At 38.2% G+C, this 243,793-nt stretch overlaps 2 protein-coding genes across 6 annotated transcripts in view; one reads left to right on the top strand and one right to left on the bottom strand.

Moving 5' to 3' along the window:
• Nucleotides 1-389: 389 nt before the first annotated feature.
• On the top strand, nt 390-97,939 carry PLCL2 (phospholipase C like 2). The gene is made up of 7 exons (XM_063409329.1): nt 390-718; nt 1,383-1,917; nt 53,391-55,877; nt 59,256-59,459; nt 74,356-74,431; nt 88,372-88,481; nt 96,680-97,939. Exons 2-7 carry the CDS (start codon nt 1,609-1,611, stop codon nt 96,857-96,859), a joined length of 3,366 nt encoding a protein of 1,121 aa, XP_063265399.1. The 5' UTR covers nt 390-718; nt 1,383-1,608; the 3' UTR covers nt 96,860-97,939.
• A 42,889-nt stretch (nt 97,940-140,828) lies between these two features.
• TBC1D5 (TBC1 domain family member 5) overlaps nt 140,829-243,793 on the bottom strand; it is a 313,125-nt gene continuing 210,160 nt past the window's right edge. For 4 of the 5 annotated variants that reach the window (XM_063409301.1, XM_063409310.1, XM_063409291.1 and 1 more), the window contains 10 exons: nt 217,920-218,062; nt 211,980-212,086; nt 197,044-197,129; nt 191,051-191,319; nt 186,478-186,543; nt 180,973-181,136; nt 163,455-163,554; nt 150,125-150,204; nt 149,218-149,391; nt 140,829-142,917 (listed from right to left, as the gene is read on the bottom strand). In XM_063409301.1, the coding sequence (XP_063265371.1) occupies nt 142,624-142,917; nt 149,218-149,391; nt 150,125-150,204; nt 163,455-163,554; nt 180,973-181,136; nt 186,478-186,543; nt 191,051-191,319; nt 197,044-197,129; nt 211,980-212,086; nt 217,920-218,062 (1,483 nt within the window). In that variant the 3' untranslated portion in view covers nt 140,829-142,623. The remainder of the gene's footprint in view (nt 142,918-149,217; nt 149,392-150,124; nt 150,205-163,454; nt 163,555-180,972; nt 181,137-186,477; nt 186,544-191,050; nt 191,320-197,043; nt 197,130-211,979; nt 212,087-217,919; nt 218,063-243,793) is intronic. The other variant, XM_063409318.1, reaches the window with a different exon arrangement.

Genomic DNA, 243,793 nt, shown 5'->3' with positions numbered 1-243,793 from the left:
TTTCCGTTAAGCTTTTAATATTCCAGCACTCCATCACATTCGTTCTTTTATTAATTGAAGGCTCCGGTTGGACTAATTGGGCTCTCATTGGGCTGTCAGCCGCCGGTAGGGCGCGGGAACAGCCGCTCCACCCCCGCCCCCAGCCCTTCCTGCGCGCCCGGGCGGCCGCGGCCCCTCGGGCGGGCAGGGCGGGCGCAGGGCCCGGCCGGCCGGGGCGGAGGGCAGCGGGGGATGCCCCGCGGAGCGGGCTCCTTAGTGTCAGCGCGGAGCCCGGCCGAGAGGCGGCAGCGTGCGGAGGAACCCGCGGTAAGCGCGGGCAGGGGCGGACGCGGGTCCTGCCCCCGGGCGGAGCGCCCCGAGCTGCCGGAGGGGGGTGCTGGCGGCGGGGCCGCCAATCGGCGCCGGGCCGGCCCTGTGACTGCCGGCGGAGGGGGGGCAGCCCGCATCGCTCGCTCAGCCTTCCCCGGAGAGTTTCCTCGCGGGGGCGGCCGGGGCTGCCTCTCCCCTCGGCGCTGCCGGCGTTTCCCCCCACGGGACTGCTGCCGAGCACTGGGCCGGGGAAGGCGGCGGCAGCAGAGAGCGAGGGAAGCAGCCACATGAATCAGTTTCTCTCTGTATCCGGCTCCGGGCAGAGGCGGCGACCATAGCGGGGAGGAGGAGAGAGGGGGAAAAGCGGCTCCTGCAGCAGCGGCAGCCGGGGGCTCCCCTCGCCGCCGAGGTGGGTAGCGGGGCCGCAGCGTGCCGGCGGGGGGCGGCTGCGGGCGAGGGTGCCGCGGGGGCCGAGGCTGCCGCCGCCCCGGCCGGGCTGTCTCCGCTCTGGGGCGGCTGGATGGCGGCAGGCAGCGGGAGGGGAGAAAAGTTGCCGAGGGCGCCCGGGGGCTGCCCCGCGGGGCTGCCCCTGCTCGCGTTCCGCCGCTTCTCGTAGCCGGAGAGGGGCTGCGGCGGATCGTCCCCGCCGTGCGTGGGACGGGCTTTCCCCCGCGCCGGGGCCAGAGGCTTTGGGGCATGTTGTTCTGCAAGTTCTCTTTTCGCTCCCGCTTCGTTGCTTCAGCGATTGTGGGTGTCGCTGTGTCAGGGTGAGAAAATACCGCCATCAACGCTCTCGTGTTTCCCGGTGAGCAGCCCCAAAAGCGCAGTTCCTCCTGTCCCCTCCAGGCTCCCCCGCCCCGTGGCGGGCCGGTGTCTGTCCCTGTCCCCGCGGCGGGGCTGGCTCTGCCCGCTCGGTGCCCCCGGCGGGTCGCGCGTGTGCGGGCGGGGACCCCGGGCAGCCCCTCTCCTCCCACGCGTGTCCGTGTGCGCGCAGGGCAGCGCGCCGCGGTGCGACGCTCCCCCGCCTCGTGTGGGGACCGCTTGTCACGTTTCGTCTCCTTTTCCCTCCCCAGGTGCTGCGGGACTGGGGCTCGCCGAGCCGCCAGCGACGCGTTTCGTCCGTCCGCCCTCCCTTGTTGGAGCTACGCGGCCTCGGCTGCCAAATGCGCGGGGGGGAGAGACTTCGGCTCAAAATCCCCCGATCGTAAATAGAGAGAAAGCGGAAGGAGAGCCACCGCCGAGCGGCCGCGGGAGGAGGGGAGCGGGGCAGCGGCGCTTCTGCCGTAGCCAGGGAGGCTGATGGCGGAGTTTGGCAGCGGCGGCGGCACCGGCGGCGGGGGGCTGCCCTCCTCCCCGGGGCCGGTCCAAGGAAAGGTGGCGTTCAAGGCAGGAGATGGGGAAGGAGGAGGCGGCGGCGGCGGGAGATCCCGCTTTGACAGTGCGGGCAGCCGAGTCTCCAACGGGGACTGTGCCCAGGCGGGAGCCGGTGAGGAGCCGGGATCAGCTCCTCCTGCAAGCCCGGAGAGCAGCAGCAAAGAAAAAGGATTTTCCACCAGTCAACAACGAGAAGGCAAACCCGGCATCCCCCGGAGGAGCAGCATAATTAAGGTAAGAGCTCTTGCTCCTCCCCATCGGGGTCTTTTTCTCTGTGACAGACGCAGGAAGATACGGGCGATGCATTGGGTTCACAGAGCCTTGGCTCTAGATGAAAGAACAGGCAGCTTTTTTCTTTCTCTTTTTTTCCACCCCCCTGTGGCGAGGGGACTTGATTTTTCCTTTGTCAGAAGTGGACAACAGTGGGAGGATGGCTTTGTATACATCCACTCTTGGGGGTGGCAGGGCGTCATGTTTTGAGGTTTATTAAAGTAGAAGGCTCTAACTCCTGTTAAGGAAGGTGAGAGAAACTAGCAGGTTTGTGACAAGACAACATGGGCACCAGCCTGGCAGCGAGAGACATGAATTGCACAGTATGCTTGTTATTTGGGATGCACTTGTGCAGAGCAATTTTGTGGCTCCATTGGCTTGTGTGTGTGACAGGCACACAGCAGGTGATGAGAGATTCAGGATCTCATTGGGCTGGGGGTGGGAGAAGGTGTAATAGGGAACATTCTTCGTGTTAAAAATGACAGCTTATTTAACAGTAGGCTTAGTTGTACTTCACCTATAGAAACATTTTTATACTTAGCTCTGCATACTCTGAATGCTTTTATGTTTCAGCTTGAAAAGTAGGGGGAGCATCAATGGTAGAATGTAGCTTGGGCAACAAGGAATGGTTTGGGTTTTTTTTAACACAATTATTTCTACAAATTCATTTGTTTTGGTTTCTTAAATCCACGGTTCCTGAGATATGTGTTGAGTTAGCTTTCTCAGCTCCAGTGAAAAGGTGGAGAGAATGTAGAGAAATTGCTCCAATGGTTATAACAGCTGTGAAATGAGGCACAACTTCAAGCACTTAAGATCTGAGTTTAATCAAGATCAGCTAGATCTAAATTAAGCTAGATGTGTTGTCTTCTTAGATATTTATATGCTTCCAAAATCAGCTGTGGTGGGCTGACCGTGGCTGGATTCCAGACACCCACCAAAGCCACTCTATCACACTCCTCCTCAGCTGGACAGGGAAGAGAAGATAAAGTGAAAGGCTGAAAGGTTCATGGGTTGAGATAAGGACAGGGAGAGATCTCTCAGAAATTACTGTCATGGACAAAACATCTTGTTAATTACAGTTAATGTGGGGAAATCAATTTGTTACTAATCAAATCAGTATAGGATAAAATGGAATAAAACCAAATCTTGAAAACACCTTCCCTCCATTCTGCCCCTCTCCTGTGGTGCAAGGGGATGTGAAATGAGGGTTGTGGTCAGTTTATCACATGCTTCTGCTGTTCCTTCCTCCTCAGGGGGAGGACTCCACACACTTATACCCTGCTCCAGCATTGGCCCTCCTCCCAAGGGAGGGATCGTGAACTTCTCCAGCCCGAGTCTTACTCGCAGGGCACAGTTGTTTGTGAACTGCTCCGGTGTGGTTCCCACGCGAGGTCACAAATCCTTCCAGGACCCCTCTCTAGCGTGGGTTTCCCACAGGGTTGCAGCCTTCTCCAGGTATCCACCTCTTCTGCTGTGGAGTCCTCCACGGGCTCCTAGGGAACAGCCTGTCTCACCATGGTGGGCTGCAGAGAAATCTCAGCTCCAGCTCTTGGAGCACCTCACTCCACTGGGGTGAAGACCTTGGCACTTGCAGTGTTGTTTCGCCTGTCTATAGTCCCCCCCCTTCTCTGACTGCAGTTGCTTCTGGACAGTTTTTTTCCTACCCTGTGAAGTCTGTTATTCCAGGGGCACTGCCACAGTCACTGGTGGGGCTGCCTTGGCCACCTTGGAGCTGGCTGGCATTGGCTGTGTCGGTCACAGCCGAAGCTACTGGCAGCTTCTCACAGAAGCCACCCTTGTAGTCCCCCTGCTACCAAAATCTTGTTGTGCAAACCCAAGAGATGTTCCACCCCTTGTCATTAAAATCCACATCCATCCTGCAATCCTCACAAATTTCAGTCACATCAACAAAAAAGTGATGCCAAAATCAAAACCAACACCATCACAACACCAAAGAAAACACACATAATTCACCACAGTTAGAACATGAATTTCACACAATCAGCCCATGTTTTGCCCATTATCTCTGTTGTTCTGTTGACTGGATGATAGAAAAACACGTAGAATATCAAGACTAGTAGAGTATTGAAAGTTGTGTTAGCGTCTGCTGGGCCTTGCTGTAAAAGCCAAGGGGAGAGCAAGGGCAGTGAGCAGTCGAACACATTTGACAGGCTGTACCCACCCTTCCTGTTTGAGCAGCGATGCTGGGCGTGTACGTGTGTGTGTGTGCTAAAGAAATCATAACAATGGACAGGGGGCAGCTGAGTTTGGTATTGGAATAACTTCATATATGCTGGATTTGCCAGTGATTTGTTTTAAGGTGTGCTATTTCTTAACGGTTTCTTGCTTCTTCTTTGGTAGCCCAAGAAAGACAGAAGTCTTGTTTGCAGTGTGTACCACGCTGTTGTACTACTTTGTAGTGTATGATTTAATTATACAGCAACCTCTGGGGACCAAGCAAGGTCACAGTACCTAGGGATTTGTGATATATTAAGATCAAGAAGCATGAGATAAGGAAATAGGTTTTGAATTACATTTCATGGATACCTTAGTCAAGGTTCTTAGTTTCTGCAGCAATGATAGCACTTTGGAATACAAATTTATTCAACTTTCTGCTATTATTGCTGCCGAATACTGTTTTGCAGATGTGAACAGTAATCTGTGCAGCAGCCAAGAACTGATTACTAAAACTTTGTGTTGTTATTTGAATAATTATCTCGAGTGGAAAAATGTGACAACACTGCATTTAAAGGAATGTGGTCCATATTTATTTCAGATATGACTGTTTTAATACTTTGAGAAAAATCACTTGTCTGAATATATTCTGGATATGATTCTGCCTGCTTAGTTCAGCAGTTCAGGTGGTTTCAGTCCAGGTCTGTTGGTGCCTGGTTTTCACTATGAAACCTTCTGGAACCTCTGGCATGGATAGTAAACCTTCAGATGCTTCTTGCCTGCTGTTGCAGAGCAGAAATCTGTAAAAAATGGAAAAAGTAAGATGTAATATGCTTTTGGAAAGTGTTCTCGGAGTTTTAATAGCTTATGTAACTAAAACTGCTCTTAAAGAAGATACAAAGTGACCTCAAAGAACAGTTCTGTTCCATGCAGATGTAGATTTCATACATTCATGCAAAACATGACTTTGTAGTTGATCTGTAAAATGTTGTGTCTGCCAGTTACTCTGTAGGTTTGGGGTCACAAAAGGAAAATTGACATTTGAATAATAGTTCTAGTTCAGATTAAATTCTTTAGAACCACATGTTTGCGCATGAAAATTAGGAGCACAGATCTGTTTTATTTTGGTTTCTGTCTGTGCTTCCATTGGCTGTCTATTTTCATAACTCTGAGAAGAGCAGTTGCTGCCTTTTTCCCTTTCCTTTCTTACTTGCAGTCCCTGTTCCCTTTTTCCAATAGCTCTATGCTTTTTCTGTCTTATTTGTTTTGTGCAGCTGCTAATTTTGACTTTTTCTTTCTCATTTGGTGTAAGATGATGTACTCCTCAAGGCTGAGGTGTCACCTAGGATGAGGACAGGTGGTACAGCCACCATTGCTGGAAAAAGCAACACAGTCTTTATACACTGTAGTTTACTTGGCCTTTCACTCTCATGTATCAGCTGTGTTTAGGCTGAAAGGATTAAAGATTGTACTCTTCATTTGTAGCAATTTTTATGGAATAGCCTATTTTATTGCTTGCCTCTGTTGAACCAAATTTGAGGGCCAGGTACTACATGCATGTGTTTATTGAGACTTTTTCACTTCCTATTTGTTATTCTCTGCATTTACAAGATTCTGATTTTTCAAGAGGCGATAGTGATGATACACGGTGCATCCATGGGATTAAGGCTCTTGGGTACTTGATTTTTGAACTTATTTATATGCCTCTTGTTTGTATGTAGCAGGTTTTGGGATGACTGTTTTGTTTCTCCATAATATTTTCCTTGGTGCAGCTAGCTGTGGCTTCCTATTATGTAATTTCCTACAACATTTCCTATAATATTCTCTGAAACAAATTTACATCTTGCAGTTCAAAGTGGGTTTAAGCATCCTGTGAACTTTTCTTAGCTTCTCTGACAGTTGGCAGTGAGCTTGCTTTATTTTTGTGTGAGGTTCCTTTGCGCCTTTCTTTAAGAGACTTTGAGGGGGTAGGCGTTTGAGAATCTTTAAGGCAGCAAGTGGTGTATGGGTATGTTTCCTCAGAGCTGCTTACTTCCAGGGGTGTCCAATAGATGCTTACAGAACCTCATGGTTTCCCAAAGCTATAGACCTAGACAGAAAGAGATCCATGGGGATAAATATGTCTTTATTAGGAGACAGGTTGTGGTAATAAAATGAGCAGAGATACACTAAGGAGAGACTGCAGTTATTTAGGAAGGCAGCAGCGAGAAACACGTGTTGAGAGGTGGCTTTAGCATTCTGTGGGCAGGAGTGTTTTTATTGACGCGTGTGGAAGCAAAGTCCAGGGTCGTTTTTTTGCATATACCAAAACTGATCTCAGTGTCAATGAATTTCTTGGCTGATAACTTAAACAAATTTGTATTTTTTTTTCTTATGGATCTGTACTCAAGCTTTCATTCTGTAAAGTCATGTACTTGCTGAGTATTGTAAACTCCTAACTTTCAAAGCCTGTAAGAAGTGAGAAACCAAATTTAGCAGGTAGGTACTCTAGGGTATAATTTTCAGCAGAGCTTTGCTTTTGAAACTAAACATATCCATGTCTTTCTATGACAGGGGATTTAGACAGCATATACATCAAGATCTTCTTTCTTGTTGGAATGCCAGTATATGTTGCTAACTTGTTCAGCCTCCTGTGATCTCTGCTTCATAGTGTAAACCCATTTGTATCAGGTGTAAAAAATATGTAATATGGAAAATATTGGACAGTGTTTTCTACAACTGTTATTGTTTTAAAAGCTTTAATATAAAGCTTTTTGTGTTCATGGTAAACTCTAAATGTAGCACTTTCAGTGGACTTAGGTTCTCTGCAGTCCTAAATTATCTTAGCCACAATGTTTGCAACTCTTTATGGAGGGCCAGGAATAGATCATGCATATTTGGCTTCCATGTGAAAGAATATCAAGGAATTAGGTTGCTGGACTCAGTTTAAAGTATATGAAATTACCTGATTTCAGTCATTTTTCATATTGCAAAGAAACCTGTGTAATGATGCAAGCAAACCTGATCAAGTAGTCTTTGGCCTGAAGATGCAAAGGTTCCTTAAGTTCAAAGAAAACAGCCATGGAGGGGAAAGAAGGAGAAAGCTAACATGTTTGGTTTATTGGTGCCCTTCCCCTTGGAAACAAAATGCGACAGTATCAGCTGAATTCCTTCTGGTTACAGAAGATCTTTGGAAGAAGGATGTGGATCTCCCAGCAGTAAAAGATGTTTTGCCTAGAGCACATGTGCTAATTGACGCCAAAACTGGCAGCACAAAAGAAGCACATATTTAGGAAAGAAGGCTGTGATAGCTCAGCTCCCCCTAAATCTTACCCTGGACAGCCATTCAACTACACAGCCAAAGTGTAGGTTTTTCTGAGAGGCTGTTTCTGGATTTGTTTTTGATTGTTTCTTATTTTTTTGTTTTGTTTTAATGCAGATCTGTCTTCTTTCTCTGGTTTGTCAGTATGAGAGACCTGAATAGCTAATTGCAGCTGCATGAATCCTGGAGCTTTCTTTTAGAGGATGCTGTCTCTGTGATGTGTTGGATGCTCAGCTAGATTCTACGTTACCAGCACCTATCCGTATTTGTATTCCTTCTCCATCCTCTACTACTGATTGTGTACTGGCTTCCTAATTTTTTAAAAATAGAATATTTTTAAAAGAATATTTAATACCATAAAGATCATATCCTCTGTGATACAAAAGCTGTATGCCTTAAGTATTTGCATAGGGTATCATATATGTAGATTAGAGCCATGTACCAGGCAGTTTATTACCTGTTAACTGTGACACTGTATGTCACAGCCACTGAGAGGGTACGTTGTGCATTGCATTTGGGATGTATTTTGTTTGCATGAGTAGTTTCTGTAGACCACAGTAATCAAAATTTTATTTGAAGATATACAACACACACACAAAAAGCTGTTTGTAGAAATGTATACCTGAGGATACTGCCTTTATGTGATTTATTTAGCTTCTGTGCTATAGCCCATGAAGAGAAGTACTTTTTCTAAAAGCTGACTTGGAGCGGGAGCTTAATTTGGATGAATTTAGATTCTCTGACTTCTCTTCTGGAAGAGCTTATCTGTCTATTTCTCTTGACTGAGTGAAGAGCGTGGCTAGTGTGTATAATAGCTACCCCTTCACCCCCTCTGCCCACAAAACCTTAGACTGTCCACAAAACATCCTCAGTCTGTTCAGTGGTGAAAGATTAATCAATGGAATTAAAAATAATTATGAATACCTGATGAGATTTTTACTTATGTTTATTATCAGGCTTGATAAATGACATGACTAGTTTAGCCTATTTTTAAACTAGGAATTAGAGCAGTGGTGTCCTGCCCATGGCTCACAAATAATACACTGTGCTCTCATGATTTGATTGCATTCGTGGAAGATTAAAAGAGTTTAAACAGAGACTGACAGGACAAGTTAATTGTGTAGTTTCCCAGCCTTTGCTGTTCCATGGGTGATATTACCATCAGTCCTTGTATTATTTGCATTGACTCTATTAGGAAAACCTCTTATATAAAATTTGCCAATTGCCAACCTCTAAGGGCCAAATTAAGTTGGAACACATAATATTAGTCCCTGGATTCTAAATTATTTATCTTTTCACACAAATTTGGGATTGTGTTCAAAATTTAGAGGTTTAAATATAAACAGACTAGCAGGTAGGTTTTGGGGGAGGAAAGTTATATAATAATTCATGTGTAATATTCACAGAGAAGAGGAAATTATAAAAATGTGATAGAAATCAGTGAAGTATATGTGTTAAAGAATGTTTAAAAATAGGGCTGGAAGAGACCTCAAGAGGTCAGTCTACTCTGCTCTACTGCTCTGCTGCAGGATCAACTGTTAATAAATTTCAGTATGATTTCGTCTTTTAATCACCTTTTGTTTGTGATCCTTCCATGCAGGCCTGATTGTTCCTCTTTGTAATGGGCAAAAGCAATCATCTGCAAAAAGCTTGTACTTGTCCTACTAACTATTTCAGATTATACCTTCAATTTGTCGGGTTCTTTGTGATTTTAACTTGCCTTCTAACATACATGCAACTCTTCCACCTTCAAGTAAACATCCTGTTTTAACTATGCTCTAATTTTATCATATGTGGGGGTATGGGATTTTTTTTTTTTTTAAATGATTGTAGATTTTGGTACAAGATCAAATTATATATTCCATGGTTAAAATAAAAACTGATTATTTGTATTTGTATCACCTGTAAATAGAGCAATACGATGTTGCAGAATCAAGTTCAAAAATGCAATTTATGAGAAAATATTGTTCCTTCTAAATATATTAAAATAATAATTGGTAAGTATAAATTGATATTATTATTATTACAGGATTGCAGCATTGGCATAAAAAGGGCCCTTTGGAAGGGGCTGGTTTATTTGTCTTTAAGGAGAGTAAGTAGCAAGTGGTCTCTTTCTCTGTTTTACAACTGTGTTTATGAAGGCTATTATTGTTTTACAGTCTATCTTCACATCTGGCACGCCTTTCAAACACAGGGCAGTGCCATCACTTACCTCTCCCTGCTGTAGAAGACTGCATGAAGCAGTGCTCTGAAAGGATTGTTGCCCATCCTCTCGAATGCAATACATCTCTTAATATCTTAGTATCTACTTAAATCACTTCTTTTCCAGTGGATATATTCAAATACCAAATATTCACATTCTGGAAATAAGTGCAGGCAGACAGGAAGTATCTTTAAGAAAACAAACCAACTCCTTTTCAGAATAGCAGCTGACAGTTTTATAAAATGAACAATAAAAAATAGCAAGATATTAAGCTGGATTTCAAAATGAACTGTAAAAATCTTTAAAAATGAAACTTCTTTAGGTGCTTTATTTTGGTATAAGAAATGGGCACCTTTACAAGTATATAGCAGATAATTGATATTATGCCTATTAGTGTAAAGACTGTCCTAATGACTTTGCTAGAATTGATTAAAATGGTTTGATATTTCCTTTAAATTATGAGACAATCAGTACTGCAGAAGAAAAAGAACTGCTGCTTTTTTTTTAAAAAAAAACACATCCACAGAATTTTCAAGATATTTTTATGGTTGAGTTTCTGTGATTATAACTTTCCCCCTCTATTTTCTTATATATTTTTTCTTCTTACCAGCAATATTATTTTTCTTACACTTTTTTTAAAAAAGGCAGAGAATTATACAGTTCTGTGTGTGCTTTGGTGTTTTAGCATCTGTGGACATATCCCCATCCTTTACTGCCCTTTTTTAGTGTAGAGTAGGAGAGGAAGAATGATTGTGAAATTCTGCAGCAGCAGAATGGTCTGCATGGGTTTTGTAAAGTACCTCTTATGGTGGAAAATCCAGGATGCTTTATATATTTCATTACCTAGTTCCCTGTGATAAAAGTGTTTGACATTGTTAGCTGTTTGCTCTAGCTGCATTCCTTAAAATAAAATGTAAATGACTGCTTATTTAAAAAAATAGAATTTCATTGCTTTGTATTATTGAAGTGTAGTTTGGACTAAAAGGACAGGAATTCAGCTTGTGTTGAAGCTTTTGTTAAGAATGTTTTCTTTCCTATTGTTGGGGGCTTTAGGATAGGCAGTTATTTATTGATTTGAAGTAACTCTTGTGAACAGGACAGGAACACACAAAAAAAGGCAAGACAGTGACTTCGTATACTCTACCATGCTTTTTTGTTTGGTAAATTTAAAGCAGAATGAATCTCATTCATGTACGTATTGTAGCAAATGTTAGTTTCTGAGTTGCTGAAATAATACTTAGATTATTGAAATATTTGCATGCTTACAATGTAAATACACACATTTTTGCTACATAAGGGAGGAAAAAACTCAGTAATAGCTGGAAATAAATCACTTCAGGAAATGGCTTGAATCAACTGAAACGTATTCTGTTGTTTATAGAGAATGGTCCCTAAATATTTTTTGAGATATGTTGGTAGTTACAAAAAGCCAGTGTAAATTCTAGAGTTCAAGACTAATATTTATGTGAAATGAGAATGTATTTAGTTATGGCACGTTACTACCACACAGTGGAGAAAGCTAGATCAGACATGAGTAGTTGGAGTCTCTGTAGTGTTAGGTTTCCTTGCTTTTGAAGAACCCCCTCAAGAGCTTTACCTGGCTTTCTGGATCTACTTCATTTGTTAAACCCAAGTGTCCTCTAATTCCTTGTTGTTGCTCCCAGTTGTAGTAGTTGCAGAGAGTTTCACAAGCATGGTTTGAGGTTCCCACTTTCCAGCTTAAATAAGTGTTCCATGTGCCTCATTCTGGGTCCTTCCTCAGCGAGCAGCCAGCCTGCTCTGGGATCTGCACTCAGAGTGGTGGTGCAGTGTTTAAGGCACTGAATGCTTTCAGTTGTGGGAATTATCTTGTGATATTTTGTAGGTTTAGAAAGATGCTGCGGAATTGATAGTGTTGGTCTTTCACTAGCCTGCTTGGCCTGGATCTGGTTCGTGTCTGTCACTTCTTGTGTTGTGTCTGCCTGCTTGTCCCTCCCTTTCCTGGGTCTCAGCATCCCTCACACAGCTTCAGCTGCAGCAGCCTGGCCACACTCTGCTTTTTGTCTGGGACAGCTGCTGGGGAACCTTTTATTCCCAGCAAAGGGCTGGAGCAGAGCAGAACTCTGTGTGCTCTGTGCAGTACTTGGTGTGTGCTTGTGAATCCCCAGAAAGGGAGTGATGAAAAGGGAGTGCAGATTCCAGCTCAGCCTTCACGGTGGCTTGAAGTCCCACAGCTTTGGGGCCTGAACCTGTCTGTGATGAAGGCTGACTGCACAGCTTGGGGTAGCTGCATCTGCTTTTCCCGGTCTTCAAAAGCTCCCAGCCCTTGTGAATTTTAGGGATGGCTGCCAGGGTCAGGCTGAAAAGTCCATTTGGCTCGTGATGTTGCCTCCAACAGGAAGAATAGGAAAAGCCTCCTTTCCTGACATTTGCTTCCAGCCTTTAAGTGATCTGGAGCTAAGATGCATTTAATCCTTATGGGTGGTTTTTCTCCCCCGTTAATTGTCAAAGGCCAGTTTGACTTTTGGAAGCTTTTAACATCCTATGACAGTTTCTTAACTAAGTCTTGTGTGAAAAAGTCCTTGGTTTTTGTTATTTTGTTTGTTTGTTTGTTTGTTTGTTTGTTTTTCCTTTGCATGGTTTTACCAAGCAGCTATTCACATGTTTACCTGGTATCCCCTGGTTCTTATGTTAGAACAACACTTTCTCTCTTCCACAAATGAGCTGAGAGGTGTTCCTCACATTTGCTTTATGTAATTTTTTTTTCTGGGCTAAAAAATCTTGATTTTTTAGTTGTTCCACCTATTGAAGCTTTTCTATGCTTTTTTTATTCAGGTGGTTTTTTTATATATATTTTTTCCTTTGATTTTATTAATTTTTTGCAGAGTGCAGGAATAAAATGGTATTCCAAATGTGTGCCAGTCAAATATGTAAATCCACTGTAATGTAATGAAGGTTTGGCAATATTGTGATACTAAATTGGACTGTAATTTATTTATTTTTAGTGTTGTCTTCATCAAATATTTAAATGGTATCACTGCTGCTAATTGGCAGTGGGGGAGTGCTGCTAAAACCTTTTGCTAAATATTTAAAACCTTCTAAAAGAACTGTCTAAGAAGGGCAATGCTGCTGCTGATACTTGTGTTGGAAGTGGCTGCCATTAACATCTTTGCATGAGACAGTTGTTCTCTTAGAAGTCTTTTCATGTGTTACAAAGTCTTTTTGTGGTGCTGGTGACACCACTGCCGATTAGCACATCAAGCTTCTAGCTGGGGTTGACTTTTAAGGTTCTTGTCCAGCTTTCATGGTAATGGATTATTTTATTCAATCTTTCATTTCTTTTGCTTTATAATGCCTGAGGCTCTTCAGAACGCCTGTGTCGGAGTCCAGAAGAGCCAAGAAGGCATTTTTATTCTTTGGAAAACTCACACAAAGTATAACAATTACACCAGATAGCTTCCTGAAAATAGAATATCTAAAGTTTCACTTCAGAGAATTATTCAACCGAGGATTAAAAAGATTTTTAAATACAGTACACAATGAAGGACAAAGATAACTAGAAGTTTCTGTATCCCACAGGATTGATACAACAACATTATCTTGGAAGGAAATCCCAACCCTGTTGCTTGTCTGTCTTTCTCCTCTGAGGAGGGAAATTAGTTTGTTTTCTTTCCCTTCGTCAGTACTTTCTCACTACTGAGAAGGAAAGTAATCCCTCTTAGCTGATTCCTGCTCAGTTGGACTGCTGTGTTGAGACATACCCTGGTTATTCCTGAGCTCCTGAGGATTTTTGAGTCCTCATGCTTTTGTGTGCCCATTTTGTGACAAGAGTCCAGAGGCTGACTCATAACTTCTGAGCATTGCTGTCAGCAACATTATCTTTATGCAATTAAGTCTCAAAGCTTCAGGTATTTCTCGTGCTTGTTCTAAAAGGTCTAATTATATGCTATTTTTCTTCTGTGTGTAAGTGGCATACACTCAGTTGGAGTAGCAAGAATAGAACGTGACATGGATTTTCATTGTTTTAGGTGTGGAAATTATTATTTCTGTCCATAAGTATTGAACTTCAAAAATAGTTCAATACTTATGGACAACTCGAATAGGAGTTCTTGCCTTGCTGGGAGAAAATTCATCATTTTTGTTCTGATAATTGCTGATAAATTTTTATTATAGCTGGAAATCATAGCTCAAGTATGTACTTTCAGTGGTTTCAGCTGCAGAAAATGGTTTTTTTTTTTTCTTCTACATCTAATCCCAAATTCAACTCAGTCTTTAGTGGATATGTAAAATTTACTATAATCATTTGAGTGCCTTGTGATTAAAGCTTTGGCCACTGATAAGGATTTAGAAGATTACCCACTTGCCAAATACATAAGAATCTTTGATTAATTTTATGTAAGAAAAAGATTCTAATGTTTAGATTTATAATACAGTCTGCAAACCATTTCTTCATGTATTGAAAGTATTCTGAAGTGAAGTTATTGAATTACTGAATTCATTTCAGGTCTTTCCCACTTCTTTTTCTGGTGAATTTAATAAAATTACATGATGGGATACCATCAACTAAATGCATCTTTTGCTGAGAAAAATCTGTCACCTGGTAATTTAACCTAGGGCCTGATTATTCACCATCATTTAGGCTTGATGTAAATCTGGTCAGTGTACTTTATCAAATGGTACCTTTGGCTGAGGAGGTATAAAATACCTGAGGAACATGGCACATGGAGAAATAAGGTTTTTCTGATGTGTTCTGTTAAAATACAGCCTAGCTGTTAAATGTTTAAGAAGTTTTGTGTGAAATAAATCCAAATAATTTTTTTTTAGTATGTAAGACAAATGCAGAGCAGTATTATGTTTTTTTTCTGTTTGGTTCAGAACCTTACTCCTAGCTGCCATGTCACTGACTTTTGCAAGAGTCAAAATGGTGAAAGTTACTCCCTACATTTTTTTCCTTACTATTTAAAATATTTAGAATACAATTCTGCATTCTAGAAATATACACCTTATAACCTTTTCTTATTTTAAATGTCTCATCTGCACTGCTTACAGTGGTTGATGGGAATAACTCATGGGCTTCTTCTGGGAACTTCTGTTGGCTGCTTTCTTTGCAGGACAATGTAAACTGTGTTGGTCTTGCACTGATCAGGTGATTATGCAGTTAAAGATTCATAAAATGCTGTTGTGGACAGACAAAACTTCAGAAAAAAAGAGCAAGGCCTGAATTCAAAGCCCTCAATTTGTTATACTAGAAAGGATGAAAAAAGTAGTTCTGTATTATTTCAGGCCAGCAACTTGGCAGGAATTTAAATCTGAGTCCAAGGTTCCTGAAACCAGAGGCATGAGAATGCAAGCAGGTTGCAGGGGAAATACAATGATTTCACAGACAGCTGAGATATAAATCATAGTTACAGTGTTTAAAGGAGTTACTTGGAAAATGCAGTATTCCATATGATAACAAACAGAGGTATGTTATGTGTGAAATATGTTCCTTGTTGCTAAGTAGTAGGACAGTTTTTGAAAGCTGGTGAAAAAAACAATGGATTTTTGGTCGCAGGTCAGGATGAGTTTATGCAAAGAAGAAAGTGACTGAAGGAGGCAAAATATTTTTGAGTGCTTTTCTTACAACTTTGGTAGCTCATAGTTTTCACAGATTTCAGCACTGTACAGCAACTGTTTTTGTGGAAAGCTTACATTTGCTAGTATTTTGCAGGGGTTTTTTTGCTGGGTTTTTTTGTGGAATATCTGTTAATTTCTTGCTGGAAAGTGTCTTGGGAGATCTTATTGTGAAAGGAATTGTTGAGCAGCAGCAAAATCCCCCTGTGGCTTGTCAAATCATCTTGCAACACTACGGTGTATGAAACGAATGTGACATTTCTTAACCCTCTTTCTGGAAATATGGTTCTTTAAATGACAGTTCTTAGTTTATAAGATTTCTTTTTTAATATAGACAGAATAAAATTTATGTCTAATATTTTTGTTTTGTTACTACCCCGTTTTTTAATAAAAGCCATGGTAATCTTAGGGAGCAGGCTTCTTCCAGTGGGAAAACAAAACAGGACTGCCATTCTTGCACCTGCTAGGTTGAGAGGCAACACTTTAGAGAAAATAAAAAATGTTAGAATTTGTCTTGCATTATACTACTGCTGAGAAATGCTCTCATCCAGCTGTGCTCAGATGACACAGGAGAACTCGCTTTACAATGTCTGTGGTCATTCTGTGCCTTACATTAGCTGCAGGTCTGTGAGGCAGAAATTGTGCTGCTTGAAACTTCATTTCCATCTCTGTTGTCTTTGTAGCTTGCCAAATTCATTACTTGTTTTAAATAAGCAATGAAAAGCCATTTCTTCTTGCCTCCAGCAAATCTTTGTTTTAATGTAATTTATTACTGTAAAACACAATGAGAAATGTACTAAAACTCTAGGAGACTTTGAACCAAACTGTTACTGAAAAATGTACTTATTTTACATTATACTTCTTTTCAGTATTCACAATAGATGACTAGGATGACACCTGCTAAAATTTTCTAACTCTGTTTTGCTCCCATGTAAAAATGTAGAACCACCCCTCCCTCCCCCTGCCCAAAAAAAACCCCTCAAACAACCAAACCTCACATTTTAAGATGTAACTTGAAAAAAGTTCAGAGTTTATGGGTACCTTTTCTCCAGTTCCCCATCCAAATTGTTTTGGGATTCTTTACTGAAGATACTTGTTATACTTAGCTGGCATAACCTGTTTTCCTTCAGTTATTGCGAAGCTCATCAGATCTGAGACATTCGTTTTTCACTTGTATATCATAGAGAAACAAAATCTCAGACATCTATGTAGCGGGCAAGTGTCATTAAGAAAATCTGTCCTAACAAGTGCTTCAGAAAGAAATGTAGCAGTTTTCTAAATACAGGAAATAGGCAAATGATGCAGAAAGCTGACTTTTAAGGTGGCATAATGTAAATCCTTCACTTTTAATTCTTTCTCTGTTACAGTTTTGTTTGTTTGCGATTTTGGGGTTTTATGTTTTGGGGATTTTTTTGAGTGTGTGAGACTGGGGGAGTCTCTTGTCTGGCCTGCTTGTTTTGTGAGTTCTAGTAACTGACTTGTGTTGGTAGCTGAGAACAACAAAAATAATAGAGTAATCTTATTTTTCTCTACTGTAACATTATTTTATTATATGTGGTTCTTGGTTTTGTAGCATGTGTATTCACTGTGTATCACTCCATGTTTTTGAAATATTTTCTTTTTTCTTTAAAGGTAGTTGCATAAGGTGGTGTTGTTTTCTTGGGACAAACTTGTAAGCTTATTCTGTTTATTCGATGTGCAGGATTAATTGAGTAGCCTAGTTTTAGTTTGGTGGATATATATTTAGATATATATATAAAGGAGAAGATGAATTTACTAGGCAGACAAAATACTCAGTTTAACATGAGCGAATCAGAATTGTAGTTTTTATTTTATTTGTTCCTGATTCATAGGAATGTTCCCGATTCATAGGGTTCATTGGAAGATCCAGATATGGAAATAAAACAGAATTCCACTTGTATTTAAAATGGTCAATATAAGCTTAAAAGAAGATATATTCCTTATTTAATTTGAGACTAATTGAAAATAAAGTTACTCTTGGGGTTTATTTCATTACAGAATACTGAAACTTCACGTCTTGTGAGCTCAGTTTCTGTAACATTTAATTTTCCTTTACTTACGCTTTCAAACAGCCGAGGATAAAGGAAATGGAAAATATCTCAAATCTTCCCTTGAACTACAAGGGGAAATGGTTTTAAACTGAAAGAGAAGAGATGTAGATCAGATGCTAGGAAGATATTGTTTATTTTGAGGGTTGTGAGGCACCAGAATGGGTTGCCCAGAGAAGTTGTGGGTGCCCCATCCCCAGAGGTGTTCAGGGCCAGTCTGGACAGGTCTTTGAACGACCTGGTCTAGAGGGTGGCATCCCTGCCCATAATGGGGGAAGGGAGGATTGGAACTAGATGATCTTTAAGATCCCTTCCATTGTAAGCCATTCTGTGATTATTATATTCCTCTTGGGGCCATCCACAAAGGTGGTAGTAGGATTGTTGCTGTGATTTGCTGCAAAGGCTCTCTATGCAAGTTCCTCAGTAAAATGTTCCATCAAGCTTGTATTTCTCCTGGAAAACAAAAGGTGGGGTTTGGAATCTCCTAAACAGTGGTCAGGAGCTGCTCTGTTTATTGGTGTACTGTAAAGCAGGCATGGGGGTACAAAAATCTCCATAGTCTGAAATGGATCAGAGACTTAAAAACTGGAATATATATTAAAGTCATACACACAAATGAACAAATTCCTAAATACACATCTTTTCATAAGCTGTGTGAAGTCTTCTGTTAAAAATGGCCTTTTTACATCTAGCCCATCATCCTAACTCCAGTGGGCCTGCAGAAGAGTGCTTGAATATGAGCTCTGAGAAGCATGCAAGCAAGGCAAAGCTGAAGGTTGTCTAGGCAAAGGATAAGCAAGGAGACAGAATGAACTGAGTGTGTGTGCCCACTAAATAGATACTAGATGGGGAAACTCTGCTCGGAAAAGTACAGGGAATGCAGTTTCATGGTTTGGTAAAGGCCAAACTCCGGATGACTGAGAACGATAACTCAGTGCTGAATGTCTGGGCTTTACTGCCCCCAGTCCACAAGCACTGGCTGGATTCTAGCTCTGGGAAGGACAAGGTCACAAAGTATCCCACTGGAGCCCCTCTGGCAACGCAGGTGCTTACCCAGTGGGGTCAGCTGGAGGATATGGGGCCAGTGCAGCCATCGGCGCTGCCTTTGCCTCCCGGGCTGCTCGGTGCTGGAGCTGCTGACTGCAGCAGGGCTGCAGCATGGGGGTGCTGGGTGAGAGCTGCAGCGGGCAGCCAAGCAGCCAGCTGTGCAGCCTCATCCCTGTGCAGGGGGTGAGAGGCCTCAGGAGGTGCCCAGGTGCTGCAAGAGCCTCTCCAGCTGGGCAGGGCATGGAAGCAAGGACGGCAGCCCCGGTTGTCTCAGAAGCCTCAGTGTGCACAAAGGAGGAGACAGGCAGTGAAGTGCTTTGACTTTTCATTACTGAAGTTCATTGCTTCCCCCTGCCCTGCTTTTTGCAGGGACAAGTGCAATGATAAGCTAACCTGTATCATTATCCCTCAATATTGACCTAGTGGTTTTCAGTGACCTATTGCTCAAGGGTTCTTGGGGTCAGTGGTACTATTCTCATATTTACTATCTACATTTAAAGGGTAGGTTTTGCTCCCATTCTTTTTTCCCAATTTCCTTTTGAACTCTGTACACTTTGGTGTCTGTAGCACAACCTGTGGCTCAGAGTTTTATATCTTGGATGTGCTGGTGAAGAAAAGGTACCCACTCTTCTTTATTTTGAATCTGCCACCTGCTAATTTCATTTGGTGTGCATTTGTTCTCTTTATAGGGTGAGACAGTGAGAAATCATTCCTTATTGTTCTTAGTTTTACTTTGTATTCTGATGTCATGTTTGCTCTCCTATAAATAAGTCAGGTATGATACATAGATTAAAAGATTTCTTAAGACTTTGGCATCTTATTTTAAACATAACAACTGTCCCATCTGCTTGGAAAGAATTGAAGTCTTTCATTAATAATGTGCCGTGTTCCTCAGCCTCTTTTTCCTCAATATGTGAAAGTAGATTGGTCACACTTGAAATCTCAATGTGTAGGGATCTTGTGATATGTTTTGAGAGAGGTAGAGTATCTGATTTAACTGCAAGGCGCCTTTAATGGATAGCAGAACCCTCTGCACTAACAAGTTATTTTGACTTGATGAACTTTTGTGCTGGCAATAATTTCCCAGTGATAGTCTTCATTACCTGGAGTTTCTGAAACATCTTTCGCATCAACATCCTCAATTAAGGTTTGGCATTCCTGTTTCTCCATCTTGTTTGTCTGCATTATTTAAATGTCTCTGTTCTGTTTTATCCTCTGTCTCTATTGAAGTGTAGTCACTTTCTATCCTCTCTCTTATTTGAGTATATAATGTTAGTGTGGTTATTCCACAAAGGATTCACAAGCTGTGAGCTATTGAATCCTTCACAGCTTTTCTCAGGTATTAAAATTTAAAAGGTCACAGGAAAGTATTGAATTAAATCACTGAAACTGTTCTTTTTTGGTTTAGAGGAAGCCTTCTTCTAGCTTGTGCTCACTCTGTTTTTTCCAATTTCAACAAATCTACTTGGAATTATTCTTCCCAGAATTAGCCTCTCTCAGGAGATAGTATATTACTTATTCTCCTCCCCTTCCATTCACCTCTTTCACCCATATAAGAAAAAAGCCCTTCTTGGCTCTGAAAATGATTGGAACAATTTGGTGACTTCTGCGTGTGGGAGAGAGGAAAGTTATTTTCTTCATTCTTGATGCCTTTTTCTCTTTTTGAGGAGTTCAACCTGGCCTTTTGTTAACAGAAATTGCTTGCTGCTTGAATCCATTAACAAAGTTCTTGCATTGAACTTGAGATACCTGTGGCAGTCCCGTGGTGGGTACTGAAATTATTCCTTCACACTCAGCGGAAGAGGGAAATGTGGTGTGTATGAGAGAGGAAAATGAGCAGAGAATTCTTTGGTGGTTCTCCATAGTGTTTAGTAATATATGATGGAAATCGATAAAATCCACTTGATCTGAAGGGTCCTTAGCAGGTCAGTCTGAATTATTTGGAACTGAAGAATGTTCTACATACGTGACAGTTCTCAGTGTTCATCCTAAAAACTGAGGCTACAAGAGAAAGTTTTCTTTAACAACTCCTGATAAGGATTCAGGCTTTATTGCTGCCACATATTTATTATTGATTGACCAAAATTTGTTCAACTATTTGTAGTATTTTTGTGCTTTTTTAAAACCAGTATTTTAAAATTGTAAGTCTAAGTTAAAACATAGAATTAAACACAAACCCTAGAACTGTAATTAAGATGACCTTGTAAATCTGGTTGTTTATAATGACAGTTTCTGCCTGGAGGATTCTTAGAAGTTTTAGTTTTGTTTTCAAGTGAGAATTTTTTTGTTACTTTTGATACTAGTTGGATGCTTTGAACTCCAGTCTGTGTCAAGTACTTTGGGAGAATTCTCCATTTCCCAAGGGAAATACAGAGAATTGATTGTTTCTCAGAAGATTGTTGGACACATTTTCTGTCTAGAGTACTAGAAACCAGAGATAATTTGGAAGTAGGATCTAGAAAAAGCAATCTGGACTGTGACTGGTTAGATTAAACACATGGTAGTTTCTGTGGTAGCGAGGAAAAAAAATGGAAATGCTTTGGCAACACAGCTGTTGAACGATGTGGTAAAATGACTCCTTCAAACTTAATGATTTAAAATTATTTCTCTGACTTACACAAGTGTATAAAAGTTTAGTATCAAAGCAATGAGAAGAAATTGAAGAAACTGAGGCAGTAAGTTTTCTTAGTGAGATACTTGCCCATTTTGTTATTTCTCGGCAGCATTTTTCTTGGTCATGTGTTGTTTCCTCTATATATTTGTATTTTAAATACAAGAGGAGAGTGTTATTAATCCCAAGAAGATGCCAGTGATGATCCTTCTAGCAGAAGAGAGGGTTGGAAAGGATCTTAAACTTACCACATGTAGTGGGTTGGATGACCTTGGAGGGCAGCCAAGCACCCACACGGTTGTTCACTCGCCTGCCTGTCCCATGGTTACAGGAGAGAGTAAGAATAACAAAAGCAAAAAACCCTACTGGTTTAAGATAAAGGAAGTAATAAGTGAAGAAAAGAGGAAAGAAAAACAAGTGATGCAAAGGAAATTACTTTCTACCTCCCACAAGCATACCTCCCAGCAGTCAGACCCTTCCTTTCTGCTACCTGAGTTTTGTGGATGAGCATGAGATTACAGAGTGTGTAATATCCCTTTGACCAGCTCAGGTCATTTCTTCTGGCTCTTTTCCCTCCCAGTTTCTTGTCCACCCCTAGCCTATTTGCTGGAACGGGGCCAGAGTGAGGGGTGAAAAAGGAGTCCTAACGCTGTGTAAGCAATATCCAGCAGCAGCCAAAACATCTGTCTTATCCACACTCTTTTAAACACACATTGAAAACACAGCTCCATACAGGCTGTGAAAAAAATTAACTCTGTCAGCCAGACCATGGGTTTCCCATGTGCCAGGGTGGAATCATCAGAGTAAAACAAGTCTCTGCAAAAAATACATGATTGTGTGGTCTGGAGTTTCTCTGTGTCTTTCAATTTGGTACACTGATATCTTTTAAATAAATCTCTTCTGGTGTTTTGATATTGATGAATGTAAGGAGTATGATAGATCTGTGATCAGAAACCTTTGTATGGCTACTATGGCTTTGAAAAGTGATTGCATTTAAATGCTCAACAGCTCCTCAGAGTACTTAATTTTTTAAGTATTACATACGTTAATTAAAAATTTTGACTCAATTTGTCATAGAGGTTGAATCATTGCAAAGCTGGCACAGTGTGCAGGCCATCAAACCTGGCTTTATAACTGCTCTGTCTCCAAACTTTCCTGGCTGCTGCCAATACCATTTTCTGTCTCTTCTACAGTCATAGATGCATCTTCCTGTCATTTTGCCAATTGAGGAGAGTGGCATTCATAAAAAAATCTTGAGTCTGTCATGTGTTTTCGGCCTTAACAAGAAAAATAAGACAGACGTTGGTCATTTGGAAAGGGGTACAGTTTCCCTCCTTTCAGTGCCAGAGAGCTAAAATCTTCATAGATTTTTAAGTACTAATTTTCATAACAGCAACAAGGGAAGACTGATCAATTCTACATTTCATTTCACAATCTATCCAGTGCATCAAACTTCCTTATTACTTCAGAAATTGTATGTCAGTTTTTAGGAATGTAGGTCAAAAAGTCTGATAAGATAATATTTCAATAACATTGTAAAACAATTGCTTCTGAACTATAAAAATTTGTCTTGAATTCAAAGAGGAAGTGCTATGGCTTGTAATCTAAAGTACTTATATTGGGGAAAAGTAAGCTTATCTTTTACATAAAAACTGTTACACAGAAATGATCATATTTACTGTTCCATTGTTCAGACTGATTCATATCCTCTATTATTATTATACAGCTTAGCAGGAGTTAGAGAAATAGGTCCTGGGTTTTGTGTCTTCTATTCTTCTTTTCCTGTGTGTAGATATTTACAACAGAACCTTAAGTTAACTGGCACTGAATGCCCTTGTGTATTTTAGTTTGCATAAAGGTTTGGTTTAGGTGGTTGACTTAATATAACCTGTAGTTAAAACTGAAAGTTACTATCATTGTGTAAAAACAACTAATGATTTCTCATTCTCTTAGTTATTCTTCAGCCTATATGGGTTTTTATAAAAGTATTATATGTTTGGAGAAAATGCAAAGCTTGACTTGAATTATTTTCCTGTAACTTAACTACATTGGCACAAATAGGGGTAATTTTATACATGAATGGTTTTGAATTAAATAAGAGATACACCAAGTGCTAAATTAGCATTAATTGAATTGGCATACCTCTATTACTACTTTCTGTAGCCATCAAATATTGCCAGCTAAAGTGCTCTTTGGTTGACATGTGTATGCGTATTGTACACTCTCTGCTTAATGTTTCTTTGACTATGTTATAAAACAAGGCAGTGCTAATTTTGCCTCTGTTTTGTTACAGAGCTCAGTGTGTGAGTGCCCTTAGCATCTCAGGCTCTTCTTGCGGTTTTATGCAACACAAATGGAGGAAGAGGAAAGCCCTTTTGCCTGGGCTTGCACTTTGGTTTGCTGTGCAGTGCTCTGGCTTTGCTGAAGGGGCAGGCAAGCAGGGCATCAGAACAGATGGCCGGGCGGGCAGGTGCGGACTGAACCTTCTCTGATGGAATAGTACATTCCCGAGCTTGGCGTCGGAGCGGTCACGGCCAGAAATATCTGTGAGTGGCCTGGCTGAGACATTAGGGAGGAAAGGTTACAAAGAAGCACAGCAATAATACTAGAAGCAGGAGAAAGCAGTGCCAAGACAGTGTTGGATTTATCCTCTGGCCAGTTTTCTTTCTCGCTGCCGTAGTGGTGGAAGCACAGAGTGTGAGACTGCGTTTCATTCGCACCATACAGAAGCTGCAGAGAGAGGAGTGCTGAGCTATCAAACAAGTTTTGGTCAACTGTTGCTAAAATGACAGATAGTTGGGTTTTGTTTGTGCATTGTTAGGAAACATTCATTAGTTCTGCTGAGGCATGTTGGTTCTATTAAACTTAGTATCTTCAAACTGGAGAGAGAAACTGCTTTTGTTTTAAGATTTGGGAACAGAAGAGTATTAGTAATGCTGCAACCAAGGACATTACACTGTTAAAAACAATAGTTTGAAGTTGGTATTTTTATCAGGTATTTCCTTGGCGCTTTTACACTCAGTTTTACACTCCTTAGTTGTTGTAATTTAACATATAAAACTTGCCAAAGTTAAAGAGAATGTGGGAAGAGGATGGTTCTTAATTAGCATCTATTCAGAAGTTAGGGAACACCAATGGGGGGGAAATTCACTTTGCAGAATCTATTATTTCTTCTGGATTCCAATACTAAGAAGTGTTACTAAGTTCTTAGTCTTTGAAATATGAAATAATGTTGCTATTTTTTTAAAATGCTTGGAAGCTTTAAAGATACAAAAAACCCCAAAACATTTAATAGATGAAGTAAAGAGGATTTGTGAAATCTCGCATATTACACAGCCAGCTGCATTTTTATTTGGTGGAGTGCTGAAATGAAGACAAACCTAACTTATATTGCACTTTGCACTCACTAAAACAAAAGTAAGCAGCTGTTATATGGCTCAATGTTAAACACATTAGTGCAAGGGTCATAGTAGTAAAAGCAAAAAATTAACTTCTAGTGTTGTGTATGAGAATTTTTGCTCATGCTGTTCTCAAAATAAGATCTGACCTGAAAGGTAGTTTGTGCTAATTTTAAACAATGAGATAATCGTCACACTTTTCTGCATTGCCTCCAAAGGTGTGACTGTGAGCAGCTGGCTCCCCCCCACTTCATTAAGCTTACCAATGGAAGGAAACTTTTCTCTAGATTCTGAGGTTAGCTGAACAGCACTGCTTTCTTTACTTGTAGTCAGAAACAATAAGAAAATTGCAGATAAGCTTCAGTATTTAGTTTAAAAAAAAATAGCATGAGCAAAACCATTTCTCTAAACTGCAGGAGTATGTAGTTTGAAGATACCTGAGATTAAAGATATAATTTTCCCATTCCTTTGCAATTTTCACCAGACTGCTTGTGGTACTTAGGAAGGAACAGTATGTTAGAACACAGTAAAATAATGGCAAAACCATGCAAGCTTGAAAACAGATAGGTGATTCTTAGGTTGCTTGGATATAATTGATAAAAACAAGATTGCAGAAGTACACAAATGGAATGACCACTTTCAGAATCTTTTTGTCTAAAGATTTGTACTCCTGCAGGGACAGTAGCAGGCCACAGCAGCCTATTTTGGTCTGCCTAATATTATCTGTTCTTGGTCACAGTATAAATATACCTTTTGAAAGGAGTGAGAAAGGAATCTTTAGATGGAGACTTATTCAGTTAAGATGCAGATGTTTAAAACTACTGATTATTAATGATAATGTTTTTCAATGCTATTAGTAATAATTAATATCCTTATTCCAAGGAGCGCCTGCACAACACCATTCTAAAGCCAGTGCATTTACCTTGCAAGGGCCTTGTGTGCTGGGGAGGGAGTATTATCTCTGTCCTGCAGACATAATTTCTTGGGATTGAGTTTCATTCCACTGCTGCAATGTTTTTCAGTGAAAAGTGGCCCAGAGGTGATAGGTTAGTCACCATGTGAAACATTGCTCACAAGTCACCACTTCCTTTTTTCCTTACCCTCTTTTCCTTGTGAGGCTTCTTCAGGCTGCCTTTGCCTTTTCCTGGCATTCCATGATCTGGCGGGTCAAGCAGGACTTTCCAGTCTTCATCACCTGGCACAAAATCCAGTCTTAATTTCTTAAAATCAACCAAACAAAAACCATACAGAAGGACTGTGGCTTTTGCCTTCTTCTTCACCAGTGCTGATTGTTTTCCTCTGGTTGCCCTCATTATGCTACTTTCTGTAGTGATACAGTACCTTGTTTTTTACCTCTCTTCTCTATGCATAATTTTCCTTTTATTTGTGCTTTCCTTAGGTTCTGCCCAGTTTTATCCTAGTTCCCTAGGTTTTATCCCAGTGGGATACCCTCAAAGATTCTTACCTTACTAATTGCAAATGCTCTCTTATTCTCTCTGTGCTGTTCATTCTGTGTGCCCTGTCAGCAGTGAAAGGCATTATACCTATACACGATTTAATACTGAAGGATCTGGTAGCTCAGTGTATGAAGAAATTCCTTTTAATGACACATTCAGCCTAGTTGTTTTGCAGTTTATAGGCTGCAGAGCAAAACCTATGAACTCTTGATTTATTTCTGTAAACTCTGAAACTGGCAGTGTCTAATAACTATATTCAGGTGCCTTTCCTAACTGTGCCTCTGGGCACTATCACAACATACCATAGTAATTGTTTAACTGACATAGTTTTGCATCCACTTCTGTTCAAACTTTATAGGTCAGTGTAGAGGTTATATCTCTTCCTACTGCTAGCCTTCAGGAATTAGCGAAATGTGTGCAAACATTTGTAATCTCTCGCCCAAGAGCAGAATAAATTTCCTGGGATAATTCTGTAGTTGGTATGTTTGCAGTAGCTGTTAGTGTTTGCTTAGAATTTATGGCATGGCAGCTAGAAATGTGAGTATGTAACTAACAGAAATTATTTAATTACAAAGCAGCAGCTTCTACCAGTTGTAAATAATGATGGGTGTAGAGTGCAGCACTGGCATTAGCAGCCTGTTTTTGTGACATACCCAGGAGTACACTATCCAGATTTTATATTTTAGTAAAGCTTAAAAGTATTCATATTTGCCCTACTGACATCACAATTTCCTGGTATCTATTTTAGTATATATGTGGTTTAAACAGAAGTTCAAGTGAGATAGTGGATAAGACAGTGTTTTGAAATCTGCTCCTGCTATTCATATAGAATGTCCTCCTTCACTGAGGACTAGCATTCTCTACTTTGGGTAGAGAATGCTAGCGTTATAGATCACAAGGTAATAGTAATAAGAGCTTGAATTTGGCAAGGTTATATACAGTGTGATGACAGAAGAATGGGTAAGATATTGACTTTCAAGTTTCCAGGTAAAATGAATGAATGTAAATCAATGAATCAATGTTACCCATTGTTATTAACGCCTGTGATAATAAACCTTCAAATCAATACAGGTGTTTAAATAGCTTAAGTAGAAATCAGAACTTGAAAATTATTTTGTGATTGGTGTTGACATTTTAAGGTATACTGGGGTACATCAGACCATTTATATCATGTTGTGACATACACTTAGTAAATGCAGAGTTCAGGCACCTTCCTCACTGCTTTATTGAGAAGCAGGAGGATTTTTTGTTTGGTCTGTTTGATTGTCAGTGGTCACAGGAAGTAATTTCTTCCCCTCCCGGCAAAAGCAACTCCACATTTGGTGTTGAAAGTTGCCTGAATTGCCTCAGTATCTGAAAGACTTGTATAACCTTTGATACAGAATAATTTTTTGTTTATCAGTTCATTATGATCTATGTCATTAGAAAAATCGTGTCATTGTTTTCATACACTGATTGTGTGTGTAACCCTTGTGTCAGTATAAATAGGAGATGTAATACTGAAAGTGAAGTATGTGAAGTACTGATTGCTTAATAAACATCATTACTTCAATTACTTATATTTATCTGGGTACTTGACTGTGCTGCTGATGCAATCAGAACTTTCATAATAGTGTCAAATCTGTTGACACTCTGTATAGACAAATATGTGTTGGGAGAAGAGATCTCTGAGAAACATGATATAAATTCATTGCTAATGCAGATGTTATTAAAGTTGCTGTAAAAATGCAAACGTATCATATTAGGGTTCACTTGGTTCTAAAGTCTTTCAGAGATACTGTGAAGTATTTCACGTGATTGTCCTGGTAGGGATTACATTCTGCTGCAATATTCTAATCTTGTTAGACTGGGTTGTCTGAGGAATAATTTTTGTGAATATAAATATATACCAGAGGATGAGTCTGCTTCTTTTTTTTTTTTTTTTTTTTTTTTTTTTTTTTTTTTTTCCATTTCAAGTTGTAAGGTTCCTGGCCAACAAGAAATCTTGATACTGATGTAGTTCTTAGTAAACTTTTATAACCTCATGTGAGAGTAAATGAAAATAAAGTTCCATTTTGACCATACAGCCAGGGAAAACCTAGAACTTGCAACTGGTTGCCAGAAGAGGTAACAACTGTTGACTTTGCCATATTCAGGAAGTAGTTGAAAATAGCTACTTTGCTACATTTTCAGTGCCTGATGTTCTCATTGGCAAATAATTTTTAAAGGGAAGAAATAAATCTTACTTTTTGATTTTTGGGAAGTCAAGTTGAAAGAGCATTTCAAAGTGGTGTGGTATAAGTTTTGGTTCAGGTTCTGTTTTTTAGAAGCACTGGACATGTATAAGATTTCTATACATTTATATGTGCATGGGGAGAGAGAGCAATTAATAGAAAACTTGTAAAAGCTATAGTCAGTGTAATGACTGTTGCTATGTTTGGAGACAGCATATATCCACATCCTACTCCCTATTACCCTGATTGGGACTAAAATCTGGATTCTTGAAGGGACTCATGCTGAATTGTTCTTAAAATGTCTTGTTTTTAATGTATCTCATTACTTATCAATGGTCATCAAGCCTCAGATGTACCATTTTCTGCTTTCAGTAAGTAGCACTAGCTTTTAAAAGCATAGAGGTAATTTATTCTGCAAACCAAATCAGGTCATCAGTTTTCATTATTTTTATTCTTAGCTGACTGCAATTCTGCAAAACTCAAAATATGCCCATAAAAGCAGTAGTAAGACAAAAGATGCTTTAAAAACTGCATTTGTAAAATGAAAAGTTCTAGTGTAGAACTGCAACTGCGGAAGCTACAAATGAACCAGACATTTTTCTAAACTGCATTAACTTTGTCATAAAAAATAGTTCACTCCAAAAATATGGGATGTAAGCATTGGCAGCATGGTATCTTTCTGAGCATTCTATAATCCAGAGAAACTTCTGATGTTCCATAATCAGTTCTACAGCCTGGGGGAAAGGGGTATGCTTTATTAATAGGACGATATACCATGAGGGTATTCTGGGGCTGATGAGAGATTGCTGATTACCATCTGCTGCAGCTACTCAACTTTCGGAGTGGATTAACTGTGTGTACCGAGGCCTTAAGATCTTAAATCCAGCTGTAGGCTGTTTATCAGTAGTGGTAGACTATGTAAGATCTCCTTGAGTAGAGTGTCTGAGCCCTTGACTACAGCAAAGGAAGCTTGGCTGTTGGAAGTCAGCGGCAATGAAACAGTTTTTCAGTCAAAACTGATTTTTATTTCTTGAATGCCACTTTTCCATTTTGGAGAAGATGAAACTGGAAATGCAATCGCTTGGGTCTAAAGGTGGGACGCTGGCCAAAATGACATTGTAGGAATTTGCCAAATCAGCAACTACAGTTTTGCTGTCTAAAGAAGCTGAAGATGAGGATAGGCTTTTTGAAATTCTAAGCTGTTTCAGTGCAGATCTCGAGATTCTCAACACTCGCACATCTTTGTGTTCAGGAACACAAGGTGTTTTACAGTTAGTTGAAGAAATGAGGCTTTACAAAAATAATTGTAAAGTTTGATAGGTATCTTCGGGAAACTTGGAACTTTACGATCAGGATGGTGAAGTTGTCATGTTAAGCCCCATTCTTGAAGAGGCAGCTGTATAGGTAGCTATAGGTTGGCCACTTGGGTGATGGCTTTTCATAAGCATCCTGATTTCGCCTATTTTTTCTCTCTCTCTCTCTCACCAACTTTTAGGAAAACCGCTGCAATAAAATAATGTTGTCTTTTTCCTTTTTCAGGTTTCTTTAAGATAGGCTAATAAATTTAAAAGCTTTAAATAGGGGACTACAAGAGGAGAATACAGGCAGCAAGGTGAACATTTAAAATATTTACTGATGGTCTGTGTGTTCTTAGAGAAAGTTAGTTTAAAATACAGACTTACCTGTGTCTGAAAGAAGAAACTTAATTGCATTATTAAAAGATAAAAACCCCTTTGTTTGGAAGAGTGCCAAGACCTTATGTGACTTCTCTTGTGCTTCAGTTGTCAGTCTGTCATAAATTTAAGTAGGAATTTGATTTCTTTTTGAGGGAGTTGTTTTGCCATTGATACATGATCATAATATAACTCTGGTACTACTCATGCTGTGTAATTTTTTCATGTGCTGTAGTTTGTAACCTGACCAAAGAAGCTTGCTTGTTCAATACATTTTGCATTCCTTCAATCTGCTCCATCCTCTCTAACTCCTGATGCCAGGTTACTCTGTCATTTGAACCCTACAGTCTAAAAGGGGGGCAGGGAAGCTTTTAAATTATTCTTAAAACAGCTGCACCAGGAAAGAGAATAAACTGTTCTTAAACTCTTTTTGGCCCAGTGCTTTACCAAGCTAATTTGAATAAACATGTTTTGTAAAGCCTGTAAAATTAAAATACATGTTCCAAGAGCTTTTCTCTTTTTTTCTTTCTTTTTTTTTCCTGTGTGTGTGTATTGACTTCTTTTTCTTTTATATTTTTTTGCAGTGGTTGATCAATTAATGTTTGTGGTACAGTCAGTGGCCTTATGACTGGTAGTTAGAAGATCTTGTGGTTGAGGAGTTGGCAAATAATTCTAAATGAAAATCACTTGCTAGTTTTTGCAAAATGGATGTTAATCTTTCTGACAATCTAAAGTAGCATTATCAGATGAAAAAACACATTTTTGCTGTTAACTAAAGATTTACTTTCTAACTTTATTATCTCTGCATTAATACAAAATCAGTTTCACCCTTTCTTGTCTTTTTAGTTGCCTAGGAGCAATTGGTTTACACTACTAAAAAGTACAGAATGTAGAATTTCACAAACAACACAGTAGCATGTTTAGGAAATGATGAGTAATTTCGATTTTCTCTATCATAGTTATTGTTGTTGGAATGCATGCATGTTCATTATGAGCATTTTTGTAGTGTCTGCAAGGGAAAAAAACCCATACATGAACTAAAACTTGTACATACTAGAATATGTGGTAGTATATTTGAAGTACAACCTGTATTTTTTGCCTTGTAAGAGGTAATTTTTTTACACATAGTCATTCTTATAAAAGGAAACGTTTCTTACTCAGTTTCTTAGTCCACTTAGTTTCTGCTTATTTGTGGATGTTGACTTTACATGTTTAGAATAAGTTGCAAGGATGGGTTGCAGAGCAGACATGATCTTTATTCACAGGTGTTGTTTGCTTTGTCTGGATTGGATAAACTTATTTTTATCATCTCTAAGTGTTCAGTTCTGTCTGTTGTTTTACACATAAAGTATTTATTATGTATGTGTTTGTGTATATGCTGTGGTTTTCTTAATGCAGGTGTTTCTAGAGGAGATTAGAAAACAATTGTGATTCAGAAGTACTTAGATCAAAATATTCTTCTCTCTTTCCAGTTAGAATATGTAGCTAATACTCTTCAAAACATTTGTTCCAAAAGTACAGGACATTTCTTTGGGAGTAACTTGCTACTCACTTGAAAGTAATTGAATATATCTTTAAATATTTGCATTGAAATGTGAAGGGCTAACACTCTTGGGGTGGAATTTCAAGACTTAGAGAATGTTGAGAATGTCACTTGATGCAACAACAAAGCAGCTTCTGCTTCCAGTCTGTAGGTATGATCACTTGACTGTGTATTTAGAAGTAAGGAAATGCCTGGGAAAGTTTTCTGACTTATTCCTGAGAACAATATGACATATTTTCATTGTTATAAAATGTAGAGAATGTACTGTACAGATGTAAAGATGTAGAGAGTAAGTTTGGGTAATAGCTGGAGACCAAGCTAAATAAACATTTATAATTCTGTTTTCATTTTCATTCCTTTTTGGTACATTTCACTGAGCTTTCAGAATGAATACCAGCTATTGTTTTTTTTTTCCAGTGATTATCTATATAATTTATTGAATGCATTCCCCCATAATTTATGGGTCTGGATAATTCTTGCTAATTGTAAAGCACTGAAAAATCAGGTTGAAGTGTGTTGTTTGATTAAGTTTTGAAAGCTTATTGCTCTGAAATTGAGGCACTTCTGCACATGACAAATGGTATTGAAACATTCTGATTCAATCTAAGCACATAGGACAGAAGACATGTAATGTAGGTAGCAAAATTTGGTGTGCTAGCCTTGTGCTTCTTTTCAAAGTAGTTACTATATGAGACTGGGAGGTGGCTATTTTCCCATCCTGCTTGACTTTTTGTGTTTATGTGTATTTATATGTACACACCCAGTATCCCCTAAATTTCTCTTCCCTCCCAGGGAGAATTATTACTGTTTCATTACACTTGTACATTCATTTATTAGAGCATGTGATCTGCAATGCTTGGGAATCGTGGCTTGGTTCCACTGAAAAAACAGGTCCTTTTCCAGAAATTTGAACTTTTACTGTGAAGTGTTTTTAACTCTAGAAAAAAAGATGTATATAAGATATTTATTTAATACTGAAAATAAAATGTATAAGATAGCCAAAGTATAAGAAAGTAGTTTGTCCTCTTTTTTCCTTTTACTTTTAAAAAGCATATTGCTTTTTCTTTTTGGAATGAATGAAAAAATTCTGAGAATCTTCAAAATTTTTATATCAGTTTTTAATTCTTAATATATTGTGGAGCTTAGTTGTTGTGGGTTTTTTTTTTTAATATCAGGTTTGGAGACTGTGATGATCAGTTTTTCCTCTGTTACCACTGTGCTGAAGAGCAATAGGGTCAGCTATTTCAAAAGTGGCTCAGAGCTGTGCTTTATTCTGTGGAGTCCTGAGCTTGGAGGATGATGCCAAAACTCTTACTGATCATCTGAATGTGTTTTGTTAAAACAATATATAGATAAAAGAAGTCCACTGGCTTTTTTACTGACTGATGGGATCTTCTACAAATGAGCTTTTATTTTTTTTTTTTATACTACAGGCTGGCTTATCTAGTCTCCCTCCCAAAAACAGGACATAATAAAGAGCATATACTCTTCTATATTGCTGATTAACAATTGTACAAAAGGTTTATAAACTAAACTAAATAGAAAGCTGTGATTCTTTCAGAGAATAGTGCACATTAGTTTCAAATTTAAGAGTGGCTGTAGTAAAGTAAACAAATTAGCAAGTTCTGTGTGGTGGCATGACTTACTGTATATGAATGGAAACATTTCTGATAAATGAGAAAACACTGAGGTTTTACTGTTTTCTCCAAGTCTTTAGTCTTTTCACTTCTATAAAAGATATCTGTTTTTTATAAAGCCAGCAGGAGACAGATCTTTTGTGTGCACTTCCTGTCTGAAGTCCTCAGACAATATATTTGCCATGTAATGTGTTTTCCCTTTTTAATGATCCAGAGATCCAGACAGATCTCCTTACTTAGCTGGGAGAAAAAAAAGCCCAAAGAGGCAGTGTTTATTTTTCATGGCAATAGCTGGGGAAAGTGCAGTCACTCTCTGTTCTTTTAGCATTGCCTTACTGAGCAGCTGCCAGGTCTGCATTGCCAGGCCTTCCAGCGCAGGTGTTGCTCCAAATGAGCTGCAACACGTGCTGTCTCTTGGCTGTCCTGCAAGCCATGCCAACAGAGGAAAGCATCAGCATCTGCATGAGCTAGGTTAGGAACATTGCTCGAGTTGGGAGGGGACCATAAAAGACAGGAAGAAGTTAGTGGAGAGTAGTGAGGATGCTTGGGAAATCATAATGTGATCAAACATGGGGCTTACTGTGACATGAGACCCTTGTGGACTCTGGTGATGTGAGAAGACACGGCTTCAGGCAGTGGGCAGGTGTGTTGAGGCTGAGAATTAGTTTCCTCCCTGTGTTCTCCTCTGTCACTTTTGTTGACAGGAATTCTCCCTGAAGCCCCCTTTTAGACTTGGGCTGTCTTGCAGGGCTGCAGCAGCTGCATGGGTTTCATGCGGTGCAGTGGGTTGCGTCATGCATGGTACATGCAATTTTAACATAAATTGGAGTCTCTTGAAACTTCTGTAATTTACAGTAGCTCCTGTGACCTCAGAGGTTGCCCTGGTAACTGGTGTCCCAGGAGCCTCTGGAAATAGACTTAAAAGTGTCTCAAAGTCTACATGCCAATGTAATGTCTAAAAATATTGAGTAATTATGTTTATATTTAAAACTGGTTATCAAGTTGTCTTTGGTAGCAGACTTCCCCAAATATAAAGTAAGAAAAATTGCATGCACTTTGAAATTATGTGGCTTAAAAATTCCTAAGACATCATAAGCACTCTCCCAAATTATGAACCGTTATTTGATGATGCCTTCTACTTTTACTTTAATAACATAACTAAAAAATTGAATTCATGTAATATTTGAGTCATTAGAAGAATTACTTCTGCCTTCATATGACAAAAAAGAGAGCTGTGGATTAAAGTGCTTTAGTGATGTTGGTCTCTAAAAGAAGGGAGCCAAGAGGATACAATATTTTGACTGGGAGACAAAAGTAATGCTGCCTGAAGCACTTCTTTTATAAAAGCCTCAGTAGAAAACAGTTATGCAATGGTGGAATGTTCAACCTCTCTTCATTTTAAAGAATAATTCTCATAATTTTGAGCATTTGTTTCCTTTCTTTACCTCTCACTCTCTCAGTTGCGGACCTGGAGCATAAACTGACTTAGCAGTGTTGCACTTTGCGTTTGTTAATGCAGTTCAGAGGAAGAGTGAGCTGCAGTAGCACCAGCTTTTAGTTGGAAGGTGCACAGTATTGCTGAAGTCATTGCATGCCCGCTCTCTCATAGTTATCTTGGCTTCTGAAATGCTTTTTTTTTTTTTCATCTTTTTTTTTTTTTTTTTTTTTTTGTGGTTTTTCATGACCAGCTATAAATAAGAATTGTAGAAAGTAGTCTAGTTTGTTCCGTGTAAGAAAAAGTGGGACTTCTGAATCCTTACTTAAATCTTGACATGTGGTGAGGATTTAAATTTAGTCGCTGTACAGCTTGGTTTCAAAACATACCTCAATGGAATTTCCTTAGTAAAACAAGAATTTAGACTAGTTCTACTGTAATCTCAATAAAATAAGAAAACCAGAAAAGTATACACCACTGATGATTATTGGATGGTGAATAAAAGAATTCAACAACAATGTTAAAATATCAAAGGGTGTAATAGTGCATGCAACCGATATGCTTTTGCATTTTGTAGTAAAGTGAGAGTGCTCCACTCCTGAAGGAAATGCTGATTTATTTTTCAAAGGGAATCAAAGTGATGTTCTTTAAACCAGTTTGTGGTTACAGAAGTAATTTATCTAAATAGTGTTTTTAAATAAATAAAAAAGATTACCAGGTGAATGTTATGACTGTATCAAACAAGCTCCAGAATGTTACTGATGCTATAAATACTGGCCTGCTGGGACAACACTGAAAAAAACCAAAGGAAAACATCTACAAAAGTCCTATTCATCTGTGTTGCTATATATTAGGGAGATGACTGTGAGGTAAAGAATATGTGATCAAACCTCTTGTCTTTCATGTTCCTGAATCTTTGTCTTACCTCTGTATTTTTCATCTTCTTTGTCATTCTTTGTCTGATTACAAGGCCTGTCTGTTTTCCTCAGACTTTGGCTGTTACATTTGTAACATTTAAAGTTGGTTAAAACAAGTGAATCTTACAGAGTGCAGCAGAATTGCAATCTGAATTTGGAACATTTCCCTGAAGCTGGTGAAAGTCTTAGGATGAGAAGCATCCAAAAGATTTGCTGTTGTTTAGCCTTCGGGTTCAGCTGTTCAGTTTGTTTCTGGAAGCAGCTGACGGATGTGTGTGCAGTCTCACCATCAGCACTTGTTGCCTTCCAGTCACACATTTTTATGAGTTTTCCACACACTGCCGGATCCAGAGCTGTGACAAGTCTGCCAGTTTTTCTTGAGGAGTCTTGCCTTGCTAATGTGTATGTTGTTCAGTTATGTCCATGGCAAAATGATACGTATGGCAGACTTGCTATTCATAAAGTTATGTTTATACCTGGAGTGTGGTTTTGGATACAGTAATTTACTTCTAATCTCAGGCAGAATTGCAGCCCTATTACCATACAACATAGAATTTTAGGAAGGTTGCCTATGTAAACATTTCTTGTTAGCCACCAGTGTCCAATAAATCAGTGAATAATATACTTGCATGCATCCATAAAATGTATCTATTTTCTCTGCATAACATTTGTTCAATCTGGCATATGGGAACAAAACTGTAGCCGCGGTACATTCACACGAAGTGCAATGAACAGCTAAATGGAAGAGAAAATTTTTGGATATGTTTTCATGCATCTTGAAATATAATACCGTTGGTATGATGTTATTTCACCAACTCCTAGTTAGGAACTGAAAAAAGATTACAGTCCTGTACGATTTGCTTTAAGTGGAACATGCATTAATGAGGATCTGATGATGATGTTGGACTGTTCACTTTGGGTTTCCTGATTTCCAGCACTTCCTTTAAAGAGTGACTGATTGATTATTTCTGGGGATCAGGAAAATGGATCACTTAAAAAGGTTTGCTGGAAGAGCTGGAAGTTGAACTCCAAAAATAAATAGCTGTTCCACAGAGTTTGCATTTATGTAATAGCACTTAGTAACATTTTGGAACTTTCTCATGGTTTTTAAAGTATATTTTAGTCTTGCCTAGTTTATAGACATCCAGAGTTACCTAGTAGTGTTATACTAGGGAAGGTTTCTTACATTGTGCTTGCTTTGAGTTGTGTTTTCTGTATTGCTTAGAAATTAACCAGAAACTCTGGGAAAACTGTAGACTGTAAGTCATATGCTCTTGAAGAGCATAGAAGATACTCTCTTGAGGTTTTCAGAATGTGTATAATCAGCATTAACAAGCTAATCAGTAAACTGTGCTATGTGTAAGGATTTTTCAGCACTGCATCTTTCAGTGTTTTCTCATTAACCAGCAGGTAGACTGTGTGCTCAAGTGGTATCTTTTCTCTCTAATTTATAGAATACAGAGAAATGTGCAAATTAACAGATCACTGGAGAGGTCTGAAGGTTAGTGATGAATGGAATTATATCCATTTGGTGGCTGGTCTCAAGGGGTATTTCCCAGGGCTGATAATGGACCAGCCCTGTTTCATATCTTTATCCATGGTCTGGATGAGGGGATGGATTGCACCCTCAGTAAGTTTGCAGGTGTTGCCAAACTGGGCAGAAGTGTTGATCTTCTGGAAGATAGGAAGGCTCTGCAGAGGGATCTGGACAGCCTGGATCGATGGACTGAGGCCAAATGTGAGAAGCTCAACAAGGCCCAGTGTTGGGTCCTTGCACTTGGGTCACATCAACCCCAAACAGTGCTTCAGGCTAGGGCAGAGTGGCTGGAAAGCTTCCTGGAGGAAAAGGACCTGGGGATGTTGGTTGACAGCAGCTGAACATGAGCCAGTAGTGAGCCCAGGTGGCCAAAAAGGCCATTGGCATCCTGGCCTGTATCAGTAGTGTGGCCAGGAGGACCCAGACAGTGATTGTCCCCCTGCACTTGGCTCTGGTTAGGCTGATAATGATTAGTGGAACAAGTTATTAAATAATAAGCAAAGGGGTTCCTAGAAATGGATAAAGAAACCATGGCCAGCATTGGCACTTGGTTGAGAATACAAGCAACTGCTAAATTATACTGAAATTATTGCAGGTTGTAGCCAATATGAACACTCTGTATAATGGATTTTCATTCAGTTTATGTCACTGAGCACACTACCTTTAGGACCAAGCCTCCTGAAATGGACTGTGTTTAAAACAAACAATTTCCACAAGTTCTAAGTTGCAACAAAATTATCGATAGTATATGTATCACTCGTATGTTAACTTTTCTTTTTCCTCTTGACAGTCCTTTAGCTATTTTTAAGACCTATCCATGAAAATTTTTCATACTTTGCTGAGGAGGACCTTAGGGCCCTGATGGTGAGAATCTGGCACTTGGTCAGCAGTTCATCCTTGCAGCAAAGAGGGCCAACAGTATCCTGTGTATGTTGGGTAGGGAGATGTCAGCTTAAGTTTATCATTTACCAAGTGTTTTTGGTATATTTGAGGCAGAAATTACGCAGGATTATCTACCCACACGTAAAGAGTTCTCCAGTTACTGTTATCCTTTGAACAGATGTGCACTAAATTGTTGTAACGATCAGTTATCAGTAAATGTGATTCTGAGTACCCTGAGGTTACTGAACTGTGTGTGGGAAGCTCAAAGCCTGCTGCCCCTGAGGAGCAATGTCTGCAAAAGACTGCTCCCATCACCCTCGTTGGAAGCTCTGATCTCCCTGAAGAAACCATTTGAGATTAGGGCAATCTGAGGAGAAGTCATTTCTGAAATCTTACGGTTTAATTCAGATGTTCCAACACAGATGAAAGTGTGTTCATGCAAGGAAGTTCCACGACTTTCCTGTGTGTATCTGTCACCTGTCAGTGATACCTGCTAAGGGCACTGGGATGGCTGGTTTTGTTCAGATGCGGTTTGCAGCTATCTTGGTAATACAGTGCTGGTTCTAAGCACTTCAGGCAATACATTGAAAAAAATAGTTTGCTACAAGTGCGGATTTTTGACACAGGTTAAGATCTCTTCTGAAACCTTTCCTGCTCTCTTTCAAAATTGCTGGGAGCTTCTGTGGGAAGACAGCAGGTCGTGCTCTGATGAGATAAGCCTCTCTGGTGTCTTGCCTAGAAGAGATAAGGGATCTTAGTCTGTGTAGTTGCAGAGAATATTGTCTTTGAAGAGGCAGGTATTCTACACCTGCCCTTTGTGGAGCAGGGCTTGATTGATAATGTTAAACAACAAGCTTTTGTTTTTCTTATCGAGCCCTCGGGAGTTCTCGGCTGTGCCGTAATGTCTGCTGAGGAAGTCTCAGTGAGAGGCAGTAAAGAGTTCAGATGTTTAGATCTTAGCATTGTATATCCATTCCATTTAAGTGAAGCCAGAATGAAAAAAAAATTAAGGGAAAAAATAGTTCTTTGGGCTAAGATTTTACATGGTGGAGAGTATCAGGTAACATACCAGCTCCAGTGAGATTGTGTCTTGTTGGTTGACTTGGGGGTTGAAGGAGGTGTGAATTCTTTATCTATGCTTTTTTAAAATAATCTGAATTTTACTGATTAGTTTTTTCTTCCCAACTGCCTGGTTTTGGAAAGTCTATGGAACCTTGTCATCTTCAGATCTCCTCTTTTATCAGATTTATTTGAAATCAAGAAATAAATTTTAAAGTTAGGAGAATGTGTGTGTCTTATGCATTCTTAGATGATATGATCACTAGGCTTATTTTCCTAGGAAGCCATCTAAAGTGTAATATACGGTTCATTGGTAGCCCTGGAAACAGCCTGCTTCTGTGTCAATCACTTTTATCATGAGAAAGCTTACTCTTCCACAATTTCCTTTCTTCTCACAAATCTTTTAAGAAATAGTTTTTATTGTAACTAAATGCCATTGTGAGAAGCGTGCAAATACTGTGGTAGGGAAAAGATCCTGTATAAACTGGGACATTTCTGCTGTATTTGAGAGCAGATCATTTAACAGAGATATCAGTTCCTTAATGTTCTGGAAATAATATTGTGCTGGATGAGACTGGCAGAAGATTATGGGTATTTAAAAGAAGAGTATTTATAATAAATTACTGAGGCCAAAATTTATTCTTTATTACGTAACGTGTGCAACTAGAACTGTTCTTAAAAAATGTTAAATAATCCAGTGCAACAGGTTTGTGACCAAATTGTTGTTGCTTTTCCAAATTTGTAATATTTGTGTCCTACTTCTACAAGTTTAAATAGTTAATTTACTCTTGATTGGAAGACTGAGATAGAGTTGCAGCATAAAACAAGTTGTTGAAATAAGCATTCAACATGTATTGAATGAGAAGTTATCAAATGTCAATGTGAAATAGTTATACCACTTATGGTTTGTTCTTTTCTACTGAATTATACTGACAGTTAAATTCCAATGATAAGGAAAAATTGGCCAGCAATAAGTTGCTGCAAATATGAATAGACAGTACTGTTGATATTGCCTGAATATTTTTGCTGCATTCAGTTAACTTTGTGTCTCAGAGAATTGGTTGATTTATAGCATTTTCAATTATAATATGATTATTTTTATCTCAGGGTTCAAAGTGGGTAATAGGTACTGAATTCTATAGTCACATGTGTATATGTATACAAAATGCGGCAATCAAATATTTGAATATTTTTGTTAACTTTTCAATTAACATCAAGTTAATTCAGCAAATTATTTTCCTTTGCATGTATTCTTTCTGTTCTGTCTTAGTGCAGAAATCTCAGTCTTCTAAAGCAGCATTCCTTTAATGCACATCTGCTTCCTCTCAGTACTTACGTTTCCCTTTACTCCCTCTGTTATTTCAAACTTAAGTTCTGTTGAGTCCAGTGAGGCAAGTCATGTTGCAGTATGAATTTACAGAAATGTGTGGAAATCTGGGTAAAACTGGTTGAAGATGTGCTTTTAAAATGTTTTACACACAATCTATTTCTAAAGAAAAGAATTTAACACTAAAAGTTTTGAATTTTCGTATCAGTGCTTTTCATTGCTTTTTTTTTAATCTAATAATCTCTCTGATTTTGTAAGTTAAGGATTTACTATTTTAGTCTTTGTGTCTGTTAAACTATTCTGAGAGTTCTTAAATATATTAAATGTTGTTCCTTCAGATTTCATTATGGTGTTTGAATGCTTGCCTTTATTTTCAGGGTTCAAGTGTAAGTATTAATACTGAAGGCTTGTCTGCTTTTAACGAGATTTATTGGTGTAGGTGACACGAGGGCCAGCTCCATTTTTGGACCACACAAGTTCTAACACCAGGCTTTTTTTCCTGGCATAATTCAGCTGCTGGGAGGAGTAAGCCAGGTAACCAAAAGACACATTTGCAAATACAACTGTGTCCATTACTTTTCCTGGTACACCGGTGTCATTACAGCTGGGATTTTCTTTACATTACTGTCCACTGTACAGGCAAACTTCCAAGTACAATCTAAATACACTCTCCACCACAACTTGATTAAACCACCTGCATGCTTTAGGTACAAAAGTGGCTCCTGTGATATATTTTCAGTTCTGACTAACAGTTTTAGGAAAACATTTTTATCACAAAAGTTTCCATGTTGAAGATGAACGTTCAAATCATTTTGAAACAAGAAAATATGAACTATTAAAGTAATACGTTTGGAAAAATTTGTTAAACCAGTAATTCTAACAAAAAGAGGAAATAAAGTTGGAAGTAGGCAGCTGGGAGAGTGAGGGTGTTGACTGTAATGGAACAGTTCTAGTTCCTGTCTCTTTGTTACATCAAACAAGAATAAAGCTTCTCCCCATGAAATCATTTAATCACTGAGTTTTCCTGATGGGTGGCCATAATGTTGAGATAAGGCAAATGAATGTAGTTTGTAAGGACCAGCTAAACTTTTCTTCTTCTTCTAGCCTTTTCTTGCCCACCCCAGGCATGCACGTTTTTTCCTGTTGGTTTAGGTGGGGGGGCTTCATGGTGGGACCCTGAGCTGATTTCAAAGGACAGTATTACTGTGAGCAGAATCAGTGGAGGCCTTTGGTTTCAGAGTGAGCAGAAAGTAATTCAATTTCAAGAAAATAAATGAGAAAATTATTTTGCTTCTCTGATTTGTTTTAGTTTTGAATATCATGTGAGTTAATTTTTGTGCTCTACACTGTGACTTTTTGAGTATTTGTGATGTGTAAGAAATTTAGAAAGCTTCATACAGGGTATTGAGATATGGTACATGAACATAGTAATGAAAGATTAATGATATTTCCCTTGTATGACTTAGTGGCTTAAAAAAGGATTTTTTTTTTCCTCCACAGAACACAATTACGGTATTAATATACTTTCATTATTTCCTATACCAAGTGTTAAATACAGTGAGTTTTGAAAATTAGAAGTTGGATTTTTTTCGCCTGCCATATTATACTGAAGTTCAAGTGCACACTATATCCTTAGCCTTCCTTCACAACTAGAAAGGTTATAAAATATATTTGACAATATTTTAAAATTCTTTCATACTTTCTTACTACCCCAAGTGCTATAATTCTAATTTCTATTGAGAATTTCTTAGCAGCTATGTGCTAAGATGCTGCTGTTGCAGATAAGAATTTAAAAATTGTCTTCAGTGTATTTGCTCTTGAGTCTTGCATCCTTTAACATCTTGAAACTGTAATGTCCTGTTGTGATACTTCTTCAGCATTCCTCACAAGGCAAACTTGTAGCAAGCGATCAAAAGAGATCCCTTTAAAATACTAAAAGTCTGAAGAAAAGTGGTATACCTGCCAATTTTTATTTGTTTAGTTGTAATTATTTGGTAAAGCATACTGATGACTTTATAGGTTTGGTTTGTCAAAGCTATGAACATTTATATAAAGATCTACCTTTTTATTTTGCTTAGGATAAACAAATACTTTATTTGATTTTTGTAGTTTCTCTCATGTCTTTCTGTTACAGGCATCTTGTATTAAATATTTATGATTAACTGTTCTTTCCTAAGTGCCTGAACTGTTATGAATAATTAAAGAACTGAGTTAAGGGGGGGAGAAGGGCATTGATGTAGCATTCAGCATGAGAATTTCCTGTAATTTTTTGACAATTCTAATTTACATACACCTGAAAATTAACAAGGAAAACAAGTCAGAAACTGCCTTATGTTATTAGCAAAGGCACTTGGGTACTCATGTCTTGTCTGCCCATGTGATAACCTAGTAAGTATTTTTTATCAATATCATAAGAATTGTCCTTAAAAAATCAACAGCTAGTTTAACCATTGTTGCCATCTAAGTAATAAGGCTGAAGTAGCAACTAAAGAATTTGCAAGATAATATTTGTTTAGCAAGCTGTAAGTTTCTAACAGTCAGAATTTAATACTGAATTATTTGCATGAACTCTTCGTGGCATTAAAGAATCACTATTACTAATAGTCACTCTTCTACTTGACAAAAAGGAATTTATCTCAAACCACACAAGGGGAACAGTTCAGTTCCATTTCTTTCTTTAAAGTTATCATGTGAAATTTGCTTGTCCAATTACAATTAGTCCAGAAGCAAATCTCAAGACCCCATTCATCAATCACTAGAGGGAAGAAAATCAGTTGATGAATTGAAAGCTGCAGGGCAGTGATAATGATAGCTTTTTAGAATGAAAAAAAAATTACATTATTCTGTAGCCTGAACGTCTGACTTGCAAAAAACAACCTATATGTGATAGTTTTACTTCTGTGTTGTTCCCTGGAAAGCACTCAGTGATAGGAAAGGACACAAAAACACCAGGAGCTTTCCAAGAGAATTGATGACATTTGGATTGAAATTTGAACAAAATACACAAATTGACAGCACAGGTGGAAGTGAACATTTTGCCATATCAGGGAAAGTAAAAATGCACGATTTAGTCATTGTGCTGAGAGGTTGGGTGGGATGACCTGTAAGGATGTGTGAAAAAGCCATTCCTATAAATCAGATAGCACATTTGTGGTCAATCTGCTCTTTATTTTTTGTAAGCAAGAGATGTTGACAGTTAAGGGAATATCATGTAGATTTCTTCTTAAAGTAAAGGAGGTACAAGGTACTTTTCTGCTTTCTGACTAAATTAGTCAATCATAACAAACACAATTATTTTCATTTGTTGGCTGCATATGCAGCACTGAAAATGAGAATCTTGTCTGCATGGAGTAAGGTGTCATTTTCCATATTACTCTTTTTTAAGTATTTAAATATATGTAATTTCATGGAGTATGAACCTGTAATGGCCTCCTAAGATTCACACGCTACAAGCTTGTTTTTGTCAGGTGGTTTGTTTTGAATCAGATAGGATGTCTGGTGTCTGTGCCTGCTACACCAGAAAGTGGGTAAAAACCCAAACAAATAAACCAAACCCAACACTTATGTCTGTGGGAAAACCTGGAAAAGCTGCTGGGAAGGCTTTCCCAAGAGTGGAAAAGGGTTGGGAGTCTTGAGCCAGTGCTCAGTCTCAGCTCTTGCTGGTGGTGCTGTTGGCTTCTCTTCCTCTCTGATGCTGAAGGGCAGCAGCAGAGGGAGAGGTAAAGCAGCTTTCTGCAGAGCCTGAAATTACAGAAATCTTAAATGTAGTTACTCTGTTATATTTCAAAGCCATCCACATGCTGCACTTTTGCTTTAAAGGCTGACAGCTGTGCTACATAAAACACAGTCAAATTGCTGTTTATGACTGAAACATGAAATGGAAAAATGCCATGCTTTCTACCAGTGGAACCAACATACAGCTATGAGTACCTGAAGGGAATCTGATGTTCAACTTCAGGCTACTGCATATTAGATCTTGTTGATAAGACCTGATTAGAATGCTTCTCAAAGCGTATCTTAGCTAAAGTGTATCTTAGCTATAATGTTTAGGTGTTTAAAACATTATTGAAGACCTGAAAATGAAAATGCTCAGTGTTTAAACGGGTGGGCATGTATGCAGAAAGAGCATCTTGCTGGTTATATGGATAATAGTGAAAACTCGGAGCATTTTTCCCTCCTGAGCTGTGCTGAAACCTTGTTGAACCTTTTTGTTGAGCCAATTTCAAATCCTTTAGTACCCTTACATGCAGCAACTTTGTCATCTGCAGTTATTCAAGCTAAAAGCATCTGTATCTTCCATTACTTTTTCTGATAATTGCTGGCAGAAAAAAGAAATGTTATTATAAACATACGTTTGTTTCTCTGTAGCAGTTAAAATGACCTGTTAGTCATAATTTAGATACAATTTCTTAAAGTACGTAAGAAATTAGGAATCTAAACCACTCTACTTACTTACCTAGGGTTAAAACTTCATGCCATCAGGCAATTTTTAACAGCTTCCTGTCAGTGCAGTTTCCTCAGTTTAAGACTCAATACTTAATAACTGCTGTTTTTTTCATAAATAATTATTGCAGTTTGTATGGATTTGGTTAAGATTTTGGTTGTTTGGATCTGAAATATGCATGTTTTGCTTTTACTGAGTCTGTGAGAATGGGAGACCTCTTTTTGCTCCATTGAAATGCTCCCCAGAAGTCTGAACTGTAACTACTCAGTAACACTAAGAACTGAGATATTCATGCCAAGCATAACTCAGGCTTTGGCTCTCTCAGTGCTCACAGCAGTCTGGCTTGTTTCCTTAAATGCTTCTTATTTATTTTCTTTTCAGATGAAACTTTTTTCGCCCTCCTTTCCCCTGCTAGTCTGTATTGTAAATTAAGCCCTGAAACCAAACGACCCTTTATTTTAATTTCATAAATATGCAGATGAACTCATACAAGAAAGAGTGCCTCAATGGTGTTCGAATTTTGGATTTGCTTCTGTGTTTTAATGTTCAGATACAATACTACATATATAATAAGGTATTATAGAATTATAATGTCATACACAGTGTAATATAATTAAATTATAACGTTATGCTATAAAATGACAGAAATAAAGATAAAATCCTAGAATGGTGTGTCCTGGCAATTGCTGCTAGAATGCAAGCATACATGGAAGCATTAAACTGCAGAATGTGGAAGTCTTAGTTGCCACAGACTTTTAAAAATTTAGGTCAAAATCAAACATAGTAAAAGTGGCTTCAGGTCCTTTGTTTTCAGCAGAATAGGCAATATCAGATTGTTTAATTTCTCTTCAAAAGAATATGGAGTGGTTTTATGTAGGAGCCAAGTGAGAGGGGAGCCAGCGGCATCATGCCTGTGGATGTCTTCAGTATCTTTGTAGAAAAAGTCCACAAAGTTGGATTTTAGCCTTGTGGGTCCCTTCCAACTCAGAATATTCTGTGAATCTGTATCTGTGCCATGGAGCACAGGGAAAGCTCCCCTGTGACATCCTGTGAGAGCACTTGAATAATGAAAAACCTGAGGATACTTGAGACAGCAACATAAAAAACATATTAAAAGATGATTTCTTTACTCTTGGTAAGCTGATCAAATGACTAAATAAGCTCTTCTGTAGAAAGTTGTGCAAAGAAAGCCTTTAGTCTAGACTCTATTTGCAAAATCATATCCTGTTATTTTCTGGTTTGTTGCAGTCTTTTGATTCAAGTTGCTGCTATAACAGCAACAAGGCCAACACAGGCTACTGTTTTTCTCTGCTCTTTCTAACAGGCAGTGTGAAAGTGATCTCTCTCATATCATAGAATCATAAATTTTCTGATGTCCTGTTCTCATGAAATGAGGCAGAACAAAATGGACCCAAGAACCCGAGAACCTCAATTCTGTTATTTTATGATGTTGGCAGTTCTGTCTTGTAGCTTGCCTTTATGTTTTATGTATTTGTCAAATTGTGAGGTGGACCAAGATGAGAGATTTTGTTTTCCCTAATAGAATTCCCTAATACATTGGAAAAGACCTTTAAGATTATCGAGTCCACCACAGACCCTAATGACATAAAACTCTATTGTTAGTTCGTGTGGGATCAGATTTCAACAGAACAGTTTCAACTACATTGATTTTAATTGAATTAATCTCTTGATAAAAGCGAGTGATTCTGTTCTTTTCTCCTATTTTTATTGGTTCCTTGCTTCTGGTGGTTATTTTGAACCACCTCTGATACTTAGTTGGTCACATGGAAAATTGTTTTAGCTCACTAAAATTGCAGAAAACTAATTTGGAAGAAAATAGATTTTTTGTTTCCTGAGGTAGTGAGGTAAATTAACTTAGTGTGTGTCAGACAGCTGATAATGAGGGCCTGAGGAGCTGAAGTGGGGAGAAGGGAGATGCAACTGGGGCAGGAGGAGGAAGAGACAGGACAGAAAATTAATGTTTTGAAGAGGAGTTGAAGAGGGAGTTGGTTTAACTGTATCATGAACCATACAGTTTGCTCATCTGAAATAATATAGGTCATTTTTGTTTGAATATTGAATACCTGTGTCCATGTTCCTTTAATCACAGAATTCTTTTAGTAAAAAACAAACCTGGAACTGTTACTTATTCAACAATTCATATTTTCATTCCTCCTCATTGTTATTTATAACATTGTGTAACTGGCTCTGGCTGGGGTCAACCTTCCACACATTTGAAAAATATGTTCCTCTTAAAAGGTTTCTGTGAACAACTGTGAAGATATGTCATGCATATTTTTTGGGAAATATTTAAATGCTGAGCACAAATACTGTGATTCACAACAAGTGGGAAGACTTGTGTTTTCTAAATAGCTGCTGTTTTGTCTCTCCTCAGATAGTTGTTATTTCAGTCGAGGACTCTGCTTTGTTTGACATGCAACTGCTGCGTGCAGTCAAACAGTGGCTACAGAAACTGTTGGACACAGTCTGATTTAACACGTGCCACTTGTGAAGTGTTTGGGATGCTGTCAGCAGAACTGCTGATTGCTTGGAGAGTGTTTTCCTGTTTTGGTTTCCACACGCTCTGGAAGCTTTGGGCAGCTGTGTGACAGCGCTGAAAAGCGCGTGCCTTTTTGTGAATCCGGGTCACTGTGTTAGGAAGAATGGCAAATTAGAAGATGCTGACTAGGAAGAGAGGATGCTTGGCTGGGAGAGAGGGGCTGAGTAGTGGCTGTCAGCAGATTCTTCTGCTGAGTTGTTGAATCCAGGAGAATTAGGCTGAGAGGGTGCATCGAGGACAAGGATGTAGAGCTCCAAGCTCTTGCCTTTGGGGACATGGCTCCTGATGGTGAAGTGCCTTTTCTGCATCACCACCTCTCTCCTTCCTCTTCCCAGCTCTTTTCTCCCTTTTCCCCCACACTCTTCCAAAGAAGACTCTCACTCTGTCTTTAACTGCGTGTAACTTTTGAAAGCAGTGCTGAATTTTGTGTACCAAAGATGAAACATTGCTGATTTGTTACCTGATATTTTCCTTCCTTTTTTCCTACTGCCTCTTTTACACAAAAACTTGCTTAGCTTCTTTTATAACGTCGCATTCTGTGTTGCAGAATGAGTTGGCAGCTGTGCACAGGTAAACTGTACATAATATGATTTTTTTTGTATGCATTTGCAAAAGCAAGTGGTCCTGTTCATTATTGCTGTTTCAGTTACAGGTGTTTTTTTCAAAGAAAATCCTAAATATTTTTGTGCTAAAAAATATTTATAGAGATAAAGATGATATGACATTGACATTGCTTTTGTAGCTCATTTGCTCATCTACACTAGCGTTTATATCTCTAAAACCACAGGTAGAACTTCAGAAAAGAACAAGTTACTGATACTATAATACTTTTAACAAAATCAGTTAAAGAATAATATTTTAAAGTATTAACTTAAAGATGTAGTTTTTTCCTTTGAAGTAAACTTAACTATGTATAGATATGCTTCCTTAAGTATGAAGAAAATCTATAGATTTCAAATTTTTTGTTTTGAAGAAAAATGCTTAAGAATCTTAATTAAATACACAAAGGATCAATTGTAATTTTTTTTTTAACTTACCACTTCCTGAAATAGACTTGTTATATATCATGTCTTCAAGCTAGGTGATTTCACAATTACTGCTGAATTGCATTTGATGAAAACAGGCAGGTCTTGTACTCAAATTTGCTACATAAGTATCACATCTACTATAAAAAAAAGGCATTAATGAGTTGTATAGTGTCAGAAGGGTAGTTCACTCTGTGTTCATTAATTAGATCATCAGGCTACCTGTTCTCATCATAAAGTATTGAATTTTACTGAAACTGTTGGCTACAGATGTACATTAAATTACATCTCAAACAGCTTTCATACGATATTACCTGAAATACCGGCATAATGTGATTAAAATTAAAATTGCCAAACTTATGTCTGGCCTTTCTTCTTACCTACTCATCTGTAATTGCTCAGAGTATTGGCACACCACTGGCCTTCAGGTTCACAGGCATGCCGCTTAATTCAGAACTCATATGCAGAAAAAAAATATAATTGATATTTGAAAGCTCTTGAGACACTGTACATGATTGCAATCTTATTACTACACCTCTGGACAGACCTTGCTAGGCTGAATGGCTCACATTTATCGTGTTCCTAAGCCTGTTTGGGATGAACTAAGTAGGCTTTCTTGGGACTCTAGCTCCTACAAACTGTGTACCATCATTGCCTCAAGGTGTGTGGGTTTTCTCAGAGGTTGTCAAAGCTCAGCCCTTGGCAAGCAAAAAGCCTGCAGCGAGGTGCTGCACTTCAGGGGATGTGTTTTGTGTTCTTGTCTCTTACATGATCACTTGGCTGGCAGAGCACTCACCTTCTTGTGGAGTGGCTGGGCTCTGGTCCCTCTGCCTGGGCATCTTGGAGTGCTCAGCCACATGCCCTCAAAACTAGGATGGAGCTGCCTTCCATGCTTTGGTGAACCTCTTGTCATATAAACATGAAGGGAAATTCTTTATGCTTAGATCACAAACAAGTAGCAGCAGGACCTGGGGAGGAGCATATTGAGAGAACAAAATTCGGTGTTTAGGTCCTTGCTCCATGGACTAAATTTTGCATTCAGGGTCACCAAGTGAAATGTTTATATTTTATTAAGTCGGGGACTTTCACTTCCCAGACGAGTGCTCTAGAAATGTGTCATTGTGCCACTTCCTCTTGTTACCATTGTCTTTTCTGTTTGAAGTCCTCTGTTCTAAAAAGAGCATTTTAATGGCCTAAATGCATGTAGAGGCCTGGATTTTCCAGTCGAGGAAGGACCACCTCAAAGCTGCAGGTGGCTTTAGTCATGGAGAGAGGCAGGATCACAGGCACCCATCTCCAAAGATTGCATGGGCCAGTGTGAGGACCATTCTGTATTGGCAGGTGGAAGGAGTGCCCTGCACTGTGCTCTGGCTGCAGCCCCACGCTTGTCACTTTGAGGGGGTGACAAACTCCTGCCCTGGGCTGTAAGTGTTCTTAATTCCACTGGACCAAGTGGTACCTAAACATCTTGGCAGCTCGATGTTTAAATGTTTTTCAAGTACTGCTTCTGGGGCATGATTCACTCTTTAGGTCATAAAGTTCACTCTCTGCTTCCTTCCCTTTAGGAGATGTTTTCAAACTTTACACTATTCATCCTTTCCTCTGTCATCCTGATTTATTACATTATCAAATCTCTGAATTCTACTGCTGTCCCTGTCAGTACCAGTAGATATTGGAACCGCCTTTTAAGTAATTTTATTGTAAAATTGCATAAACTAAAACTACTGCAGTTCAGGAATGATGTGCATCTCTCTCAATGTCTGATTCAAGATTCTCTGTTCTATCCAGAATTCTATTTAGTAGATAGTACTGTCTTAGTCACACAGCTATTTCTTTGTTGGTACCTTGAGAGGAGTAAAAAAAATTATCATGGATACATTTTTCCCTTCTTGTGCTTTTAATCCATTTTCTCCAGCTGTCTCTGTCTCTTAAGTGCCACAGGTGACAGCTGCGATTATTTCTGTTTTTTAAACTGCTAGATGCTTTGCTTTCTGTTGCTAGGAACTCTTGGATAAACTAAACTCTTTGTGTGGTTGCTTGTAGTGGCTATGAGCAATGTTCCAAAACAGCTTTATCTGTGGTCTTGTCTATTCTTCAAAACATCTTGCAGATGACCATGGCTGGGGCATGAATAGTATAAGGAAATGTATTGGTGGTGTGGTTGTCCTGGTGTCAGGGATTAAGTCTTATGAAGCACAGACAATCTTTAGGGGAAATCCTGTAATGGTGACAGCACATGTTATAAACTGAAGATTGACATGGTCTTCTTTGTGTGAGGGATCCTAGAATGACTGAAAGTTGTTTCAGCACAAAAATTGTAGCTGCTGCCCTTGACTGAATTATGCATCTGCACAATAGAGTCAGTGTCACTTTGAGCATGTCGAACAGCAAGAACCCTGTAAGTCTCATGAATGCCAAGAAGTCACTCCTGAGTGTCTTCAGATACATGCAGTTTTCTGATGTGCCATTCTTTTTGATTCAAGGCAGACCTGAGGCTGTGAGAGGCTTGACCCAGTTTGTGAATGCCACCTCACTTTCGGGGTGAAATACTCCACATCTTATAGCAGAATAAATCTCCCTCCTCCATGCCAGACTATATTGCCAAGGCTCACAAATGAGTTTCACACAGTTTGTGCATGCTATATGCAATTGCATTCTCAGCTTGTGGAGTGAGAGTTTCCTTTCTGTGTCTTTTCAGACAGGTGAATTCTTCTCAGCAGTGTCTTTGGTAAAAGATCCTTGAAGTTACTCTGATCACGCAGATTGATCATGACTGCCATGTCTCTATCAGAGACTAGACATTGCACAGGCAATCTGGTAGTTCAGGATTATTGATCTCTGGTGAAGCAAAACCTAATGAGGGGTATTCTGGAGCTCGGAATGTTTTCACAGTAATTCACACTGTGGTGCTGGTGTGTTGTAAATAATCTGAGTGGCTAGACTCCTTCACCCTGCAAAAACAAAGAGTACACCTGAACTGGCTGCGAATTTGTCTGGCAGGCAGGCAAAATAATCTTACCTTACTTCACCAGGTGATATATTGAATTGTTCCTCTGATCCACATGCATGAACTCCAAGGTTTCAGTAACTGGAGCTGGCAATGGAACTGCTTTGAGATGGGCTTGTTTACATCAAATGGTGTCAAGAAATGGAAGATGTTTTTTTCCTTTGTGATTCAGTGACTTGGGCCAGATACAGTCCTGATCATAGAGGAAGGTGTAGACCTTCCTTCTGATCATGGTCAGGCAAGGTAATACTTGCCGGGCCTTGATGGTCTGGTGTCAGGAGGTTATCTGTCAGCTGCCTCTCACTGAACAGTTTGAGAAATGTATTCCACTCCCAGGTCTGTGACTGAGAAATCTGGAGCATTAAGGGTTTCAAAATGCTTAATTCCAAGCCCTGAAGTACCAGGCAGAAATGTCATTGCTCATTTATGTGGGACTGTCCTTTGCCACTTTTTCAAGTTAGGAGATATAAATAGGTGGACAAACAAACTAGGCTAAAAATAGAACAAAAACTTCTCTAAACAAAAATCACATTTGATTTTTTTATTTTATTTTATTTTATTTTTAAGTTAAGGAAATTTGCTGTTTGAAAGCAATCCTCATGCCGAAACTACATGTAATGAGATTCTGAGAGTCAGCCCTGTGCAGTTTCCATTGCAGGTGTTTGATCTGCAGCTGGAAATAAAACAGTCCTCTGCAGGGTTATTCGCTTTTACTGGTCTCTTGAGAACTTGAACAAAGCAAATTCTGCTGTCATTTAAGGTGCAAGAATAGTATGGTTGATTAATTTTCTCAAACATGGAACAGCAAGTATTAAGGCTACTCACTTTACTAATCATTGTTTTCAATGAAAGACTTTTCAGATGTTTATAAATTGAATTACAAAACCAGGACTCTGCATTTTTAATTTAATGAAGTTAAACATACAGCACATGTGCACTGAGCTCAAAATGCATTTTGTAATGGATGGTTTTTATTTGAACATCTGTTCAGCATAGCAATCGTTAAAAGTTTTCTTTCACTTTCCTTTCTGCCATTTACGCTGTGCTGGTTTGTAAGAAGAACATTTCTAATTAAGGTAGCTAATATAAAAATATTTTTAATGCAAGTGTTATTTCAGACTAAAAGCTCCTCAAGACATATTGCTTTCAGAAAAAGAATCTTAGCATTTTTCAGTTTCAGAAAATAAAAATAATGAAAGCACACAACTTTCTTAAATTCAGTTTTTATTAAATTGATTATACTTACATCATGTATTGCTGATTTATTTGCACTTGTTTTAATTAATGCAAATAGGTACAATAAAGGTAGCTAAATTACCCTTTTCTCCTTTTTTGATGCTTATATATCCTTATACACCTAAGCTTTCTCTAGAAAAGCAAGACCTCTGGGTTATCTTATTGCTTTAAGAGCAATGGTGAATCACTTTTGCTTCCCTTCCTGACCAGATCTTCTATTCAAGTTCATTCTAATGACATGAAAGTTCTTTGGAAGCAGTTGAACTTTAACTGTCTCAGAATTTCCCTTCTGAGTCACTGCTGTATTTTCTGAAGCTCAGACCTTGCAGAGCTACATCTGCTCCAGTCCAGTTTCTTGTGTTTCAGAACAGCTCCTTTAGGCTGCATATTTTCCTGCTGAGGGGCAGGATGTGTGAGTGCTGTGGGCAGTCTGTGGGAAGAACATGGATGGGTGCACTGGTGAAGGAAGCTTTGCATAAAGAAGTGCTGTTAATGTCTTGTATTCTTAGATTAGGGCCATGTCCTATGGATTTTATGTAGTTAGAACCATGTCCTATGGATTTTATGTAATTAATTGTGTATTAATGTTTCTCTGGTGTTCACAAGGACCCTGTCAGCATGGTATTAAAGCATTATATTCTCTACTGACAAGTTGGGCAAGTATCTCTAGGACTGTATAAGGACTCAGAGAAAAGCTTGCTTCCTATTGCCTTGACTTTAGAACCTGTTCTCTCTCTGTAGGGTACAACTCATAAAATAAAAAGCACGTACATATATGCAATAATACAGCATTATTATATTGTTAGCATTCAAAACTTGGGGTTTTTTTTTAAAATTTTGTGTCCATCAAAAGTACTAAAAATAAACTCTGGAAGATTATTTATAGAAGCAAGAGCAAATATTAAGGCATTGCCAGTATTTTCAGTGTGATGAGGCCAGTAAGAATTTCCATCTTAGTGGTCGTCACACAGTCTTTATTGAACTACTTGATGAACTTTCAGCTTGTAGTTAGAAACCTATTTCAACATTGAGCAAAATCCTACTGATACATCGTTTTTTTTCCTCCCCCCCTGCCCCTTTGTTTGCCAGGATGGTACGAAGCAGAAGCGAGAAAGGAAGAAGACCGTGTCGTTCAGCAGCATGCCCACAGAGAAGAAGATCAGCAGCGCCAGCGACTGCATCAACGCCATGGTGGAGGGCTCTGAGCTCAAAAAGGTCCGGTCCAACTCCAGGGTGTATCACCGGTACTTCCTCCTGGACGCCGATATGCAGTCCCTGCGCTGGGAACCTTCGAAAAAGGATTCTGAAAAAGCAAAGATTGATATCAAGTCAATCAAGGAAGTAAGAACAGGAAAAAATACAGATATCTTTCGCAGCAATGGGATATATGACCAGATATCGGAAGACTGTGCATTTTCAATTATATATGGTGAAAATTATGAGTCACTAGATCTGGTTGCTAACTCAGCAGACGTTGCAAATATTTGGGTTACTGGCTTAAGATACCTGATTTCTTATGGAAAACATACTCTAGATATGCTAGGAACTACTCAAGATAATATGCGGACTTCGTGGCTGTCACAAATGTTCAGTGAATCAGATGTAGATAATTTGGGACATATACCCCTATGTAATGCTGTACAATTTATAAAAGACTTAAACCCTGGTTTAAAAACTAATAAAATTGAATTAAAATTCAAGGAGTTACATAGATCCAGGGAAAAAACTGGTACTGAAGTAACAAAAGAAGAATTTATTGAAGTTTTTCATGAGCTTTGTACCAGACCTGAAATCTATTTCCTGTTAGTTCAGTTTTCGAGCAATAAAGAGTTTCTAGATACCAAGGACCTCATGATGTTTTTGGAAGCAGAGCAGGGTATGGCACAGGTCACAGAAGAAATAAGCCTTGAAATTATTCAGAAATATGAGCCAGCCAAAGAGGGCCAGGAAAAGGGTTGTCTTTCTATAGATGGCTTTACGAATTACCTTACTTCACCAGACTGCCACATATTTGATCCAGAGCATAAAAAAGTGTGTCAAGATATGAAACAACCTTTATCTCATTATTTTATAAATTCATCTCATAATACATACTTGATAGAGGATCAGTTTCGAGGGCCTTCCGACATCACGGGTTACATTCGTGCTCTAAAAATGGGTTGTCGAAGTGTTGAACTGGATGTATGGGATGGTCCAGATAATGAGCCCGTGATTTACACGGGGCATACAATGACATCACAAATTGTCTTCCGTAGTGTGATTGACATTATTAACAAGTATGCCTTTTTTGCTTCAGAGTACCCTCTTATTTTGTGTTTAGAAAATCATTGTTCTATTAAGCAGCAGAAAGTGATGGTACAACACATGAAGAAAATTTTGGGGGACAAACTGCATACGCAGTCTCCAAACATTGAAGAGTCTTACCTTCCATCACCAGAATCACTTAAAGGGAAAATACTAATTAAAGCAAAGAAACTTTCTGCTAATTGTTCGGGACTGGAGGGAGATGTTACAGATGAAGACGAAGGAGCAGAAATGTCACAGAGAGTGGCAAAAGAGGGGGTAGAGCAGCAAAACTCAGTGACAGGGAAACGATTCCAGCTCTGCAAAGATCTCTCTGAGTTGGTAAGCATATGTAAATCAGTTCAGTTCAAAGAGTTTCAAGTTTCATTTCAGCTCCAGAAGTACTGGGAAGTGTGCTCTTTTAACGAAGTGCTTGCTAGCAAATACGCCAACGAAAACCCGGGAGACTTTGTAAATTATAACAAGCGTTTTCTCGCAAGGGTTTTCCCCAGTCCTATGAGGATTGACTCTAGTAATATGAATCCCCAGGACTTTTGGAAATGTGGTTGTCAGATAGTAGCAATGAACTTCCAAACGCCTGGCTTAATGATGGACCTTAACATTGGTTGGTTCCGACAAAATGGAAACTGTGGCTATGTCCTTCGTCCTGCTATCATGAGAGAAGAAGTTTCCTTCTTTAGCGCAAATACAAAAGACACCGTGCCTGGAGTTTCGCCTCAGCTGCTTCACATTAAAATCATTAGTGGGCAAAACTTCCCTAAACCCAAAGGATCAGGTGCCAAAGGTGATGTTGTGGATCCTTATGTCTATGTTGAAATACATGGAATCCCTGCTGACTGTGCTGAGCAAAGGACGAAAACAATGCATCAGAACGGGGATAATCCAATTTTTGATGAAAGCTTTGAATTTCAAATAAATTTACCAGAGCTGGCTATGGTGCGTTTTGTAGTACTGGATGATGATTACATTGGGGACGAGTTTATCGGGCAATACACTATTCCCTTTGAGTGTCTCCAGACTGGTTACCGGCACGTCCCTCTGCAGTCACTGACTGGTGAAAGCTTAGCTCACGCCTCCTTGTTTGTGCATGTGGCCATTACTAATCGAAGGGGTGGTGGGAAACCTCATAAGAGGGGCCTCTCTGTGAGGAAGGGCAAGAAATCCAGGGAATATGCCTCTATGAGAACATTATGGATTAAAGCAATAGATGAAGTATTCAAGAATGCCCTCCAACCTATTCGGGATGCTACGGATTTGAGAGAAAATATGCAGGTACAGTTTAATAATCAATTTATTGGTTCATATGTGTACCTTTGTATTATGGTGCATATGGAATACCAGATTTTTTAAGTGTCCTGTATGTTGAACTATTTGAGTCTAATTCTGGACAACTCTTAGAATGGATCATGTCGGAGAAGTCTTTTAGGTGAACTGTCTACTGATGCAACCTTGAATGCACACGTGTATTTTGTTGAATGTAAACTGGAAATATGACTCCAGTGCTAGGACTCAACCCTGTTGACTCATCCTATGTCTTTGAAGGAATATTAGAAATACAGTAGAAGAAAGTATGGCAGTGTTTTAGTTTAAATAAAATTAAGTAGAAATGTGGGAAAAATATACAGATAGAAACAGATAAGGGAGACTTCAGTGCTTATCAGAGACCTCACTTGTACATCTCAGAATGTTTAGCATAGTTTCACCAAAGTTATGTTTTTTCTTTAGTCCCAAATTGAAGGCAGTACTTTAAAGAAAGATCCATTTGCTTTCCATGATTCTTCCTAGTTATGTTAGAAATACATGGCATTAACACTTAGATATTAGAAGGTATCTTCTATAAGAAGTTGTCCTACTTTAAATTTCATGTTGGTAAACACATTGAGTTTGGGGAAGAAGTGCAGTCTGAGGTGCTTTGTTTTATGGAAGCCAAGAGATCTCACTTCAGAAAATGTGTTACTTGGAGATTCCAGGTAAATAACCTCTTTTAGAAATATAGTAAAATTGAGTTGTAAAGTTACATTCCATTTAATAAAACTTTTAACTATTTATGAACTTCTGATGCAATACTAGCAGTGATCAACAAAATTGAGAATCATCATTTCAAGTGGACGGACCTATCAAATCCTCTTGGTGTTATAGAATGTTAAGGGAAAAAGGATTAAAGGAAACGTCTGAAACATGATTCTGGATTTTTAAGGCACATCAGTGTATATAAATTTCCTTCATGAATAATCTTATATTAAAGAGATTCTAATAGTAATACAATTTTAAAGCTAATTTTATATGAAAGAAGAAATTAGCACATAATTATGCAGCTTTCCCTTTCCACTTGGTATATAAATTTGCTCCTTTAAAAGATAATTAAAAAAATACGGGGATGATACTTTGACTCATAAATGTTTCAAATTGCAGGCTGCATGTAGAATGAACTTTACCTGTAGTTAACCTATTGAAGGCTAGAATTCTGTCATATGAAGAATACTGTATTTTAAGATACTTTTCAAGGAAGAACTGAGTTGAAGAAGCAGTGAAAACAGAATTTTGTGTAGCTACATTAAACTCTTGAATGTGCATGCTACAGTGTGCACAGCATAATGATATAATTGAAAACAGACTCTCCAGTGGGGTTTCTTTGAACTTGAGATATTAAAACGCATTTTATGTATTTTATTTTGTCAGTTTGAAAGATGTACTATCAGCTACATTTATCATTATCTCAAGACGCTATTGAGAAGTTATTTTAGGCACATGAGGGAAGATTGGTTTTTCTTAACTTTGCTAACAGATTATATAATGCGCACCATTTAAATTCTGTGTAACTAAGTTTTTACAGCTAATAAAAGCAAATTAACAACTCAATTAAAGTAAGTATCAATTTATGCCAGAGAATGTGAGATTTGTTTAATTCCTATATTACTGAAATCTTGTGTTATAAATTGTAATTGGTTTTATGACCATGATATCCTCGGAAGCCAGATTATAAGGGGCAAACTTGGTTAGTTTGATTTTTTTAATATGAGATGGAACAAGAGGAAGAAAGAAATTGTGCATCACCAAGTTTAAAAGTCTCTTTAAATCTGTATAAGAATAGCCTTTTTTGTTTCTTCCTATATTACCATGACAAAAACTGATGTTATAACTTGTTATGTATTAATCACTGATAAAAGTATAATATGGGTGTTTGAACTGGATGTGATGTTACATGTTTACATTACTTAACAGTATGAGGAATAGTCTTTGGATATAGAGTTGGAAGTCCAAAGGCAAGATTCATAACAGTAGTACGTGTTAGTCTTGTCCTGTCCATCATTAATGAATATATACAATCCCTGGGTCCTCCTTAATCTCTCTGTAAAAGGGTTGTTCATAATGGCATCCATGGTACTTATCTCAAGCAAAATCTCTTTGAATGGACTTCCCAATGTCTGTCTCTTGAGCTGTGTAATTATTGTGTCATTGAAGTGTACATCAGTTGATAAAAGAAGTTTCTGTTTCATGGACATTTACTAAACTACACTCTAAGTGACTGGGTAGATACAATTTAGTGTTCATAATTTTGCATGAATATGGTGTACATACATATTTGGAAGTCTGGTTTGGTATTTTGTCTGATAAAGGGACAGCAAAATATTTCACATTTGATTCCTGTTTGAGTTAAGGCTGGTGTTATGTCCTTCTAGGAGACATATCCACACATGAGTCTTACCATGCCAGCAAGATGGAAAGTGATTTGGATCAAAATGAAAATTTGTACCAGATACTCTGCCTGGGTGCAACATGAGAGAAAGGAGCACTGAGCACATTTGTAACTTAAATATACCATATTTTTATTTTTATTTCCTACAGGAACACAAACTCCAGACCTGCCATAGATCACCAGTTCCCAATTGGTACAAAAATCCTAAATTCTGTACAGTGCTGATAGTATTCCCATTGTGGAATGTCAGTGGCTACTTGGAGTCACACTGTATTTCCAGTGCTGTAAACTTTCTTCGAGTTTAAACTTATGGCTTTATATTCTACCATACTGGATATAAAATATGACTGTAAGAAATCTTATGGAAAGGTACAGAATCAGTATTTAAGTTAAAGTACTTTAAAAATTCACTTAAGAGTGACTATGATAGGAATACATCAATAGTGAAGTGCTGGGTTTGTGAGTCACACCAAATGGGAGCCTGCAGATCCACAGCACGTCTGGACTGTAGTTCAGGTATGTTTAAAGTTACAAATGTGCTGAATTCCTCCTTCTACTTCACTTTGCTTAACTGGGATATTCAGCATCTAATTTTTTTTTCTCTTGGTGGCATTAAAAAAAAGTCTTAAAATTTTTCAAAGTATATAACCACTGTTTTAGAATCTGTTTATTTCCATAGTTAATTTTAGCCATGATAGAGAGGAGATATACTTGTTCTAAATAGATTTTTTTCCTGTGGTATGTACTGCATTCCTTGAATTTTAAACATTTTTTGTAAAATGTATGTGTAAATTTGGTTGGTTTTGAAAATGCCAGTTCTTCAGGGAAAAGCTGTTGTAATTGTAGTTCGATATTGTAGCTCAAGTATAACAGTAAAGTATTTTATTCTGAAATAATAAGACTTTGAATTTCATGTTTAACTGCAGAGGAAACTCTTTCTTTCCTTTTTGCAGAATGCAGTAGTTTCGTTCAAAGAATTATGTGGCCTCTCTCCTGTAGCAAATCTTATGCAGTGCATTTTGGCAGTGTCTATGCACTTGGTTGGGCCTGATAATACACCCCTGGTAGTAGTGAATCTCAGTGATCAGTATCCAGCTATGGAGCTCCAAGGGATTGTTCCAGAGGTCTTGAAAAAGATTGTAACAGCATATGAGATGGTGAGTAGCTTTTTGTGGTTGTCTTATACTGTCTATTTGAAAGACTTTTAAATATATATGTAATGTACTGTGCCATGCCTGTTTCAAAAGTAATTTTAACCTGTGACTTCCTATTTCATGCTTCATTACTTGTGCTTGAAAGTTATTCCCATGAATGTACAGCAACTGGTAGTGTTTTCACACAGAACAAAACGTAGAGATTATTAATATACATGCAAACACGTGTTTGTGCACTTCGGAAGGTACACACATAAGCAGCTGCAATGTTTATTTCAGACATTATGTTTCTGTAAATACATAAACTGTGTCTTTAGAGACTGGAAATTAAACATGTTGCAAGAAAAAGGAAGGAAGAACTAATACACCAATAAATACTGATTTACATCTGCTTTGCATTAATTTGAAATATGGAAAAAAAAGATCCAGAAGAGTGTGATTTGAAATGTCCTCCTTACTTCCACTGGAGTAATCTGGCAGAGAGTAATTGATTTGTTATTCATTTACTTAATGTTTTCTTTCGCGTGATGATAATTTTGCAATTATTTTGTGTGCTAAAATGAGAAACCTCACCTGGCACCATCAAGTCACTTGCCAGAAAAAATATGCAGAAAAATAAACCAGTAGTCCAGTTTCATATATATCTTCTTGCAAACTGCTTTCTAAAGGAAAAGTAGCTTTAGAATTATGCTATACCAAAGTCAAAAAACCACTCATTGATAATCAGCAATTTAGGCAGAGTTTGTTGTTCAGTGGTGCTGTAAATATGACAAAATCTGGTTGGAATGATAGCAGAGCTACAAGAAGATAGTGTGTATCCTCTTAGTGGTGGCTTGCAGGATATCGCTATAATTAGGATGTAAACAAGCCTGGCTGTTGGGATTACAGCTGCAACACGTAAAGAGGTTCTGTTTTCTTGATGGAGATGTCTCTGCCTGCAGTTTGTTCTGATGTGGTGATGCTGCTTCTTAGTTATTCAGCTATTCTAGGTACGTAAAATCTTAGTCCTAAATCTGGAATAAATTTTTCGTTTGAATATCTCTTAAACAAATGTGACTTGTGACTCCAGAAATCTTTACCGTCTAAGTTTGGTTTGCTTTTTGTCTCTCACATATGTTTTTTGTTCACAAACATCTTGTACTCTATAAATGATTTGAATATTTCTGTACTTGAGAAATCTATAATTTACTTATACATGTAAAAGTAATAGAACTTTTTTTACTGCAAAAGAAGTGTTTTTCCATCTTCTTGTCCCTAAAATATAAATACTCAATTTCAAACAAAGAGTATGATAGTGCTTCTAGCTCTAAATGATATTGAAGATAAGTAAATTTAGGGTTATTTAAATCAAATAAAAGTTATAAGTTAAAATAATGAGTTGCATTTCAATTTGTGACATTCGGGTTTTGCCAATACTCTGTTCAGTTTGACAAAAGATTTTAGGAAATTAAAATCTGTAGGGTATGCTGGAAGATGAAGTCAGCCATGGGAGACATATTCCCATGCTCTTATTTCTGAAAGCACATTGTGAAACAGTGGGAGACATTTGTGTCATCCTTTCCTCAAAGAGAGGAGATGTGACACTGTTTAGTTTTTATATTGGTATTTGTTCAGTGGCAGATGTTTAGAGTTTTATAGATTGTGGGGGGTTTGTAGGATTTTGGTGTATGTTAATATAATGGGCCCTCAAAAGGACAAATCTTACCTCTTTAGATTTGACTTGAGGGTATTCTTGTCATGATTAATTAATATGTGGGTGTAAAATTCTGCTTAATAATGAGAGTTCTTTATGCAGAGTTGAGAAAGGGTAGATGCACTGTCAAAGTAACGATTACCTACTTGTATTTCTTTCTGCTGGCTTAGGCCTCAATATAGGCCAGAATTATGTAACTGTGAACTTCCAGTGTGTCAAGTACTGTATGAAATCATGTGGATAACAAAAACAGAGTTCAATGTTAATGAAACAAACCTTGATTGGTATCATAAATGTGTGTCTAGGCTGTCACTACCTTGTGTGTCCTCTCAATGTGGCACATGTAATGGCATTCTCAAAGTGTGATTGTTTCAGGTTTATGATGTTTTTAGCTGATGAAGGGATTCTTATGTGTCAGAAATGCTCTCTTTTCTATAAAAGGATAATAAGCATAGAAAGTAATATTCAAGATTTTAATTATTCAGAATTTGTTTACGTTGGGAGTGCTTGAAGGACTCAGTGTTGCTCTGTCAAGTGAGAAAGGGTGCAAGACCTTAACAGCAGGACAGTCAGTCCACCTTGAAATAATTGCAAATAAGTGCAATACTGCCGGGACACATGGAAAGGAAAGAGTATCTTCTGTGTAACATGGGGGTTTTTAAAAGTAACAATGAGGTAAATGATAAAAAAATAGTGTATCAGTAGATACTTGGGGTTTTTATCTTTAAAAAAATAGCACATAGTGATTTCTTAAATTGTTTGCATTCACTGCTATATTAATGGAGGAGCTGTTAAGTGATCAAGGCTAGTCCTAGTCATGTGTTGAAAAACCCTCCTATCCATTTTATATGAACTGGAGTATCTTCTCAGGATAACAAAAATCAAATCTAGCTAGGATTTTTTGAGAAAGGCAAAAGTTTAAGCTGTGTATTTTTTCTTCAGCTTCTCCATGCTCCTGAGTATTTTTCACCCTACCATCTTTTCACTGTTTAACAATGTTTTATTTTTCCCTCTTGTTCATGAACTTCAGCTTCCTTTATGTGATACTTCAGCATGCACTCTGTTGGTGTCATCACACCCATCACTGATCAGTGCTGCAGACTGAAGCTTGGAGTTAAGGCAAGTGCCTCTTCCACACCATTGCATGTTTTCTTAATGTCTTATAACCTTTCAGGTGAACAGTAAGTAAACCTTAAAAGTTATACTATGGCAAGAAAAATAAATTATCTTACCCTAAGTCTGCAGCATTATTCAGTGATGAGTATAACAACACTGCAAAAATATAGAGGGCTGTACAAATGAAGGCAGATACTGTTGAGAACTTGACTGTCTCTGTTTCCCCTTAGTGGAGGATGAATTGTCCTATCTGCTGAGGATAAGGTTTTCTGAACTTTGCAGGCAGGCATTTACTTCTAAGAGAAAAACTAACACAGAACAGGCAGATAACTGTATCTGCATGGAAAGGAAGTAGTGCTGCTACAGTAATTAGGATTAGATGTTATTAAATCCTAATTAGACAATGCTGCTAGTTCCAGGGGGTTTTTTTTCAGTTTCAGGGGGTGTTTTTTTAAATTTTTTTTTTTTTAATTTTGAGGTGATTTTGTAATTCAGAATGTCTATAAAATATGGTATAGGTCTGTATTTGATTTAAATGAAATCAAACAAGACAAATAGATTTTGTATATACACCCTAAGGAATTACTTGAAAACAGGTCTTTGTTAATTGGTGATAAGGGTTGTGAGATAATGAAAATGAGAGATATTAAAATAGAGAGATGCTATTAAATTGGAAAACACCAAATCACTGGGGATGAACAGTGCTGTTGTAAGCTTAAATCCAGTTACCTTATTTTTGCTCTTTCCAGCTACTGACACAATACAGCAGATTGCAGGTGCAATCATGCAGAACTTAACTTCATGTTACAGAGTTGGAAATTTCAGCAATGACATAAACTAAATAAGATAGTCTATATTTTGAACTTGAGCATGTCCTTTACATTGGAAAGCAGATAGTTTGGCACTATACCTGGTAGAGTTACAGACTGGACTGATACTAATAGGGCTTATTAAAAGCCTATCTGAAAAGAACTGATTGTCAAGGTTTTGGTAGAATTTGGTAAAATGTTAGTAGTCCTCTCATACTTCAGCTACTGCTCAAAATCTTGAATATTCTTCACTTTTAAAACTCATCTTGATATTAATGTAGATTAATTGAGTAGAGCATTTCTTTATTGGGAATGTTGGATTGAACCTCATAATTCTGAAGGAGGCAAAGGATGTATCCATTGCCTCTTTCACAGGGCCTAAGAAAGAGTGATTAGCAGATCTGTTTTGAGTTACACTTAGCTCATAAAATTTGTATTAGTAACCTGTTGCTGATGTAGATCCTTGATTATAGTTACTGTGCAAATATGGTAAGGAGGTTTACAGTCATCATGCTGTGATTATAGATTTGTATCTTGAGAGAACAAGTAGAGCAAGACTTTCCTATTTCAACCCAGCCTACTAATGTGTCAGGGTTATTCAGCTGAGAAGCCTTCTTTCCCCAAATTACCCTTTGAGGCTGCACACTTCTGGGGCAACCAAAAAATACTGGATCCCATGCTGGTAATTCTCTCCTAAAACAGTGAATATGTTGCTTCATCTCGTGCACAGGCCTGAATATTCAGTTTTTGATTGTGTCAGAGGAGGCTGAGTTCAGTGTCACCAATCTGGTGTAGTAGAACTCAATCTTTGGATATCACATGCTTTTAAATCACATGATAACATGTGCTCACTACTTGCATTGTGCATTTGAAGAAAATTCAGATTTGTCTGAATTTTTTTTGTCTGTGTAGTGGCTTTCTTGAGGAATATGTGACTGGCATGGACCATGATAGCTGTGTTCTGAGCCCGGTTGGTTCAGGATGTTGATCTTGAGCCCATGGCTTTGAAGTCGAGCTCCATGGCTGTTCCATGTTACAGTTTACCTCTTAGCATTATCTGGCTTATGAAAGAGAGAACTTAATGCTTCACACAGAAGATTGAAAAGCTAGTGTTCCTTGCTTTTATACTTGAGAGCAAAAAACAACATAAAACAAAACAAAAATATAAAAGAAGTAGTCAAAAGAACAGACATCACAGACACTAAAGATACCACCTGGGGAGCTGGAAGCAAATATGTACCACTTATCAAAAAACACTTGGGGAGAACAAAATAGAGGAGGCTCTCATGAAAAGAAGGCATCTTCCAAACAGCTGGAGTCATGTGGAAATGGGGAAGACAGGATCCCCATTTACACCTGCCGTGGTTAAATATGAAATAAAAGAAAACTGACAGTGAAGAATTTAAAAAATTATCTGCACAGACTTAAAAATAACAGTAACCTCTTTTCTGAAAAAAGAAGTCAAAGATTATGTAAGATCACTAGTTGATCAATGTGTAAAAGAAAGCCCCAGCTAAAGAGGCAAAGCTGCAATACTTAGTTTTTGTATCCATATACCTTTAGAGATGAAGGTTTCAGATGAAATGCTTCTTTATGAAAGACTAACTGGAGAATTCATTTGTAAGTGAAATGCTGACAGAAGATATTGCACAGGAAAGTCAAAAGACTGGGAAAATAATACACCAGAAAGAGGAGATCCTAATTTAAGAGTTCTGAAAGATCTCAAGAGTTAATGTATCAAAACTGCTAATTGTTGTGTGTATTCTCTCACTTGAAACTGACTGTCAAAGTTGTTAGTGTGGTACCAGTGTTTTAAGAGATTTCCAGAGAAGGTGATGAAATTACAGATCAGACAGGCTGACATCTGTACTGTGAAAATGGGTAGAAACTGTTTTGAAGAAGAAAATTAGAGGAAATATAGAGAAATGTGTCATGTTGGGGAAGAGTCAATACAGCTTTTATAAAATGAAGAGCTCATTAATCCCTTGGAGTTCTTTGATATCAAAAAGCATGTAGACACAGCAGATCAGTTTGGTTAGATTTTCCAAAGCATTTGGCAAAATTTCCTTTCAAATACTCATATTAAAATAAAGTTACCATTAAATTTTTAGACTTTTAAAGTTATTAGATCTTTTCTGATAGATTAAGTGAATGTTGGACTTAACCTGGTGCTCCAGCAGGAAAAGAACTGTTAAAACCAGTTGTTTCTGTTGATTTTTGCATTAAGAGTGTGTTTTTCCAGTAAGTGGATTAGTAGGTACAGCTCCTGCAACTTTGATCTAGCTCAAGTAGCTAAGCACTCTGGAAGCTGTATGAATTAATGCTGCCCCCAGATTTGCAAAGATCATCGAGGTGTGAGGTATGTAGCTGCTTAGACTTTCAACAGCTTTCTCAGTCTTAGTGGTAGGTTGTTATAACATGTGTTAAAACAGCAAATTTCAGAGCTGGCAACACAAATGCAGCATTTAAATTGTGATAACACACAGCATCTCACTGTTTCCATTATTGCCTCTGGCTTCCTACAGTATTGCTTACTTTCATTATCAGTCTCTGCAGAGTAGAACTGTCTTTATGTAGGTAATAAATGGATATAGTTTGGTGGTGAAGAGATCTAAGGGAAAACGTACATCATTCATTGCAATTTAATATTGCAAGTAGCCCAGGTAATGGTTTTTGCCATGTTGAATAAATTATAGTAATTGTAGATCCTGGTGTTTGAGATGAATTGAAATATTTACTGATTGTGTAAATCAGTTTGTCTGTCGCAAAAACTGAAAACAAAGCAGTAATGGAAAATATAGTGAATAGCTTGGACAGTTTCTTCAGAAAGAGTTGTGCTGCTTATTATCACTTTTTATTTTCCTGTTTTATAACAGCGGGAAGGTTGTAATTATGCTTCCAAAAACAGAGCTGCAGATGATAACCTTAAGCTTATGCTGGACTTTTTCAGTCCACAAAGCAAATGTCTAATTTTGGGCACTCAAGACTCCAGTGCCAAATGTTGTAAAGTATGAGCTGTTCTGCATTGATTGAAAAGCTCTGATAATGACAATTTAATGCTTCTCTGAAGTCAAGATTTCTGCATTTCTTGTTGAGAGCATGAATGTTGAAGCTTTTTGTATCCTCTCTCTAATCCCATTATGTCTAATGGCTGACTCAGTATTCATAAGAGCATAAAATAATACGGCTACTTAGGAAGAGGAGTTTGTGCAGCTTTCTGTCCTGTTTTAATGTAGTCCAATGAAATGTTTATGGACCAGCATAAAAATAGGTCACATGCATAGCAACTTCTCATATGTATTCCGTGTTTCCAATAGGAGTTCTCTTTCTAAATTTTAAATTTAGTGTCTGTCTTTTTTGATTCTATCTGTGTGAAAAAATTGTGGCTATTAGAACTGCTACTGACAGTTCTCATTTCAGAAATAACCTATTAACTACCTATTAATTTTTTCCCATGGATGATGGATTTTTGCTTGTTACTCAGATAGAGGATATTTTCATTTCATATACATGCCCTTACTTGTTCACTTTTCACATGGTTTTTCATTCTATTAGCTTTAGTTTTAAAATTATGAAAATAATTTTGCTGAAAAACCAGATTAGCAAGGAAGGCAAAAGAAGTGACTGTTGGATTTGAAAGAGTTAATTGTCCTCGGATGTATAGTTTGGAAGAGAGCTGCTGATTATTATATTTACTCTGTCCTCAACCTACTCTTTCTCATATACTTGACTCATGGGGAATTAAGAACAAATAGAAGACTCTTTAATGGAGAGCTTACGGACTGTTTGTTCCTTTGGTAAATTTTCTTAAACTGGGGAAATTAATTTATTTTGGGATACTGCAGACTTAAGAATGGCTTATGTACAATTTTTTCTCAGGCCTACAAGAATTAGTTTTGGTAAGTGGATTTCATATCTTTTGATCCTGCGGTGTATTATGACATAATCTTTTCTTGCTTCTTTCTGCTTTCTGAAGAGAAAAACTGTTTACCATGTATGTGTTTTCTACAATATAAAACATTTCAAAAAAAGGTGAGAGAGAACAGGTAGGCTGAAAAAATTAAACCACAAGTCTGTTCCTATGTTTTTCCCACTTAAATGGATAAACTGCCACTGTCAGGTACATAATGGAAATTTCATCTGCCCTCTTTTTTTTTTTTTTTTTTTTTTTTGGAGAGGACGGTGGTTTACAGTCTGAAGAGAAACATAATATTTGATTATATCATAGCATAAGTTATGCTGGAGGGAGGTGATCCTTCCCCTGTGTTCAGTGCTGCTGAGGCCACACCTGCAGTGCTGTGTCTGGTCCTGGGTTCCCCAGGGCATGGGAGGCATGGATGTGCTGAAGAGTCAGACAAAGGGCCACTAAGGTCATGGAGCATCTCTTCTACACAGAAAGGCTGTGAGAGCTGGGACTATTTAGTCTGGAGAAAAGAAGGCTGAAGGGGATCTCATCAATGCATATAAATCCCTGAGGAGAGGGTGCAAACAGGCCACAGATGGGCTATTTCCATTGGTGCCCAGTGACAGGAGAAAAGGCATGAAATTAAAAAACAGGAGGCTCTGTCAGAACATCAGGTAACACTTTTTGACTGTAAGGGTGACTGAACATGGAAACAGATTGCCCAGAGAGATTGTGGAGTCTCCAGCTTTGGAGATACTCAAAAGCCATCTGGACATGGCCCTGGGCAGCCAGCCATGGTAAGTGGCCCTGCATGAGCAAGGGGATTTGGACCAGATGACCTCCTGAGGACCCTTCTAACTTCAATGACTCTGTGCTTCTGTGCTAAACTTACTTTCCTGCATAGTTGAAGAAATACTTTCTAATTTAGACAATACACTTGCTAAAAACCTTACTGCTTTGAAGGAAATTTAGTTTGCTGTGATGAGTCCTCTGTGTGTAGAGAAGTAGCAGCTTAATTTTCTTACCGTGGTACTTTGGACTGTATTTGGATAGGAGAAATATCAGCTTTTGTTTATAGGGCTTTGAACTTTCTGTGCAAAATCACGCCTGATTTTTCTCTATAATGAAGTTGTTTTTGATTGTTGTCTTCAGCCAGAAAGCTCAGTTCTTTTGACTGGAGATGTCAACTTTACTAAAATTCTTTTTTATAGAGAGTTATTTAGGTTGGAAGGCACCTCTGGAGATTATCTAACCCCAACCCCTTGCTCAAAGCAGGATCAAACAGAGCAGGTTGCCCAGGACTGACCAAGGGTGGAGACTCCACAGGCAATCTGGGTAACCTCTTACAGTGTCTGACCATCCAAGATTCCCTCTGAGCCTTCTCTGCTCCAGGCTGACCAGTCCCAGCCCTCTCAGCCTCTCCTCATATAAAAGATGCTACAGTTCCTTAAATCTCTGTGGCTTTGTGCTGGACAGTAGTACATACATTTCTTGTATTGAAAAATCCCAAATCGGGATGAATGCTTCAGCTGTGGCCTCACAAAAAAGAGATTGGAAAAACTCAGCATGGGTTTACAAAAGGGAAATCAGGCTTAGCTAATGTGTAGCCTTCCACATGGAGGTGACAGTCTTGGCAGAGCAGAGGAAAGCTGTGAATGTTTTTTTCTTGGTAGAAGTCAACTTCTGTTGCTTATGGTGGTCCTGTTAGAAGTTGGACGTTTCAGAATTCTTTTAGTGTGGTGTCCACACTGTTAGAACAATTCATTTGAGTTGAGAGGTTTCCAATCTGATTTTACAGTAATTTCCTTTCTTACTTGCTATAACACCATTCTTCTCCAGTGGAAAATAAAAAATAAAAGGCAGCACATATAGTTTAAAACAACTCCTTATGTAGCCACAGAGCAAGCTAACCATGGCAGTTGTCACTGAGAGGACTAAGAATAGTTCTTCTGCTTGTTCCAGTGTCACGACAAAGATGCCTTCTGGTGCATTGACATGGAATACTGGACTGCTTGGATACAATTTATACAGACATTCAATTAGAGCTGACCATGTTCTGTTTGAGTTCCCGGTATCTATAATGGTTCCTGAGGGCAAGGAGTTTATATGGAGTCCCTACCAGAGATCCTTTGGTAAATTTGCTGTTATTGCCTGGGGCAGTGGTAGCACCTTCTGATGCTCACTGTGTAACACATCTTTTGAAGTGGTGCAGATGCTATTAGCAGTTTGGGATGCCCTGTGTTTGGTTTCCTATTTTTGTGAAGTGCTGTTTGCTATTGGTGCTATTTGTACCACCCTGGGCTTAATAAGATATCTGGAATATGCAAATTACATGTTTATTACTGCTGTTAAGAGCTCCAGTTTGGCTTCTGAATACTAAAGATACATACATTTATTAGCAATGGTGTAGTTTGTGGTTTCAGAAATATATCTAATATGCAGAGGTTTGGATAAAAGTGGAATGTGAGCACCATTTTAATGAAGATTTGATTTATACCTACTGTAAGTATGGTATCAGTTTTGCTGTTGGAATGTAAGTCTAACAGTATTGGCAACACATTTACAGATTCCGAAATGTAAATGTGTGGTGTGCTTTTCTTGCTAAAAATAACATTCATCCTTGGTGTTGCAATTCTGTCAGTGAGGGTGTATTCTCTCACTGAGTTTCATCAGCCAGACACAGTTTATCATTGGTTGATTTTTCCATTTTAAAATGCAGCTGATGTCTCCTTGTGTGCTACCAACCAGTTCCCCGTGCAGAGGATTGGATAAATCCTGGGGATTTTGAAAGATTTCTTTCCCAAGGCCTATGTTATAAGCGATGTTTAAAATATTTACAGTTGAGTTCAGTTACATGTTTTCCCCAAGTTGGGGGCATGAACAGAATGTTTTATCTTCTACCAGAAGACCTGTCTGTGTGAGCCTAGGAGAAACAGATCTTCAAATTCAGCTGAAATTAAATACATGGTTTCAAATACATGCATGTATACATACATGTGAGCACTTGCATTGATGTACATGGTGTTAGTTCATAGCATGTAACTCTTTCATAAAACAACAAATGTGACAACAAACTTTGAAACATAAAAAAATCATCCTAAAGGGTAGTCTAGACGTGTATCTATTTAATTTTAAATAACCATCTTAATGATGAGGGTTCTGATTTTCTGAGGAGGATAGATTTTTTTACAGTATATGAGTTTTTCATTTGGTTTGTGAGGACAGCATCATGTAAGTGATGAACTGTTAACAATGCAGTTCCATCACTTTGAAGCAACAAGTGTGATTTCCAACCATCATCATTGGCTTTTTAAGGTAGGAACAATATATATAATAATAATACAGGTCTCCCATACTCATTGAGAATTCTGGATAATAATTTAGTGTTTATTTCTGAACCCCCTTAATAATAATTTAATTTTTAATAATAATAATAATAATTTAAAATATCTTTCTTGACATTTGTCCATTTGTTAGAATTACTAGGTGAAATGCTTGCATGGTTCAACCAATAGAGTTTGAAGAATATAACAAATAGATCAAACTGTCAACCTGGCCTCTGCAAAAATGTGATGATTTCAAGGCACATAAAGCATACCATTCTGCATTTCTCATTTTCCTCTGACCAACAAAAAAAAGTAGTCCAGTCTGTAATGAGTTCTGAGAAGTAATGAGACCTGAGAAGTTCTCTGGTCATGCTAAGATTGGGGTGTGGTGGTGAGATGGGAACTGAAAGGAGAGTTGAAGGAATTTCAGCATTTTATTTTATAAGTTCTATGTTTAAAATACATTTTTGAATCTTCGCTTCCAGAAAAAAAACAGCATAGGTTAGAAATGTGAATCAGTATTGTAAAAGGCTTACTAGAAAAGATAGCTTACTAAACTTCTTGTAACGTGTTCTTTTCTTGAATATGCATGGGTAATTTGCAATACATTTGTAATGATCAGGTGGTAACTGGTTGTTCCCTATTACATTTGTTTCCATTTCTCTTTCCAGATTTGTCACTGATAATGTCCTAGAAATTGGATGTGGTTAGAAAATACCTGCTTATTGATTGACTTGTTCAATATAGACTAGTTTAGTGTAGAGCAGATTCTACCTGGTTTTTCTCCTCAATTTCTTGAGATTTCCATGTCTTACTCTGCTGCAGACATAGTGTTTTTTCACACTGAAGCTCCTGCTTACTCATCATTTTCTATTTCACTTTTGTATCAATCACACATATACATACCAGTATCATTTGGATTAGGCTAATTTTCTGTTTAAATATAGCCATTTTTACACAGTTGTTCCATATGCTGTGTCTATTAAAAGTCTTTCAGTTTCTGTGAATGTCTACATGAGTGTTTTCCTGAGGTTATAATTTTGGCTTGAACACTAGAAATAATTCATATGTTCAAACACTCCATAAGAGTAATTTAACAAATAGCTGAATACATACTGAAAGGTGACAGTGTGGTGAAGAGCAATGTAAGAATAAAATTATAATGAACTAATACTATTACTTTATTAATCAAGCACAACTAGAAGGTGACACCTACTCATACACATAGCATAACGCTCCATTATTTTCTTAGGAAAGGACATTTGAAAATTGGGGTGTTCCATACTACTGATTGAATGGTAGTGGCAGTCAAGCCCTGAATTATTGCTAGCTCACCCAGTTTTGCTCTGCAGTGGTATTAATCTTAGATACAGTTTTGTATGTATTTTAGAGAGCAAAGATAATGAAAGTAACTGTTACTGGTCTCGATAATATGAAAGTGGATATTAGAATGATTTCTGCTACATGAAATGCATTGCCATTTTTCTTCAGAAGTTGCAAAGAGGGCATTCCTTTTGATCTGAGGGTATTTAGCAGCTTTCCGTACTGGAACTGTGAAATACGAAATTGGCATGTTATTATAAATTCTTCAGTTTTAGCCTGACCATGAAGTGAAAGAACACTAATACAGTGATTAGTTTATTTTCCTTTAATCCGCAGAACTAGTAAAACTTTCTTGTTTTGTCAGTACAGAGAGTAAACAAAGAAGCAGTAATGTAAGCAGTTTTATTCAACTTAGAATTCTCTTACTTGTGAAAATCAGTGCAGTGTCTCAGAGTGAGTTTTATAATCAGCTGAGACTTGTTCTCCACTGCTTCTAAATTATCTGATGTTCATGTAGGGCGTATGAAGGAAGTAGAGCAGTTAGGGATGTGCTGTGTCTGGAATAGGACCTAACTGAGATACTTAGAGATTTTGTTATTATACACGTGGGGTCATGGAAACAGAGCAGGGAAGTTGTGATATTTCTTACAGTGCCTTCAAAACAAATACCTTGAACAACAGCACAGTTGTTCTCTTTTTTTTTTTTATGAACTCCAGTCAAAAGAGTGCTCAGGTGAAAGGACTCATTGATAGAGAATCCCTCTCTAGTTCTTATTATTGTGTATTAGCATCCCAGAAAAGCCCAAGAGTCATATGTGCTCAGCTTTTCATTTTTCAAGGTGATTTTCAGTTCAGAAAAACTTGCTTTACAGTTTCCTTTCAGCTAGTTAGCAGAATAACACCTGCTATTAGAAGTACAAAGCTGACATGAGCTGTGTTTTGGTTCTCTCCATTTACGTTCATTGCAGAAACAAATGTGTTACATGACACACATATTGGAACAGGTAAATCCTTGCAAAATTTATAGTGATCTGATTTCAATTTGTGGATTCTGTTTTAGAGACTGAATAGTAATGAAACACAGTGAAATGGGCCTTTCTCCTTGACCGATTAGGAATAGTCATTTTGCAGTGCTCCCTATGTGGGTGAAATACAGTATTCTCTTACTTAAATTGTCTTCAATTTGTTACACTTAAATAGTAATCACATAGTTCTATTTATAGGTAGTTTTTGCTTGAGTGAAAATTGATATTTATTTTCAAAGAACGATCCAGTTAAAAATGGGGTAAGTTAAAATTTTTCACTTGCAGCTTAGCAACCTGATCAAGTTACTTTTACTTCATATATTATAATTTATATTTCTTTAAAACAACCCTGACAACTGACATAATATAAATCAGGCTAAGCAGATGCTTTAAATAGATATTAATTGGGATGTGAGGATTAAATTAAATTATCCAGAATTATGACCTCCACATACTCTGAAGTTGCTTATTCACATTGTGTGTAGCATTAACTAAAAATTTCAGGGTTTGCATAATTTTTTTTGTTGATTCAAATCAAAGTAATAGAAATAGAACTAGAATTATTTTTAATTGCTTTGTAATTTGTATAAACCAGATATTTGTGCACCTGACAGTTATAGAAGCCATTTGTCTGTGCAGGTGTTTTTCCTCCTCACTTGCTTGCACACTTGTCATGATCAAAAATCTGAGACTTGCTTGCCTGCTTCTCAAAATTGATTTCTGCCTTACTTGGAGCAATGTTCAGAAAAACAGCCTCAATGTCACTCAGCTGGAGAAAGCTCCTAATATGTGTGAGGAAGTCATGCCTCTTACAGTAATTTTTCTCTGAGGAAGAGTGTTAGAGAGGTTTGGGCTTTTTTTCCCTGTAACAGGGAATGTTCTTCCTCATAAAAGCAAATTGTGGTCTCCTAAGGAAAAGCAAGTTCCACATGAACACCCACATAAGTAACATGTCAAAAATGCAGTCATTGTTTTAGTGGAGAGAAAATTGTCTGCATGAGTGGAGACTGGAGACATCAGTGGGTAAGGTGTGAAGCAGAGTTGTTACTTCTCAGTACATACCCTAGGCTGAAAATTCTGCACGGTTCCATCTTAGTAACTGTGCATTCAGCTGCGCTTCCCTGAAAGGCTTTTTGTTTAGAAAGATCTGCTAAAGGAATAATTTATTTTTCTTATCCTCCACTACCAGCCTCAAGTGATTTGTTTTCCTCCATAAAGCATTGTCTCATACATATGTGCAGGTCAAGCCACAAAAGGGAAAAATATAAGGGAAGAAATCTGGAAAAGCAGTGGAGCGATGCCTAGGAAAAAAGGACACACTGAGTTATGAGTGATCATCACCCTGAATATTGGAGTGAATGAGGAAGAGGAAAATTTCACCCAGATTATCTCACCCAAGCCACCGAAAGGGAATTGCCTGATTGTATAATTTCCAGTTGCTTTGATAGGCAGCCAACTATGGAGTAGACATTTTGCTTCAGTATTCACAGATCCTAGCCCAAAATCTTTGTATTTTTTAATGCCTTTATGCTACGTTTAGGGTACTCATTATGACCAAGAAAATGAGTGTATTCATTATGTTAAGGATAAATATTAGTTTATCCATTTGACTTCAATTTTAAGCATCTTTTACCGATTAAAAATTTTAAGTAAAAATTTAATTTTACTGATATTCTGTGTATTTTAATTTATTTTCACTACAGATGATTCACACCATCAGGACTCTGGTTGAAAATACAGATAGCTTATATGAGAAGATAGTACAGTGTCAGAAAGCAGGTAAGTACAAGCTGCTTTTTAAAAATAGTATACCAAACTTACTGCATTTTTTTTTATTTTCCAGAACTTATAATCAATATTCAACTGTAGAAAAAAAAAAAAAACCACAACACAACAACAACAACAACAAAAAACCACCAAAAAAACCAAAAACCCAAACAACCAAATAACAAAGAAGTCTCATAAAAAGAAAAAGGAGATTAGTGTAATTGAGGCACATCCAGTAAGAGGGAAAAGACATTTCAAATGGTAGAAATAAAAGGTTCATAGAATTACATCTTGAATTTGGAAATTGCAAGTATTTTACACGTGGACAGTAACATGTCAGTATAGTCATTTCCACAAATGAAAACACAAGATGAAAATACAACAGGTAGCAAAGAGGATGATCTTTCTTCACACTGAAATTTTTAATCATTTTTTCCTCCTTGTCTATGTGAGAACTTTTCTTCTTTTGTTGTGGTAGCCCAGTGTCTTCAAGAGCCTTGGTGAAGCTTGAATTGTCAGAAGAACATTGCCTTCTGATAATTGTGTGACAGTAGTTCAAATGTTGGTTCCTGTATTTCTCTAGATCTGTTGGGTGGATGCCCTCTGGTTCTGTGTTGTTCCCACACATTCTCTGAAAGGTTTCCTGGTTCTGATATATATTTGAAATAGATGATGCAACTACTTCTTGACCCCTTCACAAACTGACCCTTTTTTGATATGATATTTTGTAACAGTGTTCTCATTTGGACTCAACTGAGTTTTGAAGATGCTCTCCTTGTTTTGATAGCATGGCTGATCTTTGTTGTTTAAACATGCTTGTTTTCATTTGACCTTTTAACTGTTTTATAAACAGTGTTACAAATTTGCTCAAAGTGATGCATTACATTTTGCAGCAGAAACAGGCATGCAGCCAAAGACTCAGCCAAAGCATTTACAGCCATGTTTTGCATGACTCAGTTGGAACAAAAGCTTTTTATATACAAATACATTTTTATCTACCTGATATTCAGCATCCTGCAACTCCCGTTATCTTCCATGATTTTCTTCCATTCTTTGATTTGCTCCTCTGCTCTCCTACAAATTCCACTCTCTTTGTTTTGTTCCTTTTCCCCAAAAAGAAAAAAATAATGCTCTTACACCCTCAGTCTTCCTTTACAAACTCTCTCCTATTAAGTAGCTTCCATCTCAGATCAGCAAGGAAGGCTTAGCCACTCAGAATTTCTAGATCTCCCCTTGACTGATGGCATGTACTCCTCAGACACTGTGAACTCTAGTCAAACCACAGAACTGTCAAAAAACCTGAAAATTTCAAGTTGCCCTATTTACTTGTAGTTGTCAAACATAAATATCAAACATAAATACCATGAGTGACAAAATATTATTTCACATATCTTATTGATAGATGCAGAGGTTTACCTAAAATACTGTGGTGGTTTGGGCTGGGATAGTTATTTTTCTTCCTAGTAGCAGGTATGGGCCTGTGTTACATGCTTTCACATGGGGCTGATAATGCAGGGATGTTTTTGTTACTGCTGAGCAGTGCTTACACAGGATGATGTTTTGCTCTGCTTGTGTGCACGGCTTTTGCTTTACCCATTAAACTGTCTTTATCTCAACCCACGAGTTTTCTCACTTTTACTCTTCTGATTCTCTCCCCCATCCCACCCAGGAGGAGGAAGCAAATGTGCAGTACTTGGTTGCTGGCTGGGGTTAAACCACAGCAGTACCAGACACAAAATTGTGCTGTCTTTAGGACATTGCCTGGTAGACATATGTGCTTGCTTCTTAAATCACCTCCCATTTATGTCGTGATAGTGTGCTGGGTTTTTTTTTAGTGTCACCAGTGTCTTAAGCAGTTTAGATCCTTGGTTAGAAGTAAGGCAAAAGCTAGTTGCCCAACTTTTTGTATTTTAGAATTGTTGCACTTAAGAAAAGACTCCCTTCTACTAGCTTATATGGATTCCTGTGAACTTCCATATGTCTGACTTTGTTGAGTTTTACCAGCTTGTTTTACAGTGGGGACAGTTGGGTCCAGGAATCCTTTGTTTAAGAATGCTAAAGACTTAAAGCCTGTGCTAAATAACGGAGATTTTGATCTCCTTCAAATGAGAACCCTCCAGCATGGTGACATAAGCCTAAGTATGGATTATGTAATAGATCCTGCTATTTAGGGCAGCTTCAGCCCTGCAGGGTCAAGGCACTTTTTAAGATGAATGAGCTGAACTGAATTACCTTTTAGAATCAATGGGTTTTGAAGATTATCTTATGACTGATTGATCTCATGATCTCAATAGATGTTACTCTAATTACAAGTAAAATATCGTATGTTTTCCTATGTAGTTTCTTGATAAGGAAAAAACAAAATCATGCCTTTGTCAGGGCTTTTTTGTTCTATGCCTCAAAGAATGAAAACATTGCTAAAATAAGAAGTACACAAGCTGCCAATAAGCAGTAAATTTTTGTTGTCATAGCCAGGCTTATAAGAGAATTTTGTTAAATAGGCGAAGTGAATTCACTCTGTTGAACTGTTTTCTATCTCAAGCTTAAAAATAAGACTTCTGGCCTCCTATAGCATTCAGACCTAATTTGAAAATAAATGCAGTATTATTTCCTTGGTTGATAGCCTTTTGGATAAGCAAAGATAGAATTACTGAGGGGGCTATTTTCAGAATTCAGGTTCTTTGCTATTAATATTCTCTGAGAGCATTTAACTGTAAACATCTCTCCTCATTTTGGTTCTTTAAAATTAAACCATATTAAAAACCTTTCTGTTTTCTTCATTTCAGCTCAACACATTCAGTTTGTAGTTAAATAGTTATTGAAAGTATTTTAGATACATGAATAATGAAAAGATATGGCAACATGATGTTGCTTTGCTTCCTACTGTACTTTTCCTCTTTTCAGAATTAAAAAAAATTCCATGTAACTTCAAGATGACTGCAGTGGCATTTATTTTGTTGCTATTAAGCCAGTTAAAGATGCTGCAAGAAAATAGAATCTAAGTGCTAAAGGGAATTTGAAGATAATCTGATCCTTTCCCTGAATCTCTTAGAGTCCTACAATGCTCCTCTGTCTTTGCTAGAGTAAAGAATTTGAATGCCCAGCTCACCTTACCCCATTGATAGCCTCCTTTGTACTCAAATCACATAATTCCTGAACTCCTCTTTTGAATCTTCCATTACTTTTCTTGCTTTATAATTCAAATACTGCCTGAGCTCATCCCTGGTTAAAAGAAAGAACCATGACTTGAGAATTAATTTTGGTGTTCAGAAGCTCAGAAGAATATTACAAATATTCATTAAATTATAGGGAGTGATAATTACCAAACACAACTTGCTGCTGACAAAAAACTGCTGGACTTAATCAAGGTAGATATGACTGAAGGATTTTTAAGCAACCTGATGTGCTGGAAGGTGTTCCTGCACATGGCAGAGGGCTTCAATTTAGGTGATCTTTAAGGTCCCTTCAACCCCCAAACTGTTCAATGATTCTAAAATCTTGGGAAATATAAAATCAGTAAGGGTAAATTTATGAGTGTAGGGGAAAAGATAGCCTGGATAATACCTGCAAGGAATGGTCTCTGAGGTTTCTGTTTTGATTCAGAAAATGAAGTTAATGTGTAGAGTTCTAGCAGTGTCAGTTTAGTGTTAATATGATGCATGAATGTGTATTTCAGCACTGTTTGCTCAAACTAAAAGTGAATTCATTTTAAGAATTCAGATTCATAAAAAACATACATATTTCTTTCCATATGGTTTTATAGGCATAACCTTCCCATGGCATCTGTGCAGCCAGAATTCTTGTTCGGATTCTTATTTTCTGGGATCTCAGCTACACGATCCTTTCTCTGCATTTGACCATTCCCATCATTTTGCCTCATGCACGTCATTTTCCTGGCTGTCATTTTGATGATGTCTGTCCCTGGATGGATTTTTTAGACTTTTTTCCTCACTGTGCGTCAGGGCTGAGCTGCTTTCACTTGTCTTGTGTTTGCTCATTTGGTAGCAAGAGTTTCCAGTGCCTGCTGGATTTTCAGCCCTCGTCATGCTTCCTATCATGTTGTCCCACAGGCTCTCTGTAAACATGCTACTTCCTTTGAATTTGTTTTTAAAATTATTCCACAAATATAGCTAGATTGACACGTGTCCTCCTACCACCTTAACCAAAATAGTTTTCATTGCTTCCTTGTACTCCCCACTCTTCCTTTATCCATCTGTTCTCTTTCTTCCTCATACTTTGATTTTGAGTTATTGGAGCAGAGTCTGTCTTATTTATCCCATCTGTACAGTGACTGACTTTATTTAATAATGCAAGTAATGAATGACATAAAAGGTGTATATTTTCTAACATGTACTTCAAAGCAGCGTCAGTAACAGGATATGGTTTCAAGAAAGGAAATATCCAGCCATTCTGGATGCCATTAAAGATAAGCACCGTACACAGTATCTGTTGGAAAAAGGTCAATCTGAGCTGCATGCAGAAAAATACTATCATGATGACCATACGAACACTTCAAAAACTTCTGGTAGTTGAAAATTAAAGGAATAAAATCAGTTTTGTTTGAATGGTTGTAACTTTGATTTCCCCACTGTTACTACTTAAGCTTTCCAGCAAAATGACACTTCTACCAAGCTGTTGAGCTTTTTTTTTTTACTATTTGTTCAGGTTATTTGTATTCTAGGTTGGCTTTTGACTCAGGTTCTCCAAAACACAACATGTAAGAAAAGTAATATTGTGACAGATTAGATAATCCACTAACAGCACAAAAGAAATTTATGTACTTAACTATTGAGGAGCACTTTTGACTTGGTATATAGGTAGGCAGTTGAATTTTAATTTAAACTGTGAAAGGCAATGACTAGGTTCCCAATATTTCTGCATTTATCCCCGACTTGAAAGAGAATTTATGGTTTTATGGTTTGGGTACTGTGGAGTTCAGCAGAATTTGTTAATCCATGTCTTCTAAAATGCTGTGTCTTGTCAGCACGTCCTGACTCTTGTTTAGAAGCCATTGCATTTAAACTATTGTTTCATAAATAGAGAGTGAAGGAACTTTGCTCTTTCTGTTATTGGACTTTGTACCTGAGAATATTTAATTTTTTTGACTGGCATCAGCAGGACATGCTGATCTTCAAGTTACATCTTAGAATTGGATCCATTACTATATTTTTCATGAGGTTCACTGTCAAAAGAAAGCAATCTATAATATTTGTCACCATCACATAAATGCCAGTGTCACCTGCTATGGCTAAAACAGTACTTGGAGACCCATCTCAGCCAGTCTGGATGCTTTTGAAATACCTGCTCTTCCTTGTTTTCTCTATGTTACCATTTTTTAATAAACTAGTTATCAAATTGTTTTAACTCCTTTCTCCACACTTGTCACAACATAATTTTCAATGTTTATTAGCACACAGACTTTTGCTGATAGTTAAGGAAAAAAAGGGTATCTTCAAGTTACTCCATTTATTTATATTTCTAAACTTTCTGTATTCTGTCCATCACTTTTACCTGTTTTTTCTTGTTTGCTCTTTGTCCTGTCTACTCCTTTCTTTCTGTATTTTTTCTTTCTATTTGTCCTTCCTCCTCAAATAACTCCACTAAGCCTCTTCAAGCACAGCTCCACAGTAGCTCAGTTTATGCTGTCATTGCATGTACTCCCTGGCTCTGTAAACCTGCTCCTCTCCTGTGCCTTGGATATTCTTGAAACCACATGCTACTGGGGAGGAGGGGAAGTGAAGAATTGCACTTAGATCAACCTAAGTGGTATTAGTGAATAGGCAATGAGTCATTTTTCTTAATGCTCAAATGTTTTTCACCATAGTTATTCACACCAGTCATACACCACATTTTTCCCATATTGCTTCTCATACACAGCTCCCTGTAATACCTTGGATGGTATTGGGTTTTTTTGTGAATCTGATCTATTTTGCAAATGGGTGGATGTCTCCTAAGAGACATCTCATATATTTCTTAATGGTTTCACTCACTGGTACTAGGGCAAATACCTGACCAGCACAGACTTTTGCATTACTCTCTTGAGTTTGCCCTTTCACATGAAGTCTTTTCTCCCCCTCCTGTTAATGTAATGCTAGAAAAGAAAGAAATTACATTTCTGTGGAAGTGTAAGAGATTCATTACTATTGCCAGTGAAACAATGTGGGCTCAGCCAGATCTGAACATCAGGAAAAATTACAATGTGGCATAAATCAATATCTTTATTAAGTCTCCATTCTAAAATTCAGCAAAATCAGAAATTTCTCAATAAAATCTCATTGGTCTCTCTTGAGTATCAAGACTGATAAACAAAAGATGGAAACAGCAGTCTGTGGAGAAAAATCCTCTCCTTTGTACCTCTCTTGTGTTTATGCCCTTTATTGACAGTCTTAATTCATTCTCATATGTGTAGTGGCTGAACTTGACCCTCATTCAGAAATATAGTCTGTCTTCACAGAGGAGTGTCTTTGTGAAATAAAGTTTTCTGTACATTGGGGGTGGAATACTATGAGTCAATTTTCCAGAACAACTGATTTAATATGTGAAGGTCTGGTTCTCTGTGAATTTTGTAGAAGTGTTGTTTTGGAGGAACAGAAAAAGTGTTGATGTGGGTTTTATGAGTTTTGTCAGGTGATACTCCTTTTGTTGACTTTGGTATCTAGAAGGGTAATTTTACATAGGATTGTTCTTGAAAGTATTTGAAAGGGAGCTGGTTACTTAACCCTTGGAATGACTAAGTTGTAGCATAGATGTTACACGTCCTCTTTTCAGCCTCAGGGTAAGCTTGGTACTGCAGCCACTTTGAATCTCTTCTGATAGTGTTTCTTAAATAATTTAGTGAGCATCTTAAGTCCTCAGTTGCTCCCCAGCATTAAAGAAAGTCTCTTATATGGGAAACTGGATTACTGTGATTGCATATGGGACTATGTGAGTCTGGATTGGAAGACTAAATACTAATTTCAAGGAAAGGATGTAGAAAGGATGGTGCTTGGCAGGCTGTGATACCATTGTTGTTTGGAATGTTGGAATAAGAAGGTTCTCTTAAGCATGCAGTTTGTCTTTACTATTTTTCAAGAAGGATAGGGCACCAGGCACCAAAATGGCTTTTAACCACCTAAGTAGAGGCAGTCCATACATGTCTGTCTGTGTCTGAGGAACATTTCCAGTTACTACAGAGATAGTGCACAGTGCCAAAGAGGTTGAAGTAATTAAAAAAGACTGAGCAACTAATTAAGGTACTGTATTCTTTTGTCAAATAATTATTGGAGTATACTGAATGCAAATAATTCATGCCTCGAGCATCTTAAGTCTGCAGCAAAATATTTTTTGAATCTGCCAAGAAATTCTGGTTCCCTAGTTATGGTGTAACATCTTTTCAGTGTCTTCAGTGGAAACTAAATATTTGGAAGTACTTCAGCATCTGATCTTTGTTTTTGCTAAGACTCCATTTTTGCAGTTATTAATGATCTTTAGAAAATGCAGAGGTACTACACAAAGCATTAGTTTATTAAGGTTCATTTAAAATCTTTGTGTGGCGTGTGTTTTGTTAGCAAAATATGTGAGAATTTACAAGTTTAGTGACTTCTACTGCTTCTCTAACATGATGGATTTGATTTGTTGTTGATATGGTCTGGTAGCCAGACTCTTCCCTGTCTCTTTTTCTGATAAAATTAATTTTAAGAGAAAATTATTTATGAGGCTGAAATAGCTGACTGTTTAAGGAATATAATCTAAAATAAAAATATTAAGAAACATATTTAATGCTGTTAAAAATTAAAGCGGTAGCTTTCAAAGATGTGGCCAAGAGTAGCAGCTGTATAAGCAAATTAAATATTTATATGTGGAAATGAATACTTACAGCTTAAATCCTTTCCTAGGATTCTTTTGTTTCCTTTATTACCATTTAACCTACACAGTGGAGGAAGAAATATTTGAATATATAAACGAATTTAATGGATTTTTTTCTTGTAAAGACAAGTCTGCGTATGCAAATTATTCACAGCATCTTTGTAAGCGTTGGAGTTGAGTCTACATAGTAGTAGACCTGCAAGGTGTGGAAATGTAATCAAAAACTGTGAGGTATTTTCCTTACATATAATTTTTTTAATTGTTTATTTAGTTTTATTTTGTATTTATAACTCTTTTGAAAGGTATTTAATTTGCTTTTAAATCAAAGAGCTCTACCAGAAATTAAATAAACCATATTTGGCTTGACTAAATTGAAGTGCTTCATACCTGGAGTATTACCAGTGTGTATTTCATATAGATATTGTCAAATTTTGTTTGTTACTCATTTCACATTAGGCCTACTCAGTATATGCATTTATTGCCAGAGTTTCATCCCTGTGCTCTTTTACTGATAAAGTTCTTTGTTAAGAAAAAAACATAGCAGGAGGAGCCCACCTGCTGTGTTGTCATGTCTCAGCTAGGTTGTAAATCATCTCTCAGCAAGAAAGCTTTCACCAAAGAAAACAAATGAGCAAGGCAAGGAGAGATTTGGCTTTTGAAATAGAGCTAAGCAAGTGTTGTGCTGGATGTTTTGCCAAAGATTCCTTGAAAAATTAATATCTTGGTTCTCAATTGAAGAAAAAGTGTGAATGTTTTTGCTATAAACTGAGATTGTATGCCAGGGCTTTGTGATCAGAACCCTTACAAAAGCAAACAAATCTCAGAATTCCAAATGTTCCTGGACTTGTACCGTACAGGTATGTACTCCAGTTTTCCATGTATCAGTTTCTTTTCACCTCTTGATTTTAATAAATGTGTAATTATCATCAGAGAGTTCAAAGATATATTGTATGTAAAACCATAATTATATACAGCTCAGAAATCTAAGGCCACTTTCCTTTTTAATATATGCTTCTTAACTCATTTAAAAATAGCAGAATCACTTATGCTGCTTAATATATCACATTTAATTAAATATCTTAAGTATGGTACTTTGGAACTGTAGTGAGAGCCCAGTAGTGGGAGGAATTGCTAACCAATTTCCAACAGGTGTTATTTCTAGTTAGTAATTAAGGATAATGAATTTCATATGCAGTAGCTTAATTTTAAAGAAAGGAAGAAAATTTTTTTCAAGCTAAATACAGTGAAGATGAGTGTCTTTTAATAGTATCAGAAATGTTGCTTTTGAGATATACCACCAAATAATATTTTTTTTATAAAGATACAATCTCGAGACTACAACAGTATGCAGGGCATCTTTGTTCTAGCATTTGAAGCATCATTAGAACAGTAACACATATTTTAAGATCATATCAGTGTTGTGAGTTCTGAATGGTTTTGTATCTACTGAACATTTAAACCAAATGAAACACCAAGAATCCAGGACATAAAACAAAGCTGAAGTTCCAGTCTAGAAGCTGTTCTGACAGGGGATGACTCAAAATTATCATCCTGTCAAGACAATTATATTGCCTTGTATGTTTCATTTAGGAAAACTTTTTTGTTATTAAAGTATGTCATAGCAATAAGACACCTTGCTCTTTATACTGTCATTTAGTATAAATGACATTTATGTCTATAAACTCACTTGCTGAGTGTATAGACATAAATGTTCCATCAGAATATGTTAAGCATAAATTAATACAGGTTTGATACCCTATGCATGTCATACTGTAGGTCATCCTGCATCTGGTTGAGGAAACACAGAACTGTAGGGTCCTTAAGTCTGCCTACCAGTAAAGCTCTTGAAAATCGATCGTGTTGAGCTGTATTTTAAAATGAATATGAGTTTTTGGTCTGAGTAATTTTCTCATTTTAAAGCTGATCACAGAACCACATCTACAATGATAATAAATTTTACATAAGTTCTGATTTTGCTGGTGGACATCCATCCTAATATTGTTCTTTAGCTGCAATGATCCTTTGAGGCCCACGGTCTCACCTGACTGGTCTAGAGTACCTAGAGAGCAATTGCCCCTCTTTTGGTTTTCTTCTTGCAAGACTAACCAGGCAAATTTTTGCTAGTCTCCTCAATGATACATGGTTCCTACTGCATTGAGTAGCCTTATAGTACTTCTCTTTTCCTCATGATGTTTAAAGTTATTGAAAATGGGAGAAGAGAATTGTGCATAAGACTTCAGAGTAGCATCTTGAGTGGTAGGGTATTCCTGGGGGAATGAAGAAGTGTTGGAGCCATCTAATGCATTCCAGGGCTGTGGTAAAGGGTCTGAGAGAGAGGAAAAAGCTGAGACAATCATGAAATCTAATCTAACCAGCATTCACTGGGGAACCGGAAAGAGATCCAGCACTGATGGGGAAAATATTATTTGGAAATACTGAAGCTTTGCTTATGAGGATCCTTTAGAATAAACAAGTGTACCACAGAGGAGAAGAATATGCTGTGAAATCCCTGGTTAGGATCAGGAAGATTTGTTGGCAGTATTTTGTTCACTGTACAAACCTGCTGTTGAATCCTGCTATTGCTGTTTTGTTACATATATTACAGTGTATGTACATGGCTTGCAATAGTTGGGGTGAATGTTTCACTTGAATGTTGATCTTTTTAATGTGGAAGACTTGAATCAGTTTAGTTTTCCAAATGGCTAGGAAATCATATGCCTTTGGTCAGCTCACCCTTACTTACACAGTGATGACCAGACTTCATAGTGCAGGTTATGCAAGCTAAGTGCCCTTAGTACCCCCAAGCAGAAACTCAGAAGGGTTTGAAATGTCATCACACTGTCATAAGCAGCAGAGTTACGAGGGTCAAGCAAGTTAAAGAAAGCTAGAAAGCAGGACTAAACCAGTCAGCCTCACTTCAATCCCATGAAAGGTGAGATATCCATCCTTGGTGATACTGAACAGCCACCTCAACACAGTCCTGGGCCAGCTGTCCTCTCCGATCCTGGTTTTGAGCAATGAGGTTGGTCCAGAGCTGTCTTCCAACCTCAGCAATTCTAGGCAAATAAGGATTTTAGTAAAGAGTCTCCAGTCAAAACAGCTTTTTAGATCTGAGCTTTCTGGCTCAAGGCAACGATCGATAATAATTTCATTGTAGATAAATACATTTGTGCAGTGGGCAGAGATTGAAACAGAGAAAATACCATCCAAACAGAAGAGCACACATCCTATATATTCTTTGTGGTCACTCAGAAAGTTGTGAATTATATCTTTCTTAACATCTGCTACAATAGATGGGAAATATGACTAACTTGTGCTTTCTTTGATTGAGGTGGTATATGCAAAAATATAGTGAGTGATACATCAGGTTAATAGTATGCCTGTCATCATTCAAGAGCTCTCAGGCAGTTTAAAATTACTAATTGGCTAATAAATCTAGAAGTAATTAAGCTTCATAAAAGTGACTTGTTTACTATATCTTAATGAGGGCGAGAGCTGAATTTTTACTTGCAAGGAGACAGAAAATTGTGTATATAAAAAAGTAATTTAACATTGAGTTTTCTTTGTAAGCATATCCTAAAGGCAGGTTTACATGGATTTATATGGACATGTAATTTCTTTTATTAAATTGAGTGCAAATGAGAACGTCTTTCCTCTTTTTTTCCTTTTTCTGTTATCTTGTAGTAAGTTTAATTTTGGCATTTAACACTTGTGTTAGTCCTTTGTCATAGCTAATGCATGAAATAATTCCAAGGCAAAGTGCAAGAAAACCAAGTGAGAATGTACAAGAAGAATGCCAAGAGAGATATGGTCAACAGTTAAATGTTGTGCTGCATTCATGCTCTAAAATTTAATTGTCCATATATTGTGTAGCAAATACAATTCATTCCTTTCAGCAGATGGAAGCACTGAGACAAAGAGATGAAATAATTAATTTCAGTTAATCAGGCAAGAACTAGTAATGGAAGCAGAAATAAAATTCAAATCTACTTGTCCCAGCTTGAGTGTTTAGGCTCAGAGTAGGATAGGTTTAGTGTAGCATGATGATGAGGAGTTGGCTGGTCTGTGAGAGATGTTGAGGATAGGGGGGTGATCAGTGCTGTTTAAGCAGGAGGCACCTGTTAGCTGTGTGTGCCCTGGTGGGATGATCTGACTGTTTCATTTTCTGAATAAGGGTGATGAGAATGGAATGGCTTTGGCAGGACAGAAAGCTATCATAGCATGAGTGTAGACTGGGAAGAGCATCACCACAGAAGGTTGTCAGTGATCATAAAGCATCTTTTCTGGCTGGCAGAATACATGGCCACCATTGTGTCCACATCTGTGATATCAGCAACTTTGTGTACATCAAAATAATCTGAAACCTACAAAGCACCAATTCCACATTTATCATGCAGACACTCTGCATGATTCCTAATATCTGAGTGGCTTTAGTTCAAATTATTATCAATTGCTGTTGTCCACCTACTTAAAATGCAATAATTGTTAAGATGGAAATGAGATACAGAACTTCAAAAATTTACCAGTATGTCTCAGAATTCACTGTACAGATCAGAAAATCTATACTGTCGTGATGGTTCTAGAAGTGTCTTTCCATAATCATATTGGGAGTTTATTATTTTGGTTGATAAGAACAGGAAATGGATACTTACATCAATGGTGAGTTAATGAACTTTATTTTCTCACATGTTTAGAAATCTGTTTTGGGGAAATATAACATGAACATTATCTTTGAGACTGCAGAGGCAGAGCTATAGAGAAGTGATTGAAATAAAAATGATACAGTATGTTAATTCAGGGAAAATATTTGACATTTATTTTTATTGTAGCAAAATTTAAAATTTTAATTTAAAAAAGTAAGAAAAGGTAGAAAGAACAATTTTGCCTTTCAAATGAATCTATGAATACTTTTTAAAATGTGTGTGTGTATATGTGGGAGTTAGGTAAGGGAGTGTACAGTGAAAACATTCAGTCATCTCTCTCTTTTAATGAGACATGAGAGTGGGATAGAGTGATTATGAAGAAGAGATAATGTCCTTAAAAGTCACTCTTCTCTCAGCTTGACAGCCAATCTAGGTTTATATGCTTATTCATGGTAATTAAGTACATGTAAATTTTGAAGTACATACACTCACTGGGCAGATAGATTGCAACCAACATAGTTAAAATTATAATTTTTGCTTTAACTGTTACATTGATAAGTGTATATCACAACTGCTTGCCAACTTTTGACCTCAAAATACCCTGCACATTGTTAGAGATGGAGAACCTGAGAGCACAGTTGAACTATGACTTTCATAGGAGAGTAGCTGTAATTCATGTTAAGTTGCTCTTGGAAGGACATTTGACTTCTCCTGTGTGAAGGAAATGGTTTAAAGTTTGTTTTTATATGGCTTGTAACAGCATAGTAGAAAGCAAATTATATTTCTGCTATCTGTGCAGCATAAAAACAAACTTTGGTTGGTCTGCTCAGTGCTTAGATCAAGCAAATCTGAATTTTACCAAAAATTTTTGATTTGGAGTTTGGCAGATACAGGTTTTGTGGACACAGTAGTTTATATGGTGTGGTAAAATGTCCTTGGCATTCCTGGTCAAGTTCACTTGGCATTCCTCCTTCACAGTTACTTCTTTATTCTCAGAAACAAGGTAAAGTGTTTATTTTCTGAGCAGGCTCCACCATATAAGCTGGACAACTGTGATGCAAATGCATAAAAGAGCAAAGCACAAAATAAATTTATTGGGCTGGAGTAGTTAATGAAATTACTGTTTCCATCCTATAGCAACTACAAAAAGGTGGTTACATGAGGTACAATAAATTCACTTGTGCTTAGAGATTATATTTCCATAGGAAGTACTTGCTGGGCTCCATCTTTATATAGCAATGACCTAACAGGTGCTTCAGTGGATTTTGGCTTAGAGAGATTTGTATATATTGGCATGTTGTGTAACATTGCATCTTACTACATCAGATACATCTGTGCTTGATGAATAAAATTTCTGGAGCTTCTTCATTGTTTTTTGCCATATTAGTTCCAAGTTGCTATCTCTATGATCACAAAAATGCACTAAAATAGATACTATATTCATCTTTCTTTTATTCTCCACAGCAATGGAATTTCATGAAAACCTGCACAATATAGGAGCAAGAGAAGGCCTAAAAGAAAGAAAACTGCAAAAATCAGTAGAAAGTTTTACGTGGAACATTACAATTTTAAAGGTAATGTGTCCTCCTTTGCTTAGTTACTGTACTTTTCTGTTAAAAACTGTCATTCTAATATTGTTACTGGTCATTACTCTGTGTCACAGTTCAGCTGGATTTATTCACTTCTATAATCGTAGTCAGTTTGGTTTATATAACCTGAAACACAGCAGAGTCTCAGTGTGACTTATTATTCTCATGTAGTGTTATGGAAGCTTATTTCATTTAGTTTGTCGGACATTTTCTTCTTGCAATCTTTTAACATTTGCAGGATCCTTGATATCTTTAATACCTGGCTGAAACAATGAGTCTTGACTTCTGCAAAGTGGCTGGAAGGAATCTATGCCATTGTTTAAACCTGTTTTTGTTATTTGAAAGGGAGTAAGTGTTAAGGTTAATGCAGTTACTGAAAAACAGAAGGGAAGCTGTTACTGCTGCAGTCAGTGATGAATGGTGATTAATGGTAGAAGCAAATTATGTTCATAATCCAGGCTGGAATAAAGTGAGTGTATGAGCTGGAGACTCTCTTTACATTTTGTCAAGCACATTTGCTTACATTTTGATGAAAGAGTAAATGGTGAAGTATAAGAAAAGCTTTCAGCCAGAGACCCTCAGGAAACAAGAATGTGGAAAAGTTCAGGTTTTCCATAGGTGGTCTTTCATCTCAGCAGAGTATATCAAAATTTATAGAGATAGCAAAACTGCCTCCCTTAATTTATTCCCTCGACACTATTCTTCTAGATCAAATTATTAAAGTTTTGTGTTTACATCCACTAATGAGTTCTTCTCTCCCACTCAATCAAATACTTCTTCACGACATTAAAATAAAAAGTCTGTTTAATTATAAAGAAAATTATGTTCTCCCACTTAGTTTTTATTTTTAGTTCTTCCTGAAAATGCAGTCCCATACTGCCTCTTCTTACAGTGAACTATGACAGAAAAGCAGTAATGCATATGTATTTTTCCAGCTTTCCATGTTGGTTTGAACTGTTAAGCCTTTCATGATGTCGCTTGGTGCTCCAATCCCTCTTGTGTTATACTGCACAAATCCTTTGCCGAGGAGAATCCAAAAAGAGTGAAATTTGCTACAGCATGTACAGTTAATGCATTCTAAAAATATGCATGCAGGTTCTGCTTATAGGTAAAGGACCAGAACATCACATTTCGTGGATCAGAATAGAGTTTCCTGAACACAGTGTATGGGATGTGTCATGTATCAGTCTGTGCTTCCGAGGGGACAGAGAAGAGTCAGTTCAGTGGCTTTGGGGAAATGTCAGAGAAATAAATTCTTATCCTTTCTTTTCTGTCAAAGGTGTCAGATACCAGCTTGGATAGGCAAATCTATTTTAATGCTGCCTGAAACAGCAGTACCTTTGCTTCATCTCTGCTGAACATAAGGGTTGGTGGGGGGAGGTTTACAGTTGGTGAGTGACTGAAATGTGAAGTCGTGATTTCTACGTTAGCCAGGAATTGGAGAAGCCACATGGTAGGTCTGGCTCTGAGGAGCACTGAAGGGCTTGGGTACATGTCCTTAGGATTAACATAATAATGAAGTTAGAAGGCCTTCCTTTTGAAGAGATTATTGAGAAAATCTCTTCAACATGGACTCGGTGATATTTTTCTACTCAAGAGATTAAGATCCTTTCTTTAGGAAGGTAGCATTTGTCCCATAATTAATACTTTAGTTAAAAAAAAATGGTGAGATTTAATCAGCCTGTTGTTGAAACTTTAACAGGAGGCACTACAGAACGTTCTGGTATGTTGTTACATTTTTAAAGTTATTTACAGGTACTGCAGTTCAAATAGGCATCTGCTAAGTGCTGTTGCTCACGTTTAAATGTACAGAAAGTTGAAGGCTGAGATTTGTTTCAAGTGACAGACTGAGGTTTTTCACTCCAAACTCTTTAACTGTAGGCTGTAACCATACTCTTATGTCATATAATTAAGCAGAAGTTAAACAGTTTCTAAGACACTACTCTTCCTGTCTGGAGAATAAGATCTGCAATCATAATTTCGATGTAACTGTTTTTCTATTGCCCTGTTCCCAATTCTCAAAAACCTATGAGAGAAGAGGCATGAAAAATGAACATCTACATTTTTTGAGTAGAAATTGAGCAGAAGAGCAACAATCTGAACCACTTTAAGAATTTCTTTTATGTGTTGAATTTCCTGCCTTCTTCAAATTAACTTCCCTCTCAAATAGTACAAAAATCCATGTGCAAATACACAATAAATACATGGACTCTTGGCTATGAGATAGGAATTATTGTGTGGCTCTGAACAGCCTTACTAAAAAATCCTACGTGAGGGCCATCCTCAGCTCCTGCACAGAGGACTCATGGGATGCTCACATGGTGTGGCTAATGTATTTTCCAAACTGATCAAGCTGCATTTTACCCTCGAGATGCATATTGATTGTTCTCTTTCAATTGGGACATTTTGACTGTAGTTGATGCAATGGAAAGTTTGATCAAATAATAAAATTGACAGCTTAATTCTAGGGAAACTTTATTTAGAACATCTGACACAGTTTTTAAGTATCTCTGTGTGTTTTTGTGCACATGCAGTGCAGTTACTGTTTTAAAGCATTTAATTTTTCTTAATTTGAAGCCATGTGACGAAACTTATTATTATGTGTAGTATGTTTGAATTCAGCTGAAATACTTCCATCCAATTTGTGTATGTGTATAGGTACACATGCCCATTCTTATTCACCCCATATATGTATACAGAGATATTTAACTTCACAACATCACTTAGAGTAAATTTGTTCTGTTATCTGATTTAGAGATTGTAAACTGCTAAAACATTAATCTCTTTCAAATAGACAGTTATTTGCTAGTAATTTATTGTTATTACTCAGGCTGATAGAATTCATATTTTCAAAACATAGATAGTCATGTTTTCTGCCAAAAGTACACTGTTGAAGAAGGAAAATCACTCTTAAGTGCTGTTGCAGCAGACTCATACAACCTATTGTAAAAATTTATGGTCTTGTCTGGCATAGAAAAACTTTGAGGAAAACCTTCTGTAAGGCTCAAAGTTTGAGATGCCCATAGAAAGAACATAGCAGCATCTGTAAATTAATCTTGGCAATGAAGAGCTGTTCTAAACACAAAGGGAGAGGTCAATGGTATGGAATGGGAGAGTATTTGGAATCAAGATGGGACTCCTAACTTTAGCATTTGTTAGATGTTTCTTGTTGGCTATGAGCTTTTAGACATGTCACATTATATGATGTGAATTACTTTCTCTTTCAAGTCATGCAGTCCATGGCATCTGTTATCTCTGTAATAGCATTGGTTCTGCCACTAGACCAGGTTGCTCAAAGCAATGTTCCATTGTACTCTGAGGAGTACAGAGAGAAAGGGATAGTGGCTTCTTACATTTGCTGACAGGAGCTTCAAGTTCCAGATCTGAGCTAAAGACCAGTCATTAATGATAGGTTTTTTTTTTTTTATTTTTGGGGGGAAAGGTTGCTCATGCAGTTATTTCAAATGTCATCTGAGCAATTTTACTTTCAGGTTCACACAGTGAAGAACGAGTTAATCAAAAATCATGAGTGAATACATAACAGGTTATGAAGGTGGCTGTACTGAGACATTCTAGTTGATTCTATATCCAACTGACTCTGAAATGGTACCTCATTTTGGATATACAAGAACTGATAGGAACCATTTTGGGTTTGTTTTCAGTTACTGTTAGGGAGCTATGATATAAAAACACTGCCTCTTAGCCAAAAGTTTCAAAACAAACAGAATATTTTTAACAATGATATACGAAAAAATAAACCAGACTAGATGACATAGGCATATTGGGCCAGAGAGTTTTAAAGGGTACTGAATTTGGCTTCCAAATTAATCCATATTTGTTATTGCTGCTGTTTACTAAAAGCTTTTGAACAAATACGAGTTTTGTTCTTTGATCTTCTTTAAGGTCTTTTTTCATGTCTGCCTAGAAAACAACTTTTTCTGAAGGCTGTAAACATGAAATATTCAAGTTACATAGAGCTCAGTTCTGTAAGTGAATTTTAACCATGGTGAAGGAAAGGGAGCAGTGGTTGCCGTGTGCTGCTGTGAGGAAAGTGCTCTGCAAGGCCTAGATCCATCCTGCTCCCAGTTGGGAATTACCACAAGCTGCCTGTTAACCACAGTGCTGGAAGTAAATTAAAGTTTTTTGGTGTGCTTGCCAGACAACACTAAAGACTAAATTACTTTACATTTTGACTTAATCTGAGATGAAAGCCTGCCCTTCCACACAGCAAGAAGCACACTGGTTTGCTTCTGCCACTGCTTCAGATCCCAGCATCAAGTTCTCTGTGCAAACCAGCTTTGTTTCTTGGAAAGTGGGTTTTTCAGTACTCCCTTAAGATAAATCTGCTTGCCTGAAGTTTGAGCTCTTTGTAGGCCTCTTGTATTGACTTTACCATATGCATTTTATCAGAGCAAATTGCTACAGTCATTTCGGTCTGCTAAGAAGGTGAAAGACCCCTGAGTAGTCCACAGATCTGAGAGATTCCCATGTTCCAGCTTGCAGTCAACTGACTTTGCTATTAAGTCAACAGCACTTACTGTGAAAATCACGATGCATAAAATATAAAGAATTGAAACTGTATCTTGAGAGCCCTTGGAGAAGAGACATTTGATACCTAACTAGAAAGAAAGTCTTTGAGATTGTTTAATTTATGTGTGATGGCAGTTTTTTTCCAGATCTGGATGACTTTTTTTAATTTTCTGCCTTTCTGATGCGTTGTATTACTTTTCAGTGGTGTTCACTGTGACTACAACTTGAATTTTTGAGGTGTATGCTGTTTCATTTTCCCCAGCATATGTCCTCATGATGGTATATCAACAGAACTACACACTTCACACGAATTATGCAAGCTCTCTCACTTGAGCTCATGGCATTTTTGGTAGCAGTGGTTGGCTCCTGTTTTATCTTGAGATCAAGACCTACCAGCAGATAATGATGACACAGTTGGTTTCACAAATGTTTTTCTGAGTTCAGATGCATTTAGAAATAAATTCTGAGCATTGGAGAAGAGAGTAATGAGCACTGATACATTTTTCTGTTTCACCCTTGTCTGAACATGATACCACTTGGTCAACTGTGTTTAGTCTGAACACCTTGTCTGCAATAATCCAGCCCTTTATCCTAGATCCTCTTTTGTCTTCAAAGTTCATCTTCCCTGATTGGAATTGTGCAGACATTCACAGTTCCCTGCTGAAAACCAGCCATTCCTGCTAAACCCTGATTCCTTATTCCCCTCTTTGCTATGTCCACTATTCTCTTCCCTCTTGGTGCCTAATATTTTCTTCTTCCTCCCTGCCACCTCTAAAGATCCATCCAAATGAGTGTTAATTTTCATTTTCTCATTGCCTTACCCAATTCATTGCATTCTCCCTGCTCAGTGTTTTTATTTTTCTTTCTTACCAGCTTTTATTCTCATTACCAATCTCTCACTCTTTTTGAGTTATTAGTCCTACTTGTATATAATTTTCAGGCTACTTTCAATGTGGTGAATTCTGTTGATCTGTTTTCTTTCTGTATTCCAGTCCCATATGTTGCCTCAGTTTTTCCCTTTCTCTGCTCACCTGTCAGATCCAAATTTAGTGTTGTTGCACTGTTCATGTTTCACAATCTCCTCTTGCAGTAAGATCTAGCATCTGCCTAGTATAATGCAGTCCAGCTTGCCTTTCTGCAGCCCTAGGCTTCTTGCAAGATCAGTCTCAGAGATTGCTTTTGCACCCTCCTTTTCCCCATCCACCTCTTCTCCAGAGTCTGTCTCAAGCTCTTCCTTCCTCCCCTCTAGTCTGGCTTTTGGACTGCCTGCATTGGCAACCCAATGTTTGTGGCTTGGAGAAGCCATCCAGGAAAAAAACCCAACTTTTTTCCTAATGCATATTCATTATTCAGTTGGAATGGAATACACATTGTCTTGCCACATTGCTGGAGCTGTCAAGAGATGAAGGATGATCAAGGATGGAATCCTGAGTGATTGTACTGACTGCATTCAAAATCTGATTTTTGTTTATTAAAAGCTCATAACTTGGATCTACTGCCCTGTAGTCATTTGAATTACAAGTCCCTACCCCAAGTGAGAGTGGGGAAAGAAAATTAGAAGGTTGTTAACAAACTTCTGATGGCATTTCCCCATCTTTATTCTCAGAACTGAATGAACCATATGGATGAGGTTAAAGAATAACATTAAACAGAAATAATAATAAAATCTACCAAATCTGCCAATGGCAAGAATCCTGCATAGAAAGTATCAGATTAAGTAGTTAAAATTTGGCAAGCACATAAGTAACTGAAAGCAAGGGTGTGTTTTTTTAGCTGAGAAGTTTTGGGCAGCCTTATTAATAGACTGTTTGCTAGCAGCTCTGCCTATAATAAACAACTTGATTAAAATTCCAGAACTATATTCTACTAATCCATGTAAAACAGAACTTGGGCTAGAAACAGATGCACTCCAGATATGACTCATTTAGTGTGCTGGAGTGTTTTAAATTAGCTTTTAGTTGTTTGTTAGTTTGGAAAAAAGTATGTGATTTTTAAAAAAAGTAGCCCTGGTTTTCTTTAGAAGGAAATATTACTGAAGCTTGTGCTGTGATTGATGACATTCTAGATTTTTTCCTTGCTGGTGATTCGAAAAAAAGACTTTGGCTATTATGGTCTTGGGTAAGGGGAGGGGAACATTATTTCTTTGAAGAAAGTAATACTTGTTTTCAATTTGTGTGTCTCAAATACGTAAGTGTATTCATTGGGATTGTATTTATGTTTTGAGTTGCTAAAGAAGCATCAGAAGTATCACACCATGAGTGCACACGTTTTTGTCTGACTACAATTCTATCTCTACTCCTATATTTTTAAAATCAAGAGGTAAAGATGCATTTCAGCCTTATTTGGCAGAGAAGAGGCAACATACTATCTTTGGAAGAGATACTAGCATGTCTTCAAGAGAAGTGTCTGTCAGGATACAGAATTTACCCAGGATGGACAGACATGACAGGAGAAGGTGCAGTCAGTGTTCAGTGCAGGCAGTGCAGGTCTGTAGTTCCTTGACAATCTCAGGGAACTACAGTATCTGGACTTCCTGTGTGTGTGTGTGTGTGTGTGTATATTTCTCCCTTTCAGGTATGAATTTCTCTCCTTCAGGTATTTTCCTGTGAGCTGTGTTCTCCCTCAGGGGCGCAGCACAGCACAGTCACTTTGGCCCTTGCAGACTTGCTGCTCTTGTTTTTGAACTTTTCTGTGCCCACCACTAAGACAGACATGCTACAGCCTTGATCATTTGCTGCAAGTGGGCAGGGTAGGCAGATACCAGCTGCAGGGAAGGCTGTCCACATACACCAGTGAGAGCTGTTGCTGTTAGAGAACTTTAATCAATACCAAGAGATGGAGGACTGCAGAACAAGAGCCAAATCACCTAAACCTGGGACAATTTCTCTTAAAGCTTGGCTTATAATTTAATTGCTATGAAGAGGAAGAGTGATGTGGCCCTTAAGGATGTGGTTTAGTGCTGGACTTGGCATTGTTAGGTTAAAGGTTGGACTTGATAGTCTTAAATCATTTTGCAGCCTAAATGATTCTGTAATTCTGAAGAGGGATAGCGATAGTGCTGAACTGCAGGCAGCCCTGTGAAGTCTTTGTCATCACTGTCCTTTTTATGTGTTGCTTGCCAGTCTGTGTTTTCATATTTCATGCATTGATAAACACTGGTCCTTTACCATCCTCCTATTGAGTGAATCACATCTCTGAGGAAAAAAAAATCCCTAGGAACCAAAAAAAAAAACCAGGAAAGCTTTAAATGGCTCCCTGAGGTACTAAAATCAATCATCACAATTTTTGTTATGCAGAAACATTTATAGTCCCCATGGATTAAAACTACAGCACAGATTAGTTCCTTCAAAACTGTTAGGCAGAAATTACCTATACCTCATTGCTGATGCCACTGATCGGCTTCAGAGAAAGCAAAGAGCTTGATTCTTTCTAACACCAAATAATCCATATTTGAGCTTTCTTTTAGTTTTTGAGGAGTTTATGTTTGTTTCATTGGTTGGTTTGGTTTTGGGTTTTAGTCTTTCTTTTGTTTTTTTCTTAATTTTTTTTTTAGCAGGGCAGCTATGCTTCTAATCTGAAACAAGCAGAAGGGTGAAAGAGAAAAGAATGCAGTTATCAAATGTGTATTCTAACCGCATTGTTTTGCCTTACAGGGACAAGCTGATCTTCTCAAATATGCTAAAAATGAAGCACTGGAAAATCTGAAGCAAATCCATTATGCCACTCTTTCATGTGGACTTAATAAGCCAGGCACTGAAAATGCAGAAATCTCAAAGCCTCGTCGAAGTCTGGAGGTCATACCTGAAAAAGCAGGTGATGAAAATGGAGAATGAGAGAAGGCTCTTCTCGTAATTTTGGAGTTTATAACTCTGTGACCAATTGTAGCTGCATAAGACATTTGCTTTGCACTTACTGTTGGAAAATATTCAGAATTTTTAAAGCACAACTGGAGAAGCTAATTACAATCTATTGAAACTGTGAATGTATGTAGCAACTCTGCTTGTGAAGGCAATGATTTTGTGTAACATGGAAATTACATTATTGGCCTAAATATAGCATATATATGTAAAAGATACTGTAATTCAGTAATCATGTGCTGAAAAGTTCATTGTAGTGCCATCAGGAAATGAACATGTTTTAAATGAGATGTAACTAGCGGGAAATCAGTTGACAGAATTTGGCAAGATGCCTTGATTTTCAGACCAATTCGATGCAAAGGTTGTTTCTTTCTTTGCACAGTTTGTTAATTGTGCTAGTGAGATATATTACTCTTTTGAAAATCAGGCCTGAAAGAGTGGAATCCACAAATTTCACACTATATGGAATTCAGCCGCTTGGATATTTGGGTTTGAAGTGATATTGATTTTATTGTTGAGCCATAAATTAAAATGAGAATGTAATTAGACAGTGATCACTGACTTCAGTGCACTATAGGAGAGCCATTATGTAAAAGGAAAATGTGCAATCAATCTGATAGCCTATGTCAGAAGAAGATACATACCTATTTTGCCTAAGATCTTCTGCAAATGTGTGTAGATAATGTGACCAAACGCAAGCAAAATGATGTAAATAGTTTTTCATTTTGTGAAGTGAAGTGCTCATATTAAAAAGAGTTTTATGAGATTGCTCCCAAACAAGTAAAGCTTTTAACTAAATTTTAACTTTTTTATTTTTTGAGTATTTTCTTCCTTACAGAATAAGTGATATCTCAATAAGCAGGTTTGTCAAAAAATGATTCTGTTTTGGTTTTCTGACAACATTAGGTAAAGGTATTGTAGCTGATATGCTCATTGTAAAATAACTAGAGTGTTCTCTTACTGTTTCTGATTTACCAATAAAATGGACTATATAATTACAGAAGCTAATAAATTTGAAGAAAAACAAGTGAAATCTTACAGAGATAAAAATGCACTTTTTGTTCAACTGAGGGGGGAAAGGGAAGGAAGGGTGATGGTTGTTGAAAAGCATTGTTTTAAGTAGAGGTCTTCAAGACATGCATTCTACATGATTTTTTTTTAACCGGTTCAAGATGCTCTTTCTGCTCTGACAGTGTAATGAAATCTACATATGTATAACGTCCTGTAATAGAGCTCTGAACAAGAGCTCTCGTCAGTAGAGCTCTGAACAAGAACAGTTTCAATGTGCAGTTGCACTTGGATTCATTGAATTATTAGGGACTTAATTTATTTTCTAGTCATTATAAAATGAAAGTAGGGATGGGGTGGGATGAAAACAGTTTGCATAGTAAATGTCATTATCTTGAACCTGCACTTTTAAATGTCAAACTGCATGGGTTAGGAACAGTTTTAGAAGGTGCTAAGCTCTTTCAGTGTCTAGTTACAGACTGTGTGCCTTAATGTTAGGATCTTGCCAGGAGTGAGTTCGATTCTGTGTAGTACAAAATGAACCATTTAACCTGTGCTAGACACCTGTGAGTGTTGCTTTTTAGGCAGTCCTTTTCTGTGTTGGCAGCTGAAAGTCTTCTGAGGGAACCTGAAGTTGATGGGAAGCAACTCAAAATTCACTTTGTTAACTATATATTCTGAGCCACTGTGAAATTAGTCTTCCAGGGCTAAATCTATCACATCTAAATCTGATTTAGATTTAGATTTAAATATATCTACAGCAAAACAACTGCGTTAGATCAAGATCCATCTGCACCATAAATATGCAAGGTCAGTTTCACTTTATCAGAAATGCCAAAACCTAGCCTGTTGGAATTTTATTTCTGACTTTTAGTTCTAGTTGAATGATGTAGGCTGTGGGAAAATGTCATTATTGTCCCCATTATGCTTCCAAGATACCTAAAACCCAGTAAGGCTCCTTTTCCAATCCTGCCCCAGCATTGTTTGCATGGCATTTACAGAATAGCATAATTTATATCACAAATGAAGCATTTCTGTAGAGTCTTTTCCTCCAAGCAGGTTATCAGAACTGATGTCTTGGGCATTCTTAGCATTTATGTGTTTCTGTTTGGCACATTCAACCTGAACAGGAGTGAGGGAACATTGAAAAGGTTCAGGACAGTTTGATGGGTTTTCCTGTGTTTTAAGGCAAAAAATAGTATATGAAAAACGATTACCACTTAGACAAGGGCTGAGAGATTTTGCATGTTCCACTCTTAAAATATATGTAATTGTTGATTACAGAACTGATCCTGTTCTACCTTGTTAAAAAGGAAGATAACATTTTTGTGTAATAGAGATACATAATACATCTTTTTAAAAAGTTAAAATACATGCATTTAGCTAACTGACCCTTTAAATATGTTAGGATCTGATTTTTGTGCTGATTCCTTAAAATGGAGGTCACTCTTGTGCATTATTCATGCTCGGTCCAAATCTGTATGTAGCACAAAGTCTTAAAATGAGCTGAGTCAAGTAGATACTCTGAAATGTGATGTGTAGCTAAAAGTGCTTCAGGGAGTTTACATGTTGCATGTTAAAAGAGTTCAGGATAAACACCTGCAAGCAAAGTGTCTGTTGTTAGCCCTGTGATGATGATTTCAACACCAAACGTATATTTTTTCAGTTATATTTTCTTAAAGCATTCTTTGCATCCATATCATTAGTCCATTTTTTACAAGGTTTATTTTAGGTTGTATAGAAAGACCCAAGCAAGATCCAATGAAGTATTCTAAATAAAATTAATCACAGGTTGACTTTGCACTTTTTTGGGGCCCTTAATTTTCTTAAATGTGCTGTAATGCGGTTGAACTGTTTACTTAGTTTTTAATTGTGGAAGATGGACCCAAAATATGAGTGACTATTTATCTGACTGCCTTTTTAGCTTTTGTTTGGCTCCAATAATCATTGAATGAGTACAGGTATATGTCAATAAATTGCTCAATTTAAAATTAAAGGATAATTGGGAAAGGAAAAGTTCACATACAGATTAACCATATAGACTCTAACAGTTAATTTTTTTCTTGAGCACAAGAAAAGGGTTAAACAGTGCCTGTTTGAAAAAGGAGTACCTCTCTAAACCTCATCTGCAGTCTGCCTCCCTTCCTCGTTGGTTTTACTTGGTGTGGTGCATAGCAGCCATTGGATATTTAATCACAGAGCCAGGACCATGCCTTCCATCCTCTGTACACACCAGCCATAGCAGACAGCTCTGTTCTCCAGGAATCTCCCAGCAGCAGTTACCAAGGGGCACTCCTGAGCCTAGTGATGCCACCAGAACAGCAAAAGCCTTCAAAGCAGAGCTGAGGGCCAGGCTCTAGTGTTGAAGCTGTGGCCTTTCTGATGTCTGTAGTAGTCTTCTAATCAAGTCAGTAGGACTGGGATTTAAGTGCAGTGTTGCAAAATTTCCCCTTTTCTCTGGTCCTTCTTTCTTTTTGTACCTTCATGTTGTTCTGTTGCTGCAGCAAAGAATGCTAGAATGGTGCCTTGCAGAATTTCACAAGCTGGCCCATGCAGGTGTGGTGAAAGATGCTGTATGAGTCAACCATTTTTCCAGCTAATTTGTACAGCACAAGAATAATTTTATAAGACTCCATGGCTGGTTACTGTATTCACTTTTTCCTATTTTGAAGTTGAAACAGCAGAGAGATGATTCAGAGTTGCCAGCGTGAAAAATAGAAGTGAGTTCCAAAAATTTTAACACTGCTCTGCTAATCAAATAAACTGCAAGGACCCAATCCTTCACTCTTTCAGTGCTTGAATATCCCTTCCATTTATATTATTTCCTGATATAGTTTTCTCTGGCATGGATTTTAAAAGTAATGCTGATTTCGTCTTGATGTATTCATTTGCTGGCACAGATCAAGGAAGCTCCTGAGTGTTCTGTGCATGGTCATAATAATCTTTGAATAAGCTTTAGCCTAAAAGGTTTGCATTTGTGTTAATTGAAGGTTAAAAATTAATACAAAGAGTGATATTTGCAAGAAGGTAATCATACAGCCATAATCATGGCACCGTGTGCCCTTGCAAAGGCATGTTCTTCACTGTGAAATCATTTTATGCTTATATAGCTAAGAGTTGGAGTGCTGCTGCTGAAGGATGATGAGCCCATGGGGTTTTGATACCATGAGCAGAATTCTGAAACTGGTGATGTCCCCAGCTAGCTTCTTTTGACTGTAATGGGTGTAGGAATTTACCACATTTTTTTTTCTCTATTCACACCTACTCATTCTGACCAATTAAATTCTAAATGGAGTATTTAACAGCTTGGTTTAAAGATTAATAGACCTGCATGTATCCTAGAAGGACCTTCAGTCTTTTGATATCCTGTAAACACTTCCATCAAACCCTCCACCATTCTCAACACTCCCTGATTCCTGTTGCTCTCAGTATTATGAAAGCAGCTGTGGGACAGATCAGTCTGATAATGTTCAAAATTAACCCATGTGATGTTCTTTAGTCATTACAACTTGTTTGTTCTCAATAAGAAAAAGGCAGTAAACTGCCTAAATAAAACTCCTGAGGTTTTCTAGTTATTTCTGTTTTAGGACCCTATTAAACTTCCCTTTCTGACTCATCACCTCTGTTCTGTGGGTGCTGTGGAAACAGGGTAGCAAAAAGGAGCACAGCAGAAAGATTAGAAATAGGGCTTTGTATACAAGAGAACAAGTCCTCACGGGCCTGGGGGAGCATCCATTGTAGTCAACCAAGCTGAAAAGCAATTATGGACTGAAAGGCAGCATTGAGGAAGAGAAAGACAAGCAGAATTGGATGTTAAAATAAAATTAATTAATTAACTCTGAAGTGTGAGTAACCAGAGGATGGTGTGGTCCCAGTGCCATCCTGATGGATCCCTAACACTTCCTATTGGTTACTGGTACTTTGAGACAAAAGATAGTGTTTCTTCCCATTACAATATTATCTGGTGTGGCAAAGAGAACAGTGATGCTGGAAGAGTGGTCAGGTACAAACACCAAACTTAATTTCTCTTTCTGGGCCTAGATGCATGCACTGTTGAGAGGAAGGAGGGTGGGTGTGTGTGTCTGTGATCAGCAGGAGCCTGTTCAAGAGGTGGTGTGGGAGGGTGGTATGAAAGGAGGCAGCTTGAGCTGTAGTGGGAGTAGCACAACCAAACAGTGATTCAGCTGTCATGAACCTCTCCTGTTTGTCAAGAGCAATCCAGCCTCATTAAGCTATCTTAGCAGTCTGTAGAAGAGCTTTCTGAATAAGCTTGGGTGTTTAATTAGCTACCTCTTTTCCATGGAGATAAACGTGGGGGAGCAGAGGCTCTTCTTGGCTGGCTGCAGCGTTGGCCTGTGCGCTGGGGACTGTCTGGGAGAGGGAAGCAGCACGGCCAGGAAACAGTGCGGGAACTCAAAGGGCTGCTCTTTGTTCTCTGGCCCTCAGCTTCCTCCATCGGTAAATTGGAGGAAATGACATCTACCACATTTTAATGTAGCTGGAGAAAAATACTGTGTAATGGTAGAAAAGAAAGAACCCTCTCAGAAGGTGGCTAGGAGCAAAATGAACTGACATATAAATAAGTGCTTTGTGGGAAGGCAGCACTCTGTGTTTGAATGCCGTGTACATTAGGTTTCACTAGATGCTGGTTTGCAGAGTGCACTAATGCCTATGTAGCTGTTCCGTGGCAGGTACTTAGCAGCCATTCTTCAACGTGCTACTGATTGGTGAAGAGGGTTTTGAAATACAAATCCTGTCACTTGATTACAAAGTAAGCATGTCTGTGTGAGGTCCCAGGTCCTGGAGAGTTCCAATATTTTTCCTGTCTAGTAAGAGAGTAAAAAAGAATTTGTTACAGTCTTATAATATAGACTTTTTGCTATGGCTCACAGCATGAGCACTTCTTTTATTCTCGGATGTATTATTTTCTGGATGAAAACCCCAAAACCTCACAAAAATCTTAGAACAAGCCTTAGGATTCAGCTGTCTCTGTTCTGAATTCCAGAACTGATGATAACTGCTGTGATTTGTGTAGTTCCTTAGGCAAATAATGATTAAATTTTTCAACTATTAGTATTTAACAGAGTCTTCAAATATTTTTTATATAATGTACTGGTGCTGCCGCTTGTGCTAGGATTACTGAATAAAAGCAATTTTATTTGATGGAGAAATAAGGATCACATCTTAGACCAGGAATCTGTAATTGTGGAGGTGATTAGGGAATTTCCCAGGAGAGTGATGGCTGCTGCTGCCTTTCAGAGCCCCATGCCTCTGTCAGGGAGCAGTCAGCAAGCAGGACTGGAATCAGCATTTCACAAACATCATTCTCTAGGGTACAATATTTTGTGCTTACATGTATTGGCACACTGTTGTACAGAGGCATACACTTCAGGGTGTTTTTTTTTTTTTTTTTTTTTTTTTTTAAAGCCTTGATTCATAACCAGTATTCAAAGTTTATTTGCTTGGAGAATGTTGGATTGATTTGCTAATTGAGTATTTTTACAGCGCTATTTCCAACATGCTTTTAACAGCTGATAGCTGACAAATAGTAAGAGCCAGAGTGCATGAAGAGCACTAGTGATGTCAACACTGTGACAACACATAGTTCTGGACTGAAAATCTGGTCACTATAATGTGAGCCTAATGCTCAGGGAGGCTGCACTGGAGACAGTATTAACTGAGGAGACCTGTTAGCCATGAAGGGGAGGTGGGGAGATAAGGGCAGAACTGGATATGAGAGATAGGATGTGTTCAGTCCTGGAAGAGGAATCAGCTACTAAATTCAGCTCCTTCCCCTGCCCTGTGTCACAGCCAGACTTCTCAGACAAGACAGTTCAAGATAAAAACTCAATTTTGTATTGGAGATAATTCTCTGTAAGTGATGATCTGTCACATGTGATGGAGCACTCTGACAGCATCTCCCCAGAAGAATTCTAGCAAAAGAAAAATGGCATTTTCTACCTACATAAAATATCTGCCACAGCTCAAATCCCAGAGGAAAACTACAAGAACAATGATTAAATATGAACAGAGTGTTTCAAGCTAATCAGTGATGTACTTTGCCTACCATAGCTACATTACCAAAAGTAGAATGATCCAAGAGTAGGACCCTGAAAAGACAACTTGCACCTATACTGGGGGAGATGCACATAATGGGTGGGAGCACTATATGGTCTAAAATCAATCACCTCCACAGTTTTCATAATCCATATAGAAAAAGCCAACCTCAACCCAGTTTCCAGCAGTGCTGTATTTGCCATGTACTTACTTCCCTGTACGGACACAAACTAGAAAATAGTTAATAAATAACACTGCAATAAGAAAGCTGGAATTGCAGCTTTTGTAAATTGCCTAAGTATATAACATGCAAATGACGGTGGTGCAATTCCCCCAAGTGCTGAATCTCTGAAAATTAGACCCTCACATTTAAGATTCTGTTCACAGACTATTCATTAGGGGAGCCAGATTAAAATTATCTTATGATCTGTGCTGCAAGTAGTAGTATCTATAATGCTGTAAAAATTGCTGTATTTGATATTCAATATTGCTGTTTCATAGGTTCTACTGAGCTGTTTCAGGTACAGATAAAGTAAGTAAATGGTGAAATACATTAATGAAAGAAAAGGCTGCAAAATACTGAAATCCATAAAGGATTTCTCCATAGTAGCTAATAGTCACAAGCCACAGGATTTCATTGAGGCTAAGCAAGCTCAGTCGGGATACCACGCAATGTATATGGAATAACAGAGTTAGAGTGTGTTGCACTAAATAAAGAATGATTATATGTCATGCACCAGGGCCTTAAATAATCTCTGTTTCATCATATTTGAGAGAACCTTAGGCTGTCTACTAAAACAACTGGTACGAGTCAATGGCCAATGCCGCCCAGATCTGCTGCACGAGATCTTCTGTTTTCTATAGATATTTCTGTGTTACACTTAGTGCACATAACTTGCAGTTAGTGTTATTGTGCCATAAACATGTTAAAAACAAGCCTCCCTCCTCCAGCATTAGGGACAGTAGGCGGGACTTCCCACAGATTTCAGGTCTTTTCAGAAGCACATGATCGCACTGAATCCCACAAACCCTGCCTGTACACTGGAATTCAGAGACCAGGTTGTGTATCTAAATGAGTTTTCCAGTGATGTAACAAAAGATCCATGAGACACCTGTGTCTTGATTTGGAAAGACAGGTATCTGTCAGGGAAAACTGGAGTTTCATTTGGAATGAAGAATGTAAAACTTCCTCCCTCCAAATTATTATAATTTTGCAATTAGGAGCTCTCAGGCAAAAATATGGGAATAGGAGTAACAATTTTTTACTAGGAATATTAAAAATACAAATGCAGTAATACAAAAACAAACAAACAAACAAAACAAAACAAAAAAACCCAACAAACACCAAAAAAACCAAGCAAGCATACAAACAAAAGCCCTAGAAAACCCTGACAGAGTCAGGAATACGACCTGATGCCCTGTTGTCAGGGTGTTGGAAGCAGTCCAAATAAGTCCTCCTGGAGTGACAGATGTCATTCTGTTGGAGTAGAGATGAACCTGTAGTGGCAGTGAGATGAATCAATCTGGTCTTCCTCTGAGAATCCAGTGGAAAAGAGGATGCTCTGCTGTTCTGAACATCAGGTTTTATCCAGGTAGGAATGCTTGGCTCCTCCCACTGGGTGGAGCATCTCACAATGGAATGATTGAATTTTATCAGTCATGTGGTGAGCCTTAATGGCTCATTAACAGCAGATATCTCCTTGGAAGGAGGATGTGTTGTGGAAGAGATAAGGAACATTGCTCCCCCTGGTTTTAACAGCTGGCCCATTAACAGAAGGCATCTACCTTCTTCCCTCCTGGAGTTTACCACAGATAAAGAAAAAAGAAACCATCTCCCAACTGCTTTCTACAGATGAAATAGAATGCACTTTTTTTTGGTTACATAACCCAAGACAACCTGAGACATCAAGAGATGTCTTTAGCTTAGCAGGGCTGCTGATGGCTGCTGTGTGCTTTACAGTCTCTTCTCAGGGAGCTCAGAAACACGATTTGGTCACATTTTTTTTTTCCCAGTGTCAGCAGCTTCCAAACCTGCCATTTCCATTGTGGTTAGTATACTTTTCTCCAATAACTGACGTGGCATGGCCTGCAGCAGGGCTCAAAACGCCCTGCAGAGCAGTTTTGAGGCAGGGTAGAGCAGTTTTTGAGTTGTAGAGATGAACTACGGTTTTCATGACCTGCTGCTGAACTGCAGGGTTCAGCAACTGCAACTTTATCCCAAGGCCCTGGAGGTAAGAGAAAGTCTGGAGAAAGGAAGACTTTTCCTTGGTTAGGAAGGGTTGGGTTAGAGATCATTTAGGCAAACTTGATCCCTCAAATCCATGGGGCCCTGCTGGGATGCGCACGTGAGTGCTAAGGAAGCTGGATGTTATTGTTAAACCACTGTCTGTCACCTTTGAGGGGTCATGGAGAACCTGGGGGCTGGAGGAAAAGCAGAGTCAGCCCAGTCTTCAAGAAGGGTAAGATGGACCCAGGAAACTACAGGCCAGTCGCCTCACCTCAATCGCTGGAAAGGTGATGGAACCACTCATCCTGGATGTCATCTCTTTTCAGTGGTGCCTGTGATAGGACAAGGCACCATGGGCACAGACTGCAACACTGGAGTTCAACCTGAACATAAGGAAGAATTTCTTTCCCGTGAAGGTGATGGCATGCTGGAAGAGACTGCCTGTAGAGGCTGTGGAATCTCCTTCTCTGGAGATATCCAGAAGCCATCTCAACATGATCCTGTCCAAGCTGCTCTAGGTGAACCTGCTTTAGCAGGGGTGTTGGACTAGATGACCTCCAGAGGTCCCATCCAACCTCAACCATTCTGTAATCCTGTGATTCTGTGATCAGCTGCAGGGTGGATTGTTCCACAAGATCTGAGAAAGAAAGAGGCTGGGGACTGACAGTGAAAGCACTTCTGAAACCGGAGTGAGGGAACCCTGCAGTATTAGGGAGCAGATGGTCACAGAGAAGGGCATGTGAATTCTTCAGACACCCTTCTGAGCCTTTCTTCTCAGTATCAGTCTACAGTATGTATCAAATAGCTTGTAATACCTTTGATTAAACTGGAGGGAAGAGTAATAATTTATGAATAATCAGTCCAGAAGAAAAACAATAATGTTTGGCAATGCAAAGAACAAGATAAAAATTTTTTTATATATAGTCATATTTATATTTATGATGTTTCTATAAGGATATATTAAAAAGAAACAGGGATGAGAGCAATCCTGATCATACATTTGCATTGTGATGGGGCATGTTCATAGCTTGGACTTAACTACAGTTTAGGGAGAGACAGACCCTGAACAGAGCTTTATCACATTCTGTCTTCCCAGGCAAAATCAACAGCTAGAAACAGATAAGCATCTTTTGTCAAAATCAAGCAACAACTTTGGCCTGGGTCATTTCTAGCTGTTTTAGACTGAGCACACAGAAAAAAATGAATCCTTTTGCAGTAATTGGTTCTGCTACTGTACTTATCCCCAATTTTCTGAACTGTCAAGCCTCATTTCTTCTGTTATGTAGATTGACAGTCCTCTCCATAGTAACTCTCATTATGGTTTGAAGGACACCATGGCCTACTTTTCTGGGGTAAGCACTGACTGAGGGAAATGTAGCCTGCCATTACATTGTCCATGGTGTTCTGTAATGCTGGTAGTGATATTTGGTTCCTTCTCATGTGCTGGCAATTTGCTAGACAGGATGATTCACAGAGCCATAATTCATCAGCCACAGGCTTGGGTGTAATAGACTGTGGCAAGGTGACAAGTATCCCAGTGCAGAGCTGAAAAAACCAGGGGGATTTCAAAGGTGCAGCTGCTATTTTCATGTATTTTGATGCAGCCACTTTGAATAATAACTCACTCAGGATTACAAAGGGAGACGATGGGCTGCTGAAAAGAGAGAAGGAACTTCCACTAAACCATGTGGTGGAAGGCAGGGTTTTCTCTTGCTTGTCAGTCCTCCTCTGAAATTATATCCTTCATAGAGTTCTATGAATTCATTACCAGTTCAATATGAAAAAGGTTATGTTTCCAGCAAGCCTTTGTTTCTTTAATTAGATTTTCCTGTTATTGATGCTCTCATAATAAAGGTTATATTTGAATGGAATTTATACACTTACATGACATTTAAAACTGCATAGGAACAGCGTGTGAAGTCATTGCATGCAAAAGTGCTATTAATTGCATGTCAGCATCCAATAAACTCTCTGCATTTTTAATCCTTTTTGAAGATCTTGAAGTTTATCTGATGTAGTGACATTTTATGGCATTTAAATGTCTCATCAGTAGGACTTTGTTCTTCTCCTCATGCACATGGCTCTTCTAGGACTGAAAGAGCTCTAACATTGCAGACGAAGCAGGGAAGATGACAAAATAGGATGGATTGCCAACTGTTTCTCAAGTAAATTGTCATAGTCAGCTGAACTGCAAACATAAGCTGAGAGCTCAGGCTTCTCCAGAGGTTTGAAGCATGCTGAGGTGATCTGAAGTTGGAAAGATGCTTATGCTGAAAACAAAATTAAATTTACATTCAGCTGGAAGGTGTAAAGGGCAGAAATACAAAACACTAGTCTTGGTACCGTAAAGCCATATTACCACATACTGTATCATCCATTGTGAAACTGTTCTCAAAAGCTTCAAACTGCCAACTGGTTTCAGATGCAACATGAGGGGTTTGTGAAATGAAACCTGACATGTGAAAGTAGTTTAAATGACTGAGAAATGGAGTCAACTTATTTTATTAACTGTTTTCCCTGCCGTGCTTCATACTGTAATGTCACAGCAGTGGGCAAGGAACCCAAACCCCAGCCCCAGCACAGCAGTTGCTTCTGCATCCAACACATGCATGGAGTGACTGGAGAGTGGGGCAGGAGAGTGGTCAGGTCTTTCCCCTTTGGTAATGGGATTGGGCACTTTGCAAGTCACTGTTCTCTCACTGGCTCCACACATTAGGTGTGAACACACTCTCCACCAACACCACAGTTTTTAGTTTAGTGTTGTCAGCAGCTCACACGGGTGTGACCTGTGTTCCACCAGGCCTCACACATGCTCAGGTAGGAAGGGCTGTGACCAGCCACCTCATCCATCCTGTGCTGCACATCGACCTCACAGCCATACAGAGATGGAGGAGGAAAGCGTGATGAATTCAGAAGGGTCACAGCAATGGTTGTCTTTGTTACTTGGGTTTGCTCTGCCAAGCTGGATGCTGGCACACAGCACTGATGAAGGAGAGGAGATGAGTCTTGCTGGAGCATTGGAGAACTCTGCCCCTAATTAAAGGAGCTTCTAATATATAAATCTGTGCATGAGATTTATATAAGAACATGAGATGGGTATGAGCAGACTTTGTACATGGGTCTTGCACGTATCACATGCATCAAAGACATTTTGATGCGATATCCACTATGTGCTCTTCCTAGTTTCCGTGTCTGTCATCTCATTGCAGAGCAGTGTGTCCCCAGAGACCTCCAAATGCTTGCACTGGTTTACTGCTTGTCCTGTAAAGAGCCAGGAAAACTCTGAAATCAAATGGCTTTGTCTCGTAAAGAATGGCCAACACTCTTCTAAGAAACAGAATTTCATCTTTTTCCAAGGAGCATAAGTTTTGTGCTTGCCGAGCTCAGCTTCCAAATTGCTTCCCTGGGGAAGCCAATCGCAAGTAGAGAAAGAGTTGTTTAGTGCCTGTAATTGAGAGGAGAAATGAGATCTCAGGGGTGTTTGGAGACTGAGCTGAGGCTGGTCTGGCCTGGAATATTTTGAGAAAGAAATATATTTTTGTAGACCTCAAACCATACTGTGTTGTTGAGCCCAGCTGAACACATGACTGAGTGTCTGTGGGACTGAATATAGGTGTGCTGGCATCCTGGGATGTAGCAGGAAGGCTCCGTATGGTTTATGTGTAACATGTTCCTTGGGGTACACCACAATCTATTTATGGCTCCCCTGTGGCAGAGCTGTGGATTGTCTCTCTGAGAATACTTAACAAAACTAAATGCCTTTCACGCTCACTGAGAGATCTCATGTGCTATTTAGAAGGAGCTCAGCTCTAGGTGAGCAAAAGCTGGGCCAGATGGATGTCATCACTTCTGCTGGGAATGGCTATACATAGACCAAAATTCTCAAAATGGAGAAGCATCACTGAAAATCAGGGTTTGTGGGGCTTCTGGGATCCCATCTTTGAAATTGTCAATTCATGATGCAAATAGCCATCAGATGTCTTCCCTGGGGTGCTTTACGCATGTAAAACATCCTGACTTTAGCCACTGACAGCTATTTATATTCCAATTTTACCACACTTTTTGTGTAAATATTAGTCTGTGGTCCAGGCTGAGGTTGTTTCTAATTTTATCTCAGTTGGTTTGCCTGCCCCTATTTATAACACTCTTGCCTCCCTTCCTGAAAATTGCCACACAGCTAAATTTATGATCTGACCAGCCACTGTTTACTCTGCACCTCTGCAGAAAAGGAAAAAAACCATCACAGCTCCATCTCCTCAGCATGAGAGTTGCCACTGTGCAGGCTTAAGCTGGTTTCAGATCCACTTTACTGAAAAATTCTGGCAAATATCCTTTCAATACATGAGAAAAGAGGTATTCAGAAATTTAGATTGAAACACTTCAGGTAATTTAGTCTGTCTAACACCACATATGAATGCCAGTTCACCTAGTTCTCCTGTCTGGATTCTTCACCTTCAGCAGTTTTTAAAATCTACATCCCTTCCTTTCTCAAAGCTCTGAAATGATGAAAATTATAAACGAAACAATTTTTATAGGTTATGTTTTTTAAAGGCTAGTTTTTCTCATGGTAGAACTTGCACTTTGAGTTTGAATTTGTCTGCCTTGAGCTTTCACACATCCACTGAGATCACAGTTCCCTCTATAATCCGAAACCTTTCCTGTAGTCTAACCATGATGGAACATGTATTATGTATCAGATTGATGTATCTCACTGAAGTGTATTGTCAATTCCTCAAATCACTCTTTAGCTTTCATTATTAATCCTTTTTGATCCCAGCATAAATTTTGGTGTTGACACTATGAAAACGTTTTCAGGAATGACAGAAACACGATCCCTGCTAGTGATACATCACATGAGCTTCCATTACTAGTCACAAGGTTTTTCCTTTCCTAAATGTGTTTAATGATGTCATGTAGTCAAGGGCAAACCCATCTGCACAAATGATTTCACCTCACTTTCATTTACACTTATTTACACAGCTATATGTGTTCTCTGAAAATTGGATATTTAATTATATTGTTTTTCAGATCAGTATAAAGAAACTGAAAGCAGCTATCAGGCACTACATTGCACTCATCCAGAAATGCTCCTAGGTGGTGTCTGCCTATTTGGAGTTAATTACATATTAGTATCATTAAACTAATTTCAGATAGTTTGAATTATTTTAAAATTGAAGATATGGGCATGAAGGATAGTACAAAATTACCAAGTTATAATCATATCAAAGAAGAAGGTAAGCTTACATGATATTTTGCTTGATAAAATAACTTTAATTGAAATTTAGTAAGTTGTCATTCTTTGATTGCCCCTCTGTCCCCCTACCCAGCTGTCCAATGTAAGTAACACATTATGGTTTTTTCCATGATGGCCCAGATAATGAAAATTTTTATGTTTACCCCCTTGGAGTACTACAGGTCTTCTGGCTTTTCTGTCCTGGGAACTTCCTCAGCTTACCACACTCAATCAGAAACAAAGTCAAATGTTAAGAAAGTTTCTGAACAATTTTTTAATATTTCTACATGAAAAGGGGATCCAAATCCATCCTTCTTATTTAAAGGGTACCACTCCTTTAGTGATAAACATTTGGTTAAAGTAATGTTGTACAACTCTGAAACATCAATTGACACAGTAAGAGCAGATGGCATCTTCAGTGTGAAACAGGAGTTTATGCTCAACAAACAAAGCACAAACCAGGGCTTGGGTTTTGCTGCTGAACATCATGTGAGTGTTGATGCTCCCCAGCAGGAAATACGAAACATAACATTGACTCAATTTGGTTAGTACTGTAAACCAATAAAACATTATTCTTTGAGTCTCACACATCTCAGTTTTGGCAAAGACCACTCATTTTATGCATTTCTTTCATTTTTTTGAAGTATGTCTTTTCTGAAGACATTAGTAACGCTTGTGCTTGCACAGGGCTACGATGGTGAGAAAACTGTCAGAGGCACCTCATTGGCCCATGGCACCTCCCTTTACGGCACCTCTGCTTGTTTAAGGATGGAGTCATCGTTCTGAAACTCTATCCTTTGGAAGGACAGCAGTAAGCAATCCTAAGTCATATTCATTGCAAGTATCTGTCAAAAAAGGGGAAGTTTTTAAAGCTTATTTTTCAGATTTCAGAATAGACATGAAAACAAATTTTCAACAAGCAATCCACAGCAGTCACCAGTTAGTATTAAATGAGTGACAGGTTTCATTCAAACTAATATACACTTTTTTTTTTCTTTCTACCCCCCCCCTTCATTTCTGGCACTGAAATAAGAGCCAGACTCTTTATGATAACTCTATTTTGCTAATTAATCTAATTAAGTGCTGTATGTAATTTTGCAGAGTAGAGCAAGCTATTCAAGATTGTCATCATTAGGTTAAAGAGCTGACAATTGATGGAGATAATTTTTTCTTAATAGGCTGTAACCTTTCTGCAGGCAACCCCCTCCCCCAGGGAGTTCTTCAATTAAATCAATAATGCTTCTGGGGAAAAAGAAGAACTTTGCTTTTTAAGAATCATGTAAACAGATCTTCTCATTGCTTTGCTTGAGAAGAAAAGCAGCAGCTGTTTATTAAATACCTGCTGTGCTTTGATGAGTTTAAGAATAGCAGCTACTGTCTAGGTATGGTGCAAATTGAGAAGTAAAGGTTTTGAATGTGTTGTGTAGGGTGTGGAGAAACCTTGGCAAAATAAAGTAGTTTCTGGATCGGGTAAATGTCAGGACTTGGAGTGGTTCCTAGGCACACTGGGGAAATGAGCTTTAAACTGCTGGCATATTTGTTATTGTTTGGATACAAGAAGGCCTGACAAGAAGATAAATGTAACTGAAGGAAGAGGTGGGGAAAACTCATTGTGATGACTTTTGCCAGCCTTAGGGCTTTAATAAGCAGGATGTGGTTGAGGCTTTTTTGGGTTTTTTAGCACAATTCCCAAAAGGCATTATTTTGCCTGCAGAATACCCAGTGGACTCAGAAGTCCTGGAGGACCAAGTGTTCCTATGTCCTTTCAGGAAGGAGCCCCTCAGTCCTCAATGGTGACCAAATGCTGATGTCTCTGGTCTAAGCAAGCTCTGGGCAAGTTCAGTGGTGATTTCATGTAGCCAGGAAGAGCTGTGCCCATGGAGTTACCAAACCCACGTGTGTCCTGACGGCTCTGGGGGGCTCTGTAAACAGAGGCTTCTGTAGCAGCCAGTGGGAGACTTCCTTGCGCTTAATTTAGTTAAGATGCCCGCTTATCCTCTCTGAGAAAAGGGTGTGTAACAGCTTGCTGTGGCTGGGTTTCACCTCTTTGCCTTGGCTCAGCTTCTTTCCTCTGCTGGCTCAGGGTGTCCTGAGGATGTGGCCACAGAGATGCCTTTGTCTCCCTCTCCGCACAGCCTGACCTCACTGGTAAAAAGCTCATTTTCATTAACTCCTGCTTCTGTGTGAAATATCCCCTTGGTTGTAGCTAGGATGGCTACTTTCTCTCTTTCACTTCCCAGCCTGATCCTTTAACCACAGCAGCTCTCAGGCTGTCAGGCACTGGAGCAGTGTCAGCTGCAGAGCCCGTTGTCCTCAATGGACGGACGCCAACTCTGTTGCACAAGGATTCCACCAGTTTGGAGAAGTACACAGGAAACAAAACTCACATAAGGTAATATGTAACAACAAAACAGGCAACAGCAAGAAGTGAGCCTGAAATATCACAGCAGCTTTGGGTTGTGGTGCATTTGAAGGTTTTGTACCATGTTACAGATCAGCCTTAGCTCGTTTGAGGCAAGTATATATCATCTCCACTTAATATGGTTCATTAAAAACGCTATCAATATGATGTAGTGTACACCATGCTTTATAAAAGGTCTCTGAGCACGGGCTGCCAATACTGAAAAAGGAAAGTTAAGTGAAAGTCCAGGTCTGTGCTGTGCTGAACTAGTGGTCAGGAATCCCATTGGGCAGGGAATATTTGGACAAAATGAGTGTGGAGAATTTTTGCTATGAATTCAGAGACTGTTTTCATTTGAAGCCTTGTACCTGGATCTATTGAACTAATTTCCAGCAGGTGCCTCAACTCAAAAGACTGGGGTGTTTTTTTGTGGGTTTTTTTGTTTGTTTGTTTTGTTTGTAGTTTGTTTGTTTGTTTGTTTGTTTTTTTCCCTATGTCTGCAACCCTGAACACTGCAATAGGTAATATACCAAAGCATACCATTGTTTCTTGTTCATTTGTTAAATGGGAATTTGACACTGTTAAGGACATCAAAAATATTCCATTCCCTGTGTCATACAATTAAAGTGGTTTTCATTTAATTTGTTTTTTGTCCTTGGCTGTTAGAGCTAGAAAATTACTTTATGTAATAAAGAAAGAGAATTATAGCTTTTATTGAAATGTGAAACCAGCTTTATAGGGGTTTTGAAGGTCTTATTCAAGTCCTTACTTTCATCACCTTCTCAGTATTCAGCTGAATTTCTCCTAGAGATGCACACAGCAGATCGCTCACAGTGCTGGTGTCCCGGCAAAGCTGACTGTGCCACCAAGAGAGGCAGTGGCACAGTATGACTGGTATGTGACTTCTGTGCTATGGCCCCAACTGAAAGCCTTCTGTTTGCATCAAGAAGAAAGTCTGGTCATAAAAATCAGGGGGAAAACCCCCACCCACTTACTTTTCTATTGCTGTTGTGTGTTCAGTGTGGTTTTAGTGACACAAGACTCAGAAGTGATGTCACAAGAGGTTCTTAATGTCGGAAATGTGGTACCATTAGCCAACAGAACGATACTGAAGCTTAAAGTTTTTGGGACTGAAAAAATGGGACTGCAAGTTGTGCACTGGACACTATTTCTCCTATGGGACATTTCCACTACCTACAGCTGTAACTATGCTCAGCATTACTTTCTTCTGGGGGATTGAATCATGTGCTTGTCAGAGCACAAGCACTGCTGCAAGCTGCAAGGCTGCAAGGCTATTTATGTACTCCTTGTCTGTGACAGATGCACCAAAGGAAAGGGGCTGCTTTGATCTCAGGCAGCAAGAGCAGAGTGGTGCACACACGAGACCTGAGCTCTCTTCCTGGTATTGTCATTTAGCGCATCAAATTACGCCGGGCAAATCAGCTTCTTTAGCTCTCCACCTCAAAAGTGAAACAGATGGGCTGTATCAGCTTCCTCCCTCTGTTGCAGGAGGATGAAGCACACACTGATGAAAACTCCCCCTGGCAGATAACTTTGAGAGCTGCAGGCTCCAAGGAGCACGAAAGAGTTAGCTTTCTAGAAGGCTGACCTTTTTCCATGTTGCGGTTTTAGCGAGAAGAGAGATTTATTTTTAATAATTTTCCATTTAGATTTTGTCTTAGATAAGTTTTTGAGCGTGGATCTACATTAATAGAATGTTCATCATGCTCACTGCACATGGTCACACAGATAATTTTGCCTGTAGGAGGAGGCAGCACATAAATGTCAACACACACTGGACATTTCTTCTGTTGTTTTGGTGTTACAAAAGTTAAAAACCCCATGCCTCTGCAGATGCTGGTGTGATTTAAGGGGAACTAGATGGACATCAGTTTTAAAAATCCAGTCCTTTGCAAAACATAATTTTGGTAAGAAAATAAAATCTGATAAACAGTCAGAAACCAATTCAAGTCAGAATTAATCTAGAGATCATAGATTTATACTACACAGTGATCTTCAAATGGACAAAGCAACAGTGTAGATTTGTACATTCATATATCTTGCTTAACACTGTTTACTTCCTCTAATGACTTCAGTTTACTCAATCAATTTTCCTCCAGCATGGCTTATGGCTGGAGGGTATTTTGGACTTATTCAAGCATCTCAGAATACTTTACAAGTAAAACAGAGGCAACTGGCCATAAAGCACATGATATACCAGTAGTGTTAGTAACATTTTCTCAACAAAAGTGATGGAGGAGAAAAAAGCCCACTCCTTCTTTGGGGAATGGGAGCTATATCTTGGGCTGGGGGGAGCTAAGAAGGAAACTGGACTTTTAAATAATTGCTCTGCATCATCATTACATTGACGCTGTTTCTCAGGCCAGGACTGTGTTTTGATAAAATTCCTGCAAGACCAGCATGAGCCTTCTCTGCATTTCCTGGAAATCATGCAGGGATTAGATGTGTATGTTGTTTGTGATCACCTTGTCCACAGAGTGTTGTGCTAAGGGTGACCCAAAGAAGCCGCTTGCAGTGGCAACAGGATGGATTTCCTGTGCAGATAAATCTAGGACAAGGGATGGCTCTATTCAGTGTTGAACTGGCAAGGCAAAATAGGGAAAACAAAAAAAGGCAAACGCACCACATGAAATAAAGAGGGAACTTATTCAAAGCAAGAACTAAGATTGCTGGCATCTTGTCTGTTTTTAAAAATAAAATCTCTGTCATAGTAAGGGGAAAGAGTATATTTAGAGTCTGAGAAACAACTTGACTTTCCTGTCTCTATATATGTACAATTTTGCCTGGCTCCAGCTAAAACCACCCAGTTTTTCCCCTCAGAAACAAACAACCCTGTTTGCTCCCAAAACTCAAAGAAAGCTTAATTTGCTTTAAGCTGCTAAAAAACCTTCCTGCATCTTGAGTTAACATTGTGTGCCAGGCTTCAGCACGCTGAGAAATGAAAAAGTGCTTTGTAATGGAAAGCTAGCTCTCCTTGCTATGTGGTGCCACAGTAATAAAAAGGAAGGTTGCAAACCTTTTGCTCTGAAAGAGGCCAGAAGGAACAGGGGATTAATTTAAAAAGTTCAGACTCGAGATCACTGTGATCAAAACTAGTTTCTGGCCATTCCCAGCTGAAGAGAATGATGGTTTTCTTGGATATTCAGTAATTCAATGAATTGCATGATAGAAAAAGAAAGCTGCACAAAGTTACACACTGTTATGGAGTGGGAGGTTAATGAAGTTCATTTAACAGACCAGTGGTGCAAACCTGTTATCAGATGGCTTGTGCAGATCCCAGATGGCTTAAGTAAAGCTGAGAGCTTGAAACAGGTACTTCACATTTTGTCTTTGGATTACTAACGCATCAAGATACAGCTCTTCTGCAGCAAGGGTAATGACTTTCCATAATTATGTGTTTTCACCAAGAAAGAGCACATTTCAGCAGCTCTAAGTCATATTTTTTGTCAGATATTTGAATTATTTTTCTCATGGCAGAACAGTACTGGAAAAGCTCAGACTTTGTCCTCAATTGCTACTTTGTGCATAAAGCAGGCATCATGCTGAGCATGAGCTACTCCTCCTCCTTCCCTGCCAGCTGAGGAGCCACATCTGGCCACTGGAAGGAGAAACCAAGGAGTTCCCCACTGGGGGGCTGTGGTAACTGCAGAGCTGGACAAGATACTCCACCCTAGCTGGGCAGCACATAAGATGCAGAACTAACTCAGTTTCCAGAAGTCTCTTTGTATCTGTGGCTGAATGCCTCAGACTGTCATATATCACTAATGCCCTGCCAGTTCAGTCTCTGCACCACCTAATGCTTGTAACACCAGCCTTCATACTTGAATATATGTTGTGTATTTATACTGTTGTTTGCTTGTAAAGCAAAGTGTATTAATTAATTCTGCCATTGGTCAGTTGGCCGCACCATTCAGGTAAATCAGCAACTCCTCTTGGCACTCTTGGATCCCCTCATCACAGCAGATGTGAAGTAAACTACCATCACCAGTTGTCCTTTCGCATACAGCTTTCCCTATTCTCTTCTCCAGATCTGTAGGCAGTGTTTCAATAATGCAGTTCTTCCAAGAGCTGAAAGGAAGGAAATCAGATGTTTTGTTGCCCTTCTAGAAAAAAAAATCAAGGCAAGGTCTTGCAAGAACAGGTGTAGTTCTAGGTTCAGGCATGTGGTTGCTGTGAGACTATGAAAAGTTTGGTGGGGCATAGACTGTGTATATATGTACACATGTAAATATATATCATCTTCATAGATATCCTCTTCATTCCCAGGATTATGTTTATTATAAACAGCTACAAAGCCCTGCTGGCTCCACGTTTGCCACCCAGCACCTGAATGCTTTGCTGTTTCAAGACTGAGTACCTTGAACCACTTCATCTGCACATGTGCTGCTCGATGGGATGCGTTTGTGGAGGCTGTGGGGAGGCGCCCCAGGAGCAACCTTCAAGTGGGACACCTACCTCTAGCTCCTTTGACCACCCAGCAGGAGCTCTCCTGCATAGACCCATGTCCTGCACTTACCTGGAGACACTCCCTGAAACTGTGGCCAGCACTGCTTATGAGGAGACTGGGTTGGGAAGGCAAGAGCCCTGTGACAACAGTGCTTTCCCTGCATCTCTTTGCAGATTTCCTTGGCAGCCACTGGAGGACAGAATGGCAGGCACCCACCCCATAGGCTGTGTCTCTATAGTTTAAATGTTTGCAGATGTCTCTCTTCCTCCACAGTCACCCCAGCAGGCCATGGTCACATCATTCCTCTGGCCAGAATAAGGCCCTGTGCCTGCCTCTCCCTAGGGATCTTAGACCCAGTGCACTCCTTAAGACAGAGGTGCAAACACTGGAGCGAGAACAGGAAGGTTGCTGGTGCCCAGGCCCTTCTTCAGGGCACCAAACAGCAAGACTTGATTTCTGGAGACAGCAAGAAACATTCCCTCTGAACCTACCCCAAGAGCAAAGCACACATGAGGGTCTCAGCAGCACCTTTTCCTGGCACTAGACCAGCAGCTTCTGGGTGTGAGAGCAGGCCCTGGCACAGGGAGGACAATACAATCACATAACATATTATATAATAAATATAGGTAACAGTAGCATTGACTTTAATAATCTATTGCTTTCACAGGCCAAACCACAGCATTTTAGTTAAGACATTGCATTTCACTTGCATCTGGTGTTTACACAAGCCAGTGATTCAATGCCAGACAAATCGTGCATAATCTGTTTGGTAAAGAGCTGTTGAAATAGCTGCCTGCAGCATTTCTTCTCTGTCATCTCACTAGAGGCAGTGCCTAGTTCTGTGGGCAATAACAAGCCAATGACAGCTCCAGCTTAATCAGTTCATTCACCCTTTCAGGAGAAATGCCCAAAATCCAGCAACAATTTTCTGTGTCTCCAAAATTGGATGACTCGGTAAAGTCATGACTTCAAGGTGGCTCTCTAATCAGCTCTCTTTTATGCATATCAAGACTTATAACATATGGCATCTATGAAAGAGGAGATTTAAAGCTATGAAAGTTATCTTTAATCTTCTAAAAGAATATAAAAGGATGCCTCAGCAAAGCTTTGTGGAGGTCACTCAAAGGACTTCGGCCTTTGTTGGTTAAATAAGAGTAAGTGTTGGTTAAATAAGAGTAAACTCATTTATTCATTCATTTTTTAGTCCCTGTTTGCTTCAAGTTCTCAGTCAAAGGTACCTTGATCTTTCTTCTTTTCTCTGTGCTTCCTGCATGAGCAAAATCAGTAATCTGGGAATTGGGGATGTAGAGGGAGAAGCTATGTTATGAAAACAGCTTCAGACTGCATTCCTATGAATCCCCTTTTTTCTTTCCTTTTCAGAAGTGTATTCCATGAAGAGATAGCCAGGTTGACTAGGTGCATCCCCGCACTTAGGAAAATAAAAATAGGGACATCAGAATAAATGGAGGAAACAAAGACTCAAAATGAATTCCCATGCACTCATTCACTAATCCTCCTGGAAATAAAGGCCTGTTTGGAGATAAAAATACTCTTTCTGTGCCAATTGTAAATGTAACTCAGCATCCTTTGCTAAGACACCCAAAGTTTGCTATTTAAGATGTGTTGGTGTGGACAAGATTGGTGAATTAGGGTTAATATAGCCAACCATGTAAGAAAATTACTTAATGTAAACCATCATATCTATCCAAAGATAATTCATGAGTAGAATGCAAATGTTCAATGGAGGCACTCTAGAGGATAAGCTGCCACCTTACTTAGTGCATTCCTATGCAGGACCCACAGTATACTGAGGGTCCTGGACAGCAGAGCCAATAACATGGCTTAAACTGCCCCTTGTTACTGCACATCTGCTAGGAGTGTGCTGCTTCCTGTTTGTCGTGGTTGCAGGGGGAGGTGAATTTTTTCCAGGGAGATGTGGGCAGGCCAATCAGTGATCAGCTTTTCTGATGGCACCTGAATTGGTCACTCAGAGGTTTAGACACGCCTCTGAGGACACAAAGAGTTAAAAGCAGGACTCCAGGTGGGTTCAGTCTCTTTTGGGTTCCAGTTTCAGCAGTGGAAACATCTCCTCTGCCCTGCTCAGCTTTGGGCTGAGGGGAGAGGGAAGCCACGTGGCCGGGCTCAGGACAACCACGCAGTAGAACTAAAGTAAGCTGGGCCCCAGGGGGAGAAGAGAGTGGACAGGACTGGAACTGAGCTGCCCCAGCCAGGATGGAGGGGTGGAAAACTGTGGAAGTGCCTTCTGTGTGTGCTCACCCCCCTCCCCCCCTCCCCTCTGGGAGAAGGTGCCGAGCCACGTGGGAGTTGTGGAGCCTGGGAGTGCCTGAGCCTGCACCCTGCCGGGAGCCAGGAACTGTTAACCCTTGCTTGGCAGAAAGAAACTTTTCTTAGACATTGATTCTCATGACTGGTAGTTTTGGAAGAGAGAGAGAAGCAGCCTAGGACCGAGATGATAAAGCATGATTGGAAAGAACCCGATGGGCAAAGAATGAGAGGAGTAGCTTTTTGAGCTGGACTTTTCTTGCATAATGTCAGCCATAGACTGAACTTAAGTCTCTTTTGAACATAAACTGCATTTTGGGTGGATACAGCTGCCCTTGCTTTTGCTACAGTGACTGGCACTTGAAGAGTGGAGCGAGCAGAGAAGAGAGGGGGAGGGTGAGGTGGCGCCCTCTGCCCTCAGGGCAGACCTGCTCCTGGAACCCCGGCCCCTGGGTAAAAAGGGGAGAGCTCGGCATGCAGCATCCTTAAAAAGCCCTGTATGTAGTTTCAGACCATGGATAGCGGTGAGAGCGCTGGACATAGGAAAAAGAGAGAGTCACCCTGGCAGACTTCTCCAGGCAGTGCCACGAGTAACATGAAAACACATAAGGGGTGGACCCGTGTTTTCTGAAGAACAGTCTGTGGTGCGAGAGAGACTCCTCTCTCCCTTGCTGAATTGAAGATTGGTTTGTTTTTGAGTGGTGATTGTTTAATCTAAAACCCAAAGGTTTGGTCTGTGAAGAGTAATGTGTGGAGGGTAGAAACTGGGAGAAGAAATGTTCTGAGAGGTTTTTATTTCTGTCTCTGTGTGTGTTTAAGAGTTTTTCTGTCTCTGTTCTTATGTAACGTAATAAAGTTTTAGTGTTTTTTTTTTGTTTTCAAGATTTAAGCCTGCTCTGCTCTGTTCCTGATCACATCCCAGAGTAGTTGTTAAAGAAAAAACATATATTCATGAGTGCATTAACATCTAGCCAGTGCCAACCCATGAGACTGTTGCTCAGCTGACAGTCTCAGGGATATTCTTGGGAGAGAGGAGAAGATAGCCCTGGTAAACACCATGTCAACATCAGCCCACTGCTTCCAGCCATGGGCATGATCCGTTTGGTGCAAGACTGGAAGGTCTCTGTGCTGCGCTGTGTTCTGTTGTGCAGATGCACCCTCACCTCACGCCTTGAGTGGAAGGTCGAGAAATAAAACTTTTATGGACGATCAACACAGGCAGGGCAAAAATGAAATGAAAGCTAAAGCAACCATGAGCTTATAATGAGTAATCCTGCCCAGCTTCATGTGGAAAGGCTTCTGTGCAGAAAACAAAAGGCATAAAAAAGTGATCTAGCTGGTCATGACAGCAATTGTTGTAGGTGATAGAAGGAGAAAGATACAATGTCCTTGCTTTCCCCACAGATGCCACGAAGGGCTGGAAACAGACTGTAGCACCTACCCCTTCTGCCTAGCAGGGCATCTGAACTGTGTTTTTCCTTCTTAGGACAGAGATCAGTACCAGTCCTTTGCCAGTGGACTCTGAAGGGCATTCTTTGGTGGAGACGCAAGATGTCTCTTGTCCTCTCTCTGCTGAAATGGGAAGTACCAGCCATGCTGGCAGCTCCTTGCTTCTCTGTTCTAGCCATAACTATTTGGAAAGCAGCTCCTAAATTCTCTTGTGAGATTCATCCCAGATTCTCTCAAAGTGCTGATGATGTGAACCACGATGCAGTAACTCCTGTTAGTAATATCTTTGAAGACTGCCATACATAAGATCAAAATTAAATACCCTGAAGAGGCACACCTTACAGAGCTTTCTCAGCATGCAGCACTATTCAGAAGCATCAATATACAGCAGATAAAAACCCTTTAAAGGATCATGGTGAAACAACGTAGTAGAATAAAAGAACAGGGGAAGAAAAAGTCTGTCTCCAGCTTCACATTAACCTACCCCCGACTGCCTTCATCATGTTAATGTTGTATTTTACACGTGTTAGATCGACAGGGAGCCCAGGTGGCTGCACTCATGTGTGAGACTGCAGTCACCCAGTGGGGCACCAGCAGCACCTCTGTCATTTCCCTGTAATGTGGGGAGGGGGGTCCTGCCAGCGAGGCAACAGGAGTAGGTCACTGAAGGTTAACAAGAGCAGTCAGCACATAATTATCACTCCCCTGTTAGCCTCAGCCTCTCAAGAATAAATTAGAGAGACAAAGTAAGGAGGAGTAGTGAGAACATCAGAGTGGGCTGCACTTCTTGCTACAGGAGGGAGGGCCACCATCCTGGAGGTCCCTGCTTCAACTCACAGGGGTGTTTTAGAGGCATCTCCATCTGAGGGGAAGTACTAGCATTTGAACATTTTAGGTAGTGACATTAATTTTCTTTAAAGATTTAACATCTCTAAATATAAATCCAGAGAAAGCAAGTTTTCCTTCCTCTTTAATCCAGTGGCCATAGGCACATCTGTCAGATGGATTGTTTTCACACATCTCTCCCCCAGTTCCTTAATCAATCTACATTACTCTGGGCTTGCAGTAAAAAGGACACTTTAGGGTGATGAATAGTGCTCTTGAGACTACAACTCCAGAATGCTAGTCTCATTTGCAACAAAGATGACACCAGCTCAATTAGCCATCTCTTTGCACACTTGTAAGCAATGAAGACAAGACTGTCTCTGTATCAAGTTAAAGAAGCAGATTGTGATGGTTTTTGTGCTTACTCTCTTTTCCTTCTGTGAGATAGACTTTGGGAGGAAAAAGGCAAAACAGACCCAACTTAAAGGTTACAAAGATAGTTTATTAACACACACTAAAGGAGGGAAAAAAAGGAAAAAAAACTTGCAAAACTTTTCTTCCCACAAACCGTTCACCTTCTCACAAGCAACACAGAGAGACAACTTGTGATTTCCAGTCAGTTCCACTCTTTGAAAAATAGTCTTTCATTACTTCTTTAGGAGAGGAGTCTGTTAAAGTCTTGGATCCCACTGAGGATTTTGGAACAGTTCTCTTGTGAGTTTTAACTGTCATAGAAACACCCGCCCGGGGAAAACTTGCTTCTGTGACCCCTCCAACCCGTCCTCCCATTAGCAGTTTTCCCAAGCTGCCCATGGGTCGTGTGAACTCAGGCATACTGGGGTGTCACATTTTAAAGATTAACAACTCCAGAGGCAAAGGATTCTTCATCACAGGGAACAGAGATGTCTCTTCACTTCTTCACCGACACAAAGTGCTTCTTACCTCTCTATTCAAACATCTCATGGGACTACAAGGATCACAGATTCTAATGCAATATTACTCAGTGCATCACAAACACCTTTGCTCAAAAATCTACAAATAAAAAACAATCTCCCCAAATGCATATTTTCCTCATGATTTGAAGGGATAATCTACATATAGAGTTCATTTCCATGGCTCCAACTGAAGTCCAGCCAGCAGGCAACTCCTCCATCCTTCCTCCAATTAGTCCTTCTCTCTCTCTCTCCATTTGACTTCATGCTGGGTCTTCTCTATGTTCACTCCGCCCGTCTCTCCTCTCTCTCAAGGAAGAGTTAAGCTTTGAAAGCGTCAGTTGCCAAGGAAAGGTTAAATCTGCCCAGGCCTGTGGTGATCATGTGATTTCTGCCAGGCACAGTTTCTCTGGCCGCTGCTCTTTGGAGCAGCCGGGCTTTCCCCCTTTTCCCTCTCTGCCCGGGAGTCACCAGAGGAGAGGGAGGAGGGGGCCCTGCCCACCCCTCGGTGGCAAACCGGGGTGGGCTCGGCCCAGCTGCCTCCCTCCCGGCTCAGCTGGCTCCAGGGGGGTGGGTAGGCAACCTCCTCCCCTGCCAGGAGCCCATGGAGCCCGGCCAGGCCTCCGGCCGCCTCCCCGCCCGACAGGGGCAGCGGCAGGGCCTGGAGGCTCGGCCAGGCCCGAGCAGACTGCCCCAGCCCAAGGAGAGGGAGCAGCAGGGCCCGGCCGGCCCGGGCCATTCTAACAGAACGGCCCGGCTCAGTGCTACCTGTTCAAGTGGCCAGAAGGAAAGGACTGACTTAGACTCACTCAGAATTTTATATGGGTGTTCCTCAAAGTCGCATCTAGCTTCCTCAGTGGTCCAACAATATGTCAATATTTTAAAATGAACTCTGGTAGGTGCCTGTCTCAAAATAATTCCAAGGTCCTGACAGGGAACTTTAACTAAAAACCAAATTGTTTCCACTTTAACTAAAAACCAGATTGTGTCAACCAATAACACAGATGAATTCCCAAGGCAGAGCTTGCAAGAGTCGTGCTTGCAATTAACTTATTCCTAGTTCTTTCATCTCTATGCTGTCAAATAATGCATGAAATAGCTTGGGCTAATGCACAGTCAGGAAACACTGATCACAGCCCTAAAAGGTCACAAGTCCCTATTCTGGCTGACAGCAGAGCACAGTAAACTAAGGGAGAATAAAAGGTTCACTCTTTAGGTGGAAGGCAGAGTGAAGGTACAAAAATAAAGCATAAAACAGAGGTATTCTGCTTATTGTGGCAGCCTTAAAATCAAAAAATACCACTCCTGGTGTCACTTCTGCACTTTCATTATAAAACACTGTTTTCCTTATAATTGTTTTCCCTTGCACTGGTAACACATACGAACTGCTGAACAGCATCAGCATCAGAAACACTGAGGGGTTGCAGAACCTTTTGTATAACATGATGTCTGAGAAATCTGGCCTCCTTGGAGCAGAGTAGGCAAAGCCCTTTTAGGGGTGCAGCTTCTCAGACTTCTCAAGGTAATGGGCACCTGGCCACAGGGACTGTCCAAGTTTGGGTTGTTCTAACAAACTGGGTTTGTTAGGCACCTCCTCCTTTTCTCAAAAATAGATTTGTCTTGATGCCAGATACTAGTACAAGTTGTCACCATCCTTGGATGTTTATAGCTATTTTCCAAAGGAACAAAATTATAGACTCAGAAACTGTTTATTGAAAAAATAATTAAATTAGGATCTTTGCCTATGTGGCTGGACCACTTTGTCAACTCTCCCTGCAACATTGTAGGGTCAGGAAAAGAAGTCATAGGATGACTTTGAGTCATTTGTTAAATGTTAAAAAGATATTCTGGCTGCAGGATGCCTAAGCCCCAAAAGAACGTGATGCCAGTCTGGCTTCTAGTTTGCCAGTTCAGTTCTTTACACTGGAATTTACTTATATTTAACTATTTGAGGGATGCTTACTCCCAAATGCCATTATCAAGGTTAAATATACAATGAAGGCATCCCTTTGGAGAAAACGTCAGTGAGGTTCATAACCCCACCATCTGCATGCACCAGACTTTAGGGCCCCTGCTGCCCAGCTTCTGCCAGACCTGATGCCTTTCCTGTGTTGGATACAGAAGATGTTTTCCTCATGAAAATTCCATGAGCTTTCCATAGAAGTAATATGCAGACTGTACGGAAATATATCAGCGATGTGATGTACCTTCTACGTATGCCTCCATGTACTAAGTTACTCAAAAGTTTTCTAAAGTCTACTCAAAACACCCCAATAATCAAAAAAACTCAGTTAGTGAAATCATACCAGGCAGTAACCTCTTCCTATCTACCTACCAGCAGGTAGATATCAAACCATATCTACAGATATGGGATCACTCTTTTGTAATATTCAATATTCCACAAGTCATCAGGGCCATTTCTTCAAGCCACACAGGTTACCTGTAGTTTGTGTTTCCCCCCAACATTCTTGGCTTCCTGTCTTCATGGAATTTTCTGGCAATAGAAAAGGAGTAAGTTATGCTAAACAAACCAAGGCTTTAAGAATTTTACCTTTGTGTTGTCTTGCTAACAACAAAAAGAAATTGAGAGACACAAAGTTAAATAAAGAAGGGAATGGGTTGAAGACATCCCTCTGTGGCTGCAAATCCCCAGACCCTGATCCACAGACTCAACACAGAGGCAGGCACCTTTATAACATCAGTGGAACAAAACCATTTCCACCTTTGCACATTACCCTTTAAAATCACCTCTGAATCTCAGAATGACACAGCAACAAACATAATCTATAAAGTCATTGCCAGAAACTTCACAGGTCTCTCACTGTGGTGAATACAAATTCCTGTGTTACGTGTTCTCAACACTGAATACAAGATGTTCGAAAGTTGTGCATTCAGGACTTCCTGCAAAAGCTGTTCCCTTATATAAGAAGCAATCACTTATCTGCAGGAATGTGCTTCTGCATGAGTCTGCCAATCATTTCAGTTAGAGACAATTCTGCCCAAAGAGATTTTTTTCCCTTGAGAAAGCACTGAGAGAACACATTCTTCTGCACAGAACAATGAAAAAACCCCACAAGCCCTTGAGCAGAGTACTCCTGCCTCTTTTCCTTGCTGCTTTTCCACATTTTCTGTAGAGAGCTGGTGTGCGGCCTTGCAAAGCTGAACACCGTCGACTCAGCCCAATTTTGCCACCTGAACAATGATTGACTTTGGCAATGTAGCTGTTGTACAAAGAGACTCAGCTGAGACCTTACACTGCCTGGCATCTGGCCTTTGCTGTGCTGCATGTTTGAAAGAAGAGTGATTAAAACTCCACCATGAGAACAAAAACTCTACAGCATCCCCCTGCAACATAGCTTTGTGGAGAGGTGGGATAATCTGGCTTGCATTGCCTGGCCATTTGACAAGATTTTGTTCGGGAAAGACACAAGAAACAAATAACTCCTCAAGGACAGCAGGGAAGTCTACACTAGAAATTAACTCACAGAGAAACAGCAGCTTCAATGGTGTTACATTTGTTTCAGCAGTGGATTAAATAAAGAACTGAGATTTCAGGAAATCTAGGTGAACACTTTTTACCACTGCAAAAGCATCCATCTCTCAATTCCTCTCTATTAAACAACCTAAAAATGTCTTAGCAAGCCCAGTTGTACAGCGATGTGACATTTTTACTGGCAGCTCCTTTCCTCTGATTACTCTTCCCTGTAGCTGCCCTATTTCAGAACAACTTCCCGTGGCTTGTGCTCTGCGATGAGGGCCTGGTTTGCTTGAAAGGCTATATGAAGTAAGGCAGGATCAGTCTGGCACAGAGCTGCCTCCAGCCACTCCTTTTACCCTATTTTCATCAAGATGTACAAGGCTGAAGTGAAACACACCCCTTTCCAAGTTGTGCGGCTGCCTGCTGTGAAGATGCAGTGATGTCAGTGCTGAATAATTAAGTGATAATATAATAACTGTGAGTTTGTGCTCCATTAAGTGAGCTCCTGCTGACTGCTTAATGAGCAAACAAACACCCAAACCCCTGTTTGGTTTGTAATATTATTCTTGTTACATTAAGTGTAAGAAAGAAGACTCAAGTCTTTAACAGTAATCAACTAGGAGGCTTCTGAAAACACAGATCAAGTCGGAGATCGTGAACTATCACATTGCCAAATTTTTGAAAAAACCAGAAGTTCTTTTTCTTTTCAAAGGGTGGAGAATTAGGTAACAAAAGTGACAGGATTGCTGTTTCCTCTACATAACATCTAAATCCTTTGTGGCAATAAGAGCCTTGATGGGTCTCCTCTTCCCGTCGCAATGCTGCAGTGACTGTATTGCAGAGGTTGGGATATGCAGACCCTTGTCTGCCGAGTGTTAGTAATTTGAGGAGAGTCTAGATGAAATATCCCTACTGGCCAATAAAACACACAAGATTTACAAAAGATCTAAAAAAAAAAAAAAAAAAAAAAAAAAAAAAAAAAAAAAAAAAAAAAAATATCAGTGGGATAGATGTCACTGCAACGTTTGGGAAGAAGAAAATCTAGAGTCAGTTTCCCATCTTTGTTTCTCCTGCCAGGGCAGTGAGTTAGTGTGACACCTTTCAGTGAGGAGCTGGATGAGATATGGCCACTGTAAGGAGACCTAGAGACCAGAGCAGCCTCAGGCAGCCAGAACCTCAAGTCACACAGAGCATTTAAGTTAAGCTTGCTGCTTTGAAAATGAAACCATCATGGTTCAGAGATTAATCTGAGTTTTAGGCTTCACATGAATGGTGATAGTCTCAACACAACAAAGCAAGCGATAGTCTTTTTGCTTGTGTATGATCTGTGGAAAGGCAGTAAAGCCTAGATTCCATTATTTTTCCCAGATGGTATTAAAGAAAAAACAGGATGTGAAGTTTACAGCTCAGTGCCCTAATTTCTGGAGGTCTGCTAGCTGAAATGGAGCTTCTAACAAAATATTTATATGCTCTTAGAAGTTTTCTCATAAAAAGGAAGAAGCATTATTTGCATTTTCACTGGTTTTATTTGAGAATCCTGGTTAACATAAATTATTCAATGTACAGAATTTATAATCAAGGCATGAAGATGTGTATTGGCTTAAGAAATTTCTCCTAGAGAAAGATACGTTCTTCCCATGTACCACAGAAGTGTGTAAGCCTAGTTTCAAGATTTTCTATGCTATTAAGGAACTGAAACTTTGTACACAAGTAATGTGAGCTACCTGCTATTTCAACTCATAACAACCTGCAGCACTCATCTGGGTGTACCCTTGTTTACTCCTACCAACATGCTGAGCCTTACAGGAAATACAGCAAGATAAGGACATCTCACCACTTTCTGAAGGACACTGTGACCAGGTGATTTTTTCTCCACTAAAAGTACCCTTATCTATGTTATTTATCACATGATCTGCAAGGCAAGAGCTTCATACCCTCAGTAATCACATTGGGTATTTTGTAAGAGACAGTAATAACAATAAAAACAATGAAAAAGTAGAAGAATTGGGGGAAACAACATGTTAATTGTCATTCCATTGTTAATTGTCATTCCATTTTTATAGTTTGTAGCCCCAAAACAGATATCTAAGGGTGAGGTAAACTCCAGCCCTGATCCTCAGGAAATGCTTTCCAGTGATGGTCTTGGACACAGCTCTCTTCTCTAAGAACTGTAGCAATGCCAGGAAGATTCCTCTCCTTTATAAAAGGTGTCTTTCTGTTCCTCCCATTCCTCAAAAGAAGTGTAAATCAGTGATATTTGTAACAGAGTAATATTTGTGCCCTGTGCTGAGTTCTGTCTTTTACTGTGAGAAGACAGGTAAGATGGAGATTGGGAGGTCCATTGGGGGTCTCATTCCCTAAGATGTTCAGATATGGAGGAAGATCACTGTGAAAGACCAGTTTGGAAATGCCAGCATCTCACAGTAAGTTCTTTGCTTCCTAAAACTTATTGTCTCAAAGGCACACTGAGAGATTTGCTTTTTAAAGCAAAACATATGGAACAGTCCTCTCTGTGACCATGGTGACTTTCAAATACCATTATAGTAGTATCTTATTCAGGGCCAGATAAACATTGCAAGCTCGTTATGTATTGCTCTAATGAAGGTTTTCATTACATACAAAGGGAACAAGTTAAAATACAGCAATTGCCAAAATGTTTCAAACCAACGTTTGGTTTTTGATCTTGAACAGGTCATCCTTGTCCAAAACTCCTTCATCCTTCTATAAAGGCTTGCTTATGCTCCCCAAAGACACTAGGTCCTCTGTTAATGTTAGAGCTTCCCAGATGAAGAAAGATTATTTAAAGTCATGCCATGTATGAGCGTTCATTGGTATTCTTTCCCACACTTTCTAAAAGGAGAAGTCTTGGTTTCCATATTCAAACATGAAGCATACCATATTTGTTCTGCACTGACTTCTACAAGTAATTTTTTTTTCCAGGAACCTTCCTCTCCCACAAATTGAAGGAACCAGTGAATTCAAATAAAGTTCAGCACTTTTATGTAAAAATAATAAACACTCTGAAATAATAAATCACATGTATACACAGAATTACTTCTTCCTTTCTGCAGAATAGGTTGAATAGCAAAGATCTGGAAACTTACTTCATGAAAGATTATGAGGAAAAGAACCTGCTCTAAATGCTTTCATTTTGTCATGCTGCAGAGAGATTGCACTACATGACATTGGCTAAATTGGCACGTAACAGTGCAGAGGCTGACGTATCCAACACTCTTTATTGTCTGTGCTGGATTTACTCTTTAATGACAGCATAAAACTTGTCCAGTCTTTATTGTTGAAAATCACGAAGGTAACCTAGAGCATGAATTATTTTTCCAGTCATTGGCAAAGAATAGGCAGTGTCTGTATTTTCTGCATTAGTACACATAGGCAAGTGACAATTCAGGAGAACTCATGCATCCATCAGTCAATATTTCCATGCCCTGAGAGTTATTGAAGTCACAGAATGATTTGTTTGGGTAGCAACTTTCTTTCAGTGTAGCAGACAGAGTCTCATCTGATTACTTCTGCTGCATGTACCTATTTGATCCACGCTATTCTTCAAACATGGCCTTAATCTTGAATTCTGTAAAAAATCAAGACATTACACCCTCAGCATCCAGGCCATTGCAGCTTTTTCTTTGCTGCATTAATATAAACATATGACATCAGTGATATATCTATAGTACCTTTAGAATTAACTTCTGCCAACTACTTTTCTTTCTTTTCTGAGTTTATAGTTCTCAGAAATGTTGTAATCAATAAAGCTACTCCAATTATCAATCTGAAGTAAAGCAGGGTCTTCCCATTACCTCAGCAGCAGAGGACACAATTTGTCATGTATTCGTTATGCAGTGTTAGGGAAGAGCTATAAGTATGCTCCCCAGAGCTTGGAAAAGGGCACACAGACCAGCTCAGACAAGACTTTAAAGCATATTGAGGCAGCTAATTCATTCAAATGCTAACTCTGGTCCCACTTTAGCATCCTATGCAGAGCCTGCTCTACCCTTGCAGATTACATGGGGTCACAATGAAATGAAAACCAAAGACAAACCAGCTTCTGTTTGGTGCAGCTCTGCCACTGTCTGTGAATTCAGATAACTGGTTTGATGATGAGTTGTCACATCAGTCTTCTCCAACAGCCAAGTAGAGGCATTTGACTCCTCAGTTCTCAGTATGACCCTTGGGTAACTGGTGGAACTTGATCCAGCTGTGGTGGAGCACAGCAAGTTCCCTGTTTCCATAATGACCACAGAGATTTTAGCAGCGATGGCTGCATTACAGTCACAGGTCATCTACAAAGGAAAAACAGTGTGGCAAGTGTACAAGGTGGGGCAGAAAAGGCAGTGCTTTGCCTTCCATTGAGGCAATTAAATGGTGGTTGGCAGCCTCCATTTTTTTATGGAAAAAATCTCTTCTCATTCCCCATTTCTTGTCCTGTTACTATCAAGAGTTCTGTGAAAATCAGAGCTCAGTGTAGGCTCTACTCTTGATTTTAATCGTGTCTATGAATTTACAACATGTAAAGTTGATAAAGCCCAGATGCTCCAGGAGAATTTCTAACTTTCTCCAACTGATTGCTAATCCTGAAACAATGTTGGGTATCCTATCCTTGTCTCCCTTCCTAAGTGACCTAAACATTGGACAAATTAAATCCAGAACATGTTATCAGGCCCATCTTAGTGAATTACTTCTGAAGGACAGTGCTACAAGGCTGCTTTTCATAAACACTTCATTAAGCCCTAATGTGACTAATGTACTTGTTATTCATGTGTACTTTAATTTATTCTTTGAGCTGTTTGTAAATCTGTTTCAAGGCAACAGTCTTCACACTGCTCTCACAGCCTCTCCTCATTATTATCATGGTACAGTTAGTTTCTTTTACTCTCCCACACCTTTACTTTGAAAAAAATCATCTTTAATCTTTAGCTGAGAAGGTAGGTCACAAAATCACAAGACACTATATAACATTTTTTAGAAAAAGAAGTTCTTTTAATGAAATGTTCTAGTTACCAAACATTCCTAAAATTATCCTCCTAATCAATCTTGCACAAGCTTTTTCAGCTAAATCTCTTAGCCACTTTCATTAAGCTATATGAGACGTAAAATAAGGGAATTCAGGAAAACTCTGAATGCAACAGTAATTATGTGCTAAAACATGGACTCCAAAACAAAAGTCTAACCAGATGTTAGCTGCTTCTTTACTGTTGAAGAAAATCTATTCAAATGCAAAAGTCAGCAGCAGCAGTGAGCTCATGCTTTGCCTTTCCGCTCTCCCCAGTCCTGCATCTTGGGATCTATTTTTAAAGCCGTTTCAGGTCAGCGCAGATTCATTGTGCTGTGGGGCACTGGCAGTCCACAGGGCACTGCCTGGCCCACGCATTGCGTGGCAGAGGACCTTCGGTGATGGGGTTCTTCACGCTCTGCTTACTGAAGAGCTGGTTCACAGCGAAACTTTTAGGCTGTGCTGCACAGCTCTCTGCTGACATAGGCTGTGGCACAGCCTGGGTTTCCAGGTGTGCATGGGATGGGTGGGGGCTGTACCTGCTCAGATGCAGACTGGTGGTACCCCTTGGTCCCTCTGGAATATGCTCAGTGGCCTGTTGGAGCCCTGTGATCATCACCCATGGCACAGAGCAGCACTGGAGAGGCAGTGTGCTCATCCCCAGGAAGAAGACCTATGCGCATTTAAAAGAAAGAAAATAACCCCCAACACTATCCTGACTCTGAAAAATGGAGGAGCACCAACACCCCCCCCTTCACTCCCCTGATGAATTCAAGCCCCAAGAATAGCTCTGTGAAGACTGTCAGCAGGAAGCTAATTACAACCAAAAAGGAAACATTTCTCCCCAGATGCAGCCAAACTGGAGGACCCATGGATGTATGAAAATTGGACTACACCAGCCTGTAGGAGGCTCAGTGCCCACTCCTGCCAAAAACCTTTACAAACTTGCTGCTACCTCCACAGCAGCCCCAGCTGGGGGCTGCATATGTGATGCTGAGGGGCTGCTGTGGAGCAGAGCGTGGGGAGGATGTCTGGCACAGAGTGCGCTGCAGGACGGGTGCCAAGCCCCCCATGCAGCCCCCAAAATCAATGCAGCCTCTGAAGGAGCAGGCAAGGGCCAGGTGCTGCTGTCCACATGCTGCTGGTGCTCAGTGCTGGGCTGCTGGCAAGTGTCCTGTCCCCAACCCGGAGCAGAGGCAGCGGGTGGCCTGTGATTCCTCTTCGAGACTTTCTCTGAACTGAGGCGAGGACTTCCAAGAAGCGTCGCTGCTGCAGCCCTCGCTGGGGTTAGCTACGTGATTTAGCACCAGCAGCAGCGGTGGCAGGCGCTGACGTGGAGGGTCTGTGGTGAGCTGCTCCCTGCAGAGGTCTGAGAATGTTTGCAACACGGATGTTCTGTGCACAACCTACCAGACCCACAAGCCCAAGCGTGATCAGAGTCTGGTATCCTTGAAGACCAAGGGGTACTTAGGGGCTGTGCCTGCAGTGAGCATTTCCAGTGACCCTGGACAGGACAAGAACCTGTCATTTCTTATGGGTGTCTTAGAAGGACACACACCACCAGCAGAGGTGAACAAGTGCTAGCACAGAGGTATTTTGATGGAGCAGGAAAGGGAGAGGAGGCTCTCCCCAGTGTCCAGGTTACCCAAGTTACCAGTGCAGCAATGTAGCTGATAAACAAAATGCTCTCAATAAGATTAGTTCTCTGTTATTCTCTCTAAAACTCTCAAATTTTAACTGATCCTCCTATCAAAAATAAATAAAAACTTCCCTGTGGTGCCTTAGTTTCCGGAGACCATTTGCATTCCCCTGACTTGCTGGCTTGCAGTGCCACCCCAAGCCCTGTGATGAACCATTGATGGTTATCTAGGCCAGCAGATGTTGGATAAAAGAAAAAAAAATACCTTGATCTGAATAAGCTGCTGTGGTTGTGGGCATCAAAGTGTGCTGATTCACACTCAGAGTGATCTGATCCAAACAGGCTGGGTCTGCACTGCAGGCTCTGGAAATGGGGATTTACCTTTCCCCATGTGGCTCTGCAAATGTGATAAGGTTAGAGAGAAGATTGCCAGCACACTGCTAAAACCTGGGGTTAACCCACTGCTCTTTCACCCAAAATATGGCAATGCCAATCATACAGCTAATGGTTTCCATATTGATGCACCACCCCAATCTGCTGGACAGAAAGCCAGGCATGTACAGAGACAGCAGACAGACAGACAGACAGCTCCATCTGCCTCAGTGTATGAGCTGTCCCTGACAGTGCTGCTCACCAGCTCTCCTAGAGAAGTGAGGTTTTCAGGTCAGCATCTACCTCCAGCAGCCAGCCCCATAAAATGCCAGTTCTGCCTTTAAGTGTAAGCTGCAAAGCTCCACTTTCTGTTTTAAGTATCTCTCAGTTTTAAACTTGCCTGGCTCTGTTCCCAAGGAGCATCCTGCAGCACAGACCCACATTCCTCATATAGATTTTATTTCTTGTTATAGATAAGCTCCTCTCCATCCAAAAAACAGTCAATTGATGAAGGAATTTTAAAACATCATGAATTGAAATGTATTAGTTTTAAAAGTTTTATATATATTTCACCTTTTGTATATATTTCACTTTCTTTAAAGGATTACATGAAGTTTCCAACAGAAATAATTTTGACTTTCTCTTATAGAGAAAGTAGAGAAGATCAAAGTAGTATATTTGAAACTTTTACAGTTTCTTTCTGAAGGAAGGGAATCGTATTTCGCGTTTTGTTGAACTCATCTTGCTCCTACCTGACGGTTCTATTTGGTCTCATCAGCATTTTTCAGCAGAAACTGGAGTTCATATTTTTATCATCAGCCCCCAGAGCCTGTTGTTATCTTGATCATGGCAGCATCCACAGTGTGCACTGACAGGCTCATGAAATGTGAGAATTTTTGGCTGCTTCTCTGTGCTTGAGGTCTTTGCTGTGCATTTTGTAAACTTGCTGAAGGTTAGACCCACATTTTCTGATTTTGAAGGTAAAGGGTATAGTTCTTCTCAAATGATGGTACACTGCTCCATCATGCAGATTGCTTCCTACCAATGCTTCTCCTTGACAAGAGGCCAGACTCAACAGCCCAAGACCTTTGGTGTGCTTGTGGCTTTCAAGGTCAGAGAACCTGTGAATGTTTGCTGGCAAGGTGTGACTTACTCATTTGGTTCAGGCTGCAATTTGTATTGTACCCTCACATCTCTTGGTGCAGTTTTTCCCAAGTGATTTGCAATTGGATCTCTTATAAATCCCAACCTGGGGAAGGCAGAGATGGAGAGATGAGATGGTTCTGCAGTTTGTGCACATGCCAGGGTGCAGACAAAAGACAGAGGATAGTGAGGAAGAAAAATTAACTCTTGACATATCTTATAGAAGCACAACAAAAGGGTATTTTCAGAGAATGGAAGATTTTAGAAAGCAGTAAGAAATTTCATATGCAAAAGCAAGTACTGATTTTCTTTCTTGGAAAAAAAAAAAAATCTGCAGAAGCCATATTCACCATATAACTTCCTCCAGTAAGGCCAGATGCACCTTAACAAGCACTGGCAAAACACACAATGCTTGCATAAATCAAAAACCATAGACTCGTTTTCTCTCTCTAACATGTTTTAATAGATGTTGGTTTTCTACTCAGTGCAAGCTACCAAGCATACAAATACCATCACATAAAATTCAGCACTTAGATTACAAGAATTTTAAAGATGCTCTTTCTCTCTCTCTTTTCTTTGGCTTACTTCAGAATGTCTGATACATGGAGGAGAGAGAAGGAGGGAAGTTGCTGCAATCTCTATGTGGACATACACCAATAATAACATCTCTTTAAAACCTCTTAATATTCACATACAGCAAAAATGTCAGAATATGAAAAAGGTGTTTTTATTTGTTCTTTATAAGCCCCTCCACAATGCAAAATTTGCATCCCACAGAAGGAAAACACTGAGGAAAGCACATTTCAGTGACTGCAATGCCAGCACAGTTAATGGTGCTTGCAATTGCTTTCCCATTTTTATTTCCTCTCAAGCTTAAAGATACACGGAAGGTAAAACAGACTAATTTTTATCTTCTGATCCTCCATCTGTCCAGCAACACTGGAGCCTGTGGCCCCTGCACAAGGATGGGAATGCTCCAGACATGGGAACACACGCCACTGTGGCATGGCCTTGGGTGTCCTGCACTCCCTCCAAGCACAACCATGGGCCACCTTCCCCTGTGCCCAGGAGCACCCTGCCCCAAATAGAGCTCCCCCTCTCCACGGTTTCATCAGGGGGAATAATGAATTTTAATTTTTTTTTTTTTTAAGAAAATGTCATAGTTTGGTAGAGTGCATTGTTTGCCCTCCAGTCTGTCTACTAAAATATGTTGTTTTTTAGAAATTGAAAATAGACACTATTCCCCACTATTCCCATTCATAGTTATTTTTTAAAGTTTATGCTTAACTCAAGCCCCCCTTATTATGGGAAAAGGTTTGGAGAAATCAGTGTTTTTGTTTCAGCATTTTAAAAGAGAACATATATCAGAACTTTATCCCACAAGCCATATAAATACACATAGGCTCTTTTACAAGAAATAACAAAAAATTCTCTGCAGAGAGACTTTGCCAGTACAGGCAGAAAAGAAAAAGCCAAACATTTTTGAGTGAAGGCAGGATTTTCTTCTATTTTTTCTTGATTGCAGGAGTTACAATGGAAGTATGGCTAGAGAAAATATTAGGCAATAAAACTGACAATAAAGCTTACCACAGGGAAGTCATGAGGACTGAGTGTGGATACCACCTGCTGTAGAAGTATTGTGAGATTTTCATAAGATTTCAGATTTTACATGAGAACAAGAAGCACGCTGGTTGGGCTGATGGCCAGGCTGCAGGCATAGGGTATTAGAGTCCTGAGATGATTAACAGCTAACTTTGATCACAGTGACTGAGAATTCAGTTATTCAAGAAAATTAAACAGCTAAAGTTTTTATGGGCACCACAAAATTGTCAGATGGGTTTGACTGTGGGAAATGAGAACAAAAGAAGTTTGGAAAGAGGGTCTGCTGAGGAATTCCCCCATCATGACTTCTTTGCAACTTAGTAAACATGTGCAATTCATTGCTTACATGCTGGAATTAATGTTCTCCAGAATTTGAAAGTTAGAAGTCTGAAGCACAAGAAGTTCATTGCAGTCCTAAACTCCTATGGGTGCTTCTGTAAGTCACCCTGTGCTATCACTGGAGACTGGAGTTCCATCTAACTTCTCTAAACTAAATGAAACTTTTTTGAAACCTGATAATCTTTACAAGCCTACATAAGCTTTGTGTGAATTTATTTTATACTTAAAAACAATTTTGGTGCATTTTAATCCTTGAAGCTTTAAAAATGTTTTATGAACAGGCTCACATTCACTTACATTTTCTGCCACGTGTTCCAGCATGTTGCAAGCCCCCCCATTTTGTGGATAGAAATGATGCATGTTCCTGACTATTGCAAAGAGGTATATATTATCCAGCAAGCTATATGTCACTGCTGACAATCTGCATTCTAGTATCTGTCTGCTTGATACACTCTTATTTTAAAGGGCGGTTTAATGATGCTCTGGAAATGCTGCTATATTCCCGATCCCCTGAATTCAATTAACACAGCAGCTGGGCAATCAAGATATTTTGACAACTATTCTTCCATCTCAAAACTACATAGCATTTCTATTCCAAAATGTCTCAAATACTGACAGGATAATTTGTAATATCTTCAAATGCTTCTTTGTATGAGTTAAAAATTCAGACAAACCTGGTTTTGCTACAGTCCCCAAAGCTCACAAAGGCAAAGCTGTGAAAACTTTCCCAGCTCAAAGCTCTGCAACTGCATGTGATGACTCAAGCAGTGGGGTTCTCATCAGGTCTCTGGAAATGACTACAGGGTTTTTCATGTTGTTGACATGGAAGACAATGAAATTGTTAAATCAGCGGGATTTGAAGGATCAAATTCTTACAATTCATAGAAAACAGAACCACAATGTCTTCCTTCTGCAGCTGACACCTTTCAATATTTCCCCCATCCTGGCATCAGCTAGGCTTTTACAAGTTAAAAATAAATATAGGTTTGCACAAACCTACCTGGCATAGTCAAACAAGGGACACAAGTGCTACCTGAAGCAGAGTTTAGAAAATACTTCTTATACTTTGTATATATCAGGAAAAAATACAGCTTTTTGTATTTGGCAATATTATAGTTCTGTTTCTGGTGTGAGGTTTCTTTGATTTTAGTTTATTTATTTAAACTTCTGTTCCTCATCTGCACTTATTTCAGCAGTGTGGGACCAGATTCTGCTGCTCCAACACTACTGCTGTCAGATGAGTTACTGTTACTGGATAAAATCTAGCTCGCTGTTTGAAAGAGGGAAATGTGGTGAAGTAATGAGTATATTATTATTATTGTTATCCTGATTTTGACAGTATTTGTGTTGTCCAGCATCAGAGAAAAACAATGGTTCCTGCCCTAAAGAACCCATACTTTCAGAGTCTCAAGATGCATCCCTTCCAGCTCATTGTCTGTTTCTAGGGTTATGCACTTTGTCTCTTGCAGGATCCTCCCACATACCTAAAACCTCTCTTACCATTTCAGTGGTTAAATAAGTTGTGAGAAGCAGGAAGGCAAGTTGCCTGTGCACACACTTCAAGTTGCTGTTACTCTAATAACCTTTTATCATGCTCTTTCATCTCTAAATTTAGCTAACTACTAAAGTCAGAGCCCAGCAGATTGGAGCATACAGGAAACACTGATGCACAGACTATATATAATCACTCTCAAAAGAACAGCACAGATTACATGACAGTGTAACTACTATTCTGTAGCCAAATGAAGTTTATTTTATGAAACTGCACCTTTTCAACTCTTATAAACCATTAGAATCATTCATTCAAGACCAACACATGCAGCACAAAATCAAAAGTATTATTAAAGAGTTGACACCAAGAACTTGAAAATCTGTTCATGTTAGGATTGTATTTTAACAGATGACATTGTAACTGCCAGGCACAAGTACACCTTAAATTTGAAATGTAATCTTTAAAATAGTTGCCTTAATACCATTTAATGAGAACATACTGGAGAACCATGGGAAAGAATGAAGAGTGTGAATTCAAGTATAGAGATTCAGAAATGTACTGTACAGATACTGGCACTGTTACCGAAACACAATGATGATACTATACTGACCTTCATGAAATTGCAGAAAAGTTAGGTCATGGTAAGTTCTGGTTCATTTTCAGATACAAGAAAACTGGCAAAACAGGAAATATTCTGTATTGTTTAGTTGAGAAAAATGACAAGAAGTCTTATTCCCTGGATCACATAGGTAAAATCTGATTAAAGTATTAATAACTTTGTGCTTATATAAATAGTTTTAAAGTTTTAATCATCCCAGTTCTCAGAAATGATACTTGTATTCTAGCCAAAAAGCTTTCCCTCTTTTTTAAGAAAACAGCACGAGCACAACCCAGAAAGTTTGTTAATTCTTCCTTTAATAAAGCGGGCTAGATGTTCTTCCAGAGTAAAGATACAAAGCTCCACGACTAAATCATTACCCAGTCAAAATATGATACTGCCTTTCTGCAGTACATACAACTGACATGACATGCAAGAGATTTTAAAGTAATAAATTACAGATGTGAGATACAGTAAAACAGTCTCAGATCAGCAATCTTAATGCTGCATTAGTTTTTGTCAGCAATTTGCAATGCTTACAATTTTTCTGATTTTTGTTATCCATGAACATTGTGAGCAGGTCATTTCCAGAGAAAAAGAAGAATCTTGTATTTTAAATGACAATTTCTCTTTCAGTATATTCTTTACAAAAAACGGTGATGATTTGATGTTTTATCTAACTTACAAGTTTCTAACTTAATGAATATACTAAAATACTTTCAACCAGCTCTGCACTATGATCAAATATCAGAGACAACATATTTGCGATGTGAAAGGACATGGCACAACCAAAGCAGGTTCATTTACTGGAGTCACTCTGACCTTATTTGTGTAATCATCTCTCTGTTTTTGAAGATTTTTATCATATCCCATGGCATGATATGCATTCAGCTCATCGGTATTCACTGATTCTTCCTGGAAACTCCCCAAGTCTTTATATACTTTTACTATGGTTTTAAAATAAGCAATATTAAAGATGCAACTAATTTACAAAAATAAAAAACCTGTACAAATCACACTCTTCCATTGGCAATGAGACTGTTCAAGAAAATTGCAATGATCCCTGAAACAACCCACTAGAATAGAAATCAAAAGACTGATGCTTAAAAAAATAAAAAAGAAGTAAAAATGTTTTCTCCTGCCAAGCACTGGAATCTTTGAAGGTTTATGTATCACAGAATATAAAACTTTTCTCTCTGTCCCCAGAATATTTCTTTCCTCTTTCCACAGGTACTTCTTCAACAGTCACCCTTTGCTGATGGTGCCGCAAGCATTGCTGTATAGGTTAGGGCTAGAAAAGCTCGAAAGACCTAAAAAAATCAACCAGCCACCCAATCCTCTGGCATTCATGCAAACTCAGGGTAACAAAATAAACTGGAGACAGGCATGCATGCTGAATTCCAAAGTGATTTTTTATGAAGCTTAAAATTAAACCAAAATAAACATCTCTCCAAAATGTTACGCATTTAAGATCTTTCATCTAAATAGTCATCTGACTGTTCGCATCACTGTATTGCAGAGAGGTGTGATACTATGCCTGCTCATAACATTCTAGTATTTTAACATTTTACACAAGGCACAAATAATCTCTGAAGAACTACATGGTGTCTTTTGAACATGTAAGGATGGCAGCTATCATGTAATTACATGACAATTAACTCTTCAGTTCAATCACCGACACAGACCTTGTAAAATGTAAGACCAGCAAATTACACGTCACCTCATCTTTGGGATATGCTACTTCATTTACAATTACTGACTAAGCAGCAAACAACTACAATTTCATAACTTTGAACAAACACAAGCTTTGCCATGCAAATAGGAAGTTGTTGCATGGTATAATGTATATGCATCTTAAAAGCAAATAATGCTTTTTTTGCTGCTGTGACAGAGTGACATGCTCACATTCCTTCCTTAAGCTAACTCTGTGTAGGTCTTGCAAGAGGAGCCATCTACTCACCACCAGTTTTGTTTTGTGAAGTCCAACAGAGGTAAAAGGGATCAGAGAGTACAGAAAGCCCCACTTATCTACTTGAAAAAAGCTATTATTACATGTATTATGGACTTGATGTGAAAGAAATACACTTTTCCATAGAAGAACAAGTAACAGTTAATTAGAAACTTTCTGTTGGTTAACGCTGCTGCACCATTATGTTTCTCTTGGTTAAAAACATGGAAATCACATAGGAATATATGTAAACAGAGTCTATAGAAGATAATAGCAATGACACATAAAGTGCTTTTAATTATGAACATTTCATTTCACTTTGCAACCTTCCCTGATAAGTTATCATACTTGAGCTACCTTTAGTTCAATCAGCTCAGGTCTACATTATGAACACTGTTATTTCCCTTGCACCTACTGTTTTAACTGTGGTAATCTGAGTAAAATTAAAAAAATCATGCCGGGGGAGTAAAAGAAGACAAAGATAAAGAGGGAAAGAGGTGAACTGGGAATGCCCAAAGGGAAAAAGTAGACAAAGGCAAATAAGTCTCTGTTGTGTAGGTCCTCATTCTCAAGGAGTTTGTCACATAGTCTCCTGTAAGCACTGAGGAACAACTACACGAACCTCTGCCCTGAGCACACCTCAGGCTATTGCCAGATGAAAATTAAGAAAATAGGATTCCTCAAGGGAGAACAAACTTCCTACCAGGATGATGCTTTTAATCTTTTTGATACTCATTCTCTACTTCTCTAATCGTGGTCTCTAAAGAACAGTATCCTTTCCTACACAGAAAACCCAGTCAAGAATATTTTGTAAAAGGACACTATTAAATCTAGCCTATCGTTGCTGCTTCAGGTGTGATGCCAAGCATCCACACATTTCCATTATGGTACCTAGCATACACTATTCTATGTTTTGGGAAAGCAATAGTTCTATAGTAACAAAGCTCCGAAGTAAGGTAACAGCATAATTAATAATAACTGTATATTAGACTGGGCTTTACTGGGTCTTTATTTAAGGCAGTTATTAAAATGTATATATTATTGTTTAAAAGTACCAAATTTATGTATTTTTTGTTCATTTGTTTGCCTTTTTATTTTAATTTAGGCTTTTGGCAGCTGAAATGGGTTACCTTTATCTATTCTTTGTCCTTGTAATACAAAGAACTATCCAGCCCGTGGAATCACAGAAATTAGAGCTGAGTTGTAATGACAGATTTTCTAGACTCTCCCAACCTGTTTCTTTAGATGTCCAGTGGGCTGACAATAGCAAAGTCAGAATCTTTGCTGTTATTACTACTGTCGTCATCAGGGCTGGAGCTCAGATTGCTGGAGGAGGCTGAAATGGAACCCATCAGAGGGTCAGAAAATATCAAAGAAGAACGAGATGGAGCTTCTGGCTTCACCGCAGCCTCCTTGTGTGCCTGAAGGGCCTGTGCTGGCTCTGGAGCAGCACTTTTACTTCTTCCCTCTTCTTTGGAAACCATAATATAGTCATCAGCACTCTTGCTCTCACTAGTGCTTGAATCAGTTGTACTCTGTGAAACAATGGCACAGAAAGGACCTAAAGTGAGCACCAGGGTTACCACATAATGAGGCTTATGAAACATGTCAGGCACATGGGAATGGGACAAAGGAATAATTATTATCTAAAAGTGGCAATGACTAAATAAAGTTAAAAATAAAGCGGATATTAACTTTGGATATTAACATCATTTGTTATTTCACAGAATCACAGAATATTTTGAGCTGGAAGGGACCCACAAGGATCATCGAGGCCAGCTGTTAAGTGAATGGCCCATACAGGGATCAAAGCCACAACCTTGGCATGTTAGCACCATGCTCTGACCAACAGAACTCATTTAAAAAAGCATTAAATGTAACACTCTAAAAATACATTTTTTGGTCTAACAGTCTTACATGTCTCATCATCATAGTGCATCCACGTAGTGACCACAGCAGCCAAGCATCAAACACATACAATACAGTTGCGAAGATATTCAGTAATTACAGTGGATTTCTGTAGTGAAGTAATTTCAAGATTTTTTTTTTCTGTTTGTCTGTACAATAGTATTTTGGAGCTTGTCAGAATGATTTGATAAAAAATTTCCTAGTAAAACCCTGACTTGTGAAATCTGAACCACCTACAGACCTGGTTTAGTGTGCATCAGTTTAGGTTCAAAAAATGAGGGTTGCCAGAGCTTTTTTTTGCCAGGGTTAGTGTTGCTGACTGTTTCCTAAGTCTTCCAGAAAATGAGGGTCTGTGAGTGCCAAGGGTCTGTCTGGTTACACCTTGGGAAATGTGTGTCCCTCAGCACTTAGATAGTGGCTCAAGACCACACGTCAGTGCATCAGAAAACTCTATGAAGTCTCATTCTTATATTCCATTATACTAGTCACACTCAGAATCACAGCTGTTCCAGTCAAAGCTATACGTAATTAGAAAGGGGAACTGCCCTACACAGTAGAATAGGATTCCTCACTTGTTGACAGCTGGCAGCCTTTTAGGTTGGTTGCAACCCAAATGGACAACATTTAGTTTCCTTCTCCAAGAGTTGGATTCAGCTCCTTTCTAACCTATGTTCCTCTGGCAAGAACATGACTGCTTTCTTGGTTGCTTCCACACAGGTCTTTTTCAGAGTAATAATACAACCTGCCAAACAGCCTGTAGGTACAAGCATCCTGAATTGGTGTGATGCCAAAACCAGTATATTTGATTACATGAATGCAAGTCTGAGTAAAAGAAGTAGAGGAAAATGTGTATGTCCACATCCATGGCAATACAAGCCCTTCAGCTGTGACTCTTCAAAAAAAACCTTCTTATTTTGATTACTGATTACAGATCAGAATGTTCTTGAAATGCTGCTGTAGAGTAGCTCAGGAAGCAAAACTCACCTGTGACTTTGAATGACTGTAAGATGAAATGAGGGAGCTGGAAGTCTTTGGTTGTCCTTTACACAGTCATTACAAATTGTTAGAAGTCACAGTCAAGATAAATATCAGCTGAATGTGAGAATATATTCAAATACAGAATTTTGCCCAAATTTGTATTAATAAGTATTCAAAGATTTCCCTTTCTAGTAAATTTTGAAATATCCTGTTCTCATAATTCATAATTTTTGTGTGTTATCTACAAGCATGCAGGCATAATATTATATAACTAGTATTACTATAGGTTTAATAACATATAATATTCTCGTTTGGAATGAACTAATTTTAATACTTTATAATTCAAATGGAAGCATCTTGAGCCCAGAGCACTGGTTAAAATTTTACCTGTCCCAATGTAAGACTGTTGTCACACTGATAGAAACTGACATTATTACTTTTGATAGTATCTCTCTTTTCACAGAAGAATTAATAAAATTCATACAAAACTCAACAGATTGGTTTCAGAAAGCTCAACAACTAGCCTTTTTTCAGCGTTATCAAAATTGATCTCCAACCCTCCTGATACATGCAGAACCAGTGTAGTTCAAATGTCAAAACCTTCAAGCAGTTTCCATGCAGTTAAAACCAGAGATCTATATTACAAGGAGAAATACTTCACTGTTTAAACACTTCTGAGCTGAGACATCATTTGTTAGTAATTAGCCTTTTGCTTTCATCTTGTCTGTTTGAAATGCTGTCTCCATGAGCTGTCAGTGAGTCAGCTGCCATCTCCGGGGGGCTGAGGACACAGGCAGCACACAACTGTGCCTCTGCTCCATCAACACAGAATCTCAGAATAGTTTGGATTGGAAGGACCTTTAAAGGTCACATAGTCCAACTCCCACAGTGAGGCACAGGGACATCTTCAACTAGACCAGGTTGCTGAGAGCCCTGTCCAACCAGACCATGGAGCATCCACCATCTCTCTGGGAAACCTGTTCCAGTGTCTCACACCATCCTCATCATTAAAAAAATTCTTCCTTAGAAGAAATTTCCTAATCTAAAATCAACTCTCTTTCAGTTCAGAACCATTGCCCCTTGTCCTATTGCAACAGGCACTGGTAGGAAATTTGTCTCCATCTCTCTTTTAAGCCCCTTTCAGTACTGAACAGCCACAATTAGGTCTCCCTGGAACCTCTTCTTCTCCAGACTGAAAATCACCAACTCTCTCAGCCTGTCTTCATAGGAGAGGTGCTCCAGCCCTCTAATCACATTTGTAATGCTGCTCTGGAATTGTTCCAACAGGTCCATGTCCTTTCTGTGCCAGGGACCCCAGAGCTGGATGCAGTGCTCCAGCTGGGGTCTCACCAGTGGGGAGCAGAGGGGCAGAATCACCACCCTGATCTGTTGGCCACACTGCTTTGGATGCAGCCCAGGGTACAGTTGGATTTCTGGGCTTGAGTGCACATTTGGGAAATGTCCAGCCTCTCATCCACCAGTAATCTCAAGTCCTTCTCAAGCAAGGCTGTTCTCAATACCTAATTCTCCAACCTGTATTGATATTTTTTGGGGAGCTCTAAATGCCATAGTCAAAATTTCAGCACTTTGTTCCCACCCCTCCCCATACAACAGAAATATACATTCCTCTAAACAACCACTGCCACATAATTCACCTGGCCTCTTTCCACACTTCTATTTAAAAGCTCTCAGGGAATGCAGCAAAGTCTAATTTTTCAAAATTATACACTTTATTATTCCAAGCTATCAAGATTCCTTTATTTCACTCCTCACAGCCCTCACACCTCCACCTTGCGTAGGGTGACACAGATCTTATTTAGTGAAACACTCGCCCAGCAAAATCAGTATTTTTGTCTCTGGCACTCCCCAATTTCCTAAATTCTGCTTTCAAGCGTGTGCTCTAGTGCAGTTGAAAAAGCATCCTGCTCTTTAATAAAGGAAAGAAAACCACTCATTCCAATTTCTTGTTACTGTTGAGCTTCGCAACAGTACTCTTCATGCCACCCACACTTTTTGGTTTGGTTAAGGAGACCTGTATCTCACTGAAGTAACAGAGAAGCAGCAAAGTAGAGATACTGACCCCAAAATTCTATGAAAGGGCTTCCTGTAAATGTTTGCCTATCCCTAGCATACACTGGTATTTTGGAACTGGTATTTCCAGAGGTAAAATACCTCCTTCCTTCTTCTTTAGCCTATTTCTGTTTCAGGAAACTCATGCTGACGTGAAGCATGTTTTCTCCCATCTGCTGCCACTACTGAATAAATGAAAAATGACAGAATTATACTTCCAGTAGCTTTGAAAGTTAACAACCTTACGCCCGTTGCCATATGGCTTCTCTTACAATTTTTCCTGATGAATATCAGCTACTAGGACCAGGCTTATTTCATTTGCCTTCACACTGTGAATGAGTTAAAACTAAATGCAAAGATACAATTCAGGAAAGCTTAGAAGAACAGCAGCTCATTTTGCCTCCTTCTTTGAACAGACATAAAGGCAAGATAATGTGTTAATTATCATTCATTATTTAGCAACAGAAGCCTTCTGTTTGTCAACTGCATGCTGCTACCAAAGCCAAACATTCCAAACGATGCTTGATTTCTTTTAGCCTTTATCTTAATTTTTTTTGCATTTTTAATTTTGCAGCTTTCCTTTCTAAAGAAGGGCTATATCCTTATCCTCATTTTGCAGAAAGGGATTTTGAGACAAAAAAGAGGAAGAACACTTTTAAAAAAAGCGAAGATGATAAATAATTTATACTTATATAACAACCAAGCACAAAGGACCAGATTTTAATCTCAATTACAGAATAGCTCCACCTGTAACTGCTCCAGCTGTCCTAGAAAATAACCCTATAACTCCAGCAAAGAACAATCTCTACAGCACAAATCACACCAAATAGAATTACAGGCATTACCAATGTCACAGAAAATGCAAATAGAATAGAAATTTATTTAGCAAGACATGCACTGAAATGCCTAGAAGTGGTTGTTTTTTAATCCCCCTGCAGCTCTCAGTAAGTACTCCCAGCATGACCCAGGGCACCACTACAGCCCCTTTTCTTCAGCAGAGCTAAAAACCTGGGCTGCGGCCTGTTCTGGGCAACAACTGAGCCCATCAGTTAACAGTCTAATATCACAGTCCATTTTTCCACAGTCTTATTTTACTGTGTTCTATTAAAAGGAATCCAAAGCTCTCCTCTTTTTGTTTGATTTTATGCATGGTGGTTAAAGATGAAGGGCTTGGAAACAGCACAGACTAACTAGGGGTAGTTAGACAAACTATCCCTAATTAACTAACTAAGGATACCACCAGTCCTCCTGGAGTGCCATTTCTAACACTAATCTTTTTCTTTCTGTCAAAGGTGCTGTTGCTCATTATCATAATTGGAATTTCCAGGAGATAAGAGGAGTCTAATCCATATGAATGTATTGCACCTCCAAACATAAAGCATGCAGTGCTAATACCTGTTTAATGCTCTGCAGCAGCTCAGCTTGTACAACCTCTACTCACGTTGCTCACAGTTGACTTATGAGCAGCCTTGAAATTTTGGGAGCCATGGATGCCACTCAGCTCCTGGGGCTGGATGTACATACCCTGACTACACACCGGGATAAGCCTAGACCTCATTATACATCGCCCTGAAAATCTGCACTGGAGAGAAATCTGTGCAGACCAGGCTTCACTTGCTCCACCTTCAGTACTGGAAGAATCCCAGCACTTCCATGATACGTGTTTAGATCAGCCTCTGAGTAAGGGCTTCTCCAGCACCAGTAGGGTCTGAGTGGACACACACACACAGAGCTTGCTGCCACATTATATGGCATTTTACCTTCTAATTTCTAGAATCATCCAAAAAAACATTATTTGCCATTTTGGGAAGAAAACAAGAGATATTTCATATAAAATACCAGGAAATCAAGGACAAGAATAGGAGGCCATTGGATACTGCATCAGTTTAACCTATGGCTTTATTATGGCAGAAAATAGTGATTGTAATAACAGCAGTTAATCAAACAATGAAAACTCTCTAGCAAAGCTTTGCTCTTTGCCATTATTGAGTATAAAAAAATAAGTCTCGATATTGCCTCTAATACCGAAATACAATGAAAATATGTTTTTGAACATAGAGTGTTCTAACTCAGGGGGATCATGTGTAATAAATCAAAATGACCCTGTGTCACTGTTTGAAAATGAATAAATATTTCCTGTAGTTCCTAAGCAAACTTGTCAAAAGTGAACTGACTGCAGACTCAGTTAGACTTTGAGGTGATAGTGCTGCTACTGATTTATGAGTGTGAGTATCAGCAGCAGGGTGGCAGACTTACTAGAACTCCAACACAGAAATGAGCAGGCACAAAAGTACTTATTTTTAAGATCACGTTTGGGTTGGACTGAGCCAGACAAGAGAGGGCCCTTTGTCTATGAACTTGTCCTATGACTGTATGCTTTGTATGTGAAAACATTGTTTACAGATTCAAGGAGAAAGTCAATACAATGAAGTAGAAGGTAAAAGCAACCTCCTTGCTATTTCCTTTTTGGCACTGGGCATGAATACACTGCAATGCAGTTAATCAGCTCTTACATAATGGGATCCTGGAGGACAAGGACAATGAGAATAATCATGTGGGAACATTTGGTATGGGAACATTTACCTGCAGTTTTTACATTTTTTGTAGGAAAATAGTCTGTGATTCTGTGATTCAACAGTGTGAAAGAATTCTTCCCAAACATTGCCTAACATGTAGACTTAAATATCTGTACATGGAGCATATGGCTACAATAAAAAAATTGATCAGACAGTCGGACAGTAGCTAGAGATACACTTTTAACTCTCTTTCCATATGGACCATGAATGCTGGTGTGTCCCATGTAACGACTGGACATGCAGGAGGAAGTCTCCAAAAAATGGAAGGCCATCAGTGGCCTGCTTGAAATGTTTTTATTTTACCTGTTCTGAGATGAACTGTTGCTTTGTCATGGCAGGCCCCTTTAGGACATCACCTGCCCCCTTGTTCTGATTATTGGAACAGTAATGATCATCAGCAATAGTGATTTGCTCATTTTCTTCAGCTTCCAGCTGGCTCTGGTTGAAACGCAATGAACCTTTCAGGATATCCTTGATCTGTTGTTGAATAGAAAGGGAAAGGATATAAGATAAAAACTGGGAGGAATTCTGCATTTTCTAAAGCTCTGTGCAGATTGCTTTCATACGCCATTTCCTCAAAATATTCACTTTGAAAAGACAGGAAGCAAGTCAATATTAATACTTATTGGTTAAATATATCAATAAAAGTGAAATGTGGTTTTTAGTAAAGTCTGAAAAACAACTATACAGGAAATCTACAGAGAATAAACTGTTACGATTATTCCCTGCCTCATTACAGGTTTAACACAAGTCACAGTAGGGAGAGAGGGCAGTATAATCAGAGCTACTAATGCTCAGCAGCATTCTCATTTTATGCATGTAGTATTTTTTCCTTTAATTCAATGACGTTCAAGTGTTGTCACAATGAAATAATAGGGACACAGGCATATTTGATGTTTAGCAAGTACATTTTGCATTAAGAGAAACGATAGCATGGCTGAAGTCCAGCAACTGGTGTTGCACTTCTTTAGTTTTGATTTGAGGCCTCCAAAACTTCCACAGGAGCAAATACTGTGCAAGTTGTTTGAACTCTTTATAGCCGAGTTTTATCGTTACAAATAAAAATACACCACAAGGTTTGATGCACCAGTAAAACAGCTACAAGAAGACAAAACAGCAGTATACAAAAACAATAAAATAGGAGAAAAAGAAGAGAAAGGATTAATAGCTCTGAAGGGCACAAGAAGGTTAAGCTAAGCAATAGTAATACCTGCTTCAAACCGGCCAAGGAAACCAGAATTTCATCTTCTTTTTCCAAGCGTTCTTGCAAAATGACTTCCTGAATATTTCCTGTAACATCAAAAGAAAAGAAAGATAAAGAGAGAAAACACCCTAAATAAACTCTAAAGTGCTGCTACCTACTGCTGACTGATGCTTTCAAAACAAACTTCTGTGACCTGCAAACACAATTCCGTATCCAAACCTAGAGACTGACAACCTTATTATCTGCAGAGGTGAAGCCAGCCTGAGCCTGGCACTGCAGCCAGGAAGCCTCCAGCAATGCTCTGCTCCTGCAGGACTTGTGTTGCCCCTGTACACCAAGGAACTCAGGCTACTACTGGCCCCCAGAAGAACATACCAAGCTCTGTGTTACATACAGTTTTGAACTTGAAAATTATTTGGGAAGCATTCAAGAACAGTTAAGAGAAATCTGCTCCACCTCACAGAAGGATTTAGGTAGAAGCACAGCAATCTTCAGCTTGATCCAATGGCCATGGCAGATGCTAGAATATTCTTTATAGAAGGACTGCAAAATGTTTAATTCCCTCTCTATTCTCTTCTAGGTAAAAGACCCAGGGTCAAGCCAAACTTATTTGACAGAAGGAGCAGCGCAGTACCAACACTTCAGGAGATTCTTGCCTTCCATACCCACAGCAAGGTGCTTTAAGGATGCATTTCACTACCCTGGTATAGAGTGCTGCAGGAAGACAACCCCAGGCAATGCTACACTCCAACACAGAGAAACTACAACTCCAATAACTGCAGACTCAGTTTATTCTGTCCTCCCAGCTCCTACTTTCCTCCTCCTTAAGGAAACAGCAAAGATTCCTAGTGACAGATTGGCAGAGTGAGATGGTATTTGTCAACTGAAAATGACAGGATACTCCTTTGTGCCACTCCTGTCTTACATACACAGATTGAGCCCAAATTCCTCAGTGGCACTCGCTCATGAAGAATGCTTTGCTGCTCCTGAGTATCTGTATCCCAGGTACTTCACAATTACAGCTTTGTACCATTAATCCACACTTGCATTGCATTTGTTTGTTTTTAACAATGTCCTGCATGTTCAGGGCCCAAATCAGTGAAAAGCCAGAACTGGTGTTAACAGATGATCCTGACAAGGATGACACTGCCTATGACACTGCCAACTCTGACACAATGTGAAGTTTCAAGTAAAAGCATTGAGTAATTTGGTATGAGTTTTGTGTTTACAGAATAAATAGCAGAATAATGAGATGTGGGAGACAGGACAAGATGAAAGATTAGAAGTGAAGAAGTAGAATTAAAACTTGTGTATAAACTCAAGTTTGAAATTGAGTTGCAACCAGAAATCAGTAATTGGTATAAAGGAGGAATGCAATGGACAAAGAGGAGCAAGGATCCACACCTCAGTACAAAATAAACTGTTAAAAAGCAATATGAGATGTAGAAGGAATCAGAGGCTAGAGCCATGAAAGGCAACAGCTGACAAAACGCAAGGTGATGTGATCAAGGTCAAGAGCATCAGTGAAGGTACCGTAACTCAGCTTCACATAAGCAGCCTGCCTGAACAAGGAGATCTATGTTCATATTATTTAGCACACATTATTTACTATACTGCAGTAGCAATGTCCTGCAGCAAACTTGTACAGTTGTCAAATTGTTGTACAATTGAACAATTTTACAGGAGAAAGACACTGTATTATGAAGGACAGAAATAATAAAAAAACAGATGTTTCTGCAGATACCTAGCATGTTGAATTGAGAAAATCCATAATTATTGCAACATTTCACTTGCTTTTTATTTTACATCTAAATTGTCTAGTCCTTAATTCGGTAATTAAAATATATTAATATTTATTTATAAAAGAATAACTTACATTCTGTTTTCCACTATTTCAAAGGATGCATGATTTCCTTCTTTAAAAGGTTCAGAATTTGAAACATCAGAAGTCCAAAGCCTTCATAGGCAGGACAGCCATGCTTGACCACAGCATTGGAAAGAAAAGTATTTCATAGTGTGTGATAAATTAACCCATACATTAGAAAACTAGGGCTTGCATACCAACTAAGCAGATGGACCAAGAAAACAATTCAAAGCAAACCTTCAACCTGCTGAAGACTAAATGAAGGAAATCTAAAAAACTGGGACAAGAGCAAGTAAACAAAAGCTGAAAGGTATTCCACATGATGTGGAAATATTCTACTATTATTACTGTTCTTTAGAGATGTTTTGTAAGTCAGTATTTAAAAAAATACGGAAAAGAATCTATCATCACTATAAAACCTGTGTTTGATGAGCCAGTACATTGAGAAATTTCTAAAAAGTTATGAGTGGAATATGATGGTTATCCAGCAGTAAAAATTAATAGAATTTTTTCTATCATCACATGTTTACTTTAGCAAGAATAATGACAGATTTTAATATTAGTTTTTGAGGAAAAAAGAATAGGACCAGAAAGGTAGGAAATACAGCCAGTAAGTATGCTAACTGAGGCATAAACGCAAAAATTGGGATGTCCTTCTCTACTGCAATGAAACAGAAGGAAGGTAGAATTCCTTGTGGAATTGGCAATGAATCCTTTTCTTAAATATGTCCTTGAACTGCATATGGCTTCTAATCTGCTGCCCTCAGCTCTTTTGAATGCAGGTTTTTAGCCTTCAAGTAAGTGGAAACCAAATTTACCAGTGCTCATTCTTCTTCCCTGGCTAATGAGTAGGGAGGAATTAAAAAAAATAATCCTTAGATGAGGGAAGCATACAGGCAATGTGATTTTGCACAAGTGCCTCTTTGATCACCTCCTTCTGCTGGGACCACCCTTTGAAATCCATGTGGATTGGAAAGAGATGTGGGAAGAACAGGAGGGATGGCAAGAAAGTAAGTTGGTATGTGCTCTGCAGCTGCTCTCCTGTGAATGGCTTTTTCCCACTGCTGGGGGGACCTCATAGGGCAGTCAGTTGTTGAGATGAAGCAGGAAAATAGGCTCTCAAGTGCAGACAAAAGCTTATTTTGACTTTCTGTATCTCAAAAGATACCCTTGCAACTAGCAATACTTAAAAAAAAAAAAACAATTTCAAAAGTGCTAGGAAGCATATTTGATATGACATTACTCAGCTGAAGGACTTTTACTTTAAGCTGAGATGTATAATTGAATTATTCTTCCTTCATAGGAGATGTTACTGTACTTTGAGAGAAGTGCTTCATGTATATGAATGAATTGGCCACATATTGATTTTTTCCTTAGCCACTGCGCTTTATCAGTACCTCACAGCTGCTTTTATTTATTTATTTATTTTAATGAAAAAGCAACTGTTTTTAAAAAAACCCTGCAGATGTCCATTTGGAAGTGAAAACACCTTCCTACCTTTAAAGAAAACCCCACTGACACAATGAATCAAACACACTGATTATGTGATTTCTGTATTATTTAAAACTGAGTCCAGTTTGACCCTGTGCTATAAAAATCCATCTATTGGGATAGCTGTTGTTATTCAAAAGTTATTGAAATACTATCATATAGGGAAAACTAACCTTAAGGTCAAATATTCCTGACTGCCTTGTTGGTTTTTTTTTTTTTTCTTTCTTTCAAGATTTCCTTTAGCTGATGGCAAATGTTTTCTGCAGGAAAAGACAATATTTCTTTATTCAATGAAATTCTTAGTAGAGGAAAACAAAAAGTGAATTTTGCAACTTCTCACCTGGTGGTTAGAGCACTGCAGTGAGATGTACAAGATACCAGACTGCCATGACAAGTCTCTGGATTTGTTTCCAGTCTGACTATCACAAAATAAACTGTCATACTCTGACTGTGATCCTGACTAAGCCTCAGAAATACCGGAGCTGTTAAACCAGATGTTCTCTTCAGAAGTCAGCAACATTATCCACTTTGATGGATGCCCTCAAACCAGATTCACATCTCAAAGGATGCCTTTTATATAATGGATTAGAATTAATTTGGGGTACTTATTCCTAAATGAGCAGACTCGTTTAAGTTCGATAGATACTAGATCAGTAAATCAATAATTACTTTCTGAGTGAGACTGTGATCAGCTGCCTTAATATACCTTAAATCCAACTACAGCTACAGAGCAGGAACATGCAAATGATTGCATGCACGTTCTTTTTTAAAAAATATGGGGAAACACTGTAGCAGGTAGTGAGTTTATTACCAACAGTTGAAACAGCTAAAAATTAGGATGAAATATATTTTTCATTTCTTGCTCCTACACTTATGGCAAAATGTGAATCACTTTATATGCACATTCACTGTAGAAGTAATTTTTTAAAAAAATCAGGATTTCTATTTCCTTCCTCTAAATTAATTGCTAAATTTTAAACTGAAGACATGCTATCTATAATGACAAAAGAGGAAAAACATCCACAGCAGCTTCTGGCAGGAAAATTAGACAAAGCTTATGGTCTCTGATGATTGAAATGCTCCATATTGCATTATGGTGTGAGCAGTCACTGCTGAGTTCCCAGGCCAGGGAAAGGGGCTATTCAAAACACCCCTCTCTGAATGTGGAAAAGCTGTTAGGCTTGGCATAATTATTTTAGGGGCTTATTAAATTAAGTAACTTTCACTGAAAATTTTGTTTGCATTCAATACAGATTTTGCAAGAAACCCAACCAGAGCTTCACTAAACGAATGAGAGTACTTGTCTGCTGTAGACAAGGCCCCCTAAGGCATCTCTTCATGCTCATCCATCCAGAAGACAAAAATGCACCTCTTCCCTTTCACCAAAGAGGTGGGAGACCAACACCCTGCTCCATCAAGGCACAAAACACACTTGACATAAAATCAGATGGATGCGGAGAAAACTGAACTTCTCAGAGGTTCTTTGTTTTCTCCCACACTGCTGCTTCTGCAGTGCATCTCCCTCCTAATGATTTCTATTTTAAGCTGGTCTCCGTGGGGCCTTTCCAGGAAGATGACTCCTGCTGAGAGGAGCTAACTCGAAATAGCTGCAAACTGTATTACCAATGCTGCTTTTCTGCTACTAGCTCCTGATCAATGACTTGTGAATAAGCAACAGTGCTGGAGTCATGTTAAATAGACTTTTTCACCCTTGTTTTCACTACTGAGAAGAGAGCTCAAACTCAGAATGCAAAAGTACCTCCTCACTTCCATCACAGGCAGGAGGAAGAACAGAACTTAAGGTATTACTGCACTGGTTAATTTTTCCAGAAGAGGAAAGCCAAAAAATCCCAGTGTTCCCATATAAATCAAGGCACAGCCAACTCTCTGGACTCAGTTTCCAGTACTTTTGTATGATTGTCTTTAAGAAATCAGGGTTCACAGAAAAAGTTTCCAACATTCCCTGCACAGTATACTAGTGATAAGACTGCCTTTTCAAAACATTAAGGGGCTAGAAGGACAGACTGGGACTCTAGCTTCTGATAATCAATCTTTCTCTTTTCACAACAAATACTGCTCTCCTACCTGAACGTGGTCTGATGAGCACGGAAATGAACTCTAGACCTTAACACTGATTTGTGGTCTTTCTAAATAGACTATGTGGTATGACATAGTGATATTGCTGTTTAATAATGTAACTCAGGATGTTTCTAACTACTGTGTTTTCCTTCCAACATTAAAAACACAAATGAGAGGAGTTAAATTCCCTTCTAAAACAATAGTGTTTGTGATGTAAATGTTGATGAAGGCAACACTGCTAAGTAGCCTGACTCTCGCTTACCTATCTCACTGTGAATGCCAACACTTACAGTAACAATTATACATTGTATTAAAAGCATCGCTTAGCAACATTTGAGTCTTGAAGAACTTAAAGATCCTAAAAATCTAAAGTATGAAATTATCTGTGAAAGACTGCAGTCTTTAAAACATTTATTTGAATATAAATAATGTATTTATACAGTGTTGAATACAAGTGATGTATTTATACTTCTGATTCATGTGTCATGCGGAGCACCAATGCTGTATCAATATTTGAAGTGTGGTAATGCTTATGACCTCAGAGAAATAGTAGTAAAAAGTTACCCATCATCAACTCATAGCAAGGTACAGAATTGCAAAGGTACAAAGAAGACTGGTAGAGTCATGAAGTCATTTTGTCCATCCTTTGCTCAAAGACCCAATTCTTATTTGTGAACTTGAATTCACACACAGTAAACAGATTATGGTTAATGTATACCTTACATCTGTATATTTATGGAAATAATGGGGAAACTAACAATTTAGTCATACAATAATTTAGCTTCTGCTAGGGTTTTATTCCCTTGAAGCTGGAACTGGAAGAGGAACTACTGCCTAAGAGATGCTGGAAAGGAAAGGGTGGATTGTCACTGTACTTCAGTATAAGGGAGACGCTCACTGAGCAGCAGGGAGGAAGCAAGGGGAATTCACTGAAAGTTGCAAGGAAAGTGATCAGGCAATCAGGCAATGAGGGGCTGTGTAAGCTTCATTATTTTAATCTCCTTTTCACTCAGACTACTGGGATGAAAGCATCTGCAGGTCCCTACCACAGCTGGACTTTCAGGACTGCCACAGTTATAGAAAGAAAGCAGGCTTGCTCTGAGCTGAACCAGTTGTTTTTGACCTTAAGAGCTACCATTAAGTGACAAAAAGGTGGTTTACAATTCATGGAACATGAAGAATTACACTTCTATTCTTTATATATATATATATAAATTATACATGTATAAAATGGATATATCTGTAAAATGACCAGAAGTGACAGTCTGAAAATAAGTCTGTACAACAAATATTTGTTGTATACTATGCTATACAACAAATACTTGTTTCCCAGTAAATATTCCTATATTTGATTTAATAAATTTGCTAATGTTCTTTCTTTAGATGCTGGTTTTTTAGGTTATTTTACATCATTATTCCTAAACAAATACAGCAATCCCTTAGACTCAAGGGCCTGTGTTTGATGTGGCCTTTTTTACTGATAGCATTTCTAATCACACTGGATTTATAAACCATGGATTATTTTACTTATGTCCCAAGCATAAGAGAACTCATTTAATGCATTAACTTCTTCAACAAATGCTGAAGTATTTAATTTCAGCACAGTGCAGGAAAATAATTTCCATTTCATTTTATCCTTACAAAAATGTCATAACCTTTCATCTCATCACATGACACATAAAACATAAAATCAGTACTGTCTTGTATACATTTAACAAGCACTGTGTCTAGATCTATACTGGGCAGTATGTCAGTCCCTAAATACTGAGCATTAAATCAACTTTTTCCTTTCCTTTCCCCACTGTAAATGATTCTTATAACAAAAAGTATCTTTATAACAACTGCACTGACTGTTAAAAGAGGGAGGAATGAAATCAGTCTAATTAAACCTTTAAAGGTACTATTTCACACAACTAAAATTATATTAGCAACAATAGCCTGAAAGTTTTTATTTCTTTAATTTTTTTTTTTTTCTTCCCTGCTCATGGTGCTTGCAATAATCACAGTGAAAAGGTGGCTTTGAACTGTTTTTAATAAGTCTGCCAAATAATATTTGTCTGGGAGATGTCAGGAAGTGCTAGTGATTATACAAGTGCCAGCACTGCTTGATATTTATGGCAGGGATGTCCTCTGATCCCATCCAAAGAACTCTCAAAAGATTAGTTTTCATTTTTCTTGTTACCATGATACTATAACTTCTGGGCATTTTGTAAATAAATACAGTTTTTCACAGGCTACTTATGAAAGCTGAGAGCTGACATGCCATTCCAAAGGCAGGATGCTGGTGGTGTTTAGAAGAATGGGAGATGAAAACCACTTTTCCACATCCCTTCCATAATCCACAATGGAGTGGCAGAGAGGCACTGGAATACTGGTGAAGGACATAGCAACATATTACAGATAGCAGTAGTGAAATCAGAAAATGCACCACAAGGAAAAGTCAACAGCCCTGGATGGGTAGCTCAGAGAAGGATTTATTTGCTTTGGCTTAGTGAAGCCATGATGCTTAAGAATAAACTTACTAGATGTGGGTCAGAGCTAAGAGGTGATGTTGCCTCCAAGACAAGAAGTGATTTAAAGACCTGGATATTGAGCAACAGATTTCTGAGACCCACCTGAATCTCCCTCTGGCAGCTGGTTCAAGTTAAGCAGTAACAGTATGAAGGTGAAATTAATAAAACCAGGCAGACTTGTGCTTGCTCTGTATAATAGGGTACCTTTGCACATATTTCTAGGGTGTTGTGCAGAATCCTGTGAGCTAACTCTGCAGAACTGGTATGAATCCTCGGGGCTTATTAGCTGAGGCTCTGTGCAGCAAGAAAGCAGCTAAATTGCTTCTGCATCTCAGCTAGCTGGGGAAGCAACCTTCTACATTTACATAGTGATGCCCTTAAGCAAAAGCAAGTGGGGAATGACTATAGTTTCTCTACTTTTATAAGCTGATAAATTGCCCATCAAAAAAATTAGCTTCTCTATAAAGATGTCCATAACCAAGTTAATACTGAACCAATGTTCCTTTAAATTGCTTCTCATGAGAAGGACTTCCTGTGCTACACGTGTAATTATTTGGTAAACTTTCCCACACTTAGAGGTCTGAAACTTTGTCTCTGTTGGAAACAAATGGTAGGTTCTTCTGTCTCAGATAATGGTGATGGATTGGTTCCTGTCCCATATAAAGAGACAACACTTTGAAATTCAGCACTTTTCTTCCTGTAACAAAACTGGCATATTAATATAGAACTTCCACAATCTCTCATATTGGTACTTGCCCATGGAAAGCTGATACTTCTCCAGGGCTTTAATTTATTTTTTGTTAAGAAGCTGCACTTTAATTGTGGGCCAGAGCAGACATGGTCCAAATCCTAAAGATACTAGAATAGCAGATGGTGCCAGATGACAGTGTCATCAGCTGGTGTCACCTGAACTGCCAATTAACAGGCTTGAGCCTGGGATGTAACAAAGGTTTGCTCTTTGAGACACTCCAGACTGACTTCATGATGAACAAACACCTCAAATTCAGTTCCATGTCTAATGTGAAGGACCTGAGAGGAAATCTTCCAGCAGATACTATAAGGCCCTCTGAGTGCTGTTTTTGTGCATGTCTCTTAGACATGTTTTTCATGATCTACTCTTAAGACATCAGACAGCTATCACATTTACCAGTTACCAGGAAAAATCTTCTTCTGAATGCACTTGCTAGTTTGATGCTTTTATTTTCACATAGTGCAAGAAAGGAGGAAACAACCAAAATTCTTCAAAAAAGAAGTAACATTATGACAGGTAATAACATTGTAATACTTCAATGGTGTATTACGGCTTTCTGAATCATTGAGCCTTGAGGAATTTACGTGAACTAGCAGTAGAGTATCTCCCAGAAAGAAAAATAGTAAAGAATATTAGCGTGTTTCTGAAATCACCAGTGACCATATTATTTCCTGAAACAGGCCACTACTTGTGAGAAAGTAACATCAAGAAAATGTATCTGTGATAGCTATGGCAACTCACTTTTTCACTATTAGATGAGTAATATTCTGAATTTATTTTCTGAACAAAGCCACATGACAAGTTTATAAGTTTGGATGTATCTTCATTTCAATAATGGAAAAATTGAACACAGGATTTTATTTTTTTTGGAAAGCTATGACAAGCTTGTGAAAACAGGTGGGAGCAACAGTAAAATCTGCTTCCCTGTAATGCCATTTTACATACTTCAATTTTTACATTTGTTCTTGGAGGTGTTAAAAGGAATTTCCCCTGAGCAGTGCTCCAGTGGTTGAGGGAGAGAGGGAAGAAAAGTAAATCTCTTTCTAATGCACAGCCCTGAGACGGAGACAAAGATCACAAAATGACTTCCCTCCATTTTAATAATGAAACCCCTATTTCTAATTTCTACCCATAGCACTAAGTAGCAATATTTCAGAACCATCATTCATTCCCATGGTAACATGCCCTGATATTACAAGCAGTTAATTATGTCGTTGCCGTGTTGTAGACTGTGGGGTTTATTTACAGAAGCAGATAAAGATTTAATGAAAGCATCTTTGAATATATGAACAAAATAAAAACTGCCATTCTATCCCCCATATTCAAAACAGCATTGATAGTTTCATGGTTATTTTGATAATTTCTCAGCTACAACACATCATCTCTGTCATGAAGTAACTCTGCACCTGACTGTCATCTGGATTCCCCTTGTAAGGGAAAGAACTGGAGAAAAGACAGCCAAAAATTCCTCAGCTGTCTCATTAAAAAGCACAAGAAGAATATTCTGTAATTGTTTGATATTGTGATAATTTTGTGGCAAATGATCACTGGGTATACATTTTTATAAGCCTGAATTAATTGTTTTGTTGTAATGTAACCTGCAAACGAAATGCATCATAAAGGAAAAAGAATATTGTTTGAGTCATAATGTCTGAAAAGAAAGGTTCACAACATCAATCAAAAAAAAAAAAAAGGGAGTGTTTTAAGAATAAGCACTTAAATTTTATCAAATTTAAAAGGCAAGCCTGACTCCTTGACTGACATACGCAAATTCATATAAATGTTGTCTCTGCTGAAAGAATTAATTTTGTAAGACTCCTCAACTTTTACTTATCTGCAGGTTTTTATCAACAATTTAGACGACTAATAAATATATGATGGTTATGTCTGCAGTTAGAAGGGCAGAAGAAAACCGAGAACACCACAGAGTAACCTGAGTTATTCAGCTAAAATGCCAAATGACAAGACGTGAATTTTAATATTGTCAAATACAAGGAACACATGTGGAAATAAACATTTCCTGATTTTACCCACAGGATAAATGCTTCTATTTAGAAAGCTGTGATCCACCAAATTTTAAAGGTCGTAACATATTATCACCTCAAACTATCACTGTATAAAAGAGCACTAATGTGATGCTGCATTACAAATGTTTAAAAAGAGCAATGCCACATGAGAGTAGAGAGATGACCTTCTCTGTGCTAAATAACCACTTTTCTGAGCCCAGTGCTGGTACAGCATATCCTGATACAACTAACCCATTTGAAAAGATATATGAAAATCCTGAAGAATTCAAAGGAAGACCACAAAAATGATCTGGTCTAAAAAGTAACCCACATAAAATGAAATGTAGTGTTCTACTTAGCAAAGACAGTGCTGAGACAGTGCTTATTTATCACTGCATACAGGTAAGTTAAATGAGGATTTTCAACCTTGCTATTAAAAATGCTACATGAGCAAATACCTCAATGGGTGATGAAGTCAGAAAAATTCAGCCCCAAAGGAAGAAGTAATATCTTGGAAGTTAAGTCTTCTGACAGTTTACAAGAGGAGTGATACAACTCATCTGCTCTGCAGTTTCTGAAACAAACCCATTTTAATGGGTAAATAGATACCTGGGAGAGAATCAGATCAGGTGCTGTAGCAGCCCCTGCTAACTTCTTTTAGAAATAATCAGACGTGCTCTTGGCTTTTATTTTGTTGCCCTTCTCTGAAGCCCTGAGCAGTGTATGGACTCTGGAGATAACCCTCAGTGGGTGTTCTGTGATGCACCAGAGAACACATTTCCTTGCACAGGCGGCTGGCACGTGCTGCATGGACAGACACATTTCAGGTCAGATGGGATTCCGCACATCAGCAAGAATCTCGGCGGGTTTTCTTCCCTGCCTTCATGTGGATCACCTGCTGGCTGATTCGGGCATACCTAAACTCATCAATTTGGTACAAGTGTAGAGGCTGTGAAGGTTGGTGGTGTCTCTGTCTCTCTTGTGCTGTCTATCACTCATAACTCTTAAACTCTATAGGATATAAACACACTAGTGTAAGACAAATTTATGAAGTTAATAGTCCATGATGTTGACAAGACATGCACGAATATTGTGAAGAAGTACAGGGAGCAGACACAGAAGAGACTAGGCTGGCAGGCTCTGAGAGTTTTGCAGGGATGTCACAATGCACCCAGCACACCCTGCAGCCACAGCTCAATAAGGGATGGCTTTCCTTGTCCTGTGAGGGTAACAAAGCATTCCACAGTGGTCCTGGGACACCAGTGGCCCTAAATGCTTTTGTTTCCAATATATTTGGGAAAAAGAATATAACACCTGGACACAATCACAGATCATATGCTTTCAGTTCATGAATCCAGTGCTGAAAGGCAGACTGCTTCAAGGAGCTTTGTCTGAGTTTATTCCGATCTGTGGTGCAGCTATAGTTGGTAAAATGTTTATGCTTGGAACTGATACTCTTGCTAAACATCTTTCATCTTCTTTCCCAGAGGAAAGAAACTTCAGTTTTTCTTCTTGATACAGCAATCTTTTCCCCATCATTTCAGTAGGTAATAATTTATCCCTTTGCCTGCTTCTAATCTCATCATTAGTCATGTGCCTTCACAAAAGCAATACAATACATCAGACTAAAGCTGTCGGGGTTAGAGGTTTAGACCTGGCTTTTCAAGCCTGTGATTCCCAACTTTCAAGCAATACAATATTTATAACTTCCTAGGCTTATAACAGTGGCTAGTAAAACACTCATGTAAAAGAAAATACAAATACAATATGGTTTTCACATCTGAACCCTCTGATCTGGAAAACTTAGATATCACATGCTTAGTTCTACCAACTGAAATATTCTACTTTATTTTGCTCAGATATTGCAGGCCATAAATAAATCTTAAAATTATTGCAGTTTTGCCTCGATTTCTCAACAATGAGGCTTTTTCACATAACTAAATATACTAACATTTAGAGCTCAGTTCAACACAGTTTTAAAACACCACTTTTATCAAAACCTGGTTAAAAATATTTACTCTTGATCTGAGTGCAGTTTTTTGCATACTTTCTCTGTTTGTCTTGGCAATACGTAGGCAGAATTTTAGACTGGAGTATTTGCTGATTCTGTTCCCAATGTATTGACTTCTAGCTTACCATATGTCTTCTGTTCTGAGACAAATATTACAAACTATCCAGCCTACAGTAACATTTTATCATATCAAAGGTAATTGTAGATTATGAAAATGTTGCATTAATGAAAGTATATGAATCTTACACAACTATTGCTGCACACAAATATCACTGCAGGACTGTTGAACTGCAAATGGACTTTAAGTCTGTAAGTTCGCATGGTTTGAGCTCCAACAAGTCTCTTACAATACAAGAAATCAAAGGCATCTTTTTAAAAATACCTCTACTTGTTTTTAGTATTGTCAGTGTATTTTAGTATTGTCCCAAGTCCAAAAGTATGACAGAATAAAGATACAGTGGCTGCAACATCTGATAGAACAACTGAGTACATAAATTCAATCTTCATCATGGATTATAAAATAATATGCACTGTACTACATCAATATTGTTTTAGTTCTAATACAAACACAAAAAGAGCCTTTGCAAAGATTTACAGGTTAATACAAGGTACTGCACTTACCAAGATGCGTGTTCATCATCTTTGCACAGTATTTGCACATGGCTTCCAAATCGTTTAGCTGTCCTTGTAGGAATGAAATCTGGGCCTCTAATTCCTCCTCCTACAATTAAGAGATTATTAGCATTAAAACCCCCAAAATTTCTATAATGCAGAGTAAAAGTAGTAGGTTAATCCTTGACATGCTTAGACCTCTTTCAACTTTTTCGATTCCTTTGTTCTTGGAAAACTTTGTAATTTCATGGAAATAAGGTTTGGGTTTAATATCTCAGTGTTTATTAGTACTACTCTTTTTCCTTCTAAAGAGTTACATAAAAATCTGTCTACATTGACCTCAGAAAGGTTAATGACTCAGAATTCTTTTATAGACCAGCTACCTGGTTTTGCTTGTACAAACACAGTACCACAACAATGGCTCAAAAAACTCATCAAATGAGAAAAATTCCTATTTCTGCCAGAGCAATTTTCTCAGCTTTCTCAAATTCCTTTGAAACCTTTTTTTGAATTTCAAGACTTATATTTCATGAGACCTAATATTGTATCTCAAGGATGCATTACTGCCATATATTTTGGCACACTTAATCAAAGTTACACTTTGTAACACATCATCCTCTATCTCTCTTTAATTCTATGCACAGCTAACTTCATTTTCAGACACTATTACACATAATATTTAGATGAAAACTATTTTTACAAAACATACTATAAGGCAGTTACTCTAAATCAAGTCATGTTTAAAAATACGCATCAAGTTTAATTTAAAATAGGAATAGAAAAAAAAAGATTTTAATATCCAGGAGAAGCATTAGCACCCAGCCACATGCCTTGTCTAAGCAATGGGAACTACCTCAGCTAGGAATTCCTCTTTGAATGCCTTTGTTTGCTGGTCTTGACTTTGAAGACCATACTGCAGAGGACAGTAATCACTCCTTTGGAAAAATTCTTTCAAAGGTAAGTTACAAACAGTATTAAGCAGGTTTTTGTCTAAGTATGCAATTGAATTGAAAACATTCAGAGAAAGTAGCTTTTTAGCCCCCCTGTTTTTCTTTGGAGCTTTGCAGTTCTATCACAGTCTTGTTTGATGGAGATCACTGAGCATTAGAGTGTGAATTACTTTTCAAATGAAAAAAACTCCAAAACTGATCAGCAAGAATAAATAGAATGAGTCAATCTTGATTTAAAGGTGTAAGTGATCTTAATCTCCACCAGAAACCAAGTCAGAACCCAGCAAAGGAAACTTTATCATAAATCCATAAGAAATTGATGAATAAAAAGCAAGGTAACTGCAGCATTTGCAAGATGTAGCAGTATCACTTTTTACCTACATGCTTTTTCCTTATATCTAATAGATATGAAACATTTTTTCCTTGCTATTTCTTTATAATATATAGTCTCACCTTTTTCTTCTTATCCTTATACTTTAACTACTTTAACCTCAAAGGGATTGATTTCTTTTGCCAATTTAGAGTTGCTGAGTGACCTCATTCATAGTCTGCAGTTCTGTCATGGCCTATACAAGCATATCTGCATTGACATTTCTATTCAAGGGATGTTCCTGCAGAAACCCTTTCCTAGTACAAACAGTTATTGACTGCAAGAAATAATCTACCATAAATTTTAAACTGCCATTGGCACTGCAAGTGCAGCTGCAAGATAGGGAAAGGTGACAATATTTGAGTATTCTACTATAAAATAACACAATCAAATTCTAAAATCATTATCCAGTAATTGAACCTTAGTTTATCTCCTACAGGTGAATAGGAAAATTTAACTTGTAATATTTCCATGTCTCCTAGACTAATTTTTTTTTCTTATTCATAGGTCAGAACCTCAGCAAATTGATCTTGAAATGCTTCTGGACAGCTGAACCCACCCAAACAGAGTCTGAAACTGACCTTTTCAATTATACAACAGTACCTCTTCTCTTGGCAAGTGACAGCAGTGCTGATTAAACCACATCCCCTGTTCTTTCCGTTTGCTGGGACCCAGCATGGGGAGGAACAGTGTTCAGCAGACCCAGCAGGCACAAAGGAGGAAGCTGTGGTCAGGGAGTCACAGACAGTGCAAGAGGTCTCCTTTCCAAGTGGGAAATCTTGCACAAGACTAAATGAACTTGTAGTTCCTGACTTATCTGGCTCCTGCGGGAAGGGCACCAAGGAGTGCTGGCAGCGGGATGGGCAAATGGGCAAGACAGTTAACTTGGCACTTGACACACAAGAGACCCAGGGCTTTTTGCACAATCAGACAACACTCAAATGGTGGTGACTTGCTACAAGGCGCAACCTCCACCTCTGCTGCCACCAGCGGTGCAGTAACAACCTCTGTGCAGGCTCTGAGAGTGACCTCCCCCGATGGGGGGGTTTGCTCTGTTGTAGCTCCCCAGCAACCTGTGAGGAGTTGTAAGAAGAGGCAGGTGTGTTTTATTGCATTGGGGTGACTGACAGGTGATTGACAAGATCTTTCCAGGTGTAAAACTTCATGCCACAGACAAGAAAGATGCAATTAAGGCAAGCTACAATAGGAAGAAGGCATGCACTTCTAAGTGGGAGGGAAACTGTAAACTTGTAAACTGTAAACCCTTCTGGCAGCAGAAGGGTTGCCCAGTGGTGCAGGGCCCAGGTAGCAGAGGGTAAGAACAAGCTCCCTCAGAGGAAGAATTCAGGTTGGACACTGTATCAGAGCATCACCAAAGAAAAGTGATGAGTGCCAATGTGTGGCTGGTGACTCTTCCAGCCTGACTTGTCAACTAGGGAGGTTTCTTGCTTGTATGGTGCCTCAGTTTGAGGTGTTGCAAAAGATGGGGGTCACTTCATGTTCTTTTTTCCTGATAATTCATGTGTACACCAGAGACAGGGTGGTGTGAAACCATTTTAGTTCAAAAGTGACAGTAGGGCTCCTGAGCAAGGGTGAAGCGGGGACAGGAACCCTGGTGGTGTTTCCCTTCAATCCTGTGGCAAAAGGGGAAGTCTGAAGAGCAGCAGGTGTACCAGGGAGACCACATACGGTTAAATACTTGGTGGCATTAGCTGGGCTTCAACTATTTTGCTTGGGGCACCCAGTTTGATGAAGACAGACAACTTATAGAACCTGGCAAAGATGGGGAAGAAATCTTTGTGAACAGACTTGCTAATCTAGGGGAGAGGACTTTGCCACCAAACAGGGACCTGGCCCAGATATACATGAGGAATAAGCACATACAGACAAGGTAGGCAGAAGGTCCTCTTGGCTGAGTAAGGAGCTTCTTAATGAGCTAAAATGGGAAAAGCACATATGGAGGTGGAAATGGAGAGCACATGTGTGGAAACAATGACAGGAAACAAAGGACAGGCACACAATCATTGTTTGGGCACATGAACAAAACTAGGAAGGACAAAACCCCATCTGGAGCAAAAATTAATGGTGGACATTAAAGGGTAAGAAGAAGTAATCTTGTAAGTATGCAGAGCAGCAAAAGGGGATTCAAGGAAAATGGTCTAGTCCTTACTAAGGGAGACAAGACAATGACACGATACAGAAAAGGCTGCAGCACTTGAATCCACTTTTGTATCTCATCTTTTAGGCCAACTCTGTTCCCAGACCCCCGCATGTACTATTTGGGAAGGAGAGGAATGGCTATGTTTGGGGGGAAGAGCATAAGCTGGCGAATACCTGAAGAAGCAGTGTGTGCTCAAACACATGGGGCCACATGGGATATACTCATAGGTGCTGACAAAACTGACAGGCTGATTGCAACACCACTGGCTACCACCTGTGAAAAATCAGTGCTATTACTCCTAGATGACTGCAGAAAGATTAATTATACTTACATACTAAACAAGAGTGACGAGGGAACTATACAATGGCTGGCCTCACCTTAGTCCTTGGAAAAATTGTGGAGCATGTCCTCTTGGAATCAATTTCCAACATGTAAAAGGACAAGACAATAATCAAGAAAAGTCAACAAGGATTTACCAAGAGCAAATCATGCTTGACCAACCTGGTTGCCCACCATGACAAAATGACTGGGCATGCAGATGAAGGGAGGGAAGTGAATGCAACAGAGTTTTACTTTAGTTAGGCTTTTGACACATTTCCAAAAGCATTGTCACTTATAATATGATGAAGAATGGGCTGAATGAAAGGACTGTAGGTGGTCTGGATTGCTCAGAATCCCAAGCTTAAAGAAAAGAGTCAATAGCTTGATGTCCAGTTGATGTTTGGAAGTGCACACAGTAACAAATGGACTGCTATGAAGACATTGTTCAGTATCTTCATCAATAGCCCAGATAAGAAGACAGAATGTACACTCAGTAGATTTTCAGACGATACAAAATTGGGAGGTGTGGCTGCTGTGCTGACTTGTGGAACTTCAACTCACAAATACCATGAGACACAGGAAGCCTAGGCAAGAGAAGCTTTTTTGATGTTTCTGTTTTAGAAATTTCTGTAAGTGCAAAATTCTGCACCTGAGAAGAAAAACCCCAATGCACCAGTGCAGACAGGGAAGGAACTTTTTGTTTCAGATCTGCTGAAGAGGTTTTGGAGGCTACAAGTGGCTGTTGAGCTGTTTATAGTAAAGTTCTCTTATCATGAATAATGTAAACTGTTACACTGAGCTACATTATGAGCAATGTGGTCAGCAGATCCAGGAAAGACATTACACCCCTTTCTACTCAGTACTTGTGACCCCTTACCTTTAATAATGCTTTGGGCCTGAAGTTCAGAGACATTGAGAAACTGGAGAGGGCCCAGTGCAGCCTGCTGTGAAGGCTACAGGTCTGGAGGGGAGGCTGAAGGAGCAGTGCTTGCTTATTTTGGTGAAGACGAGCTCAAGGGGGATCTACTGGGAGCCTGTAACTACATGAAATGATGAAGATGATGGAATCAAACCCTTCACAGATGATATAGAAGGCACTATGGCCCAAAACTGCCCCTTCGAAGGCTCAAATTAATCATTAGCAAAATATTCTTCATTAGAAGAGCAGAGCAGCACTGGAAGAGATTATTTACAGAAGAGGTAGTTTCTATTCAAAGTCACAGATCTGACCTAATGCTAGTGATGCCTTATTCTAAGTAGCAGTTTAAGCAGAAGTCTCTTCTATACAACATTTCTAAGACTAATCTTTTCGCAGTACCTTTCAAAGATTGCTCTGTACAGGTAAGCAGCAAAATCACAAAGTCTCTCAGGAAAAAGGTCCTTTGCCTGAATACTGGTGAATTAGAATACTGGTATTCTAATGTCAAATTCTTTAGCAGTATCACATGAAACAGCTGATTTACAGCCAGCATAATGCAGATGCTCTCAGTGCAGTATACAATGCACTTTCCTCAAAGTGCAACTTTTCATTGTGCTAACAAAATGAGTAGCCTGGATACCATTTTTATTTTGTGTATATATAGCAGTGCTGATTTGAACTCTCTTATGCATGAACAGAGACTTATAAATTCTTCAAACAGGCCAAACCTAAGTCAGGAGAAATCCAGTATGGTCTGGACCAACCTTTCAGCTGAAACAGCCCTTTCAGCTGATGTGACACACACAGCACCAGAAACACACAAACGATTCCAACTCATTCAACCGCAATACAAAATCAGTGTCAATTTACCAAACAACATGTTCTATAAAGCTCAATATTTTCTAAAATTGGGAGCTGCAATATGAGCAAGAGAAGCAAATCAAGCAGCAAATCAAACTAAGGAATCACTGCATCAGAAATGGGAGACCAAGATCCGCAAATTTACGTATGCAATCGTGCAGAAAAACAACTTAATACTTTCTGAAAATTCAGTTCCAGGGTTCTCAAAAAACTATTACACACCTTCAGCCTTGCAGATGATGTAGTGCCTTACAGATAACCATTAACACCTGGAATTCACAGGAGAATGAAAAGGAAGTAGTTTATTTGTGATACTACATTGATTTACATTTCACTAACAAATTAAGCTGGCTAGAATTTATGACTCCAGTCAAATCAATATTCTATTTGAGTGCACTCATATACACATCTCTAACTATTTTCCTGGTTTTGGCAAGCCTGAATCTGCAAAAAACTTGACTTACATTTATCTTTCTTCTTATCCACATATAGAACTTTGCTTACATTGTTACATTTCCTTTTTCGTTTCTCATGAGAACTAATTCCTTTATGATTAATTTTTTTGACATTTCTTTGCTATTTCTACACTCTCTGTTCCCCCTGTTTTATACAGTCCTGGTACTCTCCATTTGTCCAAAGCTTGTTCTTCTGTTTTTATTACCCTTCCTTTCATCTATCTTCTCACCTTTAAAGAGAGCTATGGAAATAATAGTTTATATCCTCTCTTTTCTCCTGAGCTCATAATGAGATCAGCGATGCCTCTTCCATGCCCCATTTTTCATCAAATTTTACAGCATCAGAAAAAAAAGCTGTGAATAACTGAAAGTGGTCAGTATAGTCAACAACAGAAACTTTTACACTTTTGACATTGTTATCCTATCCTTTTACAGCTCATGGCTTTACAAGCTGCAATGTGGTTTGCAGACCTGGGTAAGGCTACTGGAATTTGGTATCCTTCCTAAAGTTTGATGACATATAGTTTTGGAAGAAGCTACTCTTTCTCAAAATTGCTTGTGTCAATTTAAACAAATTTTCTCCCAAATACATGACATGTATCTTAACACAGAATTATGGAAAACAGGGAATACAAACGTGGAAAAACAGGACTGTAATGCCTTTCCTTCACAATACCATTTAGTTTTCAGTCTTGCTATTCAGGAAATGAAAGAAAAATTGTACTTTTGTCTGTTTAACCCATGTAGGAAAGTCAAGGAAAAGCAAACTCTGTTGTCAAAGCTTACAACAATGTATGTCCAAACATCTCATTCATGAATGCTCAGAATGACAAAATTCCATTAATTTTAAATCCAAATCCTGAATAAGAATTAACTTGGCAGCATTACTAAGTGCAAAGCTGGAAAAGAAACTATCTTCAAAGAGAAGAGTATTTAAATGTATTTAAGGTATTTAAGCACTGATGCTGAAATTTAAAACATAAAAAAACCCCCCAAATCAGTGACAGAACTGAGCTGGCAGAAGAGCCCAGTCTTCCTAGGGTCTGTTCTGATGCTGATCAATGATGGGTTGGGTGAAGTCTGGAGAAAACAGAATGTCATGATATAAACATGTAACAGTACTGCCCAGAATACTCTTCCAGACTATACAGATTTGCACATCAGCAATGTCTTGAGCTCAAAGCGGTGTGGGTTTTTTTTGTTTGCTTGTTTGTTCTTTCCTGTAGTTAACAGCGACTTTTCTTATATTAATTTGCCCAGTCACATTTTCACTTTTTTCAGGATTCATAGTAAGAGCACTCAGGAAACATCCCATAGCTTTTGGCAAATTGTCAGGGCAAATTAAAAAATAATTGTGATGAGGTATCAAAACATTTAGAGGAAAAATAATGGGAAAAACAAGACTGATACATGGAAATCCTGAAGTCAGGGACTTGCCAGTACTTAAGTTCTTATTCATAAATTATACACAGAGCAACTTTTCAGATGTCAGTAGCAGTTTACAAGTCAAACAAGACTTAGACCCAAGGCATAAATTGCTTTCTTATTTAATTTTAAGCAAATTCTCCTGGAGTGAAAAGCAGTGGTTAGTCCTTCCATTTTGTGGGAATTTATTTCATTTTCTAATCTAAGAATTAAATACCTTAATTTAACCAAGATTTAATCTTATACTCTTGAATCTGTGACAGTTGAATGTTGGTTAACACCCCCATAAAATTTTATATTCTATGCCAGCCACAGAATAGTGTACAGCATATGCTAACACTTAAACCAGAAACCCCTGTTTCTGAGCACTGAATTACATACAGTGGAACTTAACCCAAGCTTTTAATTTATTTTATTTACAAATTTAAGTTGGTATTAAACTGCATCACTCACGGTCCCTCATCAGGACCAAGGCCTTGCTCTGCTGGGTGCTGTACAAACACAAAGAAAAATCCCACTTCTCTGAAGGACTTTGTGGAGTAAGCCAAGAGACAACAGATGGCTGGAGACACACATATGGGGAGGACATGGAAACAATATGGCTATATTAGTCAGTCTTCTAGACATGGCTTCAGCATGGAGCCAAACTGTTGTTGATGACAAGGTGGAATTTTTAGAGAGTTTTCATAAAGCATTTAGGGAAAGTTTATTCTATGCGGAAGGGGCTGTGAAATGATTAGATGAAAGTGCTCATCAGGGTCAGGGGTGACATGGATATTGCCACTTTTACATTGAGAATTTTGGTACTTGTGAAACTTTTGCACAAAAGGAAATTTTGTGGATATTAATACATGACATAAAGAAGTTCAGCTACTGCCTCCATATACTAATTCCTGCAGAAGTAGAGGTTATGCATTGATTTCCTGTGCTGAACCATAATCATAGTATTTATATGTCTATATGCTAATTGAAATATCCCCATACTTAATATTTTTCCAAATAAGTCATGTTTTGTGTTCTTCACATCTTTACAATTTCCTAGTTTTTATTATTTTGAATATACTTTCATAAATGTTAAGCATTTTAAACTCACTACTTTCAGCTAAGTTCTAAAAACTTGTATTTTGTTCCTATAGACTATATGAACAGCAAACCGAAACCATGGTTTTATCTTATACCACTTTAACTCCTGCTCCTGCTTTTTTTTTTTACATAATTTTGACTCAGATGGCTATTCCAGTGTGGCATGAGCCACACAGCTTAAGTAGGAATGACTTTCTTCCCTTTTTCTTCTCTTCTTTAGAATTTCTCTTAATTTCATGAGTGTACTGTAGTGAACGTAGGCACAGTTGCTTAGACTTTATAGATACTTATTTCAGTGCTTTTCTAGATCAGAACCCTAAAAGCACAAACAGGTTCTCTGTCAGATTAGAGAAACATTTTTTTTTAATCTCTTTTCTCCTCTTTCTTATCATTACTTTGACCTGTTGCTTTCCAATTTTGCTGTCTGGTAGTACTGTGTATCTCAAAAATACATCAGAGAACATAAGAGTAAGCACAAATGAACTAAGCAAACAGTAATTCTAGAAGTCTAGGTTCCAAACTTAGTGCTATCAAAGTTAAAACATTTCAGGGTACAATGCATCCTCCCCTGCTCAAAGAAGTAAATTCGGAAGAGTAATTATCTGTTTTAAAACCTGAAACAGAATTGCCACCATCAAATCTTTTGTGAACATGTATCTGTGACAACCCACTGAAAGGGGAAGGGGAATGGGAGTGAGAAAAAATAAAAGAAAATAAAACAAAAAATGCAGGAAAGCTCAACAAAATATCCACTTAGACAATATCCAAATATCCAATGTCCTTGCAATTCCAAGGAGCCAAGCTAAATCAGGTTATGTACCAATACAACAACAACAAATTATTTGTTTCAGAGGACTCTGATTGAAACATGCATCAAAGACTAGAAAGGAATTTTATAATACAGATAAAAATGTTCAAGTAGAATCAGACCAAGGCAAATTTGGCAATAAATTAAAATGCTAGAAGGCATTCATCTGCAAAGGCACATAGTTTTGGGCATTGGTACAACCCTTACTTCCTCTGTGTGCTCTCTGTAACAACACAGTAAGGGATGACATCTCATGATGCTTCTCCAAGCTATGCACACATAAACAGAACCAAGAGATTATAATAAAAGATTTAAAGAATAAGATTTTCAGCCTTTCTGTACTTAACATTCCCCCTCAAAATAGAGAATATGCCCTAACAAAACTGAAAGGGGCTGCAACTCAGATTTCAAATAACCAGTGACCCAGGAACTCTCTTCCAACATCAAAATTTCTAGAGTCAGCATTTCTGTTTTTAAATTTGAATATGGGTGACATAAATGCACATGTGTATTTTATTGCATTATGCATCTGTAGCTTTCCTGAAATACAAGAAACAAGAATTTATGATCAATTATCTCTCTTTCTCCAAACTAGAATAACTCTCCTCTCCCTCACCCCCTAATTTTAGTTTATGTTTATTTATTATTCTTTACATAGAAACAATATTTATTTACCATCCATATTTGTTTACAAACTCTAAGATTGATGACTTTGAGGCAAAATAGCTGATTTATTGCATTGATGTATGATTATCAATATATTTGATTTATTGTCACTTAAAACAAAGCTAAAATATATAGAAATTTGGAGGAAAATGAAAGGTGGTTCCTCAGAGGATCTCCCTACAGTCTGACAGATATATTTAATTTCAATTAAATAGCTGAAACTCTGGCTAACAGCTTCTAATCACCAGGTCCTGCTGTTAAACTTCCATCTTAAACAGTTCCAAGTCAATTTGCCAGCTTAGTTTGCCACATCCCACCTTGCCTGGAGATGTTAGTGGCAAAGGACTACGGGCTTGGAAATTTTACAAAGCAGTTCCCACTGTTGAACCTATTATTGGAACAGCTTCTAGATGCACCAGCCTCCCTGTTCAGAGCTGGAAACCAGCAGCTGTATTCCTGGAACACGAGAAGGACTTGTTTTCATATAATCTGGGTACATCTTCCTCTTAATAATATTCCACTTCTATGGTCAGACAATTTTTCCTTAGCTGGAAGATGGGAAGGATAAATAAAACTAAAGGAGAAAGCTGCTGCCTGAAGACAAAGAAAGCAGGGATGGGAAGAAATCTCTTCTGCAAGCAGACACAAGACATGGGAGACTTATCCACCTGCTCCTGCACAAGTCCACCTGCTGACACTGCACTGTGGAACTGCCAAGAGACAGTTTAAAAATGAAACCCATAAAAATCTGCAAGATCTATGGAATGCAAAAAGCTGGGCATAACTCATTGTGGATGGGTAGACACTGAACAGCTGAGAAAATACGTAGTATTCCACTTGGTAAGGGAATAGATAACAGAAAGAGCTGTAGGGTACTAGAAATTATCTCTTTGAAAGGAAATGCTGATAAAAGGCTTCTCTCAGTGCTGCTGTTGAGACTGTTGACTTAAGAATATTGGAACATTTCTTCATAAATAATAAAACTGATACATTAATTTAGATGGTATGGCTGTAAGCATTTTGGAAACAGTTATAAATAAACACATAGGCAAATGAGAATCCCATTTCTTCCATTATGTTTCATTATCACATCTGAGGGACTTTATGCCCATCTGTTACACACACTGCTGGCCTTTAAGACTGCATAAGCTCACTGTGGCAAATGTAAGAGAAATGTGAGCATGGAAACACTAACATATTTACTTGAACCATACTGGAAGAGTTGATTAGGTGTTATGTACTTACATAATTATGCTTCTTGATTTTGTTGCCTGAATAAGCTTTTTAATACAAACAGTCCTTTATGAAGGACTCCCAAAGCATAACCTTTGTTAAACTCATACTCATTTAAATTCTTTTTAAGCATCAGTTGCAAAATAGTTTCACTAAATCTTCCTCTGGTCAGGCTGGATGCATTTGACCTTTGCTATGATTCGTAACATGATTGAGGATTTAGACCAGAGCAGGATTATTTATTTAAGGGTTTTGGAATCTCTAATTTTTCAGAGTTTAAGGAAGGTAAAACTTTATTATAGTGATTATAGAGGGGCTATAAATATACACCATTTATACTACATTGTCAAAATAACAAAAGTACAAGTCTTGTTGTTTTTATAGGGAATTGTTTGATTTAACAAAACACAGAAAAAAAAGGAATCAAGCTATTAAATGCATAACCACAACCTATTCCAGTGATGGAAAAAAGAATTCTTCCAAACACAGAACCCTTTTTCACCCAAAAAACTCCCAAATAAAACAACAGCCTGGTTTAGAGGCATGTGTCTCATCCACATACATGTTTTTGCTGAGAGTTCAGTGCAGGTCTCTCAGCTCTGCACAGAAATGGACAGTAATTTCATGATGTTATCTTAAAAGAACAGAATGAAGATATGAAATTCCCACTGAAAATGAAAATGGGGCAGCTCAAGCTACCAACACAGACCCTCTGATATGTTTTTCCTAGCCACTGGGATGCCAAAACATTAACTTCATGATTAATGTATGGAAAGAGGATGGACAGAGCATGCATCTGCTGGTAGCATGATTGCTGTGAAGTGAAGCATCACATTTCTTGTGTCCTCAGTCACTTGGATCCCTTTGTAAACATTGCTGACGGTCTCATCCATTCATTATTTTGGTAATTTTTAAATTCTTTCTGACAGTGTCTAAGGGCTGCCCAATAATTTTTAATGTTCTTACTGTCTTTTTTCAAGTGGTATCATTCTGCTTCTGTGCAGAAGTTTCTGGAAAGTACCATTCACATACATGTATCTGAATCTCTTGTACCAGAGAAAGATAGGTTGACACTGACTTTTTAAAAATATTCCAAATGGCCCCACAGGTCTGTTCTGTATACATGTTTATTGCTCGTAATATGACAGAAAAAGCACTGCAGAGCCTCTTGGGTTTTTATTCATCTTTTTTTTTTCTAAGCAATTAACTTCCTGTTTTTATCATAGTACAGTTTCTTTTCTCTGAAATGAATCACTCCAAAAAAGATAAGGAGCTCTAGGATTCAAAGCTGCCACTCATGCATACAGCTGTTGCTTTACTAAATTATACAAAACTTGCAAGTATTTCTAATAAAAACTATAAAAGGCAAGTTATTTTTTCTTCTACTGTTTTCAGCTCTTTTATTTGAGTTACAGGATGTTGTGTAAGTCAGAGGAAGGCAACCAAGAAAAGAACCATGCTTCCAAAATATCTCAGAGGTTTTTCTATACACTCTGTTCATGTGACCTGTCAGCATCTGAAATTTAATGTACTTTTCATCTAACCCTAAAATTAGACAAGCACTAAAGTATTAAACAAATTGCATTTTTTTTTGTGTCTGAATTGGCCTGTCATATCAGAACAAGGAAGACATATGTCCTCCAGTATTAACTACAGTTAAACATTAAGGCACTAAATAAGGCACTATTTTAAACATAATGGCATTGAGAATAAGCAACATGTCTTTAACTTTAGGCCTAAGAAATCCAATATACTGATCAAGAATTGGCTGATGTACACAGACAAACTAACTTATTCTGGGCACATTTTATGGTGCTTAATGAAAAAAAGGGCATTTCATCCTAGCATTTGTACTTCCAAATAAATGTTTGGCATTGGAAAGTCTGCTTATTTTGCTTAAAACATTCTAAATAAATTTAAAAGGTAACAGTCAGGGAAAAGACACATGGTAATAAAAAACATCTCCAATGCACAAAAGGCATGTTCTTCAAATGAATTTTTGCACACAGGGTTTTCTTTGTGCGGTTGTCTTAGTGTTTATTTTATTATCTCTTTGGTTTTCATATACCCCTTCTACTTGAGCAGAACTGTCAAGTTTGTATGCTTAAACTCAGGCTCTTAAATCACTACAGCAGATGCCTATTTAATTGAAAATAATGGCATTCATTAATTTTCTAACCTGTAGGGGTACTCATAACTAGCTTCAAATCAGTCAGACTAGCTACGTAAATCACAGACAGTAACAGTTGTTTATACATGCTTATGGGGACAATAGCATATGTTATCAAGTTTGAGTTAATTAAAAAGTCTGTGCAATCAAAACCAGCATAAAGCATGAAACTTCTGTTCACGATATTTTTGCAAAGAAATGAGGATTCTGATTGACCATGTTTGTAAATTATTTTAGTAAAGATTGCTCCTGATTTTCTTTAGAAATGTTTCCTTCTTGGGAACTTTTTAACTAATGTATTTTCCAAATTGGTAATTTGATTTTTCTTAAGTTGAAACCTTTGATGTAGAAATTTACTTATTAAAACACAAAGTTTCTCCAAATCAAAACTTTATTTTCAGTCAAATCCACATCTTCCTATTCTTTTTCTTTTAAATTAAAGTTTTAAAAATGTTTCACTCAAAAGTTTCCTCTCTGGCACATCTCTACGTCTGAAAGCAATTTAGAGAATATTCTGCCAGAAACTGGGACCAGCCAACCATATTTGCCAGAATCAACATCTAAGCAGCTTTGCTATTTGCCAAAAAGAGGGGTAGACTTTCTTTAATGGTTGCTGGAGACATAAATGAAACATGATGAGAAATAAATGGAGCACAAATACACCCTTTTTCACAACTCCACCGAAAAGTAGAGGGCAGTAGGCAGGCTGGGAGAGGAAATTTTGTAGGACTTTAGACCAGCAAGACTGAACCATTAAGAAGCTAGTGGGCACCAGAGCGCATTACAGATTAAAAAAATCCTGTGTTTATTTATGGGAAGACAGCTCCAGAAACTGCTGCTTAAGTTATTGCTGTCAGAAAACCACAAAGGATTCAAAGGAGCAGGGAACCATCTCAATGCTGGGCACAAGACAGGCTTCCAAGCCCTTTTGGTGGACCTCACATTAACATACAGCTTTGTGCCACTCAACGGTAATGCCAAAAACATCAGCATGCCATGGGCTCCCAAAACATGAACTGATATTGTACACTCATCCCTGAGGCTGTACATTAATTTCTTTAAATAAAACAGGGGACATCTGTCTCTGGTAACAGAAATAAAAAAGTCAGTCCACTGATCCTTGCATCTAAAGGGAAAAAGATATGTAGAAGAATAAATATAACCCAATTGTTACTAACCTTAGGAAGTCCTCAGTATAAGAAATGGACACATTCCTGGAGGCAATGAAACAAGTTAAGTATCAATTTTGATCTTAACTCTCACTGATAAAGCTCAACTTGTTGCACTGGCTTTAGGAAAGAAAGAATTTAGATGTGTCACATTCCTCTGTGAGAGTTTATCCTCTCACAGAATCCCAGTATGGCTGAAGTTGAAAGGGACTCAGAAGCTCATCTTGCCCAAGCCCATGCTCAAGAAGGGCCACCAAGCATAGCTGGCTGCCTAGGATTAGGGTCCAGATGGCTTCTGAATATCCCCAAGGATAGAGAATCCACAGTCTGCCTGGGCAACCTATGACAGTGCTCAGCTGCTCTCAAGAGCAAAAAAAATATTTCCTTGATGATTAGACAGAGCCTCCTGTGCTGCAGCTGGTGCCCATTGCCTCTGGTCCTGTCACTGAGCACCACTGAAAAGAGCCTGGTTCTGCTCTCTCCATACCCTCCCTGCAGATACTGATACACACTGGAGAGATCCCCTCTGAGCCTTCTCTTTTCTAGGCTAATCAGTCCCAGCTCTCTCAGCCTTTCCTCACGGGAGAGATGCTCCAGTCCCTTCATCACCTTTGTGGCCCTTTGCTGGACTTTCTCCAGTACGCCCATGTCTCTTGTGCACTGGGGAGCCCAGCACTGGACACAGCACTCCAGGAGCAATCTGTGACAATGACATTCCTGTCCATCCCATGACACTATTACAGTAATGCCCCCTGGTCTGTGAAAATTACTTATGTTAACTGCATGTTAAAGGACATGCATGTATCTTTATGTATGCATTCCATTTCCACTTTGCTTGGAAAGGGTTTGTATTAGAAATACAAGGATGAAGAAGAAATGGATTATCATTTATCTGGCACACCAAGAATTTTAAAACCATCTTTTTATAAAGAGATTGATGCATGGCAATGTTCCAACAAAGGTAATTTCCCTAATACTTAACAATATAGTCTGTATAATTGTAAGATTAAAAATGTAAACCAGTTCAGTTTGATAAATAAAATAATGTGGATCCATTATATTTTCAAGCCTCCTGCATTCAGAAGACAGCTGTAAATGAAGCAATTGTACAACTCGAGAGTACTGATGTGACTACTTCGGGACCTCAGGAAGGAATCTTTGGGATCTTCTGCTCTATGTGGAAAATGAAGTACCATGAAATTTACAGGAAAACAAAAACCAAACATTCTCTTGTCCAGCAGAAAACAGATTTAAACAAATCTTTTTCCTCTTGGATCTGCTACAAATTCCATTTGCCTATATTAAGGGTCAGTCAAAAACTGAACCCAGAGAAATGGATTTTGATAGCCTAAAACCATTTCTAGCTAATCATAAATCATAATCATTTTAGCATCATAAAATGCTAAAATATAAATTACATATCACAGTTCAAAGAATTATTCTGAAAATTTATGGCTTGACTTATCATGATTACCAATCCACTAAAAATTATCATGACACTTATAATGCAAAATTCTTCATGAAAACATTAATATAATATCCAAATTTGGGATATTGTTTACCCCCCCAAAATGTTAATAATTAATGGATTTTAATTGAGTATGAATATATAATGGTAAATTCTCCTGTCTCCTATTAGGGGACTGAGGAGGAATTATTCTTGAACTCTACTGGTGCAAAACCCCCAAGTTCTGGCCTGGATAAAAGATGCAAATTAAAGCTGTATTTAGATCTTGTTAAACCACATAAAAAGAAAAGTTTAATATTGCTGTATTTATTTTTCTTCAACTCATGAGGGCAAGCAGAAAGAAATTAAATTGTTGTTTTAGCTTTAAATGAAATTCAACATGTTTTAAATGGTCACAAACCAAAATTATAGCTTCTTGTTGACTAACCACAAAACACAGCCTTTCTTTAGACAACAGTAAAAGCATTTGGAACAAGAATAAAACACTCTTATTCAGTGAACAAAAACTGAACAAAGTTGCACAAAGTTGTGCATTTCATTAGAACATTTTGAATATCAAATTGAAAACATGATGTGACTATTAATATAGATTCTGCTGTTTAAAGTAAAAAGCACTGAGAAGATCAGATGAAATTTCTGTGCAATATTAGCTCTGAACAGCTGAAGAATGCTGTAACAGAAATTTGACTATTACAATTCCTACATATTGAAATCAATAGTCATATATATGAGCCTACATTTCTGAAAAAAGAATGGAGAAAACCACTGCGCCTTCACCTTACAAAAATTACAACTTATTACTACAAGTTATTTACTATGTAATTGTTTTCTACTCAGCAGAGAGACGAAGGGAAATGTGTATAGAGAATAAACAAGAATCCTCACATTCCATGGCATACCTAGTTTATGAAGGTAGTGCTCCTAAAATATCTTGGATGGGATGAGAATTTCGTTGGAACCTACCCATAAGCGCTGATTTTCTTGGATGAGAACAATGTGTTTAAATACTAGCTTCTTGTGACCAAATGGAAGGCCAGAGCTGCACAAGAAATAGAACTGTGACTGCAGACTACAGATGCTACAGACACTGGGAAACCTCTGATGTATTTAGGAATTTCAGGGACAACAGATGGACATGTTTGGATCTGCTGAGCATTCAAGCTTCCCATGGAACTGTTTATTAACTTCAGGACTACAGCAAAAGTCTAACAAAGCAAAAAATCTTACAGGACTTCTCTGGTATTGCTCAGAGGCAACAGGCACTTTCACAGTTTCATTTCAGGCAGGATAATGGGATGGAAGCCATAATGGAGATGTCAACTCAACACTGAAATAGCTTATTTCTGCTCTGGCCATTAATGCGTGCACATTTCCAAGTGCAAGTGCTCAACGTATGGAAGAAATGAGTGTCTCTAATGAGTAATGCAGTGTGACATTGAAATATATTAAAAATGTTAAAAGAACCCACCGACTCTTTTCTGCTCATAGTTTTGCTCTGGGAACGTGAGCGGGAGATGGTGCTGAAAAAGGAATCCTTTTTTGATGCAGACAAAGGTGGAGATCCTGTAAATTCCCGTCCTCCAGACAAGCTCTCTATGCTTGGAGATGAACTGATGTTTTTTGAACTTTGGCCTGTAAAGCAAGTACAAAAAACCAAACCAGTTAATCAATGGGCATTTTCTTTTCCCCACAAATACTTCCTTGTCTTAATTGACATTGACTGAGTCACAGACAGCCCAACACAGAATGAAATGTTGAAGTGTGTCAGCATGCACTGAGAGACTGAAGGACTTTTTTCACATGGAACTTAATTTCTGTATGAGAGAACACAAAATCTTTGTGCATGTAGAGATATACACACAAACATACACTATCTAGTACACACCTATATCTATATATATGTTAAATGATGTGTGTGTATATATATACATACACACACATTTATATATACCTAAATACCACCTTACTATATGCATCCTAATATATCCACAGACTGAGAAACTTCATGTCCTGTGAGGCAAAATCAGCACAGCACCATCTCATAATAAAAAACAAAAATCTGATGTCATCAATACCGCAATGGAAAGAGTTTTTTCCAACTATAAAACTTGCCCAAACTTGGCTAACAACAGGAACTTCCGGTTCCAAAAGTGAGTTGAATACTGAAGATCTTGATCACAATATTTAGACTTTAAACAGGTAAAAAATAAGTTAAGTTTTAAAAAGAATGTAAGTTCTCATGCTTCAAATTTTAAGGACATCCCCACTTGATGGACACTTTGATGAAGTCTATTACTAGTTACTAATTGTCATTTCATGAAGCTTTTGAAAAGAATCTAGCATTGTCCACTATCATAGAGAAGACACCTGGGGAGAAGCCTGGGCTGGTTCACCATGGCAGTGTATGCATCAGGCAGCCTCTGATAAGGACCATTTCTTCTAGCTGAGAGTCACAAAGTGTTTTCAAGTATTTCAACTAAAATTTTGTTTTCATTAGTTCCAGGAGGAAAAAAACCCAGTATGTCAGTTTCTATCAACTTTCATTTAAAAATATTGCCTTAGGAAAGACACTAGTTTAAAAAATCTTTTTATCATGTATATGATGAAGTCAAGCTCAAAAGACTCCATGAAATTGTAGAGTTTTCCATTCTGGAAAAAAGTTAAATAGCACATAAAGCTAATGCACAAGAATTCTCCCTGTCTCTTGTTTGATGGCTATTCTGATAAGAGGTTTTATGTTCTTTTTTCTTTCCTCTGTTTTTGGTGTGCTTTCATGCTACCATCTGTAGCATCAAGTATGATCCTCTGCAATTATATCTTTCATATTTTCTTAAGGGAGTAAATATAGATTTATTTGAAATACACTTTTTGCAAGAAGACTGTTAAATGCAAAGAGACTGAAGAAGCAAAGAACGAAACATCATGTGAGAATAAACGGATCTTAAATGACAAAACCCAAGAAAGGATCTGGGTTTAATACTCTGAACATTTTCTAGAAGAAAACTCATATAAATTGCTTCCCACCTTGTTCTTCATTCTCTGTTGCTTTCTTCTGCTCACCTCTCCCAGAACCATCCTACATTTTATGCCCTGCTTCTCATGCTTCTGTGGACCTTCCTCTCTGCCTCCATCTCTTCTTCAGATCCCTCCACACTGCCTCTTCTGCAACTTCTTATTCTACCTTTTTTCTTTACGTATTCTTTACTTCCCACCAACTTGACTCAACTGGATTTTTCTGTTTCTTCAGAGTCCTCCTCCAGGCACTTATTACCTACCACCTAGTCTGAGAAGTTTTCTTGAAAGAGCATGAGACAGAGGCTGTTGTAGATCTCACTTAACTTTTGTCTTCACATTTCATAGAAAAATGGGATATGCATTAATCAAGTACACCGTAAATAATTCTGGAGATGAAAAAGGAGAAAACACTGCATGGCAAACAGCAGAAATAACTCAGTTGCAAGGAAATTTTTAGAAAATATCTAATTTTAGGATAAAATCATGTCACTTGGCAACACCGTTATCCTTACAGTTGCCTTTATGTAAGAAAAAGACTTCTGATGCATTTTGTAGTGGCAATTTCCAACTGAAGTGTGCTTTTGCAGTAGGTAAACTTAAAAATAGTTTTGGAACAGATGGAATCACGTATTTTAGCAAATAAAGCATTTATAAAAGCAATTCACACAGCTAAGCAAGAGCAGCCAATATAGATGCCAAACGTAAAAACAATCTATTTGGCAGACAGAGTAAAGTGCAACAGAAAAATATATTAAGTGTATGTCAGATTAAATAATTCTTTCTTTACCCTCCTAGTAAAAAGAAGATATATCTCCCATAGGGTCAAGATTAACAAACCAAACAAGAATGTTAAACAATGAGCAATGTGTATTTTTCACATACTCTTCACTGTATGGCCTTGGCTTAACACACTTCACCTGCAAATAAGCAGATTATGTGATAAAAATTCACAGATAATATTGAGAGAAGAACACTTTAAATATATTTGAGGAATGCACACACATGAAATAACATAGCTTGGTAAAAAATGGAAAAAAATGATGTGTGGGGATTTTTTTTCTATATTCTGTCTTTCATCTCTAAGGAAAAAAAAGTGAAAATACAGTAAGGAATTGGAAAGACAGAGAAGTGTCCTCATGGTCACTGCAAACAGCTACACTTCAAAAGATGGATCACAGTTCAGAGGAACAGAATATGCAACTACTTGCATTACCAAACAATATTTTGTGGACAGAATAATCTAATTTTCCTAAAAGGGAATTTGCTAAAAAAACACCAAGAGCTTTGAATAGTCTGGTTCTTAGGGCCTACAAAATAGATAATGAAAGTAAAAAATAAGAGCAATACAAAATCTAGTTGCACTAAGATAGATATACAATAAACCAGAAGTGATAAAACCACTATATCTGCATGTTTGATATTCAAGTAAGAAGAAAGGTTAGGATGCACCTGATCTTTCTGCATGAATAAGCAAACCAGGGGAAATTATCATTAAGAAATCCTATTTTTTTATTCTCCATCCAACCCTGTGAACAGTGCTGTGACATGGATTATTTGGGGATATAATTGATAGTTAAAGAAATTAAAGAAAGAACAGCACTTATGAATAATTACAGTGTGTTGCAACTCAAAAAGTGGAATTATTGGATTGTGATAGGCTTTTCTAACTTCCAGAGGAGTAATTGTTTTAACAACTGTAAATAAGAAAGCTGAAAGACAGGCCACACCAATCATATGTGTATTCCCTAATGTGGGGAAAAAAGAAAAAAAAAAAAAAAAGAAAACATCTATGATTTTCCCAACACAGAAATTTAACAAATCACAGAATATTCTGACATGAAAGGGACCCACAAGGATCATCGAGTCCAACACTTAAAGGAAGCTGCTGCAACAACAGTTGAGTCACCATGTTTCTTCTGAAGTCCTTCAGATGTATCATGTATGCAGGGAGGCATTAACAACCCTTATATAACTTTGGAAACAACACTGTAGCACCGACATGTAGATTTTGGGATCTTGGGACAATGACACAAAAGCCATTTGTACCTTCTCTGTTCTGTATTTTACTGATTTTACATCTTTCTTAATGTGCAGTATGGTACATTCTGCTCACTCAATAGCTTCACAAGAAGGTAATGGGACAGAGTTTCTAATTTTGGATTACTCCTCAAAAAAAAAAAAAAAAAAAAAAAAAAAAAGAAAAAGAAAGAAGTCTTACCCTTACCCTTCATGTAGAATCAAATACATAAAGTTTGCAATAAAGTACTAACTTGCAATAACTAAACTGTATGTCCTTCTTTTTTAGCAGCTTAATCAGCAACCTGAGAACACCACTGAATCAAAGCTCTCATTTTTCATCTGCTCATTCGGTCAATATCAGATAAATACATTATGGGTCCTTAAAAAAAATTGGAGAAATCTAATCTCTGACCATCTTAGCTTATACCAGAAGGTCCTAAAACCTATATAAAACAGGCTGAAAAAACCCCATAAACATGGAAATCAAATACATGCTTCTGAACCACACAGAACAAATATGTAAGGATCCCTGACGTATGCAGCAGTCAGAACACACTACCGCGTAGGATGTCTCAAAAATATATATATATGCACCCTAAAAGGCATAAATAGTTCACAGTAATGATGCACAGGATTTCACACACTAAAAATACATCAATTTCTGAGGCAAAAAGGAGCAACGTTATCTCCATGTGCTGGCTTCTAAGTGGCTCACTACTTGTCTGTTGCTAATGACACTGGGACTGACCCCAGGGTGACAAATGCTCTGCCTCAAAACCATTTGGAAAACATACAGATGGGGCAGTGGAAAAAGGGACAAACCTGTTGGTATTGTGGAGACATCCGATGTCTTGAAATGAATGATAATTTGAATTCAATATGATTAATAATTAGGTCGTACGAGAAAGTAAAAGGTGATGGCAAGGAGGAGGAGAAGATTTACAATGAAAGGAAAGTGAGCCTCAGGTCTTACTAAGTTTGAGTTAAATTATGGGGGATATAACCAGGAAATAAAATTACCTGCTAAAATACATGAAAAATCTGAGGAAGATGCAAAAAAGACATACAAAGCTGATGGCTCATTCTGTTTGGTCCCTACAGAGGAAAAGAATAGCTTTCATAGTTATAAGGAGAGAAAGGACAAAGATACCAAGAAGAACAGAACTATAGCACCATATATAATTTAAAACCATTCGGCTCATCTGTCTGTATTCGCCATAGTGAGGATGTAGGATATTAAAATTTGCAAAAAGAATGAGATGAGTTTTATAAAACTTTTTAGATAATTAGTTTCCCTTTTTCTCCTGCAGTGAAATTGGAACAAAGTCTTCCAGTACTTTTAAAATTCATTCAAACCACCTCATCACACAAATACATACGCCTTTTATTTCAGCCAAAGCAGGTAACTCCTTGTAAGTCAAGTGCACTACAGAAGATATTCGGCCCCAAATACCTGTCCCAAATATAACAAGAAGGAAGTGATGCAGCTAAAAGGGACAATGATGGTGGAACTGGTGGAACTGGCCCCCCATGGCAGAATGGGAAACGGGCTGCAAGGTGCATGAGCATTGAGGTGTGTAGTGCAGATGGATGCTGACGCACGGCGGAGGACACTGAAGAGACACAGACACACAGAGACACACAAACACACAGATACAAGCACAAGACACATAGAGACACACTGACAGGCACACACATGCGGACACACACACAGACACAGACACACATACACACATGCACACAAGACACGTCGACACACGCCGACACAGACACACACACACAGACAGACACACACACACACAGGCACAGGCGCACACACAGACACAGACACACAGAGAGCGGTCGGGTGGGACGCGGAGCAGCCGCTCTCTCTCCCGGCACAACAGCGGCGCTCGGTGGAGGGACAGCGGCAGTGAGGGCGGGCGCCGCCCGGGCCTACCTGTGGGGGCCGGGGGCTGCTGCTGGGCCTGGGCCGGCCCCGGCGGCGCCGCCTCGCCCGCCTCGCCTGGCAAACAAACAACAGCGTTAGCGCGGCCCCGCCGCTGCAGCTCGCCCGAGGGAAGAGCCGCAGCTCTGGGGGTTCAGCCGGAGCACCCTGCTTTGGACAGAAAGGACATTGTGAGAGAGCGCTCTCGGGACAGGCAAAAGGAAACGGGAAGGTTGGGTAACAGGCTGCAGAACCCCAGTGCTTTAAAGCGATGATTCCGATCAAAAACTAAACTTAACTGAGTCAAAAAAAAAAAAAAAAAAAAAAAAAAAAAAAAAAAAAAGTTTTTGTTCCTGGCACTTTACAGAGACAGTGTCATTCTGCTATTTGGGAGCTTCACAGAATGGCTGAGGTTGGAAGACCACTGGAGGCGACCTGGCCCAAGCCCCTTGCTCAAGCAGGGTCCCCTAGGGCACATCACTCAGGATTGTGTCCCGATGGCTTTTGAGTATCCGGGGAAGGGGACTCCACAACTCCTCTGGGCAATCTGTTCCAAGGCACAGTCACTTGCACAGTAAGGAAGCTCTTCCTCATATTCAGGTGGAATTTCCTATGCATCAGTTTCTGCCCATTGCCTCTTGTTGTACTGCTTGCATCACCAAGAAGAGGCTGGTTCCATCCTCTTCACACCTCCCTTTAGATAATATCCCCTCTCTATCTTCTCGAGACCAAACAGTTCCAGCTCCCTCAGCTTTTCCTCAGAAGTGAGATGTTTCAGTCCCCTAATCTTTGGAGCCCTCCACTGGACTCACTCCACTGAAGAGCTCAGAAGTTGTACCTTTACTGTCAAAAAATTTCATAATTGCCTAATAATATGTATATTTATATGTTTTTAAAAAGAAAAAAAAAACATTTGTCAATCTGTGTTTTATTCCCTTAATTTGTACTCAGTTCTGCGATTAATAAGGACAATTTCTTTATCCATATGAAAAGCATACTTATTTTCTGGAGACACTTCATAAATAATTCTAAATTGGGGGGTCATTTATTTAGGGCACACATGATGACTGTGGAAATTCTATTTGTGTTACAATAAATACCACAGTAGTATTCACTTATAAAAACAATGAGTAGCCTGGAAACTCTTAAAATACAGTTTCGGCAGAACTTTGTCTTTAAACTGGTTCTCTAATGTGTCCTTGTGATAAAGTTGCATTTAAATCATTTCACCGTGAAATGACCTAGAAGGAAAACTGTATCTGGCACTATCAGGGAAGAAGGGAAAGAGAAATGCTTTCTTTCCTTGGCAATACACTGCCATTTGGTAATCGAACAATATCCAGTTTCTGAAGGATCCACTGGAACACACAGGGCAACAATTGTGCTTTTTTCCCATGTTTCATTCATTATCAATATTTTTATCTTTCAAAATAACCACCTCAGCTGAAAATCCAATAAACTCAACATTTGAATTCAACTTTTGTGCCAATGAATTACTTCACTGTGCAGGAGGATCAAGAGAATGTTTTAATCCCTCTTCTGTTAGCAGGCTACCTTGCATAAGTAATGAGTAATGATACCCAATCTTCTGTGCTGAGGACAGGCTGAATGGGATTAATATATTATTAGGAAGAACTGCATTTCCAATTAGGTGTCTGGATACTTCCCTCAGCTGTGATTTGTAATGCTGAAAACTCATCTGGAATTACAGGCTTGCAATTATGGTTGGGTTGGTTTTTTTTTTTCAGTCTGCTGTTTTCCCATTTGCATTGTCTAAATTATAAGCATTTTTTTTCTTACAGAAATTCAGCAACTACCAAAACTTTGGAGTGTGAAATAATTACAATGGATTATGTAACCCAATCATCCATCATCTAGAGCATGGCAGCATGAATGGTAGCTGGTCTGTGAGTGGCAACTGTTGAAACAGAGCTGCTAAAGTTGGAATAGGATTATTTTGACAGTCCTGCAAGGTATTTTGCTACCAAGGACTTCTTCACAAAGTAGATCAACCAATTAATTTAATCTCTTCAAACTTTTAAATCTCTATATATTAATTTAAATTGTCATCACTACTCGAGCATTCAAAACCTGAAAAGACCAATAGGAGAAAAATGGGTGACCTATTTATTTGCTTGAAGCCTGTTAGATTTACAGCACTTTGGCCTGTTATACTGTCCAACTGAACATCTGTGAGTATTACATCAGCTGGAAGTGCAAACGTCTATCAATTTAAATCCTAAATCCATGTCTCTGTCAACCTCAACCAAATAACCAAGCTCCAGGAGGCTGAGGAGAGCTGAACACACAGTGAAGAACAAAACCAGGAGACAATTAGTGACACTAGTTAGTAATTTGGGAGCCTTTTCTTTCCAAACCATGCCAAATAGCTTTTAGATACTCAAAACTTATAGCAGAATCCAGAGTAGAAAAACACCAGTGTAGAAGCTTAAAAGTTCAGCATAAACATGAGTGGAATGAAAGCTTCTGAAAGTATGAGTATATTTTAAATCCTAAATCTCAATACCTGGGATAGAAGTACTGGCAGCTTCTCATAGCTGCCCAGAGTGCCCTCATTCGCTGGATTTGCTGTATAGCTCTTACTTGAGGCGGTGTCACTGTCCTCCACAGAACAGAGAAGACTTTTGCTCATAAGGTGTGATGCAGATTTTGCTGTTTACAAAGGTCCCTGCAGCAAGCTTCAAAACAGTTTTTAGTGTGTTTCCACCAAGGTGTCACTGCAAATAGGGATTTTTTTTGCTGAACATTGAAACTTACTTCAGAGAGAATTCACTAGGGAGCCTCTAAAACACTTTCTATTTCCTTTTGGGGTTCTTTGTGTCTCTTTAAAAATATAAACTATGGTACTTGCAAACATAGCTGCCATCATTTGAAATTTCTATAGAATTATGGGCAAAATACTTGTAACTGTACAGGTCTAGAGCAACAAGCATGGCACTAATAGGTAAAACAAAACTCTCATCTGAACCTATTAAAATAGTATATTTACATTCTGTTGTTCTTAAATTACTTCTGCAAAGGCTGTACCAAATATGGATAGACAGAATACACTTAAGAAGGAGCTGCAGTTTTTTTCCTCTTACCATGCAAATGCTTTGTTCCCTACATCATAGATTCTTCGTAACTTTACCAAATCTCCATATTCCTATTGATAGAGCAATGTGTGCACAGATTGTACATGACAAGGACCAAACATAACTACAATTTTTTATTCTGATTCTTGTATGGAAAGTATCAGGTGCATTTCCTGATGATACAACATGTTAATTGGCACATACAACAGGCTCTCCTTTAGCAGCCACATCATGATTAAGCTACAATCAATTTCATCTAGAGGTTGCTTCAAATTGTATGCTTTTATTATATAAACAGGGAAAGAAAACAGCCGCCCAAGGACCACTTTTAAACTGAAAAGGGAAAAAAGAGAATGATGTAATAAGGGAATTATGGAAAACTCTTAAAAAAACCAGGAAAAGTCTCTCTGAAACAATGTAAATAATTTTGTTCTACACCTAATTTTGCTTCCACTATTCTGAACAGGATTTGCATCAAAGTTTCACTGCACTTCAGTTTCCCGTCTGCACTGTAAAACCCTTGCTGGAGCAAGTTTTGAGATTCTTCTACAACTGAAAGAAGCTGCGTATCTGGATTTTGCCCTTACAAAAGTGCCTGTATGTGTCTGCTCTGTGTACCTTTCAGTTCTGCTCCCTCAGTGTCTCCTGGGGACTGGGGATGCCTTGCACCATTTCCCTTCTTTTACACTTTCAAATCTGGTGAAAAGAAAAAAGATGCCATCCTCTGCAAAGGTTCAGGGCAACCAGCACCAGCCCTCAAGCTCATAACCATGACACTGGATGACCTGCTAAAAGCAGCAGATACTCTTTTGCTCTACATACTCCTCTTGCCATGGGCTGGCTGAAGATGAAAAGCAGTAACCCACCTTGAGTGTGGCACAATTTAGCAAAAAACTACCAGAGCTGAGGTTGTAAATTTGTTGTTTGAATAAGCTGTCCTCAAGAAATATACAAAGAAGGCTTAAGAAAAAGACACAGTGTTTACTAAATAAAGTGCAGCAGGCCACCACAAATTATTAAAAGACAAATTCATATTATGGTTTAAATAGCTTCTTAAATAAGCTCCACAAATTCTAAAGGGAATAAGAATTTATTTATTAAGAATTACTCTCTAACTTCCTTCACTCATTACGTATTTAGCTAATACTGTTATGTATGGGATTTTTTGCCAATAACCTGAAAAAACGTGTATAACATTAGTCTTCTAGTTAAAAAAAAGGTTTCATCTAAAAATCTGAAAAATTCATTGGCTCAAAAACTTCTTATGGCATTTGTACATTCTTGAGATAACACCTAATTCTGTATTGCACTGCAAACGTGCTGTTGTACTTGGCATAGGCATCCTGCCTAACAAAATACTTTTTTTGCTGTTTCTTCCGAAGATGTACACGCTAATAGAAAAATGAATATAAGAAAGAACTTTCTTCAGCCCTGAAGATGTACAACAAAGCTCCCCTCAGTCATGGTGCTGCCACACGTTTCCCCTTTACCTTTGCCCAGCTGAACTGGCATGCTTTCAGACTTCATCATCCTCTGCTGCTGTGACTGGTGGTGGTGGTGCTGCTGGTGGTGCTGCTGATGCTGAGGGGCTTCCACTGTGCTCCTGCTTGGCATTGAAGAGGGAGGGAAGCTGCTCCCGCCGGCAGGAGTGCCCACTGCCCCACCTGAAGCCATGGCTGGAGCAATGAGCTTTCGGCCAAAATTCAGTAAGCTGTTGGAGACTTTGTTAATGTTCAGAGGGGCAGCTTTAGCACTGGCACTGAGAAAAGAAGAGGAGAAATCATCGCATCAATTGCTGTTTGGACAGGCACAGCCATACATTTATTGTTCTTCAAAACTGGGAGATAAAAATCCAAGATTTGAATGTTACAAAGAAGGTGTATTACTACAGTTGCTCTGGAATACACACAGTGACTTCAGGGACTGGGTGTGGTATGAATTTTTCCCAGACAGAAGTAGACAAATTTTCTTGGTCCTTCTCCTTGAAAAACACAGATTGACCCCAAACAAAGTGAGTCTGTACCAATTTTCTTAATTTTCTTAATTTGCCTTCCTAAATTAAAAAAAAAGAAAAGAGTGACAAAAAGCAATCCAGGCTCCACAGAATCAAAAACTTTATAAAATTGAATTTTTGCACTTATTTGAAGACTGCTTTAATATTTATTTCTGCTAGATTAAATTGTCTCCAATGTTTAAAATGACTCAACCCCAAACACTTCTTTCAGCAGCAAAGCTAACACTAGACTGTCTTTTTAGGCTGGCAGAGCTAGATGTCTCTTGCTCTGAGTTCACCTTCTGCCCAGCCCAATCATTTCAAGCCAAGCACTTTTTAACAGGAATCCTGACTTCTAAAGTGATTTTGCTGAAGAACTGCTTCAGGGTATAACACATATACTGAATCACAATCCTTATAATTGTTACCTTTTATTTTTAACTACAGTGGCTATTTAATTCACTTCAGTTATATGCAACATTAAGAATGAGGAAATTGTCGAACCATTTAATTTGTCTAAAATAAAGAGGCAAAGAACCTTCTAATTCCCAGTGGAAGTGTTCACATAACCCACAGACTAGCAAAGCCATTTCTATTTGTTCATGCAATAATTCCCTGCCTTATATAATTAATGCTGAAAATACCCTTCACAGAAATATATCACAACCACAAAGACCTTTTCACTCCTGAGGTTTTATTTTACTGATCTGTACTTCCATGACGTAAATAGCTGTCCTTTAAAAACATGAAGAAATGCAATTAAAACCAACACAAACATTGTACTGGGGAAAAATAGCTTTACAATGTTTTGGAGAAGTTGCACTAAAAATAAACTACAAATGAATTAATACGGGTAATTTGTAACTTCTTGCAGAAACCTGGAAGAGTGATTTTGATTTTGCTCTTCCTATAATTTCTCTATTTGTCTCCAGAGATGGGGATTTTTTAGAATACACAATACAAACATGCACACACATATAGAGCACATCCAGAAAATAACAACAACTGAGTTGTTTAGAGTTAGAATAGATACTCGGAATAGACAGAAAAGGAGAGCTATCAGAAGAGAAAGTCTGAGAGCCTGCATGCTCACAAGATACAGCCCCAAGCTGTATGGGGTGCTTCTGCCATACACTGGTGATGAAGAAGGATGGCATCTAGAATTTTTTAGGAGGAACAGCAGTGCAGAGACTGGGACCAAGTGTTGCTTCCCAATTTATGGAAGCTGGGAAAGAATGATTGCTGAATACTAATTTCAGGATTTTTCTGTGTCTCCCAATTTTATTGATTGCTGCTGGTGTCACAAGAAGTCCTTCCATAGTCACCTGAGAATGACTGACAAAGTCACTACACGGAAAGCATCTGCAGAACTCTAAGATACTGTTCCAGGAGGTCCAAATGGTTTCAAACTGTGAGAGACTGAAGTGTTAATGGTTAGTGACTAAAACAATTGCTGACATGCAAAAGTTGTTTTGCTGAGGCCATGTTTGCACCCTCCAACTAAAAAGGACAAGGAGAATTTTCAGATGTTTGGTGGCTCCGGGGTGAGAAGCAGAAATCTGCCAACCTCACCCTAAAAGAAATCCAGAGACAGCAGTGCACTTGGTCCACGCAGTGCCTGCATCGAGTGATTCGAGGACTGCTGTTGTATCACAGTGCTGGATCTTTGCTGCATCACTAAATGGAATTTCTGAAGTTATAGCTGATTTGGTTCCACTAACAGCTGAAACACCCAGCACTGCAAACCCAACAGCCAATAAAAGCACCCGTGTGACTGAGCATTGACAGGCTGGTTTCAAAGCCCCCTTCTAATTGTCCTGCCTGGGTGGTTAAGGAGCCAACAGAGAGTCGTGGCTTCCAGTTTGTTTCAGGCACTTGAATGCCAATACTGCACCTTTAACCACTGCTCAGCTGGTTTGGGAAGGAGGGCAACACACCTTTAACAGCCTCCTGCAAGGGTATGAACATTCACCCACCACAGCACAGGCTGCGCAGTGAACAGTCTCATGCCCTCTGGAAATGAAATGAATTGGAGGAGACCTTCCTGAAAAAGTGGGGGAAACAACAACAGCAGTGTGAAAAGCACTTCGTGAGACCAAAGTTGAAATTCCACCTGAGGAATATCTTGAATCCAAGCTGTTAAACAACTTTAGCCACTAAGGGGTAACCTGTCCAGGTTGTATTGAGACAACCTGAGACATGTATTGTCTTCTTTTGCCACGAAAGATACCAGCACACTTCCACTGGAGATCAAAAGACATAAGTCACCCCCCTAAGGGCAGCCCCATCAAGAATCCAACACTTTGGTCCCCTCAGACTCTCCAGAACCTGGATTTACAAGATTAACCAGTTCTGAGTGAGGGATGGCCAGGGGATTTATATGTGAAGGCTCACAGAAAACAGCCAGGGAGATTTGATAATCCCTTTCCCCTTGGGCCCTTTAAAATATTTGGTTATTTTTTGTGGTAGACACAGGAGGACAAATTTCAAACAGAAGTTGCTGCTCTAGTGGATTATGACAGACAAGAAATGGAGTTGAGTATGTGAATCAACACTCAATAGATTGCTTCTTTTTAATAATCTGCCTGTAGTAGGCTGAGTTTTTTCTTTTTATAGAACCTGCTAACAGATGAGGTCACGCTGAATGGGATCTCAACCAGTTATCAACTGCTGCAATGCATTGCTGATTCTGGATGTCATACCAGTAATAACTTGGCTGAGATTCAGAACCCAAACTTTAGTATATTTTTTCCCTCCGTTTACTGAAAACAATCACAGAAGTTGAAATTTGGGGTGGTACATATCACTCTCTCACCTGTAAACATTATCTTAGAAGAAAGATAATGGCTTCCACATCAACTCCTAGGTTTATGTTGTCTCTAAATCTAGAACCTTGACAATCACTAAAAAAAAACCCTTGACTTTGCACAAAAAATTATATTTACTGAAAGTAAGTGATTTACACTGACAGGTCACCTGAGCAACAAAGTCACTGGACACTTTGAGCTTAATGTATCATTGGAATTGTGATAGCACACAGATGCAGGAAACAAAGCTTATAGAGAGGCTTGTGTATTTGTGTCCAGCAGCTGGCTTCTTTCTTGTTCCTTTATTTTTCAACTGTATTTTGCTTAATAAAAAGCTGTCAGTTTTTCTTCCACACTGATTTGCTGCTTTGACATATATGTACACTAGGACAAATTAGTTTATTTGCATTTTTCAGAGGGTTAGAAAGAGGCTCTTTGAGAAAAACTTCATTTTACAATAAGCAAATAATGAACAACAAAAATAAACCATTTCCAAGCCTTTATGTCCGAAACATGATTTTTAGAAATGCTTCCAACAGTGAAATGCAAGAATGTTTTAGAACTACATGACAACTAGAAAGAATAGTTACCACAGCTCCTTAAAAACCCGTGGTGTGATTTGGCTGTGTTGTGAACTGACACTGCTAATGCTCAGCTCAGAACACATACAAATTAATGAAAAATAAATAATGATGCTATCTAAATATCTTTTCAAGAGGTGGTTCTAAAAATGTATTGTGAAGTAAAATCTGTGCAATTTCTCTGAATGACAGCTTCAGAAAATGAACAATAGTGAGGTGCTGCATCTCTGGAGGGCTTATATTAAAGTGAGCTGAAGTTCTGTAAGATAAGAACAATGTGTCTATTTCTTACCATTTAAATGTCTGATATATTAATGCAAAGGATGATTACAGCCATTAAACATGGATCAATCTACATTTTAGCCATCCAAATATATCAGACTTGCACAACAATTACAAGAAAAATACTGATTGATTTATGTTGTAGAGTTATGAGCAGATGCGTTTAAAAGTAAGGCATCAGTTTAAAAATATGAGTATCAAGGAGGCATGAATTCCATCCACGAAGCAAACCATTTTGTTTCATCACAATAAGCATCATTGACCTTGACTGTGAATGGTGTATTTTTAAACTAGCAGTAGGAAGATGATTCAATCTCTGCAGTTTTCTGCTAAGATGGAAATGTTTTGTTTTAAGCAGGCTATATTGAAAGGCATTTCTCTTTTCAGTAAGTAATCATTACAAGAGATGAGAGAAAAATATTTGAATATGACTGATTAAAAAGTTTTATATGTGATAAAATAAGCAATATATATTAGAGATTTGTCAAGATATTTTAAACATATCACTGAGCCTCTGGAATTAAAGATGAAATAGACCTGGCAGTTTATTTAATCCATCTCTGCTCACTGCAGAAACATTTCCTAATGTTACATCTTCCATTTCTCTCCCTACTCCAATCTTAAACAGTTTTACCACATTTGACCTACTCTAGGAATTCCTGTGTTGAGATGAATTTATCCCAGATTTTCTTCCATCTGAATTATTCTGACCAACTTCTCATCTTCTTCGGTGTGTATTCTGAGTATATGTGTGCAATTAATTTATATTTCTACATATATTTAATGGGGTTTTTTTCCTTGGAATTTAGATTCCTGGCAGGTGTCATTGTTTGGGCTTTATGATTCACTTGTATTTTCAAAATCCTTGAAATCTTTCTTTTTGAAACTTCAAACAACTTATTTTTCCAGTTTAGGCAACACTTGAGATAATTTTTCAAAAGAGTAAGTAAAAACATTAAGAAAATGCAATAGAACGCAATAATTTTTGACACCTGTCCTCAACTTTTAAGCCTGATTTATAAAGAAAAAGATAGTTTTGCAGTCACTCTATTTACCTTTCATTTCTTCTTCTTTGTCCCTTTTTAAAAGCTTGTCAAAAAACTCCATTTTAATTTTAGTTGGCTTTTAATGTAGCTGATTTCAACAGAATATGACAGAGACGTAAAAGCCCAAAAGCCAACAAGTTCCCCTGAATCAGCAGGCAGAGGGTATGGCTGGGGCCACGTGCAGTCCAAGACACTGCCCCTGACTGTGTCAAGTGAAGGGTTATGTCTTGTGCTGGACTGACCTGCAGCCACCTGCAGCCACCAGCAGCCATCAGCAGCCATCAGCATCCACCTTGGGGCCACCCAGATAGTACGGCCTTGACGAGGAGTTTTGGCATTAGTGATACAAACCAGTTGTAAAAGATGGGAGGAAAAGTTTGGTAAAAATTACTTCCAACTGGATTTACATTAATTCAACTTAGCTTCTGCTACATGAATATTCCAGATTGCAATTAGGTGAATTATCAGAATTAGTTCAGCTACACAACTAACACTGGCAATATTTTAACCCGATTTCAGGATACATGTCATTGTGTAAAAGTGTCTCCAGCCTCCCTTAAAATGATGCCAGCAAGTGACTGCAACACTACGTGTAAAAACTTCAATTTTTTTTCATGTAATAATAGTCAAGGGACAGATTTCAAATAAATGTCATGAAATAAACATGTTTCCAATACTGCTTATGTAATTCCTGTTTAGGATAAATGTGACTTCTGAAACATTTTGTTTATGTAAAGTCTTAGTTTGGTGAACATATATTTAGAAATTGCTTACCGGGTTTTGTTCATCAAGTCTGCTCCACGTGCTTTGTAATAATCTAAATTTTGTTGGAACTGGTGAGTCACCGGTCTTGGATTTCGCTAAAAACAAAAAAACAAAACAAAACAAAAAGTACTTAATTGTAATTTTCTGGGAGATTGTGAGCAGAGACATGAAACATGTTCATTAAAGAGGATTAGAAACTTACAGAACAATTTCTTTTTCTGGTACCTTGGTTTTTCAAGGCAGCAGTGCCATTTACATTAATGTGACAACTTAAAATACTTAACATAATACCAAATTCTATCTGTAAGTCCATTCCATGCTCACAGAAATCAGTACTCTTCCACATGGTGATGAGGCTGTTTGCTGTAGTGTTAACATTCCTAATTAAATCAGTAATTCTTGGACAAAAACAGATACTGATATGATTTCTTCCTGCAGCTCAGGTATAGAATTTGACCACCTCTACACTAAAATAATATGCTTTTAAAGAAAAAGGTAATAGTATAGAGAAACTATGGCAAACATTTTGAGCTGAATACATCACATTATCCCTGCTAAGCAAAGAAATTTTAATTCTAGTGAGACAAGCTGAACAATCCCACTAGATGGCACACGAAGCCTATTTTTGCTCTCCAAATTTCACCCTATTCAAAACTGAGGCCGTGAATAAAGAACTGCTGTCCTATAATAAAGTGTATACAATTAATGTTGAAACCAGAATCCACTTGTTATTCTCCACTTCTGACACAATCAAACTCTTTCATGGAATCATGCTGCCTTCAGTAGGTCTGAAATGATCCTTTTGGGATCTAAGAATCCATTGAACAGTAAGCTTAGACTGCAGTATATATGCATAAAGTATCTTGATTGAATGCATGCATCCTGAAGGACACTATTTGAAGGGTCAAGTAAATATTTTTAAGTAAAAAAAATTGCAAGCAGATGCAACTGAAATAACGGAGCGGTACAGAGAGGCCTTAAAAATACATATATATATATATATAAATGAGGAATGGATTAAATAATTTCTAGTGCAAGAGAAAACACAATGGTAAATGTTTGCATAATGATCAGATATTGTATAAAAGAGATCTAAATGCTTTCTAAGTATTTTCTATAAAGATTTAATAATTTATTTAATGTTGCCATATATTCTGATCTGCCTTCTTAAGTCCTGCTAGTAGTAAATACAGTTTCTGTGAACCATGCATTGACGTTTCTAAAACCATTGTTCACAGGTGAGAGTACATTATATTTTTGACAGAGTCAGTCTTCAGGTGTTTCAGTTCATGTGGTATATTTGCTCTCCAGATTTCACTACAGTCTTATCCTCTCATTTTCCACGTACCTACAGATAGCACTCCTTCCTCAAAAATCTTGTTTCTGGAGGAGGATATCGGACTTGAATTTTAAAGACCAAAACATTGCATGAGCATAAAAGGAGGGAAGAAAATTTATAGAACTGGTAAATACCAAAGGCCAGGATGATTTCTGGAAGCATATTTAAGGGTGGGAATTTCCAGATTGTTTCCTGCAGTTAAACTTAATCTTGTATGAAACGTCTCATTTTCTTTCTTTGAAAACACAATAAACATTTTAAACATATATGTTTGTAATGTTCATTAAAAAATGAAGCAACTAAAAGCTATTAGATGAGCATTAAAAAAATCCCATCTATCCTACCACCCACACTGTAATGGCTGTTCTACATTTTTCATCTCCTCTTATAAAAACAGTGTTTGAATAACTCTACCTATTCATAGAGCATGAAAGTCAGTCCTCATCAACTGACAGCAATAACAATGAATCAGCTTTAGTTACTATTGCTCTAGTTTGGTAATTCAATACATTTCTATGATAATCAAATCCAAACTGACATGATGAGGATAACTGAGTTCTGCGACTTCTGTGTGAGTAATCAAACAGTGTAACTTTTCTCCTATGAATTAAGTAACTTCTTTCTTTGCATGTTTTGAAGGGTAAGGTTGAAGAGTAAGAGATGGCTAAAATAATGGGCACTTCTAAGCCATAAGACAGCTCTTTGAAAAGTACAAGTTACCAGGTGCTAGCCAGATTTGCAATTTGTTTCCAATAACTCAGTATATATTGATAGTTAGCAAAAACATGGAAATTTCTTTCTCACCACCCAATAAATAATAAAAAAGATTATTATGCATTGCTTCTGAATTAAACAAAAACCCAAAATCAAAACAAGAGGAAAAGATCATGCGGAACAGTATCTTGAAACATATTTATGCAGAAATGACAAGCAATTGAAGACACGAAAAGCTGATCTACTATCTAAGCACTTAAAGCCATTAATAGGAATAACATCTAACTCGAACATATGAATGAGGCTCAAGCATTATTTTCACAGGGGCCTATTTGAATTCCTGTGAGGTTTAAAGGTATGAAACGAAAAAGCAGTTTAAAGTACTATTACAGGTAGTGAAAAAAAAGCTATCTGTAAAAACATTAGAAATACAATACAGTAAATGCCAAGGGTTACTACTGCAACTTCTTTTGTAGCATCACTGAGATATCCTCTCAAAAAATTTCAATATTTTAAAAACCTAACCTGATACATATGTTAGCAGACAATTATCTGTGAAGTATCACCACAGAAAAGTTAAATAGTTCTGAAAACTGAAATTCAGAAGTAAAAAATGCGTTATTTTGAAGATTATGATCTTTATGTCAATGTGGTTGTCCTTTAAGTTTTGCATTCTTTTCAACCACTTTGGTAAGTTAAATGTAAAAAGCAGAACAGAAAACCTACACAGTTACAATGCTTGTTCCTTAAGAATTTTAAAGTGATTCCCCTCTCTAAGCACTCAATTTGAGCTGTCTTCTAAATTACAACCTATGTATTAGGAGTAAGGACTAAATTTATTTACAAAAAACATATGTCTGTTGCTTAAAATATTCACAGCAACCAGTTTTTTCCTACACAGTGCAACTTAGAATGATCCAATTTGTATTTTTCATTACTTAAATAAATGAAGTTATTCCTTTTCTTTTTTAATTTATGTACATTATTTTGTTACTAACTTGGATAAAATAATTTTTTTCTTAAAAAGATAATGTTAAAATGACAGTGAAATCGATCCTCCAAATTTACAGTTTGTTGAATCTCTCCAAGAAATTGTGTGAGGGCTGAGGGCATTATACAGATTAAGACATATATGATTTCCACCTAGTAAGGAAAGAGAGCAGAAATCAGAGAAAAGCTGTCTTTGACAATACCATAACCCCTGCTTTCCCACACCCATTTTGTAGAAGTAGCATGCTGGATTTATAATTCTTCTAATCTTAATGTCTATTTAGAGTGAACATAGTTTCAACTGGTAGAAAATGCCCAATTTATGCTTTTAAAATGACAATGTATGAAGTTCACATATAGAAACATATAGAAATTGATGTGATTTTGGACTTTGCCTCTTCAAAATGTATTAGCCACAGTCCAAAGGGAAAAAAAAGCCTGAAAATGTTTCAGGTATCTCTGAGGCACTCGGCCTCTGAGTGTTTCCTTGCCTAAAGGAACCCTCTGTCCCCTGCTCGTTTGCCTGCTGAAGTCATCTCCCTGTGTCCTCCTGTTTATCCCCAGCCACCCTGAGACTAACTCACTCCAATTCCCACGGCTGCCAGGAGGTTCTTGGGGACTTTCTATTTGCCTTTTTCCTTTTCCAGGGACACAGGGCTGAGCCCAGTTATACCCCCAGCTGCACTGCTCCCTGGCGAGGGACTGACGCTGTCGTCAGAATCACACTGAATGCAGCCCATTCCCTAAACCTGCACAGACTGCTGAAAAGCAACTTTCCTACCAGCTAAGGATCCTGCTCCATGTGCTCAAATGTCCAAGTAAACCCCCTTTCCTCCCTGGCCTCTGGAGACATACCGCATCACATTACCCACGGAATAGACAGGATATAGCAAAGCCTGCTCGTGTGTGACAGAGTCACAGGCTGCTCTGTACCTGATATCTGACCCCCTGAATACACTGCGTGTTTAAAAGTTTACATGCAGGTGCAAGTGGAGGAATCTTGATAACACCCTTCTTTGTTGAGGTATTTTCTTTTCTCCCGTTTTAGTTTTATTAACGAGGGAGGGGAAAAAATCAAATACGATTTTGCACAAGATCTGAAGGTTCAGAATAAGAGACAAGAATGAAAAAAGATTTTTAATATATCTAACGAAAAATGAGACTTATTTTAGCTAACATGCTATTGCCTCAGTGCCAAGGGAAAGCACTTGTCATTAGAGAAATGAATTGCTCAGCTGTTTATAAGCAAAAAGCTCTGGGGGAATTTCTCAAGGCCCAAACCACAAAGCATTGCAGGGTTACACAAACGTATGTTGCAGGTGTTTTAGGGTACACAGGTGGGAAAACCTCAGCTACTAAAAAAATACTCCACCTAATAGATTGTATCTGAAACTAGATAACCTCAGTGCAACAGAGAAAAAACAAACAATAGCAGCAGTGAATTCTACATCGAGGCACAATAGGCTGACCAAAATAATCATCTCACTAGTGTCAAATGGAATTTTTTAAAACAAACTTTTCCCAATGTATTTAAATTCTGCCAAACATTTCTCTTTTTTCCCATAAACTACTAATATTTTAAGCCTAAATCAAAACCCAGACTGAACTAAACATATGTAAAAAGAAGAGAAGGATCATGATGGAATGTTGTTCTACTTATTTAAACAATTATTTTTAGGGAACCAATTTTCTCCTTTTCCCCCTTGTCAGCAGACATGACAATATTGGATTTCTTCATAATTCTTGTACTGCCTAAGATATTTTTGTATTAAAATTCATTTTTTTTCCCTTTAATTTGTTTCTAATGAAAGTTGGAGGATCATGTGACCCTAAATTCAAATAGGACTGAGAGGTCAGGAAAGGTTGACCTTTTCTTGCTAGATCATCAATGCTACTTTCTTCATTAAAGATGACACAAACATGACAAGAATTTTGACCGGGAACACAGCTGAAATCTGAGATATGGATAAGGGATACAGGTTGTTCAGCAGCAGTTCTTCTATTAGGCACTAATAATTAATATGAAGCTTTTACTAATTATTACCCAATAACTTGAGAGAGATTTTCATGTTTCCTCTTTTTGTTCTTTTGTCAGATATTTAAGCAGCTGTCTCCACCCCACATGAACACACTTATGTAGTGTAAGCAAAGGCTTAACATTACAGAAACATATCACAGTATTTTGTATCCTAAACAACCAACCCACCCCCAAACCCGAAGCACCCAAAGCAAAAAAACATTCCCCAAACAAACAAACCACCCTTTCTTTTCACCTCTTCCCTTATTATACCTTCTGAAGCAAGCAGCTTGCTGGAGCACAAAAGGTATTTTATCCACCTATGAACCATTGAGTTATTAGAATGAAAAAACTCAATGAGATAGTAGATAATACAAGGTACTATTGCCAATTCAAAAGTGGTTCAAGGCCAAGAGCAAAATACCATCTAAAACACAGACTGACAGTCTATCAAGCCTGTGTATGAAAGCAGCACAACATGAAGGCTACACTGCACAGAACTAATAAAGAACTTCCTTTAATCACAGGAGTCAGGAGATCCATGCACTAATATTGGTGTTGGCAAAGGAATGCCATAATCCTCAAACTGGGAATAATGCTTCCTGTTTACATTTTTCAGAAGATGCTAAGGGTCTCAACCACGGACCTTGTTATTTACAATGCAATAACAGCATGAAGAATTATCATATTTAATTGTTTCTAAAGAAAATTAAGGAGGATTTTTTTTCCCCTAAGCAACAAAATTTCTCAGAAAATACAGAAAAGTAAAGAAAATTCAGTTAATTGGGTCAAGAATGGAAGACACCATTGAACTCTGATTAGGCTGAAATAAATTATCTCCAGTTTTGTTACGTGACAACCCTCCATTCCCCTGGCAACTAGAAATTTCAGACACCAGGAAGATATTTTAAATACTGTGCGTTATGGTCTGTTTTTAACTTCATACACACATGCTTTCTCTCACATGGGCATTCTATGACAAGAGATGAAGAACTGAAAAAAAATGACAAGTGAGATTTAAAAATGCTTCAGTGACTTGAGTGAAAGAAATTCTAGTTGTGTATTTTGGCTTCTTGTCCTAACTGCTTGGGAAGCCTTTTTAAAATTTTCTTTTATAGTATTACAGCATATTGCATTTTAACAGGTAGATCAAATCCTACCAAATCAGCTTTTATTGATATTCCAGACAAAAAGACTCCGACCTGCCAACGTTCAAGTTCATAACCTGCGTAAAATCCCCATCTTGCATCAACAGAATCGCTTAAGTACCTTTTAAATCTGCCTCTTAATTTAGTTGCTTATTTTTCAGCTGAACCCTTGGTTTTAAGAAGTAAATTAACTAAATAGTAAGGTATAAATCTGACAGTGTTCAGCTCTACCCCGTGACAGATTTATGCTCTGGCATCTTGCAGCCTCGCACAGTTAGGAACAGGAGTTTTACAACATTGTGGAGGAAAGCTCCAGGCTTTTGAAGGGAACACACAGCAAGCCTCGCTTTAAACCCTGGAATGCTCCAAATTATGAGATTTAAAATATGACATCTTTATGTACAGAAAAGCTACCACATTATGGTTTTATTGGCACTCGTTTTGGACAACCTGCATAACTCACTGATGGCTTTGTGAGTAATGCAGTTATCTGAGGCTTATACTTATACACCCCTTGTAACCACACTTACAGCATTACATCCTCTCCAGATACATGCTTGTACACAAATCTCACATATCAGGGAAAAACAAGAACATTTTAAGGTGCTATTTGGTTATTTACGCTACGAGGAGAAGAAACAGAATAATTCATGTTCTGCGTGTAATGTGCTACGTAAACCACTTGAGAAAGGTCCCCAGGGGAGGGGAAAAAAGCTCATTCACAGAGCCCCATGCATACACCACACCAAAAGGAATATGACATCCAAGTCTTCTTGTGAAACACAGAGAGAAGCTAAGGGCCTGGTGCTGCGGGACAAGCAACTCCTTTCATTTAGGATTCCAATCATGAGGAATTATTCTAGAGAGACATTTTGATCAGTACCGCTCCTTAAAAAGACAAAGAACAGAAGACATACCATCTCCAAACCTAATTTTCCATAAAATGTTACAGCAAAGGATGAAACATACCACTCCCAGTTCTATCTTGACAGCATTTTGCTCTTTCAGAGAAGCACTTCCCAATACAAATGTACTCAAATAGCCTTCATTACAATTGATACACTAATATTTACTATAAAATAAATATATCAGAGGATATATATCTTTTATATACATTTATATTAGAAGAGTCTGAACTCAAATGCCATCATAATAGATTGGATATGATTCAGTAGTTAATCTTTCATATATTATTGAAAAGTTATGAATCAATTTTTATACAACTCATGGTTTGTGTTTTGCAAATTTTAGTAAATAAACTATGACATCGAGACCTTTTGATTAAGTAGAATCAAAGTGCTTTAAGTGCTTCCTTTTGATAAACTATCTTGCAAACTAGAAATGATTAACTGAATTGTCAGGTTGCACATAAGAGGAACCATAATCACGTTGCTCTAAATACATTTTATAAGTGTAATTTTACAAATAACATTATTACTTTTTTAGGAGAGGTTCAGTAGCTTTAGATGACTTTTTAAACAGAAGTAAACCTATTGACTGAAAAAAACAGCCCCTAGAAATTCACAAGCAATAAGTTTTATTGGTAGCTAAAGTAATTAAGAGCTTAAAATGCTTCCAACTTCTTGCTTTAGCAGCAAGTACAATCAGAATTGCTTTTGTTTGTCTACTGAGGATGTAAATCTGCTCAAATAGAAGGAACAGTTTAAAAATTCTGTCTTCCAAAGAACTTTCTGGTCCATCTTGTCTTGGAGACCTGCTGTCAAATGTTAGCCAAAAGTAGAAACAGTAGTTCCTGACTCACCTTTAGCCATTTCCTCTGAAAGACTCTGCACGTCCTGACCCTCCCAGAAAGCAGCAGCCACACCACCCACTCCTTCTGCCCTTAAGGAGCCCGGTGGCTCTCCTTCCTGCTGGGCCACACAAGATGGACAACGAGGACAACCAAGTCACCTGGCTGGGCTCTGCTCTCACTGCCAGCAGGGGACTGCAGCACCACCTTGCTTGGCCCCACACGGAACTGGGACAAGGCCTTTGCTTCTGCACCATCTGACCTGTGGCATGGCTTTAACTGCGACAGGTGTCATTGTTCTGGAAGCTTTGCTTTGTTCCATATTATTTCCCACCATATTCCTAATAGTTTAAATGTAGTGGTTGTTTAGCTTAGATGGATATGGTATTTGTGAGCTCATACCCACACAGCTGGCCTCTGTGTGCAATACTACAGAGAGAGCAACACTTGGGAACTGCGTTGCCATTGGCAATCCAAGAGATCAGCCTTCTCCCTGGAGTGATGACTACTGTCTTGCATATGGTGCTGCAGAATGAGAAGGACTTCAAAAGGTTTCTCATTTGAAAAGTCTTGACTAGATGACTAATCAACCACTTTCCAAGTTTTCTTTTCCTGAATATATTGCTTGTGAGATACAGGATATTTGAGGATGACTATTTTATGGTGGGTGGATTAAACAGTTAATGCACCAGTCAAGAGACTGCAATGGACTTTGAGAGAGATAACAAAGCTATTGTATCCCAAGTATTGATCATGTAGCCTTTTTGTATTCTAAAATGCATAGGTGCACTGGGAAAGAAGGTGTTGAAACAAATGTACAAAAAGGAAGCGGATTTTTAATTCATGGTACACTTACTATTTTTATGTGGTACTATGGCAACATGATTATTCCGAGTAATTTATCATTAAACTCTTAGCCGCCTGTCATACCTTATTCTATTAATGAAACACAATAACTGAATATTTAAATCAATAATTCTTTAAACAAAGCATAGACTATTTCATTGGAAAATACAAGTTTCTCGTTTTAAGAACATGAACATAAACGAAGAGTAATTCAATATCATGGCCATCATTAAAAAGTTTAGCATGCAGTTACAGAAAAAACATTAATTTATTTAAAGTGAGGTGTTTAGATTACATCAAACCCGATTGTATTTGGAAATGGGAATGTTAGAACATCAAAATGCTTGAGTTCACTGCAAGGAATTGAATGTGGTTATAAAAGCAGAGGTCAAGTTGAGAATGGTGCCACCTTTTTGTCCATAGAAATCTATCTACCTTTCATTGAATACGCAAGACCCTAAACTTTCAGAAATTAAGGCAAATAGAAGATTTTTGTGAATCACTAAAAGTAATTGCGTTTATTTTTCGTTTCTTTTAAGTCCTTTTCTCCCAGGTGAAGTGATGTGTAGTTAGCTTTTCTGGAAAACCTCATTTCCTTCATCAATAATATCCTCTGTAAAGGTAACTCTCCTTTAAAGTACAGGTGACCTAACTCAGTCAGGCAACTCTCCTTACTTAAAGTACAGGCAGCTCATACTGCGCTAGGATATCCATTATCCCAGCCTCCTGATAACTTACTTGTCTTGCACCTACCCCCACCCCCCCAATGTATTATTGCTCTTGAAATATCAGTCACATCCCTCCTGATCAAAACTAAAAAGCAAAATTGTTTGTTCAGAGTCCCCCTCCCCCTTGCTGGTACCCCTGTAAGGAAGTGGACCCGCACCCCAGCAGTACCTCTGCGCGGAGGTACAAATTAATGAGCTGCTAATGCCGGAGCAGAGCCAGATCCCAACTTCTGATTGGCTGCAATCTGGTCATTAAAGAGAGGTAATTAATGCCAGATTGCACACACAATGCTAACAAACAAACAAAACAACCCCAAACCTGCTTTCCTCCTGCCACAAACGGCAAAACAACAATACTGACATAACGGCAGCGTTCAAAGGACAGTTGCAGCTCTGCAGCGGCACCTCAGTTAATGAGTGTATAGAAAAGAATTTATCTGAAGAAGAAGAAAGTGAAACTCAACAGCCTTTCAGGCACATGAAACCATCTTGGAGAAAACTATGAGACGGTGGCAGCTACTTAAGAAGAAAATTCAGCTGAAAATAAATGTACAAAGAGTTTGGTTCAAAATTTCAGCAATGTGTTTTCCCCTTGTCACTCACTGCTCAGATCGTGAATAGTGTTAAAAGCTAGAATGCAGATTTTTCCAACTATTCCTTATATGAGTGATCATGACCATATTTTATTGCTTAAGTTTTCTGGCAGTACCTGTAATTTCAGTCATGATGAACTAATACGACTTCTTTGAAATGTCATGTATGCTTTTCCATGGATTTAGCTAGAATTGAATATTATTATATAGCCACTTTCAATGTCAGCAAACAGCTAAAATACAATGTTGAGAAAATAGCAGCAGTAGCTATAATATTATTAGCATAAGTAACAAATTAATTTCCATCAACCAAGCAAATTCTTTTTTTCTTTTTTTTTAATTGATTGCTTATGATAAAAGATGTCTCCACTGAATTAAGCTCCTGAATAGCTTGCTCAATGAATGGGGCAACTCACCACGCTAAAATACCTGAAAGGAAACTTCTTTTAGAGAAAAACTGAGAATAAATACAGTAAGCTTTCAGACAAAGGATAGTTGTCGGGTTCTCAGTATGCGGTGCAAAACTGTAACATTCTATGTAGTGCTTTAGTTTTCTAATAAGTCATTGTGATAAGGTTAACACTTCAACATAGAACAACATACAAATAAGAACAACATACAAATAAGAACACCCAAAGATGAAAATTACTTTGCTTATGTTGCTGTATTAGAATTTTATTTGCTAAAGGGTGAAAACAGATTTTCAAAATTCACAGTTAACTTAAAACAATAGTTTTAAACCTTTTATTCCTAGCCCTGGCTGCCTTCAGGAAGGAAAGAACATCTGGTTATTTAAGGAACACAATATGTTCACATTTTCTATGACTTTTGTTTCTAATTGGGTTTTTTAATTTTTTTTTTATTTGAACAACTCTAGTTAGAACTATGTTTTTTAATCACTTTATATTTTTCCAATACCCTATCTCCATATCTCTACTTCTTAATTTTGCTGCTTTTGCAGTGAAAATTAACAGTGCTCAATTGTTTTGATAAGGAAAAAAACTGAAGAAAATGAGCCACTCATGGTGTATTAAATATGCAGACACACACCTCCAGTAAATGTTTTTGGATATACATAAAAGAACCTTCCCTTATTTTTTCATTTCACATATACACAATTTTAATAGCCCATTCTTCCATAAGAAGCTCTACTTTTATATTCAGAAGGACTATAAGTGCATAGAAGTTACTTTAATATAAATAATTGAGGCAATTATCTGTTCAAAGATTAGCAATGTGAAACAAATACTCTGCTAAGCAGGTTAACTTTATCACCCTATGCAAAGACAACAGCACTGATTTGAGCTTTTCATTCCATGTTTTCAAGAATTGGAGCTAGCCAAATGCAGAAAAGGCTGAAATTCAATTATTCTGCATTGATCCATACTCATGCCTGTAAAATTAGTATCTCTCAGGCCCCCCCTCAGAGACAGGTGCATTAACTTGTTTTCATCTACTGCAGAGAAGTGTATTTCTCTTCTTCTGTGGCACTGAAAAATATCAGGGATGTGGTATCTAAAATGCTCTCTCATCTCAGCTGCCAACTGGGGTTCGCAAAGTGAACAGGAAAGCTGCTGCAAGCATTAGGTTAATGGCAAATACTAATTACTTTTCATATTATTGTTAATACTGGATAATGCTAAAGCTTCTGGCAAGTTTTGATTTCACAAAAGGTCAGGAAATTGTACTTGTCCATCTTTACGAAAAGAATGCCCCCCATCTTCTAAGTACAGCTTTCTTCTGACATTTAGGTTGCTCTCCTGGTGATGACTGCAGTGAAAAGAGGGAAAAAATGCGAGAAGTTCATCAAGCCTAAATTTAGCTCTCCTGATAGAATACAGGACAAAAAGTAAGAAGGAAATACCTCTTATGCCAGAGCAAAGAAAGAGAAAAAAATACATGTTTTTAGATATACAAACCCACCTTATGTCCAGAATTGGAAGTTACAGATGGAAAAGCTGTATCAGGTTTAACATCTGATAACAATTCACCATTTATGACAATATTATTCCTTAAGAACCTTTCAGTTTTATCCAGCTTCCTCCAACCTTTTTTAGTCTAAATACCTCACAACCTCCCCCCCTCTGTAAGATGACTTGGTATTTTCCTAGCTGCAAAAATAATAGGAAAGACAACATATATATTAGCAAACTAATATACGCAAGAGGTAGATTCCTGTTTCCAACTGGCCACGACTTCTAAATTGCATTTCTTGTCCAGCTGAGATTTAAAGCTCCAAGGAGCAGAGAGCAAGCCTCACTCAGATATTTGGAACACTGAACATTCTTGGTATGTTCAACAAATAATGAAATAAGCTACTGGACCATGCAACAGTCTCCCCGAGAAGAGTTCCCTGATTTCACATACTGAAACCCAAGCAAAGTCATGGAAGAAATGCCACGCAGACAAACTCAGCACTGAATAAGGAGAGGTAAAATTGCACCAAACCAAATGTGATTTCCTATTAGAAGCCAGAAGCTTGTGATGGAGAAAAGCACAGGAAAACATCAAAGAAGGATAAAAAATAATTAAGCACTGAATTTGTTAATCACCACTTACAAGTTGCACTACAGACTAAAATATCTTTGTCATTTCTTCCAATCTCCTTTTATCTGCACAGGGAATAAGGGCAAAGAGAATTATTTCTATGCAACTAGCAAATAAAAAAGTATTATAATTTCTCCACTTATTTTCCTGTATAATCTGTGCACTGACTTTAGATTCCTACAGCACCTGTGATGCCTTGTTGAGTCTTCCCTTTCACTCCTTTTCATGAACAATGTTGACAGACTTGGAAATGTTTGCGCTTAGATCTTACAGGACACCAAGGCTTCTATTTCAGATATATGGAAAAAAGAGACTGAACAAACATGCTTACAAACACCTAAGTGAAACTTAAAGTCACACCTTGGAAAAGGTAAGAAACAGGTACTCAAGTCATAGCCTTGAAAATACATTTATTTCTCAGATCGGGAGCCATTTTTTAGTTTTAGAATGATCCTTTTAAGGAAGTTTTACTTCCTTACAGTAAGAAGTCCTGATCCATTTATGCAGCCTCAACACAAGGACCCAATGTAAAATTAGAGGTGGCTGCAAGTCCCTTAGGCTCTTCATTCTCTGGAAATCAGAACTTCTCAACCTCCAGAGTATTTCCCAAGCAGAAAAGTACAGCTCAGAAATGAGAAACAATTGCATTTTGTCAAAGCAACAAAGCAACTACCACTCTTTGCATCAAAGAGTTTCAAGTACTAATTCACCTGAGCAAAGGGAGAGCTACATGAAAGACACAATAGAACTACATCTGGTATTTATCTGAAAGGTGTTCAAGGCCCACCTGAGAATGTTAATTAATAGGACACCAAGGCCTTATGAGCCCGACAACTTCATTCTGTTGGAGACAAGAGCATAAGGATAGGAATAGTGATTAAGCCTCCTAGTGGGAAGTTTGTGGTTAATTTTTGCCCCCTTCAGCTGATAGGGTATCTTGTATGCTGCCTAGCATGTTTCAAAGGACAGCTGAATAATTAGTAATCACTTTATTGTTTAACATATCTCTTCAAAAAATGATAGATTACATACTGAATTCAGATGGCTAACTGAGAAAATTTTCTTCACTTTGTATCTTTCTTCTAAAAAATATTTCTATCTTGTTTTGCTATGAAGGTACTCAAATAAATGCTGGGCAGTTTGATTTCACTGACTGCTGCCAAAATCTTAAGCAAGATTCCTGAGATCTAACGTTAGAAACTTTCTTACACACTGAAAAGATGATACATTTTACTTCTCATCATGAAAGAAATCTTTGTGCCTGAGAGGAATGAAAAAAAAAGCAGCTATAAGGATGCAGATTTCTGCAAAAAACTGATATAGAAAAACAAAGAGACAATGTTTTTCTTAATCCATAGAAGTGTAAACACTGGTACTGAATGAAATTTTGCAGAAGGCAGTCAGAGTACAGAAGTGATGAATTTTTTGCTTTCAAAGATGTTGTGCATCAAGAAGATGAGGGAAATCAGACTTTACACTGGCAACCTACTAATGGGACATGTACAAAGACAGTTCAAAACCAGCAGCACAAATTCTGCTACCTGCCAGAGATCTGAGTAAGCCAAGATTACTGTGTACAGCTTCAGCTCAAGCACTTCATCCACTATACAGTGAGAGTCTCCTGTATATTATACCCACACATACACACGTCATTCTGAAACAGGAAGAAGTTTTCCTTTATTTTTTTAATAGATGAGTACATCAGAAACTGCGTGCTAGTAATATGTCGCATAAAATTTAAGAATTTATACATCTTATACATGTGAGTCTTTAAAGGCTGTAACATAAATCTCTTGTTTTTAACCAAAACCCATCACATAACCTTTATATATTGAGCAGAGGTAGTTCTTTAAGGATTAACAGTGATTAATCCCAGAAATCCCATGAAAAAGGTCTTTCAGATGAAATTGCATGATGCTTTCTATACAGCTTACTAGGTTTTTAATAGTAATATTACTGTTTCCCTGAAAAGCATACTTTATCCTAAAAGATGTCTGTGCAGAATACAAAGCAAAGTTATTCTAGAGAGCACATCTGCAGTTTCCAGAGCTCCTGGATAACTTTAGCAAAGTGTCCTTTAAAGTATCCTTTAAAGAGTAAAGGAACTTGTTCCTACTCTGTTTCCAACTCTTCCCTTCAGCTCTTTTGTCAGGTAAGAAGAAACTTGAAACTACCATTTAGTTTCAAAAATGTAGGTTGTTATTAACTTCATAGCATTTAGAACATTTTATTACAGTGATTTATTTCCTGTATTAAGAGAGAAAGCATCTCACCTTTGGATCTCGGAGAAAAAGCGCTCTCAGGATAAGGGAATGAACATCTCCAATAGGTGGATAATGCATGAGAAGTCCCAAACAGGTCTGATAATTACTTGAAATCACTAGAATTAAAATAAAAATAAAAGAGAGAGAGAGAGAGAAAGTATTACTGTCTCACTTTGATATTCCAAAGCAGTACTTTTTCCAGTAAATTCACTACAGTTCACATTTGGCTGTCTTTTCTCACATGGTTTCTCAGAACCCAAGGAATGCTCAGAGTAAAAGGACATACACATAATCAAGTCTTGTGACTACACTTGGTCTAGTATAATTAAGAAGAGTTCTAAAACTACGACTTTATGTGATAGACATTTATGTTAGCTCCAGATTCAGATGCCTCAGTTCAGACCTCCGTAGCTGTGCCTGCCCCAGTCAGTGGAGCTCAGGGCAATGCCATCAGCAGAGCCTCAAGAACTAGTCCAATACTGCAAAAAGGACATGGACTTTTCAGTCACTCCTCCACAGACACCTAAATTTAAATGTCATAATTTGCATTTATGGCTTTATGATAAGTTTGCCCCACTCTGACCGATATTCACTGAAATATCTTTTATGTTGTTCTTAAATACATATTTACATACATACACACACTTAGATACCTATGCATATGTAATATTATTCAACAACTCCTCCTTTTCTTTTAAATCAAAAACTTCACAAAATATTCAGGATAAAGGAAAAAGATTAGATTTTAATTTCATAAGTACTAAAAAATACAGCACAACATTAACTTAGATTTTTTCACTTATTCAAGAAAATTTTTGCCATGCTTTGCTAAATTTTATAATTTTGTTCTAATCTGTTTGATTGTATCTGAATCTATGTAAGCATACTCTATGGCTTTCTGCTTGTTATTGTCATCTTCTTTTTTTTTTCCTTTCCTTCCCAAATCAATCTAATTATGAGTGCAATTATTAAAGACATCTTTTCAAGCAGGTCTATGTAAACTACTTCATTTCTTTTGCACCATCTAAATCCAGGCAATCCATCTGCCACAGCTGTCAAAGCAATGCCTGTTAATGATGCCTCCACTCTGCAACATAAAGACAGCCTCCAACAATAGTAATTGTAAATAAATTTCTAACAAACTTTGCTATTCTGAGAACTTTAGCTGTAGTAAGAAATACCCTTAATTAATCAGGATATTGCAAATACAAAATTATATTATTTATTATAAAATAAAGGGCAGTTTTGTGGACAGGGAAATTTAAATGGTTTACTTTATTTTCTTTCATGTGAATAAGCCTCATATCCTCCTGCACCTTACCTCCCTCAACAAGAGGATTATGGGGAAAAGATGCAGGACTGGGCAAAATGAATAATTATAATCTGTGTAAGGAACCACTTTATCATCTTCATTTCCGTTGCTGATCCGACAGCTTGTAATTTCATACATCTGCTTTCATTTGTAAAGCACTCACTTATCCTACTCATTCTTTATCTGTTCTGCCTGTTTTTTTTTTTCCTACCCTTTGTTTTTCTTGTTCCTATTCAGGTACCTGCTTTTTCTTCTTGAAGTCACAAAGCTGGCATAATGAACACAATACAATGGCCTCCGTCAGGGCTCTTTCATAGTACAGTACGAGCACCACACAGAACATACCCAATCACACTCTCACACCTAAATCAAATTTAAGATACTGAACTGCAGTTGTGATCATGATGCCTTTTTACCAAAGCAAATAAAAACAGTGAATATTGATATTAGGTGCTAAATAGTTTTATAAATGATAGACAGTAACACTGATTTTTGTTTGTCTTTTGAACAAGTAAGTATGTGTTCTACTCTGCAATGTAAAATGGATTAAAAATATATTTTATTTATTTTTCCTGGAAGAGTTCTTTGCTGTCTCACAGGCATAGAGAAAACAAAATATTTTAAAAAAAGAATTTCTTTTAATGATGCAGACTTGACCCCTGATAAAAAACCCCTTATCATCCAGAAAGTTAAAAAAAAATCCAGCACTTTCAAGGGAAGACCTACTAACTTTTATATATGGGCTTTATTATCTTCAGGGTTTCCCCCACATATTTAAACTGAAAGAGGGTAGATTTAGATTGGACATAAGGAAGAAATTCTTTATAGTGGGGGTAGTGAACACTGGCACAGGTTGCCCACAGATGTTGTGGATGCCCCTGGAAGTGTTCCAAGTCAGGCTGGATGAAGCTTTGAGCAAACTAAACTTTGGTCTAGTTGAATATGTCTGTGCCCGTGCCAGGGGATTGGTCTAGATGATTCTTTAAGGTCCCTTCCAACTCAAATCATTCTATGCTTCTTGTCTCTTCAGGACAAAATGTATAATACTATACAGTAGAGGGGCAGTTTTCTTAAAAATTATAGATAAACAGCAGTAAACCAAAACTGAATATGCCCATTGGTGTTAAATGGATTTCTAAGACCCATCTGCAGGATGAAATTTCTGGAAGGAGATTCTGTGAAATACAAATATTCAGTCTCAGCAGTAGCTGGTATGTCCAGCTGCTGTAAAAAGTTTGGTGGTTCTTCAGCTGTGCTTTTCCTTCACTCGTTTGCTTAGTGAGAGTCACATCTGGATCCAACTTCTACTGTGAACCACAAGTTCTCACTTCCCCAAAGAGGAATGCTACTGGCATTTCTGGGGAAAGGAAGAGAGAAACTCCTCTCCATAGAGAAAACAATCTTGCTGTCCTTTTATTAATATTGTAATTCAGTGCCCAGAGGAACATCAAATTGCCTTCTCCCTTCTGCTGTAGAAGAGACTGACCTTTCTCTGTTGGCCCAATAACCAGACCTGGATACAAGTAGCAGTAATGTGGTGGAAAACCTGAAAATTCACAGTACTATGTGAATCTATATCCTCAACAAAGTGTAAATTTTCTGATACATTTAATATCTTAAGAGTTTAATATTTGATGTGACTGATCCTGTATCCAGATTAGTTCATAACCCTTGAAGGGTGGGATTACTCCTCCCTGCTGCTTTACACATGGCCACATTCTCCTTAGTAGCCCCTAAATTGAGTTAAACATAGACAAATGAACATCTTGCAGTATAACAAAAATAACGAATCAGTTCCTCTAACAAGAAGCTATGGCTCCTTTATTTCTCTCAAGATACTCACAGTGCTTTTAGAGATGAAAAACTAAATTCTAACAATGGTCATACCTACTCCCCAAGTGAAAACAAGATAAAGATACACTTATTTTAATATTGATCAGTCAAAATTAGCTCCTGGTGCAATAATGGCATTAATTTACTATGGAATATATAGACAGGTCTTCCAGGTTAGTTCATGCTTTTCCTCCTTGGAAGGAAGCAGATAAAATACATCTATTTTTGCATCATATCCTTCCCTCTATTCCGATTTTATCAACAACTGCATGTATATTCACACTGGTGAAACAGAAGCAAATATTCATGCTTCTGATTTGACAGATTTAAAAAAAAAAGTTTTGCAAAAATTTTCCTAAAGAAACACGGGTTTAAATTTATTTAAACTTACAGCTACACTGGTACACAACCCCACACTTGGCATGTGAGGATTATCGCTCCACAGACAAAGATCTGCTTGGATACAGATGTAAAACTGAACAGAGCAGTTTACAGAATGGCTGTGTACATGATTATGTATCTGCAATCTCTAAAATATATAAGCAATAATCTGATAATCTAAATGTTCCCTTCTCCTTGCATAATGTATTTGAGCAACAGAGGATTTCAAAACTAAAATAAAGATGAGAAATACAGCAGAAAAAATAGTTTCTTAAAATCATGTCCTTGAGAACATAATAGAGCACAGAAAAAGAATTCATCAATTCTCAAACCAGCAACTTTCACCCATCCCCAAATGTGTTGTTATAAAAGAATCAGCACAATTTCTAAACTTTCAAATGCTTTGAGTACTGTATTATTATAATTGCTTATATTTGACATTTTTATAACATAATATTGTAGGAGCTTGATTATTATTCTTATTGTTTCGAAGTTTCTGAACTAAAAATTTCCCGATGGTTTATTTAAATTAAAGATGATTATCACCATTGGATGTTTTGAGCTTATGTTTCCTTTCACCAAATAAAGAGAAGCTTTTATAAGCTTACTTTATTTGAAAATGTTTTAAAAATTACTACAACTTTGAAGTCTACTCAAAGGTCAAATATTATCAACACTAAAAAACATGAGGAAAACCAGAAAACTTTCTTTTACAGATATATAACAAAATGTTTTTTATGTGATCCAGAACTATGGAAATTGTTATGGCTTCAGCTTGACTTTGGAAAAATAGATTCAGCTTTACAGTATTTCTGACTTATTTTGCTTCCCCATTCTATTATGCTTGGAGTAACTAACTAGGTCCAGCTGTAGAACAAGAAGTTACTTATTACAGAAACAGTCAAAATATGAAGTATTAACTGTCCTGATGAGATGACTTTGCCTCTCATTTTGGTAAACCTACTAGACTGCAAAGTTATTTACTACTCTATTTACTAAACCTGGGAAGTTCAGAGAAAAGAGGGAGACTGATTTCATATAAAAGCCTGGAATGCATTTTAGTTAGCTCATACTGATATTTGTACCTCAGCAACAAAAACCAAAAGAAAACAAAGCCAGAACAACTTTCCCTCCCTAAGAAGAGAGAGGCTTCTTAGAAGCACAGTTCTAATATGCTGGGTTTTTTAAAGGTAAGCAGTGACACAAAATAAGACACTGATGCTCTGAATTTCTTACATGCCTCTTCAGAACATACTGCTACCAAAATTTTTAAATTACTTCAGTTTACTGCATATAAACAAGCAAGATTTAGACTGCGAAACATAATGACCTGGACTCAGATCATCCTGAAATATCAGCATTAATTTTGAAACCTCTGACCAGAATTAAATGTCCATTTTTTTTTTGAGAGGAATGAAAGGTAGCTCTATATTCTGCATGTTTATTAAAAAGTAATTAAAAAAACACATGAAGGCAGGCAGTGGAACAACATGTACGTGTAAAGTACCACATTATATTTTCAAGACTAGGCCCTAAAATAGGAACCACAGATGTTGAAAACTTCCTGTGTCCTAGAATACAAAATTGTGTCAAATAAGTGACCTTGTTATAACCTAAAGCTTACAGATGGTATATACTTAACTCTGAATAACTTGCTATAGAATTCATATACTTAATGACAGCCATACATCTTGCTGTGAAATGCATACTTTGTTGCATCAGTTGCATACAGAATTTTTTGCAGCATCTGATAGGACAGAAATAAATGCCTCAATTATCATTATGTATCTTTCTCCTCCCATTTATAATTATATAAGCTAAAAAAATTTGCTTGATTGCTTGTTTGACCCAACTTAATATTATTGGTCATCACTAAATTATAAGAATTCACCTGTGCACAAATTTCAGGTGTGCTGAACCAAAATAAAACAAATGGTAATTTTTTAAGATGCCACTCTTGCACAGAATAAACATATTCAGTAATTGCTACTCATCTATGTCTTTTACTCGAGTGCTTTCTTCAAAAATTGTGAGCCATTGTCTTGTGCATTTTCTTCTTTCTCACAGGGGAACAGCATAAAAATATTTCAAGTGTCACAGGGAAGCTTTACTCAATTCATCAGCTTGGTCAGAAGGTGGAGCTCTATACTTGCCTGTATCATTCAGAGCACATAAAATCTGCAACTCCATGTAAAAAACCAGAACTACTCACAAAACAAACCTGCATTTAACTCCAAGATACAATTTGTTTCATAAATACAGCAGGCCATGTCTGATAATAAATAGCTCCTCTCCTAGTATTTGGAATGATTTTCAGTACGTTAAAAAAGTCATAATGAAATTTAGCGGTTTTAAGGTTCCTTTTTCTTTCAAAGAATACGTTTGTATTCTTTACAAAAAATTGTAAGACAACTGATACTTACAGGCATCTCTGATATACAACAACATGGCTACAAAAATGTAGTCGACTAAATTCAGGGTGATACTGTCAGCAAACAGAGCATCCCAGACAACCAGAAGATCCTGAAGAGGAAATTCACGTCCAAACAGGAGCCTTACCCATCGCCTGAAAAAAAGGGGAAAAGTTATGATTTGTATTTCTCCATTTTACCAAGTACGGTGAAGTCAGGACACATATCCCAGCATCAACTACAGTCCTAAACATTTCACCAGAAAATTCTGCAAAGTGTCAACATCTGTGATGAAGACTTAACTAATTGTATTTGTGGAAATGTTACTGCATCTACATCAGAGAAATTATATATTAGAGACTGTAGAAGCTTCACTGACTAATATTATTATGTGGGTGACCCTCAAAGGACATAATACATCAATCCCATACACCACATTTTTGAGCATTTAATGTGATAGTGACCTAAGATGAACGGGAGAAAATGTTACGCAAGAATGTCCTGGAACAGCAAAAACAGAAGGGTGAAGCCAGTGGTTTGTGAGAAGCCCTGAAAAGCACAGGCAGGCAAAAGCCAGTTCAGAAGCAAATGTCAAACAGCAACTAAAATGGACCAGGTCACAGTTACTGTGAAGGGGCTTTCTCCCTGTTATGGCTGACAGTGTTTGCAGCTCTATGTAAAATATGCTATGGATTCTATTTTCATTAAATCTAATTTAAATCTTTACCAGATTTAGTGATAATCTCCATGTAGACTATACTGTTAATTCCTGTTCATCTCTGCACTATTTTCATACCTAGCAAAACATCAAAATTTGCCATATTGAATGCAATATTTGCTTGAGGCTGGAAGCTTGAGATGCAGTAGAAGAAAACTTTCTACAGATTTCTCATTTCTAGTTCTGACTCTTACAGAGACTTACTTAGTGACCTCAGGAGAGGCACTTCTCTGCCCTATTCCAGAACAGACTCACTAGCTTTGTATCTTTTTAGGTAGGATTATCTAAGGTCACATTTGAATGAGCTAAAGAATAGTTAGTAACATTAATCCTGAAATAGTTATTACGAAATGGACTTAAAAATAATGAATTACATTTTTAGCTGGGATATGCAAATAGCTACGCATGTGGAATCTGTTTATTCAGTGGCAAGAAAAGATTGATTGCAAATTTCTGCTAAGCAAATTAAGTCATTCTTTAAAACTCACAAAAATTTCTAAAAAGGCAACTAGAAATTTCTTGTTCGAGATTAGTTTCACTTGTAAGAATTCATATTTAACCACTTTTGTTCCAGAACTCATTTTTCATTTAAGGCATCTGGGTTTTTTTTTTTTTTTCTTTAAAACTCACAAAAATTTCTAAAAAGGCGACTAGAAATTTCTTGTTCGAGATTAGTTTCACTCGTAAGAATTCATGTTTAACCACTTTTTTCCAGAACTCATTGTTCATTTAAGGCATCTTGGGTTTTGTTTTTGTTTCTGTTTTTTTTTTTTTTCTGATTCCAGTATAAAGAAAATGGACAAATGAATTCCAGCATGCCAGTCTAGCACAAGCTTAGAAGATAGTAACAATCTGTATGAAAAGACAGTCACTTACAAAAGAAATTCAAAGGGACTGTTGTGAGTGAAGGTTTTGTTCACTAAACTTTTATTCCCCGTGCCACTAGAACCATATGTACAATCCACAAAAATACCCACATACAGATTTAGAGATCACTACATAGAATCTTTTCCTTGCAAGATATGTTCCCTTTTAAAAGTCAAAATATGTGATTTCAAAAGACACCATAATCTCACTCTTATCTCAAACATTTATGTTCCAAGGTCTTGTAACTTTTTGTTAGTACACTAATAACAGAAGTCCCAATATTAGCTACAACAAAACAAAAACTCTGTATTTCCCTCTCTGATCAACTCCCTTTCCTATAAGGACTTATTCTGAGACCTCAAAGAAATCAGAACTGTTACACAGAAGCAAGGCTTAGCTAGTGCATTTAATACCATGCCTATCCTACCTAAGGGGTTTTGCCATCGTGGCACATTACCCTGCAGTGCCCAGCCTACGGGAGACATTCACCCTATGGTGACACAAACATTACCCACTGCCTGCATTAGCAACCCCTCCCACCTGTAAAACCACAACTTCCAAGTTACACAAACTGTTAGGCAAAAAAAATCTCAGCAAAGCTTGAAGCATTTGAGCTGACTTTGCTTGCAACTACCCAAGTCTCATTCAAAAGCCTTGCTAAGAGCCTAATACACTTCAAGAGAAAAAAATACACCATGGTGTAATGGGATTTGTTATTAGTCCTTTATTAGAAATCTCTTTTGCTTCTTTACTACTTCATTATGCAGTGTTAATCGTTTGTAGATGCAGGTTTATTCTGCTCAAGCAGAAGTCATTCCTTTTTTTTCTCCTGCTTTTATATTTTCTCCTGGGAAAATTAAATCTCATTCCCCAGAGGTATCACGTTTCACAGATGTAGACTGCTGAAGAACAACTGGACTTCCTTTTGCAACCATAATATTGCTGTTAATTATTTGAACCTTCCTGTCTTAAAGGGAGTAAGCAATTCATACTGTTGTAAATGCATATATACTAACGGCTCTCCTATTTTTTTCAGCAGCATTTAGCTCACAGCATCTATAAACTGAGGGCCCTATTGCCTATGAACCATGCTGCCATATGGCAGGACTTCACTCAGCTTTTATATTCATAAAAGAAGATCTTAATTCCTTAACTAAGTTTCCACACTGAAAAGCTGTCTTTCAAACTAACACATTTTTATTGTTTTTGCAAGTATTTGCAGAGAATTTAAGACACCCTTAATAATTGCCTTGCACATGATAAACCTTTTCTTTTTGTTTCTCTCCCCTCTTTTTTTTTGTTGAGATGGCTGTCTGTGTTTTAATTATTGTTCTGTCCTGTTAATCTTGCCTTACATCTGTTACACCTGCAGACTGTGAAACTCACAATAGTATACCTTCTACCACATGTGTTAATACAATAATTCATATTTTACCAGGCACACTTAGCAATTAAAATCCTCAAAAAAATCCCAGATTCTTTAAAGCCATAATACACCAAGGTACTACTACCTACATTGTAGAATATGTAACTGTATCTTCGACTTACAATTCCTATATAATTAAACCAACATTCTCGAGAGATCAGTAATTACTAGCAATAGATAATGATTCATTAATGACCTTACAATATAGGGAAAGCAGGAGAAAACTCTGCACTAGTAAAGCCATTAAAGAAGGCAACGATCCAGCTTTACCAGTTTTAACTAACACCACAACCATTTTGACAGAGGTTCACAGGACAATTCCCCAACCATCACAATTTAAACTTGTGTTATGTGTTCCATATATTTAGTTGCTTATCTTCTCAGTCTTCTTGTGAGGCAGAGAATTCTTTTTTAAAAAATTAAATAAGCCCAAGAAATGTTTACAAATGAGGCAAAACAAACAGTTTAGGAATGTTTATAAGGCCAAAACAACACAATGAAATCAGAAAGAATAAGAAAAATTGTAACAACAGGAAAAGAGAAAGCAACACCCTGAAGCCAAATGACTTGATCTAGGACTTACAAGTTGACAACAGAGTGCCTAGAAAGGTCTATTGGTAGGAGCATGTTTTCAGTCATTTATACATTTGCTAAACTCAATGTTCAGTACAATTTCCACTCCAAGCATCTGCTCAAGACTTGATTTTTTTTTCATTCATTGATACTATTCATTAGAATAAGGCTAAAAAAATCTGCTCGTGCTTAACTTAGTTTTTTCTGCAAGCATTTCACTAAGGTCTAGAATCAAAACAACAAGGTCTCTGGTATCTTCCTTTTTACTGTGCATACAAAAAAACAAAAAAACAAAAAAACAAAAAAAACCACCATGGCTTTATTTGGTTCAGGATTTTGTTCCGAATGTCCTAAAGGGATTAATAAAACCTTCAAATAATGCAAAACAGAGAAGGAAACGTGCCTGAAGTGTAATCACAACTCGTTCTTTCAGCTACTCTTCTACAAGGTTTTAGTGGAAGGGCAGTCCTGCTTATGGTGCATGAGGAACTCTTAATGATCACAGATGAGAAGAAAGGCAGAACAGCTAAGTGTCACAATTAACAAAATGGCATTTCTAAGATAAACAAAACCTTATTAAAATCCAATATTTTGTCAGAACAGAAAGAAGCCTGTGAAATCCCTACAAAGCCAAAAAACTGGTATAAGGAGTTATGTGGGAAGCTCACCAGACTTTCAGGGATTTACAGAGACTTCTGATGTGTTCGATTTAAACACTGAGAATTTTACACACGGCATACCCTCACATGCACACTACCCATAAATGATGTACAGTGTGATATTGTTACAGCATATGCTCCATCTTTTGCCTTAATCTACTTAACTTGTGAAGGGAATGAAAACAGACATCTTGCAAGAAGATGTGTTTACTTCAACCATAAATTCAAATGTTAATTCTGGATTTATTAGATAAAATTATGTGGCCTTTGTCATTCGAGAAGGCAGACAAGATGATCAGATTTTCCTTAGGCTGTAAAACATTTAAATATTATAGATTTCTTCCACATTGTCTCCAGCAGTGTATGCTGATTATAAAAAAGTGTGTGTGATAAGGAGGGATAAAGTATGTGCCAGCATCTAACACATCATTGAGCTTCTCCTTAGACTTAGAGATAATAATGAGTATATTAAAAGATTCTTCTTATGGGCGTCTGCCTTATCTGTTTAAGTAATTTCAGACTTGTGTATGGAGTACTACTCTGCTAGAAAATTACATACATGCTTTAATATGCCCGTGACCTGAGTGGGATTTTCCTGTCCTGGACTTTCATAAAGGTTGTTCACCCCAGCTTCTCCTGTACTGGCTTTGGTGGATCATTGCAGCAAATACAGGAATCATGGCCCTACTGCTGGGTGGATACACAGTCATACAGGTTATTTGGTTTCCCTTTTCTGTTTCAAATTCTGTTCGGCTTGTGGTCACATCTGTGCAGTTTTAAGTTTTACACAGTTATATTAAAAAACTCTCAACTTGAAAAAGTACGATATCCACAAGCATTCTGTTCCACAGCTTAGACACTAGGGTCTTAATGCAAAGACAAAAATTACAGTGCTTGATAACAATTCAAATAAAAAAGAAACTAGACATTTACATTACAGATTATATGTGTTTGAAATCTACCATAAGTTTTTCTGTCAGAAAAGAAGCATTTAAAATTAAAGAATAATGATAATAAACACTCATTTATTAATACATGTCTACTAAAATTCAGGCTAATGAACAAGAATATTGTACACAGTTTACTTTGTTGTCTTTCACCTGGGAAAAAGGTTTTGATATGGTCTGTTGACATTTCCTACTACTGTACATATCCTGCACTTTTTAATATTAATTACCTTATCAAACACACACTAGCATATCTCTTAAAAGAAATACCTTGAATTTGATTTTTACTAAAAAGTGACACAAGCATCTAGTTCTTACATGGATTATTTCCTTTCCCTTTTGATTTCTTTCAGATTGCTGGCAAAGATCACTCAGTATCGCATTTAAGAAAATTTCTTTGTGTTTTGGGAAAACTATGCATTTCCTTGTTAATGAAGGTTTTTCTTTCAAAGAAATGAATTCCTAATAATTACCTTTCTTTCTTACTGCTATTTACCCTTCTCTGCAAAAGCACTTACTGCAGTTCTAAGCCAAACCAATTCTAATATGCTCCCTTGCAGAAATGCACTTAAGGAAAAAAACCCAACAAATGTCACTTCTATCCTCAAATTAAGAAAGACCCAAGGAACTACAGGCTTGCCAGCCTCAACCTGATCCCTGGAAAGATGATGAAGCAGCTAATTCTGGAAACCATTTCCAGGCACACGAAACAAAAAAATCATAAGGAGTGCTCAGCAACTGGCTTTTCTTTAACATGGAATTGCAAAAACAGAGCTAGGAACTTGAATCTATTTAGAAGAGAAAACAAAAAGAAATTTCCTATTTTTTCAGCAGGGCTGATGGGAGAAACTGGATCTTTAGGTGCAAATTTATACTATGGATGTAAGTGATCAGATACTTGCAGTGAATGTAGCATGCAATTTAAGTAATTCTCTGCAGTGGGAGAAAAGCACACTGTTCAGTTTCTTTTGCATTCCTCCCAACAATTACAAGTTAAAATACTTCAATTTTAGTATTTCAGATAAACAACACTTTATAAAGGCTTAGTAATTAGCAGCTATTCAAGCACTGCATTGACACTGCCAGTCTGTGTTTGCAGCAAATACAACAGTTACTGGACTGTAACAATTTACCAACCATTCGTTAGTGTGAAGGGTGGATAAAAATGTTCTACTCCAGAAGTTACCTGCAGGAAGAATGATCACAATGAAATAGCTAATGTACTTTCAGCCACTGCTGACTTTTTAAAGGACAGAAATTCTAGGCATTTGTTATTGTTTTTTAAAAAGGTGGGTGAAGTTGACAACAAATATCACATATCAAAGCCAAGGCACGTGTTTTTTCACTTTGGTCAAAACACAGTTGTTACAAGATGAAGGATTTAACTGTTACACTGTGACTTATTTAGCAGTTATCTGGGCTAAACTGTGCTTTCATTTAAAGCAAAAACACTGAAGAACATTGCTGTGCTTTGTGAAACAACTGAATTGAAACAGCTCAGACAATGTTCAGATTTAAAGAGCAAGGATCAGCCTGATAAAATTATGGTGACAAACAAGAATGAAGAGAGAGGAGTGCTACATTATACTGGAAACAAAACCCTTTCAAGCCAATGATAAACATCCCTTAAATCCACAGAGTATGGGACTCCATCTCATCATCATCATCTTCCCACTCTGTAAACCCCAAATATAATGACCAGTATCTGCAATTGTAAGAGAAAAGATATAGGAACCTGAAGGTGTGCCAACTGAATTCTTAATGTTCATTGCCTCTGTGCAATTAAGACCTACAGTCCTAAATACTGATGATGTATGTGCATTTTGTTTTGAAAATCACAGCAGAGTAGCAAAAACATTTTCTTTTTTTAACAAAAATAATTACAGGTAAATGATTTTAAACACTGTTTGTTGCAATAAACCTATTGAAACAAAAGAGGCACTTCTAAATTAGTGAAGTTCCTACTGATATCAGCTATTAGCAATTAGGAACTCCACCCCCCCCAACTTTTCCATTTTTAAATAGCAATGATTAAATTTGGTTTTAAAGTGGAGAAATTATATTAGAAAAACAACTCTCAGTGTTGCAATTAAAGCACAGTTCTTAAGATGATAAAATAAATTTGCTAATAGCTTTATCCATTGATTCAAGATGTATGCAGTAGGCTTTAAAGATACAATTCTTTTGTAGAATTTCTCTTTAAAAGAGGAATCTAAAATATTTTATTGTTCCATATTGTCAAATATTCTATAGTGTTAGTATATTTTTCTGTGGAATCCACTTGGGCAAGACTTAATCAAAAAGACATGTATTTTAAAATAAAAGACAGAGAGATAATTTTGTTAATTGCACCAAAGTAAACAAATAAGCACTGATAAAATATTATAAAGTTTATGATCTATGTTTGAGACTTCCCTGTTATAATTGAATAAAATGTCTTTTCTGTCCATAAAAAATTGAAATCTACAATTGAACCATCTTTCTGTTACCCTGTAGTGAAATGTAAAATCAAATGAGCTATTTTTTCTGGTATGCCAAGTAAAAGATTTAAAAAATTTCAGGAGATCTAACTTCTTTTAAATTCTTCAGAGGCCTGTGTCCAGGAACAGAACTGCTACACTTTGTATTCAAACCAACAAGACAGCATGTCTGTTATGAGTGTATAACCAGTTTACCAACCTGTGTTAGTAATTCTGCTAATCCTGCTTCTCCATCACAGCTGTTTTTTGGTGTAACAGAAAATTCAGCTGATAAAAAAGACATATTTCTGTTTTCCTGGATGCCCTCTTTTTAATAATTGGTCTGTAGTAGGTCAAGCTTACTCTTTTCTTTTTATAGGAAGATGCTATCAGATGAGACCAAGCTGCATAGGACCAATGAAGCTTTTAAATGCCCCCATAATGCTTGTTTATTTTGTCATTTTACTGTGGAAAAAAAAGGTAGGACAAGGTGGGAAAAGCCTGTAATATTTTTCTTATGGATGTAGAATTTTGTCTCAAATGGGAATCAGTGAATTCAACCAAATTTAGCCTGGGAGCTAGTACAAGTATTTATGAATATTTGGAATCATAGAAATTAAGAACCACGTATTAACCTTCCCACTTCTGCCTCACAAGGCTTTAGATCTATGATAATCTGGCTATATTTTTCAGAGATATTAACCAGTCAACTAAATAATCTTAATGAAAGAAAATGTCATACGGGGAGTTATTGAGTTCCCCATCCTAGACCAGAAGGAGGGACAACCACAGACTGTAAACAGGACATGGATAGAATACCAGCTCCCATGTAACTCTACCAGGAACCATTTATGGAACCTAAATGTTACACTGTGAAATGCTACTTTTATTCCACAGAGTATGGGCTTGGTGGAAGGATGTATTTGCATGAGATTTTGCATGAGACCTTTTTACTCATAGGTAGCCTAGTTGAAGGTAGGAATATTCAATCTAATTTTTGTGTTCGTAACAGCATTAATATTAAGACAGACAATTTTAGCACCCTAATCCTACCCTATGATTATTCTCCTGATGCCTACTCTTTTATTTTCATTTTGGTAATCACATTGTGTTTGACAGTGATACTATCCCTCTTCTTTCTTTTCTCCTTCTGTCTGCTATGTGAAAATCAGCACCATAGGTGAAGATTTGCAGTGAGCAGCAGAAGAAGAGAAATAAAGTGTTTGAGCCATGGGATGGTGTGAGAGACTGAAACATTGATGGTTAATGACTTCAGCAATCACCCACTTGGAAAAGCTACAGGGGCTTTGCTGAGGCCAGGTTTGCACCCCTGGACCAAAGGGCAGCAGGAGAGGTTTGGGTGTGTGGTGGGAAACCTGTGATCTGCACAAGAGCAGCCCAGGTGCAGGTAAGGTGAGCACCCACCACCAAAGGATGACCACAGCAAGCTGACCTCTGTTAGCAACGAGCTGGGTGTGAGCCAGAGGAGGGAAAAGGCCAGTGAGGAGCAGGTGCTGCTGAGCTGGGATAATGCTTTTATCAAGCCTGTGCCCTCCCTTACACAGCTGGGCCAGCTGTAAATCTCCCCTCCCAGGGAAGGTGTCAGGACACTCCTGTTCACATCCCTTTCTTTCACATCCCTTTCCTGTGCATCCCTTCCTGTGGGGCAGACCTGGCTCAGTCAGAGCATGAGAGGCACCTGCCATGGCTGAGAGGTGTCACAGCCCATCAAAGACCCCAAAGTGCCCCCAGACTCAATCCTGGGGCCTTCCACCAGAGCACTGCACATGATCCACAGGGTTGGAACAGACAGGCTAAAACTCCCCCAGGGGAGATACCTGGGTGTTCCCACCTGACCCTGAATATAATGAACCCAGGGAACTCTTGTTTCATGGGATTTCCCCACCCCTGATGGATCAAGGCTGCAACCATCACCTGAACCAAGGGGATGCTGGATCCATGGGTGGTGGTGACTTTTCTCTCCACTGTCTACTCTTATCCTTTCTCCATCGTTTCCTCATATATTTTCTTAAGTGAGATCTTTATACTTTTATATAGATGAAAAATACAAGATAATTTCTAGAGATAATAACTAAAACTTCTACATATCTCTTTTCCACTGCAACCTACTTGTTCTAAAATAAACCTGCATTTTATATATATATATATATCTCAATAAAAACACCAGTCATTCAGTGTTGTTTCACTCTAATCCACCTCAAAGGATCTATTACCAGGAAACTCAGTTACCTTTGCCTTCAGGGGTGGGTAACAACACATGGTAAAATTAAGGATGGCAATATATCCAAGAATATGAATTATAAAGTAAACTGGTAACTTTAAGATAATGAAATTATATATCAGATTGCCTGCTTTATCTCATAAACATGCATGAATATATGTCAAACATATCTGAAGTAAAAGGACATGGCCTTTACAAAATGATAATCTTTCAGCTGGGTTTACAACAGAAGAAATTGAAATTGTGATACTTTGATATGAAGAAAATAAAAATCTTGTTATTTGGCAGTCATACTCAGAATTGAACAGGCATCAGTAATGAAGATTATTAACTTCAACACAATCTTACTAAACATATCTTTTGCAGAAGCCTTATTTTAGCACTTGGAAAATTCCTCCTAATTACACTGAATAAATGGGTAAAACTAGATTACAACAGATAAATAAAACCCTTACCAACAAATTGGTAAGAAAAATGTGTAGAGATACTAGGATACCAAAACAGATGCACACCTCACTTGATACTTTCCCCTTGAGAGTCAAAATTAAACAGGCAATAAAACCCAAATGGACAGAATTCCTACCTACCACCTGAACTGCGGCCTTATTTCTGCAAAACTCTTTATAAGTAAGTATATAGTATTGCAAAATCTCTTTGTGGATCTCTGCTCCAAAGAAGAAATTTATTTGCTTTGTAAAATGAGGAGAGAAGATTTATATCATCACTGAATTCAATATTACATCTACTGTATGCTCTAAAACTAAATTAAGAAGCTGTTCAGAGGCCATACATGCAGCAGTCCATTTCAATCTATTAGTCTAGCTAAATGCCTTCATACATCCAGTGAAAGGAGTCATCATCATCAATCTGCCAGTTTTAGTGACCAGTCAACTACATGTTGATGCATGCACTGAGGAAACACAAGTGTTTCCTCCCTGCTGTCATACTCCTGAAAGAATTGAGGGAGGCTGTTCTAATAGGTAGCACACGATGATTAAGCTGCTTAGCTAACTAACAGTGTTAGAATCACCACTTTACTTATAACCTTAGTTCAAAGGCAGAATATATGTCTGAAGCCAAATTTCATTATTAAGCAGGGTAAGACAAGTAAGAGTTAACTTCTTTTCCTTGATAAGTTAATTGCACCGCTGTTATCCAGAGTCTTGCTTTTATTTAAATGGTTAAGCAAAAAAATGCACACTCTCAGTTTGTTTTATCCTTTCTCTGAGTGCAGGGATATGAGCTTCAACTTTGTGAAACAAAAGTACCTCTGACTGGTGAAGTTTTGTTTTGTGTAGCTGCAGCCTTATGGGAATTATTCATCTTTTCAGAGATGCACAAGGGCTTAGTGGTCTCGCCCTGCTAGCAATAAAACACTCTGGTGGCAAACAGCTAATTCATTAATTAACCACAGTATTTGCTGGAAAGGAAAGCACTAAACAACGCTGCAGAGATAGCGCAATTGTGGTTGTTCCAGGTCCCTGTCTGCACTATGTGCGGCAGAGGCAAGCAATGCCTATGCTGTTTCTAATTATTCCAATTATCATGGCACACTATGAAAACTTGATTAATAACACTGAAGATATTGTTGTGGCAATTAGCCATATGGTTGTGGGACTTTATTCTGTCACGATTTAGCCATTAGCATCTACTTATGTTTGTCAGAACAGAGCATCCGTGACAAGTTGGAGTTCCGCTCACCTTGCTGAGTCCCTGGTGAGCAACACCAGAGAAATGTTTATTCCTGGGAGCCCCGTGCCTGAGTAAATTTTTCATGTGGCATCCGGTCTGATTGGGGACAAATGTCAAGTAGCTTATGCGACGACCCATCAAGCCAGGCTCCTTCTGCAGAAGGCGCCTCGTGAGTGGCTTGTCAGGGCAGACTTCTTTCAGGGGAGGATTTGACCAGTAAAATTAGTGTCAAATGTCTTGTATGCAATGTTTTCAATGGTTAACTGTTCAGACAGCGTGCACCTACCCTTATTTAGATGTGATGAAATGCTCTATTATGACTTTATGCACCTATGAGTTACATATTACCATGTGCTTGAAACGTATCTCTCCAAGCAGAGGGACCACGGGGCAGCGCTCCTGTCGGGTTGGTCAGCTGAACTGACAGCCAAGGAAGCTGACAATTTCTATGAGCCACTTGTTTAAAACACAAAGTTTTATGCCTATTCTAAATATCCTTTCCTTTATTTTGTGGTCAGAATAACTGCTCCTGTGTCTCTAAGACAAGTGGAAGATTGAAAATATTCATTGATAAAGGAAGGCTGCCTTGCTTTCCTCCTGAAAGCACAGCAGTAGTCTCACCGCTTCTCAACATTTCTTGCAGAATCAGCTACCGCAAATTGTTTCTGTCAGCAAGTCACTCAAAATCAAAATGTTTGCAATCAAAGACAACTCCAAACTTGTCTAGCTGTCCACAGTTGAGAATCAACAAGTTAGTCCTTATTAAAAGGAGTAGGAAGCACTCAAGAATTAGCATCTTCCTGCACAAGAATGCCATACATACAGATGATGAATGTGTGCTTACATATTTTGGACACAAGAGGAGGAAGCAATAACCCAAGTTCCTGGAAATAACAATAAAATGACACTATGAAAGAAGTATTTTAAGTAGCACAGAACTTGAAGAAAAAACACAGTACTGTCAAAATTCATCAGCTACTGCTAAAAAGGACAATAAGAATTGCTATTTTTCCTCTATTTTTGCAATACCTCTACCCTAACAGTAGCTTTCCTTTTATAGTCACCACCTTCCATCTGTATAGATCTTTCACACACTGTGAGGAGACAGAGACATAGTTTAAAACCATAAAAGTAATTGCAAAGAAATAAAAATAGACAGAGGACTCTGAGCAGGTGTAATATTTTTAACTAAATTTAACTTATTATTTAATGACAAAAATTTAATTGACAAGACATCTGGGCATAAAGCTTGCTGACAAATGTCCATGTAAGAACGATGTGCACACCTCACTACTAATAGGGCTATATCAGCAAAATAAAGTCATTGGCAAAAGGGAGGGAGCGGACCTGCTTTTCATCAGATGTACCAACTTTACAGTTGGAGAGCTAGTTTTAAAACTGACAAAAAATACTAAAATCTTTTTGCCATTTATGCCCCTTTGACTGAGGTGATTGAGTTTGTTTTAAAATAACAGTCTTTGCGGAAAATTATATACTGACTGTCCTAGAAATCCCATCTGTGCACATAGACATTTATATGTGGAGGGGGTTTGGGTACAAACAAGGTAAATAATTAAAAGAGGAAAACAAGGAGAGAAATAAATACTGTGCAGGAAAGAAAGAAGAGATGAAGGATACCCAAAGAAGTAATTGAAGATTTAGCTGGAAACGAAGCACCAGTGGGGATTTTTTTCATAGGAGCTGCCATATACCTAAGGGGTAGTTTGGAGACTGGGCTCTGCCTCATGCCAGTGCCAAGGATTTAGTTGTCTCCTTATCCACCTACAAGTGAGTGCTGGTACGAGGTGAAAGCATCAGCCTGTGGCCTTGCTCAGAGCTGAACTGACTGTTCTCTCCACAGGCATCTGCAGAGCTCCACTCCTGTCCACCACATGGATTCTGACATATAGAGAGAAGACCCTGCAGTTGGAGATGTATCCTTGCAGGGGGAGCAGAACTGCTGTTCTTGTGGGATATGCTCTTGTCTTTGCCACGATGGAAATCTGCTTTCCACTTTGCAGGCCATTATAAAAATACAGTTGTGATTGTAATGAGACTGCAGACTACAGAGTCTGATGATTAAGATGATGTATCTGTTTTCTACTTGTTAACCAACCACAAAATTTGGACACAGTTTAGTTGACTGTGCTATATTTTTCAGCTAGTACTGTTACTCAATATTTAGAGCAAACTAGAAAGATGAAAGAAGAGTTAAAAATGGTGCTATCCAAAAGCAAGGCAAACTCAGACCTATGACTGAAATTCTGACAGATCAGATGAGGCCATGATCATTCCTCCTTGGCCAAAGTCATTGTCTGCTAAAGCTCTATGCTAGGAAGAAGCTTTGTCCTAGGAAGAGATTTTGGCATGTGCAGCAAAACAATGTGGGTTAGGGAAAGTGAGAGTTCGGGTTGTCCTGACAGCTGGACAAACATTCATTGCCACACGTTTGTGACTGGCCCTATGAGCACCCCGAGTACAAGTGTCACAGCTCTACACACTTTAAAGAACTCTTGTGTCCCAGCTATAGCCAATGCTGCAGACAGACAGTGGAGCATGTTTCTTTTCCATTTCTATCTTATTTAGACAGTATTAAGTATTTTCAGAAAATTTCTACTAAGCATATATGGATTTATGATTTTTTTCTGGCACTGTAAATTTGGCTGGATGTCCTAGATCCAATTATTCTTTGCTTATTCACTGTTTTATATTAACTTATTGTTACATATAGACCAAAATCCGTGACAACGAAAAATACAGCAGGTTTTACAACTCTCTAACAGGTGCTGAAGTTCAGAAATGAAAAAAATCCTTTTTTTTTTTTTTTTTTTTTTTGCCAACAAGAAGTATTTCTCCAGCAAAGAGTTCAAGTTTTGGTATGCTTCTCAGAAATTTCAGGGTAAAAACGTGGCACTAAAAATTCCTCTCTGACTCTGGCAGAAAATCTGTCGCACACTTCTACATTTGAAGTAATACATATCGTAAAATGACACTAATTTGAATTCTGTTGACCTCTATATACTTTGATCTGTTTCCCTAAAACTATATTTTAACTTCCTTCTGAGAAGAATCTTTTTCAGAACCTTTGACCTTCCAAAGCTAATGTGAGAGGGACACAATGAGCATTACAGGATTATTTTCAGCTACCTAAAAAGGACCTGACATGCCCATTCTCTGACATTTCCTATGACTAGGAAATGTAGATGGGGAAAGTGTCAGTCTGACAGGCTAGAGGTGAAGGAGGCATTTCCAGGAATGCAGGTAGGCTCTTCTGCAGGCTGCACCCCAGCTATTGGAGAAAGCGGACACGGTCTTAAGCTGTGCCAAGGGAAATATAGGCTGGATATTAGGAAAAAGTTTTTTACTAAAGGGTAATAAAGAATTGGAATGGTCTACCTGGGGAGGTGGTGGATTCACCATCTCTGGATGTGTTTAATGAGAGACTAGATGTGGCACTTGGTGCCATGGTTTAGTTGAGGTTAGGGTTGGATTGGACTTGATGATCATAGAGGTCTCTTCCAACCTAATGATTCTGTGAAAGTGAGATGTGGGCAAAAACATGATCAGATACAGGATAAATGATCCCTAAGGGGAGGCATGAAAAGGGAGGCTGGAGGCTAGTGTCTCTAAAGGCTAATATATCTGACTGTACCCTTCCATGATGCAGCATAATGAAGCCACAGTATACCTGGAGGGTACCTAAAGCCAGAAATGTAGCTGCTGTTTCATCTGGGTTGGTGGAGCCACACGATTTGCCTGTTAAATTACAGCAGCATGGCACCTAGCACTGGAAACCTCCTGCCAGAGGGACAGAAATATATTCCCTTCAGCCTGTGGGAACAGAGTAGCCCTCTAAAACGGATCACAGTGGTTTGTCATAACCCCAACAATTTCTTGAGGCACATCCTGAATCAGTCACTTATTATGGTTGTTTGGGATGTAGGAGGTATTTCATTTGAGGTAATTATGCTATTGAGCATTTAGTTGGCTGTGACAGGTAGAATGCATACTTTGAGGAGGTGGCATCTATCTCTGCAGTTGAACCACACTGTGAAAACACCTGCCAACGATTATGATAAACTTTCCTACTGTCTTGGGTGGTATTCCACAATCTTAGATGTGTGATCCCTTGCCTGCTTTTGAAAGGTCACTGCTCAGGATACCAATAATTTATGGAGTTTACTTTCATACAGAATTGACATGGTCTACAAAGGATCTGTTCACAGAGAGTTTTGCAAGCTTTTGACATCCAAACCAGGCTGACTCAGCAACAGCTCTGATTTGGATCAGAGACTGAAAATGGAGGCTATCCTTGCAGCATTATCTTTTACATTTTTTTCTGTTAGAAGCTCAAAGTCTGAGGTTTATACACACAGGTTCAAAGAGGTTTACACCCTAAGACCTCACTTGTAATTGAGGGAAGTAACTTGTACCACAAAAATGATAGGAGCAATCAGATCCAAATTCCCTGATAAATTGTCTGCAGAAAATTGTCTTCAAAAAAGGCACATCATCTCAGACTTCAGCTTGGCTTTGTGAGAATTTGTGGAGTCTTGGGAGTTTGTTTTGATTCTGTCCAATCCTTAGTAATAAATGACTTTTTAAATCCAGCATCAACTTTAGGAAAGCACTTGATGAGGACAGTAAGAACTACAGTATGGAGAATAAAGAACAGAAAGTGCATCCATCTTTTGAAAGCAGATGTAACCCACAGGATAAAGCGCCAATTTAGGAATTGGGAAGCACAGCCATAGGCAAATTATCGTCCCATATAATTGTTCTCTCTTTATGGAAGATAAGCATAATAACTTTCATCAAGTATTATGCATTAAAACCTTATCAGAGAATTTGTTATATTAAAAGCAGTATTTTACTATTGTGATAAAACAATTGTGAATAATCTTATAATGAATACCATAACATGTAAGATGATGGAGTTTTCACACATCAGACTCAAAGGCTGAGATTTACTCATATAAAGGATATTCTTTTCTTAGCACGGTCTAAAATTAGTGAAGGTAATACCTATTTATCAGTTATCCTGTGCATTAAAAAACAACAAAATGGCACAATTTTTGATTTAAATGTCAGAAATACAGATTTTACACACACATGTCAATAAAGGAACAAGCTAAATATCCGAGGTAAGGATAGTGCACAGCTTAAGACACAATTCTACTGGCTTTGAAGCCTGACTGGTCAAATGTAGAGATTTTATTTTAGACAGATTAACAAGTTTGGATATAATAAATAAGTTTAAAAAAAAGGCACCAGTTTTATGGTCCACTGTATTTACTCTCAGCCGTATACGTCAAAACGTGTAAAGTGCTCCTCTACTATGCCCAGTCAAAATCACCTCAACACTTGACTTCTCAACTAACAAACCTCTATTCCACAGGTATCAGATACTTACCAGATTCACTGGCTGATGATTACTGAACTTTCACTGAAACTACTGATTTATCATCACTGCCTTGGAAGGGACAAACAAAACTTTGAAATTATTTGATAAACTTCTTCTAAAGCAGTTGGAATTTACAGAAAGCGTAACAGTGCATACAATTTTTGAGATTTTGGAGGTTGTGCCCCTAGTGTAAACTTTTGACTCTAAATTCCCTTCAATTTAATGTTGATAAATGTGAGTATTAAAACTCAAAGGTATTGAACTGATTGCTGTCAGTTGTGCCACTGCACAGATATATGCACAATTATTAACTGTGTCAAATGCAGATTTATTGAGACAGTAAGTAAACTACAAATGGCAAGGATATAGGTGACTTGGGTGTTAATAGATTTGTGTATCATGGATGATTAAAACTTGGAGTGGAAGGAGGATGGCTATGTTGGAACAATATGTTCCACAGCTATTAGCAATTTTGTACTTATTGATGATGATGCAACTGTGACTGGTGTAGCTGCAATCATAATGTGTCTGTGAACTGAGGCCAGAGGAAGTGTTTTGACCAAGGAGGCATCAGGCAAATAGCCCCAACCCGCACTACAAATTGGGCAAAGTACAGGTTCAATGAGCTTGCAGAGGCTCTAGCTGATACAGACACTAACTTTGCAGAGCTTAATGACTTCTTTATTGTCTAGTTATAAATTGGAGTTTCACTATCATGCCAAACTACTCCAGCGTAATTCATTCAGGGCAAAGAAGAATGATGTTTCAAAGAGAAAATTTGAAGTTACACAGTTAAAACTCAGGAAATGCACACACCTAATTCCTGTCACATTGTGAAATCCTAGTTCTGCACATATATCTCCTTTAGTTCTGATTTCTATCAAAAATATGCATAATTTTAATGCTAATTTCTATTAAAATATGCATCACAAAACATAGCAGATGCATGCAGACAATTAACATATTGTATTAACTTCTGCATTTTTTATTCTTTATTGAATCCTCTGTATTGAATTAACTTTATTTTGCATTTTCTTTGTTTTCCTTTCACTAGCATAAAACTGATTTGGTTTTACTAATGTTATTCTAAATGCTTTCAATTGGATCAATTCACTTATCATTGGGGTGAAGAAATGAGGAGGGGTCATCATGAACCTTAGCTGCTGAAGTCAATTTTCTGCTAGACTGAATCAAAAGAGCAACACTGCATCTGTTTGTATTGTTTTGTATCGGTAAATGAAACTTTTTTTTTTTTTTTTTTTTTTTTTTTTTTTTTTTTTTTTTTTGCCACGAAAGCTTGATATTTGCAAAAGCTGTAAGACTGTGGAGACCATAATCTGAAATCATGAGAGCCACAATTTTTATGACTACAATCTTCTTTTCCTGGTGTTCAGGCAGTGGTTTTGGGGTGGATTGCGCTGCATGCGTTCTGATGAGACATTTACAATCTCCTTTATGCAAATTACCCCAGCAGCTGTTTAAGAGCTGTGGTTGTCAGACCAGCAAGGAGAATGTGATTTGGTATGTCACAAATGGGGCAGGGCTTTATTAGGCTCTGCTACAAAGTTTTAGCAGATGCCTTAGCGCAGATTCAGTGTGATCTTGTAACCCCATTATAACTTTATTGCTTATGGAAAACACAAAAAGCTACCAAGTGCTGTGGGGATTCTCAGAAATAAGCACTTCACACTGCCTATTTCTGAATTAAGTGCAAATAATAAATGTAATCTTATCATTTAGAGTGGAAAAACTGCAGTTTTCCCCAAAGAAATCATATGCAGCTGAAGGAGTTTTCCAGGGACAAAAACCAGCAATAACACGTTTAAAAGACAATTTTACCAATAACCAATGAAGACTGGTTTTTGTCTTTAAAAATGACTCATCGATAAGCAAATATTACCAACAACACATAAAAACATTAATGGCCTTTGATAAAACCACGCATTGAAAATCCTGTATCTGGATTAACACTGGACATTCCATGGTTAGGAGACAGATTATAAGATCCACAGAGGATCCTTTCAGGCCTGAAAGACAGACACATTTCCTTTACTTGACTTCTCTGTGATTATGAGTTAATGTATTACAGGTTTGCTTTTATTAATATTCAACTTGAACTGATGTTTCTTGTTCTTATGCCTGTCATCACACAGCTTCAGAACCTTGCTTTTACAACAGGTAGCAAGAACTACATCCCCTTTGAAACTTCCTGATATTCAATACATAAATTTGAGGCCATTTTGGATCATTTTGCTTTTGACAACATTGCTCAAATTTAGCTCACTCCCTTTTCTTATTCTATATTTATTCCCTGACACACTTCTATTGATCAGATGTTGACCTTCTCAGCTTCTGTTGGACAAATGATAATGATCTGAATTTCTTTTTAAAATGGTTAACCAAAAATATGTATGGCATTTCAGGTGAGGTATTACTGTTACCTGTACCATAGCACTGACACTTTCTTCTCTCTTCTTGAAACACAGCTAACCACAGCATTTGTCTTTTACACAGCTCATCAGTTTGGTGGTTCCAAGGAGTTTTGCATTTTTATCCTTTTATCAAACTTTTTCGTTAAGTAAAAAACACAATGCCCTTTTCTTCTGCTCTGTCAACCTGTGTTTTCAGAGTTATGCCTCATCTGGCTGGGCAGACAGACGTCACTAATATTGCCACCTAGTGATGATTTATAACATAAAACTGTATTTGGAGGGGTAACTGATTTTGAGGATTTTAGCCCCTTCAAAAATTTCTCAGAATACTCTAGTCTTCATTTTTTTAAATGCCAATAAGATGCAAATTCAAAGTCCTCAGAAGAATAATGTGACCAGTCCTCATTTGAGTCTATACAAGGACTGTGTACCGGTAGAATCTGCTTGTTACACAAGAAAATAGTTCTAGGACATACATATTTTTAATAATTTAGTTGTGTCTGTAATTATGACTACAGCTGCCTGCTATCTTCTAATGAATAGCAGCTTTCCTTTAAAGTTTGATTTCAGAACAAGAGTTCAAAGGAGATGACTTGCAGTGAAGAAACAGTGAAAACAGTTCATAACAGATCTTGAATTTTGACCTTTAGTACATTATTTGCTATGGCAAATATTATAACATGTATGGCAAGCATAATAAACAAATCTTTCCAGTTGCCACCTGCAAATGCTACAGTGGTAATCTATATACTGAGGGAATCAGGGAAAGGATAAAATTTTGTAACAACAACTTTAAGGAAAACCACAGTGAGGTAAATGTCACCCTCAATGTATCTATGTTGCTTAGGAGAGTATAATACAGTCTTTTAAAACTGAAGGTTCATGCTCTGAAAATACAACCTTCAAAAGTCAATTGAAACGTATAGCAAAAAGAGAACCTGAATCCACTTTGTGTGTGTGCAAACACACAGTGCAGTCCTCATAATACCTGAATGCCAAGCAAACACATTTGATCACAGAGTGATGGTACTACTCAGAAGAATTAATAGTACACAAGCACTGAGATTAAATAATTTTTTTCTGACTGTAGTTATTTCATGAGGAAACTAGAAGTAACTGCCCCAAAGGACTTCAAAACAGTATGATTAAACCCAGGAAAATGCAAAAAGAGAGTTTCACTTTTTCATCTGAAAATATGATCAGAATGAACTTTTCACATTAGCTCAAAACCATGTGAAGATACAAAAGATCTACTAAATCTCCCCTATAAATTACAACTTAAACATTTTCTTTTCCTCAAAACCAACTTTCTCCCACTCCTCTTGTACATTGACCTCTTCAATTATTTCACTGATTCCCTAAAAAAGCTGTCTTCCCACTTGCACTCAAATTCTTGAATGGTTTGTGCCAGCCTTATACCAAGGGTTTTTCTATTACTAATTCAGGATCTGTCTGAATTAAAACTGTCCATGATTTCCTGAGAACACATTTATCATGATTCTTTTTGTTCAACATTTTTCTGAACTTGGCTTGCTACCTTTGTAAATACAGACAAGTATAAAGCATAAATCTTGAAATGACCATTATAATGAAACGCTGTAGCTAGCTTTGAATCTCACTGTATGGAACTCCCAAATCAGTTTTCTGGCTTTCCACACAGAGTTGCTTTCTCCTATGCAACATCTCTCCATTTGGAACAATGGAACTGGCAGGGCACTCCTCTAAGCATGTATTTCAACCTGACAAAACAAAAAATCTCAGGCTTTCTTCAAGCCTAGTTCAGTTAAGGGGGCCCTTTTCTCATTCACACTGATAGCCTCTACTCTCTCCTCAAAAATGCACCTACCTGCAGCTCTGCCATCCCTCTACCCTTGCTTCCTTAGTAAGAGTTGCCTCTTTTGTGTCTTCTGTCATTTCAAATATTCTCTTCTACTCTGAGACCTAGCAACTTGGCTCTGTCCACACATCACGCTCCGTCCTGTCTTCTCTTTGTCTTTTTTAAAAAATACCAAGTTCCTGTCAGCTTGAAAACCAGCCTGGGAAGACAGATGGCCAGATAAACATCACAAAAGTGAACCAGAGTCAAATTCAAACTTTTGTTAAAATGAAGAGTGAGGAAAAAGTCAGGTGGTCTGAAATACTTTCACCAGCTTACGTTACAAAGAGTCCACTTGAACAGGGAAGGAAAGGACAATAGCCCTGCTCTGCACAGATAAAGGTTCTGCAGATAGCCTTCCTTGGATCCCTCACACCAGACACCCCATTGCTCCCCTGCCCACCCCTGGCGAGGTCTGGCACTGCCTGGAGCACCAGGAGCTCTGGTGGCTGCCACTGGTCCCAAGTGGCTGGATGAGGAGCTGCCCTGGCTCCACCTGCACCAACCCCAACAGCCCCTGAACAGCAACTGCTGCCGTGCTGTTCTCTTGGGGAAAGGTGGTGGTGACAACTAATAAGGCCAGAAGGGTCAGGTAGGGAGCAGCAGCAGGGACGTGTTCCCAGCTGGAAATGTGCATGCTGTCCTCCCCAGCAGTGGCAGGGACCTCAGCTGCAGACTGCCAGTCTCTGGAATTTCTCAGGTTCTTCTCTGAAGGTTCATTTTGGCTTTATGAGTTAATCACGTCAGGAGAAGTCATTTCAACGCATATGCCTTTAGGAGTAATTATATATTTAAATGATTAAACAAATCAGGAAGAAAACATATCTAGTGCAGAATGAAAGCAGTTAACATTGAAATTATTTTTTATATTTTTATATTAGTATCACAAGTTGTTTGTAAATAACTTGCTCATTTTACATATGTAAGGAGTTTTGCCATGCCCTGCAAAAATAAATTAGATTTTATTGGTGCCCGGGTATTTAATAACTTCTATTTATTTGCTGCAAGAGTGGAGAATTAAGATAGAGTAGTTTATTTCACCAAAAGACTGACAAATGGCTCATTAGACACTTATGGAACTGAAGCTAATTGTACGATTTTTTGTTGTATTAATTGTCACTGCCTGCTTAGCTGGCTAACATTGGTCATCAATACAGAGCTTTTTCCTTTCAATCTCCAAAAGAGATGAAAAAAAAAAAAGGACTTTTAAGATAAACAGAACAGTATTTATTTCCTAATATAAACAAAAATACTATTTGGATTGGAGGAGCATGAGGGAGGAGTAAGAGAGGATTAATGGGCTGGCTGTTCCCCACTGGGGCTACCAATAACAATCAATTCCAAACAGCAGTCACCTCACATCATCTAACAGCTTGAATCGTCGATAGTCAAAGATTCTCTGCCCCCCCTTTTTTTTGTTCCGATTAAATATCATATAAATTGCATCCTTTTTTTTTATTTCGTCAGAGACATAAGGTCAGAATTGATTGAATATGTACTACCTGCATATAATGATTTCCAGTTTTTTACAATCATGTGCTAATGCTGCACAGTAATGGCCTATGGATGAAGAGACAGATGTACTACCAGTCATTCGCTACACATTTGCATTAACAAATCATCATTTAATTGAAGCCCATCCAACAAGTTTATGCTACTTAAATAAAGTTCCTTTCCATAAAAGATGCTGCAATGACACATGGTTGTTAACTGCAAGGTAAATAAAAAGTAGTATTTATTTTCTTGTCACTGGTTTAGGCAAGTATTAAAATGTACACTTATTAATTTGTATTTTGCTCAGAAATAAACCACCTGACATCTAACGTAGCAATCCAAGCTAGTACCACTATGAGACAAGATAATTCACTTGTAGAAATAATCGTTTTGTAACACCACAATTTCATGCTTTACAGATTTTTATTTCCCCCCAAAATATATAATAGAACATAGTTTATATGAAGGCTATACATGAGTTGTGTGTTAATACTTTTAGGCAAGCTCTAATAACACAAACCTCAAACCCTGCTGCTATCAACATGGGCTACAATTTTTTTTATGTCTCATTGTTGACTACAAACATTGGCACCACACTTACAAACCTAGTTGCCTCCCTCCACAATTTAGATATTACTGCTTTCTTTTTAATACTGTCTAGGGAACAATTCAGGTAGGTTGTGATGCCCCTACATGTTTCAGATATAGAAAACCACTATCTATTCATTTCTCCTTTCAGAACATGTTGCAAAATATTAAAATCTGAGAAGAAAGCATGTCATAAAATGAGGAACCTATAAAACCAATTTTCTCTCCTTCTAGAGATGGTTTAACAGTACTTTCAGCATATTCAGTTCATGGTACATTTTTGCATCTGCAAAGCAGAAGAAAGATATTTTGATACTGTCTGTTAAACTGACAAACAATACTTCGAAGCTAACATGCTAGGACAAGGAGATATATTTTTAATTGTGTTTTTGGCTTAAATCTACATTTTCTAGAAACCACAATCTTTTAGGATGAAAGCACTATATAAATGAAAGATGGTATTAGTAATAATAGTTGACATCCTTTACTATGCTGGTATTGGCTTACATCTAAACACATCATTGAAATTTTTTTTTACCTAAATACAAAAATAATCAGCTATTTCCCTTTCTTGACGATACACTGAAAATAAAATATTTATTAAAAAAAAAGAAAAAGATGAAGTATCTTAGGAAAACTAGAAAATTCATTCTGAGAGTGGGAGAAAGCAGTCTTTTTCTAACCAGAGCAAACAGAATTTAAAGACAAACAGATACATTTTCCTTCCCTTCAGGAACATGCAGGGATGTGAGGAGACAGAGGAGTCTCCAGGTTGACCTTTTGTTGTTGTTGTTACTGATGATAGAAAACATATTAAACATTTCACCATACCAAAACTGAGACTACAATGTGGAACTCAGAAATATATCTAAAAGCACACTGCAGCACACAAGAAGAGATAAAACCTAAGATTTATTTCCTCAGACAAGAAACAGTGTATAAAAGCTACAAAATGCAATCCGATACAAAATAAACAGACATACAAAAAAACCCTACTGTGATTTGCCTGCATGTTCTCCAAGCTTTTTTTATATGCTAACTCAGAACAGTAATTACAGATCTTGCAAGTTGACTTCTGTTTTCCAGAACTGTGAGTTGTACGTAAAACATGCCTTTTCATCGAAACAATTACAATTAATCAAAACAGTGAAAGCTAATACTACTCAAGTCCAACCTACTGCTGTGCCCAGCAATATATCAAACTGTCTGTTGTCAAACATACTAAACAAACTTCAACAGAATGTTTTCACTACAAATAAGAGAAAACATGCTTGCTAAGTATTTTTTAGTCAAACTGCAACCTCAGTAATCCATTCTGTCACTGGATTTTAATTTGCAGTAGTCAATCACAGTCTCAGACAGATCCGTATTTGACTACAGAGAGGTAACTCACTGGGACTAACAAACGAGTACCTGCAAATGACTACTATAGCCCCAAATTAGTTTAGGGATTTATATCTGTGTACTGAGGTTTGTGCCTTTACACCATCAACTTTTTCAACATGAGATTTTGAAATGAAAGAAAGAAGAAAAATGAAGACCATGTACTACTTTTAACTGTTATTGTCCTAGAAACACACCACCTTAATAGTACTGTGTTTTCTTCAATGTTCATATTCATTTAAACTAGTACGAGCATTTATTGAAATCTTCATTGCAGAGCAGCTTCTGCCTCAGAATTTGTTCATAAATTAACAAAAGCCTCTCTCCAGAAACTCAAATTCATATTAAACACAAATCTCATCCATGATATATCTCATCCATGACATATTATAAATAGTCAACAAAAATAGATATACTTACACTTCTCATGGCACCTCCCCTGCCCTACCTAGGAGTCATAACTAATTTCTTAATAAAGAAATATGGCATTTGGTATCTGACAGAAAAAAAACCTGTTTACCAGTGAAGTCAGTCTTTTTTGCAATTGGTAATCAATGCAGAAACTGAAGTTTTACATAAAAGAAGTGATACAGAGGACAGGAATATTGGAGTTTAACAAACAGATCAGGCCTTTATTACCAGCAAGCTCCATTATGGATTTGTGAGCTTTGTAAGCCAAGCTCCCCCAAGTGTAATTAAATTTTTATTTATAATGTGTTTGTGACTGTTAACTTAGTGTTGCCTCTGCTTGTTCCCCCCCCCAAATCCAATGTGAAATAGTATTCCACATTTACTGCTGCAGAGAACGGTGCTTTATTCAGTTGCTGATTTCATCTCTAGCCTTACAAGAGATGAGAAGTACAAATAAACATATTGTATATTATTTATACACAAACACCCGTGTCTTTAAGCATAGATATATATACATATACACTCCTGCATGCAGAAGCTCCAAGCCAAAACTGAGGACAAAAGAAGTACGTGTCAGTTAAAATTGAACACATGTGAGCAAGCATCACTTTTTTTCCCTACCAAGAGCACTATTTATCACATATTTATATCGTGGAGAGACATGAAAGCTTCAGTAAGATAGGGCGATGCAGCACTGCAGAGTACATTTTATGCC

The sequence above is a fragment of the Prinia subflava genome, chromosome 1 (assembly GCF_021018805.1).
Source record: "Prinia subflava isolate CZ2003 ecotype Zambia chromosome 1, Cam_Psub_1.2, whole genome shotgun sequence".
Taxonomy (NCBI): domain Eukaryota; kingdom Metazoa; phylum Chordata; class Aves; order Passeriformes; family Cisticolidae; genus Prinia; species Prinia subflava.
Note: the sequence above shows the minus strand (reverse complement) of the source record. Positions and strands in the feature narration are given on the sequence as shown.

Coding starts and splice junctions, on each gene's coding strand:
- PLCL2 (XM_063409329.1), top strand. CDS start 1,609: ATGGCGGAGTTTGGCAGCGGCGGCGGCACCGGCGGCGGGGGGCTGCCC. Junction 59,460..74,355: donor TTGTAACAGCATATGAGATG/GTGAGTAGCTTT, acceptor TTTTCACTACAG/ATGATTCACACCATCAGGAC. Junction 74,432..88,371: donor AGTACAGTGTCAGAAAGCAG/GTAAGTACAAGC, acceptor TATTCTCCACAG/CAATGGAATTTCATGAAAAC.